This window comes from Carcharodon carcharias, chromosome 18 (genome assembly GCF_017639515.1).
Source record: "Carcharodon carcharias isolate sCarCar2 chromosome 18, sCarCar2.pri, whole genome shotgun sequence".
NCBI lineage: Eukaryota > Metazoa > Chordata > Chondrichthyes > Lamniformes > Lamnidae > Carcharodon > Carcharodon carcharias.
Genome location: NC_054484.1, coordinates 83,737,868 through 83,971,240, shown reverse-complemented (window position 1 = coordinate 83,971,240; position 233,373 = coordinate 83,737,868). Strand labels below are relative to the sequence as shown.

The window sequence follows — 233,373 nt, the reverse complement described above, 5'->3', positions numbered from 1 at the left end:
TGTGGGGGTAGTCTACTCGGCCTCTAACAGTAACCAAGGTGTTGCACAGAATATAAATCCTGAAATTAGAGGAGCCTGTAATAAGGGAATGTAATAATCACGGGGTCTTTATTCTTCATAAAGAGCGGACATACCAAATTGGCAAAAGTAGCCTAGAGGACAAGTTCATGGAGTGTGTTTGAGACAGTTTTCCAGAATAGGTCAAGGAACCAACTCATGAACAGGCTACTTCATATCTACTGCTGTGGAATGAGGTTTGATCAATTAGTGATCTGATAGCAAAGGATCCACTGGAGAAGAGTAATCATAATATGGTGGAATTTCATATCAAGTTTGACAGTCATAGTCATAGAGGTCTACAGCACAGAAAAAGGCCCTTCGGCCCACCGAGTCTGTGCTGGTCCACCAAGTACCTAACTATTCTAATCTCATTTTCCAGCACTAGGCCCATAGCCTTGTATGCAATGGAATCGCAAGTGCACATCCAAATACTTCTTAAGACTGATGTAGTTAAGTCTGAAACCAGTCTTAAATTTCAACAAAGCTAGTTACAGAGTTAAAGGAGTGAGTTAGCTGAGGTAGATTAGGAAATTAGGTCAAAATATTTTATGATAGATAAACAATGGAAAACATTTAAAGAAATAATTCATAATCCACAGGTAAATTCACTTGAGGAATAAAAACTCCCCTGGAAATATAGTACAATCATGGCTAACTAGAGAAATTAAAGATAGTAATTGATTAAAGAAAAGGTTACAATGTTACCAAAAACTGTAATAACCTTGACGATTAATTGAGGGGGTTTCAAAAACCAGCGAATAAGAAGTTGATAAAGTGGAAAGAAATAGAAAATGAGAGTAAACTAGTCAGTAATATAAAAACAGATTATAAGAGCTTCTCCAAGTATGTAAAACAGGAGAGAGTAGTGAAAGTAAACATGGATTGCCTTGGAAGCAGAGACCGGAGAAATTATATTGGAATTGGCAGAGACAGTGGGTGGAATCACCCCAGATTTGCACTAAGTGCAGCATTAGACATGAAAAAAGGCATTTTAGGTTTCATGCTGCATCATCCCCTTCCCGCCTCATAAATTATGCAGACATGCTCTGTCACTGGCAGCAGGTATCCGATTGGCCCGCCATGCCATTACCTTGCTTCTTCCACACGCCAGGCACCATTTTTAAACTGCAGCTGTGCAAACAGTTCTCAATGCTTGCAGCCCATGACTGCTCCAATGAAGACATGGCCCTGAAAGCCAGGAAGATTGCAGCCCTCAGATTCAGTGATCCGCAATGTTTTCTACCCCCATTCTGGTTGTAGGAGGCCATCAGTGTCACCATTCCGGCTTTGGAGGCCGTGGCAGAGGTTGCCAGTGCTAATGCCACACACAAGAGGTCAGGCATCCAGTGCAGAAAACGGATGAATGATCTCAGCTGTACTGCCAGGGAAGTCAACTATCTCATCAATCTCAACTCGCCCACTCACAAGGCCATCACATATTCACTGGCACCTCGCTCACTGCCAGCTCAAGGGACACTCACTCTCTGACACACACCCTCACATCTCCATCTGGCCTCATCTCCTCTGGAGATAGCCTTCAGATCCAGTCCACAACTCCATTCAGCATACACATCATGCCTGGCATCCTTCTCATTTGGCCTGGCATGCGCTTTGTTCACACTCTCTCCATCTGTCTTTATGCAGGATCGTGCACGATCAATGGGAGAAGCCCAGACCTGGGGTGGAGTACTGGACATCAAGACCCTCACTCCATTCGAGAGTGACATGTTGGAGCTGGCTGTAGAGGGCGTGTACCAGTCCTGTGGTGACAGTGAGGTCAGCAGCGAACAACCACGTGAGGATCCTGCACCACATCATCCCTGTCATAAAGCTACTCTGAGTCCACTGTTCAGCGTGACTGCCAAGCACTAATAATCTTCACTTTCTGTCCTAGGTACATCTGCCACATCGCCCTAAGGCAACCTTGTCCCCGACCCCAGCCCCAACAGCACCTCGGGTGAGGTTCCTGAGAGTAGCACCATTGAAGACCCCTCAACAGCGCATACCCACACCCTCCCACACCTACACCCTCAACCAGCACAGCGCCACAAACCTCGGTGAGACCTAAATGTAGTGTAGCCTCGGGATCATAGTCTGGTGAGCACAGAACAAAATCCGTTCCACAGCAGGCAGAGGCAGGGACATCCTTGGTCGCTGGCACGCAGAGGACTGCTGGAGGCAAGGAATCTGCTGAGCCTGAGTCAGATGATGAGCCTCTGGACTCGGTCCTCAATCAGTTGCTGGAGCTGCAGCAACAATCACAGAAACATCAGGAAAGGATGTCTGGTGCACTTCTCAGATTGCAAGGGACGATGGGGTAGTCCGTCCACCTTCAGTCCTAGGTGATGGCGCCAGGATGTCGATGCACCGAGGTCAACGCTGGCAAAAGGGTGACTGGGTCCTGATGGACATCATCCTAGGGTCTTAAAAGAAGCAGCTAGTGAAATAATTGATGTATTGGTTTTAATTTTCTGAAACTCCCCAGGTTCAGGGAAGGTCCCATTAGATTGGAATGTAGCAAATGTAACTCCATTGTTCAAAAAGGGAGGAAGACAGAAAACAGGAAACTACAGGCTAGTTAGCTTAACATCTGTCATAGGGAAAATATTAGAAGCTATTGTTGAAGAAGCTATAGCCAGGCACATGAATAAGCTCGAGGTAATCAGGCAGAGTCAACATGGTTTTGTGAAAGGGAAATCATGTTTAACCAACTTATTGGAGTTTTTTGAGGAAGTAACATGTGCTGTGGATAAAGGGGAACTGGTGGATGTACTATACTTAGATTTCCAGAAGGCATTTGATAAAGGTTATTGCAGATAATAAAACTTGATGGTGCAGGGAGTAACATACTGGCATGGATAGAAGATTGGCTGGATAATAGGAAGCAGAGAGTAGGCATTAATGAGTCTTTTTCAGGTTGGCAAGATGTAACTATGATGTGTCACAGGGATCAGTGCTGGGTCCTCAACTGTTTACAATTTATATAAATGACTTGGATGGAGGGATGGATGGGATGGATGCCAAATCTGCTGATGACACAAAGATGGGTAAGAAAGTAATTTGTGAAGAAGGCATAAGGAGGCTACAAAAATATATATATAGATTAATTGAATGGGCAAAGATCTGGCAAATGGAGTGTAATGTGGGAAAATGTGAAATTGTCCATTTTTGCAGGAAGAATAAAAGGGAGGCATATTATCTAAATGGCAAGAGATTGCAGAGCTCTAAAATGCAGAGGGATCTGGGTGTCCTAGTGCATGAATCACAAAAGGCTAGTTTGCAGGTAGAGCAAATAATTAGAAAAGCTAATAGAAAGTTATCATTTATTGTGAGGGGAATTGAATACAAAAGTAGGGAGGTTATGCTTCATTTGTACAGGTCATTGGTGAGACCACAATTGGAGTACTGCGTACAATATTGGTCACCTTATTTAAGGAAGGATGGAAATGCATTGGAAGCAGTTCAGAGAAGGTTTCCCAGACTAATACCTGGAATGGGCGGTTTGTCTTATGAGGAAAGGTTGGACAGACTAGGCTTGTATCCATTAGAGTTTAGAAGAGTAAGAGGTGACTTGATTGAAGCATATAAGATCCTGAGGGGTCTTGACAGGGTGGATGTGCAGAGGATGTTTCCTCTTGTGGGAGAATCTAGAACTAGGGATCACTGTTTAAAAATAAGGGGTCGCCCATTTAAAACAGAGATGAGGCGAAATTTTTTCTCTCAGAGGGTTGTGAGACTTTGGAACTCTCTTCCTAAAAAGGTGGTGGAAGCAGAGTCTTTGAATATTTTTAAGGCAGTGTTGGATAGATTCTGGGTAAGCAAGGGGGTGATAGGTTATAGGGGGTAGGTGAGATGCAGATTTCAGGTTACTATCGAATCAGTCATGTTCTTATTAAATGGTGCAGCAGGCTCGAAGGGCTGAATAGCTACTCCTGCTCCTTGTTCGTATGTTTGTATGCCATGGAGATCTTGGTCCCGGATATTAGTCCTGCACTGCAGCGAGGGTTGCACTGACGCCACAGTTGGCCTCCAACAGTGTGTACGCGAGAGGCACGCAGGGCAGCTCGATCTCACTCCAGCTTCCCCTTCCCCTCAAGGAGCCAGCCTGGGGCCCTTGGGCACCCGTAGGGAGGAGGACCAGCAGTTCAACCCCCCAGGGCCATCCACCCAGATGACTCCAGGTATGTCCAAGCGATCCAGATGCCCACTTCCTATGACCCCTGGAGCTTCAGCTCCACAGACTGAGACGGGTGCAGCTGGCCCACAGCAGGACACCCAAAGCAGCCCTCCAATTCTCGTCCTTCCAGAGGTCGCATGCTGAAGTAATCATAGACAGGGCGTCGCAGTCGGCAGGCTGCTGCCACCTCTGCTGTGGATGTCTGGGGAGCACCAAGTCGTAGCAGCAGAGTTGGGAAGGTTAAGAAGATGTAACTCTTTCAAGTACAAACACGTTTCCATCTGTTTCAGATGAAGTTACATTGTTTCATTGTTTGCCATTAGTGAGATTTGAACTCTTGATCTTGGGGTTACAAACCCAGTACCATAACCACTTGGCTATTTAGGCACTTGCACAGCCTGAGCACGGGTGTTAATCACTTGTACATAATGTTCACTATTGTCAATAAACTCCTAAGAATGTCTCCCTGCCTATGGCTCCTTGTTCTAATGAGCAGTGTTCATGCCACTCAGGTGTGAAACCTTGGTTCCTGCACAAGATAAGGGCAGGTGTCTCAGTCCAGGGCCTCTTCCCTGTGCTTTGTGTAACCTTCAGACCAAATCAATGCTCCGGCTTCACACTCACTGGACACATTACTGATGCCTGTACTCGATGGTGCTGGTCATTGCTGCCAGAATGTCTCTGTGTGCTCTCAGCACCTCTAAGGTGGGCCTGCCCCCATCTCTTCAACATCTGTGACCAGTGATGCTGTGCTTCTGAGGGGGACAGGTGCTGAAGGTGGACAAAGGATCAGTTTCCATTTGCAACTCCATGATATGACCCTGATCACAGCGTTTAAGCAAGCTGTCCTCAGCCAGACAGGAGTCAGACATTCACAGAAGCTATGTAAAGATCTATGGAGTGTCCTCAGTGCATGTCATTATCATCCTCCTGGAATCTAGGAACTATTAGGCTGTGTCTCTATGACAGGAGCATTCTCACTGAGGGTATGTGCTCTGCCACCAGCTACACAGGAGTCAAATGTTCACAGATGCAAGGTGAGGATGTCAAAACTGTCCTCACTGTATCTCGTCATCATTCTCCACAATTCTTGCGCTATCAGGGCCTCCTGAATGTCCCTGCCTCGTCTGGCCAGTGCCTGTCTCACTTGGAACCCTACCTTCGAGAACCTCATCGCCATCATCCCAGTAATAGCTGTAAATTAAGTGTTGGATGGGAGAAAGGAACTTGGTGAAATTACAATCACTAGGGAAGCGGTACTGAGCAAACTGATGGAGCTGGGGACTGACAGGTCTCCGGGTCCTGATGGACTTCATCCTAGGGTCTTATAAGAGGTGGCTAATGTGGTAGTAGATGCGTTGGTGCTAATTTTCCAAAATTCCATAGATTCTGAAAAGGTTCCATCAGATTGGAAAGTAGCAAATATAACCCCTCTATTCAAGAAGGGGGGGAGGCAGAAAACAGGAAACTATAGGCCAGTTAACTTGATGTCTGTTGTGGGGAAGGTGTTAGAATTGACCATTAAAGAGGTTATAGCTGGGCACTTAGAGAAACTCAAGGTAATCAGGAAGAGTCAGCATGGTTTTATGAGAGGGAAATCATGTTTAACCAATTTATTAGAATTCTTTGAAGGAGTGACATGAGCAATGGATTGAGGGGAGTCTGTAGATGTGCTGTACTTGTGTTTCCAGAAAACATTTGATAAGGTGCCACATCAAAGCTTATTGCAGAAAATAAAAACTCATAGTGTAGTGGGTAACATATTAGCCTGGGTAGAAGATTGGCTGGCTGGAAAACAGGAAACAGAGAGTATGTATAAATGGGTCTTTTCTGATTGGCAGAATGTGACGAGTGGAGTCCCACAGGGGTCTGTGCTGGGGCCTCAGCTTTTTACAATTTACATCAATGAATTAGATGAGGGGAGCAAAGGTATGAAAGCTAAATCTGCACATGACACAAAGATAGGTAGGAAAGTATGTTGTGAAGAAGACATAAGGAATTTGCAGATGGATATAGATAAATTGACTGAGTGGGCAAAAACCTGGCAGATGGAGTATAATGTGGGAAAATGTGAAGTTGTTCACTTTGGCAGGAAGAATAAAAAAGCAGACTATTACTTAAATGGAGAATGACTGCAGAGTTCTGAGGTGCAAAGGGATTTGGGTGTTCGAAGTCTCAAAAATTTAGTATGCAGGTACAGCATGTAGTCAAGAAGGCTAATGGAATGCTACCCTTTATTGCAAGAGGAATTGAATATAAAAGTAAGGGTGTTTTGTTTCAGTTATACAAGGCATTGGTGAGACCACATCTCGAATACTGTGTGCAGTTTTGGTCTCCTTATTTAAGGAAGGACATAAATGCTTTGGAGACAGTTCAGAGGAAGCTCACTAGATTGATACCTGGAATGAGCGGTTCACCTTTTGAGGAAAGGTTGAACAAGCTGGGCTTGTTTCCACTGGAGTTTAGAAGAGTGAGGGGTGACTTGATTGAAGTGTATAGGATCCTGAATGGTCTTGACAAGGTGGACATGGAAAGGATGTTTCCTCTTGTGGGTGAGTCCAGAACTAGGGGGCACGTTTTAAAATTAGGCATCACCCTTTTAGGACAGAGATGAGGAGAATTTTTTCTCTCAGAGGGGTGTGCGATTTTGGAACTCCCTGCCTCAGAAGGCAGAGAAGGCGGGGTCATTGAGGCAGTTAAATTCTTGTTAGGCAAGGGAATCAAAGGTTATCAGGAGTAGATGGAAATGCGGAACTTGAAAAATAAGGGCCTGAACTTTGTGCTCGTTGGATGCGTGTGATTGGTGGGCCCAGGAGTGGACACCTGTCCACGATCAGCCCCTCCCCCCAACGTGATTTTGTGCTGCTTGGCCAATTAATGGCCAGCCAGCGTGACACGTGCCAAGACTGGCGGGAAGAGGGTGGGCACCGACATCATCGCGAGTGCTGGTGAGCATTACCAGTGAGCTCCCTGAAGGCAGACAGCTGCCCCAGGGAGCTGCAGACCTCCAAATAATAAAAGAAAGCACCAAAGCTACAAAAAATGTCCGTGCAGCACAATCAAGCACCTGAAAGCAGATCTCATAAAAATGCTATCCCCAGATATTTCTTTTTATTTTAAATCCTTAGATGAGGTTTCATCAAAAATGGAAAGCCCGCCTGAACAATTGGCCTGTCCGCCAACGGTAAGGTTGGATGTGCCATGAAAAATCACTTACAATTGGGCCATTATTAAGCTTAATCGTGGGTGGGCGCACTTCCAACTTCTCCGGGCACCCACCGAGCGAAATATTGCACAAGTGCACAATGACATCAGGAAGGGTGGCCGAAGTTATCTTGCATGATTTTACGCCCATTCGGGTCAGGCGTCCACCCGCCCGTGGGACATAAAATTCTGGTCAAGCAGATCAGCCATGATCATATTGAATGGTAGAACAGGCTCGAGGGGCCGAATGGTTTGCTTCTGCTCCTATTTCGTATGTTTATATATCTGTATGTCCCCTTTGATGTCCTCCTCATCGGAGGATATGTGCAGCTCCTCCATCTCCTCCTCAGCCAGTTCCTCTCCCTGTTGCAGCGCCAGGCTGTGGAACGCGCAGCAAGCGATGATGATGCGTGATAGCCTCTAGGGACTGTGTTGCAGTCTCTACCGGACCTGTCCAGGCACTGGAGCCTCATCTTCTAAATGCTCATCATTTGCTTCACCAAAGTCTGGGTTGCAGCCTGAGCCTCATTATACTGTCGCTCTGCTGCAGTCTGAGGCCGCCACATGGGTGTCATCAGCCACGGCCTCTGCGGGTAGCCCTTGTCCCTGAGGAGCCAAACCTGCAGCCTCTGTGGACCCTGGAAGATGTCAGGGATCTGAGACCTGCTAAGGATGTGGGAGTCATGGATGGTCCCTGGGAATTGTGCGCAGACCTGCAGGATGTGTTTGTGGTGGTCGCACAGCAGCTGCACATTCAGCAAGTCAGTGGAAGCCCTTGTGGTTGACATAGTTGACTCCTTGTTGCCACGGAGATCTGAGCACCATGTGAGTGCAGTCAATGGCACCCTGCACCTGTGGGAGACCTGACATCTGCGCAAATCCCAGTGCTCTTGCTTCCTGACTTTCCTGATCCCAGACTAAATGCACAAAGTTCTGTTCCTTCGTGAAGATGGCAACTGTGACCTCCTGGATCCACGTGTATATGGAGGCTTGCGAGGTCCTGGACAGATCACCTGTGGAGCCCTGGGAGGAGCCACTGGCATAAAAATTGAGCGCACAGGTCACTTTCACAGCCACTGGCAGTGGATGCCCTCTATGTCCCTGTGGCACCAAATCCTGCAGCAGGTGGCATATGTGACTGACCAGTTCCCTAGACATACATAGTCTTCAGTTACACTGGTTCTCGGTCATCTTTAGGAATGACAAGCGCCGCCTATAGTCCCTGGGTCTAGCGAGGGGTTTATGAGCGATGGCTCGCTGTAGATCTCCAGCTGCGTGTGCAGCAGATCCTGCCGCACCTTCACCTTGGGGGAGGTGCTCCTCCCTTTGCTGAGCCAGGAGCCTCTGACGGTCTCTTCATCTTCTCTGCTCCCTGTAAGCCATGAGGCATCCCCCTAAATCACCAAGCTCCATGATCCTGATGTTCTCCTCCTGTAGGATGAAAGAGAGAGACATGTGTGTTAGCATGGGTATACTAAGAACCTCTCTTGGTTAAGTCTGAAGGCCGCATCATGCATCCCAGAGAGTGCTGGCCACCACTTGGACGGTCAGTGTGTAGTGCGCTTCATGGCTGTCCAAACCCCACCCACCTCCGCCCCACTCCACCTGACCGATTGGCAGCAGATTTGGCCACTGGACTGCATGCTGTGCTCTCAGCTCAGGAATAGGCACATAAATGCTAGGCATTACCATCACTGAATCCCCACTATTAACATCCTGGAGGTTACCAGAAACTGAACTGGACTAGCCATATAAACACAGTGGCTGCAAGAGCAGGTCAGAGGCTAGGAATCTTGCAATGAGTAACTCACCTCCTGACTCCCCAAAGTCTATCCACAATCTACAGGTCAAGAGTATGACGGAACCCTCTGCCCTTGTATACCCACAGTTCTGTTAGAGAGGGGGTTCCAGGATTTTGACCCAGCAACAGTGAAGGATGGTGAGTGGTTTGGAGGGGAACTTCCAGATGGTGGTGTTTCCATGTGTCTGCTGTCCATGTTTGAACCAAGGCTGTAATGAGGTCAGGAGCTGAGTGGCCCCAGCAGAACACAAACTGAGCATCAGTGAGCAGGTTATTGCTAAGCAAGTGCTGCTTGATAGCACTGTTGATGACCCTTCCATTACTTTACTGACAATCGAGAGTTGACTGATGGGGTGGTAATTGGCCGGGTTCAATTTGTCCTGTTTTTTGTATACAGGACATCCCTGGACAATTTTCCACAAAGCCAGGTGGATGCCAGTGAGTATTGTAGCTATACTGGAACAGCTTGGCTAGGGACGCGGAAAGTTCTGGAGCACAAGTCTTCAGTACTACTGCCGGAATATTGTCAGGGCCCATAGCCTTTGCAGTATCCAGTGCCTTTAGCCATTACTTGATATCACATGGAGTGAATCGAGTTGGCTGAAGACTGGCATCAGTGATGGTGGGGACCTCCGGAGGAAGCAGAGGTGGATCATCCACTTGGCACTTCAAGCTGAAGATTGTTGCGAATGCTTCAGCCTTATCTTTTGCACCGATATGCTGGGCTCCTCCATCATTGAGGTTGGGGGTTTTTGTGGAGCCTGCTCCTCCAGTGAGTTGTTTAATTGTTCACCACCATTCCCGACTGGATGTGGCAGGACTGCTCCATGACTATCTTTCACAAGGGGTTTGTGCAACTTTTCCCAGTCGGCCAATTGTTTTGCTGCCCCCTAAAATGCACATTCATTTACAGTCTGTGCCCAAGGGGTGAAAAGTTCTGGAGTATTTGGTGGCACTTTCATGCTTTTGTGATGCTTGAGTGGGCAGAAAAGCTTCAGAGGCCCAACTCTGAGCATCTCAATGGAGCTGCTGAACGGTCTCAGCTGGGAAACAATGCTCACTTTAGACAAGCTTTTCCAAGTGCGTGGCCGCTTCCCTCACTGCCCCCCCCACCCCCCCACCCAATCATCCCCGGCATGTGCCCCCCTGCTGCCACCCCCCCAGCATGTGTTTCTGTAGCTTCTTAGGTCTGTGTTGCCTTGTGCCACCCCCCCAACACTTGCCTGACCCACACTGGAACCCCTGCCCCAGCACTGCACTGAAAGCCAGTTAGGAAGACGTGACTTGCTTTTGGGCCCCTACGGATGTGGTGCCCTTCCTTGATGTCCGGAGTCAGACTGACCGGCCTATAATTTTCTGGCCTATCCCTTGCACCCTTTTTACAGAGCCGCTGATGATTTTCAAAATTTCTAGCTGAGCTTGGAGTCAAATCTGAGCATTTCAGAATGGAAACTCTGTTACACGAAACCTCACACTGCTGGCTAAAGTCTAACTGTCCTTGTTTACTCACACAAGATAAGTCTGGGTTTTGTTTAATTAGCAGTATGTTATTTAAGGACCTGCAATTCATTGCAAAGTTAAAATGCATGGTGCACAAAATACAGTTATCACGGACTTCCCTCGTGAATTCCCACATCCAGAAGTTGCCAAGTTAAAAACAAAATTGTTTCATTCATTTATTTGTTGAATTGTGAAATGTAAATATCTGCAGTTATGGTTTAATATTGCTGAAAAACCAAGGGACATGGGGTAAAGGGCACTGGCAAAGTTCAAATGTGCTGAATGATCCTTTTAATATATTTCTTCTAAAAGTAACTTGAGTTTATATAATGCTTTTACTGTAATAAAGAATTGCAATTTGATACCCAGCCACATAAGGAGATGTCAGGATAGATAACCAAAAGCTTGGTAAAAGGAATAGGTTTTAATGAGTCTGTTAAAGGAGGAGAGCGAGGTAGAGAGTTGGAGAGATCTGGGGAGGGAATTCCAGAGTAAGGGGCTCAGGCATCTGAAGCTATGGCTGCCAATGTTTTTTTATTCATTCATGGGATGTGGGTGTCACAGGCCAGGCCAGCATTTATTGGCCATCCCTAATTGCCCTTGAGAAGGTGGTGGTGAGCTGCTTTCTTGAACCGCTGCAGTCCACGTGGTGTAGGTACACCCACAGTGCTGTTAGGGAGGGAGTTCCAGGATTTTGAGCCAGTGTGGAACAGTTAAAATCAGGGTTGCTCAAGAGGCCAGAATTAGATGAGTGGAGATCTCAGAGGATCGTGGGGCAGCACCAGATTGCAGAGATAGGGAGGAGTGAGGCTTTGGAGAAATTTGAATAAAAGGATCAGAATTTTAAAATGGAGGCATTGCTTTACCAGGAGCCAGTGTAGGCCAGTGAACACAGGGGTGATGGGTGAAGTTGGATAAAGGGTAACAGAGTTTTGGATGTCCTTAGAGGCTGTGGGAGGCTGGCTAGGAAAACATTGCAAAATCAGGTATAGAGGTGACAAAAGTAGGGGTGAGGGTTTCAACAGCAGTGAAGTGAGGCAGGGATGGAGTCGGGCAATGTTATAGGCAGCCTTAGTGCTTGGGCAGATATATGGTCAGAAGCTTATCTCAGAGATAACTACAACACTAAGGTTGCCAACAGTCCGATTCAGCCTCAAACAATTGCCTGAGTGAGAAATCGCTGGCCCAGCCAGCAAGGCCCACATCCCATGAACAAATATTTTTAAAAATGGAGTCCATGGTGAGGGAACAGAATTTGTGCTGGGTGTAGTAGTAGGGTCTGGTATATAAAAGGTTAATGTGGGACTGAGTATGGTAACATCCACTCAGTGACGTAAGAAGGCAGATGACCCAGAGCTAGGGTCAGATTAGAGATGGACAGAGATGTATAAAACCTAGACTGGAGTCAGCTCTATTCCTGTACCCTCTACTGTATATATGTACATAGTTATGAGTTGTTAAAGACTCGCTGTAAATATACTCAAGGCTATGAAGTGTACACCATGGTGTCTGAAGCAGGATTCTTCAGTAGGGATTACAAAGACATTTGCAGTGTTTTACACCATTCATATTGGCACTTACACATTCATTCTGATCGAGAATATTGCATTTGGAAGATGCTACATGAAACAGGAATTATACAAGATCAAAGAGTGGTTCTGATACTTTCTCCACATTCTGGTAGAGATTTCCATGCACATACTCGAATCGATCCTTTTAATCAACAGACACACAATCAAATGGAAAATATATCGCTCACCATTTCTCCTGAAATCTCTGCTATCTTGCTTATGTAAATGAATTTATTTTGTATTAGAATGAATCTGCATAATTTATCAATAGGTTGTAGCTAATTAGACAGTTAAATTTGAGCAATTTCTGAAAAGGTGAAGACGGATGTTGTTTCTATCACTCTCTTGTAGTTTCCAGTTTTTTTGATGGATTTTTAAAGCTATAACTATTTATCTGACCTGATGTCCTTGGCTGGTGATTCAGGATGAACAGAAGGGGTTGCTTAGGCAAATGGCTGGCAATCAGCAACGAAGTTTCCAACTTGAATTAAAAGCTAATGTCACGTTGGAAAAATGTGAAGTTTGTGTGATTATGTAACTCCTCCACGCACACCTACCTCTCCATTTGACAAGCCGGATTCCCAGCGGCCATTATTATCCATGTTACAGGAGGCCAGTTACTCGCCATAGGATTCCTAGCCTGTGACCTGCTCTTGTAGCCATTGTATTTATATAGCGAGTCCAATTGAATTTCTGGTCAATGGTAAACCCCAGGATGTTGATAGTGGAGGTTTCAGTGATGGTAATGCTATCGAGGAGTGATGGTTTTGTTGGAGATGGTCATTATCTGGCACTTGTGTGACGCAAATGTTACTTGCCACTTGTCAGCCCATGTCTGGATATTGTCCAGGTCTTGCTGCATTTAACATGGGCTGCTTCAGTATCTGAGTCACGAATGGTGCTGAACATTGTGCAATCATCAGCGAACATCCCCACTTCTGACCTTATGATGGAAGAAAGGTCATTGATGAAGCAGCTGAAGATGGTTGGGCCTAGGACACTACCCTGAGGAGCTCCTGCAGTGATGCCCTGGAACTGAGATGACTGACCTCCAATAACCACAACCATCTTCCTTTCTGTTAGGCTTGACTCCAACCAGTGGAGAGTTTTCCCCCTGATTCTCATTGATTTGCTAGGGCTCTTTGATGCCACACTTCGTTAACTGCTGCCTTGATGTCAAGGATAGTCATTCTCACCTAATATCTCTTGAGTTCAGCTCTTTTGTCCATGTTTAAACCAAGGCTGTAATGAGGTCAGGAGCTGAGTGGCCCTGGCAGAACCCAAACTGGGTGTCAGCGAGGAGGTTATTGCTGAGTAAATGTCACTTACTAACACTGTTGAGACACTTTCCTAATGAATGAGAGTAGACTGATGGGGCGGTAATTGACTGGGTTGGATTTGTCCTGCTTTTCGTGTACAGGACATACCTGGGGAATTTTCCACATTGCCAGGTAGATGCCAGTGTTGTCACTGTACTGGAACAGCTTGGCTAGGGGCATGGCAAGTTCTGGAGCACAAGTCTTCAGTACTATTGTTGGGATATTGTCAGGGCCCATAGCCTTACAGTATTGAGTACTTTCAGCCATTTTTTGATATCACGTGGTATGAATCGAATTGACTGAAGACTGGCATCTGTGATGCTGGGGACCTCCAGAGGAAGCCGAGATGGATCATCCACTCGGTACTTCTGGCTGAAGATTGTTGCGAATGCATCAGTCTTATCTTTTGCGCTGCTGTGCTGGGCTCCTCCATCATTGAGGATGGGGATATTTGTGGAGCTTCCTCCTCCAGTGAATTGTTTAATTGTCCATCAACATTCACAAATGGATGTGGCAGGACTGTAGAGCTTAGATCTTAGATGATTGTACAAAGTCAAAATAACTCATTGTATTTTCAAGCAGAAACATAAAACCTTTCTATGCTGTGTTGCAAGGTGGAATGTTTAAAATTAAAATAAACTCAATTTTAATCTATCAATGAATTATTTATCTCCTGATGCTACTCAAATTCTAAAATTTATTTGCCCAATTTTAGAGCAATTGGAAGTTTATAGAGAGAAGTCCGGCTGCTCTTGCAGTCTTGTGCATAAATTATCCATGCTCAGGTTAGGTGGCCAGGTAGGGCTGCCTCTCCGGAGAGATTGCATGAGAGTCCTCCTCCTAGCCCACATTTACTGAGGGAACAATGAGCTTTGCTGAACTATGTCACCTGCTGCAGCCAGAGATCCAGCCTCAAACCAGATCATGGTCAGCATTGCCTCTGGCTGCACTCCTCTGTGGAATGGTCACTCTCTTCAGTATTCAAATGGAAGACTGGCTTAAATAGTTGATGGAACAATGATTTGTCTCTCAAAAGCACGGACATTCCCCTTCAGCATATATGGCACTACATGGCTACACAGTTCCACAATATGTTGTTCTTTATATGCACAGGGTAGGCCAGGAGTTCTATCCAACAGCAGTTTTCACCTCTGAGTTTCATGGGTATGATTATCATCAACAAGACTCACATGTATGAACCCTCTCTCCCTTTGGTCATGACAGTCCTGATGGTGTAGTTTTCCAGAACTCCTTTTTAACCAAGCAACCAATAACATCCCAGTTCACAGTTTGGCCACTTCTGGGAAAGCACCCATCAGCATCTCCGAGCTATTCACACATCTTTCCAGGTCTAGCAGCCGGGAGTCCAATTAATTCCTCAGAAGCCTAATGATATCATAACCAGGAATTCCAATTACACTCTATTTCCAGTGTTCTCTTTGGTTTCACTTTGGGTTAAAGGAATATTTTCCAAATACAAGCATTTTGGCAAGTACAGGGTTTGTCATAATAACCATTCAGGGATAAACAACTGGAAACATCAGCCTAGATTTTCCAATCTCTTAGTGCTCACACAATCCATTTAATGAAATAGATTACTGCAGGCACTAAAGTTCCTGGGCCACTTGCCTCCCATGGCCACTGTATGAGTTTGTACAAGACTGATCACAAACATTGACATTCTATTTAACCCTGGCTTCACATCCTCCCCTTCACTCAGATGGTCTATTTGCAGCTCCATAGCATTGCCCATCTCATCTGCTGAAACCTTCACCATTATTACCTCTAGACTTGCCAATTTCAATGGTATACTTCCCGGCCTCCCATTTTCCACACTCTGTAAACTCATCCAAACTCTGCTGCCCATTTGCAAGACCATTTCTCATACCAACACCCTTTAAACCATCACCCCTGTACTTCTATCATACGTTCACTCCTGGTCCAGCAATGGCTCATCCTTGTTTGGAAAGCCCTCCTTAGCCTTGCTCTCCCGGTTTCTGTAAATACCCACAGGTCTACAGTCCTCCAAGATATTTATATTGGTAGAATTCTTGTCTCTGAGGCAGAAGGTTTTAGCTCAGGTCCCACTCCAGGAAGTGAGCACAAAAATCTAGGCTGATATATCAGTGGAGTAGTGAGGGATTGCTCAGTGCCAGAAGAATCATCATTTGGATGAAACATTAAATCCAAGCCTTGGCTGTGCTTTCAGGTGGATGTAAAAAAATCCCATGGCACTATATTGAAGAAGAGAGGGAAGTTATGCTTGTTGTGGAGGGGAGATTGTTCTGCAGTGGTAATGTCACTGAACTAGTAATCTGGAGGGCCAGGCTAATTCTCTGAGGACATGGGTTCAAATCCCACTATAACAGCTAAAGGAATTTAAACTCAATTAATAAATCTGGAAATAAAGCTAGTTTCAGTAATGGTGACCATGAAACCATCATTTGTTTCACTAGAAATCTAGCCTATATGTGACTCCAGACTCCATAGCAATGTGCTTGACTCTTAACCTGCCCTCTGAAATGGCCTAGTTCAAGTGTAATTAGGGATGGGCAACAAAAGCTGGCCTTGCCAGTGATGCCCACATCCCATTGAAAGAGTAAAGAAAAATCCTTGGTGCCCTAAATCCCAATCCCTCAATCAATGTCATTAAAAATCAGACTGCTGTTTGTGGGATATGTAAATTGGCAGCCATGTTTCCTTTATTAAAGCAATGACTGCACTTCAAAAGGGGTAAAATGCTTTGAGACATCCAGAAGTTGTGGAAAGTGAGTTTTTCTTTTTTAATCCCCGCTTTTTATTGTTCCACCATTGGTGACTGTGCCTTCAGTTGCCTCGACCCTAAACCCTCCCTAATTCCCTCCCTAATCACACTGCCTCTCTATTTGGCTTTCCTCCTTCAGGGCACTTCTCAAAACCTGCCTCTATGAACAAGCTTTAGTTCACCTTCCTTGATTTCCCTTTAGTGGCTCGGTGTCACAATTTGTTTGATAATTACTCCAGTGAAGTGCCTTGGGCTGTTTTGTTACATTACCAGTGCCTTACAGACACAAGCTGTTTATGTGTAAAAGCTGAAGAACACGCCCCGATTGGGCTATCTAAATAAACTAGATTACATTGTATTGACCGGTTTAATAATTCAGTTGGTTCCAAAAATATATTAAATCCAACAGCCAAAATGTGTTATAACAATATAGCCCTGTTATGGATACTCCTGTATCCACTGGAGTTTAGAAGAATGAGATGTGATCTTATTGAAACATAAGATCCTGAGGGGACTTGACAGGGCGGATGCTGAAAGGATGTTTCCCCATATGGGAGAGACTAGAACTAGCGGACACAGTTTAAAAATAAAGGGTCTCCCATTTAGACGGAGATGAAGAATTTTTTTCTCTCTCAGAGGGTCATGAGTCTAAGGAACTCTCTTCCCCCGAGAGCAGTGGGGGTTGGGCCATTGGATATATTCAAGGCTGAGTTAGGCAGATTCTTGATTGACAAAGGAGTGAAAGGTTTTTGGGGGGTCGGCAGGAATTTGGTGTTGAGGCCACAAACAGATCAGCCATGATCTTATTGATTGGCGGTGCAGGTTTGAAAGGCCAAATGGCCTACTAATTCATATGATCATATTTTCGTAACATTAGCATTTCACATTTTAAAAAATGTATTCCTTCATGGGATGTGGGTGTTGTTGAACAAGGCCAGCATTTGTTCCCCATCCCTAATTGCCCTTGAACTGAATGACTTGCTACGCCATTTCAGAGGGCAGTTAAAAGTCCACTACATTACTGTCGATCGGGAGTCACATGTAGGCCAGACCAGGTAAGGACGGCAGATTTCCTTCCCTAAAGGACATTAGTGAACCAGATGGGTTTTTACAACATTCGGTGATAGTTGTCATGGTCACGATTACTGAGTCTAGCTTTCAATTCCATATTTATTAATTGAATTTTCTAATCTAAAGTAATAACAGGAATAGATGTAAAATAGGTCACATATATTTAATATATATATACCTTCTTCCCCTTCTTAGGTAGTCCCTCAGGATCAACAATGACTTGCTTCCACTCCGGGAGGGTGGTTCTGAGATGGCTGATGAGCCCAATGTGTGATCTGCAGACTCTGGCAAATGTGGTGCAGGTGGTGCTTGAAGGGGTTGGTGGATAGGTTATTTGGAGGTTTGTGGCGCACACTCATGAGATTTGTGCTTTGCCTCTGAAGCCTCAACTTCACCTCTATACATTCCCGACACAGTCTCTCGACGCATTTTCTGTCTTTCTGAATGAACCTCCTCCATTTTGGTTGGTCACAGGCCAGGGTCTCCTGTGAGTCGGAGGGGATGTTTCATCTCTTCAGGGATTCTCTCCGCTGTACTCCTGGCTTTTTTTTGGGAGGGGGGGCGGCGGGGAGGTGGGGGGCGGCGTCTCCTGCTGCCACCAAGTTTGGTACAGCAATTGCTTCAGGTGTATGCAGTATATTATACATATAGATATAGACACATATATTTTTATTTATATATAAAACTAGCCACCAGCCAACATCTGAAGCTCCAAGTTTGTACATCTTCGGGGCTCAGCTCTATGATTGTGTTACCATGGGCCTGATATGCAATGTTTGGAATTGCTTTAGCGAGTGGTGGGCAATATGGGGGATTTACTGGTTTTAATAAATCCTTGCAACATAATGGTGTAAATTCCTGAAAGGGTGTTTCATTCAGGTCAGTCAGTTTGAAACTTATTAATGACATTCTCCCAAAAGTGATGAGGTTGAAAATTGTTGAGATTGCTGAGTCTGAATAGGTGCTCATCAAGATGGTTCCTAGTTTTATATAGAAACAAACTTTACAGCTACTCATGTTATTGCTTCAGGTTAAAACATTTGGGACTTTGCAAATATCTCAGCCCAGTGGGATATGAGCCAGGTAAAACTGCCTGTTGGAAGGTTCCTCACACAGAGAGCTGCAGTCCTTATTGTTATTCAAAGGCAATTGTATTTGCAACGATGAACTGAGGATTGCAGTGAGCATGTGAGCCGCTCTGTCACTGGATTGGGCTCAGCGCTGCTTCCCTCTCTGTCTCCATCCCCTGTCTCACTGCTCAATGCAGCTCAACAAGGTCCTGAAAAACAAGCAGAGGCCAGGAGAGCAGGTCATGCGGACTCGAAATGTTAACTGTGTTCCTCTCCACAGATGCTGCCAGACCTGCGGAGTTTGTCCAGGTAGTTTTGTTTCTGGTAAAAAAAACCTATCTGGTTCACTGGAAATCTAGCCTACATGTGACTCCAGACTATATAGCAATGTGCTTGACTATCAGCCTGCCCTCTGAAATGGCCTAGTTCAAGGGTAATTAAGGATGGGCAACAAAAGCTGGCCTTGCCAGTGATGCCCACATCCCATGAAAGAGTAAAGAAAAATCCTTGGTGCCCTGAATCCCAATCCCTCTATCAATGTCATTAAAAATCAGACTGCTGTTTGTGGGATATGTAAATTGGCAGCCATGTTTCCTTTATTAAAGCAATGACTGCACTTCAAAAGGGGTAAAATGCTTTGAGACATCCAGAAGTTGTGGAAAGTGAGTTTTTCTTTTTTAATCCCCGCTTTTTATTGTTCCACCATTGGTGACTGTGCCTTCAGTTGCCACGACCCTAAACCCTCCCTAATTCCCTCCCTAACCACACTGCCTCTCTATTTGGCTTTCCTCCTTCAGGGCACTTCTCAAAACCTGCCTCTATGAACAAGCTTTAGTTCACCTTCCATGATTTCCCTTTGGTGCCTCGGTGTCACAATTTGTTTGATAATTACTCCGGGGAAGTGGCTTGGGCTGTTTTGTTACATTACCAGTGCCTTACAGACACAAGTTGTTTATGTGTAAATGCTGAAGAACACGCTCCGATTGGGCTATCTAAATAAACTAGATTACATTGTATTGACTGGTTTAATAATTCAGTTGGTTCCAAAACTATATTAAATCCAACAGCCAAAATGTGTTATTACAATATAGCCCTGTTATGGATACTCCTGTATCCATTGGAGTTTAGAAGAATGAGATGTGATCTTATTGAAACATAAGATCCTGAGGGGACTTGACAGGGCGGATGCTGAAAGGATGTTTCCCCACATGGGAGAGACTAGAACTAGCGAGCACAGTTTAAAAATAAAGGGTCTCCCATTTAGATGGAGATGAAGAATGTTTTTCTCTCTCAGAGGGTCATGAATCTAAGGAACTGTCTTCCCCTGAGAGCAGTGGGGGCTGGGCCATTGAATATATTCAAGGCTGAGTTAGACAGATTCTTGATTGACAAAGGAGTGAAAGGTTTTTGGGGGTTCGGCAGGAATGTGGTGTTGAGGCCGCAAACAGATCAGCCATGATCTTATTGACATGCGGAGCAGTTTCGAAAGGCCAAATAGCCTACTAATTCATATGATCATATGTTCGTAACATTAGCATTTCACATTTTAAAAAATGTATTCCTTCATGGGATGTGGGCGTTGTTGAACAAGTCCAGCATTTGTTCCCCATCCCTAATTGCCCATGAACTGAATGACTTGCTAGACCATTTCAGAGGGCAGTTAAAAGTCCACTATATTACTGTGGGTCGGGAGTCACATGTAGGCCAGACTGGGTAAGGACGGCAGATTTCCTTCCCTAAAGGACATTAATGAACCAGATGGGTTTTTACAACATTCGGTGATAGTTGTCATGGTCACGATTACTGAGTCTAACTTTCAATTCCATATTTATTAATTGAATTTTCTAATCTAAAGTAATAACAGGAATAGATGTAAAATAGGTCACATATATACCTTCTTCCCCTTCTTAGGTAGTCCCTCAGGATCAACAATGACTTGCTTCCACTCCGGGAGGGTGGTTCTGAGATGGCTGATGAGCCCAATGCGTGATCTGCAGACTCTGGCACATGTGGTGCAGGTGGTACTTGAAGGAGTGGGTGGATAGGTTATTTGGAGGTTTGTGGTGCACACTCACTGAGATTTGTGCGCTGCCTCACCTCTACACATTCCCGACACAGTCTCTCGACGCATTTTCTGTCGTCCTGAATGAACCTCCTCCATTTTGGTTGGTCACAGGCCAGGGTCTCCTGTGAGTCGGAGGGGATTTTTCATCTCTTCAGGGATTCTCTCCGCTGTACTCCTGGCTTTTTGGGGGGGGGGGGGGAGGTGGGGGGCGGCGTCTCCTGCTGCCACCAAGTTTGGTACAGCAATTGCTTCAGGTGAGTGCAGTATTTTATACATAAAAATATAGACACATTTTTTTTTATATATATATATAAAACTAGCCACTAGCCGACATCTGAAGATCCAAGTTTGCACATCTTTGGGGCTCAGCTGCATGACTGCATTACCATGAGCCTGATATGCAATGTTTGGGATTGCTTTAGCGAGTGGTGGACAGTATAGGGGATATACTGGTTTAATTAAATCCTTGCAACATAATGGTGTAAATTCCTGAAAGTCTGTATCATTCAGGTCAGTCAGTTTGAAACTTATTAATGACATTCTCCCAAAAGTGATGAGGTTGAAAATTGGTGAGATTGCTGAGTCTGAATAGGTGCTCCATCAAGATGTTGTCTAGTTTTATATACAAACAAACATTACAGCTACTCATGTTATTGCTTCAGGTTAAAACATTTGGGACTTTACAAATATCTCAGCCCTGTGGAATATGAGCCAGGTAAAACTGCCTGTTGGAAGGTTCCTCACACAGAGAGCTGCAGTCCTTATTGTTATTCAAAGGCGATTGTATTTGCAACGATGAGCTGAGGATTGCAGTGAGCATGTGATCCGCTCTGTCACTGGATTGGGCTCAGCGCTGCTTCCCTCTCTGTCTCCATCCCCTGGTCTCACTGCTCAATGCAGCTCAACAAGGTCCTGAAAAACAAGCAGAGGCCAGGAGAGCAGGTCATGCGGACTCGAAATGTTAACTGTGTTCCTCTCCACAGATGCTGCCAGACCTGCGGAGTTTGTCCAGGTAGTTTTGTTTCTGGTAAAAAAAAACCTATCTGGTTCACTGGAAATCTAGCCTACATGTGACTCCAGACTATATAGCAATGTGCTTGACTATCAGCCTGCCCTCTGAAATGGCCTAGTTCAAGGGTAATTAAGGATGGGCAACAAAAGCTGGCCTTGCCAGTGATGCCCACATCCCACTGAAAGAGTAAAGAAAAATCCTTGGTGCCCTAAATCCCAATCCCTCAATCAATGTCATTAAAAATCAGACTGCTGTTTGTGGGATATGTAAATTGGCAGCCATGTTTCCTTTATTAAAGCAATGACTGCACTTCAAAAGGGGTAAAATGCTTTGAGACATCCAGAAGTTGTGGAAAGTGAGTTTTTCTTTTTTAATCCCCGCTTTTTATTGTTCCACCATTGGTGACTGTGCCTTCAGTTGCCTCGACCCTAAACCCTCCCTAATTCCCTCCCTAACCACACTGCCTCTCTATTTGGCTTTCCTCCTTCAGGGCACTTCTCAAAACCTGCCTCTATGAACAAGCTTTAGTTCACCTTCCTTGATTTCCCTTTAGTGGCTCGGTGTCACAATTTGTTTGATAATTACTCCAGTGAAATGCCTTGGGCTGTTTTGTTACATTACCAGTGCCTTACAGACACAAGTTGTTTATGCGTAAAAGCTGAAGAACACGCCCCGATTGGGCTATCTAAATAAACTAGATTACATTGTATTGACTGGTTTAATAATTCAGTTGGTTCCAAAACTATATTAAATCCAACAGCCAAAATGTGTTATAACAATATAGCCCTGTTATGGATACTCCTGTATCCATTGGAGTTTAGAAGAATGAGATGTGATCTTATTGAAACATAAGATCCTGAGGGGACTTGACAGGGCGGATGCTGAAAGGATGTTTCCCCACATGGGAGAGACTAGAACTAGCAGGCACAGTTTAAAAATAAAGGGTCTCCCATTTAGACGGAGATGAAGAATGTTTTTCTCTCTCAGAGGGTCATGAGTCTAAGGAGCTCTCTTCCCCCGAGAGCAGTGGGGGTTGGGCCATTGGATATATTCAAGGCTGAGTTAGACAGATTCTTGATTGACAAAGGAGTGAAAGGTTTTTGGGGGGTCGGCAGGAATGTGGTGTTGAGGCCACAGCCAGATCAGCCATGATCTTATTGACTGGTGGAGCAGGTTTGAAAGGCCAAATGGCCTACTAATTCATATGACCATATTTTCGTAACATTAGCTTTTCACATCTTAAAAATTGTATTCCTTCATGGGATGTGGGCGTTGTTGAACAAGTCCAGCATTTGCACCCCATTCCTAATTGCCCCTGAACTGAGTGACTTGCTAGACCATTTCAGAGGGCAGTTAAAAGTCCACTACATTGCTGTGGGTCTGGAGTCACATGTAGGCCAGACCGGGTAAGGACGGCAGATTTCCTTCCCTAAAGGACATTAGTGAACCAGATGGGTTTTTACAACATTCGGTGATAATTGTCATGGTCATGATTACTGAGACTAGCTTTCAATTCCATATTTATTAATTGAATTTTCTAATCTAAAGTAATAACAGGAATAGATGTAAAATAGGTCACATATATTTAATATATATATATACCTTCTTCCCCTTCTTAGGTAGTCCCTCAGGATCAACAATGACTTGCTTCCACTCCGGGAGGGTGGTTCTGAGATGGCTGATGAGCCCAATGTGTGATCTGCAGACTCTGGCACATGTGGTGCAGGTGGTGCTTGAAGGGGTTGGTGGATATGTTGCTTGGAGGTTTGTGGCGCACACTCACTGAGATTTGTGCGCTGCCTCTGATGCCTCAACTTCAGCTCTATACATTCCCGACACAGTCTCGTGACACATTTGCTGTCTTCCTGAATGAACCTCCTCCATTTTGGTTGGTCACAGGCCAGGGTCTCCTGTGAGTCGGAGGGGATGTTTCATCTCTTCAGGGATTCTCTCCGCTGTACTCCTGGCTTTTGTGGTGGGGTGTGGGGTGGGGCGGGTCTCCTGCTGCCACCATGTTTGGTACAGCAATTGCTTCAGGAGTATGCAGTATATTATATATATAGATATAGACACATATATTTTTATTTATATATAAAACTAGCCACTAGCCAACATCTGAAGCTCCAAGTTTGCACATCTTTGGGGCTCATTTGCACGACTGTGTTACCATGAGCCTGATATGCAATGTTTGGAATTGCTTTAGCAAGTGGTCAGCACTGCGGGGGATTTACTGGTTTAGTTAAATCCTTGCAACATAATGGTGTAAATTCCTGAAAGTGTGTTTCATTCAGGTCAGTCAGTTTGAAACTTATTAATGACATTCTCCCAAAAGTGATGAGGTTGAAAATTGGTGAGATTGCTGAGTCTGAATAGGTGCTCATCAAGATGTTGCCTAGTTTTATAGAGAAACAAACTTTACAGCTACTCCTGCTATTGCTTCAGATTAAAACATTTGTGGCTTTTCAAATATCTCAGCCCTGTGGGATATGAACCAGGTAAAACTGCCTGTTGGAAGGTTCCTCCCACAGAGAGCTGCAGTGCTTATTGTTATTCAAAGGCGGTTGTATTTGCAACGATGAACTGAGGATTGCAGTGAGCATGTGAGCCGCTCTGTCACTGGATTGGACTCAGCGCTGCTTCCCTCTCTGTCTCCATCCCCTGGTCTCACTGCTGAATGCAGCTCAACAAGGTCCTGAAAGACCAGCAGAGGCCAGGAGAGCAGATTAAGGAAAGGTCGAAGGATTATCGCCAGTGTGCAGTGTGTAGATGGTATGGGGTCCTCAGCTGGCTGAGTGTGAACAGAGTGAGTGAAAAGGTTGTAAAGGAGGAGAGATGGGTTCGATTTGTTACATATTGAACAGGACCCAGGAGAGGCTGTAACAATCCTCTTGTTACAGTTACATTGATGCGGACTAGGGAGAGAGAGGGGAGAGAGAGGGAAAGAGGGGGCCGGGGGGGAAGCGGGCCTTGTAACAATGTTAGTCTGCAGCAGCAGCTTCAAACCAGCAGCTCAGTTAATAAATCCCTGAATATAAACTCCGACAGCCTGAATGTCGCAGTGAAGCGCTGGCGATCACTGAAACCGACAGGGGCATCAGTCAAAGCCAGACCAGGCTGCAGGGTAAGACTGGGTGCTGGGCAGGGACTGGGTGCTGGGAAGTGACTGGGTGCTGTGGGCAGTGAATGGATGCTGGCCAGGGACTGGGTGCTGGGCAGTGACTGGGTGCTGGGAAGTGACTGGGTGCTGCAGGCAGTGACTGGGTGCTGGGAAGTGACTGGGTGCTGGAAAGTGACTGGGTGCTGGGAAGTGACTGGGTGCTGCAGGCAGTGACTGGGTGCTGTGGGCAGTGACTGTGTGCCGGGCAGTGACCTAGTGCTGTGGGCAGTGACTGGGTGCTGTGGGCAGTCACAGTGCTGGGAAGTGACTGGGTGCTGCAGGCAGGGACTGGGTGCTGGGCAGTGACTGGGTGCTGGGCAGTGACTGGGTGCTGCAGGCAGGGACTGGGTGCTGGGCAGTGACTGGGTGCTGCAGGCAGTGACTGGGTGCTGCAGGCAGTGACTGGGTGCTGCAGGCAGGGACTGGGTGCTGGGCAGTGACTGGGTGCTGGGCAGTGACTGGGTGCTGCAGGCAGGGACTGGGTGTTGGGCAGGGACTGGGTGCTGGGCAGTGACTGGGTGCTGGGCAGTGACTGGGTGCTGCAGGCGGGGACTGGGTGTTGGGCAGGGACTGGGTGCTGGGCAGTGACTGGGTGTTGGGCAGGCATTGAATGCTGGGCAGGGACTGGGTGCTGGACAGTGACTGGGTGCTGCAGGCAGGGACTGGGTGCTGGGCAGTGACTGGGTGCTGCAGGCAGGGACTGGGTGCTGGGCAGTGACTGGGTGCTGGGCAGTGACTGGGTGCTGCAGGCAGGGACTGGGTGTTGGGCAGGGACTGGGTGCTGGGCAGTGACTGGGTGTTGGCAGGCACTGAATGCTGGGCAGGGACTGGGTGCTGGACAGTGACTGGGTGCTGCAGGCAGGGACTGGGTGTTGGGCAGGGACTGGGTGTTGGGCAGGGACTGGGTGCTGCAGGCAGGGACTGGGTGTTGGGCAGGGACTGGGTGTTGGGCAGGGACTGGGTGTTGGGCAGGGACTGGGTGTTGGGTAGGCACTGAATACTGGGCAGGGACTGGGTGCTGGGCAGTGACTGGGTGCTGTGGGCAGTGACTGGGTGCTGTGGGCAGTGACTGGGTGCTGTGGGCAGTGACTGGGTGCTGTGCAGTGACTGGGTGCTGTGGGCAGTGACTGGGTGTTGCGGGCAATGACTGGGTGTTGCAGGCAGTGACTGGTTGCTGTGCAGTGACTGTGTGCTGTGCAGTGACTGTGTGCTGCGGGCAGTGACTGGGTGTTGCAGGCAGTGACTGGGTGTTGCAGGCAGTGACTGGGTGTTGCAGGCAGTGACTGGGTGCTGCAGGCAATGACTGGGTGTTGCAGGCAGTGACTGGGTGTTGCAGGCAGTGACTGTGTGCTGTGCAGTGACTGTGTGCTGTGCAGTGACTGAGTGCTGCGGGCAGTGACTGGGTGTTGCAGGCAGTGACTGGGTGTTGCAGGCAGTGACTGGGTGTTGCAGGCAGTGACTGGGTGCTGTGCAGTGACTGTGTGCTGCGGGCAGTGACTGGGTGTTGTGGGCAGTGACTGGGTGTTGCAGGCAGTGATTGGGTGCTGTGCAGTGACTGGGTGCTGTGCAGTGACTGGGTGCTGTGCAGTGACTGTGTGCTGTGGGCAGTGACTGGGTGTTGTGGGCAGTGACTGGGTGTTGCAGGCAGTGACTGTGTGCTGCGGGCAGTGACTGGGTGTTGTGGGCAGTGACTGGGTGTTGCAGGCAGTGACTGGGTGCTGTGCAGTGACTGGTTGTTGGGCAGCAATTGTGTGCCAGACTGGGCTGGTCTATTCACAGCCACACAATCCGTATTGAGGGTCTTGTGAGATAGAAAGGGGACTAACCAACACAGCATCACCCAGTCCAGCTAACCAGTTGGTCAACTGAGTGAACCATTAGAAACAGGTAAAGATTTGTCCCTCCTTCTGCTTGTGTGTAACAGTAAACATTGTGTGTCCAGGTTCACCAACAGTCCAAGAACGAGGTTGTGAGCAGGGTTCCCCCACTCTGTCATACTCTGCCGGCACCCCTGGTCAACTCTGGTTACTGCTGGTCAATATTGATAACTGCTGGTCAGCACTGGACAACACTAATAACTGCTGATCAACGCTGTTAACTGCTAGTCAACACTGGTCAACGCTGTTAACTACTGGTCAACAATGGTCAATGGTGGTTACTGCTGGTCAACTTTGGTTACTACTGGTCAATGCTGGTAACTGCTGGTAGGTGCTGGTAACTGTAGGTCAACACTGACCAACACTGATATCTGCTGGTTAACATTGCTAACTGCTGGTCAACATTGCTAACTGCTGGTCAACACTGGACAACACTGGTAACTGCTGGTCAATAGTAGCCAACATTATTTGGGACTATGAGGAGCAGAAGCAATTCAGGTGTTCGACTGGATGGATATGCGAGATTGGTACAGCAAACCATTCTTTGTCACCAGGTGAGTAGCAGCTTCTGTTTCAGTTCTATGGATTGAAAGGATTGTGTGTATGTATGTGTGTGTGTGTGTGTGTGTCAGAGTGCATGTGTCAGTCTGTGTATGTGCTTGTGTGTGAGCATCTGTCTGTGTGTATGTGTGTGTTTGTGTATGTGCTTGTGTATGTGTGTGTTTGTGTATGTTCTTGTGTGTGTGTCAGTCTGTGAGGTGTGTGTTAGTCTGTTTGTATGTGTGTGACCCTATGTGTGTGTGTGTGTGTGTGTGTGTGTGCGCGCATCAGTCAGCCTGTGTGTGTGTGTGTGTGTCTGTCTGTCTGTCAGTCAGCCTGTGTGTCAGTATGTGTGTATGTGCTTTTCTGTGGGGCTCTGTGTGTGTGTGGTGGGGGTGGGGTGGTTGCCAGGGGAATAGACACAGCTGCCAAATACTCACAATTTGAATGGCTGTACTATTGCTCTGGCCCTGCCATTAACCGTGTACACAATGAGTCTTCTTTTCGACTAAAGTTGTGCTTTGAAAAAAAATATTTGTAACAGGTAAAACTACAGTCGAGATGTGTGGTATAAAACCCCAGTAATGTTGTGAAGATTTGGAGCTGGTGAAGCCCAGCTTGAGTTTCCAAAGTTAGTGAGAGGAGGGAAGAGCTGAGAGAGAACCGCAGCTCTGCAGTGTTTGGCGGAGGGAAAGTATAAAACTGCACATCTACTTCCTGTTTCCTGTGTTTTTCATGTAAATGTCACTTTGGATTATTTATACAGAGAGAGATGGTCCAAGTCTCAGAGATTTACCAGAGTTTTCAGTGTCAGCATGTTGAAACATATTGTTTCTTTATTTAATGTTAATTTTATGTTGGTGCATTGTGATAAATATCAGCCACAGTAAAAGTTTTGAGCCCAAACTGGAGTCATTTGTGAAGGTTAAAGATGATCAGAAATGTAGCTTTGGTTTGTTATTTCAAGTGATCATCAGAACACTTTCATACTCACTGCACCGTAGCTACCTGGATCACTGGCGTCTGTTTATCTTAATTTAAGAAATGAATATGCATTCAGAGATTGTTTGTCCAAAGGTCAATTAGTACACGCAACAGGATAAAGAACAAAAAGCTATAAAAAAAACTCTATGTGATAAACTCAAACATGCCTCAGACATCCCTGGTTTGTGGGTTCTCAAGTAGCTCAGCATGTGTTGGAAATGGCTATGTTCAGCCTTTTGCACATTGACCTTTACAGAACTTAGAAGTGATACTATGAATTTGCAGAGCTCTGGAGAAAGAGCAGGGGTCCTCTTGAAGAGTCCTTTCAAAGAGCTAGAATAGGCAGGTTGGACCAAAAGGCCTTGTTCTGTGCTGCATCATTCTTTAGAATATAGCTGAGTAATGGCTGACTAATACTTGACTATTCTAATCTATTGAAGTATAAGTGTCTCAGTGATATGTAGCTCAGATTTTTTAATTAATTTCCAATGAGAGACTGTAGCTTGTGTACAGTACATTGTAGTTTGGAGGAATATAGGATTGACCTGGTGCTGTTTGTAGATTTTGATTCTATGTGGGCTCACTCAGTGCAGGTTCAGCAGGTTTTATGTTATAGGAGGACAGCAATGAAAATATCAGCAAAATGGAATTACAAGATCATAGAGAGCAAAAAAAAAATTTTCTCATATAAAGAAAAATTGAAAATAGAGACTCAAGTATTGAAATGACAAACCCAGTTCTGCCTCACTATATCTTTGCTTGAATCCTCCACCTTGCGGAGTTAACAGACTGCTTGTCTGACATCCATTACTGGTTGAGCGGAAGTATCCTCTAGTTAAACATGGTGAGGACTGAAACTGTTGCCCTTGGTCCCTGCCACAAACGCTGGTCCCTCATTACAAGCTCTGTCCCTCTCCCTGGCAACAGTGTGAGGCTGAACAGACTGCTTGAAACCTTGATGTCTCATTTGAACTCAAGATGAGCTTCTAACCACTAAGACCACCTACTTCAACTTCCATAAGATCGCCTGACTCCAGCCCTGCCTCAGCTCATCGACTGTTGAAGCGGTTGTTACCTCTAAACTTGACTATTCCAATCCCCTCCTGACTGGTCTCTCACATTCTAGCCTCTGTAAACTTGAGATCACCCAAAACCTGCCATCCTGCTTGCCCATCAGCCCTCGCTCACTGACCTATGCTGCTGCTTAGTTAACAATGCCTCGATTTTGTAATTCTCATCCTTGTTTTCAAATCCTTCCATGGCCTTGTCTCTGTCTATCTCTGTAATCTCCTTCAGACCCACAAGACAGGAGGCTGGATCATTGAATATATTCAAGGCTGAGTTAGACGGATTCTTGATCTGCAAGGAAGTCAAAGATTATGGGAGGCAGGTAGAAAAGCCACAGTCGGAGCAGCAGTGATCTTATGGAATGGTGGAGCAGGCTCGAAGGGCTGAATGGCCTAGTCCTGCTCCTGATCTTTATGCTATTATATCTGTGCCTCTCTAATTCTGGCCTGGTGGGAGTTTAATCACTCCACCATATGAACATACGAACAAGGAGCAGGTGTAGGCCATTCAGCCCCTCCAGCCTGCTCCGCCATTTAATAAGATCATGGCTGATCTGATAGTAACCTGAAATCTGCATCCCACCTACTGCCGATAACCACCCCTTGCTTACCAAGAATCTGTCCACCTCTGTCTTAAAAATATTCAAAGACTCTGCTTCCACTGCCTTTTGAGGAAGAGAGTTCCAAAGTCTCACAACCCTCTGAGTGAAAAAATTTCACCTCATCTCTGTTTTAACTAAGTGACCCCTTATTTTTAAACAGTGATCCCTAGTTCTAGATTCTCCCACAAGAGGAAACATCCTCTCCACATCCACCCTGCCAAGACCCCTCAGAATCTTATACGTTTCAATCAAGTCACCATTGGTGGCTGTGCCTCCAGTTACCTGGGCCCTAAACTCTGGAATTCCTTCCCTACTCTTCTCGCCTTCCGACCTCGCTTTCCACCTTTAAGACATTCCTTAAAACTTACTTCTTGACCAAGCTTTTGCCCATCCGCCCTAATATCTCCTTATGTATCGAGGTGTCATGTTTTGCTTTATAATACTCCTGTGAAGCACCTTGGGGTATTTTATTACATTTAAGATGCTGTCTAAATACAAGTTGTTGTATATTTGGGGAACCGTTGGTTGATTGGCCTCAGCGATTTTAAAGTAGGTTGCACTGTGTATTTATATTGAAGATTATTGTATTAACCCTTGTATTCCCTTAAATACTTGCTAAACGTGCCTGAAGATAATCTTACCTGCTGGGTAATGTGAATGTGCATCCCCCACCAGTGGGACAGGGCACAAGCAGGGCTTTTGTCCTTATATTGAGCTTGGCTTGTGTGGAAATTCATCACCATGTTTAAGGCTCTCTGAACCAAACTACTTTGAATTCCACTCAGGTAGAGTTTCTTGTTATGCAGTGCAGAGTGAGCACTGTCTTTGGAGACTACGTTAATAACAGGTACACATTCCATTTCTGAAAATAGTTTAGCTGCTGCACAAGATGAGACTCTGGGATCCTAAGTGTGTACAGGGCTACTGCCGGAGTTTGACCAGCTAAAAGTGCATATCCTGCAAGTACAGAGCACCCATAGACTTTCAGCTCTTTGCCTTTTGTCTATTCATTCACGGGATGTGGGCTTCGCTGGCTGGGCCAGCATTTATTGCCCATCCCTAGTTGGCTTGAGAAGGTGGTGGTGAGCTGCCTTCTTGAACCGCTGCAGTCCATGTGGTGTAGGTACACCCACAGTGCTGTTAGGGAGGGAGTTCCAGGATTTGGACCCAGCGACAGTGAAGGAATGGCGATATATTTCCAAGTCAGGATGGTGAGTGGCTTGGAGGGGAACTTCCAGGTGGTGGTGTTCCTATGTATCTGCGGCCCTTGTCCTTCTAGATGGTCGTGGGTTTGGAAGGTGCTGTCTAATGAGCTTTGGTGAGTTTTTGCAGTGCATCTTGTAGCTGGTACACACAGTGCCAGTGGTAGAGGGAGTGAATGTTTGAGGTTGGGGTGCCAATCAAGCGGACTGCTTTGTTCTGGATGGTGTCAAGCTTCTTGAGCTTTGTGGGAGCTGCACTCATCTAGGCAAGTGGGGAATATTCCATCACACTCCTGATTTGTGCCTTGTAGTTGGTGGACAGGCTTCAGGGAGTCAGGATGTGAGTTGCTGTCTGCAGGATTCCTAGCCTCTGACCTGCTCTTGTAGCCACAGTATTTATATGGCTAGTCCAGTTCAGTTTCTGGTCAATGGTAACCCCCAGGATGTTGATAGTGGGGGATTCAGCGATGATAATGCCACTAAATGTCAAGGGGCAATGGTTAGATTCTCTCTTGTTGGAAATGGTCATTGCCTGGCACTTGTGTGGCATGAATGTTACTTGCCAGTTGTCAGCCCAAGCCTGGATATTGTCCAGGTCTTGCTGCATTTGAACATGGATTGCATGGAGTTGCAAATGGTGCTGAACATGGTGCAATTATCAGTGAACATCCCCATTTCTGACCTTATGATGGAAGGAAGGTCATTGATGAAGCAATGAAGATGGTTGGGCCTAGGACACTACCCTGAGGAACTCCTGCAGTGATGTCCTGGAACTGAGATGACTGACCTCCAACAACCACAACCATCTTCCTTTGTGCTAGCTTTGACTCCAACCAGTGGAGAGTTTTCCCCCTGATTTCCATTGACTCCAGTTTTGCTAGGGATCCTTGATGCCACACTTGGTCAAATGCTGCCTTGATGTCAAGGGCAGTCACTCTTACCTCACCTCGGGAGCTCAGATCTTTTGTCCATGTTTGAACCAAGACTGTAATGAGGTCAGGAGCTGAGTGGCCCTGGCGGAACCCAAACTGGGCATCAGTGAGCAGGTTATTGCTAAGCAAGTGCCGTTTGTTAGCACTGTTGATGACCCCTTCCATCACTTTACTGATGCTGGAGAGTAGACTGATGGGGCGGTAATTGGCTGTGTTGGATTTGTCCTGCTTTTTGTGCGGCAGTCACTCCTACCGATACTGTCATGGATAGATGGACCTGCGGCAGGCAGGTTGGTGAAGATAAGATCGAACATGTTGTTCCCTCTTGTTGGTTCCCTCGCCACCTGCCGCAGACCCAGTGTAGCAGCTATTTAATTATGACTCAGCCAGCTCAGTCAGTAGCGGTGCTACCGAGCCACTCTTGGTGATGGACATTGAAGCCCCCCACCCAGAAAACATTCTGCGCCCTTGCCACCCTCAGTGCTTCCTCCAAGTGGTGTTCAACGTGGAGGGGTACCGATTCATCAGCTGAGGAGGAGGGCTATGTGGTAATCAGCTGGAGGCTTCCTTGCCCATGTTTGACCTGATACCATGACCAGGAGCACCTTATCTGGTAGGTCATTGGTTTGTGAAATTATCTGGTACCAGATGTGAAGAATTGATGATGGTCAGTTGTCCTTGGACTCCAGTTTCCATAAGTGCACCTGATCTCTGGTTAATTAAATTCCCGAGAACGGTTCAGGGATGAGAAAGTTTGATTACGTAGATAGATTGGAGAAGCTGGGACTGTTCTCCTTGGAAAAGAGAAGGTTGAGAGGAGATTTGATAGAGGCATTCTAAATCATGAGGGGTCTGGACAGAGCAGATAGAGAGAAACTGTTCCCTTTGGTGGAAGGATCAAGAACCAGAGGACACAGATTTAAGGTAATTGGTAAAAGAACCAATGGAGACATGAGAAAAATCTTTTTTCTCACAGTGAGTGGTTAGGATCTGGAATGCACTGCCTGAGAGCGTGGTGGAGGCAGGGTCAATCGAGATATTCAAGCAGGAATTGGATTATTATCTGAAAAGGAAGAATGTGAAGGATTACGAGCAGCAGGCTGGGCTGTGGCAATAGATGCATTGCCCCCATAGAGAGCCAGCACAAACAAGACAGGCCAAATGGCCTCTTATGCCGTAGCCATTCTATGATTCTGTGAATTATCCAGTATATCCTGGAATATTGTAGGTCTGTCTTAGGATTGGAGATCTGCTAATGTTGTATCAATATTTAAAAAGGGTGTGAGGGATAGGCCAAATACTTATAGGCCAGTCAGGCTGACTTCAGTGGTGGGAAAATTGTTAGAATCAATTCTGAAACACAGGATAAACTGTCATTTATTAAACAATAGATTAATCAGGAATAGTCAGCATGGTTTGTTTTAATTCATTCACGGGATCTGGGCTTCACTGGCTAGACCAGCATTTGTTGCCCACCCCTTGATGCCCTTGAGAAGGTGGTGGTGAGCTGCCTTCTTGATCCGCTGCAGTCCATGTGGTGTAGGTACACCCACAGTGCAGTTAGTGAGAGAGTTCCAGGATTTTGACCCAGCGACAGTGAAGGAACGGTGATATATTTCCAAGTCAGGATGGTGAGTGACTTGGAGGGGAACTTCCAGGTGGGGGTGTTCCCATGTGTCTGCTGCTCTTGTCCTTCCAGATGGTAATGGTCACCGGTTTGGGAGGAGCTATTGAAGGAGCCTTGGTGAGTTTCTATAATGCATCTTGTAGATGGTACACACTGCTGCTACTATGTGTCGGTGGTGGAGGGAGTGAATATTTGTGGATGTGATGCCAGTCAAGTGGGCTGCTTTGTCCTGGATGCTGTCAAGCTTCTTAAGTGTTGTTGGAGGTGCACTCATCCAGGCAAGTGGACAGTATACCGTCACATTCCTGACTTGTGTCTTGTAGATGGTGGACAGGCTTTGGGGAGTCAGGAGGTGATTTATTTGCTGCAGGATTCCTAGTCTCTGACCTGCTCTTGTAGCTACAGTATTTTGTTAGGGGAAGGTCGCGTCTTTGTTAATTAATCAAATTTTTTGAGGATGTAACAAGGAGGATTGATGAGGGTAGTGTAGTGGATGTTGTCTACATGGATTTTATTAAGGCATTTGACAAGGTCCCACATGGAAGACTGGTCAGAAAAGTAAAAGCCCATGGGATACAGGGGAATGTGGTGAGTTGGATCCAAAATTGGCTCAATGACAGGAAACAAAGGGTAATGGTTGATGGATGCTTTGCAAATGGAGAGTGGTTTCCAGTGATGTTCCACAGGGTTTATTGCTGTTTGTTGTATATATTAATGATTTGGATTTAAATGTGGGAGGCATGATTGGGAAATTTGCAGGTGGCACATAAATTGGCTGTGTAGTTGATAGTGAAGAGGATAGCTGTTATCTCCAGAATGATATCAATGGTTTGGTGGAAAAGTGGCAAATAGAATTCAATCCAGTGAAGCGTGAGGTAATGCTTTTGGGAAGGGCAAACAAAGCTAAGGAATACACAATAAATGAGAGGATAATGGGAGGGGTAGAGGAAGTGAGAGGCCTTTGGAGTGCATGTCCACAGGTCCCTGAAGATGGCAGGTGGTGAAGAAAGCATATTGGACAAGGTATAGAATACAAAAGCAGGATGTAATGATGGAACTGTATAAAATGCTGGTTAGGCCACAGCTGGAATTTTGTGTACAGTTCTGGTACCACATTACAGGAAGGATACAATTGCTCTGGAGAGGGTACAGAGGAGATTTACAAGAATGTTTCCAGGGCTTGAAAATTGCAGCGATGAGAAAAGATTGGATAGGCTGGAATTGTTTTCCTTGGAACTGAGCGACCTGATTGAGGTGTACAAGATTATGAGGGGCTGAGACAGAGTAGACAGAGATGCCCTGTTTCACCTAGTGGAGAAGTGAATTACAGGGGGCACAGATTTAAGGTGATAGGTAGAAGGATTAGAGGGGGCATGAGGAAAAGCAGCTTCACCCAGAGGGTGGTGGGTGTTTGGAATTCGTTGCCTGGTTTGGTGCTGGAGGCAGAAACCCTCAACTCATTTAAAAGGCACCAGGTGCTGGAGGTGGGATTAGGATGGGCAGCTGGTTTTTTATTTTTCAGCCGACGCAGACACGATGGGCTGAATGGCCTCTCTGCTGTAATTTTTCTATGCTTCTATGTCTCACTGTGATTGCTTTTCTGAGTTTGCCTGTGAGTGTTGATTTGGTTCAAGCTGCCACTATCAGGCACATCATCTTCCAACCTCCATGACCCCAGAGCGACCCTACTTATGTTGGCCCACCACCCACTGCCCCTCCAACTATTTGTTTAATAAAAACCGACATTTTGATAGTTTGAGCCTTATTACGCGATCAGGAAAAAGCATGGCTTCCCATGAGGGAATGGTGCACCTCATTACAAAATGGTTGCGTGCGTTATGCTCAGGCTTCTAGCCACAGCCTAGGCCTAACAGAAGATTCCCTTGACTGGTGAATCTAACACTGGAAGGTGTGGATCTGACTGCCATTTTTACTTGCCTCTCTGCTCCCCAGTAATGGTTGGCACTGAGTCCTGGGAAGCGAGTGCACACGCTTTTATAGCTGATCTCTCGGCAGTGCCCAGCAGAATGTCCTTCAGAATCTGAGGATCCACATTCACTTTACAACAGGCATGTGCCCCTGTTATTGTGCTGGGTAGGCACCATGCAATGTTATCTTGTGACCTGCCAGCCACTTTGACATTCCAAACACCCAAGTCTAACTCTGCGCATTATCAGCTGTGATGATGTTGGTTGTCGTCGCGCTGTCAGTGATCTAAGGGAGAGAGAGGTTAACAGTGCCTATGATTACGAGACTGAGAAATGAAAGTTGGATGCTCCACACTGGGTTGAAAGGGATCACGATTGTACATGTTGACATTAAAATGGAAACTGATTTGGCGAGTGGGACAAGAAGGGTGGGAGGTAAAATTCATAATTAACAATGCTCAGACTATTTTCTGTAGCCAAAGAGAATTATGAAGGGAATTGCTATTCAGAAATTCAAAATGATGAGGGGAATGCAGGGGAAACAAATAAATGCAGTCGGATATCTCTGATGTAAAAACTGCCTGTGTCCTCCCAAAACCAGACAGATGGCATTCCCTTACCCTACACTGCTAAAGAAAACAGGTCAACAAGCTAAGGCAACATAATCCATTCTGTCACCATCAAACATCACAGGGCGATCACACAGTGGGTGAAAGCATCCCAGATTTGCACTCAGTGCGGTACCGGGTGGGTAAAACGACGTTTCACCCGCCGGTCGTGATGACAGGTTTTAACGTTGTATCGTCCCAAACTCGCCTCATTATTTATGCATTCCCGGGAAACACGCTATGGTGGGCAGTCTCTCGTTCGCCTGCTGGCCCTCACCCTGCCACCACATCACGCCGGGCGCAATGTTTAAAGTCCAGCCACAAGCGCATCAGTCATTGCTTCCAGCCTGCCTCAGCTGCCCAGGAGACATGGCCAGCAAAGGAAAAAGACTGCAGCCCCTCAGTTTAATGACGGGTCCCTCGAATGACTGCTGGATGCTGTAGAGGTCCACTGGGATGTTCTGTACCCCTGCTCTGGCCGCAGGATGGGCAGCTTGGGAGGAGGTGGCAGCAGTGGTCAGCGCCAGCGCCCTTCAGAAGAGGACAGTCACCCAGTGCAGAGGATGAATGATCTCCTCTGTTCCACCAGGGTAAGTCACTTTTCACATCACTCGCAACTCACACACTTACAAACCTATCACACAGCCACAGGGCCCTCACTCACTGCCCGTTCGAGGGACATCACCATTCACTCTCTCACACACATACCTTCACTGTCTGCATCCTGTCCACGGGACCACTCACCACCCACTTAGACCAGACACATTTATCATCTGACCTGGCAGGCATCCTGCTTACACTCTCCCTATCTCTATTCATGCAGGACAAGCTGGCACACAACAAGACAGAGGGGTCACAGACTGGTAGAGTAATGCCTGAAATCAAGGTCCTCACTGACTTTGAAAACAGAGCCATCCAGCTGGCCGGCGAGGATCTGGGCCAGTCCTGAGCTGATGGTGGTGTCGGCGCTGCTCTACCAAGTGAGGGTCCAGCAGTGCAACATCCATCAGACAACCATGCTGTGAGTGATGTGTCCTCTTTCACAGTCACTGCCATGTACTAATTATCTCCCCTTGCTTTCACAGGCACATCTGGGAAACAGTCGACAGAGTCCATGACCCAGGGTCTCCAATCAAGCCCTGAAGAAACCTCTGAAGAGGAATCTGGAGGCATCCTACCTGAAGTCCCATCACAGTGCTCACCCACACCCTCCACCAGCGCAGAGACACACACCTCGGTGGGACCTAGCTTTAGAATAGCCTCGGGATCATGATCTGGTGAGCACATCGCACTGTCCGATCCACAGCAGGCAGAGGCAGGGACTTCCCAGGTCCCTGGCACTCAGAGGACTGCTAGAGGCCAGAACGCTGCTGAGTCCGAGTCAGATGATGAGCCTCTGGACTCGGTCATGTCACAGTTGCTGGAGCTGCAAAAGCAAGCTCGGGATCATCAGGAAGGGATGTCCACTGCACTCCTCAGATTGCAAGGCACAATGGAGGAGTCCGTTTGCCTTCAGACTGAGATGATAGCACCAACATGCCAACGCACCGAGGTCAACACTGGTAGGATGGTGGCCGCCATGGAGACCTTGGTCCAGGATTTCACTCCTGCACTGCTGCGTGGGCTCAACTCCTTCGCTGATGCCATAGTTGGCCTCCAACAGTGTGTAAGTGAGAGGGGTGCAGGGAACCCGATTCACTCCAGCTTCCTCTTCTCCTCAAGAAGTCAGCCTGGGGTCCTTGGGCACCCATAGGAAGGAGGATCAGCAGACGCATGCTCTGGCTCCATTCATCCAGGTGACTCCAAGAGCGTCTGGACAATCTGACACCCCTCTTCCTGTGACCTCTGCAGCTCCAGCTCCACAGGCTGAGGAGGGTGCCACTGCCGCACAGCAGGATCCCGAAAGCAGGCCAGAGCCCTCCAAGTCTCGGCCCTCCAGAGGACGCCCACCAAAGTCATCACAGACAGGGCACAGCAGTCAGCAGGCTGCCTCCATCTCCACTGTGGATGTCCAGGGAGCACCAAGACATAGCAGCAGGGTTAGGAAGGTTAAGAACTTGCAGTTGCACAGCCTGGGCATGGGTGTTAATCACTTGTAAATAATGTTCACTATTGTCAATAAACTCCCAAGAATGTCTCCCTGCCTGTGGCTCCTTGTTCTATGAGCAGTGTCCGTGTCACTCAGATGTGAAACCTTTCTGCACAAGATAAAGGCAGGTGTCTCAGTCCAGGGTCTCTTCCCTGTGCTTTATGCAGCGTTCAGACCACAGTGATGGTCCAGCCTCACACTCCCTGGAAACATTACTGATGTCTGCACCTCGGCGGTGCTGGTCATTGCTGCCAGAATGTAGTGGGCAGGCAGCACAAAGTTCCGTCATTCTCTCTGTGTGCTCTCAGTACCTTTAAGGTGGGGCTGGCCCCCATCACACCAGCATCTGTGACCAGTGCAGGGCCCAGGTGCTGAAAGTGGACAAAGGATCAGATGCTTCTAAAGTTTCATGGCTGCGTCTCCATAATATTATCCTGATCACAGAGCGTAAGCGAACTGCTCTTGACCAGACAGGAGTCAGTCATTCTCAGAGGCTACGTGAAGATCTGAAGAGTGTCCTCACTGCATTTCGTCATCATCCTACTGTAATCGAGTGACTATTAGGGCCTTCACTGCATCTACATGGGAGGGTGGGCTGTAAGGAGGATGCAGAGATGCTTCAGTGTGATTTGGACAAGCTGAGTGAGTGGCAAATGCATGGCAGATGCAGTATAATGTGGATAAATGTGAGGTTATCCATTTTGGTAGCAAAAACAGGAAGGCAGATTATTATCTGAATGGCTATAAATTGAGAGAGAGGAATGTACAACGAGACCTGGGTGTCCTCGTACACCAGTCGCTGAAGGTAAGCTTGCAGGTGCAGCAGGTGGTAGAGAAGGCAAATGGTATGTTGGCCTACATAGCCAGACTATTCGAGTACAGGAACAGGAATGTCTTGCTGCAATTATACAGGGCCTTGGTGAGACCATGCCTGGAATATTGTGTGCAGCTTTGGTCTCCTTATCTGAGAAAGGTTGTACTTGCTATAGAGGGAGTGCAGAGAAGGTTTACCAGACTGATTGCTGGGATGGCAGGACTGACATATGAGGAGAGATAAACGGATGAGTTTACAGGTAAAACGGATGAGTTCAGGGTGAGGATTGACACGTGGAATTGTGATATAGTAGCCATCACTGAGACATGGCTGAGGGAAGGGCAGGATTGGCAGTTGAACATTCCTGGATATAGAATCTTCAGGTGAGACAAGGGAGGGGGTAAAAGAGGAGGAGGTGTTGCATTATTAGTTAAGGAGTCAGTTACTGCAGGAAGGAGAGATGATATCTTGGAGGGGGCATCGAATGAAGCTTTGTGGGTAGAGTTTAGGTGTTTACTAGAGACCCCCAGATAGTCAGTGGGAAATTGAGGAGCAAATATATGCACAATTTGCGGAGGTGTGTAAAAACAATAACAATAGGGTAATTATATTAGGTGATTTCAACTTTCCCAACATTAATTGGGATGGACATAGTGTTAAGGGCTTGGATGGAGTGGATTTCTTGAAATGTGTACAGGAGAACTTTTTAGGTCAATATGTTGAGGGTCCAACAAGGAACGGCGCAGTGCTGGACCTAATTCTGGGGAATGAAGCTGGAGGCTGAGGTGATGGTGGGGGAGCATTTTAGTGATAGCGACCACAACATGGTACAGTTTAAGTTTGTCATGGACAAAGAAATCGACAAGTTGCAAAAAAATGTTTTGGATTGGGGGAGAGTGGATTTTAGTAAAATAAGGCAGGATCTGGCCAAGGTAGACTGGGAACAGTTACTTGTGGGGAAATCTACAGAGGAACAGTGGGGGGGGTGTTCAGAAAGGAAATGGGGAAGATACAGGGTCAACATGTTCTCTCTAGGGTGATAGGAAGGAGTAACAAGCCCAGAGAACCATGGATGACCAGAGATATTCAGGATACGATGAGAAGGAAAAGAGAAGCTTTTAGCAGGTGCAAGGGAAGCAAATCAGCGGAGGCATTAGTGGAGTACAGACAGTGTAGGGTGGAGCTTAAGAAAGCAATTAGGCGAGCAAAGAGGGGATATGAGAAAGCTCTGGCTGGTAAAAGTAGGGAAAATCCCAAGATATTCTATAAGTATATCAATGGGAAGAGGATAACCAGGGAAAGAGTAGGACCCATAAGGGACCAAGGGAACAATCTACGGGTGGAGCCAGAGGACATCGGTAGAGTGTTGAATGAATACTTCACATCCGTCTTCACTCAAAAGAATGAGGATGAAGGTATCGAACTCGAGGAGAGAGACTGCAAGGTTCTTGAGCAAATTGATATAGGGAGTGACAAGGTATTGGAGGTGTTGGCAGGCTTAAAAGTGGACAGACCTCCATGTCTGGATGATTTGTGTCCCAGACTGCTGAGGGAGGCAAGGGAGGAGATCGCAGGGGCTCTGACCTGAATTTTTAATTCCTCTCTGGCTACAGGGGAGGTGACACAAGACTGGAGAACAGCTAATGTGGTTCTGCTGTTTAAGAAGGGTTGTAGAGATAAGCCAGGGAACTCAGACCAGTGAGTCTCACGTCAGTGGTAGGGAAACTATTGGAGAAAGTTCTGAAGGAGAGTATCTATCTCCACTTGGAGAGGCAAGGTTTGATCGGGGATAGTCAGCATGGCTTTGTCAGAGGGAGGTCATGCCTAACAAATTTGATTGAATTTTTGGAGGAGATGACCAGGTGTGTAGATGAGGGTAGTGTGGTTCATGTAGTTTATTGGATTTCAGCAAAGCCTTTGACAGGGTCCCACATGGGAGACTTATAAAGAAGGCAAATGGGGTACAGGGTAATTTGATATGGTGAATTCAAAATTGGCTTCGTTGTAGGAGACAGAGGGTGATGACAGAAGGATGCTTTAGTGACTGGAAGCCAGTGTCCAGTGGTGTACCACAGGGATCTGTGCTCGGTCCCCTATTATTTGTCATTTATATAAACAACAGAGATGACTATGTGGGGGTAGGATTAGTAAGTTTGCAGATGACACAAAGATTGGCCGGGTGGTTAACAGTGAGGTTGAGTGTCTTGGGCTACAGGAAGATGTAGATGGGATGGTCAAATGGGCAGATAAGTGGCAGATGGAATTTAACCCTGAAAAGTGTGAGGTGATACACTTTGGAAGGAGTAATTTGACAAGGAAGCATTCAATAAACGGCGTGGCACCAGGAAGTTCTGAGGAACAAAGGGACCTTGGCGTGTGTGTCCATAGATATCTGAAGGCGGAGGGGCATGTTAGTGGGGTGGTGAAGAAGGCACATGGGACACTTGCCTTTATCAGTCGAAGCTTAGATTACGAAAGTAGGGAGGTCATGTAGGAGTTGTATAGAATCTTGGTGAGGCCACAGCTGGAGTACTGTGTGCAGTTCTGGTCGCCACATTATAGGAAGGATGTGGTTGCACTGGAGGGGGTGCAGAGGAGATTCACCAGGATGTTGTCTGGGGTGAAACATTTAAGTTATGAAGAGAGGTTGGATAGACTGGGGTTGTTTTTGTTGAAGCAGAGAAGACTGAGGGGCGACCTGATCGAGGTGTACAAGATTATGAAGGGCATGGACAGGGTCGATAGGGAGCAGGTGTTCCCCTTAGTTGAAGGGTCAGTCACAAGGGGACACAAGTTCAAGGTGAGGGGCAGGAGGTTTAGGGGGGATGTGAGGAAAAACTTTTTTACCCAGAGGGTGGTGACGGTCTGGAATGCGCTGCCTGGGAGGGTGGTGGAGGCGGGTTGCCTCACATCCTTTAAAAAATACCTGGAGGGGCACATGGCACATCATAACATTCAAGGCTATGGGCCAAGTGCTGGTAAATGGGATTAGGTAGGTAGGTCACGTGTTTCTCACGTGTCAGTGCAGATTCGATGGGCCGAAGGACCTCTTCCGCACTGTGATTCTGTGATTGAGTCGATTAGGATTATATTCGCTGCAGTTCAGAAGAATGAGAGGGATCTCATAGAAACCTATAAAACTCTAACAGGACTAGACGGGTAGACGCAGGAAAGATGTTCCCAAAGGTGGGAGAGTCCAGTACCAGGGGTCACAGTCTGAGGATACTGGGTAGACCATTTAGGACTGAGATGAGGAGAAATTTCTTCACCCAGAGAGTGGTGAGCCTGTGGAACTCATTACCACAGAAAGTAGTTGAGGCCAAAACATTGTATGTTTTCAAGAAGGAGTTAGATATAGCTCTTGGGGCGAAAGGAATCAAAGGATATGGGGAGAAAGCAGGAGCAGGCTATTGAGTTGGATGATCAGCTATGATCATAATGAATGGCAGAGCAGGCTCGAAGGGCTGAATGGCCTACTCCTGCTCCTAGTTTCTATGTTACTATTTTTACATGACAGGAGCATTCTCACAGAGGGTATTCGCGCTGCCATTAACCAGACTGGAGTCAAACGTTCACAGGTGCAATGTGAGGATCTATGGGGTCACCTCACTGCCTGTCGTCATCATCCTCCACAAATCTGGCAGCTATGAGGGCCTCTCGAGTGCCTGCTTGTCTAGCCAATGCGAGGACCTCATTGCCATCATTATCGCCTCTGAGGACCCCCTCACCCTCATCCCTGTTGGCGTCCTCCTCATCAGAGGAGACCTCCCGTTCCTCCATCTCCTCCTCAGCCAGCTCCTCTCCCCGTTGCAGCACCAGGTTGTAAAGGTTGCAGCAGACGACAATGATGTGTGACACCCTCTGTGGACTGTATTGCAGGGCTCCACCAGACCGGTCGAGGCACCGGAACCTCATCTTCAGCATCCCGATGCTCTGCTCTACCAGGCTGTGAGCTGCAGCCTGAGCCTCATTATAGCATCGCTCTGCTGCAGTCTGAGGCCGCTGCACGGGTGTCATCAGCCACGGCCTCTGTGGGCAGCCCTTGTCCCCGAGGAGCCAAACCTGCAGCCTCTGTGGACCCTGGAAGATGTCAGGGATCTGTGACCGACTGAGGATTTAGGAGTCGTGCACACTCGCTGGAAACTGCGCACACCTGCAGGACATGTTTCTGGTGGTCGCACACCAGCTGCACATTCAGCAATGGAAGCCCTTGCGGTTGATGTAGTTGACCACGTGTTGTGATAGAGATCTGTGCGTCATGGGAGTGCAGTCAATGGTACCCTGCACCTGTGGGAAACCTGAGATCTGGGTGAATCCAATCGCTCTTGCATCCTGGCTGTCCCGGTCCCAGGCGAAATGCACAAAGTTTGTGCCCTCGTGAAGATGGCATCCGTGACCTCATGGATGCATTTGTGGGTGGCAGATTGTGAGACCCCACAGGGGTCACCTGTGGAGCTCTGAAAGGAGCCACTGGCGTAGAAATTGAGCAACTGCGGTCACTTTCAAAGCCACTGGCAGTGGATGCCCTCCATGTCCCCTTGGCGCCAAGTCCTGCAATAAGTGACAGATGTGGGCCACCAGGACCCTAGACATGTGCAGTCACCAGCGACACTGGTTCTCAGTCATCTGCAGGAATGGCAGGCGGTGTCTATAGACGCGGTCCAAGACCCTGGTGGGATGGCCTTTTACTGATTTGTTACTGATGTATTACAGTGAGATTCCCGATGAGTGTTGGCAAGAAACACGGCCCACCATCGGCGGGCTGAGTGGGTGATCGCGACCTGCCTTCTCTCCGTCGTGAAACTGATAGCGCCATATTGTCCGCACACGCCACCTATCACACCCGCTGTCAGCAGGCACGGAAAATTCCACCCAGTGTGTTTAACCATACACAGAATCACATACTCCACTGCCTGTACATATAATCACAATGTACAGTATGCACATACCCCTCCCCCATATACATGTGACACTTGTGTAGAATACAATTGGAAATCCTAGGTTGTAGCTCTCAGATGAGCAAGTATGTTTTAAGTTAATGGACGATTTTGTCACCTATAGCACAGGCTCTGCTTTATGTCTCTGTACAATAGAGGCTGTATTAGACAGCATAAGGATATTTGGGCTCCCAGTAAAACCTACAAAAGTGCCATAATGAGACCAAATTGTGAGGTGGATGGGTGGAGGGTGTGGGTGCAGAAGTGATGTCTTGTTAAAACAAAGTGGAAGCTATAGAAGTCTGCTTCAGACCAGGGGTCATGGCCTTGTTGGGTACTGTCAGTTATTCTGGGTGTTATTACCCTTGTCGCTCTTTTTACCATCCTGATTGCAGCTGAGACTTAGACGCACATACGGTGGAACCCTGAGGCAGAAGCTGCTTTCTGGGCCCTGAGCTAAGTGCTGTGTAATAATCCTGTGCGCTTGGGCCCAGACTTTAGAAAGTAATTTGTGTTGCAATTCTGTGTCCCAGAAGTGGGATTGGGAGCTGTATTCTCTCAAATAGTTAAAAGAGGGGAATGCCCTATGCTTAACCTGAGCAAGAGCTGTTGCCTTGGGAACAGTGGTGCACTATGGGTGGGGCAGGAACGTCTCTCGATTATAGGGGCCTTGACCTTGAAGTACTGCCTAGTGGAGCAGGTTCACTTAGCGTCAGAGTTCCCCGGTCTCACTCCAGCCCTATTGTTTAGAGGTGGAACATTCTGTGGGACTGATCCATGGGGTTGTTGATGCCTTTTCCCAAGAATGCTGCCGGGCTGCAAGCTGTGGGGATAGCAGGTTGATTGAGTGCCTGTGCGTCTGCCACACTATATAATGAACTCCATTTTAACATGCTCAACACTATAAAATCAATAACATTGGTGAAAAGAGAGACATGTTGCCGAGGCTTCTCACCTTACACCCTTCAGGACAAATGTAAGAATGCCGAATTTCAAATGACCAAAACAGAGGAACATCGGACTTAGAAGCAGGAGTGGGCTATTCGGCCCCTCAAGCCTGCTGCACCATTCAATAAGATCATGGCTAGTCTGGTGGGGGTTCTCAACTCCACTTTTCTGTGTCCCCCCCCCCTTAATATTTGACTCCCTTGTCTGTCAAAAATCTGTCTAACTCAGCCTTGAATAAATTCAATTTATCAGACTCCTGCTCTCTGGGGAAGAGAATTCCACACACTAATGACCATCTGAGAGAAAAAAAATTCTCCTCTTCTCCATCTTAAAAGGTGGGTTCTATCTTCCAATTTACAACAGTTTATACTGTGGGAGAAAAGAGTGCTCATTGGTTGGAAAGTTAGTTCTGATTGGTGGATTTCCACAGAGAAAGGGAACAAAGGCTCCGCAAGCTCCCGGATAATTCAAAGAAGGTGCAAGGCTTGAACATGTTCCTTTTGTTTGTAGAGAATGGGTCCCTGTGTATGAATGTATATCCCTTCTACCTTTCTCTAGCCTGTTGCTTTCCCTATGGCAACACATCGGCCAATCAGAGTCGACTTGCCAACCAATCAGCACCCTTTTCTCCTGCAGTATAAATTGTTGTGATTTTTTGAAATTTGCCATTCTTGTGTTTATCCTGATGGGTTCAAGGCAAAAATCTTTGACAAAATGTTTCTTTTTTCAGCAACGTTCTTGTTCTATACTAACAAGCAAGATCAATAACATTTCAATCTTGTGCAAAACGTTTAGCTCTTAAGGAGTAGTTAATGCATGTTAGTACCAACTGCTCAATAGTTAGCATTTAACCCAGCAACCATTTTAAGCCAAATCTTTGATGAATCATATTAACTGTGGGGTTGGGGGTCAGAGGGGTTGTCAATTTAGCTTTCCTAACCATTTATGTTCATTTTCAGAACCCTGTCACAGGACTGCTGCCAGCCAGTATAGATCAGAAAGATGCTTGGGTGCGAGATAATGTCTACAGCATTCTGGCAATATGGGGCCTGGGATTAGCATATCGCAAGAATGCAGACCGAGATGAAGACAAAGCTAAAGCCTATGAACTCGAGCAGGTCAGTGAGAGGCTTTTTTTAAAAATAGAAACAGAGAAGGGCTTTTTCCTTATTTCTGCTTCTTGCTCATAAAAGAAAACTATCCAGCATCTCGTCTTTAGCTACTGAGCGATTTGAAGGAAGCCAATTATATTGGGTAACTGTTCATGTCATTTTCAATCAGTCAGTCAGAAAGTGTCTTGTTAACAAGGTCAAGAAACAGACCTGGTTTTCCACAATCATAATGTACAGGCTCAGTGAGTTATAATTGTAACATCTACTGTAATGTTTAATTACTTGGTTATCGTGCTTTATAAGGCATAATGCAGTTTTCCCTGAGTATTCATAATTCAGCAGGTTTTAACAGAAAACAATTCAATCAAGTTTGGCACTTTTTAGAGTCATTACTGCTACCACCCCGTGGAGATATGGGTTGCTGTTTTTAAATGTTTGTGTTATGCTTTTTAATCAGCTAACTTGAATATTGCTGAAAAGAGAGACACATTACTGAAGCTTTTCATCTTGCACTCATCAGGACAAACACAAGAATGGCAAATTTCAAACTATCACAACAATTTTACTGCGGGAGAAAAGAGTGCTCATTGGTTGGCAAGTTAACTCTGATTGGCTGAGGCTTTGCCATGGAGAAAGCATGGAGGAGGAAATAATAAACTGTCTACGGAACTTGCCTCTGTTAAAGTTTAGGATATTTAAGCTATTGAGATAATAAGTTATTACAGTGAAGATTGAAAAACCATATTTTTATAACAATAACACTTACAGCTGTAATTTATACATAAATGCTTTATTTATCAGTAATTATATCATCTTTTTGCTATCATTTGTTGTTAAGGCAATGACCGTAGGATCAGGAGTAGGCCATTCAGCCCCTTGAGCCTGTACTTTCAGTTAGATCATGGCTTGTCTGTACCTTAATACCATTTACCTGTATTTGCTCCATAACTGTGAGATTGGGATAAACATTTCCATACACCTTGTTTGTAAAAATACTTCCTGCTTTCACTTCCAAATGACCTAGCTCTAATTTTCAGAGGGTTCTGAATGTCTACATAATTTAACCCTTTTAGCCCAGAACTGATTCTGGTGAATCTGCGTTGTATGCCCTGTCGCTTGCTTCTGGCTCCATTACTGACATCAGATAATTTCTCCTCCATTGTGTATTGGAATATGACCTTTTATCTCATGTAAACGTATGATCCAGACCTGAGAAATTCTGAACTGATTATTTGTTTCCACAGAGCGTTGTGAAGTTGATGAGAGGCCTCCTTCAGTGCATGATAAGGCAGGTACGTTATCTTCTTTAGTATAATAAAGTTGGAAATTCAGAAAAAACAACAACAGTGTACTGATAATTATTAACTTGCTTGAGAAGTTTGGCTGATTTTAGTACGCCCCAAACAAGATATTTGATTAAATTAATGAGGAGGAAAGTAAGCATTTATTATTGGCCTGTTCGCTGCTGCAATCCTGGTTTGTTTGCTGCCCCTGTACTTATCAATGAATCCTCTCAAACACATCCCTAGATGCAGTTCTCATTTGAAACATGACTTATCATGTTTAACTAACTTGCGTTTTTTGATGAAGTAACAGAGAGGGTTGATGAGGGTAATGCTGTTGATGTGGTGTACATGGTGTAACGCCAAAAGGCATTAGATAGTTAAGGCGCAAGGGAGCATGGCAATGCTGGATAGCATTTATTTTAATGCAAGGTGTCTTGCGAGTAAGACAGGTGAGTTAAGGGTGTTGATTAGCACATGGGGATATGATATCATTGCTATCACAGAGACATGGTTGAGGGAGGGGGAGGACTGGCAGCTGAATATCCCGAGGTATAGAATCCTCAGGCCTAATTTGGGGAGGGAGGTGGTGGTGTGTGGTGGTGGTGCATGGTGGGATGTAAACGAGGAGATGGTGTTGCAATATTGATCAAAGAGTCAATTACTGCAATAAGGAGGGATGATATCCTAGAAGATTCCTCAAATGAGGCTATGTGGGCAGAACTTAAAAACAAAAAGGGGGCAATCACATTGCTGGTAGTGTACTATAGAGCCCCAAACAGTCAGGGAGAGGTAGAAGGGTAGATATGTGGGCACATCTCAGAGGAGTGTAAAAATAGTAGGGTAACAATGGTTAGGGATTTCAACTTCCCCAATATTAACTGGGAGAGACAATGTGTGAGAGGTTTAAATGGGTGGAATTCTTAAAATGTATCCAGGAGAGCTTTTTAAGCCAGCCCATGGACCTAGTTTTAAGTGGTAGAAGTGTCAGTGGGGGAGCATTTCAGTGATAGTGCCCTCAGTAAGATTTAAGGTAGTTATGGAAAAGGACAAAGATGGACAAAGGTCCTGAATTGGGGAAAGGCCGATTTCAATATGAAATGACAGGATCCAGCTAAAGTGGACCGGGAGCAGCTACTTGTAAGAAAGTCTACATCAGACCAGTGGGAGTCATTCAAAAAGGAAATAGTGAGAATTCAGAGCCAACATGTTCCTGTAAAGGTGAAGGATGGGACCAACAAGTCCAGGGAACCCTGGATGTCAAGGAATGTACAGGATTGGATCAGGAAAAACAGGGAAGCTTATGGCAGATACTGAGGGCTCAAAATAGCGGAAGCCCTGGAGGATTATAGAAAGTGTAGAGGGTTACTTAAAAATTAGGAAAGCGAAGAGGGGGCATGAAAAAACACTGGTGGGTAAAATAAAGGAAAATCCAAAGGTTTTATAAGTATATTAGGGGCAAGCGGATAACCAGGGAAAGAATAGGGCCCATTAGGGACCAAAGTGTCAATCTATGTGAGGAGTCGGAAGACATAGGTGAGGTTTTAAATGAGTTCTTTTTAATTGTATTCACTATAGAGAAGGACAATGTAGGTATTAAAATCAGGGAGGGGGATATACTTGAACAAATTAGCATTGAGAGGGAGGAGGTATTAGTGGTTTTAACAGGCTTAAAAGTGGATAAATCCCCAGGCCCAGATGAGATGTATTCCAGGCTGCTATGTGAGGCAAGGAAGGAGATTGCAGGGGCTCTGACACTAATTTTCAAATCCTCTCTGGCCACAGGAGAGGTGCCAGAGGACTGGAGGACACCTAATGTGGCACCATTATTCAAGAAGGGTAGTAGGGATAAACCAGGGAACTATAGGTCACTGAGCCTAACATCAGTGGTAGAGAAACTTTTGGAAAAATTCCTAAAAGACAGAATTAAACTCCACTTGGAGAGGCAAGGATTAATCAAAGATAGTCAGCATGGCTTTGTCAGGGGGAGATCATGTCTAACAATGGACATGAGGAGGTTGCAGATGGCTATAGATAAGTTGAGTGAGTGGGCAAAGATCTGGCAAATGGAGTTTAATGTGGGAAAATATGAAGTTGTTCACTTTGGCAGGAAGAACGAGGATGGTTCCAGGGATGAGGAACTTCAGTTAAGAAGATAGATTGGAGAAGCTGAGACTATTTTCCTTGGAGAAGAGAGGGTTGAGAGTAGATTTGGTAGAGGTGTTCAAAATCCTGAGGGATCTAGACAGAGTAGATAGGGAGAAACTGTTCCCATTCATGAAAGGATCGAGAACCAGAGGGCACAGACTTAAGGTAATTGGCAAAAGAACCAATGGAGACATACGAAAAAATTGTTTTACGCAGCAAGTGGTTAGGATCTGGAATGCAGTGCTGGAGAGCGTGGTGGAGGCAGGTTCGGTTGTGGCTTTCAGAGGGAATTGAGTAGGCAACCAAAGTTACAAGACAGAAGTGCAGTGTTATGAGGAAAGAGCAGGGAGTGGGGTGAGTAACTCATAAAGGACACAATGGGCTGAATGGACTCCTTCTGTGCTGTAACCATTCTGTTATCCTAAATGCAGTAAAGGCACTCAAACCAACAGAACCTCACAGGTATTTTTTCACTTTGGGACCCTTCCAGGGATTGGTTGGAAATGTTTGGTACTGACAAGGAGGTAGGGAGGGGAACATTAAGCAGGAAGCCCAACTTGTAACGAAACACATTTCAAATATAGATTGCTGCAAGCTCCTGCTGAGGAATACCACAATGGAATGATAAACACAGTGACATAGTATGAAATGCCAGAAATTATACAGCATATTCTTAATCTAGACCAAGCACTCGGTGAAAGCAGGCACTTGATGCTTCCTCACAGAAAGCATCAGAGGGAAGCTTCCTGACCTATCCTCTCATATCTCCCAAGGCCAACACAAGAAGAACATTGGTGAAGTCTCAGGCCATGTCTCCTGCTCAGTGGGAGGATGTGGGGGACCCAGGGGGAGGTACAGTGGGAAGTAAATGAAACTTTCCCCTATTGTGAGTTACTAACTTCCCTGCTTGAAGTCCTCAGCCAGTTGGTTAATATTTTAACTGTAATGTGACAAAATTCTTTATTTACAGCAGATACTTTGGTACATTTGATAAAAAGGCATAAACCGACAGGAGAAAAAGTTACTGTAGACTGTCCGTATGGGGCTTAAATAGAAGAAAGCTACATGTGCAGAACATTTTAATGTATAATTGCACACCTGTAAAGCACCTTTAGGATGTTTTACCACATTAAAGGGGAGATGATAGCATTGTGGTGATATCACTGGGCTGGTAATCCAGAGGCCCAGGCTAATATTCTGGGGACATGGGTTCAAATCCCACCATGGCAGCTGATGAAATTTAAATTCAGTTAATACATCTAGAATATAAAGCTAGTCTCAGTAATGGTGACCATGAAACTATCATCAATTGTCTTAAAAACCCCTTACAGATAGGAAATCTGCCATCCTTACCCGGTCTGGCTTATATATGCCTCCAGATCCACAGCAATGTGGTTGACTCTTAACTGCCCTCTGCTATGGCCTAGCAAGCCATATAGTTTGAGGGCAATTAGGGATGGGCAACAATGCTGGCTTTGTCAACGATGCCCACATCCCATGAAAGAATTTTTAAAAGTTGCTATGTAAATACAGATTGTTGTTGTATTACTAGTGTTAGGAATGAAGAGGAAATCTAAAATGATGTGTAATGTAAGATAGCAATTTCTGTATTCAACAAATAGTTGTTTGGTAGTACAGAGCTTGAGTATTGCTAAAAAAAAAAGACACGTCGAAGCTTTTCGTCTTCCACTCATCAGGACATTTGCAAGAATACCAAATGTAAAAGGAACAACAATTTATACTTCATGAGAAGAGAGTGCTGATTAGTTGGCAAGTGGCAATGCCTCTACCAATCAGTGTCCACTTGCCAAGTATAAATTGTTGTTCCTTTTTCATTTGGTATTCTTGAGAATGTCCTGATGAGTGGAAGATGAAAAGTTTTGATGTGTCTTTTTTCAGTGATATTTAATAAATCCATCAGTCACCAGGACAATCACAGCTGTGATTTATTTGAATCTAGGTGGAAAAAGTTGAAAAGTTTAAACGAACTCAAAGCACAAAGGACTCTCTCCATGCCAAATACAACACCTCCACATGTGCTACAGTGGTTGGTGACGATGAGTGGGGCCATCTCCAGGTGGATGCTACTTCCCTCTATCTGTTATTTTTGGCCCAAATGACAGCCTCGGGTAAGGAAGATTCTGTTTAGAAGAAGCTTATATTTATTGTTTTGTAATGTCTAAAATTCTTTTCACCAATTGTCCTGGTCCCCTGCTACTAACATATTTTGTTGTATGGAATCTGTAGGCGTGAATGGGACAGTTTAATGTGCAGCCTGTCTGTGAATACTCGGTTCATAAGATACATTCTGCATATCCATTTTCCTGGCTACATTGTCTTTAACAGTAATTAAGCACGGTACTCATTTTGATAACCTGTTGCAATTGGCAGGGTGAGGCCCAATCATAGTCAATAAAAAGAAGGAGCTTGCATTTATATAGCGCCTTTCACAACCTCAGGGCATCCCAAAGCACTCTCTGGCCACTGAAATACTTTTGACGTATGGTCACTGTTGTAACAGGGCAGCCAATTTGTGCAAAACAAATCTCACAAACAGCAATGTGAAAATGACCAGGTAATCTGTTTTTTGTGATGTCGATTGAGGGATAAATATTGGCCAGGACACCGAGGAGAACTCCCCCGCCCTTGGTTTGTGCCTCCAAACTAACTGGACGGTTAAGATGTTAATTAGAGGTTACATTTGAGGGTGATATTGTGAAAAAAAGCTGTCTAACACATTGTGTTATGCACAGGAAGAGCGCTGGACAGTAGGTCACAAGAAGAAGAGCAGGTAGCGAAATGGAAGCAGCAAAATTCCACAATATCAGCTTCGAATTCCAATGAGGAGACAACCAAACAGCTGAAGTAGCACAAGGACTTCAGGGGGTGGTGGGCAAGGCTGGTGCTGTGCAGTTCATAACTGAGGAGAGCTGTGGAAAACAAGGTCATTAGAGTGGACATGGCAGGTTTACAGTTGAAGCACTCCAAACTCCTGCCCTGCAGGAAATGACAGGGCAGAGGGACTGATGGTAACATGATCAGATGTAGCTGCATTCCTGAACTGAGGTGCAGGGACAAAGGGACGGTGCCCTGACAACTCAAGCTGTCAACATTCACACCACACACAGTGGTTGGTAGTAATAGGCTGCACAGTATTTGTACATTTGTGCACTGTAGTTATTTGTTATTGCTTAGGCTGAAGCTTGAAGGAACTAGATATAAAATTACAGGAGTGGATTGTTTAGTCACAGTTAAATTGCTTGATTGGCGCTCCATTCACAAACATTCACTTCCTCCACCACTGACACACAGTAGCAGCAGTGTGTACCATCTATTAGATGCACTGCAGAAATTCACCAAAGCTCCTTAGACAGCACCTTCCAAACCCACGACCACTACCATTTAGAAGGACAAGGGCAGCAGACACATGGGAACACCACCACCTGGAAGTTTCCCTCCAAGTCATCCACCATCCTGACTTGGAAATATATCGCTATTCCTCCACTGTCGCTGGGTCAAAATTCTGGAACTCCCTCCCTAACAGCAATGTGGGTGTACCTACACCACACGGACTGCAGCGGTTCAAGAAGGCAGCTCACCACCACCTTCTCAAGGGCAACTAGGGATAGGCAATGAATGTTGGCTCAGCCAGCAATGCCCACATGCCATGAATGAATAAAAAAAAATTGATAATATAGCTGTCACTGTGCTACGAGTTGGATGGTATATTGAATTAAAGCTTTATCTGTGTAACATGGATGACTTACAGTTATCAAGAAAAGAAGCTGAGCATTTTCCAATTTTGCTATCTGTGGTGCATTATGGGTGTATCCTGGCAGGACAAAATCACAGTATTCCCCTCAACAACGTAGCTCACAGGTTTGTCAGCACTCATCAAACAGAGGAAGCTTGTTGGCATGTCTACAGGATGGAAAATGGTTGCATATGCAAGGACTTTCTGTGTGGTGAGATAGCCAGAGCCAGTGTCCAAGGCTCTGCTTCAAGGATGCTCGCAAACATGACATAACAGCCTTAAACATCGACTATCGCACCTGGGGTCAGTAGCTGGTGAACGGTGGAAATGGCGACACCTCCTGTGGGCTGGCTTGCACCACCATGATGACCACAGTTTGGCAACGGCCACCAACACCAAAAACAACCACCCATCATGTGCGGCACTTGTGGCAGAACCCGCCTCTCAAGGATTGGCCTCTTCAGCCATCAGCAAAAGTGTGCCAAGTGAGGAGACCCCATCTGAAACGGATTGCTTGTTGCATGTTCATCAGCTCTTGTAAATGGAGGGATGCTGCGCACGTGTTGGGAGGTGTGAAAAGTTATCAGGACAGCTTGTGGAATGTTGGTCTTTGCCTCGAGGAGGTCTGGAACACAAAGGCATGCTTCAGCTCTACAGAGTCTTTGTCTGAGCACATCTAGAGTAACTAACTATGTTCAGTTCTGGACCCTACCTCAGGAAGGATCTGGTGGAGATGCAGTGTAGAATTATCAGAACAATGAAAAAGATAGATCTTGAGGGTAGTTTGCATTAACATGGCTTGCATTCTCTTGAGTTTAGCAGGCTGAGGGGTGATCTAAATGTTGCTTAAATGTTTAAAATGATAAAATAATTCAGTAACCCAGACCCACAGCAATGTGGGTGGCTCTTACCTGCTACCTGCAATGGCTGAGCCAGTACTCAGTTCAGGGACAATTAGGGATAAGCAACAAATATTGGCCTTGCCAGCAATGCCCACATCCCATGAATGAAAACTTAAAATTAGTCAGGGTTACAGAGAAACAGTTTCTACTGGCAGGGGGATTAAGCACAATTTTAAAAAGCGAGTTAAGCTGTTCAGGAGTGAGACCAGGAAACAATTCTGCACTCAAAGGTTAGTGGAAACCTCTAGCTCCCTCCCTGAAAATGCTGAGGATAATGGGCCAACTGGTTTTTGGTATCTCTGACTATCATGGGATTTGGAGCTAAGGCTGGTGAACGCAGTTACAGTACAGATCAGCAATGATTGAATTGAGTTGAAGGTCAGGCTTGAGGGGCTGAATGGCCTGCTCTTGTTCCTATGTGCTGTGGCTAGAGAGAATCTGTACCAGATACTTCCCTGCACTGCAGGAGTGATGACCCTTCATTGGCTGCGAAGAACATTGAGGCACCATGAGTTTGTGAAAGCACTATATCAATGCAGGTTTATTCTTTTTGTGATTGTCCTACCATTCCATTTTGTCTGTTGTTCTGTTGCTGTGTAAATTAAATGATAAAATGCCATTTAAAATCTCTGCCCCGTAGAAAAGATGATAATGACCATACGCAAATTGTTCCACTGCTGTAAACTGACTCCAGTTCCTTGTCTCCTTTTGCTCTGCGTTCCATCATCACCCCATAATATTTACATTTTAAACTGTGAAAACAGAGCTCTCCCGTCAGACATGTGATCGCATTCTGGAACATTTGCCTTCCACCTTTACTATGGCTCTGTAAAATAAGCATAAACTGTGCATGTTGCTTAGGAATTTTAAAAAATTTTATTTATTCACGAGATGTGGGCGTCGCTGGCTAGGCCAACATTTATTGCCCATCCCTAATTGGTAGCTAAAAGGTTCAAAGAGGCGGCTCACCACCACCTTCTCAAGGGCAATTAGGGGTGGGCAATAAATGCTGGCCCAGCCAACGACGCCCAAATCCCATGAATGAGTAAAAAAAAATTCTCTTGAGAAGGTGGTGGTGAGCTGCTTTCTTGAACCGCTGCAGTCCATGTGGTGTAGGTACACCCACTGTGCTGTTAGGGAGGGAGTTCCAGGATTTTGACCCAGTGACAGTGAAGGAACAGCGATATATTTCCAAGTCAGGATGGTGAGTGGCTTGGAGGGAAACTTCCAGGTGGTGGTGTTCCCATGTACCTACTACCCTTGTCCTTCTAGATGGTAGCAGTTGTTGTTTGGAAGGGGCTGTTGAAGGAGCCTTGGTGAGTTCATGCAGTGCATCTTGCAGATGGTACACACTGCTGCTACTGTGTGCTGGTGGTGGAGCGAGTGAATGTTTGTGGATGGGGTACCAATCAAGCGGGCTGCTTTGTCCTGGATGGTGTTGAGCTTCTTGAGTGTTGTTGGAGCTGCACTCATCCAGGCACGTGGGGAGTTTTCCATCATACTCCTGACTTGTGCCTTGTAGATGGTGGACAGGCTTTGGGGAGTCAGGAGGTGAGTTACTTGCCACAGGATTCCTAGCCTCTGACCTGCTCTTGTAGCCACAGTATTTATATAGCTAGTCCAGTTCAGTTTCTGGTCAATCCAGAATGTTGATAGTAGGGGATTCAGTGACAGGAATGCTGTTGAATGTCAAGGGGTAATGGTCAGATTCTCTTTTGTTGGAGATGGCCATTGCCTGGCACTTGTGTGGCACAAATGTAACTTGCCACTTGTCAGTGCAAACCTGAATGTTGTCCAGGTCTTGCTGCATTTGGACATGGGCTGCTTCAGTATCTGAGGAGTCATGAATGTTACTGAGCATTGTGAATTTGCATTAATTGAGTCTTTTATGCTTCATAGGGTTACGTATCATTTTCACCCTTGATGAAGTATCGTTTATACAGAACCTGGTATTTTACATCGAAGCTGCCTATAAAGTTGCTGTGAGTATTTGTACATAGTAAGATTGGAAACACAAATAGCCAAGAGAATTCAAGCTGCCTTCCTTCCCTTGTTGCTATTTGGAAACAACCTGTCCAGTAATGGCTGAGTTGTCAACGGTATGTACTGAGGGAAAGTGAACCACGTGGACTAGCAAGATGTCAGCTTGCTGCTGATCTGACCTGAGGATGGGGAAACTGGCCCTAGAATTCACCCTCTGGGCTTGGGGAAGAGACAACCGATTGCCTTCCAGTGTGTCCACTAGAAAGATAGGCTTGTGAGAATGTTATCTGACTCGAGACTGGCATTTCTCACTGCCCATTCCCCCTCCCTCGCCTGTCCATTGGTTGAACAGAATGCTGACACTCACTGTCCAGACTCGACAGAAATCCATACCTCATGGAGAGACGGGTAGAAACTAAAACGAAAATTTTAAATGAATTGAAGAAAACACCTCGGGCGAGTGTGAAGGGCAGTCCATGATTGTTAGAATTGTGACCAATACCATGTTGCAGCTTGTACAAGGATCTACCCTCAGACTCCTCCAACTTTTTATCTTGATACTTCCCCTCAGCAACATCACCCCAAAACAGTGTCTTATTTCACGTTGGGGTTTTTATGCCTATCTCATTGCCTCCTCTCTTGGCCCCTCCCTTGCCCCTGAATTGTCACACTGCTAGGTCTATATCCAGTATTGTTTGAGCAGGTGTTTCCTCCAGTGAAACACTGCACAGAACAAAGCCATTGCCTGAGTCCCCATCACAGTCTCTGTTCTCCTCGTTTGTCCCTGTTTGAGGTTCAACCAGACCATTTATCACCTTGCCACCCTATTTGACCCTGAGCTGAACCCCTGACCCCATTATAATAAAACCAGAAAATGCTGGAGAGAGCAACAGAGTTAATGTTTCAAGTCTGTATGACTCTTCTTGAGTTCTGAGGGAGAGTCATGCACACTTGAAACGTTAGCTCTGTTTCTCCCTGTACAGGTGCTGCCGGACCTGCTGAGCTTTCCCAACATTGTTTTTATTTCAGACTTCCAGCATCTGCTTTTATCCTGACCCCATATCCTGTCCATCACCACTTGGCAGTAACATCGCTCATCCCCCCCATCCCTGACACAATCCCTCTGCTGCTGAAACCCTCATCCATGTTTTTGTTACCTCCAGCCTTTGCTTATTCCAAAACTGTCCAGCCTGCTATCTCATATTTCACCTCCCACACAGGGGAGACGATGGTGTGGTGGTAATGTCACTGGACCAGTAATCCAGAGCTCCAGGCTAATGTCCACAGCAGCTTAGAGGTGGGACTTTCTCCCAGTTGGAGGTGGAAGTCTCATCCTGAGCCAATTAATGGCGCGATGGCTGTAAAATAGTCTCAAGGAGTCCCAGCCAGACGAAGTTAGACTAAGGAATCGCGGCCATGGATCCTGGGGAATTGGATCGGGGATTCCTGGCCACATGGAGTCCACTTGGGGATTCCCGGCCACGGGGAATCAGATCGGGGATTCCTGGCCACACGGAGTCCACTCGGGGATTCCCGGCCATGGGAAATCGAATCAGGGATTCCCGGCATACGGAGCTGGCTCAGGCGTTCCCAGCTGCGGGAATCAGGCTTGCCCCCAATAGGGGCAGGGTCACTATCTCAGGTAAATCCTGGCCCTGGTTTTTTACCAGGTTTTTGGTCACTTATCCTAAATGTCTCATTCTTTGGTTTGGTATCAGGTTTTTTTTTGTCTGAAGAACTCACCTGTAAAACGCTCTGGGATGGTTTACCCTGTTAAAGGGATTTACAACTACTCTTTCAAAATCCCAACTTACCCCATTTGCCACAACATTTCTGCAGTTACTGATCAGCTCAACTGCACTCTCACTCCACCTTCGATCCCTTGGTCCCCAGTAAAACCATGACTCTCTCTCACCCTGGCCGTTACCCAGGTACGGCCCTCCTCCACTTGCTTAAGCACAGCGTACACGGACTTGAACAGATGTGGTGGACAATTGGTTTGACCATTCCTGGCTGGATCACATAAAACACCCTAGGATCCTTCTCCCTTCTGCCAAAACTGTGCACTGTTCTAGGATCATCCTGGGTTGTAAAGATAACCTCAGGCATCTTCTTGCAGCTGCAATCGTCGTCTTAAGCCCCGCTCCCCTGTCCTCTCCACCCTCATCTCCAACAACAAGTGCCAGGAGTTCATGAACTTCTTTGTCAATAAGTTTGAGATCATCCAATCAGCTGCCTCTGCTCTTGCCCCCCTTCCACTAGCCCACCTGGACACTGAAGCTTCCCCCACTGCCTGAGCCCTGAGCTCACATTTTCTCCAGTTTCTCTATCTCCCTCATGCCCTCTCTGTGCTCATCTTGTCCATGAGACTCACCTCCTGTTCCCTCGATCCTATTCCCACTAAACTCCTGTCATCCAGCTCCTCCCCTGCCGTGGTGTCCATTTTAGCTGATATTGTGAACAGTAATCTCTCCTTCTGCAGTTGTCCCTCTCTCCTTTAAATCTGCCATCATCACCCCCTCCTCACAAAACCCACCCTTGACCCCACCATTGTTGAAAACAACCCCTCATCTCTCACCTCCCACCTCCCTTTCCTCTCCAAAGTCCTTGAATGTATTGTCACCTCCCAAATCTGTGCCCATTTTTCCCAGAACTCCCAAGTCTGACTCCCTCCAATTGGGTTCCCGCTCCTGCCACAGTACAGAAACATCCTCTGTGACTGTGACAGGGTAAACTCTCCTTCCTGATCCCTCTCGACCTGTCTGCACTTTGACACATTTACCACACCGTCCTCCTCCAACCCTCTCCTCTGTCACCCAGCTGGGTGGGACTGCTCTCACCTGGTTCCATCCTTATCTATCTAATCATAGCCAGGGAATCACTTGCAATGTCTTCTCTTCCTGCTCCTGCACCATTACCTCTTGTGTCCCCCAAGGATCTATTCCTGACCCCCTCCTATTTCTCATCTACATTCTGCCCCTCGGTGGCATCATCTGAAGACACGGTGTTAGTTTTCACATGTACACTGACACCCAGCTCTACCTCACCACCACCCCTCTCGACCCCTCCACTGTGGCTAATTTCCAGTACTGGAAGAGCAGAAATTTCCTCCAATTAAATATTGGGAAGACTGAAGCCATTGTTTTCATTCCAAATCATTCCCCAGCTACCAACACCATCCCTCTCCCTGAGAACCTTGGTTCACATTTGATCCTGAGATGAGCTTCTGAACACGCCATCTGTAAGACCGTCTTTTTCCACCTCCATGTCATCACCCAACTTCACCCTTCTCCCAGCTCATCTGATGCTGAAACCCTCATTTTAACCTCTAGACTCGACTATTCCAACACACACCTGACTGGTCTCCCACATTCTACCCTCCTTAAACCTGAAGTCATCCAAAAGTCTGCTGCCCGTGTCTGAACTCACACCAGGTCCCATTCTCTATCACCCCTGTGCTCGCTGACCTACATTGGCACCCTGCCAAGCAATGTCTTGATCTTAAAATTCTCATCCTTTTTTTCAAATCCCTTCATGGCCTCGCCCCTCCCTATCTCTGTAATCGCCTCCTGCTCCAAAACCCTCAGATATCTGTACTCCTCTAATTCTGGCTTCTTGCACATCCCCAATTGTTAGTGCTCCACCATCGGTGGCCATATCTTCAGCTGCTTGGCCCCAAGCTCTGGAATTCCCTCCCTAAGCCTCTCATCCTCTCTTTCTTGTTTTCCTCCTTTAAGACACTCCTTAAAACCACCTTCTTTCACAAAGCTTTTGGTCCCCTGACCCAATATCTCCTAATGTGGCTCGGTGTCAGACTTTGGTTTATAATGTTCCTGTGAAGCCCCTTGGGAAGTTTCATTATGTTAAAGGTGCTATATGAATATAAATGTAGATCTCTAGGATGAGACTTCCTCTCAGGTTGGGGCAGACATCCCACTGTAAACTAATTAAGGCTGCCCCCAGCATATTATTGCTGCAGAGCTGTTGGGTTTCTGGTGCTGACTGACTTTTTAGTCGAGAGGGTGGTTAATCTGTCCCTCCATAAAATCCACCCTATGTCTTTCCCTTAATGTGATTCCTCTCACATGATCCCCAGAATGTATATTGTAGCAAGGCTTCTCCACACCGAAACTCCAAACTCTGACAGAATAGCCATTGTGATAGTTGAATTGTTAATCAGTTTAACCCAATGTCTTCTGTCTGGCCATACAAAGAAAGAGGAGAGATCCTGGGAGTACCAGATAGAGAATGTGATGACTCGCTGGCTGTTAGGTAACTCTATCGTTCCAGCTAAGCTCCGATATTAACACAAATTCTTATCTGATTATCACATTGAGATGCGATTAACTTTGATTGGGCATAAAGCTAATTCTGAGACTGATGTTTCTCCTTAATGTTCCCCAAAATAACTTTCAAAAGGGAATTGGATAAACATTTGAAGCAGATAAATTTGAGGGGCTATGGGAAAAGAGCAGGACAGAGTAGGGCCAATTGGATAACTCTTTCAAAGAGCTAGCACAGGCACAATGGATCAAATGGCCTTCTTCTTAGACTGTATGATTTTATGAGCAAACACGCCAATTTAATTCTGCAATTTATGATTGGCTTAACAGCGTAATATTACCATTGCCTTAAAGGTACGCGTTGTATTTAAAGTAATCTCCTGATAGCATATATCCCCAAAAATTATTTTACTCAGAAATTACATACACTACTATCTGTGTGAATACTAAGTGACAGATCACAGATTTCCTGTTACAAGCCTAGTCATGACAAGGTATTCTTTGAATTTTGAAACTGCTCGGACGGACTGTAGTGCCATACATGCTGACATAAACTGAATTGTTATTTGAGTTTGCTTTGGCTGTTGCCAAAATGGACCTAATTCCTTTGCAGATCCATTGACAGGTTCTGCAATCTCAGTGGGAGTACCAGTCAATGAAGCTCTGTCACAGTGTCTCTGTTGTATCGCTGGCTATCAGCCCCTTTGAATGTAGCACCTCTCCACCCCTGGGAGCGCAAGGCCCTCAGGAGTAATAACTTCGTAATCATCTGAATTAGCACTTTACAGCCTTCTGGACTTAACCTCGATTCCAACAAATTCAGACCATGAACTCTGCCCTCCATTTTGATTTTTCTCCCCCCGGTGCCAGTCTGTATCTTGTACTCGAGTTTCTGCTTTCAGACAGTGCTGGCCTTAATTCTGCTGTTAACACCTACTCTGGACCAAAGCTTTGTCCATCATTCCCACTCCCTTTGTCCTATGTTCTGTGTCATCTTTGTCATTTAATCTCTCCTGACCTCCAATTTATCCCTGGCCTTCTATGCTGCCTCACTTGCCCCCCCTACCTTTTTCTACAGCATAAAACACATCACATTTCTGCCTCTCGTTCTGAAGAAGAGTCATATCAGACTCAAAACAATAACTCTGTTTCTCTCTCTGCAGATGCTGCGAAACCTGCTGAGTATTTCTAGCACTTTCTGTTTTTATTTATAATAATTTTGACATGCTTCTGTCAAAATCATTGACCACTTTGAAATGGGCCTACAATTTTACTTACTGTCACCGCCCAGATGACTGACCAGCTTACAGATGTCACGGGAATATATTGGCCTTTCAATTTGATGTTCAGCATTGATAGGACCTACAGCCTGTTAATGGTTTGAAATGTGCGTGGAGTCAAGAAGGACGACTTACAGCTTTAATTTCCCTTTGGCCTCAGGATTATGGCATGTGGGAGCGTGGAGATAAAACAAACCAAGGAATTGCGGAGCTGAACGCAAGTTCTGTGGGCATGGCCAAGGTAATTAGACCGTGCATCGATGTGGGAAAAAGTTCTGTTTAGCTATAAACAATGCAACAAGCTTCACTGCATTATTATCACATGTGAGTGAGGCAACTCCTGACAAAAGCGGAGGTGGGCTTGCACCTTTCACAGCTGTTACAGGCCCACTCCATCAGCTTGGAAAGTCTGAAATAATTTAATGTTGGGTTCTTGTGCAATGTGTGCTGGTACTAGGAACTATCATGATTTTTTGCCAGTGGTTGCCTTCAGACCAGTGTTATTGCTTCACATTGGTGTATTCATATCATAACAAAATAGGTGCAGCTCAAACTCCTGTGGGAACGATGTTTGTTTTCATTGAGAAATGATTTATCATAGATCGCGGAGTTGACCTCAAAAAATCCCTCCGAAAACAGGGGTCAACTTATATACTGAGTATAAAAGTGAACCGCTGGCGTGGGTGGTCGCCATTTTGAAATGTCATTGGCATCTGATGAAAAGAATGGGCATGTTTTAAACTCCTGTGCCCCTCCGCAACACAGCCCATATCACCTGCTTGATCCCTCACTCCCAGTTATAAGTTGCCAGTAAGTAATACATGCATTTGTGGGGTGAAAGATTGAGGTTAAACACTAATGTAAGTATAACGTGTCGTGGCTGAAAAAGGGAGACAACATATCTGCCAAGTATAAACAAAATAATGATTTTTCAGACCAGATAAATGGGGTCGTCTTATACTGCGGGTTGATTTATACGCTGTGATTTACGGTGGGTGGAATTCTCTGTGCCCGCCAGTGTCAAGCGTGTTTGGTGGCATGAGTGGACAATACAGCACAAACAGTTTCACAACGGCGTGAAACCAGTTCGCAATTGTCTGCTCAGACCACCGATGGTGGGCTATGGGACGGCTGAGGCTCCCACACCGGAAAGCCACAGTGAGCCATCACTGGTCAGCACCTAGCAACACGCAGGGTCTGTAGACACTGCCTTTCATTCCTGCAAATGACTGAGAATCAGTGTCGCTGAAGACTGCACATGTCTAGGGACATGGTGGGTCACATCTGCCAGTTACTGCAGGATTTGGCACAACGGGGACATGGAGGGCATCCACTGCCAGTGGCTGTGAAAGTGACTGCGACGCTCAATTTTTATGCCAGTGGCTCCTTTCAGGGCTCTACAGGTGACCTCTGTGGGATTTCACAATATGCCACCCACAAAGGCATCCATGAGGTCATGGACGCCATCTTCTCCATGGCACGCAACTTTGTGCATTTCGCCCGGGACCAGGACAGCCAGGAGGCAAGAGCCATTGGATTTGTCCTGATCTCGGAGGTCCCACTGGGCTTGATTGGAGGTCCTGGGTAATGGACTCTGTCGGCTGTTTCCCAGATGTGCCTGTGAAAGCAAGGGGAGATAATTAGTGCATGGCAGTGACTGTGAAACAGGACACATCACTCACAGCATGGTTGTCTGATGGATGTTGCACTGCAGGATCCTCACTTGGTAGAGCAGCCGACCTCACCATCAGCTCAGGACTGATCCAGATCCTCGCCGGCCAGCTGGATGGCTCTGTTTTCAAAGTCTGTGAGGACCTTGATTTCAGGCATTCCTCCAACGGTCTGTGACCCCTCTGTCTTGTTGTGTGCCAGCTTGTCCTGTATGAACAGAGATGGAGAAAGTGTAAGCAGGACACCTGCCAGGTCAGATGATAAATGTGTCTGGCCAGTGTGGGTGGTGAGTGGTCCCATGGACAGGATGAGGACAGTGAAGGTATGTGTGGGAGAGAGTGAATGGTGATGTCCCTCGAACTGGCAGTGAGTGAGGGCCCTGTGGGTGTGTGATGCGTTTGTGAGTGTGTGAGTTGAGACTGATGAGAAGAGTGACTTACCCTGGTGGAATGGAGGAGATCATTCATCCTCTTGTGGCACTGGGTGGTTGTCCTCTTTTTCAGGGCGTTGGCACTGACCACCGCTACCATCGCCTACCAAGCTAATAATGTTGCTGCCTGTTCTGCGGCTAGAGCAGGGGTATAGGACATCCTGGCAGGCCTCCATGTTGTCCAAAAGGTGCTCGAGGGACGTGTCACTGAACCTGGGAGGGGCTGCAGTTTTATTGCCTCTCAGGGTCTTGTCTTCCCTGCAGCAGTCGTGGGCTGGAAGCTCTGAGATGTGTGTGTGCACAGCTGGACTTTAACTATGGCGCCTGGCATGATGAAGCAGTGAGGTGATGGCGGACAGGTGAATGAGAGCCTGTTTGCCATGGAAAAGACGTGTTTCCCGGGAATGCATAAATAATGAGGCGGGATTGGGATGATACAGTGTGAAAACCCGTCATCACAGAGTTACCCGCCCACTTCTGCACTGAGTGCAAATCTGGGGCGATTGTGCCCGGTATCTCTTAGCCAAAGCTAACCTGTTCCAGTATATTTATAGATTCCTGTTCACGAAACATGTGGCCCCTCATGAGCGTGTTTGTTATCACATGTTAGCGTGCAAAGACATGATGGAACATGAACTCTATCAATATTTTCCTTTACTCCATCAGCTGCTAAGAATGTATTCGTACCCTTGTGTTTCTACTGTGAGGAGAAATGTGACAACTTAGTGAAACCTGTCATGACGATCTATTTATTGCGATGTCACGTCCAGAAATATTGCCGTGACTCGACTTCTAACTCATCTTGTTTCACCACCTGTTCATTTGGCGTCCTTCCACAGTCTTTATTTAAAGCGCATGCTGTGCGATGCTGTAGCATATGTTTGCATTTTCACGTCTGGTTCAACATCTCCAAAGTAAGGAAGTCAGGAGTGAGCTATCGGGCTGAATTTTCACCTCAGCATGTGGGTGTGTGCCCGACACACAGGAGTGTGTAGAGCGCGCGATAAAGTCACGCCAGCATCCTGATGTCATCATGCACTCGCGCGATATTTTGGTTGGCGGGTGCAAGAGGGAGTCAGCAGCGTGCCCGCCGACAATTAAGAGGGCCGTTAAGCTCATTAAATAGAATTTTTCCCTGCCCATCCAACCTTACTGCTGGCAGCTGGGGGAATAGGCCAAACAGCCTTTCGATATTTGAGGAAACATCCACGGGGCGGAATGAGGTTTCTGATGTTAATTAAAAATAAAATGAAAGTTTTCATAACTCATTTGCATCATGTCCTCTGCTCATGTGACCGAGCCACCTGAGGGGACATGTCTTCCTTATTTTTAAATCTTAATTTTTAATGTTATAAATCTTCAGCTCCCTGAGGCAGCTCTGCACCTTCAGAAAGCTTTCAGCGATTGCGCCAGTGCACATGCACAAATGTCCACACTCGCCCTCCTCCTCATCCCCGCCCCGGCAGCGTTGAGCGTTGCAGCGCGCGATTCACACCGGCTGGCCGTTGATTGGCCGGCCAGCGTGAAATCACAGCCGGGGCCTGATTGTGGGTGGCAGACCATTGCGCGGTCACTCCTGGGCCTGCCCAGTAAGGGGATAGTCCTCGCCAGAGCTAACCTTGTAGGTGATCCGACACAGTTATGTTTCATTCCTCTGGGCCAGGTGGTCCTGTCAGTGGATGTCAGTCTCAAGGCTCCTGAGTGAAGGAATGCTGTTAGCAGACTGGCTATCAGTCTGTTCTCACGCAGCACCAGCGTTTCTTCGCTTCAGATCCAGCTTTGTGCTCAGGATTGTGTGAAGAAACAGCCTCAGTAGGAAAGTTTTACTGCAGCTGTACAGGGCCTTGGTGAGACCACAAATGGAATATTGTGTACAGTTTTGATCTCCTTATTTGTAAAAGGATATGATTGCATTAGAAACGGATCAGGGAAGGCTCACACAACTCATCCCAAGTATGAAGGGCTTATCAATGATGAACAGTTAAACACATTGGAGTTTAGAAGAATGAGAGGTGATCTTATTGAAACATGTAAGGTCCTGAGGGGACTTGATAGGGTGAATACTGGGAGAATGTTTCCACTTGTCGGGGGGACTAGGACTAGAGGCATAGTTTAAAAATAAGAGGTCTACTGTCTAAGACAGAGATGAGCAGATTTTTTTTCTCTCGAAGGGTCGTTACTCTGTGGAATTCTCTTCCCCAGTGAGCAGTAGAAACTGGGTCATTGAATATATTCAAGGCTGAATTAGACAAGTTTCTGATAGACAAGAGAATCAAGGGTTATGGGAGGCAGACGGCAAAGGGGAGTTAAGACCACATCCAGGTCAGTCATGATTTTATTGAATGGCAGAGCAGGTCGAAGGGCTGAATGGCCTCCTCCTGCTCTTAAATCCTGTGTACATTCCTTGGGGTACTAACAGGCCAGTTAGTCCTAGTTGAGCAACCTCCAAATGGTAGTTTTCCATTGTACGAGAGAGATGTTACCAATCATTTTCATCGTGTAAGAAAACTGCATTGGTAAACTTTGAGGCTTTGCAATGATATTATTGTTTATATACTTAGGATTTATTAAATAGACATGTTGATTAATTGGATCTAAGCCATTCATCCAAACAGTCTGAGGCAGGATTTTTTCCCCAATACAGGGTCAAGAACCCTGTGGGTGGGTGTGTAATTTTACACAGCTGGCCGGTGTGCTGGTTTTCCAATGCCATCCCTTCCCCGAGCCATTTTACTACAGTTTGGATCAGGCGTAGAACTGCCAGTTAGGATAAGCTAATTAAAAGGCCAATCAAGGCCATGGATGAGAGGCCGAGTGGAATTTTCCAATCGCTCTGTGACCCCCCCACTTTGGCATTGGCAGCTGGCTGCAGGTGGCCTCCGAATGGCGGGCTGGAGGATCCAGTGCTCTGGGCAGGCTTAGAGGACCCTTCCCTGTACCCCCCTCACCTCTACCAGGTTATAGCTAAGGTCACAGGCTGCTTTCTGGAGGGGGGTTTACCCCCACAGTGGTTGCCTAGCAGCCCTGGCCATTTTCTATTTCAAAGTTCTATAAGTTGCTGAGAGGGCACTTCAAGCTGGAGGACCCCTCTCTTTCCCTGACCTGCACCGGCAGCTCCTCCCGTGCTGGGTGGCAACACTTTTTGTTTGGAATTCTTGGATTCAGTTTAAAATAACAATTAGAAGAGCTACACTACTCCAAGAGATGGCCACTTAGATTTAAAACATGTTTGTTTTGCACTCATCAGGACAGATGCAAGAAAGTCAAATTTCAAAGGGAGCAACAATTTATACTGCATGAGAGAAGGGTGCTGATTGGTTGGAAGGCCGACTCTAATTGGTTGAGGCATTTCCATGGAGAATACACCAGGGAGCTATCCTCCCCCACTCTTGTTTAATTCAAAAAAGGGTGCTTACAGAGGACAGGTCCCTGTGTATTACTATTTTCTTTTGTGCACAGCCCTTTTAAATTAAGATTTGGGTGGCCACACACATGTGGTAATTTATAGGAGTCAATTTGTGCACAGCTTGTGCAGCTTAAAGGAATCATTGTTTTCCAGATAATGAGAGGTTTAAGTAGAGTAGCTAGGGAAAATCTATCCCCACTAGTGTATGTGTCAATAACCAGAGGTCATATAGAGTCAAATTCAGTTAAAAGAGGAGAATGTTTTTCAGTTAGAGGTTGTCAGGAGCTAGACACCGCCTGAAAAAAAGTGGAGGCTAATTCCATAAATAATTTTAAAAGAGAGTACGACAGGAAGATGAAGAACTTACAGAGTTACGGGCAAAAGGTGATGGTTTGGGACTGAGCACCACTGTTCTTTCAGTGAGCCAGCACAGGCATGATGGGCCAAATGGCCTCCTTCTGTGCTGCAAGTTTCTGTGACTCCATGAATATATGTAACTGCCAGCAGGTATAAGCGAGCCACATTTTGAAACATGTCCCTGTAAACATTGATTTACAGGAAACAGGAGGGGGGAGTAGGCCATTTGGCCCCTTGAGTCTGCTCATGGCTGAACATCTACCTCAACGTCACTTTTCTGCGCTATCCCGAATCCCTTGATGTCATTGGTCTCCAGTAACCTATCAATTTCTGTCTTGAACATGTTCCACAGCCCTCTGGGTAGAGAATTTTGAAGATCCACCACCCTCTGAGTGAAGAAATTCCTCCTCATCTCAGTCCTAAATGGCCCACCCCTTATCCTGAGACTGTGTCCTCTGGTTCTAGACTCATCAGCCAGGGGAAACATCCTATCTACGTCACGCCCTGTAAGAATTTTGTAAGTTTTAATGAGATTACCTTTCGTTCTTCGAAACTCTAGATAACTAGATAGTGAATGGTGACAGTGGAATCAGGTTCAAGTTTGTTATTGAAGCTGAACAGTAAACAGCTTCAGTATCTTCTTGATTGTATAGATTCTGTTGATCATAACATTTTATTAAATAATTAAATAATTTATAGGATATGGGTGTCCCTGGCTGGGCCAGCATTTATTGCCCATCTCTAATTGGTCTGAGTTACATGGGCGACAGCTATTTTGCTGTTGTTATGCCTCTGAAAGCGACTGCAACTTCAGGATGTAGGGCTGGCGGAGCTTAGTGCGGAAGCCATGAAGTTGTGCCGTGTCACTCCATGCTCCGGCACATGATGCACCGCGATCACCACCCCCACCCCCACAACAACCCAAGCCGGCGATCACTGAAATCAGTGAGAATTTCAACATCCCTGCTCCCGCCATCACTGTTTGAATCCCCATACAAAATTACACCTTCTTCAGTCAGGTATAACTGGGTTCTTAACAGCAATGTAAGATGATTTGACAAACAACAAAACTGACCCTGAAAAGAAATCTCATGATCATGCAGCGCTGTTAAATGATTAATTGGTAGATGATTTAAACTCGATTTTTCAAATTTAATTTTTTAAAACCCTGAATACTTCAGCTTTTACCTTTACCCTCACTATTGTCCCAATCTTTAATTTGCTCAATGTAAACATTTTTAAGATGATTTTATTTGACTGCTTTTCTTGCCCGGTTGGATCGCAGTGAGAGTCCTTTAATGTGATTGGCTGTTTGGGCATCATGTAGCTCCACACTGGGAATGCCCAGTAAAATATGCTGCAATCAGTTTCAGGCATGACGACAGAGGGGAAATTCCTGTCAGAGTGATCACTAGATCTCTCAGCGAGACTAACTTCAAAGTCACCAGCGAGCACGCTTCCTTCACCGCTGACCACAAACTCTACCACAATATTCCTGCGTTCCTGATAAAAGAGACATGCTATCAAAGCTTTTGATCTTGCACTCATCAGAATATTTCGCAAGAATTTCCCAGCAGTACCGGGGGAACAATAATTTATACCACATGAGAAGAGAGTGTTGATTGGTTGGCAAGGAAGGACTGATTGATAGAAGCTTTGCCATGGAGAATGCAGCATGGAATAGTTAACTGCTCAGCTTTCTTCAAATTTAAATGGGGCAGGTCAACTCTGATTGGTCAAGGCATTGCCCCAAAAAATGAACCAGTTGGGCTCGCAGTATGCCTCACTTATGCATGCCAGAAGCCACATATATTCACACATAAGGACCTGTCCTTTGCAGATAGAAGAAACATGTCCACAGTTTGCACCTTTTTCATCTAAATCAAAGCTTAGGGAATGATCATTCCCTGGTTCATCCCCCAGGATAGTGCCTTGACCAATCAGAGTTGACCTGCCTGGTTTGAATTTGAACATAGCTGGGCAGTTAACTGCTCCAAGCTGCAATGTCCATGACAATGCCTCCACCAATCAGAGTCCACTTGCCAACCAATCAGCACTCTCATCTCATGCAGTATAAATTGTTCCCCCATTACAGTTTGGTAATTCCTTGCAAGCTACCCTGATGAGCGCAAGACAAAAAGTTTTGATAGCATGTCTCTTTCTTCAGCAACATTCAAGCCCTGTACTACAAAACAACTATTTATTTTTGTTTTGGGTAAAGTGATTGGAGTAGTTATCATATAAACCACATTGCACAGCACCAGTTATGAATTAAACACATTAAAAGGTGAATTTTGTTTCCATGGCTAAATAAGTGAAACAAAAATGTTTTCACTGCAGTTTATAGTCTACTCCTCTTAAATCAATCTCTGTTGATATGGATAGACATTAGTCAGAAAAAGCCTCCTGTGTTATTGATATTGATTTATTCATACAATCTGACAATTTATCCACATGGTTTTATTTGCACTAATTATTATTGAGACTGCACCTCCATTCCCTCTTCCTGTGCAGTTTCCAGCCTTCCCAGAGTTTTCCAAGATTACTGACTCCTTTCTCATGGCAGTGAATAGCATTCGTTTTCTGATGGGAAATGAAGAAGCTTGACACCATCCAGGACAAAGCAGCCACTTGATTGGCACCACATCCACAAACATTCACTCCCTCCACCACCAACACATGGTGGCAGCAGCCTGTACCATCTACAAGATGCACTGCAGGAACTCACCAAGGCTCCTTAGACAGCACCTTCCAAACCCACGACCATTATCTTCTAGAAGGACAAGGGCAGCAGATAGATGGGAACACCACCACCTGGAAGTTTCCTTCCAAGTCACTCACCATCCTGACTTGGAAATATATCGCTGCTCCTTCACTGTCACTGGGTAAAAATCCTGGAACTCCCTCCCTAACAGCACTGTGGGTGTACCTACACCTCATGGACTGCAGAGCTTCAAGAAGGCAGCTCACCACCACCTTCTCAAGGTTAATGGGCAATAAATGCTGGCTTGGCCAGCGACGCCCACATCCCGTAAATGAAGAAAAAAAGATGCCAGCCTTGCCAATGACACCCACATCCCAAGAAAAGAATTAAAAAGAAAATTCTTCTGAATTAAGAGTAAACAAGTGGACTTCATTCTGATTCAGTATCTTAGTTCAGAAATCATAGGATATTGCACTCGTTGGGCGGGCGAGCACCTGACCCAAATGAGCATAAAATTACGCGCGGTGATGTCGGGCGAGCTGCCCAACGTCATTGTGCATTTGCGCGGTATTTTGGTCGGCGGGTGCACACAGGAGTCGGCAGCACATCCGCTGACAATTAGACAGCCTGTTAAGGCCCTTAATGAACTAATTGATTGAAATTTTTTGCTGCCTGTCCAACCATTCGGTTGGCGGGCGGGTGAAAAGGCCAAGCGGCCTTTACATTATTTGCGAAACCTCATCCACAGGCGGATGACTTTTTGCACTCATCTCTTACACGTCTCTGATCATGTGACAGGGGACTTTTTTTTAAACATTTTTAAATTCTTTATTGTGTATTTGCAAAATCATCAGCTCCATGAGACACAGAGCTTTTACTGTGCGCACCCACACGTATGTGTGAACTTCCACACTCGCCTTCCTCACACCACCACCCCCCCCCCCCCAACACAGGCAGCACTGAGTGCTGCAGCGCGCGTTTCATGCTATCATGTTAATTGGCTAGCCAGCGTGAAATCGCGGGGCCCTATCGCGGGTGGTGGTCCGGTTCGCGGCCGCTCCTGCTCACCCCCGCCGAGCCCCCTTGACGACCAGAAAATCCTGGCCATAAGCAATTTAATGAGGCTGTTCCACTGGCCATTCACTTGTCATCCCATCAGCCCTTAAAGTTGTGCAGTTGTCATTGCAATGAGTCACATGTACGCCAAGGCAGGGTTAATGTGTTTACAGCTTTCATTGTGGCCACTGCTTGATTCACTTTGTCACTTCTAAAAACTATTTTGGACATTTTTCACTATAATTATTCTTATGAAGAGCTCCCAGCACATTCTCATTACTGGAGCTTTCCAGAGTGAGAAGGCCCACGTAACAAGTGAAATTGCAACGGTGTTGCAAAAATCTGATGTTTCTTCCAGGCCGGGTACAGGGTCCAGCCAGACTCCTGCCAATGCTGCAGCCAGATCTGGGAATAGCCCAATGGGAAATGGCTAGGACGATGCTGTTCCCAAGATTTCCAAGGGTGGAAGCCTCCTTCGCCCCCAGTGATGTTTGGCGACTTTCGGTGCTGGGAGATCCCACATCACTGGCTCAGTCAGGGTCCAGTACAAGACTGGTGTGTCTGCCCAATGAAATAAGATACAAGGGACTCCCGGTGGTTGTATGGACAGCTGCCAGACCAGAGAAGTGGCTCGGGTACAAAGACTGGCCGATTTTACTTTGTAAAGAAACTCATCTGAATTAAGCTGTGTCTATAAAGGGCCGAAGGGTCCTGCTGCTGCAGGGAACCTGGACACCTCCTATCGTTGCTGAGCAGATGAGACTGACACTGAAAATCCCCTACTGTGGCACTGGCATAGGATTATTATTAATTAATTATTATTATCATCATTAAGCGCTTTATTGTCTTGCTGAACAACATTAAACAGCCTTAAATATTACTCAACTGTGGAATATCAGGGGTCCAGACAGAGTAGATAGAGAACAACTGTTCCCATTGGTAGAAGAGTCGAGAAGCAGAGGGCACAGTTTAAGGTGTTTGGCCAAAGTGGCAATGGAGACATGAGGAAAAGCTTTTTCACACATGATAGCTAGGGTCTAGAACGCAATGCTTGAGAGTGTGGTGGAGACAGGTTCAATCATGGCTTCTTCAAAAGGAAATTAGATAACAATCTGAATGGAGAAAATTGAGGGAGAAGGTTCCTTTGGAGAACCAGTGCAGACACAATGGGCCAAATGGCCTCCTTCTGTGTTGTAGCCATTCTGTGATATGGTTCCAAATGCGGATTGACCAGACCATTGTTCTGGGGAGGACGAGGAGTGCTGGCTGGTGCCTCTCCTCCCAATAGCAGTTCCTTCTCTTCTTCTACAGTTTTGAGGTATTTGCTTCTTTTAATGGGAGTGAGAAGACTCTTTCACCATTAATTTATATCATAGTGTCCAGAGTTGAGAGCTTTTCAGTTCTATGTCCGCATTCTGTTTTTTCTACAAAGCAGTGAGCAGAAGTCTCTGTTATGTTGCTGTTACAGTGTATCTTTCTCGATGCTCTGCTGTCTTTATTGATAAACTCTGCCATTCATGGTTAACTCATGAGGCTAGCATTTCCATTAGTGTCACACAATTTAAATTGACCTAAAACAGTTATGCACTGATTCTGGTGGACACAATCCTGAGTGGGAGACCTGTGGATTTTGAATCTCTGGTTTTTTGCAGTAATAGAAGTTTCTGATTGAAGACCCTTACACGTGTTTGAATTGTCTCAATCCTATTTCAGCAGATATGTTATCCATTGTTCGACAAGCAATACGTCTGTCAATATTCAACAGTCAGACTGGATGTTAATTATTTCATACTAATCTAACTATTTCCTGTTGCAACAGGCAGCCCTGGAGGCAATTGATGAACTGGATTTGTTTGGTGCCCGGGGAGGCCCCAAGTCAGTCATTCATGTTCTTCCTGATGAAGTTCAGCATTGCCAGGTAAACGAGAGAGAATTTCATGGGTGTGATTTGACCTGAGAACTGCCTTAATTGAACAGTCCAAATGTGATTGGTTATTTTTAATTGATTCACGTTGTTCTCTTTTTATTTCAGTCCATTCTCCTTTCTATGTTACCCAGAGCTTCAACATCAAAGGAGATTGACGCTGGGCTTCTCTCCATTATTTCCTACCCTGCTTTTGCTGTGGAGGACATTGATCTTGTGAATGTGACAAAGAATGAAATAATTACAAAATTGCAGGTGCGTTTTTTAAAAATCAAATAACTGTGCTATCTGGAGTGGTACAGTAAGACAGCTTTACATGAGCACTTCCTCTTGCTGTTATACTAGTATTCCTTCTTCTTGAAGACTTTAGGACCAATTTTTAACTGCAGACAGATAATATGGTAGATAAGGAAGTGTCTGCAGATGTTATCTATATGAACTTCCAGAAGGTATTTGACAAAATTCCACACGTGTGGTAGTTAACAAAAATGACAGGATGTAAAATTGGAGCCAGCCTACTGGCTTGGCGAGGGAATTGGGATAGGAGACAGAGTGTAATGATAATGGATATGTACTCTAACTGGCAGGACATGACTGCTGGTGTCTCCCAGGGACCCATACAGGGGCTTCAGATTTTCACTGTATTTATGAATCACTTAGCTGAAAGAATAGAGTCATACATCCAGGTAGTTCATGACACCAGGCTTGGTGATGTTGTAAGTGGCGTAGGATGGGAGCAGGAAGTCACAAAGGGACATTGATAGATGCACTTTTACAGGCATGTGTAGTCTGAAGTTAGGGATAGTGATGGTAGAGGCTCCTATTTCATTTCCATGACATGACTCGCCAGGAATCCCTCCCACTCCCACCAGCATGTTTTGGAAGGATTTACAGATTGACACACAACCTGTTTGGCCATGTTATGAACGCACCTTCCATGGCCATCAAGTCCTGGGAGGGGACTTGAACTTAGTGCTTCTGACTCAGAAGCAGAGAGCCACCCATTGTGCCACAAGACATCCACAGAGTGGTAAGGTACAAAATATAATTTAAAAGGATAATGGGATGTTGACCTTTCTGTCAAAGGGCCTTAAATACAAAAGGGTCGACGTTATATTATGTATTCAACTGCAAGGGGAATTGAATGCAAGAGTAGGGGGGTTAGGCTTCAGTTATATGGGGCATTGATGAGACCACATCTAGATTACTGTATGCAGAATTGGTCTCCATATTTAAGGAGAGATGTAAGTGTGTTGGAAGCAGTTCAGAGAAGGTTTACCAGACTAATAACCAGGAATGGGTGGGTTGTCTTATGGGGATAGGTTAGGCTTGTATTCACTGGAGTTTGAAAGAATAAGAGGTGACTTGATTGAAACTTATAAGATCCTGAGAAGTCTTGACAGGGTAGATATGGAGAGGATGTTTCCTCTTGTGGGAGAATCTAGAATTAGGGGTCACAGCTTAAAAATAAGAGGTCACCCATTTAGGATGGAGATGAGGAGAATTTTTTCACTCAGGGGGTTGTGAGTCTTTGGAAAAGGTGATGGAAGCAGAGTCTTTGGATATTTTTAAGGCACAGGTGGATAGATTCTTGGTAAACAAGGGGGTGAAAGGTTATTGGGGTGGGCGGGAATGTGGAGTTAAGGTTAAAATTAGATCAGCCATGATCTTATTGAATGGTGGAGCAGGCTCGAGGGGCCGAGTGGCCTACTCCTGCTCCTAATTCGTATGTTTGTTATGTTGCAGTTGCAATAAGCTCTGGTTAGACCACATCTGCAGTAACTGTATTCAGTTCTAAGACCTCAGGAAAGAGAAATTAATCTTGGAAGGAATGCAGTACAGATTCATAAGAATGATGTTGTGGCTAAAAGGGTTAAATCCTGAGAACTGGTTGCAGAGATTAGGCTTATATTTCCTTGAGTTTTGAAGATTAAGGGGCGATCTAATTGAAGGGTTCAAGCTAAATAAAGGAGTTTCTGTAAATCTAACCTCTTTCCTCTGGTGGGGGCAGTCCAAAATCAAAGGGGAGGTGGGGGGGAGGGGAGCGTAATCTTAAAATTAGAGCTCTGCTGCTCAGGGGTGATGTCAGGACGCATTTCTTCACAGAGAGGATAGTGGAACACTCTGGAACACTCTCCCCCAAAATGCTGTTGAGGCTGGGGGCTGTTTGAAAATCTGAAAACTGAGATTGATAAATTTTTGCTGGCAAGGTGAGAAGAGGCAGAGGAATCAAGGCCTCAAGGGCCCCTGCTCCCCCTGGCCCAACCAAAAGAAGGATGCATAATATGCGGGACCATTTCACGGACTGCTGGGCCACCTACCCACTGCTACAAGCCTGTGAGGGACATGCCCTGCTCATTTGTGCTTGAAAGCTGAAAGTAGGGCCTACGTACACAAAGGACACCAGTTCTCCTTATTATATATGGCCTCCTGCCAAGGACTGACTGACCTGCTGCCACCCCTTTCAGGACCCAATTCAAAATTGTGATGAACAGACACCAGATTGTTAATTGACACTCTAACCGTTCTCATGCTGCCCCCTCTCCAGCTGAGGTGCCATGTGGTGGAGGGGGGAGTTTAGAATTGGCCCCATTTGTCCCTTCATTGGCATTCTACACAAGCCCGTAAATACCTCTCTCCCAATGGACAGTCTTTGTGTGCGATCTCAGACAGTGATGGTTTATGAGCTGCTGAACCCTGGGACATTATCACATCAGAACCAGACTCAATCACCCGAGTTCAATTCTGGTATGGAGAACAGAAATGCAGTAAAGAATAGAAATCCTCTTTCTGACACTGAAGCACATAGCCCAGTCGGAGTTCTGCAATAATGAGTCCAGTTGAAACGTCCCAACTTAAGTCGTGAAAATCAGTGGTAATCTTCCCACTGCTTGTCCAGCCAGGACCTGCCTATCTGTTGGAGCTTTGACCTGCGAGGGTCTACACAAAGTGGAACATGGTTGGGGTGATTTATCTGGGCACTGCACAATGGAACCTGCAAACCTGGAAAGAACTGGTTTATAACTTCATTACACAGGGCACCCAGGCCATGTTTTTCCCATTGTGTGAGTGTTTGCTCACTTTGGGAGAGAACTGTGTCTTTGTGTAATGTGGACTTATACCTGTACTGTGCTGTCCAACTATTACATGACTGAGCTTTCTTTGTGACATTGTGATTTATTTCTGTTGTACAGGGGCGGTATGGCTGCTGTCGATTTTTGAGAGATGGCTACAAAACTCCAAGAGAGGTAGATAGAATCCAATTTCTTGTCTGTAGATTGATAAGTAGATGCACCATCTAACTGAACAGAAAATTGGCTACAGTCAGAACTTAGAGAATGATGTCTCACCTGTTTAACAGTAGGTCTGTGGCGGTAATTATATTCTTTATAAGTATAGAGTGATTTTTGAACTCCGACAGAAGGATCAGTACCAACATTTTATCTTTTGCATGAATACTCTTTTGTTAACACTCCTTCGTTCTTGTCTTGCTCTATAGTTGTTCCAAGCTTAGACCCTGATAATGCCATCAGCATTCTGCTTGACTCTTTAACACGCCTACGTAAATTTACAAAAAAAGATTCAAACTCATTGGTAATTTTAAAATATTTGAAAATGTATTCTGGTAAACATTCCCCTTTAATACAACTGCGTCTCTCTTAATTTTTCCAATGTTGCAAACTATTCCTGATCTCAAATTGATTATTTGAAAATGATGGCATTGGCATATTAATGATTAATTTTTTTAAAGTTTCTGTATTTAAATCACTACCTTCTGTTCTTAGGATCCTAGCAGACTGCATTACGATTCTGCTGAACTTCAGTTGTTTGAAAACATTGAATGTGAATGGCCTGTATTCTGGACCTATCTCCTCATTGATGGGGTATTTAGAGAAGACAAAGTGCAGGTAGGACATTGGAAACCTCATCAGTTATAGGGAGAGTAATGCTAGATCCATCGGTTATGTGGGGAGTAATTCTTGATCCATCAGTTATATGGAGAGTAATGCTAGATCCATCGGTTATGTGGGGAGTAATTCTTGATCCATCAGTTACATGGAGAGTAAAGCTTGCTTCATTGATCATCATCTACCTGTGCACTAATCAGATCCTACCTTAGTAACACAATAAACATTGACAGCATATGCTTCACCTTCATTATCATAGCTATCCAATTATTTCATGCTACCTATTCTAATCGAAAACATATTTGAAATTGTATAGCTGTGAAACTCATTTTTGTAAATTCTAGGTTTGCCTTTTATTTTACTTGTACCAATGGCCCCTTGTATTACGTACAATTTAATTTTAAATAATTCTCTGGATTATAGCGGGGAAGCATTGATGTAGTGGGATTGTCATCAGACTAGTAATCCAGACACCTAGGGTAATGAATTTGAATTCAATAAAAATCTGGAATTAAAAGTCTGACGATGACCATGGAAAAATTGTCGATTGTCTGAAAGACCCATCTGGTTCACTAATGTCATTTAGGGAAGGAAATCTGCTATCCTTACCTGTCCTACATGTGACTCCAGACCCACAGCAATATGGTTCGCTCCTAAATGCTCTCTGAAATGGCCCAGCAAGCCACTCAGTTGGATCAAATCATTACAAAGTCTTAAAGAAATGAAACTGGACAGACCATCCGGCATCGACCTAGGCAGCGGAAAAGAGAACAGCAACTCAGCCCTGTCAATCCTGCAAAGTACCCCTTACTAACATCTGGGGCCTTGTGCCAAAATTGGGAGAGCTGTCTCACAGACTAGTCAAGCAACGGCCTGACATAGTCATCCTCACGGAATCATACCTTACAGATAATGTTCCAGACACCACCATCACCATCCCTGGATATGTCCTGTCCCAACGACAGGACAGACGCAGCAGAGGTGGTAGCACAGTGGTATACAGTCGGGAAGGAGTTTCCCTGGGAGTCTTCAACTTCGACTCCAGATCCCATGAAGTCTCATGGCATCAGGTCAAACATGGGCAAGGAAACCTCCTGCTGATTACCACATACCACCCCCCCTCAGCTGATGAATCAGTGCTCCTCCATGTTGAACACCACTTGGAGGAAGCACTGAGGGTGGCAAGGGCACAGAATATACTCGGGATGGGGGACTTCAAGGTCCATCATCAAGAGTGGCTCGATAGCATCACTACTGACCGAGCTGGCCAAGTTCCAAAGGACATAGCTGCCAGACTGAGTCTGCGGCAGGTGGTGAGGGAACCAACAAGAGGGAAAAACATACTTGACCTCATCCTCACCAACCTGCCTGCCGCAGATGCATCTGTCCATGACAGTATCGGTAGGAGTGACCACCACACAGTCGTTGTGGAGATGAAGTCCCGCCTTCACATCGAGGATACCCTCCATCATGTTGTGTGGCACTACCACCGTGCTAAATGGGATAGATTTCAAACTGATCTAGCAACTCAAGACTGGGCATCCATGAGGCGCTGTGGGCCATCAGCAGCAGCAGAATTGTACTCAAACACAATCTGTAACCTCATGGCCCAGCACATCCCCCAATCTACCATTACCATCAAGCCAGGGGATCAACCCTGGTTCAATGAAAAGTGCAGGAGGGCATGCCAGGAGAAGCACCAGGCATACCTAAAAATGAGGTGTCGACCTGGTGAAGCTACAACACAGGACTACATGCGTGCCAAACAGCATGAGCAGCAAGTGCTAGACAGAACTAAGCGATTCCACAACCAACGGATCAGTTCTAAGCTCTGCAGTCCTCCCACTTGTGAATGGTGGTGAAATTTTAAACAACTTACTGGAGGAGGAGGCTCCACAAATATCCCCATCCTCAATGATGGAGGAGCCCAGCATATCGGTGCAAAAGATAAGGCTGAAGCATTCGCAACAATCTTCAGCCAGAAGCGCTGAGTGGATGATCCATCTCGGCCTCCTCCAGAGGTCCCCAGCATCACAGATGCCAGTCTTCAGCCAATTCAATTTACTCCACGTGATGTCAAGAAACAGCCGAAGGTACTGGATACTGCAAAGGCTATGGGCCCTGACAATATCCCGGTAATAGTATTGAAGACTTGTGCTCCAGAACTTGCTGTGCCCCTAGCCAAGCTGTCCCAGTGCAGCGACAACACTGGCATCTATCCGGCTATGTGGAAAACTGTCCAGGTGTGTCCTGTACACAAAAAGGACAAATACAACCCGGCCAATTACCACCCCATCAGTCTACTCTCCAGCATCAGTAAAGTGATGAAAGGGGTCATCAACAGTGCTACCAAGCGGCATTTGCTTAGCAATAACCTGCTCACTGACTCTCAGTTTGGGTTCCATCAGTGCCTCTCAGCTCCTGACCTCATTACAGCCTTGGTTCAAACATGGATAAAAGAGCTGAACTCCTGAGGTGGGTTGAGAGTGACTGCCCTTGACATCAAGGCAGCATTTGACAGATTGTGGCATCAAGGAGCCCTAGCAAAACTGGAGTCAATGGGAATCAGGGGGAAAACTCTCTGCTGGTTGGAGTCATAACTAGCATAAAAGAAGATGGTTGTGGTTGTTGGAGGTGATTCATCTCAGTTCCAGGGCATCACTGCAGGCGTTCCTCAGGATAGTGTCCTTGGCCCAACCATCTTCAGCTGCTTCATCAATGAACTTTCTTCTATCATAAGGTCAGAAGTGGGGATGTTCGCTGATGATTGAACAATGTTCAGCACCATTTTCAACTTCTCAGACTCTGAAGCAGTCCATGTCCAAATGCAGCAAGACCTGGACAATATCCAGGCTTGGGCTGACAAGTGGCAAGTAACATTCACACTGTACAAGTGTCAGGCGATGACCATCTCCAACAAGAGAGAATATAACCATTGCCCCTTGATGTTCAATGACAATACCATCACTAAATACCCCACTATCAACATTCTGGGGGTTACCATTGACCAGAAACTGAACTGGACTCGCCATATAAATACTGTGGCTACAAGAGCAGGTCAGAGACGAGGAATCCTGTGACAAGTAACCCATCTCCTGACTCCCCACAGCCTGTCTACCAATTACAAGGCACAATTCAGGAGTGTGATGGAATACTTCCCACTTGCCTGGATGAGTGCAGCTCCAATAACACTCAAGAAGCTTGACACCATCCAGGACAAAGCAGCCCACTTGATTGGCACCACATCCACAAACATTCACTTCTTCCACCACCGATGCACAGTAGCAGCAGAGTGTACCATCTATAAGATGTACTGCAGGAATTCACCAAGGCTCATTAGGCAGCACCTGCCAAACCCACGACCATTACCATCCATAAGGACAAGGGCAGCAGACACATGGGGACACCACCACCTGGAAGTTCCCCTCCAAGTCACTCACTTGGAAATATATCACCGTTCCTTCACTGTCACTGGGTCAAAATCCTGGAACTCCCTCCCTAACAGCACTGTGGGTGTACCTACACCAAATGGGCTACAGCGGCTCAAGAAGGCAGCTCATCACCACCTTCTCAAGGGCAGTTAGGGATGGGCAGTAAATGTTGGCCCAGCCACTGAAGCCCACATCCAATGAATGAATAATAGAAAAAAAACCTTTTCTGTAATTGTTATATTCTTGTATGCTGTGGAGAGTCACCTGTAGGGTGTCTCCTCTCAAGGGGATGTAAACTGATTTGGTTGACTGCTCATTATACTTACCACCTTCCCTCTCCACACTGTGCCCTGTTGAACTTCATTGCTCAAGTTTTCCATGTAACTTGGTAGAGTTCAGCTCAGAATCAGCCTTGTGGATATTCTCAGCGTTGTCTCCAGTGCTTGAATGATGGCCGCATGTTTCTGACCACAACTGGGCCAAGTACTCCGGGTGTGGTCTGACCAGAGCTGTGTACAAATTGCACGTGGCTTCAAATGACTTGTACTCTACTGAGATGTCATTTAGCATTATGCTGACTTTGTTAATCATTGCATTGGTTGGGTGTCATGAGCACCAGGTCTACCAAACCCTGGTTTGAATTCAGTGTGGGAATCTAACAGTGGGCCAAACCATGCTGACCATGGCTGCCAGAGGTGTGGGTGATTTTATCCCTTAGGACATGCCTGCACCCAACTGGTCAGATGTCCACACAGGATGACAACAGCAGGGACTGACCAATCAGCCTCTGGCACTCTAGTAAGTGATATGGAGTGAGATTCAGAGTCACATAAGGAGAGTTTTTTTTTTGAAAAGAAGTTAAAATGAAATAACTTCCTTGGTCCTCTTCTGGTCCAAACTCTTGCCATTGGCCTCCGCTGGGTGAAAGGCCATAATCGCTTAGCTTCCTGGGCCACCAGCTCAAATAACAAACAGACTCTGATGTGGATGTCTAAAGAAGGACTAGGCCGACAAGGTTTTGAGACGCTGCTGCCTGAAGGGCAGTTTGAGCAGGTAAAAACTGAAGGCAGCATGAGGAGAATGTTTCACCACTGGGCACAGTTCCCAGGCGAGGGTGAGGGTCAGTCACGCTAGGTGTAGCTCTCGAGCGAGGATGAGGGTCAGTCACGCTGGGTGTAGCTCTCGAGCGAGGTTCAGGGTCAGTCACACTGGGTGTAGCTCTCGAGCGAGGTTGAGGGTCAGTCACACTGGGTGTAGCTCTCGAGCGAGGATGAGGGTCAGTCACACTGGGTGTAGCTCCCGGGCGAGAGTGAGCGTCAGTCACACTGGGTACAGCTCTCGAGCGAGGTTGAGGGTCAGTCACACTGGGTGTAGCTCTCGAGCGAGGTTGAGGATCAGTCACACTGGGTGTAGCTCTCGAGCGAGGATGAGGGTCAGTCACACTGGGTGTAGCTCTCGAGCGAGGATGAGGGTCAGTCACACTGGGTGTAGCTCCCGGGCGAGAGTGAGCGTCAGTCACACTGGGTACAGCTGTCAGGGAAGGGTGAGGGTCAGTCACACTGGGTACAGCTGTCAGGGAAGGGTGAGGGTCAGTCACACTGGGTACAGCTGTCAGGGAAGGGTGAGGGTCAGTCACACTGGGTACAGCTGTCAGGGAAGGGTGAGGGTCAGTCACACTGGTATAGCTCTCAGGGGAGGGTAAGGGACAGTCACACTGGGTACAGCTCTCAGGGGAGGGTGAGGGTCAGTTGCAATGGGTACAGCGCACAGGGGAGGGTGAGGGTCAGTCACATGGTACAGCTCTTAGGGGAGGGTGAGGGTCTGTCACACTGGGAACAGCTCTCAGGGTGGGTAAGGGTCAGTTGCACTGGGTACAGCTCATAGGGGAGGGTGAGGGTCAGTTGCAATGGGTACAGCACACAGGGGAGGGTGAGGGTCAGTCACACTGGCTCCAGCTCCCGGGTGAGGGTCAGTCACACTTGGTACAGGTCCCGGGCAAGGGTGAGGGTTGGTCACACTGGGTACAGGTCCCGAGTGAGAGTGGGTGTAGATCACACTGGGTACAGCTCCCGGACGAGGGTGGGTGTAGATCACACTGGGTACAGCTCCCGGGCGAGGGTGGGTGTAGATCACGCTGGGTATAGCTCCCGGGCGAGGGTGGGTGTGGATCACCCTGGGTATAGCTCCCGGGCAAGGGTAGGTGTGGATCACCCTGGGTACAGGTCCCGAGCGAGGGTGGGTGTAGATCACACTGGGTACAGCTCCCGGGCGAGGGTGGGTGTGGATCACCCTGGGTATAGCTCCCGGGCGAGGGTGGGTGTGGATCACCCTGGGTATAGCTCCCGGGCGAGAGTGGGTGTGGATCACACTGGGTGCAGCTCCCAGGCGAGGGTGGGTGTAGATCACACTGGGTACAGCTCCCAGGTGAGAGTGGGTGTGGATCACACTGGCTGCAGCTCTCGGGCGAGGGTGGGTGTGGATCACACTGGGTAGAGCTCCCGGGCGAGGGTGGTTGTGGATCACACTGGGTGCAACTCCCGGGCGAGGGTGTGTGTGGATCACCCTGGGTAGAGATCCCAGGCGAGGGTGGATGTGGATCATCCTGGGTACAGCTCCCCGGCGAGGGTCGGTGTGGATCACACTGGGTGCACCTCCCGGGAGAGGGTGGGTGTGGATCACACTGGGTGCACCTCCCGGGAGAGGGTGGGTGTGTATCACACTGGGTACAGCACTCGAGCGAGGGGAGTGTAGATCACACTGGTACAGCTCCCGGGCGAGGGTGGGTGTAGATCACACTGGGTATAGCTCCCGGGCGAGGGTGGGTGTGGATCACAGTGGGTACAGCTCCCAGTCGAGGGTGAGGGTCAGTCACACTGGGTACAGCTCTCAGGGAATGGGGAGGGTCAGTCACACTGGGTACAGCTCTCAGGGAATGGTGAGGGTCAGTCACACTGGGTACAGCTCCCGGGCGAGGGTGAGGGTCAGTCACACTGGGTACAGCTCTCAGGGCAGGGTGACGGTCAGTCACACTGGGTAAGCTCCTGGGCGAGGGTGAGGGTCAGTCAAACTGGGTATAGCTCTCAAGGGAGGGTAAGGATCAGTCACACTGGGTACTGCTCCCGGGCGAGGGTGAGGGTCAATCGCACTGGGTACAGCTCTCAGGGGAGGGTGAGGGTCAATCACACTAGGTACAGCTCTCAGGGGAGGGTGAGGGTCAGTCACACTGGGTACAAGTCCCAGACGAGGGTGAGGGTCAGTCACACTGGGTACAGCTCCCAGACGAGGGTGAGGGTCTGTCACACTGGGTACAGCTCCCGGATGAGGGTGAGGATCAGTCACACTGGGTACAGCTCCCGGGCGAGGTTGAAGGTCGGTCACACTGGGTACAGCTCCCGGGCGAGGTTGAGGGTCAGCCGCACTGGGCACAGCTCTCAGGGAAGTGTGAGGGTCAGCCGCACTCGGTACAGCTCCAGGGTGACGGTGGGGATCCGTCACACTGGGTACAGTTCTCAGAGGAGGGTGAAGGTCAGTCGCACTGCGTACTGCTCCCGGGTGGGTGGGGATCACACTGGGTTCAGCTCCCGGGAAATTTTCAACCTGCTAAAATGTAACGTGACACCCATAGTGTAAAATCTCTTGATTTTAGGATTAGGGAATGATATTTTACCAAGATAACCAAGTTAACTGAATCATTGGGCTATCAAGGGTTTCAGTGGGTCTGTCTCTGGGGTGCCCTCACTGCACGGGCTGGTACAGTTTGTTGATTCTGTGACAAACTGAAGAGTAAACAGTGCATTGCAGACTGTGTGTTGCCCTGATGGCAGTAAATTGCCTGAGGTGTAAAGTTGAAGTGGCAGAGCTGGCTGTAGTAACGATTAGTACAAACACTCAGACAGCTGGCTCACCAGACCGATCTCAAGGCTGCAAATGAGAAGAAAGAATGTGACAACTCAAGAGAGAAGAACATTGTGCCAGATGGGAAGATGCCAGCGAGCATCGTAGGTGACTGGCAGTTGAACAAGCACCTTGCAAACATTTTAAAACAAAACATTGATCTCAGGAAAGGAGCAACAAAACTCACATCACCCATTGGTGGAGCCCAGTAGGAACAATGTTTCCTGCTGTTGTGATCACAGTGATGAAGCTGACACATGTAACTGCTTCCTTTATCACTGATGAAAATAACCATCAACCTACGTTAGCCTGAGACTGCTGTTCAAGTTTTTCTGCATTCTGCCTGCCTTTTAAGAGCCACTGCAAACAGACGAATTGATTTAGTAAAAGTCAGTATAAATACTCTGATTATGTCATAGTATTCATGGTTAAATCAAATTCAGGGTGATTTGTGAATCAGAGTGGTTTCTCTGCAGGAGATTTGCACAGCTGAGATGTTATAGCACCACTACTGGTGGGAGGATGGCATCATAGTGTGACAAGTTTACATAGGCAGTTTCCATTGTAAACGTTGACAGAGGGATTAACAATGAAATTGTAAGAATAATGAAAGAACATATGATTTTAAACTAATTTAAGCCGGCATGCTCTGACGGGGCGAAATTTAACGTGGATGGTGGGGTCCTGTCATTCACTGTGGAACCTGGTAGTACCGCTGCTGACCCGATCTTCAGGAGCCCTCGTGGAATTAAGTTCCTAACTGGTAATGGGAACCCTGACTCTGGGGTTCACGGTTCCCCGAGGTGTCATTTAATTGCTGCACTGCGTGTCTGGGGCGGATATCCTGCCCCTGGACCAAGTAGAGGCCGGCAACTCTGCAGCATTGCTGGCGCCACTGGGAGAGGTGGCTACTGTGGGTATTGCAGGGGGGCATGCCCAGAGGATCGGTGATGGATCCTGTGGAGTCAGGTAAATGGGGCAGGATGGGAGTCACAGGGAGGGGGAAATGGTCATCAGTGGGGTGGGGTGGGGGTTGACCGTAAGGGCAGTGGAAGTCCCCAGCCCTTCCCAATCTCAGGACCCTGGATCAGGCACAGAGTGCTTGACAATGAGGAATTCCCCCTTCTCACCCCACCCCTAGCCCTCACCAATTAGACTGCTGGAAAATGTGACAGGGTTTGGTGGATGGCCACTGAATGCCGTCCCGTGCCCACTGCTGGTTAAATACCAGCGGCTGCAGGGTGAGATCCTTAAGTGGCCACTTAAGGGCCTCAGCTGGTGTCCTGGCAGGCTGCCCGCAAGTCTTCTGCCTGGTACATCATCAGAGAGAGGCGGGAAGGTGGCAGTATCTCCTGCCCATGCCATGCTGCCTCCAAACCCACCTCTGGGGAGTTGGGGGGGGCGGGGGGGAGATATTAAATTCTACCTTTGATCTTTGCCCATTAGTTCCTCACCCCCTGAAAGCCTGCACGGTCTCGCTTCCCGCTGTGCAGGACCATCAGTTATTGAGGAATTACATATGTATACAGACTGTTAGAAGATCTCAGTTTATTAAGGAGCCTCGCAAACTGGATGAACAAAGATGCTTCATGCCTGCAGAGCAAGACACCAACACCCTCTTATGGCATGGTACCTGAGGGGGGAGAGAGATGGAAATAGACATATATTCAAAAATTCTGATCAAGCAAATAGGAAGAAAATGTTACCTTTGGCGAGCGGGGTGGTAACCAGATGTCATAGGTTGGCAAAAGAACTAGAGGGAGAAATTATTTCACAAAAAGCCTTGTGAATGGGCAGGGGATGGGAGCCATTGGCAGTACTTTCACAAAGCTAACAGAGGCATGATGGGCTGAATGGTCTCCTTCTGTGCCCTCTGATTCTCTCTGTACGACTGTTGCTTATGGCGGATCCCAAGCCCAGATCCGTAACTGTGAAGGTAAATCCTTGCAAGGTTGGATCTGAGGATTTAGGACCTGCAGAAAGCTAGCTCACTATCACATTTCCAATAATATTTAGGCAGCAGGTTAAGAGGATATTTAGAATGAGCACCTGGAAATGTACATAAAGGGGACTTTAACAATGGAAGCCAGGAAGATTGGTTGAGCCTTGAGGTGGCGCAATCAAAATGGGCCAAAAGATCATCTTCATCTTCCATAGCATGTGAATATGGAGCAAACAAGCAGCAAGCCTTGTTAACTTCCAGTGAATATGACCAGCAAACACAATGGTACAAGTAAAAATCACTCTGCTATCAAGCTGTGGCCCTGAATTGTACGGATTTCCTACATGAAGCTCATGTGTCAGACCTGAAACTAATGCTGTAGGCCATAAGTTTAACATGCAGTCCCTCCGTGCACTATTTCAGCAGTATGTATTTAAGTAGGTTAATGCCTCACCTAAAATAGCAATAATTAGCCTTTATCCAGAACTGTTCTGTTTCCATTTCATTGTGCGGTTTTCATCGGATGAAGCAAATCGTCATTCTCTGGGCAGAAGTCCTATTTAGCAAAAAAAAAATCTATATTTTTCTGAGAGAGTGTGAAACATTCTGGGGAAAATATTCTGTATTTTGACATTATAACAGACCTACAGAGATTAGAGTTCTGAAAAAGTACCTCATTGGCAGCAAGACGCTTTGAGAGGTTTCCTGAAGGTGTGAAAAACTCTGTCACAATGCAAACCCCCTCTCTCTTTTCACTCTTTCTTTAAATGTTGTTCCAGATTGAAGAGTACAGAGAGACCCTGGAAGAAATCCTTATAAGAGAACAGAATGGCATACGTCTGGTCCCAGAGCTATACGCTGTTCCTGCTGAAAAGGTCAGACATTGAAAACCCTTCATTATAAATTATAAACCGTAACAACATGTAGCTAATGTAGAACACTACACTAGAATTTTAACTAATAATATACGGTCTCATAAATTTATGTTTGAGTTGACAGTGATGTTTTCTAAGCAACAGATATTGGATATGTTACTTTATTTAATTGACCTGAAAATTACTTCCATTGTACCAGTTAAGACTCTTTAATTTTTTGATTGTAATTGTCGTTTGTGTGGGAGTAGCTGATTTAATCTGCAGAATCTTGCCACTCTTTGCAATTGGCATATCTGCCCATGCAATAATGCCAAACAGTGCAGAAAATTTCAGCCAAGCTTGTCAGTCATGTGTCAATCATCTACATTTAACACAGAGAGCTAGGGGTTTGAGGGTGAGTATTTACAGATGAAAGTTAGCTGGATTGTAGGCACCACACTGTTGCTGGGCACTGCCGTACGCTGTTACTGCTCCAGGACATGAATGTCTGCCATCACTGTGAGGCGCTGTGGGCAGATATTCTCCTGAGGAAACGTTTATCCCCAGCTTGCAACGTCCCCCCACAACCCTGACACCCCAGAGTAGAATCAGCAGGCAAGAGCCAGGCACACCACAAGGAGTGCCGGTTTATGCCAACATGACCTGTTTATGGGAGGTGGAGAGTTTGATCTGAGAGGAACAGGGTTTGAAGGGCTCCATTGTTAACTGACGGTGGGAGGATGGCATGAGATTGGCAACATAAATTGGGCAGAGGCAGAAGAGTGAGACCATGAGGTGAAGGTGGGGAGAGAAGACTGACTCTGTGAATTGGGAAAGTTAGGGAGAGAGATGAAGGAACACCTGTGGGCTGTGAGGGCCGGGAAGGGAAGAAAATCCCTCTGTGCCACAGTGATCCATCTATAAAAAATCAACTTTAAAATGATAATGTGGTTCGATGGAGATATTCAATGGATAAATCATTTCCTCTGGTGGCTCCATCCAGAGGAAAGAACTGGCTGTTCAGGAGTGAAGCCAGGAAGCTGTTTCCACAAGGCTAGTGACATCTGGAGTTCCCTCTCTCCTGAGGCTCGATTGAAGTTTTCAAGACAGCGGTTGATGATTTTTTTTGTTGGATGAGCATATCCAGGATAGTGGAACCAAGGCCTGTGGATGGAGTTGAGATACAGATCAGACATGATCTGTTGCATTGGCAGAAGTGGCTCAAGGGACTGAATGACCTCCTCCTGTTCTTGTGTTCCAGAAGCAGTTTGATAATCCATTTGAGCAACTGAGTATATTAGTACACCTCCACAATAGTCCAGACTCTCCCTGCATGAAAAGAGGACCTGTACCCCAAGATCCCTTTGCATCTCTTACCAAATTTAAACCTATTTTCGCAGGAATAGGTGGCCTCTTATTCCTCCTCCATGAGCCTGGGTGACATTAGTTGGTAAGTGTCAAGTATGGCAGCCCTGGCTACAGGCAGACTTGCTCTCAGCCATCCACCCCTGTAACCTCCAGTAAGGGGGTGGTCACTGGTCATTATCTGGGACCCTGATATCTCACTGACTTTCTATTCACTCCCTCTGACTCAGGGCTGCTGACACTATCTGTAGTGCTGCCTCAGTATGGATTAGAGTTTGGAACTGGGGCCTCCTATCTCACTGTTACATTCCACATTGTGCTTACTCAGGAAGCTTTTAACACATGCAGTTAATGGCTCATTCCCACTCTGCATTGTTACATCATAGGCAGCAGATAGCTAAAGGTTTCCAGCAAAGTACGAAGACTTTTAATAAATTCCTATGTTTATGAAGTGATTTGCCAGGATTGTCATTGTTGATGGCCACAGGGAAAATGTTTGAGTTCAATTTTGGTGAATTCCCATCTTGGGTGTTTTTAAAATTCTTTCATGGGATATGGGTGTCACTGGCAAAACCAGCATGTGTTGCCCATCCCTAATTGCCCTTGAACTGAGTGGCTTACTAGGCCATTTCAGAGGGCAGTTAAGAGTCAACCACATTGCTGTGGGTCTGGAGTCACATGTAGGCCAGACCAGGTAAGGACGGCAGATTTCCTTCCCTAAAGGATATTAATGAACCAGATGGTTTTTATGATAATTGGCAATGGTTTCACGGTCACCATTACTGAGACTAGCTTTACCCTTCAGATTTTATTAATTAAATTTAAATTCCACCAGCTGCTGTGGTGGGTTTTGAACCTATTGGATTAGATTCTAATCTAACATAAACCTAATGCTTGTTGTTTCCAGGTGGATGAAGAATATAAGAACCCACATACCGTGGACAGAACTGTGAAAGGAAAATTGCCTCACATGTGGGGGCAATCTTTATATATCCTCGGGACTCTCCTGGCTGAGGTACGCACCAATCAAAGCACAGTAATAACGTTGGGCCAGTAGTAGTCTTTCAGTGCACGTGGCACCCAGCAGCCATGGTTCAACCAAAGCAACAGTTCACAATTTGTTCATAATCAACATGTGCCACCCTCTGAAACAACCTCATCAAACTATGAACGTCCATCATGAGGTGAAGGTCAAGGTGAGCGTAGGCGATCAGATATAGCATTCATCGTACATCATACATATTTTAACACAGTTTGGATTAATATATACACAGGTAAACTAATCCAGGCAAAAAGTTACCTCCTGATGGTAGTACCCAATTCACACACTTAATGTACAAAATAATGTTCCTGTTAAACGGGTCTCCTTCTTGTTATGCATTATTTATTTTATCCATTGCACAAACTAAAAGCTGCTTTGTGTATTTGTGGTTTCCATTTCTTGGTGGGAAGTGTTTTCAGTGCACTATGGTTACTGATATTGTAAATACGTTAATGATTTCACTAAACATCATAAAGAGCTGGAGTCACTCTCTGGGTGATATCAATTAATGCTGCTTATTCGCACTTTGTCTGGAGCTTCACAGCATCAACCACAAACCTTCAGAGCACAAGGTCCCCAAGCTATTCCTCTTTTCACCACTGGCTTTGGTCTTTCCCCTGTAGTGTGTCAGTATATTTGGCCTGCCCACCCACATTACATTGTACTCAGTTAACTGTAATTTGGCCTAAAGCTGTCCTTCCCCCAGCTCATTGCTTGCATTAGTGGAGCATCCTCAGTGCTAGCTCTCGCTTATAACTTGGGATCATCAAAAACCTGGGGGCCATTCCCCAACATCTAAACCATGAATGGAGATGGTAAATTACAAAGGTCTTAATGCCACTCCCTGTGGGAAGGCACTGGGAACCAGTCTCCAACCAAATACAAATCCATTCAGAGCACCCAGCCACCATTCAGCACATGTAAACATAGAAACTAGGAGCAGGAGTAGACCATTCGGCCTTTTGAACCTGCTTCGCCATTCATTATGATCATGGCTGATCATCCAACTCAATAGCCTGCTCCCACTTTCTCCCCATATCCTATGATCCCTTTCACCCCAAGAGCTATATCTAACTCCTTCTTGAAAACATACAATGTTTTGGCCTCAACTATTTTCTGTGATAGCGAATTCCACAGGCTCACCACTCTCTGGGTGAAGAAATTTCTCCTCATCTCAGTCCTAGTTGGTATGCCCCATATCCTCAGACTGTGAACCCTGGTTCTGGACCCCCCCACCATCGGGAATATCCTTCCTGCAACTACCCTGTCTAGTCCTGTTAGAATTTTATAGGTTTCTATGAAATCCCCCCTCATTCTTCTGAACTCCAGCAAATATAATCCTAACCAACTCAATCTCTCCTCATGTGTCATTCTCACCATCCCAGGAATCAGTCTGGTAAACCTTCGCTGCACTCCCTCTATAGCAAGTACATCCTTCCTCAGATAAGGAGACCAAAACTGCACACAATATTCCAGGTGTGGTCTCACCAAGGCCCTGTACAGTTGCAGCAAGATATCCCTGTTCCTGTACTCGAATCCTCTCGCTATGAAGGCCAACATACCATTTGCCTTCTTTACCGCCTGCTGCACCTGCATGCTTACCTTCAGTGACTGGTGTACAAGGACACCCAGGTCTCATTGCACATTCCCCTCTCTCAATTTATAGCCATTCAGATAATAATCTGTGTTCCTGTTTTTGCTACCAAATTGGATAACCTCACATTTATCCACATTATACTGCATCTGCCATGCATTTGCCCACTCACTCAGCTTGTCCAAATCACACTGAATCATCTCTGCATCCTCCTTACAGCTCACCCTCCCACCGAGCTTTGTGTCATCTGCAAATTTGGAGAAATTACGTTTATTTCCTCATCTAAATCATTAATATATATTGTGAACAACTGGGGTCCCAGCACCGATCCCTGCGGTACCTCACCAGGCACTGCCTGCCATTCGGAAAAAGACCCATTTATTCCTACTCTTTGTTTCCTGTCTGCCAACTAACTTTTTATCCATCTCAATACACTACCCCCAATCCCATGCACATTAATTTTACACGTTAATCTCTTAAGGGGGACTTTGTTGAAAGTCTCCTGAACGTCCGAATAAACCACATCCACTGGCTCCCCCTCATCAACTCTACCAGTTACATCCTTGAAAAATTCCAGTAGATTTGTCAAGCATGATTTCCCTTTCGTAAATCCATGCTGACTCTGTCTGACTCTGCCACTGTTTTCTACATGCTCAGCTATTAAATCTTTTATAATGGACTCTAGAATTTTCCCCACTACCAATGTCAGACTGACTGGTCTATAATTCCCTGTTTTCTCTCTGCCTCCATTTTTAAATAGTGGTGTTACGTTAGCTACCCTCCAATCTGTAGGAACTGTTCCAGAGTCTATAGAATCTCGGGAGATGACCACCAATACATCCACTATTTCTAGGGCCACTTCCTTAATGTGGATTATCAGGTCCTGGGCATTTATCGGCCTTCAATCCCATCAATTTCCGCAACACCATTTCCCTACTAATACTATTTCTTTCCGTTCCTCCCTCTCATTAAATCCTGTGTTCCCCAACATTTCTGGTATGTTATTTGTGTCCTCCTTTGCGAAGACAGAACCAAAGTATGTGTTTAGTTGGTCAGCCATTTCTTTGTTCCCCATTATAAATTCCCCTGTTTCTGACTGTAAGGGACCTACATTTGTCTTCACCAATCTTTTCCTCTTCACATACCTATAGAAACTTTTACAGTCAGTTTTTATGTTCCCTGTAAGCTTACTCTCGTACTCTATTTTCCCCTTCTTAATCAATACCTTGGTCCTCCTTTGCTGAATTCTAAACTGCTCCCAATCCTCAGGTCTGTTGTTTTTTCTGGCCAATTTGTATGCCTCTTCCTTGCATCTAATCCTATCTCTAATTTCCCTTGTAAGCCATGGTTTGGCCACCTTTCCTGTTTTACCTTTGCACCAGACGGGAATAAACAATTGTTGCAGTTCACCCATGCGCTCTTTGAATTCACAACCCGCCCAGCACACAGCCACTAATTCCACAAGATTCAATCTTCTAGAGCGCCAGTAGCAGGAGCTTTCTGAAGGTCTGGGGAGCCAACATCTACCCTCATGCATTGAGCATATCTTCTCCAAAATCCTCAATCTGATTAGTAAGACAGGCTTTTCTTTCCTGACAGCTTATAGGGTGCCTTTGATGAAGTTTTCTCTGTCTAAATGTTGTTGTAGACCATCACTGATGATTCCCTCCACAATATTTCCCATTTCAGGCTTCAAGCTAACAGGTGTGTTCTGGGCTATCTCCCATTGCTGGCTTCCTTCCATTCTGAGAGAACAGTCACCAATGCCAGCAAACACACTCACAGTCCCTTTCCCATCTCCATAAGGACTCTCAATGGATATCGTCCAGGCTGGCAGCCCAACCTACTCTAAACTCCTTTATATTTTTCAAAAATTATACCTTCACCTATTTTAATTTCAACAATGTAATTGTTAGCCTCCCCACAGAACAGTTTTAGTTTGTCTTTGATTGTATTGGTTTGGGATATCTGCTATACCCTCAGGGTCCATTCTAACCCGTCCCTTAGAATCTCTCAGTCACCCAATATGGGGCGGAACTTAATGCTCACAGTGGTGGGCCTGTCCAACAGCCACAGAGCCAGTGACGACCCCATCATGGTCATCCTGAGCTCCTCCTGACTTGATTTAATGCCAATCAGGCACTTGCCTGGCCGGTGTTGGGGTCCTCATCATGGTCAGAAGAAATTTCCTGCCTTCGAGAGCCGGCCAAAGAGGCTGGCAGCTCTCCAGTACCAGCAGCACCACCAGGAGCTGTGGTCACTAGAGGGACATAGCTGATGCCTGAATATGACAGGCAGCTTTTAGACAGCAAATTGAACTGCATAAACACACACAGAAAGAAGGGTGTGTGGTGAGTGAATGACAAAGTGCATGGCTGCTCATGTACTAAGACAAACAAAAACCTTCTAACTAATTAAAAGTGCCTAATGCCCAACAAAACAAAAGCAAGCACTATGAAGAGTTAAAGAAAACTAGTGCTGCTATCAGATCATCTAAGCAGTTAATGGAGATAGTAGGGACTGTGGCCCAGGCTGCAGGATCATGGCTGGAGCCTGGAGTGAAGGTAGGTGAGGCAGGCTCACCAGGGCCAGTTGGGGAGGCCTGCCAAGGGGCGTTACTTTTAAGGGCCGGCAGGGGTCTTCACTTGTGGACGGCCCTGGCTGCTGAAGGGCTCTCTGTTGGGTTTGGCTGCCCAAGTAGGAGGGCCCCCCCCCCCGCCACCCCACTCCACTCCACCGCCAGGATGTAGGCACACTAGTCAGGATGGCCACTGAAGAGGCTCAGTTGGCTTCCGGGTGGGAAGGCCGTTCTTCACCCATCCTGCCTTGGACCTTAATCGGTGAGGGAGTTGGGAAAGTGATAGTCCTCCACCCCGCACCTTGCTGCCCAATTATAAGGGCACACCGTCCCCCCCAACCCCTAACCTCCTCCACCCTCCCACCCAACCCCACCTCCACCTCCCTTCGGGGAAAGCGTTAAATTCTGCCCATGATCTTTGAAGTTCCTGCAGGCCTTGACATCGCTGCAATAATTCCCCATTTATCACCACAGTCCCTACTATCTCCATTAACTGCTTAGATGATCTGATAGCAGCACTAGTTTTCTTTAACTCTTCATAGTGCTTGCTTTTGTTTTGTTGGGCATTAGGTACTTTTAATTAGTTAGAAGGTTTTTGTTTGTCTTAGTACATGAGCAGCCATGCACTTTGTCATTCACTCACCACACACCCTTCTTTCTGTGTGTGTTTATGCAGTTCAGTTTGCTGTCTAAAAGCTGCCTGTCATATTCAGGCATCAGCTATGTCCCCATCCAGCTGGGTTAATCAATTGACCTATTCCAAGTCTGCTGCCTTTGTATTAAGTTTAGCTCTTTTGAAATTCTTTATTCTTTCATGGGATGTGGGTGTCATTGACAAGGCCAGCATTTATTGCCCATCCCTAATTGCCCTTGAACTGAGTAGCTTGCTAGGCCATTTCAGAGGACAGTTTAACAGTCAACCACATTGCTGTGGGTCTGGAGTCACATGTAAGCCAGAACAGGTAAGGACGGCAGATTTCCTTCCCTAAAGGATATTAGTGAACCAGATGGGCTTTTATAACAATCAATGATAGTTCCATAGTCACCATTACTGAGATTAGCTTTATATTCCAGATTCATTAACTGAATTTAAATTCCACAGCTGCCATGGTGAGATGCAAAGCAGATCACTGTGACCCCAAAGCCAAGCCAGCGTCATCTCCTCGAAACCAGCCACCTCTTCCCCTGATGGGTGTTCATGTTGCAAATGCTGTGACAATTGGTGCATGCTCTGGTTGTGATGAAGAGCAGCTGATAGTGACTGGGGAAAGGTTAGGGCATGTGTATAAAAACCAGTGTTGGCGGAGACTGTGTGGAAGGGAAAAGTAGCCAGGATTTAAGTTATACTTGGTTTTGTAAAGAAACCTATGTTGAACAGCTTCAGCTTTTTCCTTTACTGGGTGTCTTCAACAGCTTAGCAATGGGGTCGTACTTGTGAACTAGATCCTATCTCCGTTTGTACATACTGGACTAAGCATGAAAGACCAATAAAAATGTTTCTAAAAATGATGGGGCCGGCCATCCATGAACCAACACAGGCGGTGTTTTTCTTTACATTTTGAGGTGTTCTATTCTGAAGCAGCATGTGACAGGCCATTTGCCAAAAGTCATTCTGATTTCAAGAGGGCAGGAAAGAAAACGTGAGGCAACAAAGTAGCCGAGTGTTCACTCATCTTCTAACTACTTGTGGACTGTTGTTGATGCAGAGTGGATGTCACTTTTCGATACTAAACCATCACTGCATTACAAAAAAGCTATTAATTGTGTTAAGCACATTGAGACATTTCACTGTGAAGGGCATTTGATAAATGTAATATTTATCAGTGCGACAAGCAGGTAAATAAACTTGTAAAGTATAATTGAAATAGTTTGGATTCGAAAAGTACATTGGTAAAATATATTTTAGCGTCTTAGCCATTTTTCCTTTGTTGAAATGGAATAGTGCAGCATTTTGCGAAACTAGGTTTAGTTAAAGGTGAAGGATTTTCTAGTGGTAATACCAGCGATTCTTTAGGAGCTAGGCTGTGGGCTTGGCAGACATTTCAGTAACTATTTGTGATGGAACTATTTATGGGGTACTTCCATCAATTGTGCTAGGTAGTTATAAGAAGGCTTTAAATATTCCATAAGGGTTTGAAATTATTTTCGACATGACAGTTGCTCATTTTCCAGTACCTTTGGAACAAATCTCATTTGTAATTTTCTATGAAGGCTCTTTGTGTTTGAGTGGGAACGTGCTGAGGGTATGTTGACCACTTTTTCAACGACAGAGCAGCAGATGTAGTTCACTCACCTTCAGACAGTTGTGCTTTATTTTTACCATTGGTTTGGTTTGTTTTGCAGGGATTTCTCGCCCCTGGGGAGATTGATCCTTTAAGCCGAAGATTGTCGACCATTGGCAGGCCTGATGTTGTGGTGCAAGGTCTGTCAGATATCCATCATTATTCTATTCTCCAAGATAAAGCTTCAACGTTGCAATAGCGCAAAGTGGTCTTGCTGGGAAAAATTGATGTCCTATTTAAACTGTCCTGTTTGCAGGGAAATTTATTTAAAAATGTATCAAATTTTCCTCTCAGCAAAATGTTTTAATAACACCAAGTATCAGACCAGCCGGTGACCTCGAAGGTGTAACCTGCTCACTGTTGCATGTTTCGATGGGGCCAGTAATAACTTGCATTTCTTTAGCATTCTACACATCCCAGAGGAAAACCCTTCGAGGGTCAGGGCAAAAAGCTTGGGTGCTGAGCAAGAAGAGAACAATGGAGAAAGCTGGGCAGGGACCTCCCAAAGTATTGTGGCAGAGAAGGTTCGATGAGAGTTTTTAGAGACACGGGGCGGAATTTCACAGCCCCTCCCGCCAGTGGGATTTTCCAGTCCCACCAAAGTCAGTGGACTTTTGAACGGCCCACTGCATTTCCTGGCCCCGTGCCTGCTATGACGGGGGCCATAACATTCCACCCGTGGAGGGAGCTACACAGCAAGATGCAGAGAGGAGGTGTGTAGTAGCTGAAGGAGCACATGTGGATGCATGCTTCTGTGTCTTGAATGAGCTCTTTTATCCTTTCGTAGAGTGTGGGCATCACTGGCAAGGCCAGCATTTGATACCCACTTCTAATTGCCCTTGAACTTAGCAGATTGCCATACCCATCTCAGAGGGCAGTTAAGAGTCTGCCCTAGATCTGGACTCACATGTAGGCCAGACCAGGTAAGGATGGTAGATTTCCTTCTCTAAAGGTACATTAGTGAACCAGATGGGTTTTTACAACAATCGATGATATTTCATAGTCACCATTACTGACACTAGCTTATTTATTAAATAAATTTAAATTCCACCAGCTGCCATGGTGGGACTTGAACCTGGGCCCCTAGAGTGACATTACCACTACACCACCATCTCCCCAGTTGAAACTGATGGAGTGCTGTCCAATGGGCTGGCCAGAAGAACGTTCTTGAAGTTATGAAGATGCGGACTGAGGCTTCAGCAGCAATAGGGAAGGAGTGGAGAGTGGTTGACCAATGCTACAGAGTTGGAGGATGGAGCAGGAAATTCACACTTACCAACTCAGACTGAGGGACCATAATGGAGTCAGATTTAGAGACCTGGAGGCTCCATGAAGCAAGAGTTCTGTTTTGGGGAAATTCGAGCTGAGAGAATTTTAGTCTCGTTCAGATGTTGATGTGTGTCCACAGTTGCTTAGCCTAAATAGCCAAGTGGTTATGGTACTGGGTTTGTAACCCCAAGATCAAGGGTTCAAATCTCACAATGGCAAACTATGAAACAATGTAACTTCATCTGAAACAGATGGAAACGTGTTAAGCTTGGCCTAAATAGCCAAGTGGTTATGGTACTGGGTTTGTAACCCCAAGATCAAGAGTTCAAATCTCACAATGGCAAACAATGTAACTTCATCTGAAAAAACAGATGGAAACGTGTTTGTAGAAAAAGCTTGGCCTAAATAGCCAAGTGGTTATGGTACTGGGTTTGTAACCCCAAGATCAAGAGTTCAAATCTCGCAATGGCAAACTATGAAACAATGTAACTTCATCTGAAACAGATGGAAACAGGTTTACTCAAAAGAGTATCAAGAGTTCAAATCTCACAATGGCAAACTATGAAACAATGTAACTTCATCTGAATAGGAACAGATGGAAACAGGTTTGTACTCGAAAGAGTTACAGTGAGTAGGGACAGCTTTCTAATTAATGCTGGGTGTCGTCAGCAGTAAAGCTGAACCTCATTTCTTGATGATAATGGGCATCATGTGAATGTCGAAGATTAGGTGATGGAGGATAAGCCCTGGTTACATCGCAGCTGACTGTGTAGGCAGGAGAAACTATTGGAGGAGGGAAGAACAAATGCTGTGCTGGAGGCTGAATCCAGAAGAAAGAAATAGGAAGAGGATGAAATGGTTAATGTGTTGAAGGTGGTGGAGTGGTCGAGGAGGGTGAAGGGTGAAAAGAGTTGGAGAGCCACAAGATCATAAGAAATAGGAACAGGAGTAGGCCATTCAGCCCATCGAGCTTGCAGTAAGGTCTGATTGTGACCATAATGCCACTCTCTTGCCTGTCCCCCTTGACTTCCTTGAAACCAGATGAAGAGAATTCCCCTGCACCCCAGAGCAGCCTTATAGGAATCTCAAAACCAAGCTGTACATTGGAAATGTTAATATCATTCCTACAACATGGTATCAGATGCAACAGAGGTGAACTAGCAGAGGGGGAGGCTGGAGCGCAGCATCTTCAAACCAGTAAGGAAGCAGATGATTTTTTGAACAGTGGGAGATGTTCTGTGTGGACCAATATTTTCTGTTCTAGAACTTGGTTGGAGAAAGTTGAAGTATTTCACCTTGACTTTTGTTTCCTTAAAGGACAACATTTGCATCAATGCACAAATAGGTTTTGATTGTTTTAAACAAAAGATTAACTTAATATAAATAGCCAGTCATTTTCTTATACAATCATGCAACAACAACAAAAGCTTGCATTTATGTAGCACCTCGAACAATTAACAGTCCCAAGGTGCTTGACAGGAATGTTATCAGGCAAAAATGAGCACTGAGGGACATAAGGACACACATTAGGGCAGATGGCCAAAATCTTGGTCGAAGGTTTAAGTTTTAGAGAGCTCGCTGTGTGCAAATTTCCTGCCATATTTCCCACATTTGAACAGTAACTGCACTTCAAAAGTACTTCATCAGCTGTAAAGCACTTTGGCTTGTCCTGTGGTCATGACCGGTGCTATATAAATGCAAGTTATTTCCTTAACGAAGCACTGATTGAGAAAACAAATCAGCTTTTTATCTGTACCTCGCCCTTCAGGATTTGATGAATGTACTGTTGGTGATGTAGGAATGGTAACAGCTTAATTTAAACAGGAGCAAACAGGCTGTTAGCATTATCTCCCTCAGTCTACCACTTCCTAATCTATTTGAAAATCAACCAATATGCCCTTGCTGTGGAAATATTTTGACAGAAAATCAAACTGAATTAACATTCCTGGGGTTAATTGTCTCTTTCTTGTTGCATAGTGTCAATATTGGCAGAAACAGAAAAGATAAAGAACATTTTAGCAAAGCATAACTTGCATGTAGACGGTGTTTGCGATGTTCTTCCTATCAGGGTACAGCCAGGAAGAATTCTAAGTCACATCTATGCAAAACTAGGTAAGTGCTGCTTAAAACTCATTTTGTTCACACCAGTTCAATCACTGTGTGTTGGTCACGTCAGTTAAATAACTGTTTACACAGTCAAACACTGTGGGACAGATTTCTATGGACACATGAATGAATAAAATGAAAGCGCTCAGTTAGGTTCAAGGCCAGAGGCAAGAGAACAGGATGAGGGACCTGCCTTTGAGATGCAGAATTCTCCTTCTCCTGCATGACTTCACTTTCTGGGCCTGAAGCTGGAGAATGTGGAATATGGGAGCAGGATGGCAAAGTATTTCTGTTGATAACCTTCAGGAGAGGCAGTATGAGCTGGATTTTATCCTCCCCCCACTGGCAGGTTTGAAGGCAGGGGTTCATAAAATCCAACGGGTGGCCTTTCCACCTACTCTTAGCCCACTGAGGTCCTTACGTAGTAATTAATTGGACACACCGCCCCCACCGGCATTTTACTTGCAGCAGGTAGGTGGTTGATGCCATTCAGAACCTGCCAAATGTGGAGGGCAGGTTGGGGGGCTGATCTCCTGTGGAGGCACCGCCCCCTTCCATGGTGGTACAACCCCTTTACCCTCCATCTTGCTTCTCAAACCTGGCCCCCAACTCCTCACTCCCCTGCCAGCTTGGCTCCGTGATGCCACCTCTGAGTCCGGGCCCCTCTTCATCGGGACTGCCTGCAATCCCAGCAGTGACCACCGCTCCAGCCTGGCGCTGCTGGGACTGCAGAGCTGTCAGCCAAACCGATTCGCCGGCAGCTCTCTAAGGCCGGGCTTACTCCCGAGATAGGAGGCAGAAGTCTCACCTTAACGCACTTACCCACTTCCCTTACCCACTGTTCATTTTTTGATGGGAAGTCAGTAGGAACGTGGGCGGGCTCGCCCCCCTCACCTCACCTGACTTTTTATCCGGGGAGGGCTGGCCCCACAACACACCATGAAATCCAGCCCTATGCCCTGTGGCTTGAGCTTTGGGCAGATTTATCTTTTCTTCTGTGTAGTAATCAAGAGAAATCTGGCCCCCTCATGTAAGGAGAGGCAGCATGCGGAATGATTGTTTCAACTCTTTGCAGGGTGCAACAGGAAACTGAAACTTAGCGGACGACCCTACAGACATATTGGTGTCCTTGGTACATCTAAATTATATGTGATTAGAAATCAGACCTTCACTTTTACTCCACAGGTAAGCACCCATATTGATATGTAAGTTAATTCTATACATCTTTGTACTGTTCTTGTGCAGTAGAATCCATAATTCCAGCCTAAACAGCAGCTAATAATGCAGCACACATTTCTTTCCATATACGCAAAGACATCTTAAACATCTCACACAAAATGTCAAGTTGGAAGAATTTGTTTGAAGTGGTGATATTTCTGAGGGTTTCATGTGCAGACAGATTCCCTTCTTCCCTATTCTCTCCCATTCCTGTGAAAATGATTTGGTTTGTGGGCTAACGTGAAAATTACGTTTCCACGCAGTTCCATTGTTGAGAGTACAAGTCCGCCTCTGGTGGAGGTGAATAAGGTCAGTAGGTAAGGGGTAGGATGGCTAAGGGGTAGGGTGGGTGAGGTAAGTGGGTCAGGGGGTAGGACGGGTTGGGGGCAGGGTGGGGAAGGTAAGTGGGTAGAGTGGGTAAGGCAAGTAGGTGGGAGGGGTAGGGTGGCAGCTGGGTGAGGTGGAGAGGTTGGTAAGGCAGGTCATGGTGCAGTCGAGAGGGGTCAGGGGGAGTTGGGTGATGAGGTTGGATCAGGTCGGGGGAAGTCGGGACATCATGGGCGGAGTTGGGGGTAGCAGCATCAGTTATATCATTATCCAGGTGCTAGACCAGGTTTAAATCTGTCTAATATTTTCTGGGTAACTATCTGGGTAACTGAGTGAGAACTGTCCAAAGTCCCCAACTCTAATTCAGAGACTTCTCCGGAGGGTCCTGGGAAGTGGGGGAGTTACCCAACAGATGTTCAAGCTTCCCGGACAACTCCCACAGAGTCAGTGCATTGGGACTTCCGAGGATTCCCATGGCATGTTTTCCAGGATATATCCAGTCACCGGCTACCCTGACACTGGGAGATCTCGGCCAATATTTCAAATTAAAATTACCAAAGCATTTTTGGTACCAAAATGTATTATGAGCAGGCGCAAGGGATTTCTGCTGTTTAATCAATTTTTGTTGTGCTTTTTGAACGAACAGTTTATTGATCAGCATCAGTTCTATTTGGCCCTGGACAATCGGATGATTGTGGAAATGCTCCGCACTGACCTCGCATACCTTTTCTCATGCTGGAAGGTGACAGGACGGCCAACAGTCACGTTTCCAATCACACAGAGCATGCTATGTAAGAATTGGTCTGCTCATTGTACACCTCGTTGGAATCTACCTTATGTAAATTAATCTCAATGTGAATACACTGTCTTTTTTTGAAACAACGTAAGGAAAAGCTGGAAGGCCAAGGGAGTGGGATTGATTGGATTGAACTGGTCGAGGCACGATGGGCTGAATGGTCTCGCTCTGTGCCTTTGTGATGGATATTACTTGTCCAGTAACAAACTGACAGTTTCAGTCACTTGTTTTTGATGAAGGTCAGTGCATACAGGTGCATGTTGCTAAGATCTGCAATCTGGTGACTTTGAACCCTGAGATTGATGCCTTATATCCCCCAAAAAAGTGACTGATTAGACTTGTACAATTCTCACTGCAGTGAAGATCCACTACTTTCGAACAGGTCAGGAATGGAATTTAGGGGCAGGATTTTACGTCCCACAGGGGGGATGTGTGCACGCCCGACCCAATCAGGTGTAAAGTAACGCGCCATGACATTGGGCGAGCATCCCGATGTTATCGCACGTTCATGTGATATTCCAGTTGGCAGCGCGCCCACCGACAATTAAGAGGCCTATTAAGGCCATTAATCAATTAATTTTAAGCCCATTTTTGCTGCCCACCCAACCTTACGGTTGGCGGGTTGGCGAGTCGGCCAGGTGGCCTTTGGATTTTTTCAGAAACCTCATCCACGGGTGGGATGAGGTTTCCGTATTTAAATTTAAAAACCGTTTGGGGGCAAAATTTTTCAAATGTACATGTTGAGGTGAGTGAATCCGCTGTGTGTACATGCTTTCCAGATTTTAAAAACTGCATTCCATGGTTTAAAAATCTCCAGCTGCCTTCAGGGAGCTTTCGGTGGGCATTTCCCCAGCGCATGCGCAGACTTTTGCACTCGCACTCCTCTCACACCCCCCCCCCGGCAGCGCTGAGCCTTTCAAGCTGGACGGCCGTTCATTGGCCAGCCAGTGTGAGATCGCGGGCAGTGGGCCATTTCCCAGCCACTCCCGGGCCCTCCCACCGCACCCACCCAACAATCCGAAAATCCCGCCCTAGAGATTTTGTATTCTCTCGTTTCCAAACTAAAACCATTTCTAATTTTGGGCAACTTAAAAAGTGTTTGCAATGACTCCCTGGTCTCTTTCTCCCACTGTGTTGCTTGTGGGCCTGGGTTTAACCCAGCAACACTTCCTCTACAAAAGCAGAACACAGTCATTGCTTTCTCATACAGTCCTAGTCTTTACTGATCATCTGTCCATGTCATGTCAAGTGGGATACTGACATTTTCTCCTGACCTCCAATTACTATTTGTTTGAGCGGGGACAGGCTGAGTTTGGCAGCCTTTGATTTGAAGGTTGGAGAACACACAGCAGTGTACCTTTTAAACTTGCACTGTTTCTGTTGCAGCTGAGGATGGAGCAGATATTGACTCAAATATTCTTTGTACTCTTCGAAAACTACAGGATGGATACTTTGGTGGGGCCAGGTATGAATTTGTACATAGATGTGAACAACTGTTTGTATTTTAAATAGTGGAATTAATGATGACTACAGGGTGAGGTCTTGTGGTGCAGTGGGTAGCATCCCTGCCTCTGAGCTAGAAGCTCTGGGTTCAAGTCCCACTGCAGGACTTGCTGGCGTGTTCTTAATGTGGCCATAACAGGTTGACTATCAACTTGTGATCCTTTCAATATGTCTATGACGGGTGGTGAGAGTTACCTGGTCAGCCATGCTGCAGAAGGCAATGGCAAACTACTGCAGTACTTTGCCAAGCATAATCATGGAGCAACACATGGAAGCCAGTGCCCTCTTGAAGAAAGTAGCTAAAGAGAGGGAATGTTGAGTGCACTGTGGTTCCATCTTTTCAGATTATTGGACAGATAATGTTCTAGTGATGAAGTATTGTAGATATAACTAACTGTGATTAAAATTTTTGACCTCCTAGAGTAAAAACTGGCAAATTATCTGAATTTCTGATTACCTCGTGCTACACACATCTGAGTTTCTTGGACCCAGGACCTGATGGTCTTCTGTTGGATGATTATCTTAGTGAAGACAGTGGCAGCCGGAATGATGATGTGGAAGAAGCTGTATCTGTGCACAATTCATGCTATAGGAATGATGGTAGGAAACTTCCAAATTCTGCTTGCACACTTCTCCACTTCCATGACAGGCTTGGCCTACACACTTGTGGACAATGCTGGTCTTTGGTACATTCTTTGGAAGAACCTAATTGCAAATTCAATGCAGTCAAAGATTACTTTCTGTTTGATATGATTTTTTTTTTAAATGCAAAGAATTATTTGTAGTGCATTCTTACCTTTAAGTTAGCTGAGAGATTTTGGAAGCTAATTTCAACCTGCCCACCTTCTATTGAAGTCAATGGAGTCACAGAGTGGATTTTATTTCTCCCCCTAGAGGCGGGAGAGATGGGGCCTGTTTAATTGTTTAGTCATGTGGGAAGGTGAGGGTGGAGATCTTGTTGCCATATCGACTCCCCCCCCCCCCCCTCCCCCAATTAAGTCCAGGGGGGGAAGGCACAAAGATGGCCAAAAGCCAACTGAGGTGCTTAAGTGGCTATTTAAGGGCCTGATCCTCCTGCTGCTGGTATTCTACCAGGTGCCACAACACATGGGCAACCTGCCAGATAAATCCTGGTGGGCATGCCTGCAAGCTGGGGGACTTCCTTCCACATGGATGGCCCATGACTGATGGAGAGACCCACTGGAGGCTAGGGCCATTCACAGCTGAAGACTCCAGCCCACTCTAAATACTAATCCCCCGCTCCTCCCTCTCTGGCCCTGCTGAATCCGCCTGACTAACCTACTCCTGGGACCTCATCGCTGACCTTCTTCCTGAGCCTCCTGGAGTATGGACAGTGCTGCTGTTGGTACTGGAGCCTCTGATTGGCTGGCAGCTCTTGGGGTGGTATATTCGCCCCAGGCTCAATGGTATGGTGATTCAGTATCGCTGAGGGAGGTTGGGAACCCCCGTGGCAGGGTTCCCAGTGCCAATTCAGCACTTTATTCCATCAGAGCTTCCGGAGATGGTGATACAACCAGCTCACATCTTCAAAGTCTGGACTCCTGCCACCTCCTTCGAGTCATTACACACATACAAACATACAAAATAGGAGTAGACATAGACAATTTGGGTCCCCTGAGCTTGCTCTGCTATTCAATAAGATTATGGCTGATCCGTTTGTATTTCGATTTCCACATTCCCATCTACCCCCGACAACCTTTGACTCCCTTGCCTAACAAGAATCTATCTACCTCATCCCCTCATCCCTGGAACCATTCTGGTAAATGTCCTCTTCAGTGAGAGGTAACCTGGGGCAGGGAGTAAAGTGTCCGGTCTGGGTGATTTCTTGACGGCTGGGTTTGCTTATAATTGCTCCATTGTTTCTGTTTAAAGAACGTGGAATGGGAATGTTACATATGTGAGCAGGTTGGGCTTTCAGTGGAGATCTATCCACAAAACCAAATCAAAGTTCAAACTCAAGGGAGCAGAGTCAGGGACAGGAATGGAAGGTGCATGAAGGAAGAGGAGGTGAGGGAGTATTCAGAGCAGTAGAACGTGTGAGAGATTGCAGTACTGACCAAGAATTCATACGCAGAGACATTAAAAAGATCCAGCGACACCAGAGGAGGTGCAAAAAGTATTCACAAGGATGAACTGAGGGGTTCGAACTATCAGGGGAGATTGAACAGACTGGTGCTCTTTACATAGAAAAGGATGACTGAATAGAGGTCTTTCCAATTAAGAATGGGTTTGATTGGCTAGATGTAGAGAAAATACTCGAGGGGAATCCAACTTTCTGTAGACAATAAATATAAGACAATTTCTAATATATGCAATAAGGAATTTGGGGGAAATTTCTTTACCCAGAGAGTGGTGAGAATGTGGAACTCTATCACACAGTGGCTGAGGCAGATCATAACAGTGCATTCAAGGGGAAGTTGGATAAACACATGAGGGAGAGAGGAATTGAAGGATACGCTGATAGGGTGGGATGAAGAGGAGGTGGGAGGGGGCTCTGCTGTAAATGCCTTGTAATTTTCTCGGTTAGGAGAGACAGGCTAAGGGAGTTTTTAAAAATGCTAGTTATTGTGCTGAATTGGCGTGCAAAAATCCAGATATCATTTTCCTAAGTTCCCTTTTTGCTGGGTTTAGTTAGTTCTGAATTTTCTAAATGCACATTTTCCCAACCCATTGCGGGTATCAGCAAATGATCATGGCACCATCTGCCAGTCATGCCATCCCATCTTCTCTGCTGACTGGCTGCCAGACAATCAACATGCACCATGTACACACCTTGTATATGATGCCCTGTACAATGCTCACTGTAACAAGTTGCTTTATCTTAAAGTTACACCCAGTCCTAAGAGTGAGATCTCTCTCATCAATTAATTTTAGGAAGTGAAACCGGATACATTTTTCATGTGATGCAGACAGTGATGAACCATGACCATGTTCTGAAATAGTCACAGGCAAAAGGAAGATGTCCAGGCATTGCACCCTTTTCGAATTAAGCAAAAGCATGGGGGATAATAGTTCCCTGGTGCATTCTCCATGGCAACACCTCAACCAATCGGAGTCAACTTGCCAACCAATCAGCACCCTTTTCTCACGCAGTATAAATTGTTGCTCCCTTTGAGATTTGGCATTCTTGTGAATGTATCCTGATGAGTGCAAGATGAAAAGCTTCAACAGCATGTCTCTCTTTTTTCAGCAATATTCTGAAATCATACTGCTACTATCTGGAATACCTTAGGAAGTTAACATCGTGCACATGAGCAAGTCCTAGGTTAGGGTCTATCTTTAGAGATCTCGAGGACACTTGATGTTGAGAATCATAAAGGTCCGGCAAAAGATAAAGGATTTGTAAGATCAGCAAAAGATCCCAGATTGTGTGGTATAAAATGTTCCCTTAGGATTTGCAAGTATATGGCTGTTTTGCTTTCTGTTGAAGAATAGTATGAATGAAATGATTTCTAGCTTGTGACTGTTGCTGTTCCTTTTATACACAGTTGATATTCAAGATGAGCTTGTGCAGTATATAAATCATCTGCTACAAAGCACGACCCCTGTGTCAAAGCGACTGCCTCCAATATCCGAAAACCCAGGGATGCATCACGTGTTTGAGGCTGAGCACACCACAAGGGACATAATATCGATGGTGGCCAAAGCAAAGGGACTGGAGTTACCAAGTAATCAAAGCTTATTTTTAAGAATAAGAGAGTTGCACTGTCTTTGTTGTTATGATCAGACCAGTAATGTTTTATTATTTTGTTTGAAATCCAAAAACCAGGTATTTAACAAAAGGTAAAGCCACAAGGTTCACGTTTAAAACAAAAGACTACACAAGAATAAAATAATATGAACACTAATAACTATCTTAAGTAGTCAGTTACATTAAAGATATTAAAGACGTTAAAGATGAAGAACAGTGAACACTTATACTCTAAACTCAGCTTTTTGGGCTGTAACCTCCGAACTACCCAGCATCGGATTTAGGGGGTACCCCTGAGATGCTCTGGGGAATCCCTCTGGGAAGTTGCCAGGTAAGGGTTTGCACGGCAATCGCCCAGAAGTGCCCACTTCCTCAGGACAATTGTGCTGAGCTGGGTAAATGTGTTGTAAATTACAAACTTCAATTGGATACGCCAGGGTTACACCCATAGTTACTCAGGAAAAGATGGAAGAGTTAAAACCTCTTCTAACTTCTGGGTAACTATTGTAAAGACCCAGACCAACCCCCATGGGACACCCTGCATACCCCCTCCCTGATCCGCCATGGGACTCCCCCCACCCCCACCACCACCACCACAACCCCAATCCCCCCCACCATGGGACTGCTCCCACAACACCCCCAACCCTCACCCTCCAGAACCTGTAACCCCCACCCCCCTGAAGACCCCCCAAACCTCGACCTCTGACTCCTCGACCTCCCTCCCACCGCCCCGATCCCCTGACCTCCCCATGCTCTCGCCCCAGACCTCAGAACCACCGCCCCCCCGCCCCCCAAACCTCCCTGGACAGCTGACCAACCCCCCCTCCCCCACCACCCTCCAAATCCTATCCACTTACCTTCCCCTGGCCTGTTAATTAATGGGCCCTTTAAACTTCTCTGCTTTACGGCAGCTGGTGCCATAAAAAAGGGGGGGGGCATGGCCTCCTTGAAGCAGCACTTCGTTGGGGCCTGCGAGGAGTCTTTTGATGCAGACCCCAAGCAGCTCTGGCAAACGGAAGGGTCAGCGTAATTTTCAAGGGCAGGTAAGTGTGCATTTACTTCCTCTAATTCCTGCGGGCCAGCAATTTCCGATGCTGGTTGGAAGTTACAGACCTTTAAGTTAAATTTCCTTCGTCACTCATTTGACTTATACCCCAAAGTTATTCCACTTATCAGAAATTGGAAGATTAACCACTTGATCTGAGTACTGTTCCAGAGATTCATAGAGATGAGATTTCCTGGGCTTGCTTCCCTTCAAATCTTCTCCAACTGTCCGCAGTTGCAGACTCACTGTTCAACACAGGTGTTGCTCGGGTTTTAAGCGTAGCCACCTTGGTTCAGAATTTTCATGGTTCTAATGTTCTTTAACTCTGGAGCCTTGCCTATCTCTCTCTCTCTTCCCAGCTTGGCTATCCCAGAAGTCCAGCCCACTATTAATAGAATCCTTCAGTAATCAAGGGGTTTGAACCATTTTAGCCAGCACAAAGAATTTCAGCTGAAATTTGCTGAAATAGATGTCCCCTATAGCTAGCTTGCTTAATCTAAATTGCTTGAAGGAGACGTGCCCTCCAATAAATTTCTTGTTTACCCTTTGTTTTTCAATTGTTTACCTCCCCGGCAGCTTGATCACACGATCAGTTCCTGGAACAAGTTGCTTTTTACAAAACATCATCTTCCAGAGAAGCCCAGTTCTTAAAGAGACCACCATCCTAACGTTACGTGTATGTTTTTTCTTCTCTCCCAAAAGCACATGGGCCACTACATTGTAAATTTACAACATTTATTTTGCAATTGTTTTTGTGATTTGGAGAGGATGCAGTTACATTAGGCCTAAATTTATCCTGTCTGCCCAGCAATTAAATTGATCAAACCAGTTGGCTTGGATAGGACGATGGGTTAAGATCTCTGGTGACTTATGTTGTGAAAGTTTTCTTAGTTTGTCACTTCCCAGTACCCCCAGCCCACTCACACAACCCCTTCCCCAGCCTCCATGAAACCCCTCCTCCCTGATACAGCTCTTCTATCCTGTCTTCTACACACAGAGACACACACAAGAGACAGAGACACATAGACACACGCACACATGCTCACAGAGAGAGAGAGACACACACACACAGGCACCCACACTCTCATACAGATGCACTCACACAGAGACACACACACACACACAAACAAACTTCACAGAGAAAGAGAGACACACACACAGATGCACACAAATGCACGCACATGCACACAGGCACACACAGACAGACAGATACACACACTCGCACACACAAACATAGGTATACACATACACGCACACATGTAGACTTACACAGGCACACACACACGTAGGCATACGTAGACCACACACACAATCAGCATTCACAGATACACACATACGCGCACACACATGCACACAGACACACATGCACATATACACACACCACACATACACACAAGCACACAGACACACATAGACACACACATACACACACATGTGCACACAGGCATATACACACTCATATACACATGCCACTGGGTTGGATTTTCATCTTGAAGGAGAGAGTCAAGCAATTTCCCACCGTCATGATTCCGCTTTCTACTGGGCAGTGTCCTCCCAGGCTGTTTTCATGGTGGGGTGGTAGGGATGGGCTGGAGTCAGCATTGCTGGCTCTGGTAGCAGGCCTGAGGCAGAATCAGAGGCAGGCGGCTACCAAGGTGGGCAGGTTAAAAGACATCATCCCAGTTCTGTAAATGAGTGTGAGGCCCTCTAACCCTCAACCCTACCCACCTCATCCACCACCCACTTCCCCCCGTAAACCCCCATGCCCTCTCCATACCCCATAGGTCTTTCATACCTCCTCCATATCTCTCATCCCCATATCACCAACCTCTTCATACCCTCTACACAAACCCCTCACACTGCCATACCTCCTCCATACCCACTAACCCAGTATCCACTATATACAGAATTCACAAGCCCTCTAATAGCATTGAGAAAGCTTTGAGATGTTCATAAAACTGTCAAGATAAACAAAATCATTCAAAAAAAATTTGAAAAAAAGCATAATCTCTATTAAGAGGTCATAAAACTGTCAATAAAGAAACCATCATGTAAAATCCACTTGAAAAAACCATAATCCTATTAAGACCTCATAAAACTGTCAAAACAACCAAGCACACAGTCCCCTTGACAGCTATGTAAACACCTGTTGAGCTAAATCCAGGTGGCATTGCACTATTGATCAAGGAGTCAATTACTGCAGTAAGGAAGGATGGTATCTGAGAAGGTTCTTCAATGAGGCCATATGGGTAGAACTTAAAAACAAAAAGGGGCAATCATTTTTCTGGGAGTGTACTATAGGACTCCAAACGGTCGAGGGGAGATAGAGGAGCAGATATGTAGGCAAATCTCAGAGAAATGTAAAAATAATAGGGTAATGATAGTAGAGGATTTCAACTTGCCCAATATTAACTGGGATAGTCTTAGTGTAAAAGGCTTAGAGGAGGCAGAATTCTTAAAGTGCTTCCAGGAGAGCTTTTTGAGACAGCACGTAGAAAACCCTACAAGAGAAGGGGTAGCACTGAACCTAATTTTAGGGAATGAAGCCGGGCAAGTGGTAGAGGTGTGAGTAGGGGAGCATTTTGGGGATAGTGAGCATAACTCTGTAAGATTTAAGGTAGTTATGGAAGAGGACAAAGATGGACTGGAAATAAAGGTCCTGAATTGAGGGAAGGCTGGTTTCAGTATGATAAGACAGGATCTGGCCAAAGTGGACTGGGAGCAGCTACTTGTAGGAAAGTCTACATCAGACCAGTGGGAGTCATTCAGAAAGAAAATAGTGAGAGTTCAGGGCCAAATGTTTCCGTAAAGGTGAAGGTAGGACCAACATGCCCTGGGAACCCTGGATGTCAAGGGATATAGAGGATTGGATAAGGTGAAAAAAGGAGGCTTATGGCAGATACAGAGGGCTGAAAACAGTGGAAGCCCTAGAGAAGTATAAAAAGTGTAAAGGGGTACTTAAAAAAGTAATTAGGAGAGTGAAGAGGGGACATGAAAAACCACTGGCAAGCAAGATAAAGGAAAATCCCAAGGCATTTTATAAATATACTAAGAGCAAGAGAATAACCAGGGAAAGAGTAGGGCCCATTAGGGACCAACTTGGCAATCAGTGTGTGGAGCCAGAGGATGTAGGTGGGATTATAAATGATTATTTTCCATCTGTGTTCACCATGGAGAAGAATGAAGTAGTTGTAGAAATCAGGGAGGGGGACTGTGCTATACTTGAACAAATTAGCATTGAAAGAGAGGAGGTATGAACGGTTTTAGTGGCCTTAAAAGTGCATATATCCCCAGGCCCAGATGAGTTGTATCCCAGGCTGCTATGTGAGGCAAGGGAGGAGATTGCAGGGGCTCTGATACTAATTTTCAAATCCTCTCTGGCCACAGGAGAGGTGTCAGAGGACTGGAGGACAATGAATGTGGTACCATTATTCAACAAGGTAGTTACAAGCCAGTGAGTCTAACCTTAGTGGTCACGAAACTATTGGAAAAAGTTCTGAGGGACCGGATTAATCTCCACTTGGAGAGGCAGGGATTAACCGGGGATAGTCAGCATGGCTTTGTCGGGGGAGATCATGTCTAACAAATTTGAATGAATTTTTTGAAGAGCTAACTAGTTGTGTAGATGAGGGTAGTTGATGTAGTCTACATGGACTTCAGTCAGGCTTTTGACAAGGTCCTACATGGCAGAATGGTCAAGAAAGTAAGAGCCCATGGGATCCAGGGCAATTTGGAAAATTGGATCCAAAATTGGCTTAGTGGCAGGAGGCAGAGGTGATGGTCAAAGGTTGTTTTTGAGATTGGAAGCCTGTGACAAGTGGTGTGTCACAGGGATCAGTGCTGGGCCCTTGCTGTTTGTAGTGCACATTAATGATTTAGTCGTGAATATAAAAGATATGATCAGTAAGTTCACAGGTGACACAAAAATTGGTGATGTCGTAAATAGTGAGGAGGATAGCCTTAGATTACAGGACAATATAGATGGGCTGGTAAGATGGGCAGAGCAATGGCAAATGAAATTTAATCTTGATGCATTTTGGGAGGACTAACATGGCAAGGGAATAGACAATGAATGGTAGGACCCTAATAAGTACAGAGGATCAGAGGGACGTTGGCGCACATGTCCATAGATTCCTGAAGGCAGCAGCACAGCTAGATAAAGTGGTTAAGAAGGCATATAGGATACTTGCCTTTATTATCCAAGGCATGGAATATAAGAGCAGGGAGATTATGTTGGAGCTGTATAAAACGCTAGTTAGGCCACAGCTGGAGTACTGTGTGCAGTTCTGGTTGCCACATTATAGGAAGGATGTGATTGCACTAGAGAGGACGCAGAGGAGATTCACCAGGGTGTTGCCTGGGCTGGAGTGTTTCAGCTATGAAGAGAAACTGGATAGGCTAGAACTGTTTTCCTTAGAGCAGTGAAAGCTGAGTATAGATAGGGTACTTAGGAAGAAACATTTCCCCTTAGCAGAGGTATCAATAACCAGGGGGCATAGATTTAAGGTAAGGGGCAGGAGGTTTGGAGGGGATTTGAGGAAACAAATTTTTCACCCAGAGGATGGTTGGAATCTAGAACACACTGCCTAAGGGAGTGGTACAGGCAGGAACCCTCACAACATTTAAGAAGTATTTAGATGAGCACTAGAAATGCCCTAGTGTACAGGGCTACAGGTCAAGTGCTGGAAAATGGGATAAGAATAAATAGTTGCTTGATGGCCAGCATGGACAAGACGGGATGAAGGGCCTGTTTCTCTGCTGTATACCTCTTTGACTCTATTAGTGCATTTAGAACTCAGCCAAGCATTCATAATGATATTTCAAAGCCCAAATTAATGAACAATGCCTGCTGAGTTCAAGCCATTTGAGGGTTTGGAACTCAGCCAATTTTTCATCATAAGATTCCATTGCACAACTGTGTCGACAAAGTCTCTAGAGCTGATTATATTAAAGCCTTTGAAGTCATTGAAGAAGCTCAGCCATCTGTCAAAGCTTTGAAACAGTGATAAAGATAGCTGAGCTGAAATTCCAAGTGTCCAGCCATCTGCCCAAGCTTTGAAACAGTTAAACAGATGTCTGAACTGAAATTCAGTGAAAAGATTAAATCAAAGGGGGCAATTAATATAGTCAAATCCGAATTTCAGTGTTGTTAAATGCAGAAGCCACATTATCCAGTGGACAGTGAAATCTATTGCATCCGAAGACTTTTCTACCTTAACGACGTTGACCAATTTACTGATCACTTACCTTTTAAGATCAAAGCCATATCATCAATCATTGTATTAGAAACACATATAACAACATACAGCATGTCTTTATGACATGTGAAGTTGGCAACACCTTTGGAACCTACCTCTCAACTCCAAACCAGGATTTCCCCGTGGTTCACAACAACTCTGAGCTGTTGTGAACCACATCACCCCAGCCCGACTCCATGAAGATTGCAGGGGTTCTGAAATACCCACCTCCTCAGTGGAGCTGACAACTTCAAGATAGCTGCAAGCAGGCTCACAAACCCCCCTCTTATCCTCCACCATTCAAAATTCCCGACAATGGGAATGGGGATGGGAATTCTGGAAGTGGGTCGTGTCCCCCACTTTTAAAACCTGCCCGATGCAGGTCAGCCCCACGTCACGATAGGAAAATCCAGCTCCCTCTCACACTCACACTCACACTCACACACACACACACAGACACACACACACACACACACACACACTGTCACACATAGATATACACACACATCTCACACACACAGACATATGCACACACACTCACATAGATACACACTCTCACATGCAGATAAACACACAGAGATATACACACACACTCTCACATAGATCCTCACTCTCACACGCAGATAAACACACACACAGATATACACATACACAGACACATACACACACACACCCCACATACGCAGACATACGCACTCACTCTCATTTAGATACACACTCTCACACACAGATACATACTCTCACGCACAGATAAACACTCACACAGATACACACACACACACGTGCTCGTACACAAACACATACACATACATGTACACAGATGTACAAACACACAGGTACAAACTCATGCCTGCACACACATGCACACACGTAGCATTTAAGAAGTATTTAGATGAGCACTAGAAATGCTATAGTATACAGGGCTACAGGCCAAGTTCTGGAAAATGGAATTAGGATAAATAGGTGCTTGGTGGCTGGCATCGACTAGATGGACTGAAGGACCTGTTTCTGTGCTGTATACCTCTATGACTCTATTAGTGCATTTAGATCTTAGCCAAGCATTCATAAGGAGATTTCAGTGCACAAATTAATGAACAACGCCTGCTGAGTTCAAGCCATTAGAGGGTTTGGAGCTCAACCAATGAGATCCCATTGCACAACTGTGTCAACAAAGCCTCTAGAGCTGATTGTATTAAAGCCTTTGAAGTCATTGAAGCTGAGCTACGCATGCACAGATATACACACATATACATACTTTTGCTCTCTCTGTCTCTCTATGTCTCTCTCTCTTTCTTTCTCACAGACACACACTTCTAAAGTTCTGAATTACTTGACTTTGTCCAGGGATGAGTATGATTCCATTTTACTGTAAATGAATTAATTGCCAATGTACCCAAATCTAAAGGAAACCCTGAATGACTTTGTGCCAGCTGAGAAATAGATAATAAAAACAGAAAATGCTGGAAAACCTCAGCAGGTCTGACAGCATCTGTGGAGAGAGAAACAGAGTTAACGTTTCGAGTCCAATAGGACCCTTCTTTGGAAAAGATCTTCGATATTTCAGATTTCCAGCATCCATAGTATTTTGCTCTTATTTTACTGAGAAATAGGTACCAGATATGTGTAAACACAAATATTGTCTGCAGCTGGTGAAAGTGTTGCCTAATCCCATTTTCTGTACATCTACTTTGATTTTTCACACAGATGTCTCCATGTACTTGCCCATTAAAGTTCCAATTACTCAGCAGAAACCTCTGAACCTACTGGAAGTACCAAAGTCACAGCCACAGAAGGTTGGTGTTCAAGAGACTTTGTTTTATCTATCTCATTGGGTTGACATTTAAAAGAAATAGAAAATAATTGGGCCAGATCGGGTTAAAGAAATCATTAGTACACATTGGAAGGCTTTCTCTTTGGGTGGTCCAGATTCTGAAGCACACAATCTAATATTTACTGTTGCCTGGGAAACCGCAGAATCATACTGCACAGAAAGAGGCCATTCAGTTCGTGACCCTGACTTTCACCATGATGGAGGGGTTATCCCTCATGGCAGGACTGCCTGGAAACCCTAAGTACTTCCCATTTTCCCAGGGGCGGAATTGGGAGGTGGGGGCATGTTTTACGCGTGTGTGGTTCACAGAGGCAGCTGGCCATTTAAATCATCAGCTGCCTCCACTGACATGGCAGTTTGGTGGCCCAAGGGTGCGACCCCTAAGTGTGCAGATTAACCCTGGGGGAAGGTAAGGTCGAAGGGTAGTGGGTGTCTGAGGGAGTCAGGAAAGGCCGAGGCGGAGGGCATCGAGGCAGGGTAGGAGGACAAAACAGGAGCAAGGGGTTCCGGGGGTGAAAGGGTCAGGAGTGGGGAACGGGTTCCGGGAGGGAAGGGGTTCTGGGGGAAGGGGTCCAGAAGGGGTAAGGGGATCTGGGATGAAGGAGTTCGGGGTGGGGGAGAGGGGGAGGAGTTCCAGGGGAAGGAGTTCTGGGGGAAGGGTTCTGGAGGGGGGTAAGGTGTTCTGGGCGGAAGGGGTCTGGAGGGTGGTTGAAGGGGTTCCGGAGGGTGTGTGGGATTCCGGGGGGAAAGAGATTCCATGGAGGAAGGGGCTCTAGTGGGGAAGGAGGGCGGGATGTCCAGGTGAACATGCAAGGGAGGGGTCTGATGGGTCTATGACTGCCTCCGCAGGGGCAAACTGAGGGTGGGCATGGCCGAGGGGATGGTGAGAATGACCGAGGGCAGAGTGAGGCGGTATGGTAGGAAGGTGAGGGTTCGAGGGTATCAGCAGAAGGGACAGTAAGGTTGTTTGGTGGGGACCTGGAGGCAGACATAGACTCTGGGGGTGGGAAGGAGGAGGAGGTCGGAGAGATGAATGTGGATGATGTGGGATTTTCAGGAAGGAAGGCAACATGCAGCTTCACCTGGACGTCCCCGAAAGAAAAGGGTTGCGGCTGGTATGTCCATCTCCGACACTTCCTTTCCCCTCCTTGACCTCTCTGTCTCAATTTCTGGTGGTAGTCTATCCACCAATATTCGTTACAAGCCCACCAACTCCCACAACTACCTCGACTGCAGCTGCTCACACCCCGCTTCCTGTAAGGACTCCATCCCATTCTCTCAGTTCCTTCGCCTCCATCGCATCTGTTCTGATGATGCCACTTTCCAAAACAATGCTTCTGACATGTCTTCCTTCTTCCTTAACCGAGGTTTCCCACCCACAGTGGTTGACAGGGCCCTCGACCATGTCAGACCCATCTCTCGCACCTCTGCCCTCACACCTTCCTCTCCCTCCCAGAACCATGATAGGGTCCCCCTTGTCCTTACTTTTTACCCCACCAGCCTCCGCATTCAAAGGATCATCCTCCACCATTTCCGCCAACTCCAGCATGATGTCACCAACAAACACATCTTCCCTTCACCCCCCACCTGTCGTCATTCCGCAGGGATCGTTCCCTTCGTGTCACCCTGGTCCACTCCTCCATCACCCCCTACACCTCAATCCCCTCCCATGGCACCTTCCCATGCAATCGCAGAAGGTGCAACACCTGCCCCTTTACTTCCCCTCTCCTCACCATCCAAGGGCCCAAACACTCCTTTCAAGCGAAGCAGCATTTCACTTGCACTTCCGTCAATTTAGTCCACTGCATTCGTTGCTCCCAATGCGGTTTCCTCTACATCGGAGAGATCAAACACAGACTCGGTGACCGTTTTGCGGAACACCTTCAGTCTGTCCGCAAGCATGACCCAGACCTTCCTTCCTGTCTCTTGCCATTTCAACACTCCACCCTGCTCTCAAGCCCACATGTCCATCCTTGGCTTGCTGCATTGTTCCGGTGAAGCTCAACGCAAACTGGAGGAACAGCACCTCATCTTCCAACCAGGCACTTTACAGCCTTCCGGACTGAATATTGAGTTCAACAACTTCAGATCATGAACTCTCTATTCCATCTTCACCCCTTTTTGATCCCCTTTTTTCAATATTTATTTTTTTAATTTTTATATATGTATTTTTTCCCATCTATTTCTATTATTTTTTTAATTTGTTTCCATTCATTGTTTTATCCCCACCTTTTAGCCTATTTGATCTTTTCGCCCACATCGTCCCCTCCCCCCACCCCACCCCCACTCAGGCCATCTGTCACTTGCTCAGAGATAAAAACAAAAAAACTGCGGATGCTGGAAATCCAAAACAAAAACAGAATTACCTGGAAAAACTCAGCAGGTCTGGCAGCATCGGCGGAGAAGAAAAGAGTTGACGTTTCGAGTCCTCATGACCCTTCGACAGAACTTGAGTTCGGTCGAAGGGTCATGAGGACTCGAAACGTCAACTCTTTTCTTCTCCGCCGATGCTGCCAGACCTGCTGAGTTTTTCCAGGTAATTCTGTTTTGGTTTTGTCACTTGCTCATCCTGCTTTCCACTCTTAATGTCACCATTAGCACCTCCTTTAGCCAGTATCACCACCATCAACACCCCTTCGACCTTTTGTTTATGACATCTTCTGCAATCTCCCCTTTGCCTCCACCTATCAGTGACCTTCTATCCAGCTTCATATATTTCACCATATTTACTTCCCTTTTGTTCTGACGAAGAGTCATACGGACTCGAAACGTTAACTCTGTCTATCTCTCCACAGATGCTGTCAGACCTGCTGAGTTTTTCCAGCATTTTTTGTTTTTGTTTTCAGAGAGAGAGAGAGAGAGAGAGAGAGAGATTGCTCCCTCCAACGTGTGCATCAGTAACTCAAGATCATAAATTGAAAATCATTGGCAAAAGATTTGAGTGGGGGGGATGAGAACTTTCTTCATTCGAGTTTTGGGTTCTGAAAAACTCAACCTGAAAAGATGATGGAAGCAGATTCCATTGAGGATTTTCAAAGGAAGTAGGACAAGAGCTTGAGAATGAGGAACTTATGGACAAACTAATGAGAATGTGGGCGTGACAAGACTACTGTTTCAGAGAGCTAGCACCAGGTACAGGTGATTGAAGGAAAAGATACAGTGACACTAGAGAGCAGGGAGGGGGAGGGAAAGTGGAGTTGCTTTGAATAGGAGAAGGGATACTGTGTGCAGTTTTGGTCTCCACATTTAAGAAAGGATATACTTGCATTGGAGGTGGGACAGTGAAGGTTCACTAAATTGGTCCTTGAGATGAAGGATGAGAGGCTGAGTAAATTGGTTGTATATTCTCTGGAGTTTAGAATGAGAGGTGATCTCATTGAAACCTACAAGATTCTGAAGGGGTTGACAGGATGGAAGCTGAGAGATTGTTTCCACTGGTCGGGGAATCTAAAACATGGGGGCTCAGTCTCAGGGCAAAATCACCCAATCCCATTGGTTGCAGGCGTCAGGGTGAGCATGAGCAGACAATATGGCGAAAAGGCCAAAAAAAGTTTCATGCCATCGTGAAACCAGTTTGTGATTGTCTGCTCCACCCACCAGTGGCTGTTTCCCACCACCGCACGTCAGGAAGGTCATTTTAATATATCTGCATCTAATCATAAATCCTGCTCACCGGAATCATCCCCCCACATCAAAGTTACTACCCACATCAGCGTGACTTCAGAACGGTGTGCTTCACGACTACCTTTAACCTGGTGACCTGAACTTTGAGGGGAACTCGGAGGTGAATACACACAACCTGGCGCCACGCTAATGGGTATCGCCCGTAGGACATCAAGGAAGAGGCACCACATTCACCGGGGGCCACAGGCAAGTCGCTTTGTCCCAGCTGGTTTTCAGTGTCATACCAGGACAAGGGCTGCAATCCGGATCAGACCAGGGGTGGAGGGGCCGAAAGCAGCACAGACAGACTGAAGGAAATACTCAAGCACATGCCGGGAGGTTGGGGGGGGAGGTGAGGGAAGCAGCCATGTGTTTGGAAAAGCTTGTCTAAAGTGAGCATTGTTTCCCAGCTGAGACCGTTCAGCAGCTCCATTGAGATGCTTGGAGTTGGGCCTCTGAAGCTTTTCTGCCCATTCAAGCATCACAAAAGCATGAAAGTTTCACCCCTCAGGCACAGATTGTAAATTAACGTGTGTTTTAGAGGACAGCAGAGTAATTGGTGACTGGGTAAGCTGTACAATCCCCTTGTGAAAGGTGGCATGGAGCAGTCACTGCTGGAGGCACTCACAGCCCCTTGCAATGTCTTTATCCAGTATCTATTATGGTTCAAGAGATAAAAACAAAAATAAAAACAAAAAACTGCAGATGCTGGAAATCCAAAACAAAAACAGAATTACCTGGAAAAACTCAGCAGGTCTGGCAGCATCGGCGGAGAAGAAAAGAGTTGACGTTTCGAGTCCTCATGACCCTTCAAAGGGTCCTGCTGAGTTTTTCCAGGTAATTCTGTTTTTGTCTATTATGGTTCAAGCTAACAATGCTGTCTTGCAGTGCGAGTTAGGAGAATGCCTGTGCCTGAGCTGAGAGCACAGCGTACAGTCCAGTGGCCAAAGCTGCTGCCAATCGGTCAGGTGGAGTGGGGCGGAGGTGGGTGGGGTTTGGACAGCCATGAAGCGCACTACACACTGACCGTCCAAGTGGTGGCCAGCACTCTCCAGCATGCATGAAGGGACCTTCAGCCTTAAGCAAGGTGTTCTTATTACACCTATGCTGACCCATCCGTCTCTCTCTTTCATCCTGCAGGAGAACATCAGGATCAAGGAGCTTGGTGATTTAGGGGGATGCCTTATGGCTTACAGGGAGCAGAGAAGATGAAGAGAGCATCAGAGGCTCCTGGCTCAGCAAAGGGAGGAGCACTTCCCTCGAGGTGAAGGTGCGGCAGGACCTGCTGCACACGCAGCTGGAGATCCACAGCGAGCCGTTGCTCATAAATGCCTCGCTAGACCCAGGGACTATAGGCGGCGCGGTCATTCCTAAAGATGACCAAGAACCAGTGTCACTGAAGTCTGCGCATGTCTAGGGAACTGGTCAGTCACATATGCCACCTGCTGCAGGATTTGGTGCCACAGGGACATGGAGGGCATCCACTGCCAGTGGCTGTGAAAGTGACCTCGGCGTTCAATTTTTATGCCAGTGGCTCTTTGCCGGGCTCCACCGGTGATCTGTCCGGGACCTCGCAAGCCTCCATATACACGTGGATCCAGGTGGTCACAGTTGCCATCTTCACGAAGGAACAGAACTTTGTGCATTTAGTCTGGGATCAGGAAAGTCAGGAAGCAAGAGCACTGGGATTTGCGCAGATCTCAGGTTTTCCACAGGTGCAGGGTGCCATTGACTGCACTCACATGGCGCTCAGATCTCCGTGGCAACAAGGAGTCAACTACGTTAACCACAAGGGCTTCCACTCGCTGAATGTTCAGCTGCTGAGCGACCACCACAAACACATCCTGCAGGTCTGCGCACGATTCCCACATCCTTAAACGATCACAGATTCCTGACATCTTCCAGGGTCCACAGAACCTGCAGAGTTGGCTCCTCGGGGACAAGGGCTACCCACAGAGGTAGTGGCTGATGACACCCGTGTGGAGGCCTCAGACTGCAGCAGAGCGACGGTATAATGAGGCTCATGCTGCAGCTCGCAACTTGGTGAAGCAAACGATAGGCATTTTGAAAATGAGGCTCCAGTGCCACGACAGGTCCGTTGTAGACTGCAATACAGTCCACCAAGGGTGTCGTGCATTATCGTCACTTACTGCACGCTCCACAACATGGCGCTGCAACGGGGTGACGAGCTGGCTGAGGAGGAGATGGAGGAGCTGCACGTAAAGTGCAATGAGGAGGATGTTGAAGGGGGTGAGGGTGATGAGCTCCTCAAGGGCGAGCATGCCGGCGATGAGGTCCTCGCACTGACCAGATGAGGCAGCACACTTGAGAGGTCCTCATAGCGCAAGATTTGTGCAGGATGATGAAGACATGCAGTGAGGACACTCCATAGATCTTCACACAGCTTCTGAGAATATGACTCCTGTCTGGCCGAGGACAGCTCGCTTGTGCTCTGTGCTGAGGATCATATCATAGAGACGCAGCCATGAAACTTTAGAAGCATCTGATCCTTTGTCCGCCTTCAGCACCTGGGCCCTTCAGGAGCACCACGTCACTGGTCACAGATGCTGATCAGATGGAGGCCAGCCCCACATTAAAGGTGCTGAGAGCATGCAGAGAGAATGATGGAACTCTGTGATGTCTGTCCACTACATTCTGGCAGCAATGACCAGCACCATCGAGGTGCAGACATCAGTAATGTGTCCAGGGAGTGTGAGGCTGGACCATCACTGTGGTCTGAACGCTGCACAGAGCACAGGGAACAGTCCCTGGACTGAGACATCTGCCTTTATCTTGTGCAGAAAGGTTTCACATCCGAGTGACACGAACACTGCTCATCAGAACAAGGAGCCATAGGCAGGGAGACATTATTGGGAGTTTATTGACAATAGTGAACATTATGTACAAGTGATTAACACCCGTGCCCAGGCTGTGCAACCATATCATCTTAACCTTCCTAACCCTGCTGCTATGTCTTGGTGCTCCCCAGACATCCACAGTCAAGATGGAGGCAGCCTGCTGACTGCTGTGCCCTGTCTGTGATGATTTTGGCGGGTGTCCTCTGGAGGGCTGAGACCTGGAGGGCCCTGGCCTGCTTTCGGGATCCTGCTGTGTGGCAGTGGCACCCTCCTCAGCCTGTGGAGCTGGAGTTGCTAGAGTCACAGGAAGAGGAGATTCAGACTGACTCTCCCGGAGTCACCTGGATGGATGGCCCTAGGGTGTGCACCTGCTGATCCTTCTCCCTATGGGTCAGTTGATGGCCAATTATGGTGTCAGTGATGGAGTTGAGCCTGCGCAGCAATGCAGAACTGTTGTCCTGGACCAAGGTCTCCATGGCGACCGCCATCCTATCAGTGTTGACCTCGGTGCGTTGGCATGCCAGCACTATAACCTCAATCTGAAAACGGACGGACTCCTCCATCGTGCCTTGCAATCTGAGGAGTGCAGTGGACATCCCTTCCTGATGTTCCCGAGCTTGCCTTTGCAGCTCCAGCAACTGTGACATGACCGAGTCCAGAGGCTCATCATCTGACTCAGACTCAGCAGCGTTCTGGCCTCCAGCAGTCCTCCGAGTGCCGGGGACCTGGGAAGTCCCTGCCTCCGCCTGCTGCGGATCAGACAGTGCGATGTGCTCACCCGATTGTGATCCCGAGGCTATTCTAGAACAAGGTCCCACCGAGGTGTGTGTCTCTGTGCTGGTGGAGGGTGTGGGTGAGCACTGTGACGGGACTTCAGGGAATTGCCTGCAGGTTCCTCTTCAGAGGTGCCTTTGGGGCTTGAGTCGAGGGCCTGGCTCGTGGATGCCCTCAGCTGTTCCCCAGATGTGCCTGTGAAAGCAAGGGGAGATAATTAGTGCATGGCAGTGGCTGTGAAAGAGGACACATCACTCACAGCATGGTTGTCCGATTGATGTTGCACTGCTGGACCCTCACTTGGTAGAGCAGCACTGACCCCACCATCAGCTCAGGACTGGCCCAGATCCTCACCGGCCAGCTGGATGGCTCTGTTTTCAAAGTCTGTGAGGACCTTGATTTCAGGCATTCCTCCAATGGTCTGTGACCCCTCCCTCTTGTTGAGTGTCAGCTTGTCCTGCATGAATAGAGATGGAGAAAGTGTAAGCAGGATGCCTGCCAGACCAGATGAGAAGGATGCCTGGCGTGCGTGGGTGGTGAGTGGTCCCATGGATGGAAGTAATTGCAGTGTTACACATTTACATAGGAAAAGCCCATTCTAACTGTAGACATTAAAATATTTCATGGTAAGAAAATTGACACATCAAGTGACAAAAGCATGACACCAGGAAGCAGAGTTGTGCAGACAAGGAAGTGCATCCAGACGTTAAGGTTGTTAGTATGCTAAGTTTTTTGATTCAGTCAGAAGGTTCAAGGAATTGAATGAATTTAGTAAAATTCAAAAGAATTACGCAAGAAAGTAATCATATTTCTTTTTTGAAGAAATTGGATCATCGCGTGGATCTCAGCTTACCCAAGGATGCTCATGGAGAGGTTGACATTGCATCATTGGTTGAGCAGCTGAAAGAATGCCCCACACTCCAGGACCAGGCGAACATATTATACATCCTGTATGTCATTAAGTAAGTAAAATTCTGAAATGTTTCAACCTGTAAAACTGATTGATTTTTATACATTTTATTTTTATTTTAATATTAAACTGCCATGGGGATCTTGAAGTCTTAATAACCAATGGTGAACTGAGGCAAGGTCTTCCTTTACTGCCTCTCAGTTAAAGAACTATTCAAACATCCCAGGGTTCTTAGGAGGAGAGTTATCAAACCAATGTGACACTGAGCCACATAGGGAGATCATGGGCCAGATTTAGCCCTCCTGATGCTGGGAAAACTCGTGCCAGGCAGCTGAAAATGAAGATGAGGCCGTAAATTTAAATCTCCCAGGCGATTCTCGCCTGCTGCCATTTTGTCTGGCGTGGGGTCAGTGGCCAGTTGTGAATTGCTGTATGCTCAAAGTGATGTCAGATTTGGCCTTTTAAATGCCTGCCTTAAGTTTGAATTTCCCTGAATTTGGTGGGGAAGCTGATCTCCTGAAGCCTGTGTGAAACACATCAAGTCAGGCAGCTCATGAGCCTTGTGAAGCCTGTTGTGGAGTCAGGAACCTTTTATCAAGTAAGTTTAGACATTCTCGTCCAACTCAGACGTCATAATTGGATAGTGTATGATAAGCTGAGAATGTATCTAATGTAGTGATTGATCATAGGAACAGTAAAAATCATTACTAATTGTTCAGCTTATTTTCATGGACAGTATCACCATTAACAATTTGCAAGCAGCCCACATCACTGCTGACCACTCTTTTTCCCAATATAATTGTAAAAAATGTTTGTGCTGATTTTGAGATCACTCGCAAGTTTCTATTCGTACTTTTTTTTATAGCTCTTACTGCCTGTTTAGCCATGGTTTGCTGCTCTTTCCATCTCCATCTTTCCCATTCAGCAGGATCCGTGTATCATTTTACATTTCTGAATGGTTTTTCTCTTAGTTTCATGTTGCCTCTTCCATCTTCAGTTGACCGTGGCTGTCTTGTTTTGGAAAGAGGAGACCTTGCCCCTTAAGGATATAAACTGCCTCCGTATCAGATTAAACTCTTTTGTTGAATACCTTCTACCAAATTCCATCATGTTGCCCATTTACTGATTGGCCCAGTTTACTGTGGACAGTCTTTCTCATCCCACATGAACTTAGGCTTATCTAAACCTGGAATCTTAGTAGCTGTTTCATGTTTCTCCATTTCAAACATTTTCATTGTATGTTTATGTGAGGCAAATTGAAACAATATAAGACTATACACAGTATATTTTATTTAATTGATTTGCCTCAAAGTAATGCAGAGATGAGACTAGTTTCTAAGTATGCAGGAAATTCATTCAGAGTTTTATACAAAGCTTACAATGTCTTCCAGCTTCTGTGGAGTCTGTCTCCTTTGCTCTGAGTCAACACCCATTAATCAAGCTCAGTGAGCATAGATCAGTTAGCAGATTCATATAATCAAACATAGAGCAACTGAGCCATTGAACACTAGGTCCAAAAGGCATAAATAAATCATAAGCTATTTAAATAAAACTTTGCTTTGTGCTTATTTAAAAATGGACTTTGCTGGACCAAAAAAAAACATGGTTGCTACAGGTCATGTGATTTGCAAGTTGGCTACAGTTCTGGAAACTTCTAACAGTAATTATAGGACAAAGCCCAACCCTCATTCTTGTGGAAACTCACACCTATCATTGTGTAGACCCATTACAATCAGTGCAACAAGGGAGCAGCCGTCTGTCTATCTCCCTAGCCTGGGCTTTTTACAAAGAGAGAGCCATCAGAACTCATTATACCTGCAAAGGCGCTAATAACCACCATCTGTCTCCTAAGATGAACAGTGGATTTTGACTAAAAACACAGAAACTGATTGCTACCTCGATACTTTTTGAATGTTGCATACCTGGACTCCCCGGGCAATCTGCTGTTAACATCAAGCCTGACAAAACCAAGGCTGACAACAAAGCCTGCCTCACGTCTAAATCTCCTCGAAGCCCGGTTCTCTGGAAGATTCCTGCCATTGCCTGTAGAGCAGAACAAGTCTCTTTATAACAACCTCACCTCACTGTGTCACCACCAACTTTAAAGGAATTCAGCAACTCCTGCTTTTAGCTAGCTGAGCCCACCCAAACTTTAACTTCTACATGAAGGAATCCTCAGTGGACTCTAACATTCATGTGAATTAATATCTGTACCTTTTGTTTTTGTCTTAAGTTATATCTAGTTGTAAAACTCTTCTTTCTTATCTCCTTCTTGTATGCTTGTATGTTTGTACATAAGTGTGACGACCATCCCCTGAGTTTAAATGTATGAATAAATAGTACTTCTGATTTAACCCTAAAGAGAGTTTGCTACGAGTCACTTTAAAAGTTGACTTCACAAACAAAGGATTTTGGCAAACACACCACAACAAGTTTCAAAAATTAAAACACCTCTGATTACGGACAGATGGTGAGAAAAATAATGGACTTTAGCTTGCCTCTCTCTGTAACAATTACAACTATGTTGAACTCGATCATATTATGATGGGTTCTAGATAAGTGCCTGCTCCATTCTCCGGAGTTGGGTTTAATCTCATAACCTTCAGTCTCGGAGGTGAAAGGGATTCATTGAGTATGGCTCATCTCTCAGCTAACACTTGCTCCATCTGTATCAGGAATAACTGCACTGATATGAATCTACTAGTCCTGGTCAGGAAATGCTTCGGGATTATTTTTGATCTCATTGCTGCACAGGCCAGACACTAGCAATCATTTCGTAAAACTTTCAAATGACTTATAATTAGCCTAGGTGCGTAACATTTAAATACATGAACCCAGCTTCCATGTGTACTTCTGGTCCAATTCTACTTAAGCTCATGAAAAGTGAAAATCCAATTGAAGCAAGTCTACTGGATGTTATTTATAGTTGGTATAAAAATATTTTTTATACTTTTGCTACATATGTGCACATAGCGGAAAAACCTTCCATTGTCTGCTTGAAATTGAAGGAAAATTAAAAATAAAATCAACTGGTTTATTTACAGAACAAATTGGATCCACATATCAGCTGAGCTAAGCAAATCCTGCGGTTTGTGTCAAAATGAGCTGGGATTTGTTTGGATTTCTAACCCTGTTTGCACTGTCCTCAGCACTGATTTACATTGGCCTATCCTTAAAGCTATCTATCATCACCTCGCCCATTCACATGCTGCTTGGGATTAGTGCAGCTATTTCCCAGTGATGTCATGTCTGAAACTGAAACTGCTGCCAAGGCTCACATGTTGTTGTGCAGTAATGGAAAATAGCATTGTGCCAGTCAGTCTGTGATGACAGGACTACTCCTGTGTGTGTCCGCAACCCAAAACTGAATTGCTGCAAGCAGGTGGCAGATGCCTCTAGCCCTGACTGTCAGTGAGGAGCAGGGTAATGGTAGCATACTAACGTTACAGGATTCTTAAACCAGAGACCCAGTGGGCCATATAGGCAAGGTTGGGGTTCTCACCGGCTGCCAAGCTGGAAGGCCAGGGTGAGGGGAGGTGGGGGGTGGGGCGGGGGGTTGGGGGGTGGCGGGGGGTGCCTAAGGGAACTGGAGTTTTAGAGACCATGGTGGGAGGGCAACCTGGGAGTGAGTAAAATCTTGGGGATGCCCCTCTGATAAGCACAGCTGGGCCATTAAGGAGGGAGCCCTCCCTGCCTTCCAGAGGCCCACACAGAAATCTGTCTCGCTGGCCTCTAACAATCACATCTCGGGTGAAAGAACAACACTCAAAGTCACAGATTTAACTGTAAGAACAATATCATTTAATCTTCTGTGCTGGCTAACTCCTGAACATGTGCTATCTGACCTTCAACCTCCAGTAGCACCTTACTGTATGTTATTTGAGTTCTATATTGTATCTAACACTCAAGTCGACACACACAATCAACTATTATCATGACATCCCTCCTTTATTAGACCAAAAACATGTCCATGATTTTTCTGCTTGGTGTATGTCACTTGCTCCATCCCTTACTCAACATACTGTAATAACTTTAGCAAAAAATTTAACAAATCATTAACTCTGAAGAAGTCATTTGGACTCGAAAGGAGTTAACTCTGTCTGTCTCTCCACAGACTCTCACAGATGTTAACTCTGTCTCTCCACAGTTGCTGTCAGACCTGCTGAGTTTTTCCAGCATTTTCTGTGTTTATTTAACAAATCATTATTTTTAAATTCAGTGTATCATAGTCCAATATAGTTTCAGTCCTCTATTCAATTTTTCCTTTTTTGGAGCTGCTATTTCCAATTTCACGTTCTGTCACTAAAACACACAAAATCTTCATATCGCTTTGTTCTGTGGTCTGTCGTCTGTCTCAGGAACTCTGGTCATCGAGTCAGGATTAGGAAGTGTAATCATCCCCTCTGGAACAGACGTTTCTCCCTCTGGATAGCAAGCTGTCTGCCTTCCATGAGCATCACTGGCTTAAACTTCTGGATTGCTGGATGTCAGCCTCACCTCAACCCTTACATCTGGCCCATCTGCTGCTGTGTCATTGTCACACTGATATTTTTAGACACATGAAGAATTTCTGTCACGCAGTACTCCTAGTAACTGCACAGCCACACTATTTCCCCTCTTGGTGATGGCAGTGTGTGGTTTGGGGTAAAATGGTGTATCCATTTTACTTGGACTCACCCTCCCAAGCAGTGCTTCATCACCTGGCCTCACATCAGACTGTCTGTCTTCCCGCCTGCGGCCTGTATAAAACTTTGCAGCACCCTTTTTCTCAACATCATGATCTCGAACCTCCTGACCAACACTGATATGCCTCTGCTCAGGCACCTTGGTAGGTATCTTTCATCAAACAGCAGCTCGGTGGGGCTCTTTCCTGTTGTAGTGTGTGGGATTGCCTTGTACATGGCCACGTATGACAGCAACGCCTCTTTCCAATCTTTGCCCTCAGCCTGAGCAATCCTCATCCGTTTGTCTAAGGATTGGTTTAGCCGTTCCACTTCCCCATTTGCCTGTGGCCATTTCGAAGTCACTCTGTGATGGTGTCTGCCTGTGACTTACATCTAACCTGCACTGGTCTGTGAGGTGAAGTGTGGCCTATTGCCTGAATACAGAGTGACTGATAGACTGTGCTTTGCAAATCTTTCACTCATTGCAGACACCAATTTCTCTGCTGTCGTAGGCTTCATTACAATATACTCATAGTAAAGGCTGTCAAGCTGTCTTTCAAAACCCTGAAGGCAGCTTTCTGTTCTTCGTCAAATCTGAACCGTTCATTCTTTCTGGTCAACTTGCTGAATGAATCAGCCGGGGTAGTGAAGTTTGGGATTTACCTCACACGTTCGCTCACAAATCCCAGAATACCTCTCACTTTGCTGGCATATTGTGGTCCAGGTGCATCAGCTGTTGCTTCAGTCTTGTCTTTGGCTGGATGCTCTGCCATTCGTGAATTTATGCCCTATGAACGTTAGCTCTGTCACATGCAGCAAGCACTTGTCTGCATTTATGGCAGGTCCTGCTGGCTGCAATCTAACCAATACTAATCTCAGCCTCTAGTGATCCTCCTCTCTATTGGCTCCATGACAAATGTCATCTGAGATATTACAGTTCCTGAGATCCTTGTATCACCTAATGGATTTGGTGTTGGTAAATCTCTGGTGCAGCATTAATGCCAAACAGTAATCTCTCATATCAGTAAAATCCACAGTGAGTGGTGAAAGTTGTCACTGTCCTTCAATCAGGATGAAGCTCCAGCTGGTGGTATCCCCACTTTAAGTCTAAATTGGAAAATATCTTATTTGTTGACACCTCTTGAAAGACTTTGTCCCCAGTGGGAATTGGGTGACATTCGCTCACTATCGCTTCATTCACCAGTCACATATCAATACCGAGTCTGATGTCTCCATTTGGCTTTGGCACGACCACAACAGGGCTCACCAACGATGCTGGTCCTTCACCTGGCTCCAGGATGTCTTGGTCAATCAGTTCCTTGATCTTTGCCTCAATCTTCCCTCTCAGACCAAAAGGTGTTCTGCATTCAGGCTGAGTGACAGGCTTCCCACTCTTCTCAATGGTTAATCTCACTTGGCAGTTGTGTAACTTCCCAATTCCTCAAACAGTGGTCCAAGCTCCTCTCTAAACTTTGCATAGGATGTCACCGAATTCACTTTCAATCCGATGTGTAGCAGCCCCAAGACTTTCTCTGCTCAGGAGAGGCTCACTATCCTCCTCAATCACGACAGATTCTGCCTCTGCTTTCCGATCCCCAGCTCTCACACCTGCAGTGAAGCATCCGAAAGTTTGAAGTGGGGTTTTTGTTGTGTAAGGATAGAGCTTTTTGACACATTTTCAAGATGTCCACTTGATTCTCTTTGTCTTCAGTTCTTCCCACAGTGCTCTGTCGATGACATTGCTGTCAGTGCCTGAATCTACAACAATGCTCACTCTGGGCCTCAAGTGGAAGCCTCAGGCTTCTCTTACGCTGGCTGCCCCCCTCCCCTCACCATTGATAGCTATATTGTCATAGATCCTCTATGACAGCGTCCTCCTGCCCCCGAGCCAAAATTCCTGCTGTACCTTTGCCATGCCCTGTTTGGTTTTAGGCTTAGCAACAGAAGGGAACACTAATGTTGCAGTGGTGTTTTGTTATCAAACCTATGAAAAGAGCTTGGTGTTGGAGTGAGTGTTTATGGTTTGCACTAAAGGATGCTTCCTCCTCCATCTCTTTCTGACCCAGGGGCCCTGACTGGAACACGAATGTTGGGGGGCAGAATTGTGCAACAGTTCAAAGCCTGATGACCGAATTGTACAGTAAGGCTGGCCAGAACCGCGACTGGGGATTAATCCGCTACATTTCAGGCATGCTGAGAAAAAGGATTGAGATTCTTGCTGAGGTATGTGCGAACCAACCTGAGCATGCTGCTGTGAGTCACAGTGTAGAACACTGATCTTTGAGCTGGGGTGTTAGAGTGGTTAACGTGACATATTTAAATCTCTCAGGGCTGAGAGCTGTCCAAACAGGTAGAATGAAGCGCCTGTCATAGATCATGCACTCTCCATTGAACAATATGATTTGTGAGATATTGTTAAGTAAGAATAACTGAGTTAATAGCTGAGTAGTTTATACTCATTGGAGTTTAGAAGAATGAAAGGTGATCTTCTTGAAACATAAGATTTTGAGGGGGTTTGACGGATTGGATGCTAAGAGGATGTTTCCCCTCATGGGGGGAATCTAGAACTAGGGGGTCACAGTTTAAATTTAAGTGGTCTTCCAATTAGGACAGAGATGAGGAGGAATCTTTTTTCCCAGATGGTTGTTGGTCCGTAGAATTTTCTTCCCCAGAGAGCAGCGGAGGCTGGGTCATTAAATATATTCAAGACAGAGTTAGACAGATTTTTAATTGCAAGGGAGTCAAGGATTATTGGGGGGACAGGCAGGAAAGTGGAGTTAAGGCCGCAATCAGATCAGCCCCATGATCGTGCTGAATGGAAGAAAGGCTCGATGGGCTGAATGACCTACTCCTCCTATTTATGGCCTTATAAGGATTGTCTTGTAAGTGCCGAAAATTATTTTGAATTGGGCTAATTCCTGGGCTTTCAATATTGACACATTTTCCCATCGATTAGAGCTGCCTGACTGTGCTATCTATTTGATGTGTAGGCTTGTACATCCCTGCTGTCACATCAGAAGCAACTGACTGTTGGTCTTCCCCCAGAGCCACGTGAGCAAACCATCATAACGTGAGTATTTGAAACTTATTTGAGGGGTTTTGCAGGAAGGTCGGTACCCAGAGGAAACAGATTGGTGAAAATACCAGAGCGGACATGTGGAGAAATATTTTTACCCAGAGTTGTGATCTGGGCTGTACTGCTTGAAAGGGAGGTGGAAGCAGATTGAGTAATAAGAGTTCAAAAGATAATTGGATAAATACTTAAAGGAAAAGTTGACAGGGCCATGAGTGGGGGAGTGGGACTAATTGGATAGTAGCACAGGCACAGTGGGCTAAGTGGCCTTGTTCAATGGTGTATCATTCTATGAATTTAAGATCATTCTGCAATATAATAAATAAAGCCCATTTATTACTTATTACCAAGACAACGGGATTATTCATAGTTACATATAGAGTAACTACTTACTGTGGCCAAGGCCCACTTGCTACTGGTTTTGAATTTGCCCATACTCAGGCCCCTAACAACCAGCAGCTATTTCCTCAACATGTTTAAGGTAATGATCATGTGGAACTAGCCCATCCAAACATTCACATCGAGGGAGGCTAGTTACAACTTAGCAATATCCTCTTCAAATTTACATTGTTGATGTGCTTAAAGTTTTCAAGAATTTTTTAAGTACCAGACATTTTTGAAGTATTACTGTATCCCACATCTGGTATAATATATCTTACTTTATCTCCTCATAGTCTTGTATGTGTGTCTATAGTGTGTATTTTTAATAACACTTGGTTAATAGCTAAGGCTGTTTGGTAAAAATTGTCGCTGGTTCCACTAATATGAATGGAATCGAGTTTGAACAATGAAATGTGTGTCACCTTTTGGATCCATCCTGATCCCACAGACACTTGGTTTGCTTATCCCCTTAGAAGGACCATAGTTGCGAGTAATCACCAGTCTTCCTACTGAGACAGGGTTTCTGCCTTGGGCCCTTCTGAATGAGAGGGTCGTGCGTTCAAACCCACTCCAGACAATTTAAAGGCATGGCCTAGGATAGTACAGAAACACATTGGCTTGCATTTTGCTGTCAGCATTTGCAGCTGTTACTCCTCTGAAACTGACAACAGCTTCTGGAGTGCACACACCCATGGTTAAAGAGGGAAATCCAGAGATTCCTGTCTGTGAGTCTAAGCCTCCCCACAGGGTAAGCTGTTGAAGACCCCCCCCGAGATTACAATCAATGGGAAATTATTGAACTGACAAAAACCTGCCCTTTTACACAATTAGACTGCCAGGAAAAAAAACACCTTACAATACTTTATCCTGTTGATGGAGGTGTAACTGAGTTTTTGACAGCATGTTAAAATCATAGGGCAGAATGTTACACCTCGCGGACGGGTGCTCGCGACTGACCTGATCGGCCGTCGACTGCACATGTGACCATCGGGCGTAAAATAGCGCGAGAAGACATCGGCCGAGCGACCTGACATCGTCCCACACGCGCACAATCTCCAGGTCGGTGGGCACGTGTGGGTATCGGAGCCGTATCCACCATGAATTAAAAGGCCACTTAAGGCCATTGAAAGCCCAAATCAATCCCGATTTTACACTCGTCCCACGGGCAAAACAGGCAGCCCACATTTTGCAAATCCTCATCCACGGTCGGGATAATAAGGGTCAGCAGCATTGTCAATGTGAATATTGAGGAGTTTGGGAGGTAGTTTGCTGCTGGCTGCTTATTTGAACTTGGCAGCTTCATCTCTGTTCTGACCTTCATTCGTAGCATTTTCAGGCTTCATTTCAGAGGTCATTGGTGTCTCTAAAGCCCCTGAGGATTTTGACCATGTGACCCTTCCCGGTATCAGCTTTCCCTTACCCTGGTAATGGGGATTGTCGTCTCCGCTGGTGGCACCTCAACTGAGGAAGGAGAGAGGTGCAGAAGGGAGCGGAGGCCAGGTGTCCCTGTGGGAGGAGAGGCGCAGGCACAAGGGGCGTAGGGACAGCAGGAAGCCCAAGATGGAAGGGGCCAAAGAAGATGCCACTATCCTGCTGCCGGGATTTACAGGCGGCGATGCAGCTACCTCAATATGTCCGAGATGTAATTCTGAAGGAGGCTCCACCTCTCCAGGGAAACTATGACCTCCATTTGTCAGATGATTGGGCCTGAGATCAGCTCTGACTGTCGGTGGACACCCCATGTCAGTGGCTCTGAAGGTCACAGTGGCCCTCAACTTCTATACCTCCGGCTCTTTCCAGGGCTCAGTGGGTGATCTGTGTGGAGTCTCCCAATCAGCTGTCCACAGCTGCATCAAGCTGGTGACAGAAGCTCTGTTCAAGTGGGTATTGACTTTTATTCATTTCTGTATGGATGAGGCCAGCCAGGCTGAGTGAGCCAGAGGCTTTGCAGTGATTGCTGGCTTCCCCTGCGTCCAGGATGCCATCGACTGCACATGTGACCATCAAGGCACCGGCGGGTCAGCTGGGTGCCTTCGTCAACAGGAAGGGCTTCCACTCCATGAATGTGCAGATAGTGTGTGACCACAGGATGCAGATTCTGCAAGTCTGTGCAAGGTACCCAGGCAGCTCCTATGACACTTATATCCTGAGACACTCCAAGGTGCCAAGGCTCTTCAGTGCTCCAGCCCGCCTGGATGGATGGCTGCTGGTTGACAAGGGCTATCTGTTGAAAAGGTGTCTTATGACACCTCTCCACCACCCAAGAACAGAGACAGAGAAACATTATAATAGGTGTCATTCTTCCACAAGGACGGTGATAGAGAGCACCATAGGTCTTCTCAAGATGCGCTTCTGATGCCTGGACTATTCAGGGGGTGCACTACAATACCCCCCAGAGCGGGTGTCACTGATGGTGGTTTCATACTGCGCTCTTCACAATCTGGCACTGGGAAGGGGGGACTCGCTGGAGGAAGAGGATCTTGAGGCAGCTCCACAGGCCACAGAGGATGAGGCCAGTAGTGAGTCAGAAGAGGAGTACGGTGAGGAGAATGCTGAGGGTGTGGAGGCAGTCCTCTGTATCTTCCAGAGAGGCAGGGACACCAGGAACGCCTTGGTCCAATGCTCCTTCAGCTAAGCTGCCAAAGATCTGCTTCCACCTCATGCCTGGGCTTTGTCCTCCATCCTGGGTGTCTGAAATGACCCTTTCATTTGAACACAAAGTCCACTCAGTGCCTGTGCAATAAAGTTTACAGCCACTCACGTCCAGCATTACATACTGGGGTACCCTGCACCAAAAAAATAAAAAAGGTGAAGCATACTCAGGCTGTTACAACAAAAACACAATTTATCTCATTTTGACAATCCAAACAAATTAACATCACCTCCTCTGATCTTCATTCCCAGACCAGTAAACATAAACAAAACATTACACAACAGAAGATCACCTGTGACCAGTCTCTTTTGTGCTCATGGTGCCTTAAACGTCAGTTTGCGGCTGCTACATCTTGTTGCCCCCCTACAAACTCCCCCTCCGCCCGTCACTGGCAGCAGTATTGGAGGCAGCCTGCTGACTGCTGTCCTGTTGGCCTTGATGACCTTGGCGATTGTCCTCTGGCCAGTGGAGCCTATGTTGGCCCCGCCTGGGAGGGAGCAGCCAGTACCACGGCTGGCATCTCACCAGTCGCCACAGCTTCATCAGATGACACGGTCACTGGTAGAGAGGCGGGGGAGCTGCTGCCATCGTGCAGAGTGCCCTGAGAGGAGCCGCAGAGAGGACAGGCAACTCGTGCGCCAATGTGAGGTTGCTCTGGGCCTCCCTGTTCACCATTGATGGACGGGCACCTAGCTGGGATAATGGGTGCCTCATCCATCTCCCACACAGACACTGGCCAGTTGAGATCAGTGCCTGTGTGAGGGCTTGCAGGTCCGAGCACAACCCCAGGCAGCCCTGATTCCATTCCTGGAGCTGCCTCTCCATTAGAATCACCACTCTCTCAATGGAGGAGGCAGTGCGCTTGGCCATGGGGGTCAACACAGTGCTCACACTCCGCATGGACTCCTCCATAACGGAGACCATGGCACGCATACCCTCATGGATTTCTGCCAGATCCTCCTGCACATCCTGCTGGACATCCAACATCTGCCGCCCAATGGACGACTCCATCTGCCTTCAACTCAGCATTGTCCTGGTCCCCAGCAGCCCTCCGACTGCCGGTGCCCTGGGCACTCTCTGCCTCCGCCTGCACCTCAAGCAAGTGTGAAGTGCCCTCACCGCTGCGCACCGACATTCTAGCCGAAGATCTAACACCCACCGAGGTGCTGGTATCTGCCCTGGTGCCTGGTTCAGAGAGCGGGTATGACACAGGTGCAGCTGAAGCCCAGCGGTCCTCTGGCGTCAAGGGTGGCTCTTCAGGGTCCTGCGATTGAATGCATGATGGTGAATCATAGAAAGAACAACAGCATGTTATTAGTTAAAGTCATCACACTGTCACTGTGCATGCCAGGTTCCCTGGTCAGATAATGGAGATCTGCATCATGGTGCCCACATCTTCCAATGATCAACAGGGACTCCAGGTTCGAGGCTCACATCAATAATGAGACTGCACAAGAATGTTTGCAGCTCTGAAACTCTCACCTCTGGGCACTGCACTCTGACCTTTGCCTGACATCCCAGACTCTCCATGGCTGGTTGACTGGGGTGCGTGGCACCTCTCCAGCTCCAAAGTGTCCTGCTCGAATCTGGATAGGACTAGGAGCTTTGGGGGGCCTCTTTATGGGTCATCTTCTTCTGAATGGACTGAGGAGCATTGATTAGTCCACTCTGTACCTGCAGAGCCATGCAGCCTGGCCAACCCCAGCTGAGGAACACCTCACAGGGCATAGCCAAGTTGTGGTCCTCAAGCCACAAGGCACTCAGCCCAAGCAGCCAGGGCTCACCCCCTTGGCCAGCTCTGGCGTCATTGACAGTTAGCGCTCAGACTCTTTGAACATTTATCCCTCAACCAACATTAGAATATTTAACACATTACTGTTCATGGAAGAGTTTTATGCTGAAGCTGGTTGTGTTTGCTTACGTATTGGCAAGCAACCTGAATGAGAGAGGACTACATGAGTTTAAAAAAAAATGGAGTAAAAAATTGGAAAACACATGAGCGACAATTGATGTTTACATAAGATTACATAGGATATACGGTCCATTCTAGCCAGTCAGCCCATGCCGGTGTTTATGCTCCACATGAGCCTCCTCCCATCTTTCCTAATCTAAATCTATCATTGTAACCCTCTATTCCCTTCTCCCACATATGTTTGTCTAGTTACCCCTTAAATGCTTCTATACTATTCTCTTCAACCGCTCCCTGTGGTAGTAAGTTCCACATTCTCAACATTCTCTGTATAAAGAAGTTTTTTCTAAATTCCCTACTGGATTTCTCGGTGACTATCTTATATTGATGGCCTCTAGTTATGCTCTTCCCCACAAGAGGAAAACGTTCTCTCTGTATCCACTTTATCAAAACCTTTCATAACTTTGGGTGGAATTTAATGACCCCCCACCCCCACCCGAACCCCAGGAGTGGACTTGGAAGTGGGGGTTGGCGAATTACACAATGCAGAATTCCCATCCTCCAACCTGCGCTAGCCACAGTATTTATATGGCTAGTCCACTTCAGTTTCTGGTCAATGGTAACCCCAGGACGTTGGTAATGGGGGACTCAACGATGGTAATGCCATTGAATGACGAGGGGCGATGGTAGGATTCTTTCTTGTCAGGGATGGTTTTGCCTGACACTGTGGGGCGCGAATGTTACTTGACCAGAGTTGTACAATGTACTCTAGCTGTGATCTAACCAATGTTTGATACAAGTTTAGCATAATTGATTTACTTTTCAACTCTACCACTCTAGAAATAAACCCTAGTGCTGGCTTTGCTTTTTAATGGTCTTATTGATCTGTGTTGCACCTTTTAGCGATTTGTGTATGTTTTACACCCAGACCCTTTGCTCTTCTACCTCATTTAGATTCTTAGGCCAGGATTTTTCACTGAGCGCAATATTTTGGTCAGCAGGCACATGCGAGAGATGGCAGTGCACCCACCGACAATTAAAAGGCCTATCAAGGCCATTAACAACACAATTGATTTAAATTTTCCACTGCCCGCCCAACCTTTCAGTTGGGCAGAAGAAAAGGCCAAGCGGCCTTTGCATTTTTAGCGAAATCCCATCCACAGGTGGGATGAGGTTTCGACCCCTCACTAAAAAAAATTCACCCTAATTTCTAATATGTCCCTGCTCATGTGACAGATTCCAGACCCAGGAACTGAGAAGATAACATTGGTGGATCTACACCACCCAGACCGAGTTGAGCAAGCTTTGCAGACGTGTGCTCTTTGTGGTGAAGACGTGAGGGGACATGTTTGTTAACATTTTAAAAATCTTTTTTTTATTTTCAAAGCTGCTCATCTCCCTGAGGCAGCTCTATGCCTCAGGGAGCTTTTCCAGCTTGCACCCACGCGCATGCATGAAGTTTGTGCTCGCTGTCCTCCCCACCCCCCCTACACAGGCTGCGCTGAGCGCTGCAGCACGTGTTTCAGGCTGAGCGGGCTTTAATTGTCCTGCCAGCATGAAATCGTGGTCTGGCCCCAATCGCAGGCGGTGGTCGGCTTCCCAACCGCCCCCACTGAGCCCACCCAACAAGGGCACAATTCTGCCCTTATTTTCCAAGTAATATCTGACCTCTTTAGCTTTCTTACCAAAATACAATACCTCATACTTATGATAACATTCACTTACCAATTATATTACTATTCTTCAACTGTATTAATATCTGCTTGTAATTTGTTGTAGTCCTCCTTTGAGTTGTCTACTTCATCACCCCCAACAACTCCACCACAACCTCCTGCCAATTTGATAGCATCTGCAAATTTAGAAATTGTGTTTGATTCCAAAGTCCAAATTTTTAATGTAAATTGTGAAAAGCAGTGATCCCAGCACTGAACCTTATGAAACACCACTTCCCACTTTCAGCCAGTCTGAATATCTACCCTTTACCTCTGTTGAGCTCTGGTGTAAGGTTGACCTGAAACGTTAACTCTGTTTCTCTCTCCTTAGATGCTGTATGACCTGCTGAGTATGTCTCGCATTTTCTGTCTTTATTTCAGATTTACCGCATCCACAGCATTTTTGTTTTCACTTTAGCTTGTACCCTCTGCTTTCTGTCTTTCAGCCAGCTAGCTATCCGTTCTGCTCCAGGCCCCTAATTCCTTATTCTCTGAACTTATTTATTATATATATTATATTAACATGATATCTCATTTGAGGCCTTTTGGAAATCTAGATAAATTACATCTATTGAATTACCCTTGTCTACGCTCCCTGTTTCCTCCACAAACAATTCAATGGATTTGGTCAAGTAAGATTTTCCCCTTTGAAATCCATTCTGATTAGTCATTATCATTTTGGTCTCTAGATATTTTTCTACAAATATTTAGTGATGGGCTTGTACAAATAGCAAAACATGACATTTTCAAATGCATTCCAAGTTGTTCCATATGCATACAAAGGTTGTTTTGAAAGCCCATATGATCCTTACAGATTCTGTTTATTTTCTAGACCTCTGCCACCCAATGAACTAGCACAGCTTATTTATGAAGCAAGTGGACAAGACATTAGCTTAGCAGTTCTTACCCAGGTACAATCTCAGAGGGTGTATTTATGATTGGGGGATGTTAGTTATTGCACTGCTGTATTTACCTTGTGTTTCTTAACTTTCTGTGTTGATATCAGGAGATCATGGTTTACCTTGCGATGTACATCAGGACAGAGCCTTGTCTCTTTGCAGAAATGCTCAGGCTGAGAATTGGACTGATCATTCAGGTGATGGCCACAGAGCTTGCTTATAGCCTCAGTTGTTCAGGTATGAAAGCATAAGCTATTTGGTAAATGGCATGGGTTGGGAATGCATCTTTACAGCTGTTTCTGCTGACTTTTTATGAAACAATTTATCCCTATTTCTCCTGAGAGCTTTCACTTTTCTGGGAAGTGATCCCATGGCCTCTGCAGTACTTTGTCCTTTTTTTGTGATCAGTCACATGGAGTTTGTCAGTTTAATCCCTGGGAGTGTGAAAAATTCCGTTCTGTGGTTGAATCCTACAGAGTGCTAGTTATCAGGAAACATACGTTACTACAACTAGAGTTGTAGAGGTACTTTGAGCTTACCAGTGAATTTATTCCTTGCTAGTCTCCTATTTTGTAATAGTCCCGTTCAAACATTGAAACATGTGTGTAAAGAAAGTATATGAAACAATTTCTGTGTGGGGGGGTTTATATTGTCTTACTTCAAAGTATGTGTCAGGATTAATCGCTTAATGTTGAATAGATATTTTTGTACAGGCTTCCTTTTCCAATAATAGATACTATTACAATCTGGGTCTAGTTTGCTTTGTTCTGTGGTTCTCTCCTTTTTGAATATATAAGGTTGGTGGCAAAGCTCAGGGCTATAATAGGAAGACCAATTAAAGATACAGTTGCTGAAATCTGAATGCATAGTTAACAATTTTTTAAAAATATTGCTTTGAAGTATGGTCAAGCCTGTAACACCTCTTGGGTTGACCAATGAAAAGTTGCCTTTATATAGAATACATTTAATGTTGAAAATGTTCCAAAGTGCTCTGTTGGTTGGTGAGGCTGCTGTTCTTATGTAAAAGAAGAAGGAACAGATATGTAATCCTGGTAGGAGAGTTAAGATGCACGGCCAAAAAGCTGAATTCTGAGCAAGACTTTAAAGGTAGCAAGAGGAGAGGAGAGGCAGAGGGGACTCTAGAAAGCAGGACCAATGCAATAGAAGACTTTGCCAGCAATGGTGAGTTAAGTTATGGACAGTATTTTCAGAAGGTTAGAGGGTAAGAATGGTAAGGTAGAAGCAGGTTGCAGTAAAGTGGGGATGGGATTTGAAACTGAGGATATGAGGGAGTCAGTGTTTTTAAATTTAATTTGTATTTTTTGAGACAGACTCTACCTAAAAGAGAAACAACTGAAAATGGAAACAGAAAGGGAAACAGAACAAGTAAACATATTCAGGAGATAAAAGCAAAAAACTGTGGATGCTGGAAATCCAAAAAACAAAAACAGAAATACCTGGAAAAACTCAGCAGGTCTGGCAGCATCGGTGGAGAAGAGCACAGCTGACGTTTCGAGTCCTCATGACTCTTCAACAGAACGGTTCTGTTCAACAGAACAATATTGAAGGGTCATTTGGACTCAAAACGTTAACTGCCAGACCTGCTAAGTTTTTCCAGGTATTTTTGTTTTTGTTTCTGATAACCGAACCTGGTTGAAAGATATAAAAGGAGATAGATCAGTCAGTCCAAGCTGAGCAGTAGCAGTTGTTAAGTTAGTGTCAAATTTAGGATTAGGGTTAGTTCCAGTGGCGCAGTACAAGCAAATGAAGGTAACAGAGTCCAGATCCAGGAATTGAGAAGATAATATTGGTGGATCTATACTATCCAGACAGAGTTGAGCAGGTTTGCAGACGTGTGCTGTTTGTGGTGAAGTCAGTAAACTCGAGTTAGTTGTGTGCTGCTGTTGGCTGGGGATCAGAATAAGCCCAAGAAGAGGAGCTGAAATTCCTCATGAAAAAGACAGCATTTGAAGGACTTTGTTACTCATTGTGATCACTAAAATCTAAGTGGATTGTTGAGACAATTCATAAGATGTGTCTTGGTTGTATCTGCCATTTAATGTACAATTTATATTTTATATTCCATCACAATTTGCCTGTTAATTCATGTTTAACTCATGTTAATTCTAGATGTTAGAGTATAGGTTAGATACTATTTAGTGTTTGCTTTGTTGGCTCTTCTATGATAAAAATCCTTCTGTTTTAAAGTGTGGAATCTTGTAGTTTCACTCTCTTAGTAAATAACAGGGAATTTTTTTTCTTGCTTTTAAAAAATTTGGAGAATTGGGCTAATTTTTTGGGTTTACTGCCCTACCTGTTGAAGCAGATTGGCTGGAGAATCCATCTGCTTTCCATTGCATTGATTATATTTTCATTGATAATCAGGCAGGTTCTGTAATGGTTGGGGGATGTGATCTGCTAGAATACTGCTCAGATGGTGAAGATCCATATCTACTACGTTGAGTCCACAGGGAATAGAAGTGAGGGTAAAGATTTGTGAGGAGTTCGGACTTAGGTACTGACAGAGATTAAAACTAACCTGATCTGAAAGTGAGCTGTCTTGATGGATGAATAAATTGTGGCGTTTGGAGCTTAGCTTTGAGTCGAAAAGAGCAGCAAGATATGTTGGGCCTAGATTCATCAGAGTCAGTAAAGGGATGGATTCAGTGGAAGAAATTTGTGCTTAGAATGGATTCCATTGAGTTGGGGAAGATTTGCCTCATCCATGAATAGGCCATCGGACAGCACAGAGGTGGTTTTCGATCATGGGATGAATGCACACTGGAAATTAACCCTGTGACTGCAAATGTTGGACAGAATTTAATTTAGGTAATAGGGTCACACCCACTAGCTGGCAAGCCAATGAGAACTCCACCTTTTTTTGGGTAGGCCCACCACATTAACTGCCAATCAGGCACTTAACTAGGCAGTGGCAGACATTTGCAGGGATCAAGGACCCTGGGGGCAGAAGTCCCGCCCATCAAAAGCTGCTAGCCAATCAGCAGCCAGCAGTTCTACATTGCCTGGCAGTACCACTGGGAGTGCAGTGGCTGCTGCCGGTATTGCACCCACTCAAGGCCCAGGATCGCCAAGGGATCCAAGTCACAGGTGAGCGATGGCAGATGGGGGATTGTGGGATTAGGGGTTGTGGCGGAGACAAGAAAGGGGGGGTCATCAGCAAGGGCAGGGGCATGGCTCTCAGTGGACACATCTCACCCCCCCGCTTCTGGCCTTTCCTGATCCGGGTTCCTCAATCAGGCATCGAGTGCCTTTGAACGAGGGACACCACCTGGAAGCCCACAAGAAATCCTGACAGAGTTTGCTTTTCAGGCTTTCCGCTTGGTGAGTCCCCAGCTCGCCACTGGATGAATACCAGAGGCGGCAGGATGAGACATTTGCTCACTTGCATTAATTGTTCACTTAAGGGCTTCAATTAGCAATGGGGTGGGAAGATTGCCTCCACAGATTTATTCGAGGCAGGGGCATGAAGGTGGTGAGGTCCACACCCTCCCCCACCCCCGCCTCCGCCTCCTGCCACCTAATTAAATTCCCCCCCTTCCACCAAAGTCTCCACAGGGGAAGGCATTAAATTCTGCTCAGTGTCTGTGAGGGCAATTGTGAAAATACAGAAAGGGAGGATTTGTGATGTTGCCCAAGCCAAGTGTGTAACAGCCTGAAACATATTTTGTGAATAAACAAGTGTTTTGTATTTTGTTGATTAAATTACATTCTCATTGCACATCCAGGGGAAGAGGCTTCCGAGCATTTGATGAATCTGAGCCCTTTTGACATGAAGAAACTTCTGCATCATATTCTAAGTGGAAAGGAATTTGGGGTAGAGAAAAGTGGTCAGTGTTAACATTGTTTTCTAACATTAACCAAATCATACTATTAAACAGAAACAAGGTTATTACATTTATAAAAGTTACTGTATTATTATCATTTGCTATAAATGTATTTTCACAAATCATGTATTTTTTTGATACTGTCCAAGTTCTAAAATTTCTTTTTCATTCTCTCATTCGGTGATAATTCACTGAGTAAAGGAGGCACCTGGAGCCAGTCTTTCCTTAACATAGATTTATTCACAGAACACAAGCACAGACTCACTTTTCCTTTTCCTTTCTCCCCACCTGCCCCCCCTCACAGGTGTAAACCGGTTCTTATATATACTTAGGAATAATGCCCTAACCTTTCCTCAATTAGTAACTGGTGCTCTCACTTACAAGTAAAGCACAGCCTTCATTGTTGCCAGGATTACAACATGAACACATTCCTAAAGGCAGTTTCTCACACTGGGATATGGGTGTGGACACCAACAGCCTTCTCAAACCCCTTTTCTAATGTCTGTCCTTCCTATGTAAGTCACAATCCCAATGAAGGCTTTATCTTGCATCCAAATGCACACCAGAAGCTCTTAGAAGCAAATATTGTCCCTTTATTGAAAATTTTGCGGCCATAGCTTTAGAATTTAGCAATGGCCCAACACACCCCAATCATGATCACCACAGAATGCAGCTGTAATAAGCAGCTGTGCATTCCTCCTGAATGTAGAGACATAGAATCATTCAGGCACATAAGGAGGCCATTCAGCCCATCAAGCCCTTGAATTGTAGTGAATGGGATATCGAGAGAGCCTCAGAGCTAACAGTCTTTTATCCTTTAATTCAGTCTGTCTGCTATCTCCTCCCGGGCTAATCCATGGATTCTTTATTACAACAAAATAAGTACACAGACACAGAGCTAAAAGTATCTCTGTGTTAGTGTTTAATGTGGCACTATTGGAAAACACAGCTGTGAAACATATTGGCATCAGTAGATAAGAATTGGAGGAGCAACTGAAAGATTGATGAAAAATTACTGTTTACTGAGCCCCTAATAGTTGTGACACAAATTAGCACAATAAACGGAAGACTGGAAGTATGTGTTTCTCTTCTCTCTGACATGCAATTTGTATAATGGATGCTAAAGGTTAATCATCAATGTGCCCCTCAAATCAGCTCCTGTGCTGACAGGCCAGAGACTAAGAGAGTTTACGGACAGAAACAACTTCAATAAGCAATATTTGACTTTGGATTAATTCCCAGACAGTTATTTGTACATTAACTATTCGTGACTCAGAAACCACTACTTTTAATAATTCACTTAATGCTGCACTTTAACCCCACAGTGCCTGGGACTAACTGAAGAAATCTCTGACAGGATAAGATTCAGCAACATTGTAGCACACACTAATCTCCCCTTTCTGTAATCCCATAATCTGTGGAAGTGATATCTGGAATTTTAATATTCTGTACCTAGTGTTCAGATACTTCCATGTCCCCACTCCTCCCCTATCTCTGTAAGACACTCCTTAAAACCTGCCTCTTTGACCAAGCTTTTGGTCATTTTCCTTAATATCTCCTTCTGTGGTTTGGTGACATTTTATTTTATATTGTATTTGTGAAGTGCCTTGGGATGTTTTCTTGTGTTTATAGAGTGTTTAGATACAAGTTATAGTTGTTGGGTACTTCTTATTTTTGGGTTATAATAAAATTGTCAAATACACATCTTAACAAAAGCATTTGTATTGTGTGCTCTCTTTTCCAGTACAAGCAATCGATTCCACTGCCATCAGTCCAGTTATTTCTATTCACGAAATTGGCCATGCAGGTGTCACAAAAACAGAGAGAACTGGTATTAGCAAACTAAAGAGTGAAATGAAACAGGTATGGTCTTGACAGAAATAGCCTTCTAAGTGCTGCAGTATTCAAAAATGCATCATTGCTTAGGGTGTTTCACAACAAACGTGTGATAGTGACCTAGTGGTAATATCATTGGACTAGTAACCCAGAGGCCCAGGCTAATGCTCTGGGGAATAAAAACAGAAAATGCTGGAAAAACTCAGCAGGTCCAACAGCATCTGTTGAGAGAAAAACAGAGTTAACGTTTTGAGTCCATATGTCTCTTCTTAAGATCTAAAGAGAAGTAGAAATGTGAAGGATTTTATCCTGTTTAAGAGGCAGTGGGGCAGGTGGAGCCAAATAGAAGGTCAGGGATAGGTGGGATGTTTAGCAGAGATTTGACAAAGATGCCTTGGCAATGAACAAATATTTTGCTTGTGCCTTCACTATAGAGGATATAAAAACATTCCAAAAACATGGAGAGGAGAGAGGAACTTGGTGAAATTACAATCACTAGGGAAGTAATACTGAGCAAACTGATGGAGCTGTGGGCTGACAAGTCTCCGGGTCCTGATGGACTTCATCCTAGGGTCTTATAAGAGGTGGCTAATGAGGTAGTAGATGTGTTGGTGTTAATTTTCCAAAATTCTCTTGATTCTGGAAAGGTTCCATCAGATTGGAAAGTAGCAAATATAACCCCTGTACTCAAGAAGGGAGGGAGGCAGAAAACAGGAAACTATGGGCCAGTTAGCTTGATGTCTGTCATGGGGAAGGTGTTAGAATCGATCATTAAGGAGGTTATAGCTGAGGCACTTAGAAAAGCCCAAGGTAACCGGGAGGAGTCAGCATGGTTTTGTGAAAGGGAAATCATGTTTAACCAATTTATTAGAATTCTTTGAAGGAGAAGTATGTGAAGTGGATAGGCAGGAGCCTGTAGATGTACTGTACTTGGATTTCCAGAAAGCATTTGATAAAGTGCCACATCAAAGGTTATTGCAGAAAATAAAAGCTCATAGTGTAGGGGGTTAACACATTAGCCTGGATAGAAGATTGGCTGGCTGGCAGAAAGCGGAGAGTATGTATAAATGGGTCTTTATCTGATTGGCAGGATGTGACGAGTGGAGTCCCACAGGGGTCTGTTCTGGAGTTTTACAATTTACATCAATGAATTAGACGAGGGGAGCGAAGGAATGAAAGCTAAATCTGCACATGACACAAAGATAGGTAGGAAAGTATGTTGTGAAGAAGACAAAAGGAATTTGCAGATGGATGTAGATAAGTTGAGTGAGTGGGCAAAAATCTGGCAGATGGAGTATAATGTGGGAAAATGTGAAGTTGATCACTTTGGCAGGAAGAATAAAAAAGCAGAGTATTAAATGGAGAACAACTGCAGAATTCTGAGGTGCAGAGGGATCCAGGTGTTCTAGCGCATGAGTCATAAAAGGTTAGTATGCAGGTACAGGATGTAATTAAGAATGCTAATGGATGCTGTCCTTTACTATGAGAACAGTTAAACATAAAAGTAAGGATGTTATGCTTCAGTTATACAGGGCAGTGGTGAGACCACACCTCAAATACTGTGTGCAGTATTGGTCTCCTTATTTAAGGAAGGATGTAATTGCATTGGAGACAGTTCAGAGGAGGTTTACTAGATTGATACCTGGAATGAGCAGGTTGTCTAATGAGGAAAGGTTAGACAGACTTGGCTTGTTTCCAGTGGAGTTTAGAAGATTGAGGGATGACTTGATTGAAGAGGGGTCACTCTTTTAGGACAGAGATGAGGAGAATTTTTTTCTCTCAGAGGGTTGTGCGACGTTGGAATTCCATGCCTCAGAAGGCGGAGGAGGTAGAGTCACTGAATATTTTTAAGGCAGCGGGAGATAGATTCTTGTTAGGCAAGGGGATCAAAGGTTATCGGGGTTAGATGGGAATGTAGAATTCAAAACACAGATCAGCCAAGATCATATTGAATCATGGAGCAGGCTCGAGGGGCCGAATGGCCTACTTCTGCTCCTATTTTGTATGTTTGTATGTTGCGAGGGGCTGTGAGAGCCTCCACCAGTGACTGCTCCATGGCCAGCTTTAGCAAGGAGACTGTGCAACTTGTTTAGTCATCCAAACTGTTCTGCAGCCCCCAAAAACACTCATTAATTTGCTGGGGTGCGAAGTTTAGGAGCGTTTGGTGGCATTTTCAGGCCTCTGCGTTGCTTGAGTGGGCAGATAAGGTAGAAACCCCATTCCAAGCATGTCAATGTGGCTGCGTCTGAACTGTCTCAGCTGCAGAGGAATGGTCACTTTGTACAGGTTTCACTAATGCTTCCACTTCCACTTCCCTTCCACCTCACTCCCAACAGGTACTTGGGCACTACTATCAGACTGGGCTGCCTTGCCCCCCAACTCGCCCCAACCACAGTTAGCCCTTGCCCTGGCACTATACAGTGAGCCAGCCGGGAATAAGTGACTTGCCTGTGCCCTCACCTGAACGCGTGCCACTCCTTCCCTGAAGTTGAACGGGTGATCCTTGTGAGCGCTGCACAACCTTAGTGCACACTCACTTCCGCATTCCCCTCGAAATTCAGCTCACCAGGTGCACGCCTTTCGAATGCTGTTGTGAATCACATTGTTCAGGATTCAGGACAACGGGAGAGGTAAATTCAACGTGGGGCGAGGGTGATTCCGATGGGCCCACCATTGACGGCAGAGTGGATGATGATAACTGACGATGATGTGAAACTGATCTTTGGCCTTCCTGCCATATTGTTTCCCCCCTCCCCCCACCTGCCATGACGGCCGCCACTAACGGGGGCGGGTGGGGGGGAGTTGGTGGCAGTTTCTGCCCCCTGGTTCTCTCTCCGCAGATGCTGCCAGACCTGCTGAGTGTTTCCAGCATTTTCTGTTCTTATTACAGATTTCCAGCATCCACAGTACTTTGCTTTTATCTTAATGCTCTGGGGACATGGGTTCAAATCCCTCCTTGGCAGCTAGTCAAATTTAAATCCAATTAATAAATCTGGAATATAAAGCTAGTCTCAGTAATGGTGGCCATGAAACTATCATTGATTGTCGTAAAACCCCATCTGGTTCACTAATGTCCTTCAGGGATGGAAATCTGCCGTCCTTACCCAGTCTGGCCTACATGTGACTCCAGACCCACAGCAATGTAGTTGACTCTTAACTGCCCTCTGAAATGGTCTAGCAAGGCACTCAGTTCAAGGGCAATTAGGGATGGGCAGCAAATGCCAACAGCACCCACATCCCATAAAAGAATAAAGGAAAATGTTCCATCTTCTAAATTCCTTCCAATATCAGCAGTGGTGTTTGTCAGACACTATGGGGAGACCCTTTCGCTCTAAGTTTGGTGGCGGGTGCAGAAGTGGGAGTGATTTCCACTGGCGGGAGTGGTGGGATGCGAGATGATCTTGCCCTGTCCATCTCATTACTTATGGATCCATGCAGCACACAGTGAATCACGTGGTAGGGTGGGCAGGCTGCGCCCCCCCCCCCCCCCCCCCCCCCCCCACTCGCCGTTACCTCATGGGCTCGAAGATCCAGGTGCCATTTTAAAGGGTACCCAGACAGCCTCCCCGCCCTCCCCACTTATCCTGTTGCCCAGGCCCAGCCCCCGCTCCACCCTTCCAGCCTTGGTGCAGACTGTGCTACCAGCACTTGATACGATTGAAGTCCTGAGCCCTGCTCAAGAAGGTGACAGCAGCAACCACTGACCTCCAAAGTCATGGAAGAGGTGAAGCTCGCCAGGTGCATGCCATTTAAATACAGTCATAAAACTGAACGTTCTAATTTCCCTGCAGGAGGTGAACTTAACTCTAGCCTTTTAATGAGATGCTAATGCATGCAATAGGGCTTTCCAACAATGTTCGTCAGGAAGCTCGACCCACCTTTAACCCCACCTTTAAAATCCCGAGACCAATATTCCAACAGTTCATGCCAACATTTTGGGAAACGGATTTGTGGCCTCATGCCAAATTAACTTCCCCCACCTGCCACGATTCCAGCATTTATTGCCCATCCCTATTTGCCCTTGAGAAGGTGGTGGTGGGATGCCTTCTTGAACCACTGCAGTCCTTGTGGTGTAGGTACACCCACAGTGCTGTTAGGGAGGGAGTTCCAGGATTTTGACCCAGAGACGGTGAAGGAATTAGCTTAGAGATTCCAGGGGAATTTCTGTGGTCTAAACATCACAAGTTTATTATTTTATTAGAGATGAAGTGACAGGGGGAAGGGAGGGGAGCTGTCTGGGTGCCCTTTAAACGTGGCGTCTGGACCTTCAAGCCCATGAGGTAATGGCACAGGGAGGGCAATGTCCTGCCCACCACTGCCATGAGATTCTCCATGCTCTGCACAGTAAACAATGAGCTGAACAGTGCAAGATTGCACCGCATCGGGAATCACTCCGACTTCCGTGCCCTCCACTAAACTTAGACTTCAGAGTGGAAGATTCTGCTCGCAGTGTGTGACATGATTAAAATACTCATAGCAAGGCAAGCGCCCTCGCTGGCAATCACTTCACATAGGAAAAAGGCAGAACATAAAAGCCAGGCTCCGAGCTGGTTTCTGCCACAGAGGCAGGTTAGTAGGCTGGCGGGCTGGGGAGTTAGTGCCGAATACTTGTTCCCTGACATGTTGCCACCCTCTGTGTAATTTTTCCAGAGTTGGCATCTCGGGAAGTAGGATAGCCTCATGGGAAAAAGCAGGACATCAATTAAGCTCATTATTAATCCAACTGAGGGATCGATTTCCTCACATCTGCAATTTTTCCATTGGGGCACAGGCCCCATGCTGTGTCAGAGCCTTGATCAGGGCAGATGATGCAACTGGTCATGGAGTGAAGTCAGGCATTTAACTTCCTGATTCAAATGGGGAAGTGACACAGGGGAATCCATGGATAGCTACAGATTGAGAAAGTCGAGGCAAAAGAGAGAAGGGAGGAATACAACCAAACCCAAAGGATCTGACCTTCAGTCTGGAGTCTGTCCAGACACCCAGGCACCAAGGTTCATAAACACCTAAATTGGACTTGTGCTTAATCATGGTCACAATTAGGTGCCAGGTTATTTCTGCATCTGAGGAACCTATGATTGTTGCTGTATGGGCAGAATGGGGGCTAGCTATTCAGAACTGGGCTGGAATAGTGATGTGGAGTGGTGTGCACTGCAATATAGACAGTACCATGTGGCAGAGGAACACAAAAGGAGTTGGCTGAGGTGCAAAATGGACCTAAAGGTCATAGCCACAGAATTGGGTGTACCAGGAGAGAATCAGCTTCCTGAGCATGTTAGAGCAGCAGACCACTGGGCCTCAAAGAGACAGATGGTGCCTGAGTTGTGCTCACTCCACGAGGCCACCTTATACCACAAGGCTCACGGGGAGACCCTCTGCCAGTGGCTGTCAATCTGACTGAACTTTGACTTGAACTTCCCAGCTTCTAGCTTTATTTCCGGGGTTGTCAGCTGACCTGCAATCTCGCCATTGGCCGCACATAGCTGCGTATCCCAAGTGAGGATTGACTCTTTTCTAAGGGAATCAGATTTCATCACAGATGTGGCCATTCAGGCTGTGAGCTTTGCTTCAATGGCAGGACTCTCTTGGGTACAGGGTGTGATTGACTGTACACACATCACTGTCAAAGCCTTTGGCATCTCGGGCTGGGGCATTCATCAACAGGAAGAGCTTCCGCTCATTAGATGTAAAGTTTATCTGCGACCATAGTGAGCAGTTCCTTCAGGTTTGTGCGTGTTTTCCTGACCGTTTCATTCATCCTTAGACAGTCGAAGGGACCCGGAGTTGCTCACTCCACCACCATCGTCGTGGGTGGCTCCTGGTGGTCAAGGGGGACCCAGTAAAGAGATGGCTGCTGACCCCAGTGAGAGACCTCATACTGAGGCAGGGGTGGGATGTAACCCCTGCCTTTTTAAGCATAAGGGCCATCACAGAGCAGGACATTGGCCTCCTGAAGATGAGGCTCTGCTCCAGTGTCTTGACTGGCATCTGGAGAGGGTCCTCCAGCAGCGCTCCATTGATGATTTCTGAATGGGGACACCGCAGGAAAGTCCAGCTAGAAGGTGATGAATCCCGCAAGGTCAGGAGCACAGAGCTCCTGCCCACCTTATCAGGGCCTCATTTAAATAAAACTGCAGATTAAATAACTAATTGCATTTATATAGCGCTTTTAACATAGTAAAATGACCCAAGACATTTCGTGGGTGCGTTATCAGATACAATTTGGACGCTGAAGCACATGTGATTTTAGGCAGGTGAACACAAACTTAGTCAAAGAGGTAGGTTTATTTTCAAGGAGCATCTTACAGAGGAAAAGCAATGTAAAGATGTGGAGATCTTTAGGGAGGGAATTCCGGACCTTGGGGCCCAGGCAGCTGAAGGCATGGACACCAATGGAGGTGCAATTAAAATTGGAGGTGCTCCAAAGACCAGAATTAGAGGAGTGCAGATATCTCGGAGGGTTCTGGGGTTGGAGAAGGTTACAGAGACGGGGAGGGGTGAGGCCATGGAGGGATTTGAAAACAAAAGCAAGAATTTTAAAATCAAGCTGTTGCTTGGCTGGGGGTCAGCGTGGGCCGGGGAGCAGAGGGGTGATAGAGAAAGCAACTTGGTACAAGTAAAGACACAGGCAATGGGGTTTTGGGTGACCTGAAGTTTATAGAGGGTAAAATGTGGGAGGCCAGCCGGGATTGCGTTGGAATAGTCGAGTCCACAGATTGAGTTAGACAGATTTTTGATCTACAGGGGGAGACAAGGGTTATTGGGGGCAGATAAGGAAGTGGAGTTAAGGCCACAATCAGATCAACCGATGATCTGATCACAAAACAGGCTCAAGGGACCTGCTAATTCTGAAGTTCCTGTAACGTGAGGTTTCAGCAGTGGATAAGCTGAGCCAGGGAGGAAAGGTTGTGAAACGAAAACAAGAATACCTGGAAAAACTCAGCAGGTCTGACAGCGTCTGCGGAGAGGAACACAGTTAATGTTTCGAGTCCATATGACTCTTCAACAGAACTAAGTAAAACTTTTACTTAGTTCTGTTGAAGAGTCATACGGACTCGAAACGTTAACTGTAATCCTCTCCGCAGATGCTGTCAGACCTGCTGAGTTTTTCCAGGTATTTTTGTTTTTGTTTTGGATTTCCAGCATCCGCAATTTTTTGCTTTTATCTTAGGAAAGGTTGTGAGGCTAGAGGAGATTGAACGGGAAGAGGCGAGGCCATGAAGGGATTGAAAACAAGAATGAAAATTTAAAACGCCTGTCCAGGACGGCAGGAGCAGACATTTGACAGCAGGAGGCCTCAGCAGAACCTTTGGGAACAGTCATTGGACAGTTAATGGAGGAGGGGGGTGGGGGGATGGGGAGCGGAAAGGCTGTAGGTGGGACTGGGGGAGGGGGGAACAATAGGAAAACTAAAATCAAACTTTTCAACTTGCCTTCTGGTCTTGTGCCAGACTTCCCCTCCCATGTAGACACTGGCACTGACCCCTCGTTCTGCTCAAAATTGCAGGTCGGCTCCTCATCTGTATATTTAAAGTGGAACTCCACTTCCTGCCTAAATGAGTGTTAGACACGGGAGTTCAGCCTCAGGGCAGGAGTGTAGCATTTTATAAAATGATTCGGCTCTAGGTAATTCATTTAAAATTAAATATGCATTTCCCATAAAACAATAACTGTTTTTAATAAATGTTCTCTTTTCTAGATGGATAGTGTTCAAAATCCTAGCATGTTTGCTGATCAGGTGACTTTTCTTTGACTTTGTGCATTACTGTGCTTCTGCATGTTAATTAATATGCTCAAGTGAACATGAGGCACACCAAACACAGTGAAAATTTCACAGAAAGATAGGGTAACTTCACCTTGTCTGGAGAACTAGACCATATCTTTTGTAACATTTGTCTAAATTTACAATTTAAGAAATGTGAAGCAATTAGGCTCTAGTATGCAGCTTTCAGCAGCAGACTTTATTTTGTGTGCATGTTTGACGCACCAGTACTGTGTGTCTTGGGACTGTAGTGAGGTTCTTCCAGAATTTGAGCTGCTTCAGATGCATAAAGCAGCTGCTCTTTCCAATATGACCCTTTCATTGTCACTGCTTCAGCCTCTGCTGCCTCCCTAGTTTCACAGTCTACATTTCACAATTACAGCAGCTGTCTTGACTTCCTCAAAGTATTGCCTCTTAAAACGTGTATATGTGCATTTTGACAGTCTAACTAAAATTGTCCTTTACAGTCACGTTACCTGTAAATAAGATCACTTAGAGACAGTGTTAGACTCTGAACTTCTGCCAGGCAGCAGAGATTAAAATCAGCAACCTGAAAAGAGAAGAACAGGATTTCCTCAAACCTTCCAAGGGAAAATCTTTACTTGCATTTTACTTCAGCTAACTAGATGGGTTTGGATCAGATTGGAATGCACAGATTAGAATTAATTTGCACTATTTTTATTCATTTATTCATTTTATGTTTTCAAACTTCATTTTCATTACTGCTACTTTTCATTTGTTTCCAAACCTATGCAAATTATAAAGGCTGATATGATGTTCTGATCAACAAATAAGTATTTTTTTTTAAATAGCATGAATTAAATTTTCAGTGAAGGGAAACATTTAGCCAGAGCTGACCTACTAAAAGCTAGTATTATTAGATATAAAAATATTGAAGTGTAAAATTCAAAAGTAACTCTTACACACCTTGTGCATTTTAATGTGTTCAGCTGCTTTGATCTATTTGTCCCAGTAGCATCGTAACAAGACAGAACTGTGACAAATGTGGTTATTTACTGGAAATCAATGTGCAAGTTCGCAGTAAAAATACTGAGCAGGAAGCTTTGCAAATTTGAAGATAATTCTTCAATTAATTTAAATATATACATATACAATTTAAGATCATCACAAACAAAATCTGCTAAGGTGCCTTTTGCTGCATTACTGTCTCCACCTAAACACTTGATAGGTGTTGTTCATGCTGTTGTTTTTTTGCCTTCCTTTATGCCTCATCTTATTTATGTCTTATTTCTCTTTTCTCTACTAGTTCTTTTGCAGTGCAAGTTCATTAGGGTCCAGCATTCAGTCTACCAGAGCAATGGTAAAAATCACTCCAGTGTGGTACAGTATAAACCATCAGTCTATAAACTCACTCCAGTATGGTACAGTATAATCACTCAGTCTGTAGAACACTCACTCCAGTGTGGTGCAGTATAATTGCTCAGTCTGTAGACTCACTCCAGTGTAGTACAGTATAAACCATCAGTCTATAGACTCACTCCAGTGTGGTACAGTATAATCGCTCAGCCTGTAGAACACTCACTCCAGTGTGGTATAGGATAATCGCTCAGTCTATAGAACACTCAGTCCAGTGTGGTACAGAATAATCGCTCGGCCTGTAGAACACTCACTCCAGTATGGTACTGTATAAACCCTCAGCCTATAAAACACTCACTCCAGTATGGTGCTGTATAAACCCTCAGCCTATAGAATGCTTACTCCAGTGTAGTACAATATAAACTCTCAGTCTGTACTGTTATGACCAGTCCCTGGATGAGGTCTCCAATTTGTTAGCTTCCCAAATGGGATCCCAATTTTGTTATACTCCCGGGTGAAGAGGAATGAGCTGGCTCCCCTCGATTATTCAACTCCCTTGGTTGGTCGCAAATAGGTTAACTTCAAAAGGGATCGCTTTCCCTCCCCATGGATACCTTTTTCCAGTCTAAATATATTTATGTTTTAGATGGAGTCAATTTAACCAGGCTTTCTTTAGTCAAAGAAAGAATAAGTTTATTAGTTACTAAAAGCCTGAGGAAGAAAATAAAAACACACTTACACACAGATCAGAAAAGAGAAGTTGAGTCTAAAACTAAAAGTAAAAAAAGAAATACGAATCAGTCTTTGGCTTATCCGTGAGGAGTGGATGGCGAAATGTTGTGGCCATTAAGTTGGGTGAATCTGGTAGATCTGACTTTTTGGCAGTTTTGCAGTTCATTTGGAGATATTTGGTTCTGCGGGTTTGTTAGCTGTAGAAGTTGTCCTGTTTCCTTTTTGATTGTGGCTTTGCTGACTTGCCTCCAGCAACAGCGAGGGAGAGAAGGAGAGAGCCTTTGCCTGCAAGCTGCAGGAGTACCTAGTTGATCTTCTACTGTGATTTTCACAGCACACACTAGCGCACACAGATCAGGTCTACAGCTAGCTTTTAACCCATTACTTTGTGTATTCCTAGAAGGGAAAAAAATGAACATGTCTTTCACCCAGAGTCTGTCTTCTTTCAACTCAGATCATTTCCACATTCTGAGATATAACTCAACAGGAGATGATTTTGGATGTCTGCTGAGATGTGGCAATCAGTCTCAATTGTCTCCACAACCACAGGAGATTAAAGTTCAGTCTTTTGCATCTCATGTCTTCCTTTCAAGTGTCTCTGTCTGAAGTAGTCCTTGACAACTTTTTAGTTGTGACCTTCCAAGTGACTAGTTCTCTTGAGACTAGTCAATCAAGTATAATCCGTATAGGAGTTTTCCAGAAAGCAGTTACTTTACATTCTCAGCCATCTTTTGTTTAGTGTCTTTGCTTGTATGTCTTTTAAAAAAAAGTCTTCCTTAAAAAGTTCAATATGCCCATAACTAATTCGGGCTGTAATCCAATATCATGACAACAGAACACTCACTCCAGTGTGGTACAGTATAAGAACTCAGTCTGTAGAATACTCACTCCAGTGGGGTATAGTATAAACCCTCAGTCTGTAGAATACTCACTCCAGTGGGGTATAGTATAAACCCTCAGTCTATAGAATACTCACTCCAGTGTGGTATAGTATAAACCCTCAGTCTGTAGAATACTCACTCCAGTGGGGTATAGTATAAACCCTCAGTCTATAGAATACTCACTGCAGTGTGGTATAGTATAAACCCTCAGTCTGTAGAATACTTACTCCAGTGTGGTACAGTATAAACCCTCAGTCTGTAGAACACTCACTCCAGTGTGGTACAGTATAAATGCCACCATTTAACATCCTCCTGCCCTCTCTTTTAATGCAGATTAATATTCATACAGGTTGATATCATTAATTTTTAGACAGGTGATGATCTGCTGGACCAACTTCAAGGATTTGCACCTGTAGAATCCCTTTGATTTTCTCAGTTACAATACCTCCCATGGGGACAGGATGATTTTAACCAACCCTGGAATACTATTGCTTTGAAACTGCTGCTGGGTTACAAAGGCCTACAGAAACTGCCTTGTTTAAACACTGAGAACGAATTCAATGGTAACTGTAAATGTTGCAAACAAATCTGAATCTGCAAGATGGAAATATTTTGTTTTCATCTAAAATTGTTAAGTCTTTGGGTTAAAGTGTATTTCTAGCAAACCTTTCTCTCAGTATTGGAACTATTCAAATCCATGATGGGGTAGATGATAAAACTCAGTCTGTGGAAGAAGCAGGCTGAGGGCTGAATGGCTTCACCTCCTCTCAATGATTTCTTATTTTCTTGTTATCAGTGAAGTAAAAAGCTGAACAGTTTCCTGTAGTTGGGTCAAAATCCTGGAACTCCCTCCCTAATAGCATTGTGGGTGTACATGGACTGCAGTGTTTCAAGAAGGCAACTCACCACCACCTTCCCAAGGGCAATTAGCTATGGCAACAATTGCTGGCCCAGCCAGCGATGTCCCTATTCCAAGATTGAAAAAAAAATCAGCCAGTGTATATCACAAGGGCGGGCGGATAGGCGACCAAGACTTGGGCAAGGATTTTATAGCCCCTCCCACCCAACAGGATATTACAGTCCTGCCGAATTGAATGGAGATTTAAATGGCTCACTCCATCCACCTCGGGGAGACATGCCTCAGCGGGGCCGTAAAATCCTGGTCTTGGGTTACAGACAGGAGAGTTTTGGCTCTTGCTTTTGGAAGGTGAAGGATGGTTGGTCAACCGGGGAGCATTGGAATAGTTGAGTCTGGAGGTGAAAAACATGGACGAGGCTTTCAGCACCATTGAAGGTCAGGCAGGTGTCAAGACAGGTGAGATGGTTGGAGGTGGACAATGTTATTCAGGTGGAAGTAATGACATTCAAATTCCTGCTTCCGCAAAGATTTCTGGCGGGCAATTCCTCATCTTAATCACCCGCTATTTTCTATTGTGAAGTAGTCACAATAAGATCCTCTCAGCCTTCTCGGCTCCAGTGATAAAAGCCATCTGTGAACCATATCAGCAGAAACAAATAGTCAAACATCTGGTTCACTGCCTGGCCTCATTCTGAATGCTTGGCTGAGCTCCAAGACTCTCAAATGCATTAACTTAGCAGGGTTTTGTTTGGACAAATTGAAGTGGAATGTTTACTTGCTTGATTGACATCTTTATAAGGTTATTAAAAAGTTATTCTTTCTGTAATCTTTTTCGTTAATGTCTATGTTTATTTGGATAAGGTTAAGAGGTATGAAGTGCATAAAATTTCTGTTACTGATACTGTAATGGCTCTGTCTGGTTGATAGTTTTATAGGGTTGTAGGAGCAGCAGTTTCTTTCAAAGAAAATTTATGCATGGGTGTTTTTGTTTCTCAACATTTCAACACTTGCCATTATTATATGGCTCACTGGCTCGGTGTGTAATGCACACTGGGTGAATGGGCACAGACATGACATGGGGAGGCATGGAGGTTGTATGGGAGCCATGGAGGAGACATGGAAGGGACATGGGGGTGGGCATGTGTAAGACCTTTTAAATTTACCTTTCAAAAGGTTCCAGATTCCAGACTATGGTTCACGACTCTCTGAGAGGAATGAAGCATGGAGAATCTGATCCGACTTATTGAAAACTTTAAGAGCCTACGAGATGCCTCTCCCCGCAATAGAGCCCGTCAGGTCGGGAGTTCAGGGTGAGGGCACCAGGGATGGGGGCATGAGTCCTGGTATCAGATCCTGCCCTCCATTTTCAGATGGTTCCAGAGTCAGTCTGGTTCTGCGAAAATCCGGGCCGATATCTTAAAAATTTAATGGCTCCTCTGTTTTAAATACATTTTTAATCCTGCATTTGTTTTACAACATAGCTTCTGCTAGGGACTGATCGATAAAGAAAGGAAAGCACTTAGAACCATAGAAAAGCTATGGCACAGAAAGAGGCCATTCAGCCCATTGTGTCTGTGCCGGCTGAAAAATAAAAAAACTAGCTGCTCATTCTAATCCCACCTTCCAGTATCCTTGCAGGTTCCAGCACTTTAGGTGCAGATCCAGGTGCCTTTTAAATGAGTTGAGGGTTTCTGCCTCCATCACCAAACCAGGCGGCAAATTCCAAACACCCACCAGCCTCTGGGTGAAGTTGCTTTTCCTCATGTCCCCTCTAATCCTTCTACCTATCACCTTAAATCTGTGCCCCCTGGTAATTCACCTCTCTGCTAGGGGAAACAGGGCATCTCTATCTACTCCATTTCGGCCCCTCATAATCTTGTACAGCTCAGTTAGGTCGCCCCTCAGTTCCAAGGAAAACAACCCCAGCCTATCCAATCTTTCCTCATCGCTGCAATTTTCAAGCTCTGGAAGCATTCTTGTAAATTTCCTCTGTACCCTCTCCAGAGCAATTATGTCCTTCCTGTAATGTGGCGACCAGAATTGTACACAAAATTCCAGCTGTGGCCTAACCGTTTTAAACAGTTTCATCAATACATCCCTGCTTTTGTATTCAATACCTTGTCCAATACAGGAAAGCATTCCATATGCTTTCTTTACCACCTTATTCACCTGTCCTGCCACCTTCAGGGACCTGTGAATTTGCGCACCAAGGTCTCTCACTTCCTCTACCCCTCCCAATATCCTCCCATTTATTAAGTATTCCATAGCTTTGTTTGCCCTCCCCAAATGCTTTACCTCACAATGCCATGGATTGAATTCCATTTGCCACTTCTCCATGCACTCAGCCAAACCATTGATATAATTCTGGAGACAATAGCTATCCTCTTCACTATCAACTACATGGTCAATTTCCCAATCATGCCTCTCACATTTAAGCCCAGTTCATTAATATATACAACAGCAAGGGACTCAACTGAGCCCTGTGGAAAACAGTGGAAACAGTTTTCCATTCGCAAAAACATCCATCAACCATTATCCTTTGTTTCCTGTTGCTGAGTCTATTTTGAATCCAACTCACCGCATTCCCTTGTATCCCATGGGCTTTTACTTTTCTGACCAGTCTGCCATGTGGGACATTGTCAAATGCCTTACTAAAATCCATGTAGACAATATCCACTGCACTACCCTCATCAATCCTCCTTGTTACTTCCTCAAAAACTTTAATTAAGTTAGTAAGACACGATCTTCCCCTAACAAGACCATGCTGACTGTCCCTGATTAATCTGTGCGTTTCTAAGTGACAGTTTATCCTGTGTCTCAGGATTGATTCTAATAAATTGCCCACCATCAAAGTCAGATTGACTGGCCTATAATTTTCTGGCCTATCCCTCACATCCTTTTTTAAATATTGGTACAATGTTTGTAGATCTCCAATCCTCTGAAACCTCACCTTTGTCTAGTGAGGATTGGAAAATGATCCTCAGAGTATCTGCTATTTCCTCCCTGGCTTCCATTCACAACCTGGGATACAATCCATCTGGCCCTGGTTATTTATCCACCTTCAAGGATGTCAGTCCCTCCAGTACATTCTCTCTCACTATGCTTATTGTATCTAATATTTCACACTCCTCCTCTTTAACTAGAATGTCTGCATCATCCCTCTGCTTGGTGAAGACAGAGACAAAGTACTCATTGAGAACCTTGCCCATATCTTCAACATCAACGCCCAAGTTACCATGTACATCTCTGATAGGCCCTACCCTTTCCTTAGTTATTCTGTTGCTCTGAATGTATTGGTAAAGCATCTTTGGGTTTTCTTTGATCGTACCTGCCAATATTTTTTCATATCGTCTTTGCTTTTCTAATTAGCTTTTTTACTTCACCCCTGTACTTTCTATATTCTTCAAGGCTTTCTACAGTATTTTTTTTGTGACTATCATAAGATTTCTTTTTCTGCTTTATCATACTCTGTATGCTTCTGGATAACCAAGGGTCTCTAGATTTGACATTACCTCCCTTTTTCTTTGTGTGGACATGTCTACACTGTCCCCATAGAATCTCGCTTTTGAATGCCTCCCCCTGGTCTGTCACTGATTTCCTTTGTAACTCTTTTGAGTACAAACACATTTCCATCTGTTTCAGATGAAGTTACATTGTTTCATAGTTAGCCATTGTGAGATTTGAACTCTTGCTTTTGGGGTTACAAACCCAGTACCATAACCACTTGGCTATTTAGGCCAAGCTGATTTCCTTTGTAGTAGCTGTAACCACTTGAGCCTCCATTTTAAACCATTAGCTTCCAAACAATTGATTGACCAATGATTGCCTCTCAAATAACTGTATATTCTGCTATGTAAGTTAGCCTGTGGGTTTGAACTGCCACCATCTAAAAAGGAGCATCCTCCTAATGATAAGAGACATTGGATGAGATGTAAGACATTTTCTGAGTGTTTGACCTCACAAGCTAAGTAAAATATTGCTCCTTTTTTAAAAAAATAAAAAACTGAGGTAATCTCTGCATTGTAAATTGAACAGCAGAAATTGAACTTTAAAAAATCTCTAGATGTAGGATAAACACTCACAAATCCAATAGAGAATTCAAGAAAAATGACTTTATCCAGAGAATTGGGGAAAATGTGGAACTTGCTACCACATGGATTCATTGAGAACATAAGAACATAAGAAATAGGAACAGGAATAGACCATTCACCCCTCGAGCCTGCAGCACAATTCAATAAGATCATGGCTGATCTGTTTGTGTTTCGAATTCCACATTCCTATCTACCCCCGATAACCTTTGATTCCCTTGCCTAACAAGAATCTATATCCTTCTCTACCTTAAAAATATTCAGTGACCCCACTTCCTTCTGAGTCAGAGAGTTCCAAAGTTGCAAAACCTTCTAAGAGAAAAAAATTCGCCTCATCTCTGCCCTAAAAGGGTGACCCCTAATTTTAAAAAAGTGCCCCCTAGTTCTGGACTCACCCACATCCTTTCCACATCCACCTTGTCAAGACCGTTCAGGATCTTGTACACTTCAATCAAATCACCCCTCACTCTTCAAATAGATCGCTGGATAAATACATGAAGGAGAAAGAGTTAGAAGGATACATTGAGAGAGTTAAGTGAAGAGGGTGGGAGGAGGTTCATGTAGAGTTTGAACACCAGCATAGTGCACCTGGGCCAAATGGCCGGCTTCTAACTGTAAATTCTAAGGTTCAGATATGATTAATGATTTTTTTTTTAAATTGGGAAACATTAGTGTTAAATAGAACTTTCTCCCTTCATAAAACAAGAATAACCTTCAATTACATATAGCATGAAAACAAGACATTTCTGAATTCTCTTTGATAATAAATATCCAGTAGAATCATTGCAGTGATCAACCTATGTTTGAAAGGTCAGCTCTCATCGTTTTCAGGACTTCAGGAAGATGTTACAGTTTACAGCTGTTAGTTTCCTCAAACTATAGCACAGCCACAATTCTGTTAGACTGCATTGTTGTGTCCCTAACTTCATAGAATTGCTCACCAAAGTATACTTGGGCAGACCAACAGCAACCCAAAGCTAGAAGGGTGCAGTCAGGCAGTGCAGTTCCAAGTACCAATCTCACGGTTACCTTCTGATTTCGTGTATATGGGTGCCTGTGGTACCACTTCCTTGAACTGGGTAATCGTCAAATTGTGCGCTCTTGATATCTGTCTCCAGATTTACCAGGATGGCTGAGTTTTAATAATGAAAATATTTGTTTAAAGCATTTGTATTCTTTATGTTTTGCCTGTGGACTCTTTCAACTAGAATAATGGTGTTTTATGGAGATTAAAACACAATTTTAATTTTATGTCATGAATTGCAACACAATTGCTATGATTTATTGATTTATTGAGACGGTGGTGTAGTGCTTATGTATTGGACTACTAATCCAGAGACCCAGGCTAATGCTCTGGGGGCAAAGGTTCAAATCACATCATGGAAGCTGGTAAAATTTAATTAAAAAATCTGGAATTGAACACTAGTCTCAACCATCAGTGTTGTAAAAACCCACCTAATTCATTAATGTCCTTTAGGGAAGGAAATCTGCCATCCTTACCTGGTCTGGCCTACATGTGACTGCAGACCCGCAGCAATGTGGTTGACTTTTAACTGCCCTCTGAAATGGCCTAGCAAGCCACTCAGTTCAAAGGCAATTAAGGATGGGCAATAAATGCTGGCCTTGCCAGTGACACCCACATCCCATTGAAGAATAAAAAGGAAAAAAATGGATATGTTGGTGTTCTGTAATAGAATGACCAATACTGCAGGAGCATAATAAAACAGTACAATGACTGGCTGAAAGTATTAGAGCACTTGGCCTTAAGTTTGAAAAATGTTTGATGTTGTAAAACTAAGAGGAGCCTTTACTTTTGAAATCCTCCTGTTTTCTCTCTGGATTAGAAGTGCACTATGTTCTGGGTTACATCAAAAATTGGAATTCATTGATTAATTAGTATTTCATGGTCTAAAACCAATGAAAGGGCACCTTGTGTTATTCCCAAAAGTGTCAAAGTCTTAAGTTTCAGTCATGGCAAGTTGCTAACTGTAGCTGGCTAGAATGTGGCCATTTGCTAGCTTGGAAACAGCTTCCTGAGGTATGGTTGTTCAGCTTTTATTCCTGACTGAAATTGTTGTGTTTCTGAAATGAACCTTTCTGACGTGTTGTCATTCAGGAGAGCTGATTTTTCTGTAAGGCTGCAAATGATATAGGAATCCCTCTAGTTTGCCCAGAAGCACACGTCACATGTAACCATTAAAACAGCAGTGTATCTACCTGGTTTGAAAAATAAGTTTGCAGGGCTGCTTAATGCTGAAAAAACTATTGATAGGTCAGAGGGTAATTAGCAATTAATGTCCCAATAAGAAATATTTTCACACCTCAAGTGGTTGTTGCACCAGAAATCCAATTGTTGCTTATCCTGGTTATATCACACATTTCAAACTATGATCAGGGTACAGCACTGAAACATTTCAACTGAGGGGCTGAGGAACTGCTCTGAAAGTATAAGGATTTACGGCCTCATGCTTAGATTCCTGATGGTATATTCCCACATTCTCAGCCAAATGTTTGCTCCAAGGACCTTTTGCAAAGCAGCAAAGTGCATCTCAGTGGACAATTGCAGCTTTCAAATTGTCTGATGCTTCAACCCTGGAATTCTCACAAACTAAATATTTGGATTTTCGAGCATTGGTTATGGTGACGAATAAGGTTACTGGCCAATTGCAGAGTGACTTTATTTAAAAGGCACAAATTTGACAGTGTTCGGTGGGGAGGAGGTGTATTTGTGAGAAAAGTTTAAAGAAAACAGTCACTCGATAACACAGAGATTGAATCTTGCTGAAAAGAGACATGTTGTTGAAATTTTTCATCTCGCACTCATCAGGACAAATACAAGAATGCCAAATTTCAAACAATCACAACAATTTATACTACAGGAGAAAAGGGTGCACCTTTTTCTTCAGCTACATGTCCCACTTTTCAGCAGTATTTAAAAAATATATATTTTTTGGTTTTGTGATCAAAGATTCCAGATCACTCTGCATGTGTGGATCATTAACCGACCTAACTTCCCTGTGTCTCTAATAATTTTATATTTATGAATTACTTTGTGTAATGCTCCAGATAATGTGCGTTGTTGCTGTAACCCAGAAACCACCTCAATCTGATTTACAGTTCATAGGCAGATTTGCAAAATTGATCTGATGCGTTTAGTGAGTTTTGACTTTTGAAGAAACCCCTATAAACAATTACTGGTTACTCATTAAAATAAATTAATTGTTTGGCTGCATATGCGCTCTGAGGAGCTGGCTGCTCCAGTGGGTTAGACATGGGGTTTGGGTCCATCCTGGACTGATCTTGTATTGGCAACTGCTGTACAGGTTAGGGTTGCCAACTCTGGCTTGGCACATCCCTGGAGATTTCCTCAACCCGCCAGTCAAACAGCCTTTTTTTTAACCTCCCTCTCCAATAACCCAAAGAAAATGAAAGAAAGACACAATTTTTCTAATGTCGCAATACTTTTTCTCCCAGGTTACTCACAGCAGTGTCCTGGAAATTAATCCAATGTCATAGAGACTCCAGGGAAATCCTGGAGGGTTGGCAGCCTTGTAAGGGCTGTTGTCCAAAATTCACCTCTGCTGGCTGGTATATTCGTGTGTGTGAAATGAGTTTAAGAAGGCTCAGTTCAGTGTCCAACTGGCAATGAAATTGTTCCTAGTTCAGAATTGATTTAACACACAGAGGTTGGTAACATTACGTTTATTGTATTGTTAAGTTTAAGGATAATCAAGTGGGAGGGCATTGATTGATTTAAGTACTTTGGGCACAGTGACCTGGAGCTCCTTATTATCCCATTCCTGGGCCTGCTCCAAGGTGGCCACAAACAAGTCCAGACAGTGGGCAACTCGTGCAACTCGACTACACGCCCCTCTTCCATGGTTACATCCGTGCCTGGGTATCCCTGGAGAGGGAGCATAGAATGTCCACCAGTATATCTGAGGCCTTCTATGACCGATGGGCACCACAGGGGCTACAGTATATCATCAGCCCCCAAAGTGATATTTTAACTTTCCAAGTTTCCTTTGATGGTTTTATTTTTGTTACAATAATGTGAAATCACCACTTTAACAAGGGTTGAATGTATATTTATTTCATTTATTTGGTTTAAAAGGGGACTGCTGGGACAGTGGGTATTGGTAGATAGGAGGCAGAGATCTGTAATGCTGCATCTTGTAAATAAACCTACTGTCAAGAAAAGGATTTGTGTCAAGATTCATCTTCACCAGCTAGCTTGGGATCTAAATAAGAGAGAGCAGAGACTGGGTATTGTGGAGAATGTCACATAGATGCTATTCTAAAGCTGGGTCTGGGGTGAGCTTTACTGTGATTGCCTGGAACAGGGAAGGATTTGATTTCTCCAATCCCAAGTCCCAACATCTTGATGAACAGAAATGAAGAGATCATCCTGATTGGCCATGCAAGTTTTTAGGGATGTCCTTGTGAGATCGGTTAATTTTCTGTACCTCAGTGGCACTGGAGATTTTGACTCGCTTTCTCATGTGCAGCCACCCTGTCAGGATAGTGGCAATGGCTTAAATAGAAAACTGTAGCTGCAAGATCATAATGGCCACTATGATCTTCCAGACATACATCATTGTTTCATCCTCCAGGTAGACTTCTTAACTATTGCTCTACATGTTATGGTCTAATACTTTTGCAGTCCAGAAATATACATACAGGGTAGATTTTCATGCAGGTGATGGAGTCTCAGCACCTGATGGAGAGCCAGGGAGAGTTCCCCGTCAACTCCTTTCAGGAAGGCCTGTCGATTTAAGTGCCTATCAGGCACTGAAGTGGACAGTAGTGGGCTTTCCCTGGGATCAAGGACCCCGGGGGCGTAAATTGTGTCCCTTGAGGTCTGCCGGCCAATCAGAGGCCAGCAGCTGTGCACTGCAGGCAGTGCCAGTGGGAGCGATGGTGTCTGCGGGTGATGTACCCACCAGAGGCCCAGGATCACTGAGGGGCCCTGAGCCAAAGGTGAGTGAGGTTGGGATGGAGGTTGTTGGTGGGAGTGCAGGACAACAGCAAAGATGGGTGGGGGTTTAGTGGGGGGAGAGGGGTTTGGCTGTCAGCAGACCCGCCCCCTTCCCAATGCCAGATCCCTCGATCAGACACTGAGTGTCTATAAATGAGGGGACCCCCACCCCCACCCCCCACCCCTCCAACATCTGCCCACAAGCTGAGATTGCTTTTCAGGCTTCCCGAATGGTCACCGCCCCTCCGCCCCCAACCTGCCGATGGTTGAGTACCAGGGATGGCAGGATGAGGGCCTTATTGGGGCATTAATTGCCCACTTAAGGTCCTCAACTGATGATGGGGTGGGGAAACCGTTCTCACCCGTGGACTTGATCAGAGCAGAGGGAGGGAAGGTGGCGGGGATCCATCTGCACCCTCCACCTGATTAAATGCCCCTCCCGCCTCCAAACTCACCACGGGGGAGGGCATTAAATTCCACCCATATTCTCAGAACGGTCCATGTGTTTGTTTTTGATGCACCTTTTCCACATTTATTGGATTTTTCTTATTTCTCTGCTATTCCAGCGATGCAGTGGTCCTTCATCTCCCACAGCCACTGCATCCCCCGTAGGCTCCTTCTGTACTCGTTTGACATGGAATGACCGCCAGGGCCAGTGGTTGCGTAGACGACGCCTCGATGGAGCCATTAACCGTGTTCCCATGGGTTTCTATCAAAAAGTCTGGAGTGTTTTACGGAAGGTGAGTCCCTGGCCATGAAGGGAAGATACTAATGTACAAATTTGCTCCCAAGAGCACATTAAAGACTGTCAGTTAGACAGCACTTCTCATGACTGGGAGCTCCAAAGGCACTTTACAGCAGATTATGTATTTTTGAAGTGTTATAAGGAAACATAGTAGTCAATTCATGCACAGTAAGCTCTCACAGACAGCAATGTTGATTGAGGGATAAATATTGGTCAGGACACCAGGGAGAACTCCTCAACTCTCCTTCGAAATAGTGCCATGGGATCTTTTGGATCTATCTGAGGGGACAGGCAGAGCCTCAGTTTAACATTCCACCTGAAGGACAAAATGCTTCAGCAGTGCAGCACTCTGTTAGTCCTGCGCTGCAATGCCAGCCTGGATTTTGTGCTCGGGTCTCTGGAATGGGATTTGAAACCAGAATGTCCAACTCCAATTAGAGTGTGCTACCCACTGAAACACACTTTACACTTTAATTATAATGGTTACCTGATGCTTTTGTAATTCATTCATGGGATGTGGGTGTCACTGGCTAGGCCAGCATTTATTGCCCATCCCTAATTGCCCTTGAGAAGATGGTGGTGAGCTGCCTTCTTGAACCGCTGCAGTCCATGTGCTGTCAGCGAGGGAATTCCAGGATTTTGATCTTGTGACAGTGAAGGAACGGTGATATATTTCCAAGTCAGGTTGGTGAGTGGCTTGGAGGGGAACTTCCAGCTGGTGGTGTTCCCATCTATCTGCTGCCCTTGTCCTTCTAGATGGTAGTGGTCATGGTTTTGGAAGGTGCTGTCTAAAGATGCTTGGTGAGTCTCATTTAGACAAGAAGCTTATGGGTTTATCCATTGTTTGGAAATATATAAAGCATGTGGATTGATCCCACTTTACACACTCAGCCTCTGCCATTCTGCAACAGCTTTAAAGCTATTGTATAAATATCTTACCTTGGCCTGAATTTTCAGGTTGGCGGGTGGGAGGGGTTGGCTGGCCGGGGGTTGGTAAGGAAATGGACTGCTGACTGCGATTTCACTCGGGCTGGCCAGTTAACGGACAGCCAGCATGAAACATGTGCTGAGAGGCTCAGCGCTGCCGGGTGGGGGTGGGAAGAGGGTGGGCGATAACGTTAACGCAGATGCAGGACAGCACTGAGAAAACTCCCTGATGGCAAAGAATGCCTCAAGGAGCTGAAGACCTGAAAAATCAAAAATAAATGTTTCAGACACTGAAAGAAAGTGTCCATGTGTCATAATCAGTCAGCTGAAAATCTAGCAACTAAAAATGCTGTCCATAGAAATTTATTCATATTTTATTTCATCACGGAAACCTCGCCCCACCCGTGGATGAGGCTCATTGAAAAATGCGAAGGCTGCCTGGCCGATTCGCTCATCCGCAAACTGTGAGGCTGGACAGACCGCGAGAAATCACAGACAATGGCTTTCTAAATGGCCCTCTGAATTGTCGGCAGGCGCTCTGACATTGGCGCATGTCCCACCGACTGAGATATCGTGCGCGCGCGGGATGACATCGGGACGCTCACTCGATGTCATCTCGTGCGATTTCACATCCGGTCAGGGCAGGCACGCGTCCACCCAATCAGCGTAAAGTTCTGGCCCTTGCCCTGTTGTCTTGGGATTTGAGGTGAGTCCCATCCAAGTACCAGCTGCAGACATAATGGGCTTTCATCTTCTCATCAACAAGAAATGAGTTTGGAGCATATACATGTTCTTTAAAAGCAATAATTCTGTTTATAACGTATGTCTGAGACCATTTCTAGTTTATAACTTATGTGTTATACATGGAACCTTCAGTAGGTAAAGAAGTGGGAGCTCATACAGCTGAACCGGTCACACAGTCCTTAACCCGGTTACACTGTCCCTGACCCAGTCACACTGTCACTGACCCATTCACACTGTCACTGACCCGGTCACACTGTCCCTGATCCAGTCACACTGTCCCAGACCCATTCACACTGTCACTGACCCGGTCACCACTGTCCCTGACCCGGTCACACTGTCCCTGACCTGGTCACCACTGTCCCTGACCCGGTCACCACTGTCACTAACCCGGTCACACTGTCACTAACCCGGTCACACTGTCCCTGACCCATTCACACTGTCCCTGACCCATTCACACTGTCATTGACCTGGTTACACTGTCCCTGACCTGGTCACACACTCCCTGACCCGGTCACACACTCCCTGACCCGGTCACACTCTCCCTGACCCGGTCACATTCTCCCTGACCCATTCACACTCTCCCTGACCCATTCACACTCTCCCTGACCCATTCACAATGTCACTGACTTGGTCACACTGTTACTGACCCATTCACGCTGTCACTGACCCATTCACGCTGTCACCGACCCTGTCACGCTGTCACCGACCCTGTCACGCTGTCACCGACCCTGTCACGCTGTCACCGACCCATTCGCACTGTCACCGACCCATTCTCACTGTCATCAACCCATTCGCACTATCACTGACCCGGTCACACTGTCCCTGACCCATTCACACCGTCACTGACCATTCACACCGTCACTGACCATTCACACCGTCACTGACCATTCGCACCGTCACTGACCCAGTCACGCTGTCCCTGACCCATTCACACTCTCCCTGACCCATTCACAATGTCACTGACTTGGTCACGCTGCCACTGACCCATTCACGCTGTCACTGACCCATTCACGCTGTCACTGACCCATTCACACTGTCACCGACCCTGTCACACTGTCACCGACCCTGTCACACTGTCACCGACCCATTCGCACTGTCATCAACCCATTCGCACTGTCATCAACCCATTCGCACTATCACTGACCCGGTCACACTGTCCCTGACCCATTCACACCGTCACTGACCATTCACACCGTCACTGACCATTCACACCGTCACTGACCATTCACACCGTCACTGACCCATTCGCACCGTCACTGACCCAGTCACGCTGTCCCTGACCCATTCACACTCTCCCTGACCCATTCACAATGTCACTGACTTGGTCACACTGTCACTGACCCATTCACGCTGTCACTGACCCATTCACACTGTCACCGACCCTGTCACACTGTCAACGACCCTGTCACACTGTCACCGACCCTGTCACACTGTCACCGACCCATTCGCACTGTCATCAACCCATTCGCACTGTCACTGACCCGGTCACACTGTCACTGACCATTCACACCGTCACTGACCATTCACACCGTCACTGACCCATTCGCACTGTCACTGACCCAGTCACGCTGTCCCTGACCCATTCACACTGTCACTTACCCGGTCACACTGTCACTTACCCGGTCACACTGTCCCTGACCCATTCACATCGTCACTGACCATTCACACCATCACTGACCCATTCACGCCGTCCCTGACCCGGTCACGCTGTCACTGACCCGGTCACACTGTCACTGACCTGGTCACGCTGTCACAGACCCATTCACACTGTCACTGACCCGGTCACAATGTCACTGACCCGGTCACAATGTCACTGACCCATTCACAATGTCACTGACCCATTCACAATGTCACTGACCCATTCACATTGTCACTGACCCGGTCACACTGTCCCTGACCCTCACTGACCCATTCACATTGTCACTGACCTGGTCACACTGTCACAGACCCATTCACGCCGTCACTGACCCATTCACGCCATCACCGACCCGGTCACGCCATCACCGACCCAGTCGCACTGTCACTGAACCGGTCACACTATCACTGACCCTCACTGACCCATTCACATTGTCACTGACCCATTCACACTGTCACTGAACCGGTCACACTGTCACTGACTTGGTCACACTGTCACAGACCCATTCAGAATATCTTGATAATAACTTGAATTTTACGTACAATAAAATTAACTTTGTGGTACGAGTCTGGCATGTATAGGGTTAACATGGGGCTGAGTACAGTACCAGCCACACAGTGATTTAAGAGCTTTACCACAGCTAGGGGTGAGTGTTGTGCTTGACAGAACTGTGTGTAGGAGCAAGCATGGAGACAGGTCATGGTTTGAACCCTTTACTATGTTTCTGTACATGGTGTTTGGTAGTTAATAAATATGTGCAGTTAAGACTGCAAAGACTTGATTAAGACCTACCACATGGTATCCAATACCCTACAACAAATCTCACTTATTAGCTCATGTTTGATCTATTTTTCTTTTTCACCATTATGTAAGCACCACTGGGAAGGTCAGCATTTATTGTCCAGCCATTGTTGGCTAGAGGAGATATGGCTCCAAGCTGCTGCAGGATATGTTGGATATACAGTATCATTTTAAGGTTGCAGGAATGTATGAAACTTTGGACTTCACAAAGACAAATCTTTGAGGCTGCTGAAGCAGGTTGAGAAGGTAGTTCAAAGATCATGTGGGATCTTTGGCTTTATATATGGAGGCACAGATTGCAAAACTGTTCCGGCCTCAGCTGGAGGATTGTGTTCAATTCTAGGTCCCGTACCTTAGGAAGGATGTCAAGGCCTTGGAGAGGGTGCAGAGGTGATTGACTGAAATGACATCAAAGATGAGGGTCTTCAGTTAATGTGGAGAGACTGGAGTAGTTGGGATTGTCTCCTTGGAGCAGGGAATTGTTAGAGGGAGATTTCTTAGAAGGTGTTCAACATTATGAGGGATTTTGGTAGATTAAATAGAAAGAAACTCTTTCCACTGATGTGGGGATTAGTAACCAGAGGGCGCGGATTTAAACTCTTTTTTATGCAGCGAGTTGTTGTGACCTGGAATGCGCTGCCTGAAAGGGCGGTGGAAGCAGATTCAATAATAACCTTCTGAAGGGAATTAGATAAATAGGTCAAGGGGAACATTTTTCAGGACTATGGAGAAAGAGCAGGGGATTGAGAATAATGCGATAGCCCTTTCAAAGAGACAGCACAGATACGATGGGCTGAATGGTCTGCTATGTTGTATGACCCCTGTGATAGACTACCTAACCTATTGCAAATATTAAGTTATGAATAGATGGTGCTTAGAGAGATCAAATTGAAAAAATGCAGCTGGAAGTGTGAGCTTATTGTATGCCAGACATTGGGATATGCTTTGTTTAAAAGAATTACAAATGATCTTACTTTGTCTTAATTTGAATTTTAGTGCCATGGTCTTTCTATTGATGGCTATGTCCTTCCTTCTTCAACCACAAGAGAGGTAAGGCAGAACTAATTTGTTTAATCGATTCCTCTTACATCCCTGATGACCAGATACTGTCTAATGTGCAGCAACTTTCTGCTTTATCTGTCTTTTATGCCTGTAATTCGTAGTATCATTGCTATCTATACATTGTGAATTTGCTGATGTTGTTTAATTAGTCTGGTGAATAAGATTTACATTTTGACATAAGCTGTTGATGTGGAATCTGTTAAACTCTTAGTGATGCCTAAATAGTTAATGACATTTGTTACCTTGAATATGTTAGCAAGTTGTTGAATTTTACCATTCGACGTTCACAGCTGTTTACTGATTCATTCAAACCTAGTTGCACTGGAACAGCTCAGAGTGAGGCCCTTCATTATTCATGAAGAAACACAAGGCCTCTGTTTAATGTCCTGAGGCAGCCCTGGGAACCTGCAAATGTTGATCAACCTCCTCATCAGCCATGGCCTTGACCATGGATAGGAGTGGTGTTGGAGAAAGAGGTTGAGTGGATCTTACAGTTATTAACTGCGTCTCACACATACATTCAATGCGAAGGCTCGCAGGAGACTGCGAAATATGAATTTCAGCACCTTACTAAATTTCTTCTGTCATCTGCCTAAGAACAGGCAAATACGTTTAGAAAAATTGACCAGAGCAGCAGTTCAGTCTGTTCCAAACCTGTTGTGTGAGCCTTTGTACCCAACAGTTCATTTGCAATTGGATTGAGCGGGATTGCCTTGAGTTAGCAGTTTCATAGACATCCCAAAAATAAACATTGCAGTAGCACAGGCAGTTGAAAAGTGGACTTGTCAGTATCTTAGCTGAAAGCCCTGACCTAAAACCTACTAGAAAACTTTGACATCATTTTTTTTGTGTTCAAATGCACTCAATGCTCTCAAAGACGATCAACAATCATTTGACATCAAATGTTCAAATTTGGAATTAGTTTTTTATACAGTCAGAAGTGTTTTGCCGTCCTTGACATCAAATACACTCAAAGGCAAAAGGCACTCAAGGCATCAAGTGCGCCCAAAGCTATCAAATGCACTCAAAGGCATCAACTTTGCTCAGCAATTTGCCTTGAAAAATACAAGGAAATTAATTACTCGTGCAATATCTGAGTTTAGGTTTTGCCGTTAAGTCCAAAATATCTTTCCACTGTACTTTCTTGAGAGCAACACGAAATCCCCATCGGTTCTTGTCATTTTATTAATTCATTCACTTCTGTACTGAGAAGAAAACATGCAGGACAATTGGTCTGAGTCTCAGCAACTCGACGTTCCTGATGCTTCCCCCCTAATTTGTGGGAATCTTGGAGCCTGCCGCCTGGGGCGTCTTCCCACCGACAATTCTCTCCACCCCTGACTTCCCCAAGCTGAATACTCACCTCTTTCCTGCTGCCATCACTAATCCACACTGGCCAGAAAGCTGCAGCAGAGGCCTTCACCATCACTGTCAGTTTCAGCCAGCCCCGAAACCTGAGCACTCCACGGGGTAGCAGGGAAAGAGGGAGGAGAGAGCAAGTGGGAGGAGAGAGCAAGGGGGAGGAGAGAGAGAGGGGGAGGAGAGAGAGAGGGGGAGGAGAGAGAGAGGGGGAGGAGAGAGAGAGAGTGGGGAGACAGGGAAGAAAAAGAAGGGCGGAGAGAGAGGAGAGATAGAGGGAGGAGAGAGAGGAGAAAGAGAGAGAGGGGGAGGAGAAAGAGGAGAAAGAGAGCGAGAGAGGGGGAGAGAGGAAGAAGAAAGAAAGAGGGGGAGAGAGAATGGGAGAGAGGTAAGAGAGGAAAGAGAGATGGGGAGAGAGAGAGGGGGAGAGTTAGGAGAGGGGGAGGGAAGGAGGAAAAAGCAAGGGGGAGAGATAGGAGAGAGAGAGGGGGAGAGAGGGTGGAGAAAGTGAGGAAGGGAGAGGGAGGGGGTAGAGGAGGAGGGGGTAGGAAGGGAGGAGAGATGGGGGAGAAAGGTGAGGAGAGAGAGAGGGGGGAAGAGAGAGGCAAGGGGTCTCTCAGTGTTATTGCTACCAAAATGAATCACCTCACATTTCTCCGCATGGAACTTCATCTGCCACCTGTCCGCCCTTTCCATCAATTTGTCTATGTCCTTTTGAAGTTCTACATTATCCTCCTCACAGTTCACAATGCTTCTAATTTTAGTATCATCTGCAAATTTTGAAATTATGCCCTGTACACCAAGGTCTAGGTCATTAGTATATATCAGGAAGAGCAAGGGTCCCATCTGGTTCCCTGGGGAACTCCACTACAAACCTTCCTCCAGCCCCCAAAAAAATTTATTAACCCTGACTCTCTGTTCCCTGTCACTCAGCCAATTTCGCATCCATGTTGTTATTGTCCCTTTTATTCCAAGAGTTCCAAGTTTTCTCACAAGTCTGTTGTGCACTGTACCAAATGCCTTTTGGAAATATATGTATACCACATTCACCGCATTGCCCAAATCAACCCTCTCTGATACCTCTTCAAAAATCTCCAGCAAGTTAGTTCAACACGACTTTCCCTTAAGAAATTCATGCTGGCTGACCCTAATTAACCCTCATTTGTCCACGTTTCTATTAATTTTGGCCTGAATTATTCTTTTTAGAAGTTGCCCCACAACTGGAGTTAAACTGACTGGTTTGTAGTTGCTGGGCTTATCCTTACACCCTTTTTTGAACAGGGTGTAATGTTTGCAATTCTCCAGTCCTCTGGCATCAGCCCTGCGTGGAAGGAAGACTGAAAAATTATGGCCAGTGCTTCCACAGTTTCCACACTCACTTCCCTCAGTGTCTTTGAATGCATCTCATCTGGTCCCGATGCCTTCTCCACTTTTAAGTACAGACAGCCTCCCCAATTCCACTTCCTTATTTTAAACCCCTCGAGTGACTGAATTTCTTCCTCTTTCACCAGGACCTGGGTAGCATCTTCTTCCTCGGTAAAGACTGAGGCAAAGTATTCATCAATACGTCAGTCGTGCCCCCTGCTTTCATGTGTAAATCTCCTTCTGGGTCCCTAATTGGCCCCACTCCTGTTTGGAAAATAGAGAGATGAGCTTCCTTGGATTTCTATAACATGACCATCCGAGAAAAAGAGTACAATTCCTCCTTGAAAAGTGTCGTGTTACTGATGAGACGAAATCTCATTTGTTGTTTGAAAATTTGAGAAGGTGCTTACTATTTTACTCTTAGGTAGCTGATCTGGCGTATGAGCTAATGGTAATTGATTCTTTTCACTTTAAGATGACGCCTCAAGAGATCAAATTTGCCGTTCACGTGGAATCTGTTTTGAACCATGTTCCTCAGCCTGAATACAGACAGCTTCTTGTGGAGACGATACAGGTTCTCACTGTGCTAGCAGACCTGGAGGTTCACAGCATTGGTGGTATAATCTGTGTGGACCACATAGTGCAGATGGCCAATGAATACTTTTTGCAGGATCAGGTAAATAGTTCTCAGATGTTGCTGTTTTTTAAATACATAATCCAGAAATCTATTTTTTGGAGTTTTTCTTGAGCATAGCCCAGCCACTCAGCATCGTTTTACATCATTTAGAACAGTACACTGGGGGCAGAAACAAATTTGGATAAGTAAAACAATTTTTATTACCGCTTTATAATGTTTGATCACTGTGTTTGATCCTTCAGATAAATAATTATAGCCATGGCATTTTCCAGTTCGCATCCTGTATTCCAGAAAATTCAGAAACCACTTGGGGCAGAATTTTTCGCTGAGAGCAGGTGGGTGGGCGCGTGCCCAACCCACTCGAGCGTGAAACAGCGAGTGATGAAGTCGGGTGAGCATCCCGACATCAGCCTGCACTCGCACAGTACTTTGGTCAGTGGTCACGAGTGGGAGTCGGAGCCATGCCCGCCATTAATTAAGAGTTAAGGGTAATTAAAAAGGTAACTGATGCCAGCTTTTCATTGCCTGTGTGATTTCACGCTCATCGCACGGGCAAAACGGGCAGGCGGACAGCTGACAATTTCAATAATCTCATCCACAGTCAGGATAAAAAGGGTCAGCAGCATTGCCAGTGTGAGTAGTGAAGAGTTTGGTAGAAAGTTTGCTGCCGGTGACTTATTGGTACTTGGCATCTCTGTTCAGGGCTTCATTCTTAGCATTTCCAGTCTTCATTTCAGGACTCGTTGGTGTCTCCAAGGACCCGGGGGATTCAGGCCATGTGGACCCTTCCAGGTATCAGACAGCCTTCTGTTACCCTGGGAATGGGGATTGTGGTCTCCGCTGGAGGCACCTCCACTGAGGAGGAAGAGAGGGGCAGAAGGGGGAGGAGGCCAGGTGTCCCAATGCAGCTTCCAGGGGAGGGACCTGTGGGAGGACAGGCGCAGGCAAAAGGGGCACAGGGCCAACAGGCGGAAGGGGCCACAGAAGATGCCACTATCCTGCTGCCAGGGTTTACAGGCGGCGAAGCAGCTACCTCAATATGTCTGAGGTGCAGTGCCGAAGGAGGCTCCACCTCTCAAGGGAGACAGTGACCTCCATCTGTCAGATGATTGGGCCTGAGATCAGCTCCGACTGTGCGAGTGGACACCATATGCCAGTGGCTCTGAAGGTGACTCCCAACTTCTATGCCTCCGGCTCTTTCTAGGGCTCAGTGGGTGATCTTTGTGGAGTCTCCCAATCAGCTGTCTGCAGCTGCATCAAGCTGGTGACAGAAGCTCTGTTCAGGTGGATGTTGACTTTTATTCATTTCTGTACGGACAAGGCCAGCCAGGCTGAGTGAGCCAGAGGCTTTGCAGTGATTGCTGGCTTCCCCCACGTCTGGGGTGCAATAGATTGTACACATGTGACCATCAAGACACCAGCGGGTCAGCCCGGTGCCTTCATCAACAGGAAGGGCTTCCACTCCATGAATGTGCAGATAGTGTGTGACCACAGGCTGCAGATTCTGCAAGTCTGTGCAAGGTAACCAGGCAGCTCCCACGATGCTTACATCCTGAGACACTCCCAGGTGCTGAGGCTCTTCAGCACTCCAGTCCGACTGGATGGATGGCTGCTGGGTGACAAGGGCTATCCACTGAAGGGGTGGCTCATGACGCCTCTCCGCCACCCAAGAACAGAGGCAGAGAAACGTTACAACACATGGCTCCACGAGGGCGGTGATAGAGAGCACCATAGGTCTTCTGTAGATGCACTTCCGATGCCTGGACTGTTCAGGGGGAGCACTACAATAACCCCCCAGAGCGGGTGTCACTGATAGTGATTTCATGCTGCACTCTCACAATCTGGCACTGGCAAGAGGAGACCCACTGGAGGAAGGGGATCTTGACACAGCTGCACAGGCCACAGAGGATGAATCCAGTAGTGAGTCCGAAGAGGAGAACACTGAGGGCATGGAGCCAGACCTCAGTAACCTCCAGAGAGGCAGGGACACCTTGGTCCAAAGCTCCTTCAGCTAAGCTGCCAAAGTTCTGCTTCCACCTCATGCCTGGGCTGTCTCCTCCATCCTGGGTGTCTGAAATGACCCTTTCATTTGAACACAAAGTCCACTCATTGTCTGTGCAATAAGGTTTTCAGCCACTCACATCCAGCATTACATACTGGTGTACCCTGCACCAAAAAAATAAAAAAGGTGAAGCATGTTCAGGCCGTTACGACATAAGAAAACTTACCTCATTTTGACGTAACCTTCTCTGGCCTTCAATCCCGGGCCAATACATATAAGACATTGCACAACAGAAGATCACCCGTGACCAGTGTCTGTTGTGCTCATGGTGCCTTAAACTTAGTTTGCCAATGCTATAACTTGGTGTCACTCCCCCCCACCCTTCGCTGGCAGCAGTATTGGAGGCAGCTGCTGACTCTGCTGTCTTGTGGGCCTTGATCACCTTGGCAATCGTCCTCTGGCCAGTGGAGCCTGTGCTGGCCCTGCCTGGGAGGGAGTGGCCTGTGCCACGGCCGGCATCTCCCCAGTCATGGCAGCCTCATCAGATGCGACGGTCGCTGGTAGAGAGGCGGGGGAGCTGCTGCCATCGTGCAGAGTGCCCTGAGAGGAGCCACAGAGACGACAGGCAGCTCGTGTGCCAACATGAGGTCACTCTGGACCTTCCTGCACACCATTGATGGACAGGCACCTAGTTCGGGTACTCGGTGCCTCATCTATCTCCCACACGGACACTGATTACCTGAGGTCAGTGCCTGTGTGAGGGCTTGCAGGTCCGAGTGCAACCCCAGAGACCCCTGATTCCATTCCTGGAGCTGCCTCTTCATGACAGCCGCCTCTCTCTCAATGGAGGAGGCAGTGCGCTCGGCCATGAGGCTCAACGCAGTGCTCATGTTCCGCATGGACTCCTCCACAATACAGACCATGGCACATAAACTCTCATGGATCTCCACCAGGTCTTCCTGCACATCCCGCTGGATATCCAGCATCTGCCGCCTAATGGGTGACTCCAGAGTCTCATCATTAGTCTTTGACTGAGCATCACCCTGGTTGCCAGCAATGCGGTGACCTCCTCCTTCCATCTCTGGGGTCAAGGGTGTCCCTCCTGGCAGCCACCTCCTCCAGGAGGACAGCGAGGCACTCATCGGAAAAGCAGGGGGCCGAGTGACCCCCCCCCGACCTGCCCTCCCGCCTGGCGTCTGCAGCCGCACTGGAAGCCATAATTTCCTGTTGACAACACTGAAGATGTCTTCTTCGCCGGCAGCCTTCCAGGGGCTGCCTGAGCTGTTTTTAAACTGGTTGCCAGGTCGCCATTGGACCCGGTGGCTGACAGGACCCCACCCCCGCCCCCTCAGCCCTTCCCAACCAGTGGGCGGCAGCTCATTTCCTGGCAGCTCCTGGGCCCGCCAACCATGACCACCCCCCAATTCTGCCCTTGGCCCCTGGACTGGAGAGGTTACAATGTATTACTGCAAGAGATCTTAAATTCTAGTTGTATAACATCTTGTATCAGCTAGATATTATGATAATCTGCTTTCCGTGAACTTCTTTCAGCGTGAACTAATAGCAAAGTACTGGTCAGTTGTTACATAACTAAATTAATTTTCATAAATTTCTAGAATCTGACAGCTCTGTAGGAGGTAAAGGAGCCATGACAGCTGCGCTGACTCCCATATTCTCTTGCTATATACTATCGGGATTCTTTTTCAACTACTTTACTAAAAATTTGAAAACCAATATTCCATTGTACAGACCAGAAGGAAAGTGGAATATGTGATGGTTCAGATCTGATCTTAATCTTAAAGCATACAAGATGGCTTTTTAAAAGTCTGACATTTTCAGCACATGGGCAGTGAAAAATAAGGAAAGAGCCTCGAACAATTATCTTTCCCTTTTAGATTAAACTCGTAGCTTGGGGGAAAAAAATCGAATGTTGCAGCACCTCTTGTTGGAGAATTTTTGCACTGATATCGAGAATTCTGCAGCTTATGGTCACTTCTTTGTTTACTATAATGGACTCCAGCAAGTTACTGAAATAAAAGCAAATTACTCTGGATGCTGGAAATCTGGGCCAGAATTTTTAGTTTGTCAGGTGTACGCCCGACTCGCAATGACAGGCAACATCGTGACGTCATCGCACATTCAGGCGATATTTTGGTCGGCGGGCACGCATGGGAGTTGGCAGCGAGACCTTGCCGGATTCAGAAGGACTGGAGGTTTGAGATTGGTGAAAGCCATGTGGCCGGAGCGCCAACCTTGTGTGCAGTACTTAACACGTGAAGTTAGAAGTGTGCCAAGCGGCTGTTTTGTAACAACATTTCCTGTTCTGTTTCAATTGCAGAAATCCCTTGGCGCAAGTGATTCTTTGTTGGAGCTTGACTCAGCCACAAGAGTTTGCAACTTGTTTTATGATAGTGCTCCAAGTGGAAGCTATGGCACCATGACTTATTTGACAAAAGCTGTCTCTACTTATGTACAAGACTTCCTGCCGAGCACTGGCTGCTTCATGCAATAGTAATGTAAGCTGTGAGTTATCAGCATCATGAAGAACATGGTTCTGATGTTTTATACTCCATCACCCAGAGTTTTAACTTAACACATTTCTAATAGAGTTCTGATATCTGAATCGCAATAATACATGGGATCATAAGAAGTATATGTCAAGCTCATTTGGCACAGTTAGAATAACTTTTACAGTTGAAGGAAATGACAGGGCAGAATTTTGCTCACTCAACTGGTAGCTTTGAAGATTCACCTGTAAATGTATTTCACTGTTTGGAAAGCAACTAAATCCTGCAGTTAGAAAAGTGGTAACCTAACAACAAAAATTTCTGAAAAGTCTGTTGTACACCTTGGAGCAGAATTTTTAGCTCGGCATGCGGGCACGCGCCCGATCTGATCGGACGCGAAATTGCACAAGATGACATCGGACAAGCGTCCCGGCATCATCCCACACGATATTTCGATCGGTGGGCACGCGCAAACATCGGAAGCGTGCCGGCCGATAATTGAGACACCAATAAAGGCGATTAAAATTGCAATTGTCCTTAATTTTACATTGCCAGTCTAACCTTACATTTGGCAAACGGGTGAATCAGCCAGGCGGGCTTTGCATGTTTCTTCAACCCTCATCCACAAGGATGAGGTTTCCATGATGAAATAAATTATAAATAAATTTCTGCGCTCGGCATTTGCAGCAGCTAAATTTTCAGGCGATTTAAAATGATGCATGGACGTCTTCTTTCAGCTTTTGTTGATTTTTCAGGTCTTCAGCTCCCTGGTCGGGGGCCGATTGTGGTCAGTGGTCCATTCCCTGGACCCACCAATTGCGCCTGCCCGCCGACCTAAAAACTCTGCCCTTAATGTACATTCTAAACCTCCAGCTTGTCCATTTGTTCTAGTGAAATTCAAGAAGCTATGATAAGCCGTATCTCAATACTTGGCGGGATGCAACAGAATTATTGGATTCTATTAACTTGGATTGGGATAATTATGCACATCATTGATACTTTCACACTCCATTTCATTGGTGAATTTCCAATATATATGCGCTTGACAAGTCAGGCAAATTTTGTTTGTATTTTTATTTATAAATTTATTTCGAACAAAGGGGTAAAGGAGAAGCAAAGGTTTTTTTTTATTATTTTATGGGCTGTGGGTGTTGCTGGCTGGGCCAGCATTTATTGCCCATCCCTATTTGCCCTTGAGAAGATGGTGGTGAGCTGCCTTCTTGAATCGCTGCAGTCCATGTGGTGTCGGTACACCCACAGTGCTGTTAGGGAAGGAGTTCCAGGATTTTGACCCAGCGACAGTGAAGGAACGGCGGTATATTTCCAAGTCAGGATGGTAAGTGGCTTGGAGGGGAACTTCTAGGTGAGGGTATTCCCATGTGTCTGCTGCCCTTGTCCTTCTTGATGGTAATGGTTGTGGGTTTGGAAGGTGCTGTCCAAGGAGCGTTGGTGAGTTGCTGCAGTGCATCTTGTAGACGGTACACACTGCTGCTACTGTGCATCAGTGGTGGAGGGAGTGAATATTTGTGGATGTGATGCCAATCAAGTGGGCTGCTTTGTCCTGGATAGTGTCCCGCTTCTTGAGTGTTGTGAGAGCTGCACTCATCCAGGCAAGTGGGGAGTATTCCATCACACTCCTGACTTGTGCATTGTAGATGGTGGACAGGCTTGGGGGAGTCAGGAGGTGAGTTACTCTTCACAATATTCCTAGCCTCTGAGCTGCTTTTGTAGCCACAGTAATTATGTGACTAGTCCAGTTCAGTTTCTGGTCGATGGTAACCCCCCCCGTCCCTCCCCCAGGATGTTGATAGGGAATTCAGTGATGGTAATGCCATTGAATGTCAAGGGGGCAATGGTCAGATTCTCTCTTGTTGGAGATGGTCACTGCCTGGCATTTGTGTGGCGCGAATGTTACTTGCCACTTGTTCTTTTTAACCATCCTGAGACAGATTGAGTCTGGCATTTCCTGATTAGCAATTTTACTGGAATTCTTTGAATGGAATCCTGTATTTTATAAGCGTGGGAATAGAAAAATGAGAGTACATTATGCTCCAGTGCTAGTTTATTACTGTGGTAAAATCAAGCTATACTTTAATATTTACATTAATTTCCTGTATGGACTATTCAAAAAGCATTGTGGGTGTACCTACACTACATGGACTGCAGCTCAGTCTCACCTTCTCAATTAGGGATGGGCAACAAATATGGGCCTAGCCAGCAACACCCAGATCCCAGGAAAGAACAAAAAAAAGGCCTGTCCATTAACTGTTAACATTTTACTTAGTTAACAAAATAGGCATCAATGCATCATTGTACTGATATTGCATAATGCATATTCTGTAGCAATATACAACGGGCAACCTGTAAGAGTGCTCACGAATTGTAAACTAAATGTGTTTAAATACGTGATACCCATGTCTCATAGACCTTGTCACATATCCTCAATGAAACATAACTAGTTCATGAACAATGGAAAGGATGAGCTGCTTGTAATATTAGCCATAATATGTCCTGCACCTGGTTTATAGAATTTTTTTAATGAGAAAAGTGAATTTTTAATGTTTACATTCAAAAAAATCCTGAGCAGTTGGTTGTGGCGTCAGTATGCTACTGCACTGTTACTTCAAGTGATTTGCTATTTCTCTGGTGTTTAACAACCAGATATGTTAATGGACAATTAGCCAAGCCAGCAGACCAGCGACCTCTCAGACAGCTGGCTAGCAGTTGGAGGAAAGCATAGGTGACAACAGGAGGGCACTGGGGAGTTTGAGACACACTCTCCGGTGGAAATGTATGAGTTATGAATTGCAGTGATGATTTAAATTCTCTGAAAGGCCAATTACAAAATGTGATGGAGCACAGAAAACCAAAAACAATGCATAAAGCAGTTGCCCCAGAGCTACACGTATCGGCGACAGCTCTAACCATCCTTGTGTCTGCTGCAGCGATGAGCAGTACTTTTTCTGAAGGTTTTTTTGACCAGTTTACATTTTGCTCAGGCTGTAATCAGCCACCTCACACATATGATCATGAACCTTCCACAATATAGATACTGGGCAGCAAGGTTAAAAGTGAGAAGTATAACTTTAGAAGGGGGAGATCACAGCATAGCAGTAATGTCACTGGACTAGTGATCCAGAGATCCAAGCTGATATTCTGGGGACATGGGTTCACATCCCACATGGCAGCTGGTGAAATTTAAATTCAGTTAATAAATCTGGAATATAAAGCTAGTTTCAGTAATGGTGACCGTGAAACTATCATCAATTGTTGTAAAAACCCATCTGGTTCACTAATGCCTACTTGGTGAATTTGATTGAATTTTTTGAGGAGGTGACCAGGTGTGTAGATGAGGGTAGTGCAGTTGATGTAGTTTACATGGATTTCAGCAAAGCCTTTGACAAGCTCCCACATGGGGGACTTATAAAGAAGGCAAATGCACATGGGATACAGGGTAATTTGATAAGGTGAATTCAAAATTGGCTTAGTTGTAGGAGACAGAGGGTGATGACAGAAGGATGCTTTAGTGCCTTGAAGCCAGTGTCCAGTGGCGTACCACAGGGATCTGTGCTGAGCCCCCTATTGAGCTCCCTATTATTCGTCATTTATATAAACGACATAGGTGTCTATGTGGGGGGGAGGATTAGTAAGTTTGTGGATGACACAAAGATTGGCCGGGTGGTTAACTGTGAGGTTGAGCATCTTGGGCTACAGGAAGATGTAGATGGGATGGTCAAATGGGCAGATAAGTGTTAGATGGAATTGAACCCTGAAAAGTGTGAGCTGATACACTTTGGAAGGAGTAATTTGACACGGAAGTATTCAATGAATGGCATGACACTAGGAAGTTCGGAGGAACAAAGGGATCTTGGCATGTGTGTCCATAGATCTCTGAAGGCGGAGGGGCATGTTAGTGGGGTGGTGACAAAGGCACATGGGACACTTGCCTTTATCAATCAAAGCATAGATTACAAAAGTAGGGAGGTCATGTTGGAGTTGTATAGGACCTTGGTGAGGCCACAGCTGGAGTACTGTGTGCAGCCCTGGTTGCCACATTATAGGAGGGATGTGATTGCACTGGAGGGGGTGCAGAGGAGATTCACTAGGATGTTGCTTGGGATGAAACGTTTTAAGTTATGAAGAGAGGTTGGATAGACTTGGGTTGTTTTCATTGGAGCAGAGAAGACTGAGGGGCGACCTGATCGAGGTGTACAAGATTATGAGGGGCATGGACAGGGTGGATAGGGAGCAGCTGTTCCCCTTAGTTGAAGGGTCAGTCACAAGGGGACATAAGTTCAAGGTGAGGGGCAGGAGGTTTAGAGGGGATGTGAGGAAAAACTTATTTACCCAGAGGGTGGTGACCGTCTGGAATGCACCGCCTGGGAGGGTGGTGGAGGCAGGTTGCCTCACATCCTTTAAAAAGTACCTGGATGAGCACTTGGCACATCATAACATTCAAGGCTATGGGCCAAGTGCTGGTAAATGGGATTGGGAAGGTAGGTTAGGTGTTTCTCACATGTCGGTGCAGACTCGATGGGCCGAAGGGCTTCTTCTGCACTGTGATTCTTTAAAGGTAATCTGTCGTCCTTACCTGGTCTAGCCTACATATGACTCCAGACCCACAGCAATGTGGTTGATTCTTAACTGCCCTCTGAAATGGCCGAGGAAGCCACTCAGTTGAAGGGCAGTTAGGAATGGGCAACAAATGCTGGCCTTGCCAGCAACGCCCACGTCCCATGAAAGGAAAAAAAGGCCAAGAAGATTGGTGGATCTGCCAAGCTGGTGATGAATGAGAACAGGTGGCAGGTTATCTATATAGGTGAAATGACCTCCGTTCCACAGTTACTTTCGATCTACAGATGATATTGTATCTCATAATAATGAGAAATCCCTATGCAGATCAGGTTTAATGATAAGTAGCCTTTCAAACATAGCATTCTACTTGTGAAACAGAGACTTTGGTACATGACATAGCTTAGGGTGTAAACAATCTTGACATAGTAGCAACCTTTTCCTTTAGCTGAGAGGACCAATGCTCCAATCCTTCATAAACTTGAACCATATAAAGCACTGATATTGAAACCACTTCAGCAACAACTTGCAACGACATAAGTTATTAAACATTGTAAAATGTCCAAATGAGAATGAAGGAGACTAGGACATATGAAGGAGAATCTAAAAGGAGAGAAGACAGGCACAGAGGTTTAAGAAGGGAATTCCAGAAATTAGGGCCCAAGCAGCTGAAGGCACAGCCAAGGTGAAGGAAGTGAGGGATGTGTAGATATCTCGGAGGGTTGCAGGGCTAGAGGAGGTTACAGAGACAGGAATGAGCAAGGTCTTGGAAGGAGTAGTAAACTAAGATGAAAATTTTAACATCGAGTTGTTACTGGACTCGGAGCCAGTCAGCACATACAGATGAGTGAATGGGACTTGATGCAAGTTAAGCTATTTCAGATTATTTATTTTCACTTTTTTCCCCTTTGCTCTGAATTTTAAAGGGCAGCAACAAATCAACAGTTGTAGGTTTTAATATTTTTAAAAATGTATAGTTTTGTAAAATGAGGAGCAATGCATAATGCAAAAAGCAAAGAAGCCCAGTGCAAAACTGGTGCATCGTCATGACCACAGTGTGTGCTGGCCTGCATTTCCCTTTGTAAACTTTGTGCAGCTAAGGTCAGAGTTTCCTAAGAACGTAAGATTGTTAACAAATTCCAGTGATATTTTATCCTTTTGAAAGTGCTGGGAATCTTATTTTATTTCAATGTAAAACGTATTCAATATTTATTTACACTAACACTTGTTACAGCAACCTCCCGGAGGTATCTTCCGGAGAATGATGGGGTTGAGCGGCCACACATAATTCCACACCTTTCTTTACAATATTGCCACCCATATGTTACTTTGTCGTGACTTCAAAGAACTCAGTAATAAAGTGTTTCTTACCAGTGTTCCCTTGTTACTTCCTCCCTCTGTCCTCTATGCGAACTGCTGAAGAAACTGATCTCATTGTCGTTCTTATTTTACCTTCCTAGTTCCAGATGTCTCTGTAACACTGTGAAAAATAACTCAGTCCCCATATGGGGGATGTAATTGTTTCTTTAAGAGAAGTACCAAGATGGAGAAAGTAAGCAATCTAAACAGAAACCGCTGGAAAGCAGCTCAAGCAACATTTGTAGAGAAAGGAAATACATGTGCTGCACGTTCCACCAGATTTCCCCAGCATGTCCTGTTTAGACTTCAGTTTTCAGCAAATGTTAGATTTAGTCTTTAAATTAGAATACTCCAATATCATTGCATGCACAGCTGATTAATAAGCACAATGGCAGAACAAGACTTGGAAATATTACAAATAGTAAACAGGCAGCATGCCATAGAAATCCTGTACGCACACCGTGTTAGCTCTATCTAAGGAACTAGTGACTTTGAATGTATTGATTGGTTGACTACAAGGCATGAATCTTTAGTAAACCAGTAAGGTTCAATGCTTTTTATTAACTTAAAAGTGGAATATGCCTATGCAATATAATGCATTTTGAATTAGATTATCTAACACATTTGTGCATAGTTTCCTTTTATTCTTCGTCTCATCCGACGCCTCAACAAGAAACTTTGTCTCTTTCTTTCAGGTGCAAAGGAACGCAAGCTCCAACAACTCATCGACACCAACACCCATTCAGGACCCTCCACCCCTGCCTGTCCCTCCGTCCCCACCCCATCTTCCAATCCCAGCCCCAGCCGTGTATTCACTATACCCCCTGACCTTCCCCTCTCCGATGCAGAACATTCAGTGCTCAGCAAAGGACTTAGTTTCATACCCTTACGCCCTCACCTCAATGATTTTCGGGCTCGGCACGATGCTGAACTCTTCTTCTGCCACCTTCGTCTCCGGGCTCACTTCTTTGGGCAGGAGTCCTCTCCCCGTTCAACAGATCCTTTTACCGACCTCCAATATTCTCCCTCCACCTGGACCCCTCCCTCTGGATTCTTACCTTCTCTTGATCTTTTCATTGAGAACTGTCAGCGTGACATTAGTCGTCTCAATTTCTCTGCTCCTCTCACCCATTCTAACCTGTCTCTCTCTGAACTTACTGCACTCCATTCTCTCAGGTCCAACCCTGACATCGTCATCAAACCCACTGACAAGGGTGGTGCTGTTGTTGTCTGGCGCACTGACCTCTACCTCGCAGAGGCTGAGCGTCAACTCACAGACACTTCCTCCTACCTCTCCCTGGACCATGACCCTACCACTGAACATCAAGCCATTGTTTCCAGGACTGTTATTGACCTCATCTCCTCTGGAGATCTTCCTTCCACAACTTCCAACCTGATAGTCTCCTAACCTCGGACGGCCCGCTTCTACCTCCTACCCAAAATCCACAAACAGGACTGTCCTGGTAGACCGATCGTGTCAGCCTGTTCCTGCCCCACGGAACTCATTTCCTGCTATCTTGACTCCATTCTCTCTCCCCTTGTCCAGTCCCTTCCCACCTACATCCGTGATTCCTCTGACACCCTACATTATATCCACAATTTCCAGTTCCCTGGCCCCAACTGCCTCCTCTTCACCATGGACGTCCAATCCCTCTACACCTCCATCCCCCACCGGGATAGTCTGATGGCCCTTAGCTTCTTCCTTGAACAGAGGCCTGAACAATCCCCATCCACCACTACTCTCCTCTGTCTGGCTGAACTTGTTCTCATACTGAACAATTTCTCCTTAAACTCCTCTCACTTCCTCCAAATAAAAGGTGTGGCTATGGGTACCCACATGGGCCCCAGCTATGCCTGTCTCTTTATGGGGTATGTGGAACATCCCTTGTTTCAATCCTGCTCCAGCCCCCTCCCACAACTCGTTCTCCGGTACATCATTGATTACTTCAGTGCTGCTTCATGCTCTCGTCTGGACCTGGAAAAATTTATTAATTTTGCTTCCAATTTCCACCCCTCCATCATTTTCACATGGTCAATCTCTGAACACTTCCCTTCCCTTCCTTGACCTCTCTGTCTCAATTTCTGGTGATAGACTGTCCACCAATATCCATTACAAGCCTATCAACTCCCACAGCTACCTCAACTACAGCTCCTCACACCCCACTTCCTGTAAGGACTCCATCCCATTCTCTCAGTTCCTTCGCCTTCGTCGCATCTGTTCTGATGATGCCACTTTCAAAAACAGTTCCTCTGACATGTCTTCCTTCTTCCTTAACCGAGATTTTCCACCCACAGTGGTTGACAGGCCCTCAACCGTGTCCGGCCCATCTCCCGCGCTTCTGCCCTCACACCTTCTCCTCCCTCCCAGAAAGATGATAGGGTCCCCCTTGTCCTCACTTATCACCCCACCAGCCTCTGCATTCAAAGGATCATCTTCTGCCATTTCCACCAACTCCAGCATGATGCCACCACCAAACACATCTTCCCTTCACCACCCCCCCCACCGGTGGCGTTCTGTAGGGATTGTTCCCTCCATGACACCCTGGTCCATTCCTCCATCACCCCCTACACCTCAACACCCTCCTACGGCACCTTCCCATGCAACCGCAGAAGATGCAACACCTGCCCCTTTACTTCCCCTCTCCTCACCGTCCAAGGGCCCAAACACTCATTGCAAGTGAAGCAGCATTTCACTTACACTTCCCTCAACTTAGTCTACTGCATTCGTTGCTCCCAATGCGGTTTCCTCTACACTGGAGAGACCAAACGCAGACTGGGTGACCACTTTGCAGAACACCTTCGGTCTGTCCACAAGCATGACCCAGACCTCCCTGTCGCTTGCCATTTCAACACTCCACTTTGCTCTCATGCCCACATGTCCGTTCTTGGCCTGCTGCATTGTTCCAGTGAAGCTCAACGCAAACTGGAGGAACAGCACCTCATCTTCCGACTAGGCACTTTACAGCCTTCCAGACTGAATACAGAGTTCAACAATTTTAGATCATGAACTCTCTCCTCCATCCCCACCCCCTTTCCGATTTCCCCCTCCTTTTTGTTTTTACCGATAATTTATATAGGTTTTTTTTCCCACCTATTTCCATTTTTTAGATGTATTTCCATCCATTGTTTTATCTCTGTCCTTTAGCCTTTTTTGATTCCTTCACCCCACCCCACACCCACTAGGGTTATCTGTACCTTGCTCAAACTGCTTTCTACCCTTAATTAGCACATTCCTTTAGATAATATCACCACCTTCAACACCTCTTTGTCCTTTTGTCTGTGACATCTTTTGGTTATCTCCACCTATCACTGGCCCTCTATTCAGCTCTTTTTGTCCCAACCCCCCCCCCCCCCCAAACCAGCTTATATTTCACCTGTTTTCTATTTTTCCTTAGTTCTGTTGAAGAGTCATGCAGACTCGAAACGTTAACTGTGTTCCTCTCCGCGGATACTGCCAGACTTGCTGAGTTTTTCCAGGTATTTTTGTTTTTGTTTTGTACATAGTGATTTTATTTTAAGTACATGAGTAAGATAGCTGTGTTCTGACCAGCATATTTAAGATATTGAAGAAAAATATCTTGTGTTTTCAAAGGCTGATGTTGCATAGTAAATACCTTTCCAAAGAAAGAGAGGAAACAGGTGTGAGAAAAAGCCTGGAAGTAATTTAAAGACAAGGTTAATGCCAGTGAAGGTGGTTTTGTGTCTTCTTTCCTGAGGTCCTTCTAAAAGACTTCCAAACGTCCCTAATTCTGAAGCCTCAAGCTTTCCAATTGTTTCGATTCTTTCCATTCGAAACGGCGCTGCTTTGTGTGTGTTTGTTCCTAACCTAATGCCTGAGACATTCTTCAATGCAACAATGTTCTTAAATCACAAATTGTAGCCAGCCTGTGGTTAAGCTTTCGAACAATGGAATAACATTGCATTTAAGCTGTGTTTATATTTCTAAGCATGTGAATAAAGTCGAGGAATGCACACCGGGAGTGTCTTTTATGTTCTCTGCTTGCTCTTGTTTTCATAGGATTTTGATTAAGCTCAACCGATTTAAAATGACCCAGCTACAAAACATTATAATATCCTGTGAGAATTGGAGTTTAACAACAACGTGCATTAATATAGAGCCTGGTAAAACGTGGAAAATTCTTCACAGGAGTGTAAACAGACAAAAATAGGCACAGAATCCCTATCACAGAGACCCTCCTTTATTTTTCCTGCCCCTCCCCCTTCCACTGGCTTAAAAACTCTTACATTTATTTCTTCAGTTCTTCACAACCTGAAACGCTAACTCGGTTTCTCTCTCATCAGATGCAGCCTAACCTGCTGAGTATTAACAACCCCTTTTTGTTTTTTCAGATTTCCAGCATCTGCAGGGTTTGAGTTTTGTATTTGAGGTCGTGAGACAGGAAGCTTGATCAAAAAGTTAGCTTTTAATGAGCATCTTGAAAGAAGGATGAGAGATTAAGGAGGGGAATACCAGAGTTTAGGGTTTAGAGAGCCAAAGCCAGTAAAGAATGCATAGGAGGTCAGAATTTGGGGAACATGGGGTTGGAGGAGGGTTACAGGGCTGGAGGAGGTTACATAGGTAGGGAGGGGTGAAGCCATAGAGAAGATTTGAAGTTTAAGTGAGAGGGATTGCTCAATTGGGAGCACAGGGAGGATGGGTGAATGGCACTTGGTGCCAGTTAGGATGTAGGCTACTGAATTTAGGATGAAAGATGTGAGGCCAGTCAGGAGAGTATTGGAATAAGCATCAATGAGGGCCGTGGTAGCAGTGCTAGAGTGCGAAGGCATGACAAGTGATTCTCTGGCTATGATTAGATAAATAAGAATGGAACCAGCTGAGAGCAGTCCCACCCAGCTAGACGCCAGCAGAAAGGGGTTGGAGGAGGATGGTGTGGTCAACCATGTCAAAGGATGAGGAAGGAAAGTTTACCTTTGGCACAGCCACATAGGATGTCATTTGTAACTTTGGTAAGAACCATTTCAGTACATGGCAGGTGATTGGAGGGATTCAAACAGGGAGTTTCAGGAAAGATAGGCACAGATTTAGGAGATGACAACAACACATTCAAGGACTTTGGAGAGGAAAGGGAGGTTGGACATGGAGCAGTGGTTTGCAAGGAAAGGAGAGGCAAAGGTGGGATTTTGAGGAAGTTGATGATGGCAGATTTGGAAGAGATGGGTTACTTTCTAAGGATTGGTTTACAATATCAGCTAACATGGGGCCAGGAAGAGAAGTCACAATCTTGCTGAGGCAGGTCTCTATTGTTGGGTGTTGGTTACAGTTCGGTAGGTCTGAGGAAGTCATTCATCGGTTAACTCTAAGTCTTTATTGACTCTTAGAACAATTTACAAATATACAGTAAAGGGTATAAGGTAGGAGCTGTCTCCATGCTCGCTGGTACACAGCTCTAATACTAAACTAACCCTGGGTGTGGTCATGTGCCTCTTACATCACTGTGTGGGTAGTTCTGTACTCAGTCCTACATTAATCCTATATGTGCCAGACCCTTATAGTACAGTCTCAATCGTAGTGACAAAGAAGTCTGGGAGCTTCTTGAATTGGATGGAGATGAGAGTGGAGGGGACTAAATGACAAAGAATGGGTGTGAGAAGGAGTTGACTCCGTGGGTGACGTGTCCTCTCATTTAACAGGGATGTGAGTTTAATGATCTGTGTGGGGCCCTTTGGGGCCTTCTGCAGTTATGGTCCTTGCACTTTAACCCCACCATTTTTGGAGAATCCATTTATCAGCCTCAATAAAAATAAATCAGGCTTTTCAATTTCTCACCAGGTTACCATCTTCCCTGCCTAACCTTTCCTCATCAGCAGTTTTAAGTTGAAATGTAAAATTGAAATATTGTCAGTTCTTAATGGCATCTGTGCAGTAGCTGTATACCTATTTTTGCTGCACTATCTCTATCCCTATCTCTGGAATTTTCTTCAGCCCCACAACTCTCCGAGATGTTTCCTTCTCTCTAATTCTGGCCTCCTGAGCATCCCCAATTTTAATTACAAACAAAAACAGAAAATGCTGGAAAAACTCAGCAGGTCTAACAGCATCTGTGGAGAGAAAAACAGACTGCATATAGACTGGAAACGTTAACTCTGTTTCTCTCAGACCTGCTGAGTTTTTCCAGCATTTTCTGTTTTTGCTTCAGATTTCCAACATCTGCAGTATTTTGCTTTCATCCAATTTTAATTAGTCCACGATTGGTGGCTGTGCCTTCAGTTGCCTGGGCCTTACACTCTGGAAGTCCCTCCCTAAACTTCTCCACCTCTCTTTTCACCTTTAAGACACTCTGTAAAGCCTACCACTTCGATTAAGCTTTTGGCCATTAGTCCTCACTTTTATACCTGGAAGCTAACATACAGGTACAGCAAGCAATTAAGAAGGCAAGTGATATGTTGGCATTTATTCCAAGAGGATTTGAGTACAGGAGTAAAGTTGTCTTACTGCAATTTTACAGAGCTTTGGTGAGTCTGCACCTGGAATATTGTGTACAGTTTTAGTCTCCTTACCTAAGGAAAGACATACTTGCCATGGAGTCCAGTGAAGGTTCATCAAACTAATTCCTGAGATGCATTCCTGTGAGGAAAGATTAAATAGCTTGGGCCTTTATTCTCTGGATTTTAGGAGAGAGGCCTCAACAGAGTAGATGTAGGAAGGATGGCTGGGTGGGGGTCTAGAAGATTAACGAGCAGGCCATTTAGGGCTGATATGAGGAGGAATTTCTTCACTCAGAGGGTGATAAATCTTTGGAATTCTGTCATCACCCTCTGTCTCTGCCCCAGAGGCAGAGAGGCTCAGTTGTTGGGTATGTTCAAGACTGAAATTAATAGATTTCTAGATACCATTGACATCAAGGGGTAGCGGGGTAGTGCAGGAAAATGGTGTTGAAGTAGAAGATCAGACTTGATCCCATACAAACATACGAGCATGCATACGAATTAGGAGCAGGAATTAGGCCACTCAGCCCCTCGAGCCTGCTCCGCCATTCAAAAAGATCATGGTTGACCTGATTGTAACCTTAGCCACACATTCCTGCCTACCCCCGATATCCTTGTTAATCAAGAATCCATCTAGCTTTGCCTTAAAAATATTCAAAGACTCTGCTTCCACTGCCTTCTGAGGGAGCATTCTAAAGACTCACAACCCTCTGAGAGAAAAAAATTCTCCTCAACTGTCTTCAATGAGTGACCCCTTATTTTTAAACAGTGACCCCTAGTTCTAGATTCTCTTACAAGAGGAAACTTCCTCTCCACATTCACCCTGTCAAGACCTCTCAGGGTCTTAAATGTTTCAATCAAGTCACCTCTTGCTCTTCTAAACTCCAGTGGATACAAGCCTAACCTGTCCAACCTTTCCTCATAAGACAACCTGCTGATCCCAAGTATTAGGCAGGTAAACCTCCTTTGACAAAACAAAAACAAAAACAAAAATACCTGGAAAAACTCAGCAGGTCTGACAGCATCTGCGGAGAGGAACACAGTTAATGTTTCGAGTCCGTATGACTCTTCAACAGAACCTCCTTTGAACTACTCCAATGCATTTACATCGTTCCTTAAATAGTGAGACCAGTACTGTACACAGTACTCCAGATGTGGTCTCATCAATGCCCTGTACAACTGAAGCATAACCTCCCTATTTTTGTATTCAATTCCCCTCACTATAAATGATAACATTCTATTAGCTTTCTTAATTACTTGCTGTATCTACATACTAACCTTTTGTAATTCATTCACTAGGACACCCAGATCCCTCTGCACCTCAGAGCTCTGCAATCTCTCACCATTTAGATGATAAGCTTCATTTTCATCCTGCCAAAGTGGACAACCTCTCATTTGCCCACATTATATTCCATTTGCCCGGTCTATGCCCACTCACTTAATCTATCTTTATCCTTTTGTGGCCTCCTTATGTCCTTTTCACAATTTACTTTCCTACCTAACTTTGTGTCATCAGCAAGTTTAGAAACCATTCTTTCAGCCACTTCATGACTTTGATGTGGCACTTCATCAAATGTCTTCTGGAAAGCTAAGTGTAGTGCATCCACTGGTTTCCCTTTGTCCACAGCACATATTACTTCTCCAGAGAACTCCAATAAGTTGGTTAAACATGATTTCCCACTCACAAAGCCATGTTGACTCTACCTGATGATTAGCTTGAATCTATCTAAGTGACCTGCTATAACATTTTTAATAACAGCTTCTAACATTTTCCCTATGACAGATGTTAAGCCAACTAGCCTCTGGTTTCCTGCTTCCTGTCTCCCTCACTTTTTGAATAAAGGAGTTACATTTGCTACTTTCCAATCTAATGGAACCTTCCCCAAATTGAGGGAATTTTGGAAAATTAAAACCAATGCATTAACTATCCCATTAGCCACTTCTTTTAAAAGCCTAGGGTGAAGTCCATGAAGGACCCAGGGATTTGTCAGCCTACAGCTCCAACAATTTACTCAGTACCACTTTCCCGGTGTTTATAATTTTTCCAAGCTCCCTCCTCCCATTTCCTGATTTACAGCTATTTCTGGGATATTACTTGTATCCTCTACAGTGAAGGCCAATGTAAAATACCTGTTCAATTCATCTGCCATTTCCTTATTTTCCATTATTAATTCCCCAGACTTTCTATAGGACAACATTCACTTTGTTAACTCTTTTTAAAGTATCCAAAGAAACCCTTACTATCTGTTTTATATTTCTAGCTAGCTTTCTTTCGTACTCTAATTTTTCCCTTCTTATTAATGTTTGAATTTTTTTTGCTGTTTTTTTTATACTCTGTCCAATCTTCTGACCTGCCACTGCATCCCTATTGATCTATCCCTTAACCTAATTTGTCAGTTCGCTTCAGCTAGCTCTACTTTCATGCCCTCATAGTTGCCCTTATTAATATTTAAAATACTAGTCTTGGACCCTGTCTTCTCTCCCTCAAACTGAATGTAAAATTCAATCATATTATGATTGCTGCCACCTAGGGGTGCCTTCACTATGAACTTAACAATTAATCCTATCTTGTTGCACAATACGAGGTTTAGTATAGCCTGCTCTCTGATTGGCTCCAGAACTTGCTGTTCTCAGAAACTATCCCAAAAATATTCTATAACTCCTCATCTCGGCCACCTTTGCTCATTTGGCTTTTCCAGTCTGTATGTAAATTAAAATCCCTCATGATTATCACCATACTTTTCTGACAAGCTCCCATTATTTCTTCCTTTCTGCTCCATCCTATAATGTGGTTACTGTTAAGGGTTTTGTAGACCACTCCTACAAGTGACTTGTCTTTATCATTTCTCATCTCTACCCAAACTGCTTCTACATCCTGGTTTCCTGAATTTAGGTCATCCCTCTCTATTGTGCGAATACCATCATTAATTAACAGAGCCACTCTTCTATCTTTTTTTAACTTCCTGACCTTCCTAAACGTCATGTACAATTGTACATGACATTGAATGGCAGAGTGGGTGCGCAGGGCTGAATGGCCTACTCCTGCTCCTATTTCTTATGTTCATTTGTTGTTTATGTGGCCTGGTGACATCATATCTGTTCCTTTTGAAGCATTTTGGGATATTTTAGTACATTAAAGGCCCTATAAAAATATCAGTTATTATTTTTATGGAGTGGTACACCATTGATTCAAGTCTGTGATTTGTCAGGCTGTTAGTTCCCAAGCTTAATCACCCAATTATGGAACAGCACTCAGCTCAGGATCTGTTACTCCGAGAGGGAGAGGGAGGAAAAGATGTTTGTCCCTAGCAGCATCCTCGAGGATCTCGGCATCGGAATACTGAATCTGGTGGGCTTGAGGAGAAACTCCCAGCGAATTTCACAGAAGCAAAGGTGGGCAGAGATGAATGTGGGTGCAGAAATGGACACTGTGCCAAAGGCAGAGCTATCAGGAGTGGAATGGTGACCCAACATTTGATCAAAAACTTGGATTTTGGGGAGGCTTTTAAAGCAAAGAGTAGTTTAGGGAGGGAATTCTAGAGTATGGGACTTGCTTGGCAGAAGATGGAACTGCCAATTGTTAGCCAAACGGGGTGGGGGCAGGGAAGGGGAGTGCTGGAATGCAAAATGAGGTCAAGAGTTGAGAAATGGAGAGTGCGAGAGTGGTTTTGGAGCTCAAGGAGGCCACAGAAACAAGAAGGGCTACTGGAACATTGAATTAAGTCAGACCTGTGAATTGGAGGTATTGGAGTTTTAGGAGCTAATGTAGGTCTGAAAAAAATCAAAGGCTTGGGAAATGGATTTGATGGGAATGTTAGTGTCCTCCTTTTTGAAGACAGAACCGAAGTATGTGTTTAGTTGGTCAGCCCTTTCTTTGTTCCCCATTATAAATTCCCCTGTTTCAGACAGTAAGGGACCTACATTTGTCTTCACCAATCTTTTCCTCTTCACATACCTATAGAAACGTTTACAGTCAGTTTTTATGTTCCCTGCAAGCTTACTCTCGTACTCTATTTTCCACTTCTTAATCAATCCCTTGGTCCTCCTTTGCTGAATTCTAAACTGCTCCCAATCCTCAGGTCTGTTGTCTTTTATGGCCAATTTGTATGCCTCTTCCTTGCATTTAATACTATCTCTAATTTCCCTTGTAAGCCATGGCTTGGCCATCTTTCCTATTTTACTTTTGCACCAGACGGGAATAAACAATTGTTGCAGTTCACCCATGCGCTCTTTGAACGTTTGCCATTGCCTATCCACCGTCATCCCTTTAAGTAACGTTTCCCAATCCATCATAGCCAACTCGTGCCTCATACCATCGTAGTTTCCTTTATTAAGATTCAGGATCCAGGTCTCAGAATCAACTACGTCACTCTCCATCTTGATGAAGAATTCTATCATATTATGGTCACTCATCCCCAAGGGGTCTTGCACAACTAGATTGCCAATTATTCCTTTCTCATTACACAATACCCAGTCTAGGATGACCTGTTCTCTGGTTGGTTCCTCAACGTGTTGGTCCAGAACCATCCTGTATACACTCCAGGAATTCCTCCTCTACGGTATTGTTACTAATTTGATTTGCTCAATCTATATGCATATTAAAGTCACCCATAATTACAGGTGTTCCTTTATTGCATGTGTCTCTAATTTCCTGTTTAATGTCGTTCCCAACATCACCACTACAGTTTGGGGGTCTATATACAACCCCCATTAATGTTTTTTGCCCTTTAGTGTTTCTCAACTGTACTCTAAAACCAAAGAGCTCGTCCTGGATTTGAACTCCGGATCTCTCACATATTTGACTATAGAAACACCCAAACTGAGAACCATTCCCCTAGACCAAAGAGTCCATAACAAAATTAGAAATAATGGGAAATGTAATCTGCAGGATCATCCAGGCAAGTGGAGAGTATTCCATCACACTCCTGACTTGTTCCTTGCAGATGGTGGACAGGCTTTGGGGAGGCAGGAGTTGGATTACTTGCCACACTATCCCAAGCCTCTGACCTGTTCTTGTAGCCACAGTATTTATATGGCTGGTCCAGTTCAGTTTCTCATTAATGGTAACACCCAGGATGTTGCTGGGGGGTGGTATTCAGTGATGGTAATGTCATTGAATGTCAAGGGGTGATGGTTAGATTCTCTCTCATTGGCGATGGTCATTGCCTGGCACTTGTGTGGCACAAATGTAACTTGCCACTTGTCAGCCCAAGTCTGAATGTTACCCAGATCTTGCTGCATTCAGACATGGACTGCTTCATTAACCGAGGAGTCGCGTATGGTGCTGAACATTGTGCAATCATCAGCGAACATCCCCACTTCTGACGTTATGATGTAAGGAAGGTCATTGATGAAGCAGCTGAAGATGGTTGGGCCTAGGACACTACCCTGAGGAACTCCTGCAGTGATGTCCTGGAACTGAGATGATTGACCTCCAACAACCAAAACCATCTTCCTTTATGCTAGGTATGACTCTAATCAGTGGAGTTTTCCCCCGATTCCCACTATCACTGATGGTGGAGGGGTCAGTGATTGGGTTGAGGGGCTCAGTGATATGGTGAGGTATCAGTGATTGAGGGAGGGCTGAGTAATTGAAAGGAAGATTCACTGGCTGCAGGAGGAGGGTCAGTGATTGCGGGGAGTCAGTGATTGGTGGAGGGGTCAGCGATTGGGGTATTCAGTGATGTGGAGTCAAGGATTTGTGGAGAGGTCAGCGATTGAAGAGCAGTGGTCAGTGATTGAGGAGAGGTCAGTGATTGGAGTAGGAGTTAGTAAATGGGTGAGGGTTCAGTGATTGGGGAGAACATCATTGATTGGGGGAGGGTCAGTGAGTGAAGGGTGGGGCCTGTGATTGGGGATGGGGATCAGTGATTCAGGAAGGGGTCAGTGTTTGTGGAGGGATCAGTATTTGGTGGAGGTGTGAGTGACTGGGGAATGGGTTAGTGATTGGAGGAGGGGTTAATAATTGGGGGTCAATGTTGGGGGTCAGTGATTGTATAAGGAGTCAGTCACTGGGGGAGATGTCAGTGATTGGTAGACTGGTCGGCGATTGGGGAGGGGTCAGAGATCGGTGGAGGAGTCAGTGATAGGTGGAGGAGTCAGTAAGTGGGGAAAGGGTCAGTGATTGGAGGGGTCAGTGTTTGGGAGATAGGTCAGTGATTGGTGTAGCGGTCAGTGATTGGTGTAGGGGTCAGTGATTGGTGTAGGAGTCAGTGATTGGGTGAGAGGTCAGTGATTGGACAAGGGGTCAGTGATTGGTGTAGGAGTCAGTGATTGGGTGAGGGGTCAGTGATTGGTGTAGGAGTCAGCGATTGGGCGAGGGGTCAGTGATTGGTGGAGGAGTCAGTGGTTGGTGTAGGAGTCAGGGATTGGGTGAGGGGCCAGTGATTGGTGTAGGAGTCAGTGATTGGGTGAGGAGTCAGTGATTGGGTGAGGAGTCAGTGATTGGTATAGGGGTCAGTGATTGGTGGAGGAAACAGTGATTGGGTGAGGGGTCAGTGATTGGTGTAGGAGTCAGTGATTGGGTGAGGGGTCAGTGATTAGGCGATGGGTCAGTGACTGGGGGAGGGGCCAGTGACTGCAGAGGGGTCTGCAATTAGGGAGGGGTCAGTGACTGGGGAGAAGTCAGTGACTGGGGAGGGATCAGTGACTGGGGGAGGGGTCAGATATCTGAGATGGGTCAGTGACTGGAAGAGATGTTGGCAATCAGCATATGTGTTGGTGATTATGGTGAGATTGGTGATCAGGAGGGAGCAGGGGTTAACATGTTTGATTAAATGCACTGAAAAACCTGCTTCCCCTGGGAATGCCTCTGGAATGTTATTTAGGCCTGGCTTGTGTTTCGTGGGAATCTGTATGATATCTGCAATTTAAAATTGATAAGATTGGAATGGGGAGGGTTGGGTTGAATGGCCCAATCCTGATATTTTAACATTCCCCTCTCAACCCTCTTCTGCCTGCCACAGGGGTTAAAGTTGAAGCCTCCTTCTCTGAATCAGTCTTAGCTGTGCCTGTACAGGAGAGCAACAGACAGAAACCTTACCCAGGCTTCTAATCCAACTCAGTACAAAATACAACTAGGCTGCACCAAGACAACCATAGAGTCCTCTGCAGAACCAATGAAATTAGTTCCATTTCTCCACATTAGTAACCGTGAGTGTGAGAACACTAAGCAATGCATCACCACACACCGACATCTACAAAGTACAAAACACACCCAAAGGAAAAAGGGATTTTGAACCACCTAGATAAAGTTTTGAAAAACTATCTAATTTACAGGATAACAATTACCGTCTGCAGTACTGTGGAAATTTCTGAATTTAGGTGTCTGAAAGGGCAGCGGGAGCAGATTCAATACTAAATTTCAAAATGGATTGTATAAATACTTGAAGGGGAAAATGTTACAGGGCTATGGGGAACGATTTGGATAGCGTTTGCAAAGAGCCAGTACAGGCATGATGGACCAAATCGCCTCCTTCTGTGCTGTAAGTTTGGCAGTTTCAATCATTTCATCCAAGAACGAAATTGAGGTTAGATTAGTTATGGCAAGAGGTGAGACCAATCAGTAATTAGCTTCTATGAAACTGAAAGAATGCCTAATCCAGTCACCATTGTGGAGTGTTGCACTCAATGGATGTGAGAGTTGCATTCTGAAGAAAGTGGATGAAAGCAGGGGAACAGCTTTTGAAATGTGGGAGAGTGCTTGTTGTAGGTGTTGGTTACAGTTTAGTAGGCATGAAGATGTCTTTAAAGTCATATGTAGGTTAACTGTCTGTTTTTATTGACTCTTAGAACTCTTCACAAATATACGGTAAAGGTCCAAGCTAAGAGCAGTTTCCATGCTTGCTTCTACACAAGGCTCTGTACAACAATAGACTGACTCTAGGTGAAGGTCGTGTGTTCTGTTACATCACTGTGTGGGCTGTTCTGTACTCCATCTCATGTTAACCCTATATGTCCCAGGCCCTTATACTACACCTCACCCAAGTCTTTATCCAAAGTATTTTAAGTGATTATAGTTTACCTTATGTCTTACATTGTTATTACTATCATATGTTTACATTGTCAGTACTACATTATCACTACCCCGTCTCTCCCCCCACCAATTCAAGTCTTTGAATTCAAAGGTTCAGGTGGTCTAAAGGCCTTATAACCCTTCCATATCTTGTTCATGATACTGTCGGAGGAGCGGTAGGCTCTGTCGTTGCTGGTTCTTCTGGTTGGTTTGGAGGTTGTTCTGGCATCTGACTATGTATTCATCCTTTTCTTCCATTCTTTCATATTGAACCACATTTGATTGGTTTGGCTGTTGCATTGGCTGGTGGTTTCTATCCTAACTCATTTTTTGAGGCATGGATGAACATCATACTTGTCTCCTTGATGCTTTTTTTCACTTCTTCAGTCATCGTGTGAGTCATCGCAACATATGTGGAAGTTTACATTTCAAAAATGGAACCTTGTTCCCACTTGTTTCACAATTTTACCCAAATTTTTGAGTAATTTCTTCTTTTCCAGTTGCTTTTTGAGCTTATGAATTTTTGTATTCAGCTCACCGACTACTCTGGGAAGTTGAGTTACTTTTGTTTCAGAGTTATCTGCGGAACTCTTATATAAGTTTGACAACTTCACCTGGACATTCGGTTCCATTTGGAACCTTTCTTCCATGGTCACTGACTGCTCTTGAGACTCCTTCAATTCACTTGTTAGATCCTCAATCTGTTTCGTAGAATTTCTCTGATCTGTTTTCGAAGTCTGAATTTGCTCTTTCATATTGCATATCTCAACCTCCATGTTATTCAGATTAAGCCAAAGTTCAAGAAGTTCATCAGCTTTGTTTGTTGATTCTGCTTTCAAGCAACTGTTCTGATGTAATTCTTTCTCCAGTTCCAGGTATTTTCCATGATGCTTACTGAAGACTTCTGATGCTTTAAGTTCATCAAATTTTAATTGAAGGTCTATCTTTGTTGAATTTGCTTCTACAATTTCATCATTTAAGCATTTCAAATCCTCTTTCAATGTTCTACTTCCTGTGAGTGACATTCCAGTGTTCTCATCAGTTCTCCTCTTTCTTTTCCAAACTTATCTTTTGCATGTGAAAGTTAGTCCTTGAGCTGATCAGTTTTTCTTTAGCAGAACATAATTCCTCTGCACCATCCTTCAAGCTCAGATTCTACGATTGCACATCTGCCAATTGTTTCTGAGACTCTTCACCCTCTTTTGTGAGAGGTTCTACTTACTTTTGCCATTCTCGATTCTTAATTTTCACCTCTTCATATATATCTTTGGAAATGTAATATTTTCCCAAGTTTTCTTCCAAATGTCCCATCATTTTCTTCAGCTCTGTAGACTCTTGTGCCATTTGCCTTTCTCTTGAACATTCCTGAGTCTCCTCTGCCAACACTGGTTCTTCAGTTCTTTCTTTGAGTGCATTTCCTGCCTGCTGTTGCACCTGGCTGTATTTCTGGTTGAGGTTTCCCAAATCCTGCTTCAGTTTTCCAACAATAAAATTCAGAGTTTTATTTCCTCCTAGTGCCTTTGTGACAACTCAGAAATTTGTTCAGATCTCGAACAGTTGGTTCATTGAAAACTTGCATTTATCATGCATTTTCAAAGGTATGTACTCAGCTTGAATATTGTGTTTTAAATCTTCCAATTCAGCTTTGATGTGAACATTTTCCGACCTTATTTAATTTTCCTTTTGCAGGGTTTTTGTATTTTGGAGTCATCAGATAGCTTTCCTTCATTCACTATCAGATGCTTGCTCTGCACTTCCACCTGCTATTGCAGTTAGGGTAATGTGTTGGGGTTTCCAAAGGGATGTAATTTTGGGACTTCTGGAAAGTCTTTTGACTCTCTGGCTCCCTCATGTGATTTGCTTGGGTAATGTATTTTGTCCTTTCGTAGCTTTACAGGGGGTTTTCTATCCATTTGTTTATGCTTTATGTATTCCACAACTTGAAGATTAAAATATTCATCAAAGGCTTTGAATATTTCTTCGAAGATGGTTGAAGTTCATCAATGCCTTGCATTAGGATTACTTCCTCCACAAGTTCACCAAACCAGTATGAAATGGTATTAATCTGGGCTTTTTCTGACTCCTCACCCTCTTTTGTGAGAAGTTCTACTTACTTTTTCCATTCTCGATTCTTAATTTTCACCTCTTCATACATATCTTTGGAAATGTAATATTTTCCCAAGTTTTCTTCCAAATGTCCCATCATTTTCTTCAGCTCTGTAGACTCTTTCTTGTGCCATTTGCCTTTCTCTTGAACATTCCTGAGTCTCCTCTGCCAACACTGATTCTTCAGTTCTTTCTTTGAGTGCATTTCCTGCCTGCTGATGTAGATCTGATGTACTCTGGTATTTTAGAAATTCTCTCCTTAAGGACACCAAATTTTCCATTAGATTTGGCCCTTGGATAATACCAAATTGTTCTGAATCAGTGAAATTCTGATGAATAGTTAAATATTTAAAAGTGAAGGTTCTGCTTTAAGAAGCTTATGAATTTCAAGATGGTGTCACCATTCACTTGGAGACGAAGGAATTTCCATGCTTGCCAGTTTTGGTGTGCCCTGTTATAAGGGCAAAGCATGCCAAAAACATTTTCAACAATGGCTGCCTCGAACAACTGCCTGCAGAGTTCTCTTGCTCCGTGTCCTACTTTAAAGTCATGAGTTTGTCAAATCCTGGCTTTTTGCTTGCCTTCAGCTGAGTTTAGAAGTCTCAGTGCTCCAGATTATTTAATTAATTATCTTTTCAGTTTCGGAGTGAGCTCAAGGATTGGGTTTTAGCGACAAGTTTTTTCAAACTACACTTCTAACTCTGAATTATTTCAAGACCTCTCAGCACTTGCTGTCACTTGAAGTTTTAAAAGATTTAGCTCACCCCTGCTGACTGTGTTCTGGGATTAGAAACTAAACTTTCAATGGAGTCTTCCGGTGCTGTCACGAATTTTAATTCCCTGCCCTCAGCTTCCAAGCCTTTCTATGGAGCTTTTTCCTGGCAATTTTACCTCTGCGCCTGTGCTTCTAGAGCTTCTTTTCAGGTCAGACTGCTTTGCTGAATTTTTTCTCAACCTTCCAGTATTTTAATTTCTCTCTGCGTTTTCTGAGGCCTTGGGATTTTCCACAAGCTGCCACCATATTGTGGTGCATTGGTACAGTTCAGTACATCTGAAGAAGTCTTTGTAGTCATACATAGGTTAACTTTAGGTCTTTATTGATTCTTAGTACTATCTACAAATATGCAGTAAAGGATACAAGCTAGGAGCTGTCTCCATGCTTGCTGATACACAAGTCTCTCTCCAACACTAGACTGACACTAGGTGTGGATCATGTGCTGCCTTCCATCACGATATGGGCAGTACTGTGCTCAGTTCCATATTGACCCTATATGTGCCAGAAGCTTACACTACAATGTTCAGAATCATCTGGATGGACAGAAAGACAAAAAAGTGGGTTCGATCAATGAGTGGGTCTTTATGTACAGTTAGAGGGAGGGAAGGCTTGCCAAGAACAGGCATTGGAAATGAAAACCCCACAGCCTTGTCCTAATTGAAGGAGAAATTGAAGGTAAAAACAGAAGACGAAGAAGGAAAATCAGATGGGTGGATAACGTTGAGGGAGGTTTGAAGAAAACCAGAGGAAAACCAAGTCTGCGAAGGCCGTGGTAACAATGAATGAATGAATGGTGGTGAAACACTATATGAAGCAATGTAAAATGTTTATGGTGAGTGGTGTCTAGGAATACTGCAGGGATTATTTCAGAACCCTTCATTTTACAAATGGTTACCCACTTCTTAAACCCTAACAATTTGACAGTTCTTCTTGCTGTGCCGGCTGAAGATATAACCTTCTGGACAGGCGCATCGATAGCCCCCGCTGGTATTGATGCATAGCTGAGAGCAGCCACCATTCTTATAGGAGCATTCATTAATGTCTGTAATATAAAAACAACACACCTACCTTAGATTCATCTTCAATTAGCATTTCATTTCTCAAAATGTCTGAACTATTTTTAGGAACGGTCTATGACTCAACATTGGTAAATAACTGTAGGCAAAACCACAAAAATGCATTTTTTTTCATTCATTTATTGGATGTGAGCATTGCTGGCAAGGACAGCATTTATTGCCCAATCCTAATTGTGCTTGAGAAGCTGGTGGTGAGGCACCTAATACTTGACTGCCTTGCTAGGCCATTTCAGAGGGCAGTTAAGAGTCAACCACATTGCTGTGGGTCTGGAGTCACATGTAGGCCAGACCAGCTAAGGATGACAGATTTCCTTCCCTAAAGGAAATTAGTGAACCAGATGGGTTTTTATAACAATCGGCAATAGTTCCATGGTCGCTATTACTGTAAATGACTTTATATTCCAAATTTATTAAATAATTGAATTTAAATTCCTTCAGCTGCCATGGTGGGATTTGAACTCATGTCTCTGAATTATTAGTCTAGTAATATAACCACAATGCAGCCATAACCTCAATATTCATTTGCTATAGCCAAGAGTTTGTTTTGGTTGATCTTTTAGGTACAGCCTTTGTAGATAAATTAGACCATGGAGTGATTATTACCGAGGGAGTACAAGTACTCCCTTTATGACAGAGACGTTAGACTGAGGCCCTGTCTGCTTTCTAATGTGGATATAAAAGATTCCACAGCACTAGAGCAGGGGAGTTCTCCCAGTGTCCTGGTCAATACTTATCTCTCAACCAGCATCACTAAAAGATTATCCAGTTATTGGACCGAATCTCCTGATGGCCGGATTGTCAGAGACCAGATGAATGACTAAAGATGCGCGCAGACCCTGTGGAAGTCTCGATGTGCTGACCTCGGTTGGAATTGGCTAGAATGTTTGAACTTCTGATGGATAAATCCCCTGCTGTGTGGGGTCCTCTGTGAATGTTTCTAACTCTTAATTAGAGTCAAAGACTTTGGACAGTTCTGTGGTACTTACCTGAACCCAGGAAATGTTAAACAGATTAAAACCTAGTCTAACTCTGGGGTAATTATTGAACTGACCCCCCCATCAGCCCCCCACCCGACCACAACTGCCGATTCCGCCTGACCCCTGACCCCCCAACTGTCTTCCCAACCACCCCGACTACTCCCCGACCCAACCCAACCCGACTAACCCCCTTGACTGCCTGACTAACCCCCGACCCGACTACCCCGACCCCCGATTAGCTGCCCAACCACCTGACTACCCTCCTGGCCCAACCTGACTACTCCCCCCTCTCCTGACCACCCAACTGCCACCCCCGACTACCCCTGATCCAACATGATCATCTCCCCAACCTGACTAGGCCCCTGACCCCTGCGATTACACCACAACTTCCCAACTCCCCACCCCAAACTATCCCACAACCACCAGTCTATGCACCTACCCATACCTGACTACCGCCTTCTTGTCCGTCTCTCCCAACCATTCGACTACACCCCCTGAACAGACCTGACTACCACCCTGACATGATTACCCCTTCCAACCTGACCCAACTACCACCCCCACCCAACTGTCAACCTGCCCACCTACACAGCTCACCCACTTCATGCATCTCACCCACCTACACACTTTACCACCTATCCATTCTACACACCTACCTATCCTACCCATTCACTCACTCACCCGCCTACCCATTAACCCACCTATCCATTCTCCTGTTCACCCACCTGCCCAATGAGACTGAATCTGTAAACTTACTGTACACCGGCTAATGCCATAAAAAAAAACCATGTCCTGTCTTCGCCAGGTTCTACCCCAGTTCAATGGAGCTTCCCAGGGACAGCTGGGATCAGAAGGTCCCAGGAGAAACGCTTTGTAGTGTCGAATCAGGGGAATTTGTGAGCACAGTAGCAATCCGATCATAATTGCCGCTGCCTGGAAGATCCAGGCCATTATCAATTTGCTGATTGTGGGAGCTGGCTGTGCACAAATTGGCTGCTGTGTTTCCAAAATTACAACTATACTTCAAAAAGTACTTCATTGGCTGTAAAGCCAGGGGCCAAACTGAGGTTGTGAAAGGCGCTATCAAAATGCAAGTCTTTCTCTTTCTTTTCTCACCAAATCTCAAACTAAAGGGCTTGGTCATTTTGAGAGCTTATCTCAGTTATGTGAGCAATCCTGTTCTGTCCACTAGTGGTGCATAACAAGAGTAAAGCACTTACTCACATTCACATACAAGAATGAGCAGGAAGATCCCAGATTTGTTCTGTCATTACAAGTTGTCTTTATCATTCAATCAAACTTGTTCTCCATTTTTTCTCAACCCCAGCCTCTCTCGCTGTCTGACCTTTGTTGAGTTGAGTTTGATTCAGCTTCCTGCCCACTATTGTAAATTGTACTGATAATAATGCAATAATCCATTGAACTAGATGGCAGTTTATCCAAGTGAAAACAGTCATTCCCTCAGTAAAGTTTAGTTTTTGACTTATTTACCAGACCAGAACAGTATTATTAAAGTCAAATTAAACTAGAATTATCTGCAGTGGGTACAAACTCAGGCCAGTGTACACCAATCTCTTGGAAAGAGCCTTTTATGTGGCAGCTCTCGTAAACTTGATATCTCCTAAATTATAATGCCACTTTGGTTTTGTATCAATATAAAAATGGCCTCCTTGGAGGCTATAATGGGAGATATAATGTACTGGAGGAATGAGCTTCACTGGGCCAAAACAAAAACAAAAACAGAATTACCTGGAAAAACTCAGCAGGTCTGGCAGCATCGGCGGATAAGAAAAGAGTTGACGTTTCGAGTCCTCAATCCTCAGTCTTCACTGGGCCAAATGGCCTTCTATGAATATATATTGGGTGACCACTTTGCAGAACACCGTTCAGTCCGGAATCATGACCCTGACCTCCAGGTCGCTTACCATTTCAATTCACATTTTGCTCACAGGCTCACATTTCTGTCCTCGGCCTGCTATAATGTTCCAATGAAGCCCAGTGCAAACTGGAGGAACAACACCTCAACTTCCGATAAGGCACTTTATAGCCTTCCGGACTTAACATTGAGTTCAACAACTTCTGGCCATGAATTCTGTCCTCCATTTTGTATTTTGTTTCCCCTAGTGCCAGTCTGTATCTTGTTTTCATGTTTTGCTTTCAGACAGCACTGACCTCTATTCTACTATTAACACATTCTGCTATTTTACTTCCAGGCAGCACTGACCTTTATTCTGCTAATAACACCTACTCTGGACCAATGCTTTGTTCCTTTACTTCTACCATGCTCCACATTTCTACCTCCCTTCAGTTCTGAAGAAGAGTCATATTGGACTCGAAATGTTAACTCTGTTTCTCTCTCCTCAGGTGATGCCAGGCCTGTTGACTTTTTCCAGCGCTTCCTGTTTTTATTTCAGATCTCCAGCATGTGCAATATTTTGTTTCTGCGTTTATGAATCCCTACTTCTTAAATTATTTTCTTCACATAATTCTGGTGTCCCTGTTCCTGGCTGGATAGAATGCTTTGCTGTACTTGCATTACAGAATGTCTTCACAATTTGAAAATCTCAAACAATGTTACTCCGTTAAATCTTGTTTAAGTAGCCCAGTTTCTTTGAGAACACACATGGTCCATGGAGAGGAAAACCTATGGACATTGTACAATTTCATTGCTTTTCAATCAATAGATTGGGGTAGACAGTTTGACTTTGCTTTTCAAATGGATTTTACCAATACTAATAAAAATAAGTTATCCTGTAAAACATTTGTGACTTTCTCTTATTGCATGTGTGGTCCAGCTCCTGACTTGCATTCCTGTGCATTGTATACTTTATATCTTGGATCTGTGCAGAGATGACACTAGTTTCTCTTTGTGTAACAGATTTTATTTACAGTGCTTTAAAATGTCTGCTCCATGATTCAGCTCTTGGCTCTAGCTTCCAACTTTTTCTATAGTTTGTTTACATTTCTCTAAGTCCACACCCAGGCTTAATTGATCAAATAGAGCGAGAACCAATTGAAAACAGACTCACGCAATCAAACGTAGAACATTTGTGCTTAAATAGAGTTTTTGGGGAAAATCCACCCTGCTGATGAACATAAGTTCATCTCCAAAATATGAATTATGGAGTCATATGTACTTCTGGTGGACATTCCCTGTGCATGTGCTGAAAGCCTTACCAAAATGGCAGCCAGCCCTTTGCACCAGGAATGTACACACAAGCTGAAGATGCCACATTCAGTGGCATCTGCCAAAAAATTGACTGTTCGGGAGCTGAATTTTCCATCCTTAGTATCACAGAATCACACAGTGCAGAAGAGGCCCTTTGGCCCATCGAGTCTGTACCGACACGTGAGAAACACCTGACCTACCTATCTAATCCCATTTAACAGCACTTGGACCATAGCCTTGATAGCAAAAGATGCAACACCTGCCCCTTCACTTCCTCTCTCCTCACCGTCCAAGGACCCAAACACTCCTTTCAAGTGAAGCAGCATTTCACTTGCATTTCCCCCAACTTAGTCTACTGCATTCGTTGCTCCCAATGTGGTCTCCTCTACATTGGAGAGACCAAACGTAAACTGGGCGACCACTTTGCAGAACACCTGCGGTCTGTCCGCAAGAATGACCCAAACCTCCCTGTCGCTTGCCATTTTAACACTCCACCCTGCTCTCTTGCCCACATGTCTGTCCTTGGCTTGCTGCATTGTTCCAGTGAAGCCCAACGCAAACTGGAGGAACAACACCTCATCTTCCGACTAGGCACTTTACAGCCATCCGGACTGAATATTGAATTCAACAACTTTAGGTCGTGAGCTCCCTCCCCCATTCCCACCCCCTTTCTGTTTCCCCCTTCCTTTTCTTTTTTTTCCAATAAATTATATAGATTTTCCTTTTCCCACCTATTACATTATTAAAAAAATTATATATTTTTTTTACATCTTTTATGCTCTCCCCACCCCCACTAGAGCTATACCTTGAGTGCCCTACCATCCATTCTTAATTAGCACATTCGTTTAGATAATATCACCAACTTTAACTTTAACACCTATGTGTTCTTTTGTACTATTGTTGTTGACATCTTTTGATGATCTGCTTCTATCACTGCTTGTTTGTCCCTACAACCACACCCCCACTCCACCTCTCTCTCTCTCTCTCTCTCTCCACCCCCCACACACACACCTTAAACCAGCTTATATTTCAACTCTTTCTTGGACTCGAACTCAAGTTCTGTCGAAGGGTCATGAGGACTCGAAACGTCAACTCTTTTCTTCTCCGCTGATGCTGCCAGACCTGCTGAGTTTTTCCAGGTAATTCTGTTTTTGTTTTTGTTTTGGATTTCCAGCATCCGCAGTTTTTTTGTTTTTATTACAGCACAAAATGATCTGATCAGGGCAGCCATTATCCGGCAGGATGTCTTTGATGCCCCTATTTCAGCATCAAGCTTGCATGGTGAGGAGATGGCTCAGGCCCTATTTATGAGTTTGCTGATAAGACCAATCTTATAGTGCATGGAACTGTAAGAGTCCCAATGTGTGTCCTGGTCAGTGAAGGTAGGCTTGTGATAGACTGTGGTAGAGAATCCCCTGGCAGATTTCTCAACCAGTACATCAAGGAAAGAGAATTCATGTGACTGCTCCATTTCAAAGATGAATCTGAGTGCAGCCCATTAAGACATGTAAGGGATTAGTTACATGCAGCTGTGGATTTAAATACAGCAAATGTATCATCCACATATTGGAAATATACAAGGGGTAGGAGGTTAGGTGTCATTCCATTGAAGGAACATTTCTCATGTAACCCAGCAAAGATGGTTGAACCCAATAAAGACTGGCGGATCTTATCAAACATGTCCCAGCCGCTGTTCGCAACTGGCAAGGTACAAACCGTACCCTACCAACCCGTGCTTGCAAAACTCAAAACACAGTGTCCAACATTAGATGTGATTCTGTGATTGGACAACATTTGCTGAATAACCCTCAGTGTATTAAAAATTACATTGGCAACCAATTTAATATTGTCAGTCGGGCTCTGTGTGGCACATTTACGTGTACTGGAAACTACATATATTAATACACAGGACCCTATTCTTTGCAGACAGAAAGAACACATACACACAATGAGCCTGTTTCAGCTAATCAAAATAACTGATGGCCATTCGCTGACTCATTCCTCAGGGCAATGCCTTAGCCAATCAGGGTCAAGCTGCTGGGTTTAAATTTCAAACAATGCTTGACAGTTAACTGTCAGTCACCATCACTGGTACATTCTCTATGGCAATGCCACTGCCAATCAGAGTCCACTTGCCAACCAATCAGCACTCTCTTCAATTACAGTATATATTGTTGTTTGTCCTTATATTGGTATTCTTGCAAAGTGTCCTGATGAGTGCAAGATGAAAAGTTTAAACATGTCTCTTCTTTCAACAATACTCAAGCTCTGAACTACCAAACAACTATTACTATAGACTTCAATATGTGTAAAAAAAAATTTCATCCATGAAAGCCTATTCAGTACATTTAACTCCCTTCAAGTACTTAATCTGCTGTAAAAACAAAAATTCGTATTCATAACCCATATCAAAGACAGCTAATCCTTCAATAACCTCTTGAAATTGTCAATTAAACTGTGAACATAGAGCCCTCACCACTCCTCTATGGTATTGTGGTGATGACAGTCAAGCTGCCACAAGTCAATTATATGATAATGATGGCCCTTAGGGTTTTGTCAACAAACATCTACTGAAACTGCTTGAACTGTTTTTTTTCTCTCTCAGAGACACAGGTGGGTACATTTTTGTCAAACTTTAAAGATCAGGGGATTTAAATAACTTGACAACTTGACAGTTCTACATACATTAACCACCCTTCATGAAGTCGTGGAACACACACTGTGGGTTGGGGCCGTTCCTGGAGTGAAAATTGAGTCTGCTTGTCTTGTGCACTGAGTTTAAATGCCTCAGCTGAGTTTCAGTATCATTTATACACAGTTCACACCATGCCTCCTTTCCCCTAGCTGTGATAGTGGCATGTGCCGGAAATGGTTATGGAACATCAAGATCCGGGTCCCATCTGTTCTTTTTTAAAGGTCCCCGGATTCTCCACGATCCTGAGAAAATCCAGCCCAAAATCACTGGACCTCTTTACGTAGCAGTTGGATATTGCGGTGGGTGTTATAACCATGAGTGGTTTTAATCTAGATAAAGCTAAGATGGATGAAATGACCCTTCCCCATCTGCGCCCCTCTTTTAAAGACTAGCGAATGGGAGAGACAATTGAAAAATGAAAGACATATCTCACCTTCACAGTGATACTTGTCACCATTCAATACGTAACCATGTGGACAAATACAACGGAAAGAGCCAGGAAGATTCAAGCATCTCCATTCACATTGCTGCTGTCTGCGATGCAAATCCAGGCACTCATTAATATCTACAGGGACAGAATAATTAACGCTGCACATGAGCGGGTAGTAATGTTAAACATCTCCATTAACATGCTCATTTACATACAGTGACAAATGGAAACCAGCTATTCATCCTGTTGGGCATCGTTTTAGGAACTCATTGAAAGGCATGGTCTGCCTGAAACTCATACAGCACATGTATAGCCACAATATCGAGGCACTGGCTTCCTGAGAAAGGAATTATTGTTGTTTGTGTAATTGTGCTTTCTTCAAATATGTCAGAGGAGGAATGAAGAGTTTTTATTACCTGGCCAATTGTAATGATCGGGAACGCACTGCACAAAAAGGTGCAGGAAGTGGATTCAATCCTCAATGTCAAAAAGTCTTGAAAGAATGACAGAATCACAGAATTGTTACAGTGCAGCAGGAGCTCATCGGCCCATCGTGTCTGCACCAGCTCTCCGAATGAGCGTTTCACCTAGTGCCATTCTCCTGCCTTTTCCCCATAACTATGCACATTGCTTCTTTTCAAATAATCATCTAATTCCCTTTTGAATGCCTTGATTGAACCTCCACCACACACTCGGGCAGTACATTCCAGATCCTAACCACTCGCTGTGTGAAAAAGTTTTTTCTCATATCGCTTTTGCTCCTTTTACCAATTACCTTAAATCTGTGTCCTCTGTTTCTCTATCCTCCCCCAACGGGAACAGTTTCTCCCTATCTACTCTGTCCTGTCCTCTCATGATTTCGAACACCTCTATCAAATCTCCTCTCAACCTTCTCTTCTCTAAGCAAAACAGTCCCAACTTCTCCATTCTATCTTCATAACTGAAGTTTCTCATCCCTGGAACCATTCTCATAAACCTCTCCTGCACGCTCTCCAATACCTTCTCATCTTTCCTAAAATGCGGCACTCACAACCATACGCAGTACTCCAGCTGACGTCCAGCTAAAAGGAATGGGGAAAGAATTTACAGGCCTATGGGAAAGAACAGGAGTGCAGGCCTCATTGGCTAGCTCCTTCAAAGATCCAGCAATGCACAATGGGCCGAATAGCCTCTTTCTGCTGAAATGTGTCCGTGCCTGTTAGATTGCTGTGTTATTCCCTTTTCTGTAGCCAATGGGGCATTCCATAATAAAATAGCAGTCATTCCCTGCCAGCTTAGATCTACCTGAGCAGGAACATCTGAAGAAAACAGGAGCATTTTGTTACTCCATGGTACAGGGAGCCCTTCCGTTATTCTCCACACATTCACTAATATCTGTTTTTAGGTGAGGTGAGATTATTACTGGAGATTCATTCAGAAACCAACATTTTCAGCGCCTGCAGATCACCTTAGGGGTTTGATAGGATAGACACAGAGATTGTTCCTGCTGATCGGGGAATCAAAAACTCAGAGACACGGTCTCAGGATAAGGGGCCAATCATTTAGAACTGAGGAGACATTTCTTCACTCAAAGGGTTGTGAATCTTTGCAATTCTCTATTCCAGAGGGTTGTGGATGCGCCATCGTTGAATAAATTAAAAGCTGGGATTGACTGATTTTTGGTCTTTCAGGGAATTAAGAGATTTGGGAAAAAGTTGGGAATCTGGAGTTGATGCCCAAGTAGACCCTGATAATATTGAATGGTGGATCAAGCTCAATGGCTGTGTGGTCTACTCCTGCTCCTACTTCTTGTGTTCTTTAGGGAAGACTGCATCACACAGGAACATAGGAACAGGAGGAAGCCATTCAGCCCCTTGTACCTGCCCTACCATTCAATGAGATCATCACTGATCTGTACGGTATCTCAGTTCCATTTGCCTGCCTGTGTTCTGTTCTGTGGCCTAACGGTGTCTGACAATTACAGCCTTGAAAGTTTTACTTGGCCAACGTGGACCTTAACTGCCCCCTGAAATGGCCCAGCAAGCCATCCAGTTCAAGGGCAATTAGAGCTGGGCAATAAATGCTAGCCTTGCCAGCAACGCCCATGTCCCATGAAAGAATAAAGAAAAACTTAAGGGATTACAACAACAACTTTGACATGGTCCTTTCAGCTTAGGGTAGATAGACAAAAGCTTGGACAAAGAGATGTGTTTTAAGAGGTCCTTTAAAAGAGGGAGAGACATAGAGAGGCAGAGAGGTTTAGAAAGGAATTCCACAGCTTAAGGCCGAGATAGCTCCACCAATGGTAGAGAGATTAAAGTTGGGGCTGCTTGAGGCCTGAATTAGAGGAGCACAGATATCTCAGAGGGTTTTGGGGTTGGAGGACATTACAGACATATGGAGGGGAGAAGACATGGAGGATTTGAAAATAAAGATGAGAATTTTAAAATTGAAATTTTACTTAACCAGGAGCCACAGTAAGTCAGTGAGCATAGGGGTGATAGGATAATGGGGCTTGGTTTTAATTAAGACATAGGCAGCGGAGTTTTGGATGATCTGAATTTTATGGAGGCTAGAATGTGGGAAGCTGGATAGAAGTGCATTGGAATAGTCAATAGATAACAAAGAGAGGGCTTGGGCATTCAGCAGCTGATTCAGGGATAGGATCAGGTGATGTTCAATCGTCGATCGTCAGCATCTTTCCATCTGCGTAAGGTGGGCATGCAGCAAATCAGATCCACTAGGGATGGGGCAGCTTCATACAGTGCACTCTCACTGGTGGCTGAACAGACCAATCCATGAGGAGCAGGTTCTGCCACAACATGAAGTAGTTATCAGGCGTCATTGGTGTTTTCAGTGCTGGCACCTGTTGCCAAGCCACTGTGGCCACTGAGGTCAGGCTGGCACTTGCTGGCCCTTAGATGTTGCCAGTATTTTCCTCTGTTGGCAGAGGCTCTCTCCCAGGTGTGAGAATCAACGTTCAGGGCCTTCATGTCACACTTACATTACGAAACAGAGTTTCCAGACCTCCCGGCTCTGGCTACCATGCTATTAGGAAAATTCATGGGGATGCAACCCTCTTCCATTCTGTGTATGTGCCCAAGCCAGCAAAGTCACTCAGACTTGATGAGTGTCGCCCTGCTTGGGAGCTTTATGTTTGAACGGGCTACCACATTCATGATATTGTCCTTCTATGAGATGCCCAGAATGCTATTGTGAAGGAAATAGACAGTGTGAATGATGCCGTGAATATGGGTTGAAAGCTCATCGGGGGATTATATATTGCCAACAGTCTGGTTTATGGAGTCTATTATCATAATTTAACCCCTGAACCCTGTTTTATTCTGGTAAATCTGCGTTACACCGTCTCCAAGACCAGTATATCTTTACTTTGGTGCAGGGCACAGAACTGTGCAAATTCTCTAAGGATGGAATTTTCTGCTTCCATTGATGTTGGGCGTGTTTGGTGGTGTGAGCAGACAATATGGCAAGAAGGCCAACAATCAGTTTCATGCTGTCATGAAGCCAGTTTGTGATTGTTCGCTCTATCCGTCAATGACGGGCCATGTTCCCGCTGTGGCATATCGGGAAACTAATTTCAACACTTTACCATCTCATTATAATTCCTGCTTACCAGAATCACCCCCTATGCTGGATCATCCAGGCATGTCAGTGTGATTGCACACCCACATGTTTCACAACTTTACATATGCGACGTGCACCTGGCGAGCTGCACTTCACTCGGGACTTCGAGGTTTGTCTGCCTACCTTGCTTCGGGCAGCACTTGTGGTCATCAGTGCCAGGCTTCACAGACAGCACATCACTTTTGGGGGGCTCACAGGCAGGTCTCTATCCACCAAACCAGCTGTAAGGCGGGGGGTAGTTTTTCAATGGCTGCAGGGCCTTTGCTTGGGGAAGGGGGAAAAGAGGCCTCAGGCAAGGGAAGAGGCTGCAGGATGAGAGCTGTACTGGGGAAGAGAGGTAACCAGGGGTGTGTGTGTGGGCATGTGTTCATCTGTGCAAGTGGCCTCAATATGGTGAGGGCTGAGGAGGCAGTCTCCAGAGGAGATGAGGCCAGATGGAGATGTGAGGGTGTGTGTGAGTGTGTGAGTGGTGATGTCCATTGGGCTGGCAGTGAGTGAGATGCCAGGGAATGTGTGATGGGCTTGTGAGTGTGTGAGTTTAGAGAGATGAGATGGTTGCCTTACCCTGGCAGCACGGATGAGATCAGTCATCCTCTTTCTGCACTGGATGGCCAACCTCTTCTGTGCAATGTTGTCACTGACCATCACTGTCACCGCCTCCCAAGCCGGAGTGGTGAGATTGCTGGACCTCCTGCGGCCAGAGCAGGGGTAGAGGACATCACTGCGACCTCCAAAAGTGATGGGTCACTGAACTCTTCCTGGCTTTCAGGCCCACATCTTCACTGGAGCAGTCCTGGACTGCGAGCATTGAGAACTGTGTGTGCAGCTGCAGTTTAGATATGGCCCCTGGGGTGAGGGAAGAGTGAGGTAACGGTGTGGTGGGCGATTCAGAGGCTGCCCGGCAGCGAGAGGGCGTGTTTCCTGTGGCTGCATAATTAATGAGGTGGAAAGCAGATGATAAGCACGAAAACCTGTCATTGTGGCCGGTGGGTAAAACATCGCTTTTCACACCCGCTACCACACTTAGTGCAGATCTGGGACCATTCTGTCTTAAATGTGTTCTAATCAAAGCTCTTTACAACTGCTTTCAATCCCTTTATATTTCAGCCCCATTGAGATAAGCACCAACATTTCATTTGTCTTTTGATAAATTCTTGTACCTATTTACTACTTTTTTAGTGATTTCCGCATCTGGACACCCAAATCCTGAAATCTCGCTGTTATTCTGATCGAGTCCAGAGCCCAGGCAGTATTGAGTGTCCTGGTAAATAACGGTTCAGACTGGTATAAGCACCTTGACATCTTTAGGGTGCAATATAAATAGATGTGGCTGTTGTATAACTCCAGCTTTAAACACCCTGTTGTTTATCCTCCAATCACATAGCCCTGACAGAGCTGTAACCATGACTTTGTACAAATTCGAAAGATGCTCCAATCTTGGTTATTAACAGGAGTGGGGATTGAGGGCTCAGACTTTTGGGTGGGGCAGCTGGAAGTCATGTTTTAACTCGACACCATGCCCTATTGGCCCTGATGGGTTCCTCATCCAGAGGTCAGCCTGACTGATAGAGTTGACTTCTAGTCAGACAGGAAGCCCTCTGCAGTTAGGTTCAACACATGACCTGGAGTGGAAGTGGGCCTGATCCCTGATGCTGGGAAAAGTTGGGAGGGTTAGGGGTTTGATCCCAGGGAGGGGAGCAATGACTAGTCCTGGGGGAAAGGGGCTAGCTTCCCAATCGCAAGGGTCTTTGTATGTGTGTAGTATGAGGAGGGGTGGGGGAGGGTGCTTGAGGGGGTAGGAAATGTACTCCCACACCTGCTAACCAACAAGCTGTGCTGTAAAAGCATCAGCATTCTCCCCAAGCTGTCTTCACCTTCCTTTCAGCAGACAGGTTCCCCAAAGACTGAGATATCCAGCCATGCGCTGTCAAATGAGCTGTCCAACTAGTGAAGCACAGGATTACTTGTGTGCTAAATAACATAAGCAGCAAGTGATAGACAGAGCTAAGTGATCCCACAACCAACGGATCAGATCTAAGCTCTGCAGTCCTGCCACATCCACTCATGAATGGTGGTGGACAATTAAACAGCTCACTGGAGGAGGAGGCTCCACAAAAATCCTCAATGATGGTGGAGCCCAGCACATCAGTGCTAAAGATAAGGCTGAAAGATTTGCTACAATCTTCAGTCAGAAGCGCCGAATTGATGATTAATCTCGGCCTCCTCCAGAGGTCCCCAGCATCACAGATGCCAGTCTTCAGCCAATTCGATTCGCTGGAAAAACTCAGCAGGTCCATCAGCGTCTGTGGAGGGAGAAACAAAGTTAACATTTTGAGCCTGTATGACGCTTCTTCAGACTCTTCATGTTACATGTGCCTTGGATAAGGGCTGTTTTGGTACCGTGACAGAGACAGAAAACCGACTGGAGGGATTCAAACATGGATTGCCGGAAAGATGGGAATGGGTTTGGGAGATATAACATGTTCAAGATCTTTGGGGAGGGAAGGGAGGTGGGGCAGGAGTAAGGGCAGTGTGGTCAAGCATTAATTTTTTTTTGAGCAGTGGGGGTGACAGGGCAGGTTTGAAGGGGAGAGGGTCAACAGCTGAGGAAGGAGTTGCTTTGAAAATATCAGCTAACATGGACACCGCAGGGGGGGGGATCTGTATGTCGGCAGTTTAGTGAGAATAGGATCGAGGGAACAGGAGGTGAGTCTCATGGACAAGATGAGCCCAGAGAGGACATGAGAGAGATAGGAGAGAAACTGGAGAAAGATGTGAGTTCAGGGTCAGGCAACAGAGGAGCTTCAGTGTCCAGGTGGGCTAGTGGAAGGGGGGCAAGAGCAGAGGCAGCTGATTGGATGATCTCAATCTTAGTGACAAAGAATCCCATGAAATCCTGGCACTTGTTGGAGATGAGGATGGAGGGGACGAGGAGAGGGGCTTAAGAAACCATTTGCAGTCAATAAAAAAAGCTCAGGGTTATCTGTGCAATCCAGGATGATCCGGGAATACTACGTCAGGTTTAGCAGATGAGAGGAGGTCCCGATCGTGTTTTATGTGGTCCAGTCAGGTCTGGCAGTGAGTGGTTAAACCAGTTGTCCGCCCTACCTGGTCAATTCTGCACTGCTTGGACCTAAAGGAGCAGAGGTGAGGGCTGTACCAGGAGCATGGCCAAGGTGAGGGATTGAACCTGAAAACCTCAAATAATTCACAGTGTATCAACCTGACCCATAAATGTGACTCTAACAATGATCCTACTTGATGCAGCCATCAGCGGCCTGCGCCCACCCAATCTCTGTGTTTTACTAGTGTCTAACACTGTCTTCCTCTCCTTACAGTCTTCCCATGCAGGACAACCCTGTACACCACCCCTATGCCCTAACCCTGCCACAGCCAACAAACTGCCCTGGGGACCAAGAATGCTGCCCACAGCTCCATGGGTGTAAATAAATGAGGATGGCAGACCAATGTACCATGGTCCATTCCCAACATCATTAAACACACAGGACTCTGGGTTACAGGCAGGATCCAATATCTCGGCCAAGATCTGGCTTTCTACATAGAGAGGGGGCAGAAAGGAGCTGGAGGAAGGAAGGAACTTAATAATCACAATCCCGAGAGAAAAAGTACGAGGAAAACTATTGAGACTAAAGGCTGACAAGTCCTCTGGACTGATAGTCTGCATCCTAGGGTCATAAAGGAAGTGGCTGCAGAGATAGCGGATGCATGTTCTAAAATTCCCTAGATTCTGTAATGGTTCCAGCAGATTGGAAACTCTCCATTCTGAAAGGAGGGAGGCAGAAAACAGTAAACCATAGGCCAGTTAGCCAAACATCTGTCATTGGGAAAATGCTGGAATCCATCACTAAGGAAGTAGTAGCAGGATATTTTGAAAATTATAATACAATCAGACATGGTTTTGTGAAAAGAAAATCACGTTTGACAAATTTATTCAAGTCCTTTGAAGATGTAACAAGCAGGCCACAGGGACCAGTGCTGGGGCCTCAAATATTTATGATCTATACTGATGACTTAGACCGGGATTTTCCGGCCCTGTTCCGGGTGGGACCCGCCGCGGGCGAGGCAGCGCCCCAGCCAGAGGCACATTGAGTTGCGGCGGGACCAGAAGATTGCAGTGGCAGGCAGGGGTGTGGAAAATCCTGCCCAGAATGATCAAGGGCTGAGAATACTTAACCAAATTTGCTGACAACACAAAGATAGGGAAACAAGATGTGAGGAGGATGCAGGAAGTCTGCAAAGGTATATAGAGAGGCTTAGTGAGTGGGCAAAAATTTGGTAGAGTGCAACGTGGGAAAATTGAGGTTGTGCACTTTGGCAGGAAGAATAGAAAAACAGAATGTTATTTAAATAGAGAGAGACTGCAGAACTCAGAGGTACAGAGGGATCTAGGTGGCCTCTCAAATGAGTCACAAAAAGTTATCCTCCAGGTGCAGGAAGTAATTAGGAAGGCAAATGGAATCTTGGCATTTATTACAGGCGGGGTAGAGTATAAAAGTAGGGAAGTCTTGCTACAATTGTTGATGAGACTACACCTAGAGTAATGTGTATAGTTTTGGTTATCTTATTTAAAGAGGGACATACTTGCATTGGAAGCAGTCTAGAGAAGGTTCACTAGGCTGATTCCTGAGATTGTCTTATGAGGAAGGTTGAGCAGATTGGGTTGTATAGATTGAAATTTAGAAGAATGAGAGGTGATCTATTTGAAATATAAGATTCTGAGGATACTTGACAAGGTGGAAGCTGAGTGGATGTAGAGCTAGGGATGCACAGTTTAAAAATAAGGGGTCTCCCATTCGAGACAGAGAGGAGGAGGAATTTTGTCCCTCAGAGAGTCTTTAATCTTTGGAATTCTCTTCCCCATAGAGCAGTGGAGGCTGGGTCATTGACATTATTCAAGGCTGAGTTAGACAGGTTTTTGATCTACAAGGGAATTGAGGGTTATGAGGCAGGCAGGAAAGTGGAGTTAAACCTGTAATCAGATCAGCCGTGATCTTATTGAATGGCAGAGCAGGCTTTGGGACAGAATGACCTCTTCCTGCTTTTATTTCTTGTGATCTTATGTTTATCTTCCTCCTTCTTCCTTTCTGCAGATCTTTCCCTCTCTGTCTCCCCTGCTCCATCTCCCTGTCACCTTGCAGATACAGAGGCAGGGCAGCTGCAGCCCCCAGGCCTCTTTTGTGTGGGAAGGTCACTAAACCTCTACCTATGCTGTGAAGATGCAGCAACAGTCCCTACCAAATCCAAGGCCTTGACACAACCCCTGCAAAAACACTCCACAATGCTTCCAGACACTGTGCAACAGCAGAGGTGAGTTCAAATCACCTTGACTGCAAGTTGAGTGACTGGCTGTTTACCTCAATGAGCAGAGTTTTGTGCCCCGCGGGTGGGTGTGTGCCCCACCTGATCAGGTGTAAAATAGCGCATGATGATGTTGTCTGAGCCACCCAATGTCATCGTGCACTCAGCGCGATATTTCCATTGGCGACTGTGAGCAGGTGCTGCTCCGGCACCCACCATTAGTTACAAGGCCACTTAAGGCCATTAACAGTCCAACTGATGCCGATTTTTCGTTGCCCGTGTGATTTCACGCTCGTCACACGGGCAAATCAGGCAGGTGGCCAGGCGAAATTTTCTAAAACCTCACCCACGTGTGGGATAAAAAAGGGCCAGCAGCATTACCAGTGTGAGTAGTGAGGAGTTTGGTAGATAGTTTGCTGCTGGCGACTTATTGGTACTTGGCAGCTTCATCTCCATTCTGAACTTCATTTGTGGCATTTCCAGGTTTCATTTCAGGACTCATTGGTGTCGCCAAGGGCACCAGAGGATCCAGGCCGTGTGGATCCTTCCAGGTATCAGATAACCTTCAGTTACCCTGGGATTGGGGATTGTGGTCTCTGCTGGAGACACTTCCTCTGAGGAGGAAGAGAGGGGCAGAAGGGAGAGGAGGACACGTGTCCCAAGCAGCTTCCAGGGGAGGAACCTGTGGGAGGAGAGGCGCAGGTACAAGGGGTACAGGGCCAGCAGGAAGTCCAAGATGGAAGGGGCCGCAGAAGACGCCATTATCCTGCTGCCATGGTTTACAGGCAGCGATGCAACTACCTCAGTATGTCTGAGGTGTAATAATGAAGGAGGCTCCGCCTCTCAATGGAGACAGTGACCTCCATTTTCCAGATGATTGGGCCTGAGATCAGCTCCGACCGTGTGGGTGGACACCCCATGCCAATGGCTCTGAAGGTCACAGTGGCCCTCTTCTATGCCTCCAGCTCTTTCCAGGGCTCAGTGGAGGAATCTGTGTGGAGTCTCCCAATCAGCTGTCCACAGCTGCATCAAGCTGGTGACAGAAGCTCTGTTCAGGCAGGTACTGACCTTTATTCATTTCCATACAGACAAGGCCAGCCAGGCTGAGCAAGCCTGAGGCTTCGCGACCATTGCTGGCTTCCCCCGTGTCCAGGGTGCTATAGACTGTACACATGTGGACATCAAGGCGCCAGCAGGTGAGCCCGGTGCCTTCATCAACAGGAAGGGCTTCCATGAATGTGTAGATGGTGTGTGATCACAGGATGCTGATTCTACAAGTCTGTGCAAGGTACCCAGGCAGCTCCCAAAACACTTACATCCTGAGATACTCCCAGGTGCCGAGGCTCTTCAGTGCTCCAGCACGGTTGGATCAATGGCTCATGAAGAGGTGTCTCATGACGCCTCTCCACCACCAATAACAGAGGCAGAGCAGCGTTAGAATACGAGACATGCCTCCTTAAGGGCGGTAATAGAGAGGATCATAGGTCTTCTGAAGATGCGCTTCTGATACCTGGACCATTCAGGGGGAGCACTACAATACCCCCCAGAGCGGGTGTCACTGATAGTGGTTGCTGCGCTCTCCACAATCTGACACTGGCAACGGGGGACCCACTGGAGGAAGAGGATCTTGACACAGCCCCACAGGCCACAGAGGATGAATCCTGTAGTGAGTCAGAAGAGGAGAGAACACTGAGGGCATGGAGGCAGACCTCTGTAACCTCCAGGGAGGCAGGGACACCAGGAACGCCTTGGTCCAACATTCCTTCAGCTAAGCTGCCAAAGTTCTGCTTCCACCTCATGCCTGGGCTGTGTCCTCCATCCTGGATGTCTGAAATTACCCTTTCATTTGAACATAAAGTCCACTCAGTGCCTGTGCAATAAAGTTTACAGTCACCCAGGTCCAGCATTACATACTGGGGTACCCTGCACCAAAAAAATAAAAAAGGTGAAGCATACTCAGGCCATTACAACAAAAACACAATTTATCTCATTTTGACAATCCAAGAAAATTAACATCACTTTCTCTGGTCTTCATTGCTAGACCAGTATAGAAAAAGCAAACATAAATGAACATAAACTCACCCATGACCTGTCCCTCTTGTGCTCATTGTGTCTTTATCTAATGTTTCCGAGTGCTACATCTTGGTGCTGCCCCCCTCGCTGACAGCAGTATGGGAGGCAGCCTGCTGACTCTGCTGTCCTGTTGGCCTTGATGACCTTGGTGATTGTCCTCTGGCCAGTGGAGCCTGTGCTGGCCCTGCCTGGGAGGGAGCGGAGAGTGCCACGGCTGGCTTCTCACCAGTCACCGGAGCCTCATCAGATGCCACGGTCACTGGCAGAGAGGCGGGGGAGCTGCTGCTGCCATCCAGAGTGTCCTGAGAGGAGCCGCAGAGACACTCCGCATGGACTCTTCCAAAACGGAGACAATGTCATGCATGCCCTCGTGTCTCTCCACCAGATCCTCCTGCACATCTCGCTGCACATCCAGCATCTGCCACCTAATGGACAACTCCAGAGGCCCAGCATCAGACTTCAACTCAGCATTGTCCTGGTCCCCAGCAGCTCTCCGACTGCTGTGACCCTAGGCACTCTCTGCCCCCACCTGCACCTCAAGTGAGGGTGAAGTGCCCTCACCGCTGTACTCTGAGATACTAGCCATCACTCTACTGCCCACCGAGGTGCTGGTATCTGCGCTGGTGCCTGCTTCTGGGAGTGGGTGTGACGCAGGTGACAGTGACACCTGGTGGTCCTCCAGCATTAGGGGTGGCCCTTCAGGGTCCAGACAGTGAGTAGATGCTGGCGAACCTAAAAGGGAGAAGAAGGAAATGTCATTAGCTAAAGTCATCACACTGTCATTGTACATGCCAGGCACCCTGGTGAGACAATGGAGATCTGCGTCATGGTGCCCATATCTTTCAACGATCAATGGGATGACAGGTTCGAGGCTCCCATCAATGAAGAGACTGCACAAGAATGGTTCCACAATCTGAAAGTCTCATCTCTGTGCACTGCGCTGCTACCTTCGTCTGGTACACCAGCCTCTCCACACCCGGTTGCACGGGGATCGTGCCGGCTCTCGAGTTCCAGGGTGTCCTGCTCGGACCTGGAGAGCAGCAGCAGGTTGGGCGAACCTCCACCTATATGTGCCCTCTCCGATTGGTTATGGCTCATCTTCTCCTGAAAGGACTGAGGAGCATTGATTAGTCCACTCTACCTGCAGCATCATTGCAGCCTGGCCAACCCCAGCTGAGGAACACCTCGCAGGGCACATCTGAGTCATGGCCCTCGAGCCTCAAGGCTCAGTCCAAGCAGCCAGGGCTCACCCCCTTGGCCAGCTCCAATGTCAGTGACAGTTGGCACTCAGACTGTAACACCACTGAGCTCCAAGGGGGATGGCAACACCTGAACACTTCTGCACACTGATCCATGCCAGCACGGTATTTACCCTTCCTGAGCACAGCAGGACCTATTTGACACTGCACCCATGTACGCCGTACCACATCTTGGCTACTAACCAGCGCTGCCACCTCCTCCCATGCCCTTTGGTTAAGGTGTGGTGGCCTCCTCCTCCCAATCCTGGGGACAAGGGTGTCCCTCCTGGCAGCCACCTCCTCCAGCAGGACGGCGAGGCACTCTTCCAAAAAGCGGGGTGCTAAGTGCCCACCCGACCTGCCCTCCTGCCTGCCATGTCCAGCCGTACTCAACTCCATAACTTCAATATTGAGACCGCAGAACAGATGTCCTTCCAGGGGCTGCCTAGACCATTAATAACAGGCAGTTGGGTCGCCATTGGACTCGGCGGCCAACAGGCCGCTATCCCCACTCGGCCCTTCCTGGCCAGTGCAGAGCCACGTTTCACACTGGGTGGGCCTTAATTGGCTCGCCAGCATGAAATCGCGCTCGGGGGTCGATCGTAGGTGGCGGACTGCTTCCAGGCCACCCACGGGCCTGCCCACTGCACCTGCCCAATGATCTCAAAATCCTGCCCAATGAGTGGCAGGTCCCTCCTGCAGCTGAATGCAGGCCAATGTGGATCTGTGTGGTTCAAGTTGGGAACACAAGATTAAAACCAATCAGAAATTAAGGAGAATAAGAGGTGATCTTATTGAAACATGTAAGTTCCCGATGGGGATTTGGCAGTGTGGATGCTGAGGGGATGTTCCCCCACGTGGGAGAATCAAAAACCAGAAGGGGACAGTTTGAAGTTAAGGGGTCACCCATTTAAGACTGAATTGGAGAATTTTTTCTCTCAGAGGGTCACTAGTCTGTGGAACTCTCTTCCCCAGAGAGCAGTGGAGGCTGGGTCACTGAATATATTCCAGGCTGAGTTAGAGAGATTTTTGATAGACAAAGGCAGTCAGAGGTAATGGGGGTAGACAGAAAGTGGAGTTGAGGCCACCCTCAGGTCAGCATGATCTTATTGTATGGCAGAGCAAGCCCAAGGGCCGAATGGCCTACTCCCAGTTCTTGTGTCTGTCACAGTCTGGCCAGTTGGGAAGTTTCTGGCACATGCATGACAAGGCCATTCTACTGCTATTCCCAGCGTGGGACAGCACACAGGCCACACTGGAGATAGTCAGGAGCGCTGTATTTCCCATTCAGGGGCCCCCTGGCTTCCATAGCGTGGCCCCATTGATGCTGCAGTGCTGAATTTCTAATCCATAGTCTTTATCTATTGAATAGACGAGTGATCTAATGGCCAGTTACTTGTAACAACCTCAAACTGTACATTTCGAATCAGCAAGCACTTGTTGCTGAGCAACAGAGCTGAACTGCCTTTGTAAAGTTCTGTTCATTATTTCACAAATTAACCCTATCTATGAATCATTTGTGCACTCAAATTCCAAATGTTGTCAGCCACGATTCTAAGGCTAATTATCATAACTTAGCTCATGCCATTCCATTGATGATTCGCTCGATCAGAATCGTATGGAGGTGGCCTTGGCTGTGACTCTGTTGCTGAGCGAAGGAGACCATTTCACAAGGTGTTTGAAAGTTAACCAGCCCCTGGTGTCCTTCACCAACTCGACAGGGCAGCCAGCAATTGCTCAGCTTTCTAAAGAAGCCCACTTACATCTCCGGGCTCTCAATCAGCCACCTCTGGCTGGGCCTATTCCTGGAGGTTTCATCACTTGATTTCCCACCTCGAGCAGCCCCACCCCCACATTCAGGCCATGGTTCGTGTTCTGGACACTCTGCCAATCCACATCAGTGGGAAAGGGGACAGGTTCTTTGACACGTGATTGGATTAACCTTGACTGCAAGTCGAATAGCCGTCCTCCCCATCTCCAGTCTGTTTCATAAATGAAAGTTTAAGTGGATGACATTTATTTTTTAATCTCCCTCTGATTTCTCTCCAGTTTGTTTACAGCAGAGTGCTGGAGATTGATTATCAGTTCCTCGAGTGTCCGGGATAACTCTGGAGGGCTGACAACCTTAGCACTGAGCTAGCGGTGGGCAGAGATGAGAGGCCTGCCCATAACGTGCTTATTCAGCCTGATGTTCTTGCGCTGGTCCCTCAGAATCTCTTATTCTCCCTCCTCGGCCAGAGGAACAGGTGAAAACCGGAGAGACCTCTTTGCTTCCCACATCCCACTCTCCGAGATTAAACTTTAAAAAGCACTTAAATTAAAACAGAAAATGCTGGAAAATCTCAGCTGGTCAGGCAGCATTTGTGGAGAAACAGAGTTAGAATTTCATATTCTTATGACTTCCTCAGAGCTATAGGGGGCCTCCTTAGCTTCCATAGCGCTGGCCCCATTGATGCTACAGTGCTGAATTTCTAATGCATAGTCTTTATCTATTGAATAGACGAGTGATCTAATGGCCAGTTACTTGTAACAACCTCAAACTGTACATTTCGAATCAGCAAGCACTTGTTGCTGAGTGACAGAGCTGAACTGCCTTTGTAAAGCTCTGTTCATTATTTCATGGCCTGAATTTTACCCTTGGGGGATGGGCACGATCGGTGGGCCCGCGACCAGTCGGGAAATGGGCTGCCACTCGCGATTGGTTCCCGACTGCAACTTCGTGCTGGCTGGCCAAATAAGATGTGCCCAGCGTGAGATGTGTCCTCTCAATGGTCGGGAAGGGGCGGGCAAGGGCGGGGATGGGGGCAGGGGCCTGTTGGGCGCTAGGTCCAATGGCGACCCAGCGGGCAGTTTAAAAACGGCACAGGCAGCTCCTTGAAGGCTGCCAGGGAAGAACATAATTTCATGCTGAAGACCAAAGTTATGGCCTCTGAGCTAGGTGCCTGTCCATCAATGGTGAACAGGGAGGTCCAGAGCGACCTCACGTTGGCGCACGAGGTGCCTGTCGTCTCTGCAGCTCTTCTCAGGGCGCTCTGCATGATGGCAGCAGCTCCTCCGCCTCTCTGCCAGTGACCATGACCAGATTCATCCTCTGTGTGGCCTGTGAAGCTGTGTCAAGATCCCCTTCCTCCAGTGTCAGATTGTGGAGAGTGCAGCATGCAACCACTATCAGTGACACCCGCTCTGGGGGGTATTGTAATGCTCCCCCTGAACGGTCCAGGCATTGAAAGTGCATCTTCAGAAGACCTATGGTCCTCTCTATTACCGCCCTTGTGGAGCCATGATTCATATTGTAACGCTGCTCTGCCTCTGTTCTTGAGCGGCGGAGAGGCATCATGAGACATCTTTTCAATGGGTAGCCCTTGTCACCCAGCAGTCATGGCGGCGGCGATGGCATAGTGGTATTGTAATTGACTAGTAATCCAGAGACCCAGGGTAATGCTCTGAGGACCCAAGTTTGAATCCCACTGTGACAGATGGTGAAATTGAATTCAATAAAAATCTGGAATTAAAAAAGTTTGATAATGACCATGAAACATTGCCAATTGCTGTAAAAATCCATCCGGTTCACTAATGTCCTTTAAGAAGGACATCTGGCCTGGCCTACATGTGACAGCAATGTGGTTGACTCTTAAATGCCCTCTGAACAAGGGCAATTAGGGATGGGCAATAAATGCTGGCCTAGCCAGTGATGCCCACATTCAATGAATAAAAAAAAATGCCATCCATCCAGCCGGGCTGGAGCACTCAAGAGCCTCGGCATCTGGGAGAGCCTCAGGCTTAACAAGTGATGGGAGCTGCCTGGGTATGTGGCACAGACTTGTAGACTCTACATCCTGTGATCACACACTATCTGCACGTTCATGGAGTGGAAGCACTTCCTGTTGACGAAGGCACCAGGCTCACCTGCTGGCGCCTTGATGGCCACATGTGTGCAGTCTATAGCACCCTGGACGTGGGGGAAGCCAGCAATGGCTGCGAAGCCTCTGGCTCACTATGTCTGGCTGGCCTCGACTGTACGGTAATGAATGAAAGTCAATACCAGCCTCAACAGAGCATCTGTCACCAGCTTGATGCAGCTGTGGACAGCTGATTGGGAGACTCCACACAGATTCCCCCACTGAGCCCTGGAAAGAGCCGGAGGTATAGAAGTTGAGGGCCACTGTGACCTTCAGAGCCACTGGCATGGGGTCGGAGCTGATCTCAGGCCCAATCATCTGACAGATGGATGTCACAGAATCCCTTGAGAGTTGGAGCCTCCTTCAGCACTGCACCTCAGACATATTGAGGTAGCTGCATCTCCGCCTGTAAACCCTGGCAGCAGGATAGTGGCATCTTCTGCAGCCCCTTCCACCTTGGACTTCCTGCTGGCCCTGTGCCCCTTGTGTCTGCGCCTCTCCTACCACAGGTCCCTCCCCTGGAAGCTGTGTAGGGACACCTGGCCTCCTCTCCCTTCTGCCCCTCTCTTCCTCCTCAGAGGAGGTGCCCCCAATGGAGACCACAATCCCCATTACCAGGGTAACAGAAGGCTGTCAGATACCAGGAAGGGTCCACATGGTCTGAATCCTCCGGGGTCCTTGGAGACAGTAATAAATCCTGAAATGAAGCCTGAAAATGTTAAGAATGAAGCTCAGAATAGAGATGAAGCTGTCAAGTTCAAATATGCAACCAGCAGAAAACTATCTCCTAAACTCCTCACTAGTCACATTGCCAATGCTGCTGACCCTTTTTTATTCCAACCGTGGATGAGGTTTTGCAAAATGTGGGCAGCCTGCCTGCCCGTTTTGCCCGTGGGACGAGTGTGAAATCGCATGGGCAACATAAATTCGCGATTGATTGGGTTTTCAATGGCCTTAAGTAGCCTTTTAATTGATGGTGGATGCGGCTCCGACACCCACACGTGCCCACCGACCTGGAGATTGTGTACGTGTGGGATGACATTGGGACGCTCGCCCCCTGTCTTCTCGCGCTGTTTTACACCCGATCAGGTTAGGCACACGCCAGCCTGCGAGGTGTAACATTCTGCCCCATAAACGTAGTAATTGAAGGTGGAGACTTTCCTACTGCCCATCAGGGGTCATTGTTCTTGGAGGCTCCGACCAATCAGCCCTAAGTGTGGGTAACCCAGGGAAGTTCTAGTCGAAGACCCTGGTTCAAGCATGTAGCTTCTGAAAATCTCTCTGTAATAAAGTTATCTGGTGCTTTCTGTTTTAATTTCAAATTTCCAGCATCCACAGTATTTTGCTTTTATCTTAGTTTTTAAAAAGTACCATTCACCCACTCTGAATCACAATGTTCCAGGTTCAAGTCTTGAGTTCTGTCGAAGGGTCATGAGGACTCGAAACGTCAACTCTTTTCTTCTCCGCCGATGCTGCCAGACTTGCTGAGTTTTTCCAGGTAATTCTGTTTTTGTTTTTGTTACTAGACTAATACCTGGAATGGGTGGGTTGTCTTATGAGGAAAGGTTGGACAGACTAGGCTTGTATCCACTGGAGTTTAGAAGAGTAAGAGGTGATTTGATTGAAGCATATAAGATCCTGAGGGGTCTTGACAGGGTGGATGTGGAGAGGATGTTTCCTCTTGTGGGAGAATCTAGAACCAGGGATCACTGTTTAAAAATAAGGGGTTGCCCATTTAAAATGGAGATGAGGAGCAATTTTTTCTCTCTGAGGGTTGTGAGTCTTTGGAACTCTCTTCCTCAAAAGGCAGTGGAAGCAGAGTCTTTGAATATTTTTAAGGCAGATCTAGATAGATTGTTGATTAACAAGGGGGTGAAAGGTTATCGGAGTAGGTGGGAATGTGAGGTTGAGGTTACAATCAGATCAGCCAAGATCTTATTGAACGGTGCAGCAGGCTCGAGGGGCCGAGTGGCCATTTCCTGCTCCTAATTCGTATATTCGTATGTTAGTATACTCAAATGTTCATAATTGTGCAACCTTTTTGTTATTTTGTACTTTTTCTTTATTTTGCTGATTGTCTATAACGAGTTATGATCACTTGTTTTATTTTTATCGCTATCACTATTCGGCACCTGAGGCCATAGTGATTTTCCAATAAACCAATTCTTTATGTATAAAAACTTAAATTATAGCTATCAAAGCTTTGTGATAAAGTGTAAAATCGCCTTACTCTTTGAGCTGCTCTGAGTCCCTTCCAGGATGAAGGCTGTGGCAAACAGGAATGGATTTTTGCCCCCACTCACACACTTGGACATTGTTTTTCACTGGGCACCACTGAGGAACACATGTCCCTGCATAAAACCCCAGCCAATCACTATCATTGCATGCAGCAGAGTGATGATACAGTGGATAATGATGTCTAACCTCAGCAGGACCAGATTCCCAAGGGTATTCTAATGGGGACCTGGGGTTTGGCCTTACCCGTTGATTTTCTTCACTTGGCTGCTCAGAGGCTATTAAATGCAGATCATTGTGATAAACCTGGATAAATTCAACCGAGTGAAAATGAACTCAAAATAGTCCAGTGCAGGGCACCATGTCGGATATCAGATCTTCAGAAAGCGCAGAAGAGAAAAAGCCATTCAAGTGAACTCCTTCTACAGAAATGGAAGGCTGGATATAATGGAGGAGACAGCATTCTAGGCTGCTGGCTGGAGAGCCGGCATGAGACCAGCACCACCTCTGACCAGCTAAATTGTAAGTGCCACTCAGGCATTTAACTGGACAGCAGGATGCCTTCCCCAGGATCAGGACCCAAAGGGTGGGAACCCTCCTCGCTGAGAGATGCCAGCCAATCAGAGGCCAGCAGCTCAACTGCACAGCATCGCCACTGGTATGACAGCTACCTGAGGCCTAGTATTGTGTCTGGATCCCAGGCCACAGGTGAGAAATGGCAGGAGGGAGGGTCATAAGATGGGGGTCACGGGGAAGGGTGAGTCAGCAACAAGGGCAGGGGGCTGGCTCTCAGTGGGTCCCACCCTTCCCGATGCCTTGATGGCGAGTGCCCCCGGGACCCCCTGGGAGCCCGCAAGCAACCCCACATGGCGAGACCCCATCAGCTGCTGGGTTAATGCCAGTGGTGGCAGGATGAGGCCCTTAAATAGGCATTAATTGCACACCTAAGAGCTTCAATTAGCAGGGGGTGGGTAGGCTATCCATGGGACTTAATCCAGGTAGAGGTGGGTAGGTGGCAGGGTTTACACCCTCCCACCTGATTAAATGCCCCCCTGCCACCAAACTCAGGGAATTAAAGGGCATTAAATTCCGTCCATGGTGTGAGACGTTCTATCAGGGAGTCTACCCACCCTCTGTGATTATCTGCAGGGAGACTCTGCAAAGTTCCCTCCGCTTCTCACAAATCAAACAGACCTGAAGAACATCCAACAAACTTTGCAGCTTCCTTTATTACCTCCACCACTGAAGGTGGGCAGAGGTCATGTTTTGCCCCCTGTTTGCTAGTCTGTTTGGAAACAATATTCCTCCAAAACTAATTGATGGATTTAAGCTAAACCTGGTACACAGATAAGATTTGGTACATGGAAGAACAGATTAGTTTTTGGCAAAGACGTGGATTCGGATTCTGGAATATTTTTTAAGGATCCATTAACTTAAGGAAATAGAGCGAATTGATTTATTTTCAGAATGTGGTGTGTTGTTTTATTTAGAATGTTGTTGACTCTTTTAGAATTTCGTGGATTGTCTCAGCTGCTGTGGTGGAATTTGTCACAACTGTGAAAACGTGAGCAGAGCTTTCAGAGCAGGTTGTTGGATGTGGATTAACCTGAAGCCTCCTCAGTGAGATGGTAGGTCTTAATAAAAAGTTTCTGTTTCTCAACTTTGTAACTTTGTAGTTACAGAGCATCAACCAGGCAGAGGAAAAAACCTTAAGGCAGAACTGCATATTGTAATGAGGCTGAGTTAACACAGCGTTGTGAGGTCCTGTCATGCAGTAGTAGGGTCCCTGCCTCTGAGCCAGAAGGTCCGGGTTTACGTCCCACCTCAGGATATGATGGACATGGAAGGTGCCCAAACAGGTTGAGTTTGCCTGCCAATCCTTCCAACATGCCTATAGCAGGCAATAAGAGTGGAAGGTTTGTTGTTGAGGGATGATTCTGAAACCGGAAGTGCCACATCTTATTCTAAGTGGGATCCTTACAATGATGCCAAAGCGCCTCAGAATGAACTGTCAGATGCCAAAGACATATGAGCATAGATATCAATTAGGAGCAGGAATAGGCCACTTAGCCCCTCGAGCAACATCGTGGCTGATCTGATTGTAACCTCAACTCCACATTCCCGCCTACATCCCCGATTAACCTTTCACCCCTTTGCTTATCAAGAATCCATCTAGCTCTGCCTTAAAAATATTCAAAGACTCTGCTTCCAGCGCCTTTTGAGGAAGAGAGTTCCAAAGACTCACCACCCTCTGAGAGAAAAAAATCTCTCACCTGACTTAAATGGACAACTCCTTATTTTTAAACAGTGAGCCCTAGTTCCAAATTCTCCCACAAGAGGAAACATCCTCTCCACATCCACCCTGTCAAGACACCTCAGGATCTTATATGTTTCAGTCAAGAGGTGAGACAATTAGGCTTGTTGAGATGGTGGATGTGGTGAGATAACCTACTAGCACTATAGCCTAAGCTCACACCTGATCCACATAGGGGCTCATAACTGTCCCATTAAAAGACAACACTTCAGGATTTTCGTGGGGTTGGGGGTGGTTGAGGGGGGGTGGGGTGGGATTTTGAGGAACAGAGAAACTAGTGATGAAAAACATAGAAAATGTAACACCCTTCCCCATCCCCCACCCTCAGTCTCTCCTCGCTAAATAAACTCATGTTTACAGGACACTGGACTTGAATTCGGTAAGAGATTTGAAACCTAGCAGCAAACTATCATGTGGTGAACTTTTTATTCAAAAAACGTTTTCTGAAGAGATAATAATGACTTCCTTCCAAAAGATTCTCTAAAATGAAAACCTCAATTACTATAGCAGTACCAAAAATGTCAAGTTAATGATGGCAATTTGTTGCAGTTTTATCTGAGTGTTTTGATTGGAAAGGTTCCAGAATAATAGGATACACTTCAAATGGCCTGATTACATGACCAGTTGATAGATTAGCTGTTGCCACTGTCAGAACTAGGTCCATTAAGCTTCATTCTAAGTGTGCATTGTAACTTTTGTAACCTCTTCACTTAAACATAAGCGATTCTTAGGCACTTCACACAGCATCCAGGGAACTGGCTTTGTAAATCATTCTGAACATTACAATCATCTTTTAAATGTGGCAAAATTGTAGAGTTTTTGACAACCTGTGTCTCTGATCCAAGGCTGGATGAATTCCTATTGTAAATTGTTAAAGGTGTAAACTAAGGGTTTTGCTTTAAAAACAAGGTATCATTCCACACCTGCGTGTAATCATCATGAACATGACTTCAGTGGAACTTCAATGAAAACTGAAAGAAAGACTTGCATTTATATAGTGCCTTTCATGGCGAGCAGATGATTCAATGCTTTACAGCCAATGAAGTACTGTTGAAGTACAGCCCTTGTTAGAATGTAGGAAACAGCAGCCAATTTGCACACAACAAGCTCCCACAAACATCAATATGACTTCAATTCAAGGAAAACACAAGAGAAATGTTGAATGGATGACTGGCCTAACATTGCCTGTGGAATGCTGCAGCTTCAGCTGGATTCTATGGAGATGAAATTATAAACAGAAAATGCTGGAAAAACTCAGCAGGTCTGGCAGCATCTGTGGAGAGAGAAACAGAGTTAACATTTTGAGTCCATATGACTCTTCTTCAGAACTAGAGAGAGGCAGAAATATGATGGGGTTTTATGCTGTTGAATAAAGGGAGGAGGGGCAGGTGGTGCAGAGTAGAAGGTTAAGATAAGTTAGAGGTCAGGAGAGATTAAATGACAAAGATGTCATGGAACACAAGACAAGGGGAGTGGGAATGATAGTATTAAAGACTAAAGCTTTGATCCGGAGTAGATGTGAATAGCAGAATAAAGGTTAGTGCTGTCTGAAAGCAAAAACATGAGAACAAGATACAGACTGACACTGGGCACTTGGAGGGGGGGGGGGCGGTGGGCGAGGGGTGGGGGGGGCGGCGGCGGTGGTGGGGGTGGGGGAGGTGGTGGGGGCGGGGCGGGAGTATTAAAATGGTGGGCAGAGTCCATGGTCTGAATTTGTTGAACTCAATGTTAAGTCCAGAAGGCTGTAAAGAGCCAAATCGGAAGATGAGGTGCTGTTCCTCACACTTACTTTGGGCTTCACTCGAATTTCTATGGAGATGATCTTTATAAGAAAAGCAGACTTTAAAGAGAGGACAGTTAAAAAATGGCACATATATTGGGGTAATAAGTATTATAAATGTTACCATTGACCGGAAATGCTGCACAAGTGCCGGGCAATAACCATTTCCAACAAGAGGGAATCTTACCATCGCCCCTTAACTTTCAATGGCATTACCATCACTGAATCCCTACCATCAACATCCTGCAGGTTACCATTAACCAGAAACTGAACTGGACTAGCCATATAAATACTGTAGCTACAAGAGCAGGTCAGAGGTTAGGAATCATGTAGTGAGTAACTCACCTCCTGACTCCTCAAAACGTGTCCACCATCTACAAGCCACATCAGGAGTGTGATGGAACACTCTCCATTTGCCTGGATGAGTGCAGCTCCAATAACACTCAAGAAGCTCGACACTATTGAGGACAAAGCAACCCGTTTGATTAGCACCCCATTCACTCAGAAACGTTCACTCCCTCCACCACCAATGCACAGTGGCA

General features: G+C 45.7%; 1 protein-coding gene across 8 annotated transcripts; it reads left to right on the top strand.

Moving 5' to 3' along the window:
* Nucleotides 1-24,271: 24,271 nt before the first annotated feature.
* Nucleotides 24,272-188,635, top strand: LOC121290772 (phosphorylase b kinase regulatory subunit alpha, liver isoform-like). 8 transcript variants are annotated; one of them, XM_041211669.1, is made up of 35 exons: nt 24,272-24,383; nt 26,714-27,202; nt 45,886-46,044; nt 47,283-47,330; nt 51,430-51,598; nt 56,025-56,107; nt 61,832-61,912; nt 73,115-73,213; nt 73,328-73,474; nt 76,414-76,467; nt 77,005-77,127; nt 87,174-87,269; nt 89,521-89,628; nt 96,171-96,249; nt 99,356-99,490; nt 100,560-100,669; nt 101,676-101,820; nt 103,212-103,290; nt 103,750-103,928; nt 106,838-107,017; nt 115,027-115,115; nt 123,271-123,410; nt 130,089-130,245; nt 131,013-131,092; nt 138,583-138,661; nt 138,757-138,886; nt 142,396-142,497; nt 144,239-144,357; nt 152,030-152,068; nt 153,360-153,413; nt 165,514-165,687; nt 170,797-170,850; nt 174,062-174,262; nt 178,564-178,741; nt 188,256-188,635. In XM_041211669.1, the coding sequence occupies exons 2-34, from the start codon at nt 27,125-27,127 to the stop codon at nt 178,735-178,737; spliced, it is 3,744 nt and encodes a 1,247-aa protein (XP_041067603.1). In that variant the 5' UTR covers nt 24,272-24,383; nt 26,714-27,124; the 3' UTR covers nt 178,738-178,741; nt 188,256-188,635. The 8 variants fall into 8 exon arrangements, with proteins under 8 accessions (XP_041067603.1, XP_041067601.1, XP_041067604.1 ...); XM_041211667.1 differs by having other exon boundaries at nt 24,272-24,417; XM_041211670.1 differs by lacking the exon at nt 188,256-188,635 and adding an exon at nt 185,359-185,419 and having other exon boundaries at nt 24,272-24,417.
* The last annotated feature ends 44,738 nt before the right edge of the window (nt 188,636-233,373 follow it).

What these genes read in the sequence shown, in the direction of transcription:
- LOC121290772 (XM_041211669.1), top strand. Translation starts at nt 27,125, where the DNA reads ATGAGGAGCAGAAGCAATTCAGGTGTTCGACTGGATGGATATGCGAGA. An exon ending in TTCAGTGCATGATAAGGCAG is followed by an intron (nt 47,331 to 51,429) that starts GTACGTTATCTT and finishes ATTTGAATCTAG; the next exon opens with GTGGAAAAAGTTGAAAAGTT. An exon ending in GTTCTGTGGGCATGGCCAAG is followed by an intron (nt 61,913 to 73,114) that starts GTAATTAGACCG and finishes CTGTTGCAACAG; the next exon opens with GCAGCCCTGGAGGCAATTGA.